We start from the raw sequence: 270510 nt of genomic DNA, 5'->3' as shown, positions 1-270510 counted from the left end.
GCTGCGCTGAGGTCGGGTAGTGGGCTGTCTTGGCAGGTACGGAACCTCACTGTGTCTGTTGGTGGCTCACTCCATTGATGTCATGATTCCCCACAGCTTCAAGGAGCTCGACACCGTCCGGGCCTCAGCACTGGGGGCTTTGTCCTGGGGGCTGGGGAGAGCTCGTGGCTCACACAGCTGGCCAGAAGGCCACGTTTGGGGTTGATTTCATCTTCACATAGCAGCTGAAGTCTGAGGACAAAAGGGCCACTACTCATGCCCCTCTGTGAACTTATCCCTTTGGTTTCACTTGAACCAGGGAGGCTAGACACAAAAGTAGTATTGTAGCAATTTCTTCTAAAAATGTGCAGAATCTCAGAGCTCAGTCTTTCAGATCTTATTTCTCTCTCTTTATAATAAAATTAAGATGGGTGGAACTGGATCCCACTTGTCCCTTTAAATGTTGATTGAGCATCTGCCGCGAGCTGAGCACTGTTACAGGCAGCAGAGATAAATGGATGAGAGACAAGACATAGGCCCCTTTAAGGAGCTTAGAGTCTGAAGCAAAGACAGACGCTCAAACTCTTTCTGACACTGGACGAGGAGGAGTGTAGACACAGTGCCGTGACAGCAGAGAAGGAGCAGCTCAGTGTCCTCAGGACGGCCTGGCAGAGGCGGGGAGAGCGTGGGCTGGAGCTTGAAATTCATCGGACCTTCCAGACAGACAGGAAGAGAGGGGAGGTAGCTTTTGCAAAGGCTCAGAATCATGGCAGTGCGTTTTACTGTTGGGGAACCACAAGTAGGTCAGTATAGCCCGAGTGTGCAGGGGCAGGAGAGGTGTGGAGGGATGGGGTGGGCATCAGGGTGGAGCTGGTGTCTGACCCCAGTTCGGGAACGGTGATTAGACAATTCTTGCAAGTGTAGGTATACCTTCTCGCCTTTTCCTTCCTTGTCCTTCACCCCAGCCCCCTTCCCAGAAAGGTGTGCTAAACTCTGGACCAAGACGGGCAGCAGTGGCTCTCGGCCCTACAAACTGTCCAGGCTCCTGTGCTCTCTGGGCTTTTTCATTTCTTTGGATCAGTTGAAGCCCAAAGGTGGGCCTGAGCCCAGGACTGGAAGTCATGGCCCTGGCCTGCCATGGCCATTCCGCTGCCTTTCACTCTGCCCTCTTCATTCCACGATCAAGACATTCATGTAATTAAAAGAAAAATAACCGTACAACCCGTTTCATCTCTTATACTTTTCTCCATATTCGCTTTAAAAGTTACTATTTCCTCCCAATTCTTCCATCTTTATTCAGGCAGAGAGGAGAATAACAGGTCCCCTCCCAAAAAAAGACAGAAACAGAAAACACAGCATGCCCACTAATTCTCTAGATGTCTCAGTAGAATATGGAGTGGAAATGGACACTGGAATCAGACTTCTCTCTGTCATTCGTTATTAGGTTTTAGGCATTTATTTGGATAGACCCCTTTGCCCGGCATCTTTGAAATACCACTTGTGTGTTTTGAGAAACTGAGCTCTGTGAGGGAATAGTTCTGGGCAAAGGCCAGCCAAGGGAAGCATTGGCTGTTTGCTTTAACTCCAGAGTACTTTGTATTCCCACCTTGTAGCTCTTAGCAGAGACTGGCCCAAAGCACAATGCTTGATCTTGTCCCCTCTCCCTGCTCCCGTCTCAAATCACCTTTCAGAAAGTCCCAGCTTGTTGGCAAAGGCACACATTCTGTTCTACTTTAAGTTTCATCAGAAATTCAAGTCCTCTGGGGCCCTAGTCCCTTGTGGGCCTGTGAAACTTTGCTTTTTGTCTGCACTTCTGGAACCAAATACAAGGAAATTCATGGGTTTGGGGAGAGAGTGATGGGAACCCAACTGGGCACAGGATACTGGGATAAAGCTGTGGCGCCCCAAAAGTGGCCTGCCCTGCCAACATATATAAATCCATACAGTCTGAACTTGACACTGTATAATTTGGCCCAGAACAATATGTATTTTGAACTCATTTAGGTGAATGACTTTGGCATTCTGAGAACCCACTGGGGGAGCCTTTATCAGGCTACATTTGCCTTGTGCAGAAGTATGCCTTTGTTCTGAGAAATGGCCTCAGAACACACTCTGTTGAGCTGTCTCCTTGATTGTCATCCTCTCTCATGCATTTCAAAAGATCCACCGATGCAGTCTTGAAATCCTGCTTGCAGGAGATGCAGAAATTGGGAATGAAGGAAATATCTATGTACTTTTGCTTTTAGTTTTCCCAAACCTCACTGTTTACTTTTTTTTTTAAAATGTAACCAAGCCATAATTATATTTTACTTGTCATGGTTCAATCTGATTGTATTGTTGAAGGACTATTTTTGAACCTGTCCAAATAAATTCTGCAAAGTCTTTCCACAAGGATGTACTCCATGGGGCTGGAACAGCCTTCATCCCGAGTGGTGCTGAGACAAACCATCTCCTGTGGCATGCTTTATAATTACATAAATGCCAAGGGGTGGAAGGGGGAAAGTGGAAATTCTCAGTACCGAAAGGAATGTTAAATTTAGAATCACAAGCTCATCTGGAAGTTATCACCACTCTTTTCTCTAAGTGTGCTGCAAGCACCACTTCCCCTCGGACACTAAAGTATGATGCTGGGGTAAACAGACCTGGCAGGAGCAGGGCAGACGTTCCCGTGTTTGCTGAGCAGTCTTGTGTGGAACATGGGTGAGAGTCAGGGTGACTGCTCCAGCAGTAAAGTGCCTCGAAGGGAGGGCACCGACAGGGAGCAGGGAACAAGGGAGGGGCAGGGCCTCCACGGGAAGAGCTTAGGGTTCCCAGCTGCACGACCTGGGTCTGAGTCCCTCCTCCACCACTTACTTGCCATGTGACGGTGGGAGTTCCTTAGTCTCTTCAAACTTCAGTTTCCTCATCTGTAAAGAGAGGAAAAGATGGCTCCTACCTTACAGACATTGTGGGTCAAATATATATGCTAACACAAGTATTTAAAAAGCAGATGCTGCTATTTGAATCAGAATAGAGCACATGGTATTAATGGTAGGTAGTCAGGGGACTGTTCTAGAACAGGAAGAGGGCATAATCCTTGGGTTCAAGGAGTTGGCTCTTAGAGTCTAAGTTAGCAAGATCTGAGGGAGGGAATGGGTGTCTCAAATGAGTTCCTGGTGATAAAAAGCCTAAAAATTGTTGGAAAACACTATACTATGCATCTTCATGAATAAGCATCAGTGTCATTTGTTTTCACCCTACTCCATTGAGACATGCATGAGTAAAGCCTCCTGAAACTCCACCTGAGCTTTTCAAAGACCAGAGTTAAGTTACTGAGCACACGGCCTCAGTGCTATGCCAAGAGGGGAAGGAGGGAAAAGGACACTGAAGAAACAGAACGGGAACCCGAGAGCTCCAGGGGCTTCTGGCGTGGTAGGAAACAGGACGAGGACGGAGCATTGGCATTTGGGATAATTGGCTTCAATAGTGTGATTCTCACTTGAGTTCAGAGCCAGAAGATGTAAGTAGGGGACGATGATGTCAAGAATTCTGGAGGAGTTCAGGAGTGGGCAGAAGATGAGCCTTTAATAGGGAAGAAACTGGGACTAGAAAAAGGAGCTCATTATCAACTGTCATTCATCTTTATTACTGATCTAGCCAGTTTGAGCCTGGCAGAACTTAATTTGATCACTTCAAATGAGTATATAATAGTTTGTATTTATTGGGCACCTACTGTGTGCTAGTTACTATTCTAAGGCTTTATGTATATTGTGATACTTAATTTTTACAATAATTCTGTGAGAGAAGTACTATTATCTTCATTTTATAGATGAAGAAACAGATTTTGAAAGGATAAATTAACTTGCTCAAGGATAAACAGCTAAGAGGTGACACAGGCAGGATTTTTACCTGATTCCAGAACCCAGACAATTAACTGCTCTGCTATGCTGGTTGAAAGCTCTTTAAACTGGGAAGGATCATTCAAAGTGGTTTAAGCCAGTGTAAACATGATTTGATATAAACCTGATGGAATTAGTTGAAATTAATCAGTTTCATTGAGTTTAAATTGATAAGAACAAGTTGATCCAATTTGAAATTAGCTATGTTTGTTAAAATAATTCCTGTGTTTATTAGTTAGAAATATAATTGTCAATCAGAGCTTCAGGTCAGTATTACTGATGAGTTTTACTAAATCTTGCAAATGTAATAAAGCATCGTGACGTTTTATTGACCTATGTATCTTAAAAACTATATACACTTTTCGGGGCTTCCCTGGTGGCACAGTGGTTAAGAATCCGCCTGCCATCGCAGGGGACGCGGGTTCGAGCCCTGGTCCAGGAAGATCCCACATGCTGCGGAGCAGCTAAGCCCGTGCACCACAACTACTGAGCCTGCCCTCTAGAGCCCGCGCTCTAGGGCCCGCGAGCCACAACTACTGAAGCCCGCGCGCCTAGAGCCCGTGCTCTGGAACAAGAGAAGCCACTGCAATGAGAAGCCCGCACACTGCAAAGAAGAGTAGCCCCTGCTCGCTGCAACTAGAGAAAGCCCACGCAGCAATGAAGACCCAACACAGCCAAAAAAAAAAACAAAACTATATATACTTTTCAATTATTTTTTTTCATTTTTTAAAAATAAATTTATTTATTTTTATTTTTGGCTGTGTTGGGTCTTCGTTGCTGCGCATGGGCCCTTTCTAGTTGCGTTGAGTGGGGGCTGCTCCTCAGCCTGGTGCGGGGGGCCTCTCTCTGGGGCGCCCTCTCCTGTTGCAGAGCACAGGGTGCAGGCCCAGCAGCTGTGGTGCACGGGCTTAGCTGCTCCACAGCATGTGGGATCTTCCCGGACCAGGGCTCGAACCTGTGTCCCCTGCATTGGCAGGCGGATTCCCAACCACTGAGCCACCACGGAAGCTCCCAATTAGTTTTTTTGTTTGTTTGTTTTGTTTTTTTGCGGTATGCGGACTTCTCACTGTTGTGGCCTCTCCTGTTGCAGAGCACAGACTCCAGACGCGCAGGCTTAGCGGCCATGGCTCACGGGCCCAGCCACTCAGCGGCATGTGGGATCTTCCCGGACCGGGGCACCAACCCGTGTCCCCTGCATCGGCAGGCGGACTCTCAATCACTGTGCCACCAGGGAAGCCCTAGTTTTTTTTTTTTAAAGACATAATTTATAGACAGTAAAATGCACCCCTATCACCAGGTAGAAAATGGAAACACTTTTTATAATGTATAATGGTAATATTCACTACCCTTATGTTTTACTTTTAATGGGTTAAATTTTTTGATAACTTTTGATTTTGATACTCACAGAAAAGTTGTGAAAATAATACAAGGAATTCCTTTGTACCCTTTACCCATGTTTACCAATTGTTCACATTTTTTCTCATTTATCATTCTTGGTGTATGTATAGTATTTTTGAGCCATTTGAGAGAAGTTGGAGATACGCCCATTTACCCCTAAATACTTCAATGTATATTTTCTAAGAATAAGGATATCCTCTTATATAACCACAGTGCAATTATCAAAATCAGGCAATGTTTTAAAATTTTATTTATTTATTTTTGGCTGCATTGGGTCTTCGTTGTGGTGCGCGGGCTTCTCATTGTGGTGGCTTCTCTTGTTGCAGAGCACAGGCTCTAGGCACGCAGGCTTCAGTAGTTGCAGCACGTGGGCTCAGTAGTTTTGGCTCACAGGCTTTTGCTCTGCGGCATGTGGGATCCTCCCGGACCGGGACACGAACCCGTGTTCCCTGTGCTGGCAGGTGGACTCTCACCCACTGTGCCACCAGAGGAGTCCCAAAATCTGGCGATTAACGTTGATAAAAGTAGTATCTAATCCACAGTACATGTTCAAATTTGTAAATTGTCAAAACAATATATTGTCTGTCGATTTCCCCCAGTCCAGGATCCAATCCAGGATCATGCATTGTATTTAGTTGTCGAGTCTCTTTCTTTAATCCAGAACAGTTCATCAGCTTTTTTTCTTGATCTTGACATTTTTGAAGAGTGCAAGCCAGTCATTTTGTGGAACGTTTCTCAGTTTGGGTTTGTCTGATGTTTCCTCGTGATTAGATTCAGGTTTTGCCGTTTTGGCACAGGTTATGTTGTGTCCTTTTCAGTACATCATATCAGGAGGCACATTATGTCCATTTGTCTCAACATTAGTGATGTGAACTCTGGTCACTTAGTTAAAGTGGTGTTTGCCTGGTTTCTCCAGTGTAAATTTATTATTTTTCTCTTTGTAATTTATAAATAAGTTGTGGGGAGATACTTTTGAGGCTGTATATATCCTGTTCCTTATCAAACTATCATAGTTTTAGCATCCATTGATAATTTTCTAAATTCATTATTCCTTATTATTTGACATTCTATGAGGAAGAACTTTCCCTTTCCCCCCATTTATTTGATCATTAATTTATATCAGTGTGGACTTGTGGATTCTTGTTTTATTAAATTGTTTATAATCCATTACTGTCAATATTTATCACTCAAATTGTTCAGATTTGTCTAATAGGAGCTCTTTCAAGCTGTTGCCTGTATCCTTTGGCATATCTAGTCCATTCTTTAAGCACGAGATATTCCAGACTCTTCTTGTATTTGCTTTGCCCCAGCCTTGGAGTCAGCCATTTCTCCAAGGAGCCCTAATTCCTTTTAGTGGAGAATGGTGGTTAGAAACCAAGATCAGTAAGTGTGCTCATTGCTATTAGTGTGTCATTGCTTCTGGGCCTCTCAGCAGATGGAGCTAGGGAATAGGGGTGTGTGTGTGTGTCCTCGAGTTTGTACTAATTTTTTTAAAAAATTAATTTATTTGTTTTTATTTTTGGCTGTGTTGGGTCTTCATTCCTGTGCGCAGGCTTTCTCTAGTTGCGGTGAGTGGGGGCTACTCTTCGTTGCGGTGCACGGGCTTCTCATTGTGGAGCACGGGCTCTAGGTTCGCGGGCTTCAGTAGTTGTGGCATGCGGGCTCGGTAGTTGTGGCTTGCGGGCTGTAGAGCGCAGGCTTAGTAGTTGTGGCGCACGGGCTTAGTTGCTCCGCGGCATGTGGGATCTTCCCGGACCAGGGCTCAAACCCATGTCCCCTGCATTGGCAGGTGGATTCTTAACCACTGCACCACCAGGGAAGTCCTAATGTGTCCTATATTTTTAAAACCCCTAAATTAAGTTACTTTTTAAGTGGGTGGCCCTGACTGGTCATTTCTATGGGTCAGTGACTTTCAACTGGAAGAAAGGCTTCCCAAAATTCTTACCATAGAGCATCCTCTGTTCTCATCTGCGCTGCTTCCCTAGGTCACTGTGTAATCATGAGCAAGTCACTTGATCTCTCTGGGCCTCATTGTAAGACAGTTGTAATGATCCCTTCCTGTCACACAGCACAAATGTGAGGTCAAGCATTATGTTCTTGAGGAGAAAAGTGAAATAGCCAGCTAAATAAGATTCTCTTATAATCAATTATGTAACAAATTATGATCAAAAGAATCATCCCCCTTTCAGCTGGAGGTTTATCAATTGTGATACCCCATGACAGACTCTTTCACACCCCAGGAATAAAGAGAAGGCCCACCACTTTACTTCCTCTTTTCTCTATAGTGGACTTAATGGATAAAACCTAAGTTCTGCTTGTTTTACCAGGAAAAGTCCTCTTGTCAAGGAATATCAAGGTAATTATAGATCTTTCCTTAATCTATATAGATACCCTTCTTGAAGACCAGGAGATAGAGCCACAGAAGGTGAGGCATAGAACATGTCAATTAGTGGCCACATCTAATGACACCTCTCCCTTGGCCCCAGAAAGCAGCCATAATACTTCTTTTTGGCCTGGACATGTGATCTGTAAAGCCTCAGTTTAGTTGAGGAAGGGGACCCTTGGGGCTTGCTCTCACTTTGCCAGAATCTCTGCAGATCTTCCAGGGGCCTCCCAGCCTTCAGCCTCTCCCCCCGCTACCAGTTTTAACTCGGTTTAACGTGTGTTGTTTTCTGTTCAGACAATTTTGATGGTTCCCCGATAATGCACAAAATATCGGTCCACATTTCTTAGCCTAGCATTGGAGGTCCTCTACCATGTAGCCCCTATCTCTACCTCCTACTGTATGCCCCCTACCCCATCCATGGAGTAAGATAGAGGCCAAGAGCAGGGGCTCTGGAGCCACACTTTTGGGGTTTGAATCCCATTCTGACACTTACTCGATGCTCTGGGGCCTTGGAAGTTATTTGCTCTGTCCATGCCTCAGTCTCCTCATCTGTAAATGGGGAGACTATGATGCTAATACCCACCTCAAAATGTTGTTACGAGAACATATGAAAAGCCTTTTGAACAGTGCTTGGTGTATAGTAAGGTTAGACTGTATTATTACTATTGCCCCCTTTAAAGCTCTTCTCCACACGGCAGCCAGTGTTAAAACATAAACTGGATCATGTCAGTCCTCTGCTCAAAGCCTTCATCTCATTTGGCGAAAAAGCCGAAGTCAGTAGAGTGGACTCTGAGACCCTGCGTGATCTGGCCCTCCTGGTGCCAGTCTGACCTTGACTCCTACCACCGGCTCCCTCTCCCTCTGTTCCAGTGCTTCTGTCCCTGCTGTGTCTGAACACACTGGATGTTCCCTCTCTTCTCCCGGGTGTCCACACTACTCGCCTCCTCATCTCTTTCAGGTCTTTACTCAGTGTGTGTCAGGGAGACCCTCCCAGACTGCTCTGGTTTTTGTAATCCCCCCCCCGCCCCACCCCCCCAACACACTTCTCTGCTCTCTCTCTTTGGCCTTTATCATGATCTCACAGTTTGTATCTTTACCTGCATATTTTGTTGGTTGTCTCCTCCCACTAAAATGTAAGCTCCCTGAGGGTAGATTTTTTTATTATTTTGGAGTTTTCTTTTTTACTGCCGTATCCTTAGTACCTGAATACAGCCTGGCACATAGTAGGCACTCGATAAACATTCACTGAGAAACTGAATGTTAGTCTATTACCTCTATTTCAATCAAACTAGTTATCTATTCCTGAAACACATTTTCCTAGGAGTGACAAATTCATTCAAACAAATACGTTTATTTCACAAGCCATTTTGGTGACTGCCTAGAGGAGCTGTGTTAAGAAGGATTCTGAGGCTACATCTGGGCCAATCCAGAAAGTGTGTGTTAATGGTCTCTTCTGTGGTGCTCTGAAGGTCTCAGGGCCACATCTTAGTCCAGTGCAAAACCCTTTTTCCGGGCCCTTTCTTTCTTAGTGTGGACTGCTTTCTCGACTTGTCGAAGTCTTGCTCATACCTCAGAGCCCTTGTTTAAATCCTCCTTCTTCCAGCAGGCCTTTCCTAGGCATGCCAGCTCCTTGGGACTGCTGCCTTCTCTGAACCCCTTTGGCCTCACGCCTGGGCAGCTTCCCTGCCAATCAGCTTTTCCTTTGCTTCTCTACTTCCCATTGCCAGTGTGTCCGCCCTTTTCCCTTCCAGGGCAGGCCTTATGCCTTACTGTTTCCAGTTCCTGATGCTGCACTGGACACTTAGTAAGTGGTCAAAAAAATAGGTTGTTTTAATCAAGACTTTTGGGGAGGTAGGCAACAAACTCCTTCCAATCAGCTTAAAATTGTAAGATACTGGAGAAGTTCAGAGAGCCCAGGGAAAGGTGAACATCAAGGGCAGAGGGGCGAGAACCAAGCCCCTCATCAGCTCCTTCAGCAGCCAGAGTTCTCTAGAAGTCTGCCCCTCATGCGATTCAGCTCCCTGGCACAGTCCCCACGCCTCTCTGTTTGGATTCCTCAGAGGGAGGACTTGATTGGCCCAGCCTGGGTCAGGTGTCACTCTGGGCCACAGGAGGACAGGTTCTTGGAGAACAAACTCAGCTGCTGAGGTACCTTGTGTTGACTGGTGGGTGTGGTTGGAAGCCGGTTCCCTGGTAGAGGGGCTGGACAGACACCCAGGTGATATTCTTTTGTGCCTTCCAATTCTCCAACACCCATGCTCCTAACAGGAAGATTTTTCAAAGACTGTATCTGATGCACAGAAACCTTAAGGAAAAAAAGCTGTTCTGTGGGATATTAAATACAGAACGACCAACTCTTCAGGAGAGAGAAAAATTCTCCTACTCTCTGTGGATATACGTGGGCTGCTGGGAGCTGAGAAATGGAAGAAACAACGGAGAAGGGACATTATAGAAGAACTGACTTGCCTAACGCTGCCCACCACCCTGGCAGCCCTGTTCACCGTGTTTACCACAGCCGCAGGGCAGAGGAATCCCAGGCACAAGGCCCTTTCCTGAGAGCCCGGCTCTGGCGCTGTCACTTGGAGGTGGGTGGGTTGTTACCGTGGGGTCAGGCAGCCGCAGCTGAAGAAGCAGAGTGATGGCGGGAGGAAGCAAACAAACAAGGAGCAAAGTGAGGGGTTGGGGATAATCCCCTGGCACCCTGTCCCTGGCATTTAGGTCACATTCCTGGTGACGTCGGTATGTTCATTCTTACAGATGAGGAAACAGCCATAACCACCGCTGCCTCTCTCGAGTGGAGAAAGGACATGCCTTGGAGTCAGACCGACTTGAGTTTAAATTTCCACTCTGAAATTCCCCGAACTTAGATCTCATCTCTGACCTTCCTCTCTTCTCATCTCCCCCTTCTTAGCACTTGATGCCTCTTGATTTTTGGTCTCCCACCCTACCTGCAAAGGGCGTTGGACACTTTTCCGGGGGACACGTTCCCCTTGGGGCCTCACGTCCGCTCTCCAGTCAGGGCCAACGCCATACGTCCCACGCCCTCGGGAGCCGTCAGGGGCGGACCCTATAGTCCACTGTCACCTCCGCCTGCTGTTGCTCTGAGCCCAGGATGGGGCCCAGAGGCCTCCTGAGCCCCCAGGGACAGGAGGAGGCAAGAGCCAGCCCAGGGGGTGGGCTCAGAGTTAGAAGATCTCATTCTGCTCGTGGATCTGCTACTGACTCGCTGAGTGAACCTAGGCAAATCCTTTCCTCCACGGGAAAGGAAAAGACGACACTAGTGGCTTTCACTTCCTAAGGGCCGAGCTGGTGCCAGGCTCTGTGCTTCATGCACACGTCCCTCAGTGAATTCTCCCAGTAAGCGTGCACTTGGGCACTATTAAAATTCCTGTGTCACAGATGAGGAAACTGAGGCTCAGGACGTGCATTACTTGAGTGAGGGGAGAGAAAGCTTTGTGCTAAAGCCTGGGTTTGATCCAGGGACTCTGACTCCCTGCCTTCTCTCTGCTATACACCTCCCTAAAATAGCTTTCATTTTCTGGAGCATGTGCTATTTTCCAGGAACTGTGCCGAGCACTTTGCATCCATTTATCTCCTTGAATCCTGCCTCCCTCTCATCATAATCTTACCTTAAACGTCGCCTCCTTGAGAGGTCTTCCGAGGCTTTCCCATTCCATCACTCACTCTGGCTTGCTTAGTTCCTCCGTGACACTTAGATGATGAGAAACCCATTCTCCTGCTTTACTCGTACATGCTCCACCTCCCTGTTGCAGAACTGAAGCTTCCTGAGGGCTGGGACCTTGTTGGTCCAGCCCATTGTGTCCCTGACACCTCTGTGCCTGGCACACAGTCTGCACAAAAGTATTTGTTAAATAAATGAGAGGGACTTCCCTGGTGGCGCAGTGGTTAAGAATCCGCCTGCCAATGCAGGGGACACAGGTTCGCTCCCTGGTCTGGGAAGATCCCACATGCCGTGGAGCAACTAAGCCCGTGCGCCACAACTACTGAGCCCGCATGCCACAACTACTGAAGCCTGCGCACCTAGAGCCCATGCTCCGCAATAAGAAGCCACTGCAGTGAGAAGCCTGTGCGCAGCAACGAAGACAGAACACAGCCAAAAATAAATAAACAAATAAATAAATAAGTTTATGTTAATAAATAAATAAATAAATAAATAAATAAATGAGAGCCCTGGCAACAACTCTAGAGAGTATATGCCGTTACCAGCTGCACGTTACAAAGAAGGAAACCGAGGCCCAGACAGGAAACAACTGGCACAGAGTCAGTGGGTGATGGAGCAAGGATTCAAACCCAAGCAGGAAGACTCCAGAACCTTCTGTGATGAGTCCTCACGGCCCTTCCCACCTACACATTTGGACATGTGGACTCTCTTGGTCTTTATCTTGCAGAAGAGGGAGGGACTGTGGTTGTCCCAGGCCCCAGTACCAACCTTCTGAGTCAGTGGGCCGGACTGGGAAGGAAGGCCTTTTCTTGTTTTCCCTCTTTCTTCGGGAGAGTGCAGAGGTTTGGACCCCTGTTGAGGCCAGGCTGACGGGATTAGAGGAAACAGCTGGCCCAAGCCCGTGCCCTGCGGGAGGGAGCTCACATTCCCAGGACTCGGGGAGGGAGCAGCTCCCCGTAGCCCAGTCACATTCCAGGTCGGTCATTTTCCTGAGCCCAGATGTTTGCTAATGAGCTGGGGAGAGACGTTTTCAGCCCTCTACCCCAGCTCTGGGCCCCACATTACCTCGGCCCCAAGAGGCTGGCCCAGGGCCAGCAGGCTCTGGCTTCGAGCCCGTGCCCAGGGCCAGCCAGGCCTGTTGGGGCAACTGGCGCACCGCTGCCAACCAGGTGCATCTCCGTGTGCTTGGAGACTCTGACGTGACAGGTTCTGCCTTTCCTGCTGGGGCCCCACCACCCTGGGTCCTGGTGGTGCAGCATCCTTGCTGCAGCCTGATGGAGGGGCTCTGAGGCAGTCAAGAGGGTGTGGTGGGCAAAGGAGCATGGGCTTTGGAGTTGACGGGTCTGGATTCAAGTCTGGACTCTGTACATCACTAGTGGTGTGATCTTGGGCAGGTAACTCGGCTTCTGATGCCTTGATTTTTTTCATCTGTAAAATGGGAATAATGATAGTATTATGGTCAGGTTTCCATAGAATAAAGCAGGCATAGTGCTTAGTATAATTCCTGGCACAAAGTGATAGCTGTTGATAGTATTAACAAGTTACCTTCCAGACCCCTTGTTCACATGGTAGCCCTCCTGTAATTACCAGTCTTCACCAGACAGGTGTGACCCAATCCCAAACCCCATGTCCTTGATTAGGTGGCTGGGTGGCTGAACTGTCAAGGGCTTCTACTTCAGGCTGTCTGTATGATTTGACAAACTCATTAGGCTACCCAACTGGCTTCTTGCAGTGGGGTGGGTTCTTACAAAATGTAGACATCCAGTCCCCACCCCACCTGGGGTGCACATTGAGAGTGGCAGTGGTTAGCACAATGGTCAGTGTTTCCTGAGTGCCTACTGTGTACCAGGCAGTGAGGCTACACCTAGTGGGATGTGTTCCTCCAACAGACAGTAGCTGGCATCCCCTTTACTGTGTGACTTTAGGCCAGTTACTTAACCTCTCTCTCTTGGTCTTGGTACTTTCACTTATGAAATGGGGATAACAATACTGTTTATATCACAGATTTATTGTGTGGGTGGAAGGTGCTTAGAATGGGACCAGGCACGTAGTATAGGAAGGTGCTCAATATGCCTGAGCTATCATGAGCATTATTATAGTTATACTCATGGAAACATTTATGGGGGATATTAATTACTTAATACAGCCAAATATATTGTACCCCTTGTTTGCCAAGCCCTGGGGACACTGACACAGGTGATCCCTGCCCTCAAGGAGCCCACAGTCAAGTGGAGGAAAGAGATCTATTCAACTAGTCTAGAGGGAAATTGCCATGAACAGAGGGTATGTATCCTGTGCTTCCAGGATCACACCGGAGAAGGGAGGGGGTTTATGCTACTTGGGTCTTGGGAAGGCTTTCCAATCTGGTGCTTGAAGAATGCCTTTACCAGGAGATGAAAGGAGGGGAAGGGAACCCCAGGCAGAGGGAAGAGCACAAGCAAGAGCTAGGAGGCATAGAGACGCAGTACTGGCTTTGGAGAGGCAGACAGGTCAGCGTACACCATGGAATTATCAACAGGCCACTAGGAGCCACCGGGATGCTCAGCAACCTGTGACATTGGATGAGCAGGGCTGCTTCCATCTGGGGGCTTCCAGCCAGGCTGGGGTGAGATTGCATGGACACCCACCACTGTGGTAGAACGCAAAATTGCGAAATCTTGTCTCAGGACCGGGCTACTACTTCCCAGGAGCAAAGCTACTTTCTCACTTCAGTGGCACACCAGAGAGGGCACGACCGAAACCTGCCCGAGTGCCCAGGTACAGGCTGATAAGCTGGGTACCCCCGTACCCAACAGCTGAGGCTGGGACGCCGCGCTGGGCGCTCTGCTCTTCCCAGGGTCAGAGAAGTGAGTCCAGTTTCCGACGTTCCGAATAGTCCTCCTCGGAACTCTCAGACCCTTCTCTGCACACTTAAGCCAAGTGCCTGGCGCTGAGGCGAGGCCGGGCGGAGGTCGAGTGACACTAGGGAACTAAGAGCGCGGACCAGCCCCGGGTCGCACGGCCGGGAGCGGATAGGTTGGGCGCACCGCAGGACTGAGGGAGGACCGTCTCCTGGTGCCGCGGCTCGGTGGACTGGGGCGCCACACCCTCGGAGCAAGACTGCAGCACCCGGTTCCCACAAAAAGGAACGCTTCCATCTTTGTCACCCGGAGGCCTGGCACGGCCCGATGGCTGGGCCGGGGGAAAGTTGCAGAGAAGTCCGAGCGCAGAGAAATCCGGCGGAGGGCGCTTTAGAACGAGCCGGGGCGCCGGGCTCTCTGCCCTGCCCCTAGGGCACCGAACAGGGCGGCCCCGGTAGCTCCGCCGCGCCGTCGGACCGCGCCGGAGCCCGGCCCGGGGCTCGAGGGCGACGGGGAGAAGGGGCCGGGGCCCCGGGCGGCTGAGGCGCCCCCTCCTGCGCGCCCGGAGGGAGCGGCCCAGCGCGCCCGCCCGCTCTTTCTTTTTCGCGTCCCTCCCTCCACTGCCCCCGCCCTCGCTCCCTATTTGGAGCGGAGACACCCCTGACGTCGGAGCCGCTCGGCTCGCCGCTCCCCCGCACCGCGCGCCCGCCCGGGGCCGCAGACAGCGCGCAGCGCAGCCCAGCCGAGCCTCGCGGGGCCGCCGCCAGCCCTGCCGGCCGCCTCCCCGAGCCTCCCGGGGGCGCCGCGTCTGCCCCCCGCGGCCCGCAGACAGCTCCGCAGGAACCGGCGGGCGCGCCGCGCTTCCCACCGCCGCCGCGCGCGCGGTAAGTCCCGCCCGGGCCGGCACGCGGGCGCCCAGCTTCCAGAGGCTTCGGCCGCGGGCGCAGCGCCGCGCCCCCGGCCCTCCCGCCAGCCCAGGGCACCGTGCGGAGGCGCCGCCGCCGAGCCCGGGAGCGCTGGGGGCTCGGGGCGCCGGGGCTGGGGACGTGGGCGCGGCACGGGGTGGCCAGGGAGCACCCCTGCGCCCTGAGCCGGTCCCCCGACTCAACAGGGGTTTCCATTTCTCGGTAGGAGTTCCGCGGCCAAGAGAGAAAGGGAGGGAGATGCGCGGCCGAGAGAAAGCCGGGCGGGTCGAGGGCGGGTCGGGCCGCGCGGCCGCCGGGGCAGCGCCCGGAGCTCGGCCGCGGGGCTCGCGCGTCCCCGCTGCTCTGTCCGGGCCTCGCCGCGCCGCGAGCCTCTCCACTCCCGTACGTTTCTGCCTCCTTTTTGTCTCTCTCTGTGTTTCTGTCTCCCCATCTGCCTGTCTCCGTCTCTCCGTTTCCGTTCCTCTTTCTCTGGTTCTGGTCCCTTTCTTTCTGTTTCTCCGCTTCTGCCTGTTTTCCATTTCCCTGGGTTTGTGCCTCTGCCTTTATGTTTTCTCTCCGTCTCTCCGCCTGCCCCGCTGTGGGAGTCTCTCTCCGAGTTCCTGCGTCTTCCTGGTCCCCCGCCCTCAAATTCGGACAGCGCCCCCAGCCCGGGTCGGAGGCACGGGGCCCCCACCGGGCTCGTGAATAGTTTCCTAGACCTGGTAAAAGAAGCGAAACCCTCCCCCTACCTTCCGCCTGCCCCGGGGGACTGGCCTGGGTCATCCCCCTGGAATTGAGTCTGGGGCAGGGGAGCCAGCCTTTCCGGGGGCTCAGTTTTCTTAAGAGTTCCACCCCCGCGAGGCGGCCTGGACAACTGGGCCGTGCCGCCGGCCACCTGCCCGCCCCGCTCCCTGGGCGGGGCGATTCTGATCTTTTACAAGCCGCAGCAAAGGGGGCAGCTGGCCGCCTTGGCGTGGCCAGGGGGTTGCCCGGCGCCCGGGGACAAGGGCACATTTTCAGGCTTTCCGAGGTCCTCGCTCAGCTGGAGGACACCAGCCTGTAACTACGGGAACCCCAGGAAAACAGAGGTCAGGGCCGGAGGCCAAAGGCTGGGCGCTGACGGGGGATGGGGGTGGGGAAGCAATTTGTCAACAAGGAGCCCCTCACCCTTTGTTACTGTGGAAACCACCAGCCTCCTGAAACTCCTCCAGTTGCTGGGGCCGCTTGGGTGTGGTTTGCCTTTGGTTGGGGCCAAAGAAAAGGCGAGGCTGGAGCATTTCGTCGGTGACCCCCCCATCCCCACCCTTGCGAGCTGGACCTCTTTCTCTTGGGCCTGTGTGCTAGAGGGTGGACCCAGGAGGATGTGCTGTGCATTAGCCGCATATATCTTCATCCTTTCAGAGTGAAATTTCCAACTGAGTTCGCTCCTTCTCCCCACCCCCACCCCCAAGGGTCGCAGACTGCGGGAGCGGGCAGGGATGCTGGTGGAAGTCTGCAGTGGGACTTCTGCTGAGCAGATGTGTAGGCCGGCCCTGAGCAGCTCATTAGCATCGATTTGTTTTGGAGACAGTTTTCGGTCAGGAGGGTCTGCGGGCAGGCGGGCCGTGGTCTGGGCTGGGGGGCTGTAGCCAGGGAGGTGGAGCTGCTTGGCAGAGATGGGCAGGCCTTTGGGGCATGGGCTTGGCCCTTCGTGTCCGCCCCTGGACGGTTGGTTCATGCTCTGCCAGCGCTGACGGAAGGAAGGAAGCCACCCTGTGGTGACTGGGGTCATGGAATCACAGTGGCCTTAAGCAGCGTGCTGGAGCCAGGCTCCTCTTGAGGGAATCTGCTAGGATGGACTTTCCCAGGCCGTGCTTCCCATTTCACAGGGGCAAATGGGAGGCCTGGGCAGGTGAAACGAGTGGTCAGTGGCCTCTGAGCACTGTACTGTCCTGCCTCCAGGCACACAGGGAGTCAGCGGGTGAGCTTGGGCCTGAACTTGTCCTTGGACCTCAGAGTGGGCCTGCTGAGCTGATCAGGGCTGGGGTCTGACCCTGGCTCGCCCCTCCCTTAAGTTGCACCATTCAAGGAAGTCCCCTGCGCTCATTCCAAGACCTGCCGCGCTTGCCTCACTCCTGCTGACCCCCAAGCCTAGGGCCGCGGCCACAGATGCCACACCCTCTGCACCCAGCAGCATGTACGGCCCGGCAGCCAGGCCCAGCCTGTTTGCTCAAAGTTGCTGGTCTTTCTGGGACCCTTTCCCTTCAGTCAGTGGCCCAAGAATTAGAGTCTGAGTGGGATCTTCCTCTCCGCTCCCAGCCTGGCAGCACAGACAGTTCATAAAACCCTCGCCCAGCCATCATCTTGTTTGAGTTTCCCCTAAATCCATTTTCTTCAAGGCAGATGCAACCCCGGGGTTTAGATATTCTCTGGACGCATTCAGGATCCAGTGGGAGGGAGGGGGAGGGGGAGGGGAGGGGAAAGGGGGAGGGGAGGGGAAAGGAGGGGAGGGTAAGGGGGTGTGTGTGTGGGGGGAGGGGGAGACAGAAGGGTGTAGGCAGAGTTCAGGGAGGGTGAGCAGCCCTGGGTGACTCAAAGCTAGCCCTCGTAGTGACCTCTGCTGAGGACATCCTGTGACAGGCGTCCTCTCCTGAAATTTCCATGCCCTCTTCAGTTTAATTCTCACAACTGCCCTAAGAGGCGGCTACCCCCACTTTGCAGGTGAGGAAACTGAGGCACAGAAAAGTTAAAGGGGCTGAGCTAGGGTTTGAACTGGGGTCTGTCACAGTCCGTTGTGAATAAAGGAGACCCAGACCTGGCCCTTTGTGTGTGTCAGGGTGGGGGAGAACAGGGAGAGGAAGGGACTGGGAGCATCTGGTCTGATAAGTTTGAAAAATAACTCACCACAAACCCCACATGCTTTCTGTGCGAATCCAGATGTCACCAGAGCCCACAGGTAGAAACTTCCATCTGAATCCGCTGGGGCCTTAGGTGGGAAGGATTTCCAGAGGAGGTTACGGAAAGCAGAAGTTAAAGTTGGGGAGAGGCTTGCCTTCTTCTAACCATTTGCTGGCCCTGCCCTCCAGCTGCTCCCACACCAGGCTGGTTGCTGGGAACCGAAGGCCTGGTGTGTGCGTGTGTGTGTTTGGGGGTGAGTGGACCATTGTACCAAGAACATCCTGGTGTACCTGGCCTTAAGGACCCTGAATATTCAGATTTGTCCCAAAGAGGAAACGGGGAGGGTGATTATTCACTTGTTTTACTAAATCGACTCCTTGCTGTGCAATGGGTACTCTACGGTGGCTGCGGATGGGCCAGAGGTCTTCCTTGAAATCTAGACCCCTCTGGTGAATTTCAGGTTTGATTCCAGGCGCTAGGCCTAGGCAGTGGGGTGGGTGACCCCTGTCTGCATTGCTGTTACGGGGGACCCTTCCCTGGGGAGTTGGGGGGCTCTTGACCTGGCTGGTCCTCAGAATCATGTGGGAGTGGATACAGATGCCTGGGTTGCACCCCACAACCCAGAGTGTGGGGTCGGGATATCTAGGGCTGGGGCCCGGGCTTCTGAGTTGTTGGCAAGCATCTCAGGGAAGATGCTAGGTTCTGGTAGGCGTGAAACGTAGAGAGGACCCCACAGGCCCGACCCCGAAGCCTGCGTTCTTGCTGTCCCACCCCCGTCCTTCCCCAGGAAGCTGCCAGGGCAGGTGTCCTGTGTCTGCTCACTGCCCCCGTCCCCTGCGTGGGAGACATGGGCCGTCACTTCCTTCTTCTGTGCCTCAGTTTCCACGGGGCTGGAGTCGGTCGGCTGTGTCCCCTCCCCTCCCCCAGGGGCCTTCTTTCTGTGTTGTTGGCAGCCTCAGATGTGTCAGGTGTCGGCACAAGGCCTCTGAGGATCCGGAGGGCTTGGACTGGGGAGTGGACGGTGGGGTGATAGGAAGGTACCCACCCTGGGCTGAGGGTGCCCTCATTGTGGCCTCCCCACAACTCGGAGGAAGGACGGCGCCGTACCTTCCCCAAGGCTCCAGGGAGCCAGGGGTCGGCCACGGCCGCATGCTCCTCTGCAGGGGAGTCCAGGCTGGGATTTGAACTCTGCCCCATGGGGCGCCCATGCTTCCAGCCCTGGCTGTGGCTGAGCCCCGGAGTGCTGACAGGGGTAAGAGATGCAGCTGCTGGGGCGGGAAGCCCCGGCCTCTTGCTTGCTCCAGATCATTCCCCGTCCCCCTGTCTTCCTCTTCTGTGAAACTCTTGGTGGTTACCCTGCTGCTGTCCAGTTCAAATCTCAGCTTTAGTGAATGCCAACTGTGTCAGCTTGGGCAAATCTCCTAACCTCCCTGTGCCTCGGTTTCTTCACCTATAAAATGGGGGAAATACCGTATCTGTCTCCTAGGGTGGTTATAAGGACCGAATAAGTGAATATACATAAAAGCCTTAGAACGGTACCTGGCCCACAGTTGGGAGCAGCTCTTACTACTAGGAGGCTGGGAGGGCTGTGCTGGGCTGGTACCGGTAAACCCCCTTTCCTGGCCTTGCCCGTGCAGTTCCCTCAACCACGGGTAAAACTAATTGTACTCCTGAGTTCAATCCAGAATTGAGAATCTCTCCTCGCCCGGCCCCTCCAGCTGTCTGACTGCCCCGCACTGAACAGCTGCTTCCTCTTCACCCACCTCCCTCGACCTCCCCTCCAGGCTCTGAGCTCCCCAGGCGCCCACCCTCGCCGCCCTCTCCGCCCTCCTAGAAGGTGCCTGGTAAACCGGTGTCAAACTGCAGGGAACCGCCTGGCCTGGGGAAGGGCACTGCTTGGCCTGATTTGCTGGGGGCCTCGGGACAACCCCTCTGCAAAGCAAGAGGATCGGCTTGGGGGATCCCCTTCCCGCCCTGGCGTTCTGGGACTCCTGTGACTTGTCGTGTGACCTTCAGGGCGGGAGGAAGGGATGAGAATCCGGGTGAGGCTCTCAAGTCTCAGGAAGGAAGGTCCGACTGCTGGATCGAAAAAAAAAATCAGCTGAGCTGCTGCCTGAAAAAACAAAACACAAGCCAACAAAAAATAAAACCTGCTAGCAAAGAGCCGAGTCCAGTGTGAAGCGGGGGCAGCAGGGGTTCTTGGGGGCTGGGCGGGGGTGTGTGTGTGGGAGACCGGCCCCGCATCCCCCCCCCCCCCCCCCCGGCTCCCTGCTCCAGCGTCCAGCTTGGGCTCTGATGCCAGCCCAGGCCTCCTCACCATCCCCCCGGGGGAAGGGAACTGGCCTGAGGTGGGTCCCTGCTGGGTGCTGGGTTCTGTCATCGCATCCTCCCAGTCATTTTCAAGGAAAGGGTTCTGCTCCCTGTTTTAGGGCTGAGGTCGGTGGGTGCAGAGAGGCGGACTGTTCTTCCAGAAGTCACGCAGCTCCTAGGTGGGAGGCCTGGGACTTGAACTTAGGAGGCTCCCGGGGCCATGCTTCGGCTGGAGCTCGGGGCTGCTGGCCTGGGGAGGCTGAGCGCGGCCTGGCCCCTCCTCTGAGGTCCCGGCCAGGGCTTGGTGAGAGGCCGGGCCTGGTGGGTCGGGTTATAACATCCCCCCCTCTGTAGGCCCAGCTGACCTTTAGCTGTGCCCTAGAGAGGGGGGTAGATAAGGGAGGTGGCCTTCTGCCGCAGTTTATCTCATTTGCCCTCAGCGTCTGCTACAACCTGACGCATGATAACCAGTCCTCACCCTCCAGGCCGGTGACTCCCCTGAAACACTCACCGGTGTCCCATCTCCCACTACCTTGTTATTAACCTCAGCCCCCATCTCGCCTCCGCTCCCCCTTAGCCTGGTCCGGGCCGTAGCGTCAGTCCTAACCTCTCCTAATCCAAACCCCAGACCAGCCCCAGCGCTCATCTCCAGGCTGCTTTCATTACAACCTCAGGCTCCGTTCCCCATCCTAAGGAAACCTAACATCGCCCCCTGCCCCACCTGACCTGGCCTTCCTGGGGAATCCTGATGGAGTCAGGCATAGGACAAAAGTCCCCGGACCTCTCTGAGGTCTCTAGGGGCCGGTCTCGCCCGGGGAGGCCCAGGGAGCTCTGGCCTTAGGTGGGTCTCCGCTGGTGTGCTACGATGGTCGGACCCTGGTGCAGAGGCTAACTCCCCAGGGACAGGAAAGGACCTGGTGGGGTGAGAAAGCCTCCTGGATGCTAAGGGTGTTGAAAAATTAGGTTGCCAGTTAGGAACAAGTCCATTCTATTTTCTTAGGATGTGGCTGTACTGAAAACATGGGCTTTGCTGTCCACCTTGTGAGTGAGACCGGAAATGTGTGGGTGAGAGCCTGGGTCATGACACAGACTCCCTTGGGATGGGGCAGACGGTCTGGACTCACCTCCCACTGCTCTGCCCGCTTCACCCCTCCCCACTGGGCTGGGAGCAGGGGTCACCCAGGCATTGAGATCCACTGAGGTGGGACTTGTCTCTGCTTCCGGAGACCTCCTGCAGGGAGAAGGGGCAGGACCTGAGCAGAGCCTGCTGGATGGAGAGAGCGGGGCGCTGCAGAGGCGCTCACAGCTCCGCACGCCGGCCTGGGCCCTCCCTGCAAGCCCAGCTGAGTCAGCCCACGTAGTTAGCCTGCAGGAGCGGGCAAGACCCCCCAACACCTCTCACTTCCCGACTTTTTACCAAATACCTGCCACTTCAGCAGAAGGTGGGCTGAGGGTAGCGTTATTCTGAATGGGATTTCCAGCCCTGAGCCAGCCTGGCTAGTACTGGGCATCTGTGGGACCAGTGGGACCATACTTGGCCCTTGCTCCCACTTCGGCCCCACCCAGGCCCCTCTGGGGACTGTCCCAAGACCCAGAATCCCAGTCTGACCGAGCTAGGCCACTTCTTAAGCCTGGCCTGCGTATCAGAACCACCCTGGAAGCTTGTAAACAAAATGCACAACCCCCCCCCCCCAGAACTTTCACTTCACTAGTCCTCAGGGAATTCTGACGCTCTACCAGGTTTGGAAACCACCAGTCCAGGGCACCCCACTCATTTCACAGGTGGGGACACAGGCCACAGTGTCCAGGGTCCCACAGCATGTGTGGGTTCCAGACTCCCAGTCCAGTGCCTTTTCCCCAATGTCCTGCCCCCCAGAGGACCCCTTTGTGAGCATTGCCCTCACTTCCGAATCTCTCTGGAGCCTCCCCCCTCCACAATTCTTGCAGTGGGAGAGTGGGCGAAACCTACAGAAGATGAAGTTGGGGAACATTGGGAAAATCCCCTTTGAGTCAGTGCTTGCAACACACACTCTGCCCTGCACCGCCATCTCCTGGCAGATTCTGGTATTGCCCTATTAGTGCCTCGCTCCATCCAATTCGCAGAGGGTCAAGCCCCTGGCTTGGATTGCCTCGCCTCTTGTTTGACTCAGGGGTGAGGTTGGAGCTGGAGATAGTGATGTGTGTGTAGATTCAGGGCTTGGGGCTCTGATGGGGCACCCAAACGAGAAGTACAGTCTAGTTTGGGCTTAGTTTTTTCACCTGAGGTCCACCCATCCAAGGTGGCACAAGAATTCACAGTGACATGAAGATGGTTAGCTTGCTGACAGCCGTGGCAGCACGTCCAGGAAACCTGCTGGCTGGCCAGCCGCTCAAGGACCCACAACATCACAGTGAGGAGGGAGCTAATGATTGTTCAATACTCAACAGGGTGCTTGGAAACTGAGTGTCTGGCTTAGTACTTGCAATAATCATTGCCACACACAGCATCACCATCCCCCTTTAGATGAAGCAAGTGAGGCACAGAGATAAAAAGTAACTTGCTCAAAGCTACAAAGGAAGTTATAAAGGTAACTCACACATGTGGAATGTGTATTATCTGCTAGTCTCTCTGCTCAGGGCTTTTCATGAAATACCTTGTTAATCTCCATGCTACCCCATCTGATACTCATACTATCAGCAGCCCCAGTTTTGCGGTTCATACAGGAGAAAATAACTTGTCCAAGACTGTGCTTGGCTAGTAAGTGGCAGAGGTAGGATTTCAGCCCAGACAGTCAGGTGTCAGAGCCCACGCTGTAACACCACTGCCCCCCTGCCCTCTGCCCAGCCTCCTGGACCCTGCTGGCCTCACCTGCAGTCTGTACTCAGTTCAAGGGCTCCAAAGGTCACGGGCACGATGCTTCGGGTCCTGGTGGGGGCTGTCCTCCCCGCCATGCTGCTGGCTGCTCCACCGCCCATCAACAAGCTGGCACTGTTCCCGGATAAGAGCGCCTGGTGCGAGGCCAAGAACATCACCCAGATCGTGGGCCACAGCGGCTGTGAGGCCAAGTCCATCCAGAACAGGTGGGATCCCGGGGTGGTGGGTGGAAGGGATGAGTACACGGGCCCAGGAGGGAGGAAGAGGACAGGGCTGCCCATTCTTGCCTCCGCCGTGGTGACACGGACGTGGTGGGCTCTCCTCCCGCAGGGCGTGTCTGGGACAGTGCTTCAGCTACAGCGTTCCCAATACCTTCCCGCAGTCTACAGAGTCCCTGGTGCACTGCGACTCGTGCATGCCGGCCCAGTCCATGTGGGAGATCGTGAGTACAGCTGCCCGCTCCTGCCCAGCTTCTGCCCAGAGCCGGCACCGGTCTTGGCCACAAGTGCTTAGTGAGGCCCCGCTGTGTGCAGGGTTCAAGCCTCGTGCTGGAGATAACAGACGTGGTCCTTGCCACATGATGATGGCTCACAAGTCCAACACCAGCATGCACAGGACAAGAGCTCTTTCTGAAGCTCTGTTCTGACGTCAGTCACATGGTAGAATCCTTTCGGTGGCTTCCCACTGTTACACGATGAGACCAAAGTCTTCGCCAGGCCTCATAAAGCCTGCCCACAAGGCATGGTCTGGCTCACCAGTCTTTCTAGCTTCATCTTGCCTCTCTCACCTTCTTCACTAGCTTGACCCTGACACCAATCCCACCTCCTTTCAGTCTCTCTTACCTACTCCGCTTATGACCACCACGGGGCCTTTGCACATGCTCTTTTCCCTGTTTGGCATACCTTTCTCCTCCTCCCCCCCTAGTTAAATTCTAGTCATTCCTCTGCGCTTGGCTCAGGCATCATTTTCTCAGAACCCCTTTGCTGATCCCCCAGGCACTGTGTACCTCTGCTTTGAGCATCTGGCACACACACAGTTTTTCATCTGCATTTGGGTGATTTTGACAAGTCTGTTTCCTCTGCTAGACTCTGAGTTCCTTGCAGGACCATGCCTGTCCTTGTGTCCCCAGAGCTGGCATGGAGAAGGTGCTCTGTGGAAGGAGGGAGGGAGAGACAAGGAGGACGGCAAGGAAAAAGAAAGGGCGGCTAGTGATGCGACAACGGGAAGAGTGAACGCTAACGGGGCTCGAACAGGGCGCGCCTTGGCTGGGCGGGGTGGGGGGGTGTTGGGAGGGGCTCGCTGAGGAAGTGATGTCTGGGCTCGGGTCCAGAGGTTGAGTAGAAGTTAAGTGGGCAAAGTCTAGGGTGGTGGGGAGGGGACGGGTGGGGCCAGGACCTCCCAGGCAGAGGGAATGGCATGTGCAAAGTCTCAGGCAGATCCGGCAGGACCGAGTTGGCGGAAGTGGGGCAAGGTCAGGGGTGGAGAGAGAGGTCCTCCGGGGATCAACCTCAAGGTCCTGGGTGGCCTGAGTCAGGAGTCGGTTTTTCTGTAAGAGCAGTGGGAGCCCTGGGTTGGGGGGGGGGAATTTCAGGCAGGGGCCGACCACTTGGGTCCCCTCAAGGTGCCCTCTGGCTACTGTGGGGATGGGCAGGAAAGTGGCAGTACGTGAGGAAACAGGTCAGGTGTCTCCTGCAAGGACTCACCCCCCTCCCCCTGGACGGGCCCAGGTGTCCCAGGTGGGCTCAGGCTTCTGGGGTCTCTGGGGTTCTTGGTCCCATGAGGGCTGTTACCCTTGGGGCCTTCCTGCCTGCCCCAGGCCCTTGGAAACCTCTCTCCCCTTCTCTCCTGCCCTCCGCAGGTGACCTTGGAGTGCCCTGGCCATGAGGAGGTGCCCAGGGTGGACAAGCTGGTGGAAAAGATCCTGCACTGCAGCTGCCAGGCATGCGGCAAGGAGCCCAGTCACGAGGGGCTGAGCGTCTACGTGCAGGGCGAGGACGCGCAGGGCTCCCAGCCCGGCCTCCACTCCCACCCGCACCCTGGCGGGCAGACCCCCGAGCCCGAGGATCCCCCCGGGGCCCCCCATGCAGAGGAAGAGGGGGCTGAGGACTGAGGCCCCCGACTCTTCCTCCCCTCTCGTTCCCTGTGGAATGTGGGGTCTCACCCTCCCGGGGAAGAGTTGGGGGAGAGGCTGAAGCCCCCCTTTGGCACTGGATGGACTTGGATTCAGACTTGGACTTGGAATGCTTCCCGGTTGCCACGGAGATCTGAAGGGGGTGGGACTGGCGCCAAGCTGCACAGTTTAATATATTCACGAGTTGGGGGGAAGAAGCAGAGGTCTTCAGGGTTCTTTTTCGGAGGGGGGTTCTCTTCTTTTCTGCCTCCTAGACATGTGCCCTGGGGAGGGGGAATAGTTGGCTAAGCTGCTGAGTTGGGGTGAGGCCGTCCAAGACGCGCCAAGGCCCGCACGGCCCCTCGGTGGGGCAGGGCCCTCGGGGTGCAGATGGCGGCGCTGGGCCCTGAGCTGAGGTTGGGCGCCTTGCCCGTGGCAGCCCTGAGGCAGGGCTAGGAAGACCAGTGGCAGAAGCAGGACGCTCCAGCCCCACCGGCTTCCCAAAGGCCTCGCACCCCCGTCCCCAGGGCAGCTTTCCCCGGTGGCCCTGCGGTGGCCCTCCCTCAGTGGCATGGTTGGGAGTCAGGCCTGGGCAGGAGCCTGCTGCTTCATGGCCCTGGAGCTGGGAGCCAGTGGGAGCCAGGCTCCCTGCCTTGGGTTTCCCGGGGGCCAGGGAGGAAGGCAGGGGAGGAGGAGCCTTGCTGGGCCAGGGGGAGGGGATGACGCCCTCGACCAGAGAGCATCCTTCCCTCCTCGCCCTCTCCCAGATCTTAGTGCCTCTCCCTGCCCCCTGGTTCTAGGCCCCTCAAAGCTGATGGAGCCAGCCTCACCCTCTTGGGAATATCGGATGCTGGGGAGGGGTCTCCCTTACCCAGAGGTTCCCACGAGGGACCTGGGTGGGATGGATTCTGGATGAGCCTCAAGGAACGAGGAAGAGGAGGGGTGAGGGCGTGTGGGGCGGCTGTGTTCACTGTGGCTCTCCAGCTGCCTAGTCCCCTCCCCCCACTCCTCCCAGCCGCACTTTAGCCCTAGAGGGGGTGCGGGGCCCCGGGGCGGGGGCGGCTGGGCAGGCGGGCAGGGAAGAACGCCCCTCCGTACCCACAGCTGCCTGCGCCTGCTCGTCTGTCCCGGGGCTGCTGCCAGCCCCCCCAGCCCCCTGCCTGGGGGTGCCCCGGCCCTCACGGCTATTTCGACAAGAGCTTCTGGAGCTTGTAACCAGTAGGATGGACCCCGAGTTTTCTCATGAATAAATTCGTTCAACACCTGTGTTCTCTTCCTCACAGGGCAGCCCTGCTGACTCAGGGCTCCCCAGGGGGCGGGAGTCAGGCTGCACGCACATGGAGCCCTGAACGCCCCTCCCCGCCGCATCCTGGTGGTCCTCACCTTCCCGCCTCCCCGGCTCCTGGCTCCCCACCTCCCGCCTCTGTCCTTGGCTGTTTCTGGCCTCGCATATACGTTGGCTGGGCCTCCAGAACCCCTTTTCTGTCTTTGACCTTTGATCCCTTAGGCCCATGACACCTCTTCACCCTCACGGTGACCCTGCATCAGCCCTTCCCTGCACCCCAGCTGGCTTGGCCTCTGGAGAAGGGGAAACAGGCAAAAACTAATGGTTACAAATTGATATAGGAAGTGGGGTGCTGTACTAAGTACTTTATATCAATTAACTCGCTGAATCACCACCACCCTGCAATGCAAATACTGCCCTTGTTTTACAGAGGAGGCATTTACAGAGGGATGAAGTAATTTGCCCAGGGCTGAGGAATGTCTCCAGTAGGACTTGAACCCAGGCAGGCTGGCTGAATCAGTCTTCTCGGTATAACCTTAGTAACTGCCATTTGCTGACCACCTACTATGTGCCGGGCTGGGTGCTTGACAACTCTGGAGTCCCTTCCCCTTCACGATGACCCTATGGGTTTGAGATCATCGCCTGCATGCAGCTGAGCTTGGGGCCCCCCAGATTCTCCATTGAGACGGGGCTGGTGGGATGGGTGAGAGCTATGACTCTCTTTCTTCCTTGCACACATTGCTGTGACCACCAATACCAGGCAATTTATATATATTGTTTCTAATCCACGGAGCATCTTCATTTTGCAAATGTGAACTGAGGCCTTTATGCCCTGGGAGTGATTCCCCCAGGCTGGGAGGCAGCGGCGCGCGCGGATTCCAGTCTAGCGCCCTCTAATGATAACAGTTGTGTACTACACACACGATTTCCTTCGGGTACCAAGCCTTCCCTTTATGGCGGCTCTGTACTGTTGTGTAGGTTGTGTACTTCCCAACTACAGAATGGCGCTTCTTGCGGTCATGCAGGACACAACTATCCAGGGTGGTCCTGTGTCCTTTGATGTGGAATTGGGTTGGAGAAAAGTATATCTCTCCTGCATGCAGACCTCAGTGACCTCTCAGGCAGGGATAAGCCCTGGCCATATTAACAATCCTTCTATACAGCTGGAGGTGGGGACTGACTGGAGGGCACAGAGAAAGTACTCAGAGACCAGGTCCAAATAAAGGACTTCCTGGGGTGGTGTCCTTGGCACTAGGCCTCTGAGACTTGAGCATCAACTTGGCAGGATGAGTCTTGGTCAGGAACTGCCTTCATCCTGTGTATGGAACAAGGTGGGGTATAAATGGATAGATACGTAAAGAAATTAATAAGAGCTGGTTGAAAAGGAGGCAGGCAGGTGGGTTGGCACGGCTGGTGGCAGGCCTGGAGTGGCAGCCAGAGTTCAGACTTCACTCTCATCGCAGTAAGAGCCCTGGAGGTGTCTGCACAGAACTGGGTTTCAGCGAGACGAAAAGGAGTCTTGTGGGGGGAGGAGGAGGGGGAGGCTGGAGACCGGCTGGAGGCTGCAGTAGTCCAAGCAGGAGGTGATGGAGACCAGAATTGGGTGGGGGCGGGGGAGGCCTAGGGAGGCAGGGCCATGGTAAAGAGGCGGGGCCACACAGGAGAGGCGCTGCTGATTGGATGTGGGAGCAGCAAGTGGGAAGAGCCAGATCTGCGAGAACAGAGAAGCATCTCTAGTTGTGCCAGTTTGCCAATGGGAGTGAGATGTGGATTAGTGACGGCCAATTTCTCTCTTCTCCAACCTCAAACTGAACCACCAAGACAGCCCAGAAGAAAAATTGAAGGTCCCCCTCCACCATTCTCCCCAATCTCCACAAGGGTGGAGGGATTGAAAATCTTTACAAGGGATAAACACTGACGCAGCACTGTCCACGCTGGCCCCTCTCCGGATGGGCAGGTAAGTAGTACCAGCTTCCCCTCCTTGTTTGCCTATATAGAGCCAATAACTCCCATCTAGTTTTCCTCCCATGCTCTGAGCCTCTGGGAAAATCCTGTCTGCCTGGGTTCAAATCCTGGCAGGGCTACTTCCTAGCTGCGTGATCTTGAGTAAGTCACTTAAGATCTCTGAGGCTCAGTTTTCCCATTAGTAAATTGGGGAATAATGATTGCACCACCTCATTCCCAGGGTCGTGGGAATGAATCAATGTACATGTAGAGCTTGGAACAGTGCCTGGCATATAATAGAACCTCAATGAATGTCAGCCATAATAATAATAATTATTGAGAGTAACTGATTGGCCCACAACTGCTGGTGGTTGGGCTGATAGTTTTCTTCATTCATTCATATTCTTCATTCAAACATATATTTATGGCAACCTAATATGTGCTGAGGATACAACAGTGAACAAAGCAGACAAATCCCTGCCCTCAGTTAACCAGTTGGTTAATGCCTCCTGCGAGAGCAGCTCTGAGCAGGCCTCACAACCTCCCTGGACCTTGGTTTCTCCATCTCTGTCATGAGCAGCTCTCCTTGGTCCCCTATGTACTGACAGGCATGGAGATCTGGGACAGGACTTCCTAAGACTCAGCTGTCCCATTGTGGCACAAGCCTTCTCCTCTAGGGAGGGAGCACCCTGTGGCTAGAAGTAATAAAGAAAACACTGAGCATCCTTGAAGGTCCCTCTCTACCCTGAAATGTTAAGGACATCCAAGACCGTATTATTCCATGACTGAAATGACAAATTCAGGTGCGTACGCAGAACTTCTGAAACGTTCTTAAATTCAAGATAATAACTGTGGCCACAAGGTGGCACCACCACCCAGGCCCAGTCTTGAAAAATTATTTTTTTGAATTTTATTTTATTTATTATTTTATACAGCAGGCTCTTATTAGTTACCCATTTTATACATGTTAGTGTATACATGTAAATCCCAATCTCCCAATTCATTACACCACCTCCCCGCCCCTGCCACTTTCCCCCCTTGGTGTCCATACGTTTGTTCTCTACATCTGTGTCTCTATTTCTGCCCTGCAAACCAGTTCATCGGTACCATTTTTCTAGGCTCCACATATATGCGTTAATATACGATATTTGTTTTTCTCTTTCTGACTTACTTCACTCTGTATGACGGTCTCTAGATCCATCCACGTCTCTACAAATGACCCAATTTCGTTCCTTTTTATGGCTGAGTAATATTCCATTGTATATATGTACCACATCTTCTTTATCCATTCGTCTGTCGATGGGCATTTAGGTTGCTTCCATGTCCTGGCTATTGTAAATAGTGCTGCAATGAATATTGGGGTGCATGTGTCTTTTTGAATTATGTTTTTTTCTGGGTATATGCCCAGGAGTGGGATTGCTGGGTCATATGGTAATTCTATTTTTAGGTTTGTTTTTTTTTTTTTTTTTTTTATGGTACTCGGGCCTCTCACTGTTGTGGCCTCTACCGTTGTGGAGCACAGGCTCTGGACACACAGGCTCCGGACGCACAGGCTCAGTGGCCATGGCTCACGGGCCCAGCCGCTCCGCGGCATGTGGGAACTTCCCGGACCGGGGCACGAACCCGTGTCCCCTGCATCGGCAGGCGGACTCTCAACCACTGCGCCACCAGGGAAGCCCGTATTTTTAGTTTTTTAAGAAACCTCCGTACTATTCCCCATAGTGGCTGTATCAATTTACATTCCCACCAACAGTGTAGGAGGGTTCCCTTTTCTCCACACCCTCTCCAGCATTTGTTGTTTGTAGATTTTCTGTTGATGCCCATTCTAACTGGTGTGAGGTGATACGTCATTGTGGTTTTGATTTGCATTTCTCTAATAATTAGTGATGTTGAGCAGCCTTTCATGTGCTTCTTGGCCATCTGTATGTCTTCTTTGGAGAAGTGTCTATTTAGGTGTTCTGCCCAATTTTGGATTGGGTTGTTTGTTTTTTTAATATTGAGCTGCATGAGCTGTTTATATATTTTGGAGATTAATCCTTTGTCCATTGATTCGTTTGCAAATATTTTCTCCCATTCTGAGGGTTGTCTTTTTATCTTGTTTGTAGTTTCCTTTGCTATGCAAAAGCTTTTAAGTTTCATTAGGTCCCATTTGTTTATTTTTGTTTTTATTTCCATTAATCTAGGAGGTGGATCAAAAAAGATCTTGCTGTGATTTATGTCAAAGAGTGTTCTTCCTATGTTTTCCTCTAAGAGTTTTATAGTGTCTGGTCTTACATTTAGGTCTCTAATCCATTTTGAGTTTATTTTTGTGTATGGTGTTAGGGAGTGTTCTAATTTCATTCTTTTACATGTAGCTGTCCAGTTTTCCCAGCACCACTTATTGAAGAGACTGTCTTTTCTCCATTGGATATCCTTGCCTCCTTTGTCATAGATTAGGTGACCATATGTGTGGGTTTATCTCTGGGCTTTCTATCCTGTTCCATTGATCTATATTTCTGTTTTTGTGCCAACACCATATTGTCTTGATTACTGTAGCTTTGTAGTATAGTCTGAAGTCTGGGAGCCTGATTCCTCCAGCTCTGTTCTTTTCCCTCAAGACTGCTTTGGCTATTTGGGGTCTTTTGTGTCTCCATACAAATTTTAAGATTTTTTGTTCTAGTTCTGTAAAAAATGCCATTGGTAATTTGATAGGGATTGCATTGAATCTGTAGATTGCTTGGGTAGTATAGTCATTTTCACAATAATGATTCTTCAAATCCAAGAACATGGTATATCTCTCCACCTCTTTGTATCATCTTTAATTTCTTTCATCAGTGTCTTATAGTTTTCTGCATACAGGTCTTTTGTCTCCCTAGGTAGGTTTATTCCTAGGTATTTTATTCTTTTAGTTGCAATGGTAAATGGGAGTGTTTGGTGTTGATTATAGCAAAGCACACTTCGTAATATAACAAGCATCTGTTAATCTATCAAAAAGAATGAACAAGTGCTAACATTTTTGGTCATGTTTTCTTTAGTTTTTTTTCGGCCATGACACGAGGCTTGCTGGGATCTTGGATCCCCGACCAGGGATCGAACCCAGCCCCAGAAGTGAAAGTGCTGAGTCCTAACCACTGGACTGCCAGGGAATTCCCTAGATTTTAAAAAATTATTCTATTCTATTCTGTTTTATTTTATTATTGAAGTGCAGTTGATTTACAATCCTGTGCCAATCTCTGCTGTACAGCAAAGTGATTCAGTTATACATATATAGACGTTCTTTTTATATATTCTTTTCCATTATGGTTTATCACAGGATATTGAATACAGTTCCCTGTGCTATACATTAGGGCCTTATTCTTTATCCATTCTAAATGTAAAAGTTTGCATCTACCAACCCCAAACTCCCAGTCCATCCCTCTCCCTCCCCCTAGTTTTCTGTGTTTTAAATAAAGGAATCAAACTGAAAGAGCTAAAGCAGAGGGACTAATACTCTATTTCACTATATACTTTTAATTTTCACAAAGCTAAAAATTATCAGCCACCTCCTCTGCGCAAAATGGTTTAAATACTCATCCTATGTATATCTCCACTACCCCAGTTTCATAGCAGCAGAGAAATGAAGAGGCTTTGCCAAGGTCACAGAGCAAGTAGCAGAATCAGGATTATGACCCCAGGTCACTGCGCTCCAAAGTGAGTTCCACATAGCACTTCTCAGTTTTGCTGTTGCTCACATCAAAAATCCCTGGGCTGAAGGAGTTACTGAAGAGCTGAATGCATTCCCGTTGTACAGATGGGAACATTGAGGCCAATAGCCAGCATTGAAACAGCACTTTACAGGTGACACCAACAACCCTGTAAGTGGGTGCTGTATTGTTCTGCTAGTTATTGCAGAGGAGAAAACAGTGGCCCAAGGAGATGGAGTCGCCAACCCTAAGTCCACAGAGCTGGTTAGCAGTGGAGCTGGGATCCCATGTCTGGTCTTTCTGGTTCTCTGCGCAGTGCTTGGTATCCTGTTCCTTGAGGCACGACAGAAATTGTCACAGTGGTGCAGGTGGCGCTGGGAGGGAGAACAGTCCTCTTCCTGCTGCATAGACCCATCTGCAGGCAGGGCTGGGATTCTGGGTGCCAAATAGTGGTTTGGGGGGAGCATGGGAGTGTGCAGGGTCTTGAAGATTCTCTGCCTTGGGCATCATTGGGCAGACCCGAGTTTCAGTTCCACTTGATCACTAGCTGCTGGTGACCTTCAGTGAGGCCCTTGGCCTCTCTGAGCCCCAGTTGAACACCTACCTCTTAGCATTATTGTATTGATAGGAATAGTATAATAAAGTTCCTGGAACACAGCAGGAACCTTAAACATAGGAGGTATTATTTTCCTGCTTCTGTGGAAGGGAAAAGACCCCGTTCTACCCTAGATTCCCTTTACATTCCTCTCCATTTCCTTTTTTTTTCTACAGCAATTATCACTCTATGACTACTTTAAATGTTTATTATGCTTATTATTGTATGTCTCCTTCCAATAGACTGTAAATTCAATGAAGTTGGATCTTTGTTTTGGTTACTGTAGTGTCCAGATTGGGCAAAACAGTGCCTGACACCTCGTAGGTGCTCAGTATAAATGTTTGTTGAATCCACGATATCAAACTGTGACATGTCAGGTAGAGACCCTTCTTAGTTCCGGTTGGGGGTGGGTGGAATACACAGCAGCGTTGCACAGGGTGTGTCCCGCCCCACCCCTCTACCTGCAGTGACTCCACCCCACCTGGCCAGGGGATTCCCCAATCTGTTCCCACTCTTGGGTAGACTGGGAGTGCCAACACCTCGGGGTCTTCATCCTTAGCACCTGGAGCTGTCGGGGGGCAGGATGGTTTCTGCTCGGAAGGATTGTGAGGGGGAGGTAGCCATCTGTTTAAAGGTTTGAAGGAAGTATTATATAGGCTATGGCATATTATATACAATAGATATGTGCGTGTGTGTAGTATTATATATGTGTACCTATATGTCAAGCGATCTGCCCGATACCTCCCAGCGGGCTCCCCCTGGTAGCGGGTAGGCAGCCCCGCAATGGGGAGCAGTCCTGGGTGAAGGCGGGCCACAGCCCCCTCCTCTGAGATCCTCCTGCGCCCCGTGTGGGTGGGGAGGGGCATGCGGGGGGTGGAGGCTGCTAGAGCTGAGAGGCGACCTGGCGCAGCCAGAGCGCTCGGATCATCCCTCTGCAGGCCTGGGGGTACCAGGAACCCCGCCCGCCTGCGAGTCCCAGGCTTGGCTCTCCCCGCCCACCGCGGGGCTGGGCGCAGGCTCCGCGGCGCGGGGACCGCGCGCTCCTGGAAGCAGCCACCGCTCTTCCGTGCGCGCCGGCCCCTCGCGGAGTCTCCTGGTCCCTGGGCGCCTGCCCGGCCCGCGGCCGCTTCTTCCTCTCCTGGCCCCGCGGCTCCTGTCGCAGTCGCCGGCGGCGGAGCAGCGCTCAGCGCCCCAGGTACCGAGCGCGGGAGGGAGCAGGGCCGGCGACCCGCGGCCGGGCGGAGAAGGGGCGGAGGCGCGTCCGCTGCTCCTTCTCTCTCCCTGCGGGCCAGCCCGGCATCCTCCCTCTTGCCGCGGGGACCGTGTCCGCCCGAGCCCGGGGTGCCTCTGCGCTGGCTCTGAGACCTGCCTTCCCCGCTGGGGGCTTTGCTCTGGCCCGTGGACACCCCCACCCTGCGACCCCCAGCACCACGGCTCCCCACCTGGCGCACCCTCCCTACGCCCACCTGCCGCGGGGCGGCCTGGATAGCGCCCACTCGCCCTGGGCTCCCACCTCCCCGGGTCCCTGCCCTCGACCCATCTTACTGCCCGCCCCCTCTAGGGGCTCTGCTCCCACCCGGCCAAACGCCCAGACTCAGCGTCCCGGTCCTCCTGACTTTCCGCCCGCTCCTTCTGGAGGGCGCACCTCATCAGGTGCCCCCTCCCAGACTTCTTACCGGTTTGCTCCAGGTGTCCCTACATCACACCCGAGGACGCCCAAAGGCCCCCCCTCCATCCTCTTCAGGTAGCTCTTCAGAGCCCCATTCATACCTTCCCACCTGCGGCCCCGGGGGGTGGTCTGTTCTCACCGACTACGCCCACCCAGCCTCTGCACCTGCAGGTCCCTCTCTCCGTCTTCCCGCCCACCCTACCTCGTCCTCCGGACCCCTTTCGGGCCTCACGTGCTCGCCCTCCGCCCTCATGGTCCCAGAGCAGGGCCCCGCCAACAACAGCGCCCCGGACTGGGAGTCGGGGCCGCCATCGGAGCCGGGGGGCAGCGGCTGGGTGGCGGCCGCGCTGTGTGTGGTCATCGCGCTGACGGCGGCGGCCAACTCGCTGCTCATCGCGCTTATCTGCACGCAGCCCACGCTGCGCAACACGTCCAACTTCTTCCTGGTGTCGCTCTTCACGTCGGACCTGATGGTGGGGCTGGTGGTGATGCCGCCGGCCATGCTGAATGCGTTGTACGGGCGCTGGGTGCTGGCGCGGGGCCTCTGCCTGCTCTGGGCCGCCTTCGACGTGATGTGCTGCAGCGCCTCCATCCTCAACCTCTGCCTGATCAGCCTGGACCGCTACCTGCTCATCCTCTCGCCGCTGCGCTACAAGCTGCGCATGACGCCCCCGCGCGCTCTGGCGCTGGTCCTGGGCGCCTGGAGCCTGGCCGCGCTCGCCTCCTTCCTGCCCCTGCTGCTGGGCTGGCACGAGTTGGGCCGCGCGCGGGCGCCCGCCCCGGGCCAGTGCCGCCTGCTGGCCAGCCTGCCCTTCGTCCTGGTGGCGTCGGGCCTCACCTTCTTCCTGCCCTCGGGCGCCATCTGCTTCACCTACTGCAGGATCCTGCTGGCCGCCCGCAAGCAGGCCGTGCAGGTGGCCTCCCTCACCACCGGCATGGCCGTCCAGGCCTTGGAGACGCTGCAGGTACCCGGGGCGCGCAGGGAGACCCGGGCTTGTGGGATGGAGAACAATGAGCAGCCATTGGGTGCCCGCTAGGCATCCGCCATGTAATATACAATTGCTGACGACCTCCAATTGGTCATTCCCAGTTCCCACCTTTCTTCTGAACTCCAGACTCAATGTCCAACTGTCCACAGGACGCTCCAGTATGTGGGGCAGTCTTCTCGAAGGTAACATGTGCAACAGGGAATTCACGGGGTCCCAACTCTCCCCACCTGCTCGTCCCCCCGTCGTCCCCATCATGGCAAATGGCACCATCATGGCATCGCACGCCAGAAACTTAAGAACAGTTTCTCTCCCTCATGCTCATGGGATTCATTTGCAAGGCCTGTTGGTGCTGCCTCTAAACATGTGTCATCTCCAAGGCCACCTTCCTGATCCGAGCCACCATGACTTCTTACCTGGGAGCCTTTGATAGTCTCCTGCTGGCTCCCCCTGCCTCCATGCCAGACCCACTCCTATCCATTTTCTGCACAAACAAAAACAGAAGCGTGATCACCTCACTCCCTTGCTACAAACCCTTCAGTGGCTCCCCATTGCTCTCAAGGTAAAGGGGAGACCTGTGTCAGGATCTGGCCTCGGGAGCCGGTCCTGACCACCTCTCCAGCTGCACCTCTTCCCCTCCCCGCCCCTTTCTCTGCAGCAGTCCTGTGGCCCTTCTGACAGTCCTAGTAGGCACCAGACTGATTCTGTGCTCAGGTCTTTGCACTGGAATGTTCTTCCCCTGGGGCCGCCCTTGCCTGACTGAGACTCTTCTTCAGCTCACAGGTCACCCCTTCCCAGAGGCCCTCCCTGACCACACTGTCTGCAGACCTCCCTGCCCTCCCCCACCCTTTTATTCTTGATCCCGATCCCCAGTTTATTTGTTGATTTGTTCATTGTCTGTCTTCCCCACTAGAGTGTAAGCCCCCACGAGGGCTGGGTGTGTCTGAGTGAGTTTTGATCTGCACTGTGCATAGTAGGTGCTCACTGATTACCTGTGAACGGGGTCGGTGCTCTTTGCCCAAGGTCTGCAGTGCCTAGAGTGGAGTGGGTCACACGGTGCCCGAGTCCTATTGTTCATGCCAAGGGGTGGGACTTTAGACTGACCAGGGCTGAGCCCTAGAGAATTAGGCCACAGGCCCCCAAGAGGATCCCAGATGGGCTCACCAGTGTCATCTTGGTCTATCCTCAGGTGGAGGAGGTGCCTGCAGGATGGGAGGTACCTGGGGGGGGGTCACTGGATAGACGGGGGCTGAGAGGCTAACACCCTGGTCGGCAGCCCCCCCCCCCAGAGCGGCTTACCCGTGTCATCCCAGCAGTGAGGCCCATCAAGTAGGAGGACAGGGTCTTGGGTGGACAGGGTCTTTCTCACTGGAGAACATTCTTTTTTTTTTTTTTTAATCTTTATTGGAGTATAATTGCTTTACAATAGTGTGTTAGTTTCTGCTTTATAACAAAGTGAATCAGTTAGACATATACATATATTCCCATATCTCTTCCCTCTTGCATCTCCCTCCCTCCCACCCTCCCTATCCCACCCCTCTAGGTGGTCACAAAGCACCGAGCTGATCTCCCCGTGTACTCACTGGAGAACGCCCTTGAGCCTCAGCAGGTGGCTGTGACCCTGACTTGGTTCTGCAGCTGTAGGGCAGCTGCGCTGGGCCATCCATCCTCTCTCCCGGGGTTCTTGTAAAGGAGCGTTTCCCAGACTTCAGGCGTTTGAGAACTGCCTTGTGGTATCTGCCTTGCTACCCCTCCACCCACCCTCACACACTCCTCAAGGCTCTGCATCCTTATGTACTTAGCATTTCCTTGGAGTCATCTCATTTATCTTTTTCCTTCCATGAATTTATTTAGAAATAAAACTTCTTTTCTCTTCCGGAAATGGACAGTCAGTATCCTTGCCATAAATAGAAGGTGATCACAAACACGACCTCACTGAGGCTGCCGAAGCACCAGCAGTGTTACTGAAGTCCAGCTTGGATGGCTGGAGATGCTGAGCCTGAGGTCTGCTTTCTCTTTGTTAGATGTTGGAGGGATGTTAAAGACACAGTACCATTGACATGAGGCTTTCTCTTGATGTAACCAGAAGAGCTGAGAGGGAACTGTAAAGGCCTATGCTCCCACTCTGTGACTCAGTTATTTTATAGGGTGTCCATTTACCCCCCAAGGGTATCTCCAATTCTCACACTCTGGGGAGCTCTGCCCCAGTGACTAAGGAGGTGAGAAGTTGGCTGGCCTTGGTCTGGATTCTCGGTTCCAGCAATGTCTGTGATGCATAGATTTTCTTTCCATGAAGCTAACTGGCCAGGATTGTACCTGAGACTGTGGCCTCAGCACCTGGGCAGGTGTCCCCCAAGTGCTAACAGCTGCAGCCCCACAGCCTTTGAGCGATCTCTACCTGCCGGGCACTGAGCTAAGCGAATCCCCCGAACACCCAACGGGGCAAGTAATCATCATCCCTGTTTGACATCTGGGGAAACCGAGGGGAGGTGACTTGCCCAGGGTTGCACAGCTGGTTAGTGAGGTTCCAGCTCAGGTCTGGCTGATGCCAACGCCTGGATCTGAGCGTTGTGCTGCCTGTGGGCAGTGACACACTCTTAAAACATTGACCTCAGGGACGCCACCCGGTGTGAGACCCTCCACGCCACCGGCTGTGCCTTCTCAGTCTCCTCTACTGGGTCCTCTTGCTCCACCACCATCTGAGACATCCCCCGGCCTCAGTCCTCTGACCTCCTTTCTCTTTCCCCACATTCACTCAGTGAGCTGGTCTTGTGCCATGACCAGAAGTACCACCTACACTCTGATGACTTCCAGCCTGGGCCACTTACTTACCACTGCCCGCAACAGAACTCCGGATTTTCCAGGCTCCAGACATAGTCCCTCCCTTGTCTTCCTCATGTTGACTAACTGATATGAGTTGCTCAGGCCAGGAACCTTGGAGGCAGCCTGGATGCCTCTCTTTTTCTCACACTGCACGCCCAGTGTGCTTTCTGCGTTCAAAACACTTCTCATGTCTCGGTTGCCTCCCTCAGTCCCCTGGGCTTCTGATGCCTGGGTTATTGCAGTGATCACCCACTGGCTTCCTGAGCCCATCCTTGCTCCCTTTTGATCTTACACAGCAGCCACAGCGATCCCTTTAAAATGCAGGTCCTGGGAATTCCCTGGCGGTCCAGTGGTTAGGACTTGGCACTTTCACTGCAAGCTGTGAGGCATGGCCAAAAAAAAAAAAAAGAAAGAAAGAAAAAAAAAAGCAGGCCCTGTTATGTCATTCCTCTGCTCCTTCTATGGCCTCCTCGCCTTCCACCACCCTCCGCACTCCTTCTATGTCAGCTCCCCTGGCCCCCTTGTTATTCCTTGAACACACCAAGCACACTTCTGCCTCAGGACCTTTGCACTTGCTGCTCCCTCTGCCTGAAGTGCCGTTTCCTCACATCTCTGCATGGTTCTCCCCCTAACTTCCATCACTTTCTTCTGGCCTCTGCTTGGCTGTCTTCCCTAATCACTTCGTCAAGAGTAGTAACGGCCATACTTGTCCAGATCCCGTCCAGTCCTAATTTCCTAAGTTATTCTCAGCAACAAATACCATCGCCTGACATATTATATACTTTCCCATTTACTGTTTGACTGTTTATTTCCTCCTACTAGAATGTAAGTTCTATGAGGGTGAGGACTTGTCTCGATTGCTATATTCCCAGCACCTAAAACAGTGCCTGGCGTGTCATCAGTGGTCAGTGCACGGTGGTGAGAGAAATGAAATGAACAACAGTGCTTCACCGAGCCAGGGCTTCAATCCCAACTCACATCTCTCCCTTTTCTCCCACTTTTAGAAGCAGCTCTTGTAGCCAATGAATCCTGCACTTTTTAGTACACTGATTCACTTCCTTGGTACTGTGTTGAGTACCTCCCTTGTGCTGTGGTTGCAGGGATGAGTGGGTCTGAGAAGATCCTGCCCTGTTGGAATCTACTTTCTAGCTGGAGAGAGAGACACTGACCACGAAACCCTATCATGATGAGGGTTCTGGAGCTTATAAGAAGGGTGCCTCTGCCAGTAAACATTCAGGGTCTGTTACTCCCTGTGCATACGTTTGCAAACTGAAGCAAGGAAGTCACGAAACCAAAGGCTGGGAGGAGTCTTCATGGGTCCTTTAGCTGGTGGAATGACCCGCAGCCTCTCAAGCCAGAAATGTGTTTGTGCAAATTCTTCCTACTTTCTGGGAAGCCTTTTCTCTTTATTTGAATGAGACAGTGTCAGACTCTACCATTTCCCTTGCTTCCAAACCCACTCAGATCCTAAGCAAGCCTTCTGCAGGGCAATTTTCCTTATTGTCTGGAGAACTGCCTGCATTTGGGGAATTGGCTTCTGGGATGCTGCCTCTACTCCGGCCTCCTGGATTGTGACCCACTTCCCCCACCCAAGCTGGCCCGCCCCAGAGTCCAGCAGCATCCAGTCTGGGGACGGAGGCATTCTCATTGCCTGGACCTAAAGGAACTGATGAGAATGAACAGAACTTGGGGGTGTGTTTGGCCCCTTTCCTCCTCTTTCCAGCCCCACTGAACCCTTAGCTCCTTCTCCGATCCAGCCTCTAGCTTCCCCACAGAGGGCAGGGGGCTGGGCACCAGTCCCTGAAGTCCTGGCTCTTCTGGGGTTTCAGACAAGGGAGCTGAGCTGGCTGGAGCATCTTTCTATGCCTCTCTCCACCACATCTGCCTATTGATGTGAATGGCCTTTTAAAAAGCCACTGGTTGGCTCAGCGATTTCAGTCAGGTCTTCCCAGCCCCAGGGGCTGTGAGAAAGAGTTCTGCTTAGAGGCCAGGCAGGGCATATGGGCTGGGACGCCTCCTTGGGGGGTTCCAGAGGGACCAGTGCGGGTGCTCAGCCTGCTGGGGAGCAGCAGGAGGCTCAGCTGGGAGTTCCTGCGTTCTTAGTCTCTTTCTCTCTCTGCCAGGGTTCCTGTGGTCAAAACCCTTTCCCTATCCTCTTCCTCTCCACCTCATCTTTTCCCCTTCTCTACCCCCCCAACTCCGTTCTAGCTCACCCCTCTCTTCCTTCCTTCTGCACCCCATATCTTCCTTCTCTCCCTCAATTTCTCCTCCTTTTCCTCCTCCCCCAGCTTTTTCACCCTCCATCACCCAGCTATGCATCATTCTGTCCTAGTGATCCACCTTCCCTTCCATCTCTGCTTCCTCCTCCACAGAGGAGGCTGTGATCACAGAAATATCTTGGAGGGGGAGGAGGGGGCTGAGTGGGAGAGGCTGGCAGAGAAGCAGAGCTGAGCATGACAGCCTTGGCTGCTGCTCAGAACGAGGTTGCCTGGTGCAGCTGCGGCAGGGCACAGGAGCTTGTGCGTCTGGCCGAGCACGGGTTCAAATCCTGCCTCTTTCCCGTCGCAGCTGGATGACTTTGGACGCGTCACTCACCTCCATCTCAGGGGTAATGCTATTTATCACTTGAGGCTGTTTGAAGAATCAATGAGATGATATATATAAACCTGGCGCATAGTAGGTGCTTGACAAATGTTAATTCCTATCCTTTCCTCTTGATGGTAAAAAGGCACGGTTCTGGGGAGCTCACCCTTTTGAGACTTTCTAGGGAGAGAAATCACCCTCACCATTAGGAAGGAGCTGAGGTGAACACAAATAACAATAAACAACAAGGTAACAATCACACGGTACTTACTATGTGCCAGGCACTGTTCAAGTAACTTTCTATTATCTTTTTTTTTTTTTTTGTACGCGGGCCTCTCACTGCTGTGGCTTCTCCCATTGCGGAGCACAGGCTCCGGACACTCAGGCTCAGCAGCCATGGCTCATGGGCCTAGCTGCTCCGCGGCATGTGGGATCCTCCCAGACCAGGGCACAAACCCGTGTCCCCTGCATCGGCAGGCGGACTCTCAACCACTGCGCCACCAGGGAAGCCCTCTATTATCTTATTTAACCCTTACTACAATCCTACGAGGTAGATGCGATTGTAATTGCCATTTTACAGATGAGAAGGCTGAGGCATAGAGAGGTAAAGTACCTTCCTTAAGTTCACTCAGCTAGTTAGTAACAGAGCCATGACTTAAACCAGGCAGTCTGGCTCTAGGGTCTATCCTATTACCCTTACACTATGATTAGTTGATTGTACAAATTTGAAAGTACACGAGGGAATACGTAAGTAACTTTAAAATGAAAATTCATCAATAATGATAAAATAAAAGACCTCTCTGACCTCATCCAATCACCTCCCACTCCTAGGTCTCTCAGTGTCTTTCCGGTTCTTTTTCTGTGTGTTTCCATATTTGTTTATGTACCTAAAGAAACTTAGTGCCTTGCGCTATGTATTTTTTTAAACAAAGGGAATCATGCTGTATCTCTTGTTTGTACAACTTGCCGTTTTCACTGGATACTGTGTCGTGGAGATCCTTCCATGTGATCAATTCATTCTTTTAAACATCTGTGTTGCATTCTATAGTGGTAATGTACCAGGGTTTATTTAGCCACTCTCCTTTTGATGGACTTTTGGGCTGTTTCCCATTTTTTTCCTATCACAGATGGTGCTGTGGTACACATTCTTGTCCAAGCCAAGTGTAGAGACACAGGTACGGGTTTTTATGGACATAAGGACCTGTAAGCGGACTTGCCTCCTGGAAGGGCGCTGCCAGATTGTCCTCCAGTAGCTGCCCTCTGACAGTGACAAATGCCACAGACATGTATAAGGGACATGCAAACAACAGAACGTGCCATGGGGCCATGAGGTGGCTACAGGGCAGAGAGAAGTGGGAAGGGTGAGGCTGGCATCAGCCAGAACCCAGCGTGTGGCCTGGTGGTTGCCATTGGCTTCTGCTCCATGAGGGCCTCCAGTGACAGTGGTGGGGTTTTACTTGGGGGTGCCACCCTCCAAAATGGAAACAGCCTGCTGAAGTGCACTTTCTGGAGCCAGAGATGACTTTGATCCCCTAACTCAGCACTTGTCTGCTGTGTGACTCCTGGAAAGTTACTTTGCCTCTCTGAACCTCATCTGCAAGATGGAGATTATAATACCTTCCTCCCATAAAGACTCAGTGGCAGAATGAACATCAACTGCTGATGCATAGTAAGTGCTCGATAAGTGGGGATGATCACTTGGGGTCACTGGTACTTTTGTTTGAGGCTTTGTACTGGCACAATGTGACCTTGGGAAGGTTCCCCTACCATCTCTGAGCCTCAATTCCTTCTCTTGTCCCTCTTGCTTGTGTTCTTGGGTCAACTCTTTGGGGAGAAGAGGAGAAAGAGAAATACAGGTTGGTTCCTAGGAAGACTAGAGAGGGACTCTCAGATCATGGTTAGTCCCTCTGGATCACCCTCCCCTGATGACTGCTCCAAAATGTCTCCCTGAGTGCCTTGGTATCCTAGTGCCCTAGAGCTCTAGCAAGATCACAGCTGTCTTTTGCCCCCTCCCCAGGTCTTCAGGGGCCAGGGGGTACCTGTGTGGCTAGGGCTTTCTGGAGACGGTGTCTCCCTCTTCCCCATATGTCTGTCCCCACTGGTGGCAGCAATTCAAAGTCACGGCAGATCCTAGGAGATTCTTTTGGGGAAGCAGGAGCCTCTCCCTCCAGGTTGAACAGGTTGGCCCATGGGAGCCATATAGAGTTCACTCTGGAGAAGAGAAAATGAGAAGGAGAGAGAAAAGCAGATCCTCTTTTTCTTCCTTGCCATAGCATAGTGGGTCAGAGCATTTGTCCTGACATCTGGGCTGCTTTGGAAAGCTCAAGCTGCTGGCAGAAAAACAGGGCTCCTGAAGGTGCTAAAAACTCCCCCAACCTCATACTCATACTGCTGAATCAACATCAGGGCTGCTATGTATTTACACTTACTCTATGTTGGGCACTGTGCATGCATGTATATCCACAGGTTCAAAGCAACTCCATAAAGTGAGTATTTTCTCCCATTTTACAGATGTGGAAACAGAGACTGTCAAGATCACAGGGCGAGTAAGTGGCAGAGGCATGATTTGAAGCCAGATCACTTGTCTTAAAACAAGCTCTTGCCTCTGCTCAATGCTGCCCCACCAAGACAGAAGGGAGAAATCAAGGGCCTCTTTTAGGCTGCTCTGGGTGTCTTTGGTATTTGTCTAACCAGATTTCACTTGGAGAAACACATCGAAGGGTGGGAGTTGCAGTGTGCCTGTCTCCCCTCTCCTGCCCACTGCCATTCCAGATCCTATAGAAAGATATTGTAGGTATGCAGCTGGGTTTTCAGCACCACGGACAGTAACCAAGCCTGGCTGCCCTGAGGAGGCGGGGAGAGAAAAAGGGCTGGGAGGGGAACAGGGTAGGGGGTTCGGCTTTGGTGCTCGCAGGGCTGACACAACTTGGCTTTGCCTCCTCCACCCCATTTTCATCTGTGAAGGTTGCCTGGGAATCTGGTTCCCTTCCTGCCTCCTTCTCTTTCATCTTCCCATACCCAAGCTATCTTTGGTTGCCTCAAGAGCGAAGCTGGGCTCTCATGCAGTTTAGGAAATGTTGGGGGGAAATCCCTGGCTTTCAAAGCCCAGGTATATTCCCAGGCAGCCCACATACCCCTTCATAATTCAATAAATTGTGCGCACCTCTGCATACCAGTATTTACTTTAAAAATTGTCCAGATTGATGGCTCTTGCCTTGTGGAAAGCTGATATATGAAAATCCAAACTGATTACAATACATGGTTCAGAGGAGGGCTTCACATTCCAGCTTTCATGGACCACTAGGGGTTTCATGGATGGACTTCACCGTGGTCTCTGAACCCTCTGGACATGAGGGAACTTTTTTCTGTGTGTATGTGTGTGTGTGTTTATAAAATTTTATAAGCTTTTTGTTTTCTGAGGAGTGGTTTTGTAGATTTCATTAGAGTCTCAGTGGACTCACAAAGTTGAAAAAATTAAGAGAACCTCTGGGCTAATGGGTCATCTGGGATCAGAGAGCGTTTTTAATGTTTTGGGATGCCTGCGCTCCCGTTTGTAAAGTCACATTCTAACCCCTCATGCCATGTTCCCCATGAAGCAGCTCCTAGTTTTTTCCTCCTTCTCTCCCCTAGTTCCCACTCACGGAGTCCACGTGTGGGAATGGAGATGTCTGTCAGCCCACAGTGAAATCTGTGTGTAAAATGCCAAGGTTGCTCGCATCCCTAGTAATTTATACAGATTTAATTGTACACATTTGTTTTGGGCACATATTTTCAAAAATGCACTTTATTTTGTGGAGTCTGAGAGTAGTGGTGCAGACAAAACCATCACTCCGAAATATAAAGAGAATCCATAGGCAAAGAGATTGCCAAGCCCTGGACAGCAACTGTCCTCTTTTGTCAGGTACTGTTCAATTACATCTAATTCTTGTAGTGCCAAAGTGCAGTGCAGGACAACACTGCCCCAAACACAAATCCAACAGTTCAGAAGACCCACACGCCTTGCAAAGGACAACATTTGACACTGGCCAACACACATGACCATGAGCCCCCAGCACCTAGGAAATCTGTGCTTCCTAGAGCTCCTTGTGAAGCGCTGGGTCAGGGTCATAGCTCAATGCAGGACCAGGACCAAGGCTCCATCTATTTCTGGCATCAGGGCTCAGTCTGATGCTAAAATTGGGCTCAGTCTGGTCCAGGGTTGAGGCTCGGTTTGAGATCTTGTTTATGTAAGGCTCAACCTATGGTAGGCATCAGGGGTTCAGGGCCATGAGTAGGGCTTAGCTTATTGCTGATGTCAGGGCTCAGTCTGAAGCCAAGGTCAAGGTTCAGTCGGGAGTCAGGGTCAGGCCTCAGTCTAGGACTACAATTGGAGCTCATTCAAGGGTCAGGGCTCAGTTTAATACTCGTACTAGGGCTCAGTCTAGAATTAGGAGTAAGGCTCAGTCTGTGGCTGGGAATAGGGTCAGACTGGGGTGCATTCTTCACTAAATCACGTGGCTTTCCTTTCTGCAGGTGCCCAGGACCCCATGCCCCAGGGTGGAGTCGGCTGACAGCAGGCGTCTAGCCACCAAGCACAGCAGGAAGGCCTTGAAGGCCAGCCTGACACTGGGCATCCTGCTAGGCATGTTCTTTGTGACCTGGTTGCCCTTCTTTGTGGTCAACATAGCCCAGGTAATGCTACCACAAGGGGCAGGTGAGTCTACGCCTTGGGGAGGCCCTGAGCCCCACCCCTGCCCAGACCCGGGGAGGGAGGAGGGCGGGCTGCCTCTCCATGTGTTTATGTGTCTGTCCCATCCATGCTGGGTCGGTGGCCTGCGTCCCTACTCCAGGACCAGGCATGATGTGCCCCGTCCCTCCAGGCCGTGTGCGACTGCATCTCCCCGGGGCTCTTCGATGTCCTCACGTGGCTGGGTTACTGCAACAGCACCATGAACCCCATCATCTACCCGCTCTTCATGCGGGACTTCAAGCGGGCCCTGGGCAGGTTCCTGCCGTGTCCCCACTGCCCCCGGGAGCACCAGCCCAGTCTTGCCTCGCCCTCCATGCGTACCTCTCACAGCGGCCCACGGCCGGGCCTGAGCCTGCAGCATGTGCTGCCACTGCCCCTGCTGCCGAGCTTGGACTCAGACTCGGACCCGGGCTCGGGGGGCTCCTCAGGCCTGCAACTCACGGCCCAGCTGCTGCTGCCTGGAGAGGCCACCCGGGACCCCCCGCCGCCTGCCAGGACCACTACCGCAGTCAGCTTCTTCAACATCGATCCTGCGGAGCCTGAGCTGCAGCTGCATCCGCTTGGTACCCCGAGGAACTGACGCAGGCTTGGAGCGCTGGACTGGCTGGGACCAAGTCCCTGAGGCCTTGGACCAGCTCTTGGCTGAAACCAGGAGGCTACAGGTCTCCTGGGAGCCCGCTGAGCTCCAGGGGGCTGCACGGAGCCAGCTCCCCGTGCCCACTCCAGGCCTCCTACCTGGAGGGCTAGTTGCTGGCTCGGTACAGTTTTCTCCAGGATGCCCCACTATTGAGTGTAACTTGTGGATGTGTGTAGAGCAAGGCTGGGGGACTCCAGGGAGTGGGGTAAGGACCTCTTGGTCCAGATTAGGATGAAGACAACCATCTCCTTTGCACGTTTCTATCAGACTGCGTGGGAGGGACACCTCTGTCTGCAGAGGCAGCTTGGCGCTGGGCCAAATGCCTTGGTCCTCAAAGTGTGGTCCATGGGCCACCGCACCAGCTCCCGGGAGCCTGTTAAAAATGCACACCTCTGCCCCACCCCGACCTGGTGATCACCAGGTGGATCCTGTGCACATTATGGTTTGAGATGGTTCAGGTGATCTTTAACCCTGAGAATGGTTTGCTAGACAGTTTTTGGACCAGTCAGGTTCTCAGGATGCATCTGCCTGCACACAAAGCCTCCGAGCCTGGGAGTCAGGCAGGCATAAATTTCAACCTCTGCTTCACCACTTACCAGTCCTTGTACAAGTTACTTCACCTCTCTGAGCCTATTATTCCACATGGAAAGTGGGAGTAATGATGCCTGCTTCATAGGGTGTCTTGTGCATTAGGATAATGTACACAGAATGCCCAGCACTCGGCAGGTGGTCGGTTGGTGGTCCCTGCTGTTATAGCTCCTGGCCATCCAGCCCCCTGGCCTCTGGCTGAGGGCAAGGGCTATTTGTTCCCACTGTTCTGACAGCGTCTTCCTCCTCTTCAGCCCTGGCCCAGATCCCACAGCCTGACTTTGGTTCCCCAACTCCTGGCTCTGAATGCTGGGTAGGGCCCCCACCCCAGCTCCCAGGCAGCTGCACTGCGTCTCCTGGAGCCAAAGGGATAGCTGGTGGCTTCCACTCAGCACCAGGAATGGTGTTCCTCTACCCTGGACTTCCTTGGGCCTAGAAGGGAACCAGCTGATGGGGACAGGACAAGCCCTTGCCCACCTCCTTCTGGCCTTCCCTGGGGTCAGTGAGGGAAGTGGGAGTGGTGGCCATTGGGTCAGCAGAGGTGTAGAGCTGTCCCTGGTGTGGGCTGGTGCCCTCGGGCAGGCAGGTGGACCCTGGCACAGGGGCCTGCTTTTTTCTGAGGGGGGAACTCTTGGTTCTCAAAGTTTACCTGCTTTAGGTTTCTTTTAAGTCAGAGGTTTTTCTTACCCTGCTTCCCACCTCCAAGTTCCATCAACCCAAACTCCCGGGGGCCTCCACAGGCGGCCTGGAGCTCTTCTTGGTGCTGAGTAGACTCAATCCTGGCCATGCCGCTGGCTGTAGAGGGGCCATGGTGCTTATTGGGGCTCCCCCTCTACCCCCAGGCCTGCCCCAGTGGACTCTCAATAAACACTAGCTGAGGCGGTGACCATGGTGTGAACTGAATTCGCTTGAGGGGCCACTCGGGCTGGAGAAGCAGCTGGTGAAGTGGGAAGAGACTCTGGGTGCAGGTGTCCTGGGGTCTGGTCCAGACTCTGCCCTGAATTTGCTTTGGGACCTCAGCAACGTCATTTCCTCTCTCCGGGCCTCAGTTTTCCATGGGTGACATGAGCTGTTTGGATTAACAGCAGTAGGAGTTCTGTAAATATTTTTTGAAAGAAATACACGTACCCCTGAGGACCAATTTGGCTCCAACACGCTAATTCCCCTGCCTCTCCCCACTCCTCGCTGCCTACCCTGAGCTTGTCAATATTTTCTCTGCCTGGGTCTTGGTTTCCCCATCTGCACGATGCAGGGGGGGATTATCTCTGGCCTGCTCATTCAGAGACAGTGGGAGGACCAAAGGGGATGGTTCCAGGGATGCAGATACAGTGGCTAAGAGCTTGGGCTCTAGAGGCCGACTGACTGGAGTTTGAGACGGACCATCTGTGTGATCTTGGGCAGCTTACCTAACCTCTCTGGGCCTGCAAGTGAAAAGGAAGATAATAATAGTACCTACCTCATAGGGCTGTTGTGAGCGTCAACTGAGACAATCCATGTAAGCACCCTGGACACAGGAAATACCTAACAAATGGTAGCTGTTGTTATTGTTTATTATTAGAATCATCACACCTCTGTTTCTGCTATAGGAAACCCTTTCCCCATCTAATTCATTCTCGTCCCACGCCCAGTCCCAGGCCACACTGCCTGTTGATCCAGCATTTTTTCACCGCGTTCTATAACACTTTTTCACCACGTTCTGTAATTGTTCTGTAACAGTTATATCTGGGGCCACTATGTGGCCTAACTTTGGGGCACCCTTCACATCACGTCTTTCTGATGCTGTCCCTGTAGTTGTGTGGTGCACAGCCTGTACAGCTGCATGTGGCAGATCTCATCGGATCTCCCAAGAGCAGAGAGAATAAGCTGCCTGCCCCACTTGTACCTGCTCTGTAGGTGTGGCAGTGGTGCCCGTGGGCTGGCAGGCAGCCCTGGAGAATGGGTCGGCAGACAGCAGCCTTTTGAGGCTGGGGAGCATGGCTGGGTGGGAGCCTCAGGCTCCACAGAGCTCCTGAGCCACCTGATGGGCAACCAGACCCTACAGCTCTGACCCGAAGCACAGGAGGCCCACGGCTGGTCTAGTCCTGGGGCTCTATACTGTGCTTGGTTGACTCTGCAGAGCTCTAGGCTTGCTTCCTTGAGGAGGGGACGGTGTCTTCTTACAATCCTCCTCCTTCCAGTACCAATGTCTTCAATTTAGGAAAGACAGTGGTAGAAATTCTGCATCTCCAGAGCTCATGTGAGGGACCCGGTGGAGTGGGGTAAGAGAGCACTGCATATAGAAATCTGGGAGAATGACTCTTCCGGGGTCAGTCCAGCCCTGGGCAGGACCCCTGTGTCTCGCTGGCACAGTCGGGGCAGCCCAGTGGGTTGGGGCCCATGCCATGGCTGCAGACAGGGGGGCTCTCAGCAGGGCTGGCAGCAGCAGGAAGAGAGGCCCCTTCAGACTGGTCCAGTCCCACTGGCACTTGGGCTTGGCTGGGGTCAAGAGATGTGGCTGCTTTGGGGGTGTCTCCCAAGGGGGATGTGGGACCTTGGGTTTGCCCATCCTGGTTGGTGGTCTTATCTGATGAAGAGGGGGCTGCTGCCTGGCGAGGCTCCTCTTGGGGCAGGCTGCCTGGGGCCAGCAAGAGCCCCTTCTCATCCCAGGTTGGCTTGGTGTGGATGCCTACGGCCTTCAGGATGATGTCCATCTGCCTGGCGTAGTCCAAGTGGCCGCTGACCTGCAGGAGGACAGTGAGTGAGGACCACGGGTGGTGGGCAGAGCCCAGTCCTCCCCAGGGCTCCTGGGCCTCTCCCTCGGCATCTTCACCAACCAGTCACCAATGCCATGACTCCAACCCTCAATGATTCTCAAGTCCAGAGTGGGTGGGAAGCCTCTGGGTTCAAGGCTGCTCTAAAATTTATTAAATAAAGACGAAGGAAGCTTCTCTACAGAATCTGGGTCCTCTGGGGGCAGGAAAGATCCTCCTGATACAGTTGGAGTGGAAGTTCCCGTTCTCTGCCTGCAGCTTTAGGTTACAGTGGAAGGGCTCTGTGGATCACCAGCTGTGGGACCTTGGACAAGCCCCTGTATGCCTCTGACCTCCATTTGCCTCAGCTGTAAAATGGGGACAGTAAGAGTAGTTACATCAGAGGGTTGCTGTGAGGGTTCCTCCAGGAAAAAGCCCCCAGATCTAAACTAGAACTATGGCTAGAAAGATTGCCAGGTACTTTCTACGATTCACTCTCCCCCTTTCCCTTAGTCACAAGAACTCCAATTTATAGCTGGGTACATTCTCCAGCCTCTCTGTTGCTAAGTGCACTATGGTGATGAGTTCTGGACAATGAGATGAAGCAGCAATGTAATGCGGCGCTCCTTGGAATTCTCTTTAAAAGGGGGAGTGCTTCGCCTTTCCCATTTCCTCTTTCTTGCTGGCTGGAATTCAGACAGGATGGCCAGAGCTGTGGCAGCCACCATGAGCCATGAGTTGGCTCACTAAGGATGGCAGAGTAGCAAGACAGGGAATTTTAGCCCCTGAAGGCTATGGAGCCACCAGCCCTGAACTGCCTCTTCTGGCCTTTGCCTATGGGACAGCATCACCTCTTGTGTGTTTAAGCCACTTCATCTGGGCCTTTATTATGGACGGAATCTTCACTAACAAGGGTCAAGAACTCAGAAGTGCCTACCCGCTTCTTGAGAGAAGAGAGACTCCCCTATTTTTGTGTTGGCATATATCAGTGACTGAAAAATAGGGGTGTGATTGGAGTGCCTGATGCCTAACTGTGAAAATGGACAATGGTCGACACACAGTAGGTCCTTAATACATTGTAGGAAATGAGTTTACTGAATATACTCCTTTGACAGGTACTGGCTGCTAACTGGAGATGAAGAAATTGAGGCAGAGAGGTAAAGTGACCTGCTCAAGGTCACCCAGGTGTCAGAGCTGGGGTCTGAATCCAGGCCTGTTCACTTCATAGAAAATCAGGTGTGTGGTGGGGAAGACTTTAAAAATCATTTTCATTTTACAGATGAAAAAGAGAAACCCAGAGAGGGGTGGTGGTTTGCTTAACGACACACAGCACGTGAAAAGCACAGCCATGTGCTGTGCTTGAGATGCTGAGAGCAGAGGCTGCTTCGCTCAAATCTCCTCCCTGAGATGGGGCCTTGCGTTCTCCCCAGCCAGCCTAGGGTGCCTGCTTTAGTGCCAAAGGCAAGCACAAGACAGAACAGTCCTTCAAGGCTGAAGAGGAAGGTTTTTGTCTAAAAAGGAGAGAGGAAAGCACTGGGGAGGCTTGTGCTGGGGAGCTTAGGAAGCAACACAAAGGCTCGGCTGGTAACACCTGCATTTCCATCCGAATCACAAATCACACCGGGTTATTCCAATGACTTTGCAAGAACACAAAAGACAATTCCCTGTACAGTTTTGTTATTTTCTCATAACCTGCTTACTTCTTGTTCTGTTCTTTACAACCACTTTTAAAGAGTGTTCAGTGAAAACACACACATGTATACACACAGAAGAGGCTTTTCAGATCCCTGGGCTCAGGGTGGAGGTCAAGGTAGGGCAGCATCTTTCCATAGCGGGTGGACATTAGTGGCTGCATGGCGCTAGAAAGAACCTAAGTTTGGAATCAGAGACGTGGGGCTTCCAGACTTGGCTGTGTCTCTTTCTAGTAACTGGGTGAGTCTGTACAATGTCCTGAAACCCAGCTTCCCATCTGTAAAATGAGGATCATGACACGTCATACCTTGAATGTCTGCTCTGAGAGCTCCAAGGGCCTGGGACTTTGTGGGAACTATTCTGTTCCACATATGACCCCAAACACTTTTATAGGGACATTACACAATTAGGGTTAGTGATACCCATAGCATGGGGTTGGTGGGAAGAAATAATACAAACCACAAGGCACAGCACCTGGTACACAGTAGGTGCTCCATAAATGAGCTCCTTTTAATTTAATTTTCTTGGAAGGAGGGATAGAAGGTAGGGAGTGAGCTAGGCAGATCCATTCGGGAGCCCAAAATGGCTGCTGAAGCTCTAGCCATCACATCTTAATTTCGGGCCAGCAGAAACCTAGACCCACAGGGACAAACAAGGATGGCCTCCCTATACCTTTTTAATGTTGGTGAAGGGCTGGTACTAGGGCTGGGTGGAGGCAGGCAGAATAGGAAGGGAGGGAGGTGTTTATGGCTACTGGCTATAGCTGATTCCAGATGGAAATTCCACTGTGCAGCTGCCCTAGAATGCACAGCTCTGGACCTTCTTGGCTACAAGTTGGTCCAGGTCTCAGCCAACCCTAGTCCCTGATCTGCCATTCTGCAAAGACCCAGAGGCAGAACTGGCTGGCAGAGTTCCAATTTTACAGGTAGCCAGAGGGATGGGAGAGCAGGAGTGAGGTGGATGGGAAAAGAATCCCTTCTGAGCAGTGGAACATTCTGGCGTGGCTGATGTTGGATAAAGATATCAGCCCAAGACCATCTCCCTGGCTGTCTAGATTGAAATCTGCCACCTGTCCGGATATGCTGGATGTCCCTGGTGCCGAGAAGCCTCCCTGGCCTTCCCACGCTGGTTACGGACCCTTCCTGGGGCTCCCCTGCAACAGCACTCACTACACACCATCGTCTTCATCTGCTTGCATCTGTCTGTGTTCTGATAGACCGTGTGAGCTGAGGACGTGCACACCTCTAACTCACCTCTACTCCCCACATACAGCCCTGTGCACCGTGGGTGCTCAGGGTAACCAGATCCACACAGGATGAATGGGCCTCAGTGCTTCTGGTTTCCTGCCTTGCAAGACACCTTGACTTACCCAAACCAAAGCTGCTGCCACCTGCCTCTGCCTGGTCAACAATTTCCAAGCCTATCAGGTCCCCTGGGCTTCCTTTACCTCTTGGGCCTCAGTTTCCTCCTCTGTAAAATGGGGCTAATAAAGATACATACACCATACACCATGTGGGCTGGTTGTGAGGATTCAACGAGATAATACACGTCACAGGCTTATTGGCCTAGAGTTGGAGGTCACTGACTGGAAGCCACAGAGATGCGTGAAGGCAGACAGTGTGAATGCACTGGTTAAGAGCCCAGGCTCCGAGGTAGGTTCCCTAGTTCATCTGGCTCTGCCACTCACATGCAGTGTCCCTTCCTGCGGCCTCAGTTTCTGTACCTGTACAGTGGGGTTATTATCCCTACTTCATGGGACAGCTATGGGGATCAAGTGACATAAGGTCTGTAAACCATGCAGAGCAGTGTCTGGCACGCTGGCTCTTGTTGTTATTATTGTTATTATTACTGAATGTCTATTGTGTGCCAAGCCCTGTGCTAAGCTCTAGAAGCCAGCTGGTGTTCTTTTGGGACACCAAGACTCCAGAGACCCTGGGCTGTGTCTCTGCCCCCCACAAGAAACCTCGTGATGTGGCCCCCCGGGGTGGCAGAAACCCCCACCCGCTGCAACCCAGTCCCCACACAGGAGAGCCTGAAAGGCGGGCAGGCAGCCTGGCCTTTGTCTGCTCCGTTCACCAGAGATGCCCTCTGCCTGCGACAGGGCCTGCCCCTGGCTCACTCCTGCTCAGGCTTGTCCTGAGATCAGGAGCCACCGCAGACCACGTCTATGTCCAGTGGCTGATGCTGGCATGAGGCTCAGAGGGCTCTGCCCACGTCAGCCCGGCAGGGAGAAGGAAATTCTCCCGTAGAAGGTCCTGTAGGTTTCTGCTCCGAGCACAGGGCAGCCAGTGCTTTGCAACAGCAGTCATGAGGACTCTTTTGCCAGCAACCTCTTTTCCAGCAAGAATTTTCAAGGAAAAGAGGAGGGCAATGCTAATTACCTCTAATTACCCAGAAGAGGAAAGCACTGCTTTTTGTGATGAGCTCCTAATGCGATAAAGAGCTATTGTTAGGCCCGAGCTGGGAAGCTGCCATGAAGGCAGTCTGAGTGGGGAGAGGAGTCTCTGAAGCTGTGGTCCCAGAGGCAGAACTGAAGGTGGACACAGGGGCAGGAGACACGGGAACCAGCATTAAACGAGGGCCTACTGTGCACCAACCATCTTGCATGTGCCCTGGAAGATAGGTGATATCTCTTGTTTCTAGGATGAGGAAACCAAGGCACAGAGAGGTTCAGTCACTGGCCTAAGGTCACACAGCCAGTATACCAGTGGCAGAGCCTGGATTCTAAGCCAGGCCTCTCCGGCACCAAAGGCTGTGCTCTTCCCACTGTATCCCATTCAGGGGCTTCCCAGGGCAGAAACTATCTTTCAGGGGCTTTGTAGCATTTAAAGGAAATTTTCATTTGAAAGGAACGTTCAGCCATTCCTTTTCACATTTGATTCTTGTGGCAGAGAAAGACCCCTGGAGTGGTGAGGCATCAGGTCACTTCTCGCCTTCACTCCATCAGGGTACAGGGACCCTCAAACAGGACAGAGACCCCTGGACATGGGCCAGGAGGCATCACTGAGTCCTGCTGTTTCCTGGTCTTGTTACCCAGCTTTCCTCATTCCCACAGGGAGGTGTACAGCACAAGCTCCGGACCTGGTTTCAGAGACCAGATCTATGACTCTCTGGCTACATTGAATCTATTCTCTCAAGCCTCAGTTTTCCAGTCTGTGACTTGGGAATGCCCAATACCCACTGTACGGGATTGCTGTGAGATTGACATCACGTGAAGCAAGTCTATCAGGGATAAAGATGATCTAAAGAGATGGCTCTAGGGGTTGAAGTTCATGTCTGTCCTGGGAAGACTGCCTCTTGAATTAGGAGTGATAAGTTTCATGGGTGGATGAGTCTAGAAACTCTTCTTATTCTTGGACCAATACCAGTCCCCAAAGCTGCCGGTCAGGAAGGCACAAGACTGCTTCACTCGTGTTGTCTGGTGGGTCAGGACTTGTGAGCTAGGGCCCTGGGAGTCTGGGTGAGTGAAGATATAAGCCAGGACAAGTTGGCCCCAGTGACATGGTGGCAGGCTGGGTGGGAGGCCCAGGGGACCTCGGAGCAAGGTCATGGCCCACGAGCTTCAGTGGCAGCAGTGCCTGATGACGTTCTGGTTTTAAGTTTTGTGCTAGAATCCCCCTGTGCTCTCTTCAACCCTCAGTCAACTTTCCATAAGCATGCAACCCAGCATTAGCTGTGCTGGTGGGGGTGGGTCAGGGTGCTCGGCTTCCCCTACCACGAGGTGCAGTGTGTGTGTGTGCACGCGTGCATGTGTGTGCGTGCGTGCGTGTGTGTGTGTCATTGGGCCAGGCTGCTGTTGAAGCTGAAGGGAGAAGCCAGAGTCCTCCGGGGTGCCCCTCCCCAGGGGAGTTTTCAGATGCCCAGGGAGGGGCCTGGACTGTCTGCTTTCAGGCAGGATGGTGCGGCTGGCTCAAATTACTTATGTGGTACCTGGGGAAATTGGGTTACGCTCAGGAAATGCCTGGTACTTGATAAATGGCAGCCGGCAATGTAATAATTGGAAAACAAAGTTCCTGTTCTCATGAACCTTGCAACACGGGAACTTTCATGGGCTGAGTTTGCTTGGGGACATAACTGCAGCTCACTATCCTCACCCTCCTGGCAGCTGGCACCTCTCCCACTGGTTTTCACATTTACCCAACCGGGGGTGATGCCCACTGGCTTCAGTCCTGCTGGGCTTGAGTCCTGCTCAGCCATGTTCCTGCTCTGTGACCCTGGGCAAGTCCCTTAGCCTCTCAAAGCCTCAGTGTCCTCATCTGTACAGTGGGGATACAGATACTGCAAAAGGTTTAGGGCAGAGCTGGGCATCAAGTGAGTGTCCACATATGAAGCTATTATTAACTCCCTATGACAGACATGTGGTGGGTGGAACAGGTTCCTTCAAGCCCAAAAGATGGCTCTAGAAACTCAAATTAGGTTTGTGTAGCTGCTGGGGTGGGCTCCCTCGAGTTCCATTCCCAGCAAGAATTCTTTTCATTGTCTGCCCTGCCTAGTCTGAGATGTGTAAGAATCCTTGGGGAGTATGTTTAAAATGCAGACTTTCAGGCTTCACTTCCTAGAGACTGATTTAGGAGGTCTGGGCAGTGGGGCTCTGGGATCTGCATTTTCAATAAACTCTCCAGATGATTCCAAGATGGGGGACCTTGGAATACACTTTCCCTGCTCTGTATTCCACGGTTTCACAGCCTGGAAATTGGGTGCTTCTGCTCTGGCCCACCCTGAATGCCTCCACTTGTGTCCTCTGGTTGTTTTGGTTACTTCCAGGAGAAATAGACTGTCCTGACTAGTCATGTCGGCTGGGGGAGCGAGTGGGGGCAGTGGGAGGAGGAGTGGGGGAGGCGTAGTGGGAGGGCAGTAATATAGGGGCAAGAGCATGGGCTCTGGAGGTTCAAATCCAGGCTATTAGTTGCTAGTTGTATGATGGGAACTTTTCTAAGTCTCAGTTTCCTAATCTGTGAAATGGGGATAATAGTGCCCGCCCCAGAGGCCTGGGGAAAATGCCCCAGCACAAGGATGGTGCCCATGAACAGGAGTTACCTCTTCCCAAGTGAATTCTCATGATCTCCCTCCTCTGGGGTGGACTGAGCCCGGGCCAGTGTCCCTGGGACCTGGGTTGCTGGGCTGGAGTAACAAAGTGCCCACCCCTCCAGCCCCAGGAGGGACAGGTGATACTCACCATGGAGGACAGGTCCACGTTCTCCACCCTCTTGTCCTGCAGCAGCACGGGCTGTAGGCCGGCCACTCGAAGCTTCACGGAGGACGTGCGGTACACGAAGCTCAAGAGCCAGTCCCCACTGTGGGCAGAGAGGACGAGTGAGAAGGGGCGGACATCAGCCTCAGGAGGGCCCTGCCTGGCCCCGGGGGAGCCTGGTGGGACAGGAGCTTCTGTGGGAAACCAGGGCCCCGCTGCACCCGTGTATGATGGTGGGAGCTGCATCCACTGGCATTTCGGGAGTGTTGCCCAGGGCGTGGCAGCTCCAGGGAGGCTGCTTTGTTTCCTGCTGGGCCCCCAGAGCAGAGAACAGCGCTGGCTGGCCTGGCGGGCAATAGACGAATATCTGTTGAGTGAGTGAAGGAGGAAGCTGGATGAAGTTCTCCACAGTCTGCCTGTGGCTGGGTGAGCTGCTCTCAGCTGCGGAGGGTTTCCAGTTCCCAGGGTGGGGGGTGGAGGCTGGTCCAGGGCTCCCTGGGAGACGAAAGAAAGGCAGCAGGGCATCTGCCTAGGGGAGAGGACCACGGGGAGCTGGGGCCACCATGCTCCGTGGCTTGGAACTCTGGGTCTGGGCCCCCATCTGTCTTTGAGCCGGAGGGACCAGCTGTGCCTTCTGAGACAGGCCTGGCCCAGCCTGCAGCTCTCCCTGCCCTCGGCCACCTAGGAGGGGAGCACAGCCCCCCGGGGCAGGTCACAGCCCTGGAACGCTCCTCCACTCTAATGGCTGCTGTGAACACCACGCCCTGCCCCCTGCCCCCCATCCAGACATAAACCCTGCACTCTGGCAAGAAGATAACCCCGGACACTCTGTGGCCCGATTCTTCAGGTACCCTGAGCACCGTCCATGGGAGATGTGGTCTGCGGGGTCAGCCTTGCCCCTCGAACCCGTCCGGGGTGAAGCTGGGCCCCTCCCTCAGCAAGTCCATGCACTTGGATGCCTCTGTTCCCCCTCTGCCTCCAGGACTGAGACCCCACTTAGCACACTGGGCGTCTTTTGTTTAGACCGAGTCCAACTCCAGTTGCAGGGCCATTGGAGCCCATCGTTTTTGTGCGCTTGTGTGAAAGAAGGGCCCTCCCTCCCCGCCGTGTGCAGGGGAATGGGCGGAGGGTCAGGAGTCCCCAGCCTGCCCGCATGACCCTCTGTGCCCACAGGCGAGGCCCCAAAGCTGTCTGGGACCCAGGGTGTTGTGGGCTCTCCAGGCCTGACCCTCTGGGATCTCTGGCCACATGGGTGCCTGTGTGGTTACCACCCTGGAAGCCTCTAGAAGGCTGGGGTCCAGAGTTGAGGGGCTCTCAACAGACCTTCCTGCTGTGCCCCACCCTGAGCTCATCAGTCTGTGACTCCTTCTCTGAATCATCCACCAGGTCCCTCGAGCAGAAGCCAGCAAAGCCATGTCCTAGGCCTCCCTTCCCGCCATGGCCAACTTATCACGGAATCCTGCAGATTTGTACTAACTGCCCCTACTCCCGACTCCCCTAAAACCCACCCCTTCTGCTGCAGCCCTGAGATCAGGCAACTCGCCGCCCAGCCCCCCACGGACAAAAGGAACGGCCTCCTCCTCACTCCTGGCCTCACCTCTCTCGAGCCACTGGGGTCTTCTTTCAACTCTCATCTGACCATGGCCCTCTCCTCTCAGAAGCCAACGTTGACTCTCCACTACCCACGGGCCTTCTCTTCTAGAAAATTCCCTAACTGCCAGAGAGCAATGTTTGCACGTCGCAATGGTTATCCTAATATTGAAGGCCCAAGAAACACTGTCCCTCAGAATGACGGCTAAGGGGAGAAGAAAGGAGACTGACTCAAGTGGTTTTATTAACGAATGGTGAGGCTTACATGCATCCAATACGGGGTGTGAGGGAGGCCCCTGTACGGTCCTGACATAGAAAGCAAAGGAGCAAAGTCAGGATTGTTCCTTCCCAACGATCCGTCTTAACCATGACAACACGCTACTTACAATGCTAAATGCACTTATTCATACACATGTAGGGGCAGGACAGGAACATGTGTTAGAAGGTTCCACATACTCAAAACTGTGCTAAGCAAACCACAGGGCCTTTGCTGGCATCCCAGACCCTCTGCACCCAGCATCTGCCTCTTTTGCCTGGGGTGGGCCACGAGCCCACCCTCGGGACCACACAGAGCCAGTCCCACCCTGTCAGTTACCAGCTGTGTGACCTTGGGCAAGTTGCTTGACCCCTCTGAGCCTCAGTCTCCTCGCTGTAACTTACCTTCCAGGGCAGGCAGGAGCGTGCACAGAGATGGCACATCGTGTATCCAGCGCTCACACACGTGAGTGCTCAGGAGGCACTGGGTACGATAATACCTCCCGCTCTGGGCCTCCGTGGGCAGTGTGGCCTCTCTCTTGCTAGGCCTACTCTTCCAGGCTCTGATGGGCTCCTATCCATCTTTTCAGAATTCAGCTTGCATGTCACCTCTCCAGGGAGTGCCCCTGAGGCCTTCCACTTGATAGTATTCATCCTTTGTCCCTCATGTGACTGGTGCATGCTCCTTTTGTGACCTTTGTTACATGTCCTCCGTGTGTCCGCTCCTGGGTCTCTTCTTTTTCTAGGCAGACAGCTTGTTGAGGGCAGGACTGTACCTTAGTGCTGCATCCTGTATCCTGAGCAGAATCAGGAACTCCCTTGGGGGTGGGAGGTGGGTGCAGTGCCCAGCAAGCCAGGCGTCGATGGCCCTCCAGGCCAGGCGGATGCATACAACTGAACCTTGATTCACACTGCGTGACCTGTTGAAGGGTGTGCTGTGGCTGCTCACAGGCCTGGGACCACTTGTGGGTAGGGGCCCTCTCTGCTCCTTCTACCATTATCCCCGCCCCACACGGTACTGGAGCAGAGACCACACAGGGAGTCCCCCGGGGGCTCAGAACAAAACCCTCTCATTGCAGATATCCCAACTATCAGGGAGACAGTCTCACCTGAGTTCACATCCTGGCTCTGTTGCGTGACCTTGGTGAGGCACTTGACCTTCTCTGAGCTTCAGTTTCCTCACAGTATAATAGGGAGCAGCACCACTCGCCCGGCTGGCTTCCAGGGGGTTCGTGAAAGCCCAAACAAGTTAACAAACTTGCAAACGGCTTTATTAATGTACATTATAAATTTATAAACGTATATAGTTTGGGAGTGTTGGCCTGAAGCTCCCCCAAGCCCCTCATTCCACTCCCAGTCTTTAAGTAGGTTTACAGCAACTAAAACACCCCTGGGGGCCAAGAATATGAATTCCTGGTCGGTGCTTAATTTAATCAAGAAATTACAGTTATTGTTTTGGTCTGTGCATTCCTTCCCTCTTCTCTCCTTCCTCCTCCTCTCCCCCTCCTCCTTTTTCTCTCTGGAGAGATGGCTCAGGATCTCACAAAATAATAGAAAACCAAACTTATTAGCCTCAGGTTCTCAACAGAACAGATGGGTTTAATAAGATTTTGCTGCTTTCATACTGCACAAATGCAATTTTAATTCTTTCCCTTTGCTGTCTATGAAAGCATCAAAAAAATCGTGTGCTGTGAACAGGCCCAGTAATAATTATAACCGCTATAGCTTATTGGGCACGTATAAAGTACCAGCCTTCATCTTACATAATTTTTTTTTTTTTTTTTTTTTTTTTGCGGTACGCGGGCCTCTCACTGTTGTGGCCTCTCCCGTTGCAGGCCCAGCCACTCCGCGGTATGTGGGATCTGCCCGGACCGGGGCACGAACCCGTGTCCCCTGCATCGGCAGGCGGACTCTCAACCACTGTGCCAACAGGGAAGCCCCTATAATCTCATTTAATCTCCCCAGAACCCCTGTGCAGGAGGGACTGTTATTCCCATCTTATAGGTAGGAATACTGAGCTTCAGATTTGTTTGTCCAAAGCCACCTGAGTGGTAAATGGTGGAGCCAAGATTTTAACTGAGGACTGTCTGACATCAATGTAGTGGCCATTCCTTCTCTTTTCTTGTTTTTAATTAATTAATTAATTTATTTTAAAAGATTTTTATTGGAGCAGAGTTGATTTACAATTTGTGTTAGTTTCTGCTGTACGGCAAAGTGAATCAGTTACACATATACGTATATCCACTCTTTTTTAGATTCTTCTCCCATACAGGCCATTACAGAGTATTGAGTAGAGTTCCCTGTGCTATGTAGTAGGTCCTTATTAGTTACCTATTTTATCTAGAATAGTGTGTATATGTCAATCCCAATCTCCCAATTTATCCCTCCCCCCACCCCTTACCCACTGGTAACCGTAAGTTTATTTTCTACATCTGTAACTCTATTTCTGTTTTGTAGATAAATTCACTTGTACCCCTTTTTTAGATTCCACATATAAGCAATATCTTCATTCAGTATGACAATCTCTAGGTCCATCTATGTTACTGCAAATGGCATTACTTCATTCTTTTTTATGGCTGAGTAATACTCCATTGTACATATGTACCACATCTTCTTTATCCATTCTTCTGCTGATGAACATTTAGGTTGCTTCCATATCCTGGCTACTGCAAATAGTGCTGCTATGGACATTAGGATGCTCTTTTCTTATTTTTTAAATTTATTATTATTATTATTTTTTTGCGGTACACAGGCCTCTCACTGTTGTGGCCTCTCCCGTTGCAGAGCACAGGCTCTGGATGCGCAGGCCCAGCGGCCATGGCTCACGGGCCCAGCCGCTCCGTGGCATGTGGGATCTTCCTGGACCGGGGCACGAACCCGTGTCCCCCGCATTGGCAGGCGGACTCTCAACCACTGCGCCACCAGGGAAGCCCTCTTATTTTTTAAACTGTCCTTACTTAAAAAATTAAAGTCTCTTTTATTAATAAATAAATAAATAAACACACACACACACACACACACATATATAACTGAATCACTTTGCTGTATACCTGAAACTAATGCAATGTTGTAAATCAACTACATATCAATTTTAAAAAAGTCTCTTTTAAGCCCTACCTCCAGTCCCTGTCCACTCTTCAGGGGTGACCACTGTTATTAGTTTCTCATGGTCCCTCTGGACCTGCCTGTCCATTTTCAGACATACAGATACATATATGCACATGCAGAAACGTTTTCCTTCGTAAATGGGATCATAGTACGTATTGTTGCACTTGCTTTTTTCCCCCTGAACTGTTCCCCTCTTTGCGGTCATTCAGGTTGTTTTAAATTTTTAATTATAAATGAAGTTGCAAGGGATCCCCTTTGTGCATCCATCTCTGTGCATGTATCTAGTACAGCAGGATCACAGAAGTCAGAATCTGTGGGATCAGAAGATTGGCACATTAAAAATTTGGATAGATATTGCCAATTACCCTCCACTGAATTCAACTGCCACCAACAGTGTATGACCGTGCCCATTTCTCCACATCTTCACCAACACTGAATGTTATTCATGTTTCAGATGTTCGATAATCTGACGGATGATAAATAGTATTTTGCTGATTTTAGTTTGCATTTATTTCACTAATAATGAGGTTGGGTACATTTTCAAAAGTTTATTGACTATATTTATTCCATGTTTATGTGTAGATATCCTTTGGCCATTTTCTTTCTTTTTATTTTTATTTTTTGTTTTTTAGGCTGCACCATGAGGCACGTGGGATCTTAGTTCCCTGACCAGGGTTCAAACCTGCATTGAGAACATGGAATCTTAACCACTGGACTGCCAGGGAAGTCCCTGGCCATTTTCTAATTTTTGTTTATTTATTTATTTTTGGCTGTGCCAGGTCTTCGTTGCAGCATGTGGGATCTTGAGTTGTGGCATGCAGACTTCTTAGTTGCAGCATGCATGTGGGATCTAGCTCCCTGGCCAGGGATTGAACCCGGGCCCCCTGCATTGGGAGCTCGGGAGTCCTAACTGCTTGACCACCAGGGAAGTCCCTCTGGCCATTTTTCTTATTAGATTTTTTTTTATTGATTTGCATGAGCTCTTTGTCTTTGTTTCTTTGTTCTTTCTACCATATCCTGATTCTAAGAACTCAGCTTAGAATATGAGTGATAAAGCCATATTGATTGGCTGAACTCCCGTGTCCCAGTTAACGCCCTCTATCCATGGCTAAGGACGATCTTTATCTTTAGCTCCGAACTAGACATGGGCTAAATTATTAAAATCATAAAGACTTTCCAAATCTCTTCTATTCAGTTGCAGGTTCTACTTGGGATGGTTGGGCTTAGATCAAAATTAAAGTTAACTGGCCTTGTGACTTAACTTCTCTGGGCCTCAGTTTCCTCACTTGTAAGATGGGATTAATAATACAAACCCCTTAGGGTTTGGGGCACGATTAATGGAGAAAATGACAACAGCGACAGGATCTGGCAGGTGGTAAGAGTCTAATCTTGTCATATCCACTCCCCCATCACTGCATTATTACATTTTTCATGTTTTTTTGGAATAATTGTCTGTTTCCATATGTGTCTTTTCTGCTGGACATGAACTCCTCTTGTCTTGTTCATCTTTGTAGTCCCACGTCCAGCAGGAGGTCTTGGGCGTGTATGTTGGATGATTCTGAGGCGCCCTTAACCTCAGGCTGGAGCCTCTCCCTCCTCCCACCCTGACATATATTCCTTAGAATCAGGAGCCCAGCACTTTCCTCTTCCTCTAGGTTTTGCCTTTCAAATGATCTCACCTGTCCTTCTGGCTTCAGCTGAAGCTGACATCCCACTGGCCCTCGCTCCAGTTCTCATCTCTCTCAGTTCCAGTGCTGCATCTCCAGCTGCCCTGCTGGACACTTCATGTTCACAGCCCCGTGAGTCAGCCGCTTCCCCAAGTCTCACCTCCTGTCGCTAAATGAGTGTGCACCACACTTGGAGAAAAGCCTTTGGTCTCAGAGCCTCTGGATTCTGGTGTCGCAGACAAGCTTCCGTATGCCTGCCTGGAGCTGCTTGTTTCCTGCCTATTTGCGCTGCTGAGTGCGAGGCTGCACAGGGCTAGGTGGGGGCTTGTTCCCGTTGAGGTTCGAGCTAGTGCCTGGCACGAGGTTGGCGCTTTTTTCTTTTTTTTTTTGCGGTACGCGGGCCTCTCACTGTCGCGGCCTCTCCCGTCGCGGAGCACAGGCTCCGGACGCGCAGGCTCAGCGGCCATGGCTCACGGGCCCAGCCGCTCCGCGGCATGTGGGATCTTCCCGGACCGGGGCACGAACCCGTGTCCCCTGCATCGGCAGGCGGACTCTCAACCACTGCGCCACCAGGGAAGCCTGAGGTTGGTGCTTTGATGCTGATGCTGATAAACGGTAACACCACCTGTCACTCACGGAGCAGGCACGCCCCGTGGGCAACTCTGTAAATTGCTGGACTATCATTGTAACCCTGGGGGGAGTCACTACTATTATCCCCCCTTCACTGATGGAGAAACTGAGGCCAATGTTCAGACCCAGGTCTGTGCGGTTCCAAGTCCCAATTCTCGTGTGTACACCGTCACCTCCCTCCTTTGCCTCACTTGGAGGCTGAAGGGCCCAGGCAGCTTCTCAGGCCAACCTCCTGAGGTCTCAGCGGTGGCCTTCATCTTCTCTTCTTCCCCAGAGTCGAGGGCATGGCTTTGGCTGAAACCTCTCAAGTCCTTCTCAAAGCCAAGCCCAGGGATGCCTCCTTTCCAGCCCCACAGCTGTCAGTCGTCACAGCCCCCCTCTCTCGCAGGAGGCTCTGTCGTGTGGTGTAGGTGCTGGCTCCCCCATGGCTGTCAGCCCTGCCCCAAGACACTGCTCTGAAAGCTCAGCCTGGACACTCCCCACCCGCTTCCTGCGCTGCCGGATAACCCACACACGAGCTCCTCAGTCGGCATCCAAAGACCCCCCATTTAGGGCCCAATCTTTGCTTCTCAGTCTCATCCCACTCACCCTCTTCCCCCAGATCATGGGGACCAGCCTGGCCTCTCGTGTCATACTGTAAACTGCTCTCAGGCCCGACACAGGGAAATCTTTCTTAGGATCGGTCCCTGCTGTCCATCATCCTATGGGGATGGATGCTGCCCAGGTCAGAACACCTGGCCCGGGCCTTGCTTCTAGTAGGGCTGGTGTCCTCCCGGTCCCTGGGATCCTCCAGGACAAGGGCCTGGCCTCCAACATCTGTGTCCTGGGCACACTAGGTGCTCAGTAAGCCCTGTCACCTCCTCACAGGCACAAGGTTTGGACAGACCTGCAATAGCCATTGATGATCCTCCCAGATACCACCTTCCGGAAAGGCTCCCAGTGCTTGGCTTCTCCTTCCACGGGCGCGCCCAGCAGGACAACATCCTCGATGATCCCTTGGCAGTCTGGAGAGAGACCCCGGAAAACACTGTCAGCACCCCTGGCCACAGCGGGTCCTGAGAGCAACTCTCCAATAGTGGTGGAGGAAACAGATGTCACGTACACGCGCACACACGTGCATATGCACACCTGCACTCATGCAGACATGCACACGTATGCTCAGGCACCTGCGCAAACACATTCGTGCACACAAACACACACATGCCCACACAGTACGGTGGCTTCCATTTACTGAGTTCCAGGCCCTCCAGTGCCCGATCTATTCCTGCAAAGCATCATCATCCCCATGTTAGAGTTAAGGAGAACCAAAGGCATTTTCAAGATCACATGGCCAGTAAGTGGCATGGCCCAGATTGGGACCCAGGTCTATTTCCACCCTCCATGAAGCTCACAACTGGCCGTGGCCTCAGATGGGGTGTCTCCCTTTAGAAGGGACTGATGGCCCCTAACACATGGCACGTGCCAGGCAGGAGACACCACAGTCTTCCTCTGCAGTAGGTTCTCGGGGGTCTGTACAGCCTGGCGGGAAGGTGGGAGTGGAGAGGAGAGGGGGGCTCAGGATGCTGGGACACGGAGTACACGCAGCAGCTGCAGTGACCTAGTGGTTCAGAGTATTTTAGGCCAGGGCTCCTCTGAGCGCAGCTCGTGGATGAGGGCTGGCCCGTGGGCCGTCTGTCTTGTAAGTAGAGATCAGCAAAGCAGCGTTTCTTTGATCTCCTTGCAGACTGGAAACCAACAGCTCACACGTGGGAGTGCAGACTGCACTTTGAGAAGCACTGCTCTAGACCCATGGGGGCGCACGTGCACCTCCAGCCCCCGTCACCCCCTGGCCCGGCTCTAGTTTTCTTCTTGTCACACCTCACTTGTTTACATCTGTCTCGTCCTCTAATACCTGGGTTCAGGGAGGGCGGGGCTCCGGCTGCCTTGGTCACAGCTGTATAGGACGGTGCCTAGTCCATACTTGGGGCTCAGTAAAGGTGTGAATGAATGAGTGAGTAAATACACTGCCATCCCCTGGGACAGCCAGGATATGTGCTTTGCCGTTGCAAAGCCCTGGGTTCAAATCCCGACTCAGTGACTTCCGAGCCAAGTCACTTAACTTCTCTGAGCCTACAGGTGGCTATGGTACTGCCTTGGTGGTCTTTATGGGGATGAAATCATGGTGGGGAAAATCCCAGCGTAGTGAACACACAGTGGAAGTCAGTGTCTCCCCGCCCCGCCCCCTGTCCTGTGCCCCTGCCTCTCCGCAGGTTCTGAGCCCCGCCAGGTTTGGGGAGCAGGACGATTTGTGTCATTCCTGCGGAGTGGGCCCCGGAGGGACAGCTCAGCCAGTCCCACCACTCTCTCTCGCTGAGGGACACAGGACAGGTGGCTTCCTCTCTCTGGGCTCCGGTTTCTAACCAGAGTGCGTGTAACTGTTTTCCGCTTGGGCTGTTGTGTCAGAGTTTGCCTGAGTAAAGGGTTCCAGGCTAACAGGAGTTTGAGGACCCCTGTGCTCTTTCTGGCTCTGAGTTATAAGATTCCAGGGCACAGAATTCTGATTTCACTCCTCTGCTTCCAGGGATAGGATAATCTGGCAGAAGGATGGAAAACTTCAGGAAGCTGGTAGTTTGTGTTGAATTGCGAGGATGACTCAGATACTGTTTGATGTAAGGGCTATTTCAGATGCTTATGCTGTTGGCAAGGCTGTAGCTTTGATTCTGACCCCTTCTCTCGGCAGATGAGGAAACACGGAGTCTCAGAGTGGATGGGGCATGCCCACGGTCACACAGGTAGTGAGAATACAGCTGGGCCCAGAACCCGGCACGGGGAGCTGTCGGGGCCTCGGGCCATTCTCTCTGCTGTTTACGGGTAACAACTCAAAGCACAGCGATCGCAGGTGAGTTATCATTGCTCCCACGGTGCCAAACGGCTGTGGGCCCAGGGTCAACGACTGAGCTTAGCAGCTCTCTCTAGACACCGGCCACTCAGGGCACCTGCCCTGTCCCTCAGAATCTCTCCATCTGAGGAGCTGGGACAGCTTTGCAGCGCTGGGTGCCGACGCCTGGAGGGCTGGGACCTCCTTGTGGCCAGCAGGGGAACTGCAGCATTCCCTATCAGGTTACCCTGAGCAACGGTCAGGATCCTGTGACTAGCGATCGGACAGGTGTTATGAAAAGCAAACAAAGGTAGGTGCCTTTTGCTGAGCTGAGACTAGTAGCTGAATCTCACAAAACAGTCCAGAGCATAGTCAAATCAAGTCAGGGTAGGCGGCGAGCTGGAAACACATTTACCTATCTCTGAAGCCTGGCTTTAAACTGCCTTTCTAGACCTCTTCCCCTTTATCCTCAGACTGCTACCACAGTCAGATGTGCCTGTCTTATGTTTTAAAAGATGATTTGCTCTCGAGGAGGTTGCATACCTAGAGATAAGCCACGTGGCAGGCTCTTGGTGATGCACAGGTGTTAGCTTAAAGAAAGTCGGTGAGAATCATTTTAGACCCACCCAAGGGAGAATCCTGTACTGTTCCTGGAATGAGACGGTCCAGGAGGGGAAACCTGAGTTAGGAAAACTGGCTGCTGAAGTAGACGCTGGAGAAAAAATGTCAAAATTCACTGTTTGGCCCCAAACCTTATAATCCCAGAAGATTTCAGCCTTCCAGGTAAAATACAGAAAATCCTCACTCAGGCACCACTTTCAGTGTCAAGCAGTCCCCTTTCATGGGCACAGATGATCCGTCACAAGATGACATGAGTTCAGCGCAGAATACCCCCGCTTTTCAAGACCAACACAAGAAACTGGCGTTTAACATTTTAATAATAACGAACATAAGATGACCTCACTGTCTTTTTCCTGCAGGGACCACGAATGTTTGCTGAAACATGTTGGGATTTATTCCTATATTGCTACCACCAACTTTTCCTCTTGCGAATTTTTAAGGTGTTAAGATATAGTTCCATAGTTTTATAAATAGTCAGGGATCCGAGGTGCATCAGTCACCTTCAAGTTCAGGACTCAAGTTCAGGTTCAGCTTTTGGGCTTGGATTGCTCGTTTTTTAAACAGTCTTGTGTATGTTATTAATATACTACTTTTACTGTTGAAGCTGGAGGCCTTTCATTCTTATGCCTTTGGCATTAAGGAGGCTCCATCCCTGGGGCAATTAAAACGAAAAGCTTTATTAGTCCTGTCTTTATCCCTCCACTTTCAGTCCTTTCTGTCACTCATGTATGGTGAGAAACATTACCTTCCCACACTGTCTTTGCTTTTTTTTTTTTTTTTTTTCGGTACGCGGGCCTCTCACTGTTGTGGCCTCTCCCGTTGCGGAGCACAGGCTCCAGACGCACAGGCTCAGCGGCCATGGCTCATGGGCCCAGCCGCTCCGCGGCATGTGGGATCTTCCCGGACCGGGGCACGAACCTGTGTACCCTGCATCGGCAGGCAGACTCTCAACCACTGCGCCACCAGGGAAGCCGACTGTCTTTGCTTTTACCTCTTATTTTCATTCCTTTTTTTTTGGCCACACCCCGTGGCTTGTGGGATCTTAGTTCCCGACCAGGGATTGAACCTGGGACCACGGCAGTGAAAGCGCCGAGTCCTAACCACTGGACTGCCAGGGAAGTTCCTCTTTTTTTTATTCTTAACACAGGACCCAAAGAGATCCCTTTAAAATTTGAGTCATAGGCATGAGGTACCTTTTGGGGGTGATGGAAATGTTCTACAGCTGGGTTGTGGTGATGGTTTGTACAACTCTGCACATTTGCTAAAAATCACTGAATTGTACACTTAAAATGGGGGGACTGTGTAATATGTGAATGACACTGCAGGAAAGTCAGATCATTTCACTCCTGTGGGATCCACCTCTCGTGGAGTCAGAGTTAAAGTCATTTCAACAGCCTTCGAAGCCCTGCGTGACCTTCCCCACGCTTTCCCCTTGCTCACTCTCTTCCAGCCACACTGGCCTTGCTGTTCCAGAACATGCCAGGCCTTTCCCTTGCTGATCTCTCCTCCTGATACACTTCCCTCCAACATCCACAAGCCTCAACCCCCGACCTGCTCCTTCACCTCTTTGTTGAACTGCCACCCTCCAAAGGGAGGAAGATGCAACCTCCCATCCCTACCAGGTGCCCCATCTCCCTTCTCTGATTTATTTTTCTCCATAGCACTTGAGACCATCTGACTTACTACCTATTTTACTTTTACAATCTCTCCTATGACCTGTCTCCTACTACACGAGAGCTCCTCAAGGGTTGAGACTGTTCTTTTTTGTGTTCCCCAGGGAATCCCCAGTGCCTAGAACAGCAACTGGCACAGATGGTCTGCTCAGTAAGTATTTGTGGGAGGAATGAAAGCAAGCTGTGGGACCCAGCAACCCTTCATGTTGAGAATCCATGCAAAAAGTTTATTTTTAAAATTTTCCTCCCGGTATAACTTCTTCCGAGAGGCTCTAGTTGAGGATCTCTGTAGACTGGATAAAAGCAAATGAAGAGTGCTGACTTGGCTGAAAGTAAATGGAAGAGTATTTAACCAGGGTTCTCAGCTCTTCAATTGCTGGTTTCCAGAGCTCCGCTCCAGGGGAACGGATGCTACTGTGACTGACTGCGGTCTGCAGTGGGCAAGAATAATGACCGGTCCTTCCAAAGCTGCCTCTGCCTCAGTCTCCTCTCCTGGCTTCCGACAATGTGACCCAGAGGCTCATGGTGACCCTCCCAAGAAGCACCCGACATCACCTGTATTAACAAAAATCCCTTGGGCTTGGCCTACATAATAAGAAGGCTCAGGGTCTCCAGACCCTTCAGATGATTCATGGTACAGCTCAGGGTGCCCCATCTTTGGGGGCAAAGATCCAGAGCAACTTCGAGGGCCTAAGAAACTGCACAATTACAAACTGCTGTCGGCCAATTAAATGTCTCCTGTCTCACACAGCAGGTGTCATGATTTTAAGACTGTATCAGATGCTGTTGCAACTCATAGAATCCCTGGATTCAGGTAGTTTTTGGTCATTACATACTTTTTCCACCAGGAGATGCTGAAAATGTGGACTGCCATATGCAGGGCTGTGAAGTGTTTGCCATTAGAAAGGGCTCAGGTTCAAAAAGGTTGGGAATCACCAGTCCAGGGGAAGTGGCTTGAACTTTGGCACAAGAGAAACCTGTGTTCAAATATTGGTTTTACGTGAACTGAAGTCAGTTATTTAATAACTTGGAGCCTCAGCTTCCTCATCTTTAAAATGGAGATAATATAATAATACTGATTTCCCAGGGCTGGCATGAGGTTATATGTTCAGGGCGGTGTCTGGCACATGGCTTGGTCAGTGGTGTCCACTGTTATTCCCGTGCAGATGATCAATTTGGCGACTAGGTAGAAATGGTGGGCATGAGGCATTGTCTTTGGAGATGGCTCAGCCACTATAGTCACCGTGCCTATTTCTAGCCAGCCGCTAATTGCAGGTACTATTTTAGGAGTTAGTTGTGGGAAGCGGTGATGCCAGGCATCTGGTAGCAGTGGACAGGAGCATCGGTCTCCTTCAGAGCACAGCCTCTAGAGAGAAGCAGCTGAAGAGCTGTAAACAATGGTTAAACGCTTCCTCATTTACTTTAATTTTTTTTTTTTTTTTTTTTTTGGGCCGAGCCACACGGCTTGAGGGATCTTAGTTCCCCAACCAGGGATTGAACCCACACCCTCGGGAGTGAAAGCTCAGAGTCCTAACCACTGGACCGCCAGGGAATTCCCAAAACTAAAAAAAAAAACAAAAAAAAAACTGTGGTGAAACACACCTAACATAAGATTTTCCATCTTAACCATTTTTCAGTGTACAGTTCAGTAGCATTAAGTCTAGTCACATGGTTGTGCAACCATCCTCACTTGCTTTTATCACTCAGAATTTAGAGAAATCAGTTTCTATCTTGTCAACTGCTCTAATCCCTCCTTCAGTAGTTCACGCCAGGTTCCTGATATGACACTTTTACCACCTGGCGCTCCTGGCGGTCTGGCGATTGTCTTAGCTTTTCAAAAGAAAACCCAAGAGTTGAGAATAGGCTGTTCTTCACAACGGCAAGTGTCCCTTTACACTAGAACCTTGGCCTTGAAAATCATATATAAACTGAGTTTTTGTTAAACTAAACATTCTTAAAATGTACCAAGTAGGGCCAGCTCTTTCAAGGAGGCCCACGGAGAATCCTTTTGTACATGAGGGAGGAACAACTGTCACTGGGAACAACCAGTCCCAGCTCCCCCTCTGTCATCTTGTCCTTTCCGTACACTGGGCTTTCTGAAAGTGAGGCAGCCCAGGCAGCGCTTTCCAGGTCTTTCCAAACACCCTCCTCTAGGAGTTACATAGAAATCTCATCAAACGGCCAGAAAGGCAACATCACAAACTGCCACAGGCCTATCACGCTGTCAATAATGAGATTCTCCTGGGCTGCAAAGACCAAAGTTTGAGAAGCAAAAAAGAAGGATTTTCTCCCTCCTGGCAGGGGGTCATGTGTGCAGTGAGTGATAAGGTGGGAAACGAAGGAGGAAATGATCTCCCGACTGCGAGTCCAGAAAACAGACCTTGAAGTAAATGATATGAACTGCATCTAACACAAACGAAATCCATTCCAAAGATACACGTACGCGTGCATGATAAACACACAGACGTGGCCAAAGGGAAAGGGGGAGGGCAGGAGCCAGGCATAAAGGGAGATGAAGGGAGGCTTTGACTGTCCCCCACCCCTCAACGCCCCCAGTGGAATGAGATTTACACTGGAAAGAACCGTTTAAGGGAGCCCGTTTGGATATATTATAAGGATTTGGGATGAATTCTTTATGGAAGGAGTAAGCCTTCATCCCTCCCTTTTGATTTCCATCTCTTTCATTTGGCAAAGTGGTAAGGCTGTTACTAACATCCTGGGACCCAAAAAATTAATCTGCATGCCTGACCTCTCTGCATTCTCCACCACCCTCCCCTGGAGGTGGGGGAGGGGAGCGGTGGGCTAAAGCCGGGTCTGTCTGAGGACAAAGCAACTGATAGATGCAATTCCATGGAAGGGAAAGAAACCCCATCAAATGCGATGTCTGCCATCATGGAGATGAAAGAGCCAGCTGACTGAATGACAGTCTGTTCTGCATTTCAGCTGCTATCTAGTGACAGCCCAGAAATAGTTTTCAGCTAAGTGGGAGTTTAGGAATTCAAGGCTCAGAATGTTTAAATGTATCTGAGCTCAGTGACAAACTCTTTTGCCTTGGCTTTGTCCTTCAAACATCATGGACAGTAATGTTGGTCTAACTTCTTAGGGACTGGGAATGAAATTGGAGAGATCGATCTTGCTGCAAAGTTGTTCTTTTTTTAAAACAAAGTTCTGGTATTCTGTTTCTTAATCTCCCTCGTTCTTTTCTTTATCTTCATCATCACCATCATCACAGCTTACCTCGGGATAGGCTAAGTGCTTTATACATATATTATTTCATCTACTTCTCATAATGATCCTAGGAGTTAAGCAGTACTACTCCCATTTTATGACGGGAAAAGCTTGCCTCAGAGACACTAAGTAACTTGCCCAAGGTCACACAGTAAGTGGCAGAGTGGAATTCAGTTATTCCTACATTTTCTCTCCTACTCTCCTGCCCTACTTCCTTTTGCTATGAAACACGATCTTGACTTAAAACATATGTCTCTTGATAACTGTGACATCTTCTAAAATTGTATATTAAAAACAGAACAACACACCCTGCCAAGATGAACAGTTCCAATTTGGCTGAGTCAAGAGATGCACTAGCAGGCTAGACTTTGCTAGAAGGTTAATATCCTGATGTGGGCACCACACCAAAGGCACATGACCTTCTGCTTTGGTAATCTCGGGAACATCTGCCAAACCAAGTGGGCGAAAAGATAATGCAAAGAAAAAGAAAAAGGGGTCCACATGAAAGATGACACACTTTCTGTTTTTTGATGGAGAGTTATGGCAATCCGCCTACACCCTAACACCCAAACTCAATTCCCCATCAGAAAGGTCAAACTGACTAAGACGACATGACTTGGAAATACAGCTCCTGGTAAGCTGTAGGCTGAGCCAGTATAAAACAAGCAATTTCATTATATGTATGCATATACATAAATAAAATGTCATATAAGTTCTATCAGCTAGCTATTGTTGTGTAACAAATCATCTCCAAACTCAGTGGCTTAAAGTAACCGTTTGTTATTTCTCATGATCCTACCAGTGGGCTAGGCAGTTCTGCTGAGATTATCCAGGCACGCTTGATCCCACTGGGCTCACTCATGTGTCTACAACCAGCTGGTAGGTAGGCTGGGGGCTGGCTAAGATAACTTGGCTTTGCCCCATGTTATCTGCCATCCTCCAGTGGGCTAGCCTTGACTTGTTCTTAAGACAATAGCAAGGTTCTAGGAGGGTGGAATCCATGTGCAAGGTCTTCTGAGGCCTAGGCTTGAAACTGACATGATGTCATTTCCTCTACCTTTTTTAATGAATGCAAGTCACAAGGCCAGCCCAGATTCAAGGGGTGAAGAAACTGACTCCACTTCTTGATGGGAAGAGCTTCAGGGTCATATTGGAAAGGATGTGGATACAGGGAGGGGTGGAGAAGTAGGGCCATTTTTTGCAATCAGTCTACCACAGATATACACTGCAAAGTACAGATTGGTCATGTGCAATAAGCAAGGGGTTAAAAATCCCTGATGATACCAGTACTAGATGAATGTTTCTTTGAATTCTCACTTAGTGAGAAGGGGAAGGAGTGGGAAGAACACCACTGGGTGGGAATGATGCCAGGGTGCTGGGGTGGCCCAGCCAGGCTGTTTCCAAGCGGCTGTTTTCAGGGATGTGGTTTGGGGACCCTGAGTGAAGGCAGGATCCACCTAGAGAACTGGAAAAGTAGGCCAAGGCAGAATCCTTTAGGCAAGATCAAGGTGGGGTGTTCAAGTACTGATCTTGATCAAGTTCAGGATCAAGCACAAACACCAGATTCAGAGGGCCAGAGGTCACAGCTGCAGAGCAGGGTCTGGAGGCTCTTATTCAATTATGATAAAGGCAGCTAGTGTTTACCAGCACGGCCCTGGATTCTGGGAACAGTGCTATTCTCTCTGTGTTATCACAGTAATATTCATTGTTTTTTGAAGTAGATCTTTGAGTAGGTATGGCAGCAAGGGTCTCTTAAAGGTAAACTTGCTCAGTCTTTGAAAATACCGTTTGGCTTCCATTTTGAATGATAGTTCGGCTGGATATAGAATTTTAGATGGACAGCTCTTTTTCTTTCTTTTCTGGCTTCTATTGTTTTGAGAAGTCTCATCAGTCTAGTTGAACTTTCTTTGTAAGAATCATTTAAAAAAATCATTTTTAAAGTAATCATTTAAATAATTTCTCTTTATCTTTGGAGTTCTGCAATTTCACTATGATGTGCGTAGGTGTAAAATATTTATCCTTCTCAAGACTCATGTTCCTTGAACCTCAGGAATCAAGTCTGGAAAACTCTCAGCCAATAAACTGTATCTCTCTCCTACTCTCTTGTTTTTGGAGTGGTATTAGGCAAATGTTGAACGTAACTTCTCTTTCCTATCTTCTATCTCTTTATCTCTCTGTGATGCACTGTAATTTCTTCAAATCAATCTTCCAGTTCATGATTTCTCTCTTTAGATTTGTCTAATCTGTTGTTTAATTCATCCACCAAAGTTTTAATTTCTATGACTGTATTTTCATTTCTAAAAGTTCCATTTGATTTATTTTAAAATCTCCCTGTTCTTTTTTCAATGTCTTACTCTTTCCACTTATTTTTCAATGTTTTAATTTATATCTTTAATAATTGTAAATCTGCTTCTTTTTTGAGGGGGAGCTCTTTCAGGCTGTTCTATTAGACTGAGCATCTAATCCTGATGTTTGTTTGTGACTTTCCCACATGGTGTTTTCTTTTCCCCCCATGTGTTTTTTAAGTCTGGAATACGAGCTCATCTTTAAAGCTGCTCCTACATGGGAATCTGTGTAGTTTGGATTGAGGACCTATTTTTCCCCAGACTAGTCTGGTGTCAATTTTTTGACTTGGGGAACTCCTGGATCATGCAGGTGGTATAAATGTGAACCCTAAACCTGAGTGAGGCACGGCCCTGTGTCTCTGAATTCCCCAAGGAGACATATTTTTCCCCCCAGTCAGGGCAACATGCTTATTACTCTGGTTTTCTGCTCCCTCCTTCTTCCTCACCTCTGGTGATTTCCTTTACTTTTTGGGAGCCCAGCTAAGCATTTAAAGAGGTATTTGCTATAGTTCATCTAGCATTTCTGGAGTATTTGTAGTGAGAGAATCTTCAGGCTGATTAGTTCACACTATTGCCACTCCAGAAATTGCTAATATAGCTGTAATATTTCTCCACTGTATGCTAATCATCTCCTCTTTAAAAGAAAAAGGATAGGTCTCAGGCTCAGGGCCTCTGGCAGGTGACAACATCATGCTAGATCTTAATAGCATTGTTTTATTTTTAATGTTTTAATTTTTTAATGATTCTTTTCATGTATGATAATACTCGGTTTCCAGCTGAGGTAATGGTTCCTCACAAAATAAATACATTTAGGTAAAGATTATGAATTGATATAAAAATATTAAATTGGAACATCCATGCTAAATAGAAATAACACAAATCATGATCCTGTATGATAATGCCTGTGGTTGGGAACCTGGTTGTGAATCCACAGTGGTTTATCATTCTGCTAGCGGTTACAACCTGGTGTCCACAGCACTGGCTATAGTTTAGCAAGTCTGAGTCCACTTAACTTTTGATGTTCTCTGGGCTACAGTGTCAGGTTCGCTTTCTGACAGCAGTTATTTTAAAAGGTGGTCATGTGTCAACTGGGTAATTTACTTAATGTGACTGGATCCAGGTACAAAATAAGATTTCCCCGTGGTTGCTTCCTCTTACCCCCTCCCGAGCTTTACAACTCTTTATTCCGTTTCTGAAACAGATGGCACAGTGACTGCTGGTAAGGAACAGTCAGGGCAGAGATCACTGATAAGGCTGCTGGTAGTAATGTCTTTCCCACAGACTCCGCCATCTCCTCGCATGAACAGCTCTGCCAAACCGTGGAGCCCCAGATCGCTAAGCGGCTCAGAGCTGGCAGCAGCCAGCATCTTTGAATGTCCCCGCGAGCATGAGTGTGTGTCCATGGACCTCCTTAGCCTGAGCCCAGGTCCCCGGATGGGTAATGGGAGATACCCATTGCTCTTGGTCATTGCTCTTCCTCTTCTCTGCCAATGACTTTCTCCACATAGATCTGCCACATGGCACGGCCCCCCCAGTGATGTCTGGGATGCTGTGGAGTTCTCAAAAACAACCCCATCTGAGTTCCCTTCCATCTTAAAAAAAAAAAGTGCCACAGGACCGTGATCTTGTATAGCTTTGGTCATTTAAAAAAAAGATGACTTGGGGCTTCCCTGGTGGCACAGTGGTTGGGAATCTGCCTGCCAATGCAGGGGACACGGGTTCGAGCCCTGGTCTGGGAGGATCCCACATGCCGCAGAGCAACTAGCCCCGTGAGCCACAGTTACTGAGCCTGCGCGTCTGGAGCCTGTGCTCCGCAACAAGAAAGGCCGCGATAGTCAGAGGCGTGCACACCGCGATGAGGAGTGGACCCCGCTTGCCGCAGCTGGAGAAAGCCCTCACACAGAAACGAAGAGTCAATACAGCCATAAATAAATAAGTAAATAAATAAAATTAAAAAAAAAAAAAGATGACATCACTAATGGGATCTGATTTTTCTTTCCTTTCTTATAAGAAATTCTTTTTCAGATCATTTCCTCCTGAGTTTCATCTGGGGATAAAAAAGTTCATTGAAATAACAGCAGACTTTGGGCAGCTGCTGCCAGAAAGGTCCAGCCATACTTAGGCGGGCAGGACTTCTGCTCTGATAACGTGTGAGCAGGGGTCTGAGGGGCCCTGCACTGCCTGGGCTGGGCCAGACCACGCCTCTCCATTTCCTCATCTGGAAACTGGCCCAGGAATTGCTACCTTGCAGGGCTGTTGGGACGGGTACTTGGTACATATTAGTTCCTCCTCCGTTTTCTATCTTGTTTTTCTTTTTTTTTGGCCATGACGTGCAGCTTGTGGGATCTTAGTTCCCGCACCAGGGATCGGACCCAGGTCCCTGGCAGTGAAAGTGCCGAGTCCTAACCACTGGACTGCCAGGGAACTCCCCTACCCCCCACTTTGTATCTTTGATGCCTAATAAATGCAAACAAGGAGAAAGCAGCTGGTGACATGGAAATTCTCAGAAAGCAGGAGCAGCTGCTCAGTTCTTCACAAGCCCTCAGTGGAAGGCAGCCGGCAGACACTCCCCAGCGAGCTCTTGCTGGAAACCCACTCCATGCTGGGCTTGTGAAGTGCACGCCCCAAGAGTGACCACAAGGTGGTGCTGTGGCAACCACAAATGCTCCAGGTGCCTCCTGGGCCTGGCACTCCTCCAGGACCTTTCTGGAAGGCCACCTGCCAAGGGGTGGGCTGACCACAGCCTAGAGCGCCCGCCGCTCCCCGGGGTCCCTGAGAGGAGCCCGCTCCAGACCTGACTCTTCCTTTTTTTTTTTTTTCCCCTGGCCCTGCCTTTCACTAGCTGTGCAGCCTGGACAAGCTGGGTAAACACTCAGCTGTACAATGAAAGGGACAAGTCCACGGTCCCCATGGGGCAGTGGAGAGAGTCCTGCTGGGGGAGTCAGGCAGGCGTAGGGCCTACCCAGGTTGGCTGTGACCATCAAAGAGACACTTCATGGGAAGGGCCTGACAGGCAGGGCACTCAATCACCTGCCTTCATTTGGTGCCAGTTCAACAAATCCTCTTAAGGGACATCTAAGGCTGGGCCGAGCCGGGGGCTGGAGATCCTGGCCTCAGGAGGCAGAATGAGAGAGAAGAGAGGCCTCCGGGACCAGCAGATGGGCGGGTTTGCGCAGCTGCAGGCAGGATGGCTGGGGATGGAGTGGGGAGCATGCTCAGAAGGGAGTCCCTCCCCACCCGAATTCTCAGCAGGTGGGGATGGGGTCTGGCTGATCTCTGTCCCCTCTGTGCCCTGCACAGGTCCTGGCACTTGGCAGGCCCTCAAAAGATGTCTGCTGATTGATGGATAAATACATTAAGAGAAAGTGCTGATATGAAAGACTCAAGTCAGAGCCTGCGTCCGCTCAACAGTCGAGCCCTGGAATTCTGGACCCTGTTCATCTCTGCCACCTTACTTCTCCCAACTTCCCATCAGCAACCTTGGCTCAGGTCACCTGCCCTCCCCAGACCGTTCACTTCCTCTCTCTGGATCTTTGCTGTTGCCAGTCTCTGGCTCTAAGGCCTCCTGTCTCCCTCACAGCCTCTCAAGGCTCACCTGTTCCTCAAGGCCTGCCACCTCCTCCCTGAAGCCTTCCCTGCCACCTGGAAGGAGAAGCCTCCCTCTTCTGAACTGCTCAATGTCTAGGCCCTTGCAGTGAAGCATGTGGTACCGATATCTACCTTTTTTTAAGGCTGGATGCCACTCTCTTACCTAGATTACAGGCAATTTGAGGGTAGCAAGCTTATCATAAGAGTCAGCAGAAAAGAAGGGTCAATAGGAAGTGGTTTAGAGTCAGACGCATCTGGGTTAGAATCCCAGATTTGCTCATCACTGGCTGTGTGCCTTTGGACAAGTCACAAAACCTCCCTGGGCATCTGATTCCTCATTCGTAAAAATGGAAAACGTAACACCTGCATCCAAGTGTAGTAATGCTCACACCTCCCAAGGTGACTGGGAAGAAGATCAAGATGGATTCTGTTCCTACCTGGCACACTGTAGGTGCTCAATAAGCATCAGCTCCCTTCCCCCCTCCCCATCTTGGAACGATGGCTTCTCGTTATGAAGATGAGCAGCTGTTCTCCATCAAACTTCTGCAGAGAAATGTGGCGGGAAGAATAAAAACCTTGCTCTCTAAGCTGTGAGCCAGGTTTGGCAACAGTCCCCTGAAGCCTCAATCTCCAGCAATTGCTAAATTACAAAATGTGAAATTACCCAAATGAGACTCCAACTTGGGACTTGTCGCCTATTTAACATTCCTCCAAGTACCCAGGTGCTCAAAGCTGAAGACATCATCATCTCCTGTCTGAATTTCTGCAGACGCCCCTGTTACCACCCTCCTGACAATTAAGCAGCACCTTGGAAAGGTCATTCCCAGCCATGGCGTCATCCTCATGGTTCCAGGTTTGTAACCTTTCTAGCTAGCCAAAGGCAGAGCTGTTTGAAGCTCTAACGGCTAATTAAGCCTGAACCTGGGCACGTAGCTCCTAAAAGGAGAGGGTGCAACACTCAGACAGAGTGAGTCAGGTTGAAATGGAAGGTCTTGTTACCCCTGGAGCTGGCATCTCCACATCCCCTCGCCGAAGTGAGAAACAGGCAGCCAGTGCTTTCTGCTTTTGCTTTGATTGCTAGGAAATGAGTAGCTAAAGTCACAGCTCAGTTACAGCAACTGGGTAATAACAAGAGAATATGTAATGACAGTAACAGGGACAAAGATAGTGGTTACTCAATGCCTGCTACTTGCCAGCCATTCTGCTAAATGCATTACATATATTATCCCACTTAATCTTTTCAATCAAGCTCTAAAGAAGGTATTACGAGACCCATTTCACAGGCAAGGAGACTGAGGCACAGTGACTGGGTACATGGGCTCAGCTAGTAAGTGGCGGAGCTGGGATTCAGGTCCAGGCCTGGCTGCAGGGTCCACTCTGCTGTAGTTGGGCTTCCCAGCTGGCTCATGCCTCCTGTTCACATCTGTGTTTTTTTGGTCCTGATGTTTTATATTTATCCGTATTTCCTGAGAAGTTCTGCAAATCCAGGAGATGGGCTTTGCATAAATAAAGAAATGGATGTCTGAGTAAATGAGTGAACCAAAGATGGAAGACAAAAAGAATATAGAAGAACATAGTAGAGACCTGAAAGGTCAGATTTCACACAGGGACGTCTGTGCTGGGGTGGCAGGGATGGAGGCCCCCAAACTCAGACCCTGTCATTAAAACACAAAGTATAGGGAACATACCACCCAGAGGCAGGAATGTTCTAATCTTCTGTCCCGCAAAACAGGCCTGGCAATTTTCTAAAAGACAACCGTTTTGGTGATATTGGCTAATCAGGCTTGATGGTCACGGACATCTTAGATACAAGGGAACAAACCCCAACAGTTTCCATTACAGAATGCTGTGAACTGAGATGCTTCAGTAATATGTAAATTAAGGAGACTTATGATTTCTTCCCCTCCTGGAATCCTCAAAGCCCCAGAGGGATGCTCCTTCACTGCAGAGGGTCTGGATTCTTCAGTTACTATCAACTGGGACTCATGCAAGGGACCTGTTTATGCAAAATTCTGAGCAAGGGGGAGGCCCAGGAGGGAAGGAAACTGAGAATGGTCACTGGAGGAAGGATCTGTCCACGAGAGTGGGATGGTCATCAGGGCTCACCATGGCCAGGAAAAGAATTCCCTTCCTCTCCCTGTGGAGAGAAGCTTTGGCAGATAATCTGTTTCCCCAGGAGCTCGGACAGTGAACACAGACATCTGCTCCATCTGCTTGGAAGTGACAATTATGGTGGACTGAAATGAATCAGCATTCAGTTCTCAACACTGTCTCTTGTGAACTTAATGGGACTCTGATCAGCTCTGAGTTCAAAATGGATAAAAACATGTTTCTGAAAAGCCTACACCAGATCTGAGGACATGCTGGCTGAGCAGGCACTGAAGAACTCGGGGCTCTGTTGCGGTGCCAGAGGCCTCCTTGGAAATAGCTGGACACGAGCCACCTTAACAGACTCTCTGAGCAGGGCCTGATGTTGCACAGCCCACAGGCCACTGACTCTCAGATTAAATCGATCTGTTCTTAAGTCCCTAACTACCCTGGGCAGAGTCTAAGCTTCCTGTCACTGGAAGCAAGTAAGCAGACACTAGTAGAGACGTCTGATGGATGATGTTAAGGGGATCCTGTATGTGTAGGGGTCTGAACCAGATGATTCCAAATGTCCATTGGAACCCTGAGTCTAAGACTCCATAATTTCTGATGTCCATGGGATAAAAGGATGAACCGAGGCCCATCGTATTGACTGACCCCAAGGTGATGCTCTTGAAGTGCCTCTGGATCATCAAACTGTTTTTACACTGAGTGCTAAGTGCCCTTTACAGTGTTCTAATGCTTTCAAGACTGCAAACCACCTGCTGTGCAGCGATCTTAGCCAATTACCAAGCATTTACTGTGAGCCAGGCCCTGTGTTAGGTGCCTCACACGTGCTATTTTGTCTGTCCTTACAGTATCTTGATGGGTGGGTGTCATTAGATCTATCTTTACTATGAGGAAGGCTTGACGAACTTATATAATTTGCACAGGGTCATAGAGCTCATACATGGCGGAACTGAGATTTGAACCAGGCCTTTCTGACCCTTGTGGCATGGGGAATTGTGGCCTTCTGGGTAATTGTTAGCAGACTTTTCTATGACTTTCCTAATGAGGGGTTAACCCACTCCTCATGCCCCGTATACATTTGAATTAGGAGTAAGAAGTGCGTCTATAGATGGCTAGACAGGTGGTAGGAAAGGCAGGCTAGGGAGACAGGTCTTGGAATAGAGAACCCCAGGGGAGCTTCAGCACAACAGGTCCAGAGGATGCTGATGGTCCTGAGATGGCTGGACAGAGGGCACAGGCTCTGGCCTTGGAGTGAAGGGCCTGGGCTCTGTCTGTCTCACCTGCAGGAGCAGTGAAATTCACAGCCTCTCCTCCTTTTATACCAGCACATCTTTGCCCACCTTCTTCCCGGGCCTCCCACTACTGCCCCCAAGGGAAGAGGGCGTGCTGGTCTGACTGGTCAAGTGCAAGGACACTGATATACTTGGGGGCAGGTCACGGGGCACCGGGAAGTCAGACTGCAGCTCTGTTCCCTCTCCAAGCTGAGTCCCCCGAGGAGGACCCGGACCACATTTTCTCTCTGTGGCCCCGTCTCCATCCCTTTTGGTGGGGACGGTGCCCACTTTGTCCCCCTCTCTCCTTTGACTCCCTTCCTCCATGCCGCCGGCCAGGATGAGGTAGGTCCCTGGATCAGGAGTGGAGCTCTTGGGGGCTGAGCCTGCGGTGTGACCCAGCACAGCTTCAGCCAAGTTCTTCCCCAGGGGTTTCTGGTGCCAGCCTAGGTGGTGGTCAGTGGTAGGTACCCTGGCCACGTTTAGCTAGAGTCTACGTGCTCATCGCTGTTGGGAATCCTGTGGGGAGACGGGATCTTTTTTTTTTTTTTTTTTATAGGAGAGGTTGTAATACGTATTTTACTATCAACAGATTCCTTTTTTTTTAAAGACTTTACGAAATGTTCTTAATTACTTTATTTATTTTTGCTGTGTTGGGTCTTCATTTCTGTGCGAGGGCTTTCTCCAGTTGTGGCAAGCGGGGGCCACTCTTCATCGCGGTGCACGGGCCTCTCACTATTGCGGCCTCTCTTGTTGCGGAGCACAGGCTCCAGACGCGCAGGCTCAGTAGTTGTGGCTCATGGGCCTAGTTGCTCCGCGGCATGTGGGATCCTCCCAGACCAGGGCTCGAACCCGTGTCCCCTGCATTAGCAGGCAGATTCTCAACCACTGCGCCACCAGGGAAGCCCAGAGACGGGATCTTTTCCAGGGCTAGGATCTGGGCACTTCTGGGTTCCTCTATCATAACAACATCAAACTCCCAACACAAACACCGGTCATCACTGCCTTCAGACCACGTGCTTTCCCGGTCTCCTTTTCCTTGCCTGTAAGATGAAGATGTTAAACAAAGCCATTTCTGGAGGCTCTTCCAGCTCAGACCTGGGGCCCCCTGGAAGCTGAGTGGATTTATCTAGTAGGCACGGGGGTCAACGGCCAACCTGTGGGAGGAGGGTGACGTGGGTCAACCGGTGGCTGAGCCCTGAGGGTTTATGGTGGAGCAGCGAGGCTGGGCCCCTGAGAGGCCAGAGCAAGCTCCTGAATCCTCGCCTTTACACATCTGAGACGCCCCAGGTTCCGTGTGTGAGCAAATGCATTTCAGCAGGTGTGACTGCTAAGGTCAAGGATATCTGCATCACCAAGAGGATGCAGATGCCTTTCAAAGGGGGTTGGCATGGTCTGCAGCTACAGGCCTGTCGGAAAGACCCCGTTAGTTTAGATTAAAGCAGCAAATGAGGGAGTTCCCTGGCAGTCCAGCGGTTAGAACTTGGCACTCTCACTGCCAGGGGCCCGGGTTTGATTCCTGGTCGGGGAGCTAGTATCCCGCAAACCCCACGGAGCAGCCAAAAAAAAAAAAAAAAAAAAAAAGCAGCCAGTGAATCCCACATTTTGCTCCATTCCCTCCCAGGAGCTGCCAGACTGAAGAAGTTACTGTCTTAGTGAGCTCAGAGGCAGTGATAGCCACAGCCCTGGAAAATCCATCTGGATAAACTAATGGAGAGTGGGAGAAAGGGACTCTAATATACTGAGGGTTGGCCACACGCCAAGCACTGTGTGGTCACATCTACCATACCGCAAGGCCAGCTGTGCCATCAGACTGGCTCAAGTTGGGTGCCAGGCCCTCCATACGTACATTATTGTACCTCTTCTCTGTGTCAAATCCCATACCAGGTGCTGGGGACGCAGGGGCGAAGGAGACGGACACAGTCCCTGCCCTCAGCCTCTTCATTAGCAAAAGGAATATCCATACTTGCATCTTAGGGTTGTTTGTACATTAAAGGAGAGAAAATATGCAAAGCACTTAGCAGAGTGCCTGGTACACAGTATGTTCAGTAAACAGTAGTTATTAAGTCCAGAGCAAGCCCAAAAGGCCTCAGTGTCCCATTTTACTCATCAACCTGAAGCTCAGAGGTGAAGTGATTTGCCTAAGGGCACCTAGACAGTAGCTAGCAGGGGCTGGATCTGAACTCAGGTCACAGTCCCTTGCATCCTGAAGACACAAGGAGAAGTAATCGAACGGAGCCAGCTTACAGATGAAGGAGGGACGGCGGAGCCAGGACTGATGCAATGAATGGGCTCCGGTGCCCCGAGTGCAGCAGGCCCCGCAGGCTTCCATTGGATGAGTGAAAACATGCACAGGCGAGCTGGCTTGTCTCATGATGTCTTGCCAACTGCATGGACAGGGCCACCAGCTAGAGACGACATGTAATGTCACTTATTCATTCCCTTCACATCTTCTGGGAATGAAGGGGAGAATCGATGCATAAACAGCTGAAGCAGAACTGATTTCTTGGTTCATGTGGCCATTTCCTGGCTCAGCTACCATGAGTCCATCTGAATTGAGCTCTCTTTCCAACTACTCAATTTTTGAGAACTTTGAAAGTAAATACATAGCAAGATGAACAATCCCCTGATCTGGAGCCCAGAGTCTCTTGGCGAGTACTTGGACTGTGGTTGTTCTTGGCATCAGGCACTGCCCACCACTCTGGCCACCTGCTGGGGCCAAAAATACTCTTGGTCAGAGGATCAGTCACTCTCGAAGCAAATTCATCCTGTCGGCTGGCAGATGGACCATTGTCAGAAGTGGACTGTTCATCTCTGGGAATTCTGGCTATGTTCATTTCCTGCCTAAAAGCATCACGTTTGGCAGGTGCACGTTTTGTCTTGGTTCTGGGTGGGCAGGAGTCCTACACGGGCCGTGAACATGCTGGCTGATTATGCCTGCCGGGAAGTTGGAGAGTGGAGTGGCCCTGGGTCACTAGGAGGCTTGGGCGACACGCCGATCAGCTGGCCGGGGTCTCGGAGTTGGTGGGGTCCACTGTGATGAGGCAGCTTGAGCCCTTCACCACCCACAGGCCTCAGCACCGTTCTCTGCAGGCAGCACTCACGGCAAACGTCATGGGTTTCACATCCCTCGTTAATGCATCAACTACTGACATGTACTGGGTTCCCTGTATGTGCCAAGCCTAGGCCAGGAGCTGGTGATACAGAGGTGAGTACAACAGACAACACCTGACCCAGAGCTGTGAGTGTGGAGACAGACAGCTGAGTAAGGGTGAGGGAGGGCGAAGGGAGGTGGCTGCACGAAGAAGAGTGACCCAGATTTATGGGCCGGGCGCTGGGTGCAGCTCCCAGCTCTGCCACCTTCCATCCCTGCCACCTCCAGCTCTGACTCTGGGCAAATCCCTTTGACTCTCTGAGTCTCAGTGTCCTTGTCCGCTCTCTGTAAAATGTGATGAATCAAATGCCTGCCCCATGAGGATGTTGTGAGGATCAGAGTTAATAAAACTGTCACCGTCAGGCTTCAGCACAGACGTCCCATCTGTGGCGACCGACACCAAAACCAAACCCACACTTGACCCTCTGAGATAAAGCAAGAATAAATGGGGCACCTCGTCCAGTGCGAGTTCCCAAATGAAGGAGCGTTTCGCATAAGTTGCTGACTCCCTAATGAGAATCCTGTCCCCAGTGTTTGGAATGCTGATGTCTGAAGATTCCGGGTGTCCCTGCAGCTTCATGAGAAAGAATAACATTAGGAGAAATGCCTGCTTTTCCATCAAGAACAAACTGATGAAAACTTGGCAACCCTGGTGATTGTGAGGTGTGTGTTTTCCTTTAAGAACCTGCTGTGTGCGTGTGTGCGTGTGTGTAATTTGGCAAACCAGACCTTCCAAAGTCTAATTAGTTTACACCTTTTTGCAAAAACGACTTCTCTTTCCTAAATGCTTCCGAGTCTGAGTCTTCCTTCCACATGGAGTATGGAGGAGGGAACTTGCGAGCCACATTTTGAAGGATGTGTCTGAACTGGCTCCATGCCTGGGGTCAGGGGAGGGGAGAGCATTCTGGATAGCGAGAACAAGTGTAAAGGCACAAGAACATGTGTGAAGGCAAGGGATGCCTGGACCTTAGCAGACAGGAGTCACCCTGAACCCCCTTTTTTCATTCTTGGGGAGAGAAGAGCTCTGGGTGTGGCTGAAGTAAGGGCAGTTGATGGAAATCTCAGGACCTGCAACCAAAAAATCCTAATGGACCCACTTGGGCACATTGCTTTGCTTCACACTGAGCCTTAGCTGTAAAATGGAGATAATTATCTTGACCTTGGGTTACTGTAAGAATTAGAGAACATGTCATGGAAAAGGCATGGCTTAGCCATTGTGGACTCAAATTCCAGTTTCATCATTATTAATCCTGTAAGCATGAGCTAATTACTTCCCCTCTGTAAGCAAGCCTCAGTTTCCTCATCTGTAAGATGGGGCTAATTAAAACCTCATAGGATTATTGGGAGGAGTAAATAAAATAAGGCATGCAAAGTGTTTAGCTGTGCCTGATACATAGCAAGTGCCCAATAATTGTTAGCTGTTGAGATGATGATGATGATTAGAATGAATCAATCATGGAAGCAGGTAGGCGGGGTCTCGGTAAACTCCCGTTGAACCTGGGTCTGTCTATTTCTGCATGGAGAAGATTCCTCAGCCACACAAAGCATTCAAATACTCGTCCAGAAGATAAGGGATTCCCACTGGGAGTCAGTCCTTCCCACCACCCACGTCTGAGTACGTGGCAAGACTGCTCTGAGAATCCGATTAACTGGTGGAGGAAGCTTGGCAGATGCGTCCAGCCCCCGAGGTACCCCTGCAAACCCAAACCACCTACCTGGGCTGTGGGAGGAGCACAGCAGGCCTGGAAGCCTCGCTGAGCATCTGACTGTGTCCTGGGGGGCTGGCTTCTTGTGACTCTATTTCCTAAGCCAAGTACTTACGGGCTTTAAGTGGTAGAGACAGATGTCTCCACCTAAGGGCAGGAGGTTCACATTAAGGGTGTCAGCCCCAACCAGGCGGCTACCCTGGAACTTGGTATGGCAGTAGAATAAGGCTCCCTTTACTGAGCACCTACTACATGCCAAGTGCTTTTCAGATGACTGACATCCATCACTGCCCACCCCCACAGCCATTCTGCAAGACCCCAACTCATGTCTCAGGGAGGGCAGACTATTTAACAGACTGGACCGTCAGCTCCATGAGGACGGGGGCTGCACTGGCTAGTTTGTTGTCATCTCCCCAAAGCGCAGCATGTTGCCTGGCACACAGTAGGTGCTTCATGAATATGAGTTAATGGAGTGAATTTGATTGTGACTAGTTCTCCGCTGGGAAGGTCTGATCTGAGATACTGCTTTGAGTGAAAACATCCAGCCAGAAGGGCTCAAAATAACAATATGAATAGGAGCTCTGGAGTCAGAGAAAGGTATCACAATCTTAGTTCTAGGGCAAGCTACTCCACCTTTCTCTAAATCTCACTGTTCTCATCTGAAAAACAGGGCAGGATTACTTATCTTATGGGGTTGTTGTGAGGGTTGACAAGAATGTACATAAATCCGTGAGCAAGAACCAGGCAGAGAGCTGGGCCTTCATAAGTGGCAGCCGTTGCTACTACTATTACTATGACAGTCATTCCCATTTGTGGGCAGCTCTACCTTTTCAAGGCCTTTTCACCAGGTCATCTCCCTTGACTCTCTGGGCCCTGGGCATGGTCTGGAGCCAATCATCATCAACACAGCTCAGAGCTTTGTCCGCCTGGAGCCTGCTCCCAGCCAGACTGGACCCAGCTCTGGTCCTCTGGTGGGTAACGTGCTGGGGGAATCTTTGCTGCTTCTGTCTGGGTGGGGGCCCCTTGGCCGAGCTCCTGGGCTCCTGGGTACCATCAATCGCTGGGGCTCTCACCCAAGCATCCTCTGCCACACTCTGGCTTTCCATCAAGGTGTGCGTCTATCCTGCAAGCTGTGAGGCAAGGTGGAGGAAGAGAGAAAAGTCCCTATTTTGTAGACAAAGAACCTGAGGCTTCAGCTGAGAATTAATTACAGAGGCCAGAATCCAAGTAAGGTGTTCTGGCTGGAGCACATGGTGGGAATACATTCACTGGCCCTTCCTGGATGTTAGAAATGTCCACGTGCCTTGCTCTGGCCAATGAAACATGAGTGAAAGTGATGTGTTACTTCCAGGTGGAAGTGTTTTAAGAGCCAGTGTGAAACTCACCACAATCTCTGTCTCCTACTGAAGGAGGTTCCATTGGCCTGGATCTCTGAGTGACTACAAAGATCAGAACCCCCTGCTCACCCACAGTGGACAGATGGCACAAGTGAGAAATGAACCTTTGCTGTGTTACACTGCTAAGATGTGGGGGATGTTTGTTACTGCAGCATAACCTCACCTATCCTGACTGATACAATGTGAATGTTTATAACGTTAGACAATTCACTTATAGACCACTCTCTGGTGGCTTTATCCCAGGTACAGGAGGCACAGAGGTTGGTCAGTCACAATCCCTGCCCTCAAGGGGCTTGGAGTCTAGACACCCATTTGTAAGGAAGCTGCCCACCCTGAACTTGAGGGAGGGGCAGGCCCGGGTGAGGGACACCTTGTGAATGGTTGCATATCCCCTAAGCAGTAACCCCCTGCTGTTTGCAACATGGCCCAAAAAGGAAATGAAGCTGTGAGATAGTTAATGCTACAGGCAGCTTTTCTTGGGGGAGGGGAAAAAAGGATGGGCTGCAGCTAGGAGGGGGCAGGGGGTGGGGGTAGGCTAGCTGAAGGATTCTGTACTCTGTGTGACTCTAGGCTTTACTGCTACATTTCATTACTTGGTCTCAAGGGAACCCAGAAAACAATTAGTGGATTCAACTGCATTAGAGTAATTCCTCTTTTACATTCCCCTAACTCAGATAATGACAGCTTTCCTGCAATTAGGAGAGGGTCTCCTCCCTGTGCAGATTAATTGGGTGTTAAACAAGCAGGGCCGCCTGAAACCAGACAGCTGAGCTGGAATGAATTAGATGTGAAACAGCAGCTCCGGGCAAAGGGTGAATAATTCATTCACAACCACAGCCAGCCAGCTGGAGACTTGAAGGTGCCCCATCAGTAACACAAGGCCAGGACTTGGGAGGGGGTTGTCTAGGAAGAGGGGGGAAGGCGGGTGTAGGAACAGAAACTGTGGGCCCCCACTCTGGTGGGAGGTTGATTTTCCCTCAACAAGGTCCAGGGTCAAGGTCACCTATGTGTGTGTGGTGCTCTAATCCTAGATGCCAGCTCCCCGCCCTTTTTTTTTCTGACCGTGCCGTGAATGGCTTGTGGGATATTAGTTCTCAACCAGGGATCAAACCCAGGTGCTCGGCAGTGAAAGCGTGGAGTCCTAACCACTGGACCGCCAGGGAATTCCAAGCCAGCTCCCTTTTATAAAGCTTAAGACAGATTTTAGCATAATATAAATGCTCAATAAGAATTACCAGGCTCTTATATGCCAGCATTTATATGCACTATTGCACTTAATCCTTACAACCTTGATGGCAATACTATTATCATTCCCTGTGTTTCACACGAGTCACCTGGAGTTCAGAGCGGGTAGGTGAACCTAGCAGTGCGTGTGGGATTCAGACCAGATGCCCTGGCTCCACAGCCCACATATTTGCAGCACCTGAGCTGGGATCTTCTTGGTGGGGAAGAGCTGTGTGGCCCCGTCACCTAAAGACGCAAAGGCCTGCCATCTGTGCCATCCTTCCAGCTGTGTCTGGCCCCTGTCTGTTGATGGGTGGGGACCGGGTGGTAAGTGGTAAAGCCCTGAAGGCCAGAGGCTCCCTGGATGGCTGGCAAGAGGACACGGCGGATGACAGAGAAAGAGAACACAGGAAGATGAGGGCCACACTCAACACGCAGGAATGTGAGCCTACTTTTATGAGTGTGTGTATGTCCATGTTTTTATTCATTTTACTTCATGGTCTGGGTGTCCTTGGGCCCGGGCCCCCCGGGGGGCCATCAGGGAGGCCACGCACAAGCGCCCAGCTCTCCGGGTTCAGGACCCCTCAGTTCCCCTCTGCAGGTGGGTGTGTTCTGTTTCCAACTTCCCATTTCTATAAGCCACCAGGAGTTACCTTACATAATCTCCGGAAAGGAAGAGGGAAACGGGAAATAAACGGCTCCGAGGCCTGGCATCAGGGGCTCGCCGTCCACCTGGAGGAGCTGAGAAGGCCGGCAGGGCAGGCAGGGTTAGACAGGGTGCCTGTGCCCATGGCACGGGGAGCCTTCTTCTGCCCCAGAGAGCAAGTGGGCCCCAGCTCACCCCACGTGAGAGCAGCTGCTGTTTACATTTGGAATAAGCCTCAGCCAACTAAGGAGCAGACCCCTTCTTGGAGTGTTCTTGACCAAGGTCAAGGCAAAGGGTTACCAGGGTCCTTTATTACCTCCTGTCCAGACACAGGGTGGGATGGGGTGTTATTAAGTAGGGGAAACTATCAGGCTGATCAAGAATAAAGACTCTTGTTCAGAGTCTTCTGGCCATGAGTTCCTCCTTCGGAAGGTGACCGGATGGGCACTTTTGGCCGCTGGGCTTCTATTCAGATTCCTACCAAATTCTTGTTATTTGGGAAGCTTCCCATCCATTCAGCAGAGGCCCTTGGGGTCGGCTGAGTTGCTGCCGCGTGTGTGTGTGTGTGTGTGTGTGTGTGTGTGTGTGTGTGTGTGTGTGTGTGTGTGTGTGTGTGTGTGTGTGTGTGCGTGTGCGTGCGTGCGCGCGCGCGCGTGCGCGCGCGTGAGAGACAGAATGTGTGCACGGGTGGAGGGGGGCCAACCACAAGCTGCCCAGCACTGACCTCTCCCTGCTCCCAGCGCCTCCCTCTGCTGGACTATGCTCAGCTGTTCATTCGTCCCACAATTCAGAGGCCGAGTGTCTAACCAGTCGATTCCAACACCTTAACCCGGCATTCGAGACCTGTGCCAGGCTCCTGTCCTAACCATTTCCCACATTCCACCTTGGTCCCCTCTCACAGGCTGCAGAAAAACTAGACTCAACGTTTTCAGACACTCTGAGAGCCCTTCCTCTTCCCTGCTGGCCGGACCCTCTGGAATTCCCCTCCCTCTAGATCCTCTGGAGGAGCCCCACCCACGTTCAAGGTCTGGGTCCTCTGCAAAGTATAGCACAGCTGTTACGAGCGAGGGCCCTGGAGCCAGACACCCTGGGGTCAAATCCTGGCTCTGGCTCTTAGGATCCGCCTGGCTTTCCCTCGCAGCCTCATTCAGTTTCTCATCCCGGAAGCAGGGAGAATAACAACTTCCCAGGGGGTTGCCGGGAGACGGAGATCCTGCATAGTGCACGGCCCGGCACATGGGGAGTCTGCACCAGGCTCTTGAGCCTGTCAGCCCAAAGTCAAGTCCACCCACCTTCCCGAGCTCTCAGAATGTGCCGTGTGCCAGAGAGATGATGGGGCACAGGCAGATCCCACCTACCTGGAATTCACCATCTAACTTGTGTGCCAGAAAGTAGACACAAAATGACAAGCGCCTCCATCTACACTCACCATAGTTCCCTGTGCATAGCAGGTCCTCAGATTAGAGGAAGAAGCATTTACTGAGTCAACCCAAATTGCAGCAGGTACTTTCACATTCATCGTCTCATTTTACTCTCTTGAAGAGCCTTCGAGGTAGGTGTACTAAGCTCCACGTTCAGATGAGGAAGCTGAGGCTCAGAGAGGTTAAATGACTTGCCCAAGGTGCCACAGCTCGTCAGTGATGAAGCTGGGACCCAGATCCAGGTCTGCCTGATGCCAAAGCCCCAGTTCTCAGTGGTGGGCTATGAAGAGCCAGGGGAGGGAGCAGTGGCCAGGAAAGAGGCGGGAAGGAAGCTGCTTTGAGAACCACCCCACCAAAGGCCGAGGGCAGGAACATCTCCCTCCCATCAGTTTCCAGCCTCACTTGCTGGAGGCAGCTGATGGGCGACCTCAATTCCAATGGCCGTGTCCAAATGATCAATGGTAATTAATTCAATTCGTTCAGGAGGGGAATTGGAGACTTGGCTTGTATTAATGATCTGAAGTTAACATGTAATTTATGCTAACTGGAGCCAAAGACATGCCTTTCTCCTCTAGACCACGTCATCCAGGTGATGAGGAGCCTGGCAGATGGGTCTGCTGCGTGGATGGGGGGAAGGATGACCAGGAAAGGAGCAGAACGATGACAGCACAGAGGATGACAACTTTCCAGGGGCCTCCCTGGGGGCAACAGCTTTAGAGAGCAGGGGGCGAGTGCAGCCACCCCCAATACCAGCAGAGACACTTCAGCCTAAAAGCCGCTACTGGATGTGTTGACCAGGACCCAGCACTGGGCCGGCTGCCTGACCTCCATGCTCTCTGGCCTTTGACACTGCCAGAGGTGACAAGAACCTCCTGCTGCAAATGGAGAGACCGACGGCCATGGAGGCTGAGTCCTTACCCAACCCAGGCTCCCCAGCTGAGCAGAGGTAGGACTCAGACCCAGGTCTCAGCTGCCTGCAAAGCCCATGCCCTGCTTTATCCCCGAGTCAGCGTCGGGATCACCGTTTGGCAAACATTTGCTCCCCTCGTCCTCCGCTGTGGACAGAAGGAGTGTAAGGGGCCACGGGGACTGCCCCACCCCACTGACCTAGGGCTTGGCTGTCACTTGCTTTGACCAACAAAATGTGCGTTAAAGACTGCCGAAAATTCTTTGCTACTCCCCCCCCCATCCAGAGAAGGAATTCTCTCTGCTGCTGCTGTGCTACACCAGGAGAGAGGTTAGCCCGGGTCCCACGCACGGTGGACCACCCCAAGTGCCCTGAGCTCTGCACCTCACCCCCCTAACCCCTTGCTATGGCAGCCCCTGGTGACAGATCTGCCCCAAACCGGCATTCAGTCCTGGAGGCCTCACCGACCCGAGACCAGGGTAGGGGCCTTCAAGCTTTCCGCTGCATCAACACTGAAAATATGTGTTCGGATGGCATGACACACTCCCAAAGGTGTCCGTAGTGGGTTGAATGGTGGCCCCCTCAAAAGATGTGTCCATTCAGAACCTGTGAGTGAGACCTGACTTGGAAAAGACCCTCCATGGAACAGTATTCCACTTCTGCAGGAACTCTGTGGCAAAGGCTACCAGTCATCACCCTACACCCATTCTCCCTCTGTCCTTGGTAACAGGTGTTGGAAAAGGTGTCTTTGCAGATGTGATTAAATCACACAAATGTAATTAGTGAGGGATCCTGAGATGAGGTCATCCTGGATTTGAGCGGGCCCTAAAGCCACTGACACTGTCCTTAGGCGAGAAGAGATGACACAAAGGAGAAGGTGATGCGAAGACGAGGCAGGATGGAATGTCGCGTCTGCAAGCCTAGGACTGCGGCCGCCACCAGAAGCTGGAAGAGGCGCGGCTCCCCGCTAGAGCCTTCAGAGGGAACGCGGCCCTGCCAACACCCTGATTCCGGACTCTTCACTCCCCTCCCACTCAAGAACCCGCATCAGAATGCAAAACCCATTTTTATAAGACTGTCTCACACCCACTCTAATTTACGTACGGAAGAAATAAACAATTTCCCAAATGACTGTTTTTTCTTTTTCGAGCTGTTTTAAACTCTAAGATCTGGGAACACAGTCACAAGACTCGCGACCTCTAGTGCAAAACCTCTGGCCTGGGGGATGGCCTCCGGAAGTGTTTTCACCTGTGACAATGGGCCAGCCTTACCTTTCTCCTGAGCCATCTCTCGCAGACAGAAGTAGATGACTCTGGCTCCCAGGCTGAAGCCAATCAAGGTGACAGGCCGCTGGCCCTGGGGGAGAAAGGACACAGGTGTTGGGGGCACGGTGCACAGCCAGTTCTAGAAAAACATCAGCCCCGATGACGGTGTCCCTTGCACACTTCTCAGCACCTGCCTCCCGCTTAATGAATCACGCCTGTGCTATTCCCGGCCCCAGGCTCTGATGTCTCCATCAGGAGAGTCTGGGCCCTCATTTATGCAGGAGGGCACCTGCTCAGGATCCGGCTTCTTCCCAGGTTGACAGGTAGCATCTGGCTGGGTTAATTCCCTGTTTTTTTTTTTGTTTGTTTTTTTTTTGCAAGTACGTGGGCCTCTCACTGTTGTGGCCTCTCCCATTGTGGAGCACAGGCTCCGGACATACAGGCCCAGCGGCCATGGCTCATGGGCCCAGCCGCTCCACGGCATGTGGGATCTTCCTGGACCGGGGCAGGAACCCGTGTCCCCTGCATCGGCAGGTGGACTCTCAACCACTGCGCCACCAGGGAAGCCCAATTCCCTGGTTTTATCTCAAACCATGACCCAGTGGCCGTCGCTCCTTCCCCATCTACCTGTGGCAAATGACTGCAGTGAAGCAGGGCCCTTCTGGAGCCGAGAGAGGAGGCGGGAGGTACCCTGGGTGTGATGGGGAAAAAGGCAAAGAGTCACATGGTGGGGGGACACAACTGTTCTGTTCCTAGATAGGAAGTGGGGACATGAAATATTGGCCTTGTGCTATAAGAGGAGGTTGTAAGTTAGATGCGAAGAGGAATTTTCTGACTCAAGAACTTGTAGGAAAGGCAACTTGAAAAAGAAAGTCATGAGAGGTATTTGGGTACAACTTCTACATGGAGGGAGAGGGCGGGAGCAGACGAGTTCAAAGGTCCAGCTGGTCTCAGTACCCATTCCTTTCCCTTGCTTTTGGGCCGGTATATGTACCCACCCTCCCCCACCCTCCCCCCCACCTCCATTTACTGCCATGGAAGACCCTCCATTAAACAGTATTCCAATTCTGCGGGAACTCTGTGGCAAAGGCTACCAGTCATCACCCTACACCCATTCTCCCTCTGTCCTTGGTAACAGAACTCCTGAGTTTTTCTGGGCCCACAGCTACCCAGCCAAAAATGAAGTTTCTCCAACTGCCCTGTAGCCAGGGATAGCCGCAGGGCTGAGTCCTGGCCAAGGGATGTGAAAGGCCCTTCACTTCTACTTTCCTGCCTTGGACTGTCTGGAATGTGGATGGAACCCTAACTGTTTTACATGGTATTTGGGCCACTGGAGATCTGCTCAGAGGGTAGCTCTAGACTTCTGGAAAGGAAGAGCTGGCCTTGTCCACACCTGCAGAGGCCTGTTAGTTCTCACCTGATTGCTTGCTAGAGATGCACAGTCTGTAATTCTTAGTGGTCCATCCCAGGACACTTTTTAAATCTTTTTGGCCACGCTGTGCTGCTTGCGGGACCTTAGTTCCCTGACCAGGGATTGAACCCGTGGCCCCTGCAGTGGAAGCACGGAGTCTTAACCACTGGACCGCCAGGGAAGTCCCCCTAGGGTGCTTTTGTGACTTGAACTGGAGGAGCAATGACGACCACCCCCCACCCCCCCAAAGCCACGGGGCTACCCCCACGTGGGCTTGTCTTAGGTATGACGTCTGTGCACAAGTCAGCCCCCATGCGTCCCTGCTTCCTCGCCCCCTGCCCGCTCCCCCCACTCCCCACCCCAGCTGTTCCCAGGTACCTGCTGCCGGGAGAGCAGAATGTGGGCCAGGTGCTTGCCAACCTCTGCTGATCGATGGAGACACACACCCCAGGGGTTGTCGATGACACTGGCAATACTGAGGAGTGAGGCTGGCCAGGTCAGGGCAGCCACGAGGCCTGGGGAGGAGGGATATCGGTGATGAAGGCCGTGGTGGCAGGGCCGGCGGGGGGGGGGGGGCGGTCCTTCTAGGGAAGTGATTGGCTGGCTAATAGATGCCTGAGTGAACGCATCCAGAGCCTCTAACTTGGAATCTGTAAGTTTTCCATGTGTGGTCAAACTGTTAAGTAGTACAGAAGAAAACTGAAGCTCACGCATTTCTGATACATGGCCTAGATCCCTTATGTTGAAGTATCTGCCACGTGTGAGATTCCAGAGATGGCCCCAATTTGTCACTCCACCCTGTATCCTCCCACTTGGCCTCATAACTCTGCAGTGCCCCCTGCTCCTGCCCTGCCCATCCCCTCTAGGCTCTATCATGTGACTTGCTTTGGCCAATGAGATGTTACTGGATGAGAGGCTTGAAATGGACTTGTGCCTCCGGTGCACTTCTGTTGTGGGTGTGGGCTAGCCTGCGATCCCAGGACGGGGAGGAGAGACAAATGCAGCAGAGCCGAGTTGCCCTGGTTGCCCCAGGCAAGGCTGGCCTAGATCACTGGACAGTCAGCTGACCCACAGATGCATGAGCAGGCCCAGCAAAGATCAGCCACATGAAGCCTCAACACTTCTGAGCTACTGTGATAAGTGGTTGTTATTTTAAGTCACTGGGTTATGGGGTTGTTTGTTATGCAGCAATTGCTAACTGACATACTATGTGATAATGTGATGGGCTGTTTATCTGTCTCCTCCCTATGAAGACCATAAACTTTGCCCCTCTGTGTTTTTGGAGACCAGCACTGTGCCTGGCTCACTGGGGGCCTCAGGCATGCAAAGGTACAGAACCAGTGTGGCTTGGGAGGGGTGGGAATGCTGCTGGTGGGGGAGAGGGGAGGCTTACCAGACAACACTGTGTATTTTAGGGCCTCCTGGGCCACCATGTTGGCAAGACCACTGAGGATGGTCTCCAGGGCGTTGCCAAGCTCCATCAGGTAGTTGGCCTCCCAAGCCAGACAGTACTGCTCGCGGCTGTGGGCCAGGGCAGCCCATGGGGCGCTGAAGGTGCCTGGGGAGAGCACAGGTAGGTGGGGTCTCTCCTGTGATAGAGGAGGCCTCTCACCCTTTCCCAGACAGTCGGCGACAGGGGCCCACTCACCCTTGTGGGAAGACAAGAGGCCCACCCCCGCCACTGAACGGCAGCTGATAGCAGAGCAGACACGTTCCCAGACAGAGCACAGGGCTGCGCTGTGGGACAGCAGGCTGGGGTTCGAGACCCAGCTCCTGCATTCATTAGCAGCTGGGCGACCCTGGGCACCCTGGGTCACTATCCCACGCTAAGCCTCACTCTGCTTAGCTGTCCAGTCGGGAGACTAGTATTGATCTCTTTTCATAGAGTAGTTATAAGAATTAAGTTTTCCAACTACTGTGTGTGTAAAGTGTTATTTTCTCTCACTCTGCAGTAATTCTGGCATTGCGGATGCTAAGAGCACACAAGAGGAACACACGGGGCCACGAGCAGGTGGCTCCCTGAACCGGCTGCATCTCATTCAACAAACACTGCCTGGGAAATAGTCTGCAGATCTGGGGCAGAGGTGTTTGAGCCCAGCTCTGCCATGATCTCGCTGGCTCACCCGATTTTTCTGAGGCTCAATTTTCTCACTTAGGGACTGGAAATGGGAGGATGATGACAGTACCGACCACGTGACCAACGACAAGCAGGAGAATATAACCACGACTGTCTGCCTCCCTCCCTCCCTCCCTCCCTCCTGGTCCTCCCTCTGCCTTGAGGATGTTGTCACCTCCCCAGCAGGACACTCAGGTCCCCCCCGTGACCTGGCCCCTGCCTCCCTCACAGCCTCAGCATCCATCAGGTTACCCTCCAGAAACACATGCTTTTGATTTTGTTCATTCATTCATTCATTCATTCATACCACAAACCTTAACTGAGTACCTAGACTATACCGGGCCAGGTGCTTGACCCTGAGGATACAGACACCCATCATCGTAGGAAACGTTTAGTGAGCAACTACTAAGTGCTGGGCAGCTCTGCACTGAGGGGTTTCCCATGGACTCTCTGATTTACCTCAACACAGCCTCTGAAATGGGGCCCCACAATTAGCCCCATTTTATAGCTGAGGAGACTGAGCCATCCAGATAAAGAGCTCTCAGCCTGGGGAGGGAGAGGGCCATGCAAACATGATGTAGTCACTCCTTTCTGGGCCGTGGGAGCACCGAGGGGCCCCGTGCATTTCTGCCCATGGCCCGAGTGACCTTCCAGCCTTACTTGTCTCTGAGCTTCCAGCTCACTCGCCTTATCCCCGGGGAAGCTTCCCGGCCCCTTTGACAAGGGGGATCTAATGCACCTTGCACTTTTTCGTCCTGAGTTCTCGTCACAGTCTGCAATTATCCATTTATTTTTGTGTCATCTGTTTAGTGCATGTCTGTCCTGCAGTCTGTCTGCCAAGCACTCGATTCCCAAAGCCTCATGAAAACAGGATGAATGAACGAACAGTGGAGCCAGCTTCCCAGAGCCTTCGGGTTCTGGCTCTCAGCCAGATGCCTCGACCTGCCCGACCCGAAGGCCTCGTCCCTACCCGAGGGTGCTCTGCTGTCATACAGACCACTGAGGGGCTGTTCCCCGCTCTGCAGAGAGCCTGTCACAGCTCTGCAGCAGCTCAGGGATTAACTGTCTCTAGTTACGGAGGAGGAGACGGCCAGCCCGAGACAGGATGCGGGCACAGGTGTGTGTGTGTGCGTGCATGCGTGTGTGCATGTGTATGTGTGTGTGTGTGTGTGTGTGTGTTGGGCTCTGGACCCAGCTCGGCAGCTTTCTGGTTGCAAGACTCACAAGCAAGGCACGCTGCCCTTCTGAGCCTCAGTTTCTACACCTGTTAAAATGGAATGATGGCGTCTGACTCACAGGTGTTGTGGGGATCATGGGAGAGGCTGCACGAAAGCATTATGTAAACTGTAAAGTGAAGTACTGCATTCTATCACCCTGTGGCCAAGAACATGGGCTACGGAGCCAGACAGAATGGGGGTGAGTCGTGCCCCAGTTCCTGACTAGCGAGGCGACCCTGGGCAGCCCTTATCAGCCTCGGTTTCCTCATCTGTAAAATGGGGGTGATAATGATGCCCACGTCCGTGGCTTGAAGTGAGGGACTAAGTGAGCCAATGCATGCAAAATGCCTGGCTTAGTGGTGAGCTACAAAGCCATAATCATGATTACAAACAATCCTATTTAATAAAGGGGTGGACCCAAGAATGCCCATTTATTCCCATCACACACAGAAGCAAGCCTGTGATGACACGAGACTTTTTTCCTGGCCGTCAAGGAGGCAGGACGAGGTGACTCATTTCCCTCCTGAACTGCATTCACCTGGCTTGGTTACATTTCTTGTAACCACCGCCTCTGCCTAGGGAGCATACTGCACGATAATACACCCCGCCCCCCCCCCCCCCCCCGCCCACCGCCGCAAATGAACTTGGTTTTGCCCTGGGGCCAACCCAGCAAGGGGGTGGGTAAAACAACCATAAGGGCTTTGCTTTCCATACTGGTCAGAACTGCAAATTCCTTCACTTAGACTCTTGCTCCTTCCTTCCTGTCTCAGTCTTTCTGTAGCATGGATGGTATCATGAAACAAATGAAGAGAAACCCGTGAACTCTGGGTCAGGAGACCTGGGTTCAAATTCTGCACGTGCCACCTGTCTGCCATGTGATCCCTCTAGGTTTCCTCTTCGTCCAGATCAGGACAAGAACAGCCCTCGCCTCAGAGCGTGGATGTGAGGGCCACTCGAGGTAACGTACATCAAGCTCCCAGCGTGTGGGTGAAATGCCTGACTCATGGTGCTAGGTGCCCAGTCACCGTTCGAGAGTACCCTGTTTGGGGCCTGGCCCCGGTGCGCACATACCAATAAGACTCTGGCGCCCAGTAATGCCTCTCAACAGAGCCTGGGCATTTTCTCACCTGCTTCCTCCTGTGCTGTTTAGAAGAGCTGTGGCTTCTGCCCTCGGATCCCAGCAATTTGGGAACCCAGGAGGCTCTGAGCTTGTGTATTTGGTCAGGACGCTCCAGACTCCCTGGCCCACCCTGCTCTCTCTCTGATTGACGACCTGCTTGCTGAGCCTCACACTGGGCACTTGCAAAAGTGAGCCAACAGTAAGCGGACCACGGCCTTATTCCTCTGTGCCACCCTGGTTAGAATCCCCCCAAAACACACACGTTCAAATTAGAGCAGTCAAGGGAAATAACGTTTGTGGAATGTCACTAAAAACCAGGTGCTTTCCACACGTTACCTTGTTTAATTTAATCTTTGTAAGTGCCCTGAAAGGCAAGGATAATTTGTTCTACGTTACAAATGAAGCAGCCAAGGCACAGAGAGGTGAAGTAAATTGCTTGAGGTCACACAGCCTCAAGATGTACTGATTTCTCACTTATGTGTTGGAACTCCTTTGCTATCTTCCACTTGCTCTGAGGATAAATTCAAACTCCTCGCCACAGCTCACATGCTCCTGTGTGATCCGGCCTCACCCACACTCCTGTCTTCTAGCTCCTTGCTCAAGCCATCCTGTGCTTCTCTTGCACCACAAGGCCTTTCTACATGCTGCCCTTTTGCTTGGTATTCACTTCTTTCTCCTTCCTTCTCTGGCGACTTCCCAGCCAGTCCTTAGCCTAAATGTCACTTCCTCCAATAACTTTTCCCTCACTCCCCAGAAGCACTCTGTGCTTCCCCTATCGTGCCATCCATAAAGCTTCCCTGTAATTACTTGCTCAATGATCTGTCTTCTGCCTTGGACCGTAGGTTCCATGGGAGCAGAGGCCGTGACTGTGCTGCTCGCCACTGAATTCCTAGGACCTGGCTCAGTGTCTGCCTCATGCTCTATAAACTCTGTGGAAAGGATGGATTGATGGGTGGGTAGGTGGGTGGTTAAATGGGTGAATGGATGGATGAATGGATGGATGGATGGATAGATAGGTGGATGCGTGGGTGAATGGATGGATGGATAATGGATAGATGGTAGATGGATGGATAGTTGGATGGATGGATGACCAGATGATGGATGGGGAGACAGATGTGGGATAAAGTCATCTCACCTCTCCAAGTCTGTTTCCTCCTCTGAAAAATAGGTCCCCCCTACCCACCCCCTAAAGACATACACAGACAAGAGCCTAGGCCAGGGTCTGGCCCACAGCAACAGACCCAGCTCAGCCAACATCCACCCCCTTCTGCATCCTTTTCTGCCCCTGGTCCTCACGGTATTTGCCAGATGCCAGCCATCCCGTGATGGCGATGGTGATGTGTAGCTGCCTGCCTTCTGTCAGAGGCAGAAATGTGAACTCTTCAATGGCCCCGACACGCTTCTTCATCTTGTATCCTAAAGACCCAGATACAAAAGTGAGAATGGGGGTCACTGGGGACCCTGGGGAATGTTAGAGTGGCTCTGTGTACTCACACTCACAGTGACTGCCAACCGTGTGCCCTGTCCCTCGACAAACGTCTCGTTTTTGAACTCATGAAGGTCGGTGCCCTTATCGTCCTGACTACAGCTGAAGGTAACAGGTTTCCAAAAGCTGGCTAGCCCCCAGCTGGGAAAGCTGGGGTTGAAACTCAGAGCCCAAGTTCATAACCGCCGCTCTGGCCTGATTCAGTGGGTACTACATCTTTCTCCCGCCCACGAACTTAGGAGTGTAACACATTCCTCTCAGTGAAAGTGGTTTGAGCTGACCAAGATTCTCAGTGCGGGAAGCAACATGCCACTTAACAGGAAACTGTGTGTGACTGGGGAGCTACTGACACGTATGATTTGGAAACACTCCCCCACGGGATGCTGGTAAATGAGGGGTAGCCACGTGTTCTCTTACAAGAGGAAGCTCAACCGTCTCTGAGGCAGCCTGCCTGGAAACTTCTTAGGTGGTGACAAACAGGTCCAATCGGACCCTTTCTAAGAAGTCTACACCAGGTGCGGTTTCTCAAACTCAGCCTTCTCCCGAGCCATGCCAAGCCATCCACCCAGTTCTCTGTGAAGCTCGCTGTAAGTTCTGGCGGCGCTAGGACTCAGAGCGAGAAAAGCCATGTCCTCTTCCTCCGTCTCCCAGGGGCCCCTCGCTGGTGGGCCACCATTCCTTCGGGACCTTACCTGTCAGGCCAGCTCCAGCTGCACCGAACAGCGAGGTCATGACAGCTATGCCGGCCGCTGAGCCCAGAGCCGCTGCCCCGGCACTGCCAATGATCGTCGCGGCTCCGGCAGCAACAAGGGGGGCAGCCAGACCCCCAGTCACGCCTGCGAGGAAAGCGGCCCGTGGTGGGTAGAGGCGGGAGTGAGGACGGGGCCTGCTGCGTTCCTCCTCCACCGGCCTCCCACTGCCTCTCATGGACAATACTAGTGAACACACCTACTACGTGCACGCGAGTAGGGGTGGGCTCCCAGCTGATCCCCCTGCACTCCCCACTGTTGCTCCCAGCCAGGCATCATCCCTCACTCCGTGCTGCCCTGGCCAGTGCCACCGTCTCATCTTACCGATCACTGTCCCGCCTCCCAGCGTCGCCAGGCCTATCAGGAGATAGCGCTTCCACTTCCTCCGGTTTTCTTTCTTCTTCCGGGATGCCTCGGCCGTTCTGGAGCGGGGAAGAGGTTGCTCTCTAGGACTGGCTGTGTCTGGGATCCCTTGACACCTCCCCGCCTCACCAACCCCCAAACTGAGATCAGTGCTGTGTGCTCTGTCATGCAGAGCGAGGTTACCTTGGACCCATCGATGGTTTTAAAAAGCTGAAAACATTCTAAAACCCAGCTGGGGAATCCCAGTACGTGGGATGTGCTACTTACCCAACGGATCCATCCTAACAGGGTTGCAATTTGAATAACGAAAAGACAAAAATAATAATAATAATAATAATGGCAAAAGAAGCACAAAAATATCTTTATACAGATGGACCCATAATGAGTACCAGATAGAGTCACAGACATCATCACCTCACTCCTTCCTTCCCCTCCCCCCACTCCGCCATCTGAGCCCACCTCCCTCTGGAAGGAATTTGGAAACCAATTTCCTTCAGATTTATCTTTTCAAAGAGGGGTTAGAGAAATGTCTGTACTGGAGACCTTGGCCTTGGGGCAATAGCTAGAACCGTTCAGACTTGAAATTGGAAAGTGACAAAATGTAGCAAAAGGGAAGTGTTTAGAGTAAACTGGGGTCAGGTGAATCCTGAGAATGGCCCAGGAGAGTCACTAAACGCAACTTTCCCGTCCAACATCTGGCCCCCGGTGCTTTGGGGCAATAAGGGGAAGGATGGGAGACAAGGGTGGGGCAGTGCGGTCACTACCAGTGGGAACTCTGAACTGAACTTGGAGTTTGGACAACAACTCAACGTATAGAGCTGACGGCAGATGACGACGATGATAAAAGAAGGGTTAATATTTATTGAGGACTTCCAACATGCCTGCCACTGTGCTTTGCACTTCGAATGGTTTATCTTATCCTAGAAGCAGTTTTATTATTGTCTGCATATCACAGACGAGGTCACGGATAAGAGTACCCTCCTCCTGAGCGGCCGTGGGGATCAGCAAAAACAATGTCTGTCAAGCGCAGAGCTTGACAGCTGGCCCTGCGAGCGGGGACCGACACAGTGGCTGTTGCCATGAAACTCCATCTCCCTGAAACTCAGTTCCCCCTTTTGTAAAAATGGGGATGATAACATCTCCCTCATAAGAGGGAGATTTGTTGGTTTGTAAAGCTTAAATGAATTCCTTCTTCATCCCTTGGATCAACAAACTTTTACGGAGAATGGACAGCAGGCTGGAACTTCTGTGTGTCGGCGAGCAGAACAGTGCAGTACCCAGCCGGAACTGTTTCCTTCCCATCTCTTGCCTCCTGAACCATACGTGATAGTGAGAAACAGTTCATCCTCCGGTCAGTGAAAAGAAGTTGGATTTGAAATGGGCTTTCGGAGACCTGCTATGCTTTTTGGTTGTCTGCCGGCTCACCTCAACCAACTTTCCCCTAAGCACCTCCTGGGGGTACAGCACAGCACTTCTCAGTTGCTTCACTACTGAGCGGAAACCAATTCTCCGTGATCACAAGTGCTGGTTTTTCATGATTGAAATTCACGCCCTCACATGTGCGGGAAGAGGCCAAACCACATGCATTTAGCAAAGCGGAAGGCAGGATGGCGATGAAGGGCATGGGTTCTGGTGTCAGGTTTCAAATCCTGTAAACGAGGCTTGAATCCTCCCTCTGCTGTGGTGGCGCATGACAATCCTCCAGGTGTTCAGTTATCCCTCCTGCACTGGTCCTCCCTATGGAACAATTACACATCTCTGCCCTGTTGAGCTGAGTGGTTCCATGACCCGCTTTAGCCAGTAGCTGGAAGGGATATGAGTCACTTCTGGCAAAATCTTTATGAGTCAGTGCAGCGCCTGGTAAGTCTCCTTTTGCTCTGCCCCGAGACCAGCAACACTCCCAGTAGAGGTCACCCTGTCAACTGGGACCCAGAACCAAGAAAGTGTGGACTAAAGCCACAGCCAACTTGCAAGAAATGCACTTTTGTTGCTGTAAGCCATCGAGATGTGGAGGTCATTTGTTACCGCAGCAAAACCTAGGCTATCCTGCTGGACAGAGCCACTTACTAACCTTGGGACTATGTACAAATTACTTGTCCTGAGTTTCCTCATCCATGAAGTGGGCATAATTATAGCGCTGAGTTTCCAGGGGTGTTAGGAGGGCTAAACCTACGGCAACTGGCGTACTGGAATCGTCCAATATGTTTACTGCTATCATGATTCCTTTCATGGTTATGACAATTTCCTCCACAGGCTGGACATATACTTTGGCCCTTAATTACTAGTAACAATCGGGGCAAACAGGAAGGCTGGAAATGAGTTGCTTTCGGCAGAGTTCAAGGCCTGAGGAGAAATTCCAGCTGCTGAGGGCGTACAAGAGGAACACACAGGGGCTACGAGCAGCTGGCTCCATGAACCAGCAGCATCTTGTTCAACAAACACTGCTTGGGAAATAGTCTGCAAATTTGGGGTGAGGTCTTTGAGCCCAGCTCTGCCATGATCTCGCTGGCCCCCCTGATTTTTCTGAGCCTCAATTTTCTCACTTAGGGACTGGAGATGGGAGGATGATGAGAGCACCACCACATGACCGGTGTCAAGCAGGAAAGTACAGTCACAACTGTCTGCCCCCGCCTCTCTCTCCATCCCGGTCCTCCCTCTGCCTTGAGGATAGAGTCACCTCTCCAGCAGGACACTCAGGCTCCCTGCCGTGACCTGGTCCCTGCCTTATTCACAGCCTCATCATTCATCAATTCCTAACTTAAACACTCTACCCTCCAGAAACACTGAACTGCCTGCAGGCACACTGCCCACGCCTCAGTCCTGTGTTCCTGCTAGCCCTCGGCTGCCAAGGACCTTCTCACCTTCCTTTGTCGGGCTAAACATGACTCATCGTTCCAGAGTCACCTCCTCGCCTGCCTGAGCCTCAAGGTTGCCTACATGCTCCGACTCCAGACCTCCCTAACCCTCTGTACTGTATTAGCCTGGAATTCTAGACCATTGATTTTCAAAGGGTGGGCTTTGGATCAACTGCATCAGAATCCCCAGGGGGTAGCTGTTAAAAGCACTACTTCCTGGGTGAGGAAACCACCTGTAACAAGCTCTCCAATTATCTCAAGTTTGAGAATCGCAGGGCTGAACCTTCGGGACACAGATAAAGCCTTTCCTGCGTTCCACCCTCAGCAGCTGGCCCTGGGATTGGCACCTGGATGGGGCTCAGAAGATGTTTTTTGAAAAGAACCGACTCATTCCAGCAAGAATTGGATGTGAACATCTTGCTGCAGTGATCTTTTCTCCCACTCACTGTCCACTTCTATGAAAACCAGAGGGCACATACATTTTGGCTAAATAAAATATTTAGCCAGAGTGTAGGCCAATCACCATCAAGAATGAAATTTCTGGGATAGTAGAACAAATCTAGGATATTACAACATTTTCATGAGTAGTACAGATTTATTATTAAGAACATAGTCAAATTCTTGAGTGGGTGCCCTTGACATTTCTTAGCACAGTCTGCTTCTAGATTGTTCCTGCAGTGACACCTGCACATCTGGGATACTAGACAGTCATCACTTTTAGCTGAGTTTATGGAGGGGGGAACTCATAGCCTAAAGGGAATAAAATAACTAAAGAGTAAATATCATTCTTGAAGCTGTTTTATTTAAACGTATAAATGCTAGTATATCAGATCAATTTTATAAAGATTGGATTGATGATATACTCTAATCTCTAGTATTCTGCTTTGTATTATTATTATTATAAAAAAATTTTTTTTGGCTGTGTTGGGTCTTTGTTGCTGCATGCGGGCTTTCTCTAGTTGTGGTGAGCAGGGGCTACTCTTTGTTGCGGAGCGGGGGCTTCTCACTGCGGTGGCTTCTCTTGTTGTGGAGCACAGGGTCTAGGCGCGCAGGCTTCAGTAGCTGTGGCACATGGGCTCAGTAGTTGTGGGTCGCGGGCTCTAGAGCACAGGCTCAGTAGTTGTGGCACACGGGCTTAGTTGATCTGCAGCATGTGGGATCTTCCTGGACCAGGGCTCGAACCCACGTCCCCTGCATTGGCAGGCAGATTCTTAACCACTGCACCACCAAGGAAGTCCCTGCTTTGTATTATTACTTGAATGTTTATAAACCCTTGCTGAATCAAAAAGAATATAATATTTTTCCTAAAAGTTATTTAGCTAAGGCACTCTCTCTTAATGTACACCTGAACTGCCAATCGATTTCCTTATTTAAGTACTTGAATGCTCTTAGTAACTGTTTTGTACATAAAATGAATAGCTTTCCCGTTAATCATTAATTATCACAGCATTTCACTCCTGCAATAACTTCGGTTGTCTGATTGAATTTCAACCTCTAAGGCACAAGAGGAGAGGCTGGCTCTGAGTTACATCTATGATGCTTCCTATATTGGGAAGTGAGAATTCAGAGCACGACACTAAATCCAAATGAAGCCCTGTTCCTATTACTGACTTTGCCTGCTGGCTAGGCACCATGGCAATCTATGTCATCACATAGCCTCTGGCCACACTCATGACCTGGGATGTCAGAAGTGACCTTGAGCTGACATTCCATGTCAGCTTCCCAAAGACAGAGGCTGAAGCCAAAATGCATATTTGGGCCAAATCCTAGGCTGAAGTCACAGATACCTTACAACAGCAAAGACACCCGCACTGCTTATCTCATGGGTCCACAAAGAAATTTCCCTCACTGCCACCTTATCTCCCATGAGAGGGTGTTCCTTTACTGTCCTCACCACCATCCTTTTCTTTTAAATCACCTTCTCCAGTAGATAGAGAGGGAGTGCTTATCTCTGGGGAGTCTAGAGGCACATTCCTAGTAAAAGCTCAGTAAGCCCCATAAAAGAATTATCTTCACTGCCTTCATCAGAATTAAGGATGAAACCTCGGATTCTCAACCATGCCTTGAAGGATGCAGTAAGCGGATGTTCAGACTGGATAAGGAGGTTGACTCAGATGGTGCCACTGACAAGCTGGGTGGCTTTGGGTGAGTTACGTCACCCTTCTGACATTCTGTTTCTTCCTCTGCAAAAGCCTCAGGGGATTGTAATGAGAGCCCAATGAGATGGTATCTTGTACCTGCATCTAGAGAGCACTCAATAAAGGTTAGATGTTGACCATGCTATTATGGTGGGATCAGTATCAACCTCCAGCATCGCATTTGCTAACATTTACTACGTGTCAGGTGCTGTTCCAAGCTTTTGATATGTATTAATTAATTTAACCCTCTCGATAGCCCTATGATGGAGATACTACCACTGTCCCTGTGCTAGAGATGAAGAAACTGAGGCACAGAGAAGTGAAGTCACCAAACAAGTAGGGGAAGCTTGGATGGCCTCAGGGCTCAGATGGGGACCCAAGAACAGAAAGGTGGTACATCACACCCTGAACTCCAGCTGCAAAGGATCGCCTTGGGGTGCTGAGTGAGAAGCTCACCTTGCAGAAACACAAAACCTTAGAGTTAAAAGAAACCTACATACAACTCGATACTCTACTTGTACAGGTGAAAAAACTGGTGCTGGTGCCCGGAGAGGGAAAGCAACGTGCCCAGGGCCACACAGGGACTTAGCGGCAGAATCAAACAGAGAACCAGGTCCCTTGGCTGACCAGTCCCTATGCTTTCCCTGCATCTCAGACCTTTCCAGAGACCATAGATAGAATCTGAGAGGTTGCCAAAGTCTTTAAAATTTAGTTAAAAAATGACACCTGTGGAGTATTTTTCTGAAGAAATGGCCCACGCAGTAATAACAGCAATGATAACAGCACTATAGCAAATGTTGATATTTAACAACTAGTAACTCTGTGCAAGTCCTGCTCGAAGCGCTTTATGTGTACAAACTCATTTGAGCCCCACAAGAACCCTATGAAGAGGGTGCTATTATTATCCCCACTTGCAGCTGGGGAAACTGAGGCCCAGAGAAGTTAAATAACTTGCCCAGGATCACACGGCTGGTAAGTGGCAGAGCTGGGCTCTGTTTTACACATTCCCTCATCTAGCATTACTGGTATTATCAGAACAGACCCTCTGGGTAATGTGTTTCTTTCTGACAATAGATTTCCAGACAATACTTAAGAGCTTCCTTCATTTCAAGGAATACTTGAGGGATCCAGGTGTTGGCCTGGATCCAGGTGTTTCTTTATTGACACAGCTCTGGGAGTCAAAACAAGTCTATTTTCAGGTTATTTCAACAGACCAAGTTTCCTCCTTTCTCAAGGAAACAACCCCCTCCCTTTGCCCTATAAACGCTGGCGGGAGGGTGGCTCCAGTTCTGAACTTGGCTTCAAAGCTAAATTCCCAGCTGGGCTGAACTGGCACAGCCTGGCTGCTCAAAGAAAGCCTTCATGGCCGAACAAAACCCAAGGCTGGGAGATGTGCCTGGTGCAAGGAGCCCGCAATTAGGCTGTGACTGGGACTGATTTATTACCCTGGGATTAGATCCTGTGTAAGGTGTTCTTCAAAGAGCTGAGCTCTGGCCAAGTTACCAGGAAAATTTCCCTCAACACACACCTGACCGTACACAGATAGCAAAGCCTCTCGACAGCTGGCAGGTATGGGGGCATGTAGGGGAAGGGAAGGACTCATACTTACTGAGCCCTTGCTACATGCCAGCCCTGGGCCAAGCACTTGATAATACAGTTGCGTTTGTTTTCCACAACGACCCTAGGAGGATGCTATTCTTATTCCTATTTTACAGATAAGAATATTATGGCTTTAGAGAACAGGGCGGGGGGCACCCGCCCAAGGTCAAAAAGCAAATAGGTGTCAGAGGTGGGATTTGAATCCAGGCCACTCTGGCCCACAGACAAGGTGTCACAAGAACTGAGGGGGAGTGGGGTGTTGGGGCCACAGAATGTTAAAAGTCACAAACTCATGGCCCTTAGCATTCATCCATTCAATCCCCCCTTCCTACAAATGAGGATGGAGGCCCAGAGAGAGGAAGTGACTTGATAAGGCCACACAGCGAGTCAGGGCTGCACTGGGACTCTCTGTCCAGTGCTCTTCCCACCTCAGTGCACCATCTCTTAATGGGGGGAGGGGACACACAGGATGCTGTTATCTGAAGGGTGGAAGCCCTTGATTCCTACAGGGTGGTCAGGGTCGCAGGGCACACTTACTCAGATTCCTCCTCTTTGGTTTCCTTCAGGCTCTCAAGGAACGTCTCTTCGAGGAGGTCCAGCTCCTCCAAGGGCACTTGGAGGAGGGAGGTCATGTGGCAAATGAGGACTCGGGCCCGAGCATCATAGCGCCCTGGAAAGAGAGAAAGAGCACGGGGTCAGTTCAGCTTCTAAGCACAGAGATGTTAACAGCAGCGCAACGGATGAAACCCAAACCCCAGATACATCCTAAGTGCACAGCCCCAAGAACCAGTCAGCTGAACTAGAAAACAGCTTCTGGGGCGGGACAGGGTGCAACTATTACCCCTATGGATCAGAAGAAAGGTGGCGTTTTTCACCAAATTAGCAAAGATCAAATTTTCACATCCCAAAGCTGTTAAGGACGTGCTATCACGATCAGAAGCAAATCCAACTCCATCATGACCTACAAGGTCCCTGGCCAACTCCATGACCTCACCTTCTAGAATGTTCCTGCTGCGGAACCTTTGCACTTGTGCTGTTTCCACCACCGGGAAGGCTCATTCCCCAGATCTTCTTGTGAGGCTCCTCCTCCTCATTCAAGTCTCTGTTCAGACGCCTCCTGCTCAGAGAGGCCTTCCTGACCCCCGGTCCCCATTACCCTACCCCTTTATCCTGCATTTTATTCCACACAGAGCTTGCCCTGCTCTGACATCATACCGGTTTACTTTCGTTTGTCTCTCCCCCTGAACTATAAACTTTATAAGTATAAACTCTACACTGCTTTATCTCCAGTCCTTAGGAGAGCGCTCAGCACAGAATAAATGTTCAATTAATGACCTGACAAACCTGGGTATGGATACTATTTGTGTGTCTAACCTTGGGCAAAGCTCATCCTCGCTCAGGTGGAACTGGAAATAGAAACAGTCATCTCACAAAGTTTTGAGGAGAGGACTCTGGGTCCATGACGGGTCCTTCATGAATGATGCAGAACTGGCCTCCTCTGCTGGGTGTCTGCAATGCTGCATGGTAATTTTACACTGAGGTCGTTGTAGCTACGATGACCTCAGCTTCTGCAAAATAAACCAGTTCCTTCCTCAAACTAGGGTCCTTAGAGCGAGCCGTGGTCTGGCAGCACTTGCCCAGCTGCCCTCGGCCGCCTCCCTGGATGAGGACCTGTCTGTGTGTCGGGAAATAGACACCACAGGCCATGTCTTGGGGTTATTGATCAGCTAAAGTTCCACGCATAAAGGAGCTCCCTCCTCCCTCCTAGGATCACAGACTATTGCACGTAGGCCATAATCGACCTGTAGCAATTAACAAGCCTTGGCCATGGTGATTAACTGATGACAGTTATTATCAGCCACTAATTCATACTCCATTGGTCAAGGCTGCTGTGATTCAGTTTCTGGAATATAGACTGCCAGGCGCACAGGTGATTAAAACCTCCCAAGGTATTCTCGGGCACGGGACTCTGGAATGTCAGCCTCGTGTAAGGGTCATTTCAAGGACCTTGACAGCCAGGCTGCTGGACTTGGAGCTGAGGTTCTATTTAAGGCAGATGGTGAGTGGTGGAGGAGGGGCAGGAGTACTGGGCTACCCAGGACAACTCGCCAGGTAGCCAACTCACTCCTCAAGGGCCAATCCATCCTGTCTCAATAAGAAGCCCAACTTGGGGTTCAGGCCAAAAGCCTGGGCATCGTTCTTGATTTTTCTTGTTGCCCCTCCTCAGACACCCAATCTACCCGCTAATGTTGACAGCTGCACCTCCAAAATGTATCCTGAGTCTGACCACGGCTCCCCATCTCTGCTGCACGGCCACTGTGACTGCCACCGCTCTTCAAGGACCAGCCATTGCCCTGGGTCCTCTTGCCCCACACTCTATTTGCCACACAGTAGCTTGAAGGATGAAGTCATAAATCTGATTGGGGTTCTCTTCCCCAACTTAAAACTCCCCAATGCACTTAGAATAACATCCACGTTTCTTCCCACGGTCTGCAAGACCGTACATTTTCTAACCCCTTCCTGCCACTCTCTACCACCTCATTTTCTACTGGTCCCTGTTTCTACCAGTATTTGTCCCACCAAGAAGCCAAGCTCATTCCTGCCCCAGGGCCTTTGCACTTGTTCTAACTAGCAAGCTCCCGATCTGAGAAGGTCTGGGTGCATTCATGCCTGGAGGAGGTGGTGTCATCAAGATGACTCCTCCTCCTGCTACCTCTGCAGGGAAGGAAACCAGTATCCACGGTGCTCCTAACAAATGCTGGGCACCACTCAAGAAGCCTGCATTCCTGATTGCTAATCTTCCCAGTGGTCCTGGGAAGCTGGTATTATGATGCCTCATTTTGCACAAGAGGGAAGAATGGGTGCAGAAAGGCTAAGAAACTTCCTAAATCAGGGGTCCCCAGCCCCCAGTCCACAGACCGGTACTGGTCTGAGGCCTGTTAGGAACCGGGCCGCACAGGGAGGTGAGCGGTGGGCGAGGGGCGAAGCTTCATCGGCCGCTCCCCGTCGCTCCCCGTCGCTAGCATCACCGCCTGAACCATCTCCCCCACCCGAGTCCGCGGAAAAACTGTCTTCCACGAAACAGGTCCCTGGTGCCAAAAAGGTTGGGGACTGCTGTTCTAAATCACACAGCTGAGAGAGCCATGGAATCTGGCTTAAAACCCAGGATGCCAAAGTTTCTGTTCATTTCACTGTGGCTGCCTTTTAAAGGCAAATCTACTTGAGGGAATTCCCTGGAGGTCCAGTGGTTAGGACTCCGAGCTCTCATTGTGGAGGGCCCAGGTTCGATCACTGGTCGGGGAACTAAAATCCCACAAGCTGAGCGGTGCAGCCAAAAGAAAAAAAAATAGAATAAGGCAAATCTACTCGAGTGAAGTTTTGGGATTCCAGGTCAATCCCATGTGGTCAGCTGTGAATCCTACCTTCTGGGTGCATGGGATATGTGGGGTGCACCCACAATCCCAGGCATAGCCCTAGGCCATGGGCCAAAGGTGCACACACAGGACCCATCACCCGGCAGCCTGTTCTTTGGAAAATCTTGGTGGGGGCGGACTCAGGGATATTGGCTCCGCCCCCAGTGGGCAGGAGTATGCCAGCCTCCAACTGCTGGGCAGCCCCAGCACCCACCCAGACTCCACCCTTGGAGCCCAACTGGTCCTTCTGGCCTAGGAAGAGCAAGGGACATGTCCAAAGTCACCCAGTGTGTTTGGACAGACCCGAGGGCAGAACAAACACTTCTGGGCTCCTTTTCTCACCAGCATCTCAATAGAGAAGTTGATGCACTTTGCACTTCACCATCCAACACTGTGCTGTGCGTTAAAGGATGAACAGCGCCCTTGCGGCTTGACACTAAACGCCAGGTGCACCCCAGGCGCTGTGACAACAACCACCACCTGCCCTACATTTCCAAATGCACCTCCTCAGGGAGCAGTACAACCTCCATTGCCAGGCACGGAACCAGCCTCTGTTCTCAGTATGGATCTGAGTTCGGGAGCCAGAATGACCTGCCTGGGATTGAGCTTGCCTCTCCTCGGAAAGCAGCAGAATCCCAGACCTTTGGGAAGAGATCACGGCCAATCCCTTCCCTTTGGGGACTGCCCTCCAGACCAAAGGAAAGGAATTCAGAGGCAGAAACTTCAGCCTTTGTTGCGACACAGACTGGGGTTTGAATTTTCATCTGACTACCTACTAGCTGAATGGCTTCAGGCAAGTTTCTTGACCTCTCTGAGCCTCAGTTTTCTCATCTGTACAATGGGGGCAAGAATACCCTTTTAATCTGGCGTTTATTGAGATACAGTGAGAAGATGCATGTGATGAGACTGGCCAGCACCTGGGATGCAGTAAGTGATCAAGAAAGGGTGGCTAATAGTACTCTTTTTATGGTAAATTGTCAAATTTCCTCTATCCTTAGATGCTAAGAAGCCAGGGCTGCTGGGGTGAGGCTGTGAGCTGCTGCTGCTGTGTCAGCACGAGGAACCTTCGTCTCGCCTTTCCCTGCAGTCCGAGGACACCCTCAGGCCATATTCATTCAACTGATTACCCAGCCTACTGCACTGCCATCCCTCGACGGACCAACTTTTTTTTTTGGCCGCGCTGCGTGCCTTGTGGGATTTTAGTTCCCCGACCAGGGACTGAACCTGGGACCTGGCAGTGAAAGCACCGAGTCCTAACCACTGAACAACAAGGGAATTCCCCCAACTTTTCTAATTGTACATTTTATGTAACATTTAGAATATTTATACCCAATTTCGCCCTCAATGAATTTTTTTTTTCATATAAAGGAAACCACACCTTACTCTAGTCCCACGCCCCTCCCCCCATCCCCCCCCTCCCCCCCGGGCACTGGGCTGACTTACAAGTCTGCCCAGGGTCTTCACTTTGGTGGGCAGAGTGTGGCTGGAGGCACGGGACTTTTCTTTTTCTTTTTAAATTTAATTAATTAATTAAATTTGGCTGCATTGGGTCTTCGCTGCTGCGCACGGCTTTCTCTAGTTGTGGTGAGCGGGGGCTACTCTTTGTTGCAATGTGCATACTTCTCATTGCGGTGGCTTCTCTTGTTTCGGAGTACGGGCTCTAGGCGTGCGGGCTTCAGTAGTTGTGCACGTGGGCTCAGTAGTTGTGGCTCGCGGGCTCTAGAGCACAGGCTCAGTAGTTGTAGTGCACGGGCTTAGTCGCTCTGCGGCTTGTGGGATCTTCCCGGACCAGGGATCAAACCCGTGTCCCCTGCAATGGCAGTTGGATTCTTAACCACCGCTCCACCAGGGAAGTCCCAAGGGACAGGACTTCTAAGATGCACCCTGTCTCAGGGCAGGACTTGAACTCAGATGGTTTCGGGTATGACTCCTGCCTTTTCTCTTCACGGCTCATTTTGGGGGGACAATTAAGGGCGTTCAACGTGGCAGCAAGCTTACTTCAAGGCCGGTGGTCATGGGAGCAAAGGGGGCCCATCTGAGGCCCTCGTCCAGCTCCACCCTCTCAGCTGCCGTCAAGATTGGCTGCTCCTCCGGCCTCTACCACGTGGGGCGCCCACCCTTCATTCTGGCCTCATCAAACCCCTTAAAGTCAGCTGTAAGGATGCGGATTTTATCATTTTATCTCCATGTAGGAAGCAGAACAGCAGTTAAGCATGGACTCTGGAACCACACTGCCTGGGTTCGAATCCTTGCTGTGTGACCTTGGGCAGGTGATTTCACTTTCTGGGCTGCAGCTGCCTCTTTTGTAAAATGAGGGACAGGAAAAGCATCTACCTCCCAGGGCTGTTGAGGGGTTTAAACAAATTGTAAAGCATTTTTCTCAGGGCCTGCACACAGTAGGCACTCAATGGGCATCAGCCCTGGTTAGAACTACTCCCAGCACCTAGCAGACGGCCTGGCACACACAGTGGGGGCTCCGTTCTCATTTGCTGAATGGATGAACCAGCCAGTTTCAATACTGATAGCAAGCTTTATGAATCTTGAGGATCCTGATGAAGAACCTAGCCACCAGCTGACAACGCGTTCCACCACGACCAACGACCAACCTCTCAAACCTTTCTGATTCATTGGGGAGGTAGGGTTTGCAACTCAGTAATAAAGACCAGGTCAGAAAGTAGAGCCAAGTTTGCGGTGAAGGTTGTTATATCTCACGCGGCTGCAGGTCGTGGGGTTCCGTGGCCTGGAGTCAATGTTATCTTTGGATTCAGAGTACAAAGGGCAAGAACCATGCTTCAGCTTAAGTCTCCTGCGCACGTTCACCATGAGACTCACTGCCCTAAGTGGAATTTGAAACTTACTTTGAAATGCCACCTCAGGTTACTTAACCTCCTGAGCCTAATTTCCTATCAGTGGGGATAACAGTATCTACTCTAGCGGTTGATTTGAGGATTATATACGATGCAATAATTCACCATCTGTGTACAGGACTTAGGAGAGCAACTAGGGAACTTATAAAGATAACCAACTACAAATAAACCAGCCCCACCTAAGACGGCCACATTTGGGGTCCTGAACCCATGGTTCTCAACCAGGGATGTTTTTGCCCCCCGAGGATATCTGGCAAAGTACGGAGACATTTCTGGTTATCACAACTCAGGAAGTGCTACTGGCATCTAGTGAGTAGAGGCCAGGGATTCGGCTAACTCTCCTACATGGCACAGGGTGGTCCCACAACAAAGAATTATCCAGTCCCAAATGTCAACAGTGCCACAGTTGTGAAACCCAGTCTAGAGTTGGCTCAGATTTAGTTTAACCTTCAACATATAAAAGGCTTATTTTTTCCAGTTGTGTGGGCAAGAAGCTTCATGGGTTGTTACTGGATGAGGAAAAGAAAATGATTAGCGTGCATAAAAAATTCCACCCAGCTGCCAAGATGACATCGCTTTGTGACTAAGATCCCAACATTGTCAGTAAGGGTCAACCTTCCAGGAAGTTCAGAGACGGGTGGCTTTCTGTGTTGATTTCTTGGGCTGATTCCATGATTAATCACCCTGTCTCACACCCATAGAGAAATGCAGTAGCACAGAGAGCCTTCTTCTGTGCTGTGTGTCCTACCCCATCAGTCTCTGTAGAAAAAAGATGTTTTAACCCTCAAGTTCAGACAAACCACCTTGCTAGTATCTAAGCTTGTGCTCTAAGGAAAGGACATCCATCCTTCTTTCTATCCATCCAAACCTCTATCCATTTATCCATCGGTCCCTCCATCCCTTCATCCAACCATCCATCCACCCAACAAGTACTAAATGCCCACCACGTGTCCATCAGTGTTGCAGACACTGGGATATGATGGTGAACAAGCCAGACAAGGGCCCCACTCTCATGGAGCTTATGGGAAAGGTCTTGGAACAACTGGCCCAGCTATGACACTGACCTTTTCCTTACAAGATCCTTGACTGTGTTCTTAGGACCAAAGACAGTTTTGTTTTGCTCTGAAGTAACATCTGGCTCTTGCCTCTCATTTGTATTTGAACTTGAAGTTCAGAGAAGTTAAGTGACTTGATCAAGGTCACACAATGAGAGTCTGAGAGACAGGATGAGAGTCCAGGTTTTCTGCTTCCCAGGGTTTTCCCATTTCACCACCACCACCATGCCCCAGTGGCACTCATGGCCTGCTTCCTGCATGCCAGCTCTGTTCTGAGCACTTTATCTGGGTTATTTCATTTAATCCTCACCACTGCCCTATAAGGTAAAAAGTACTGTTTGTTCCCATTTAACACCTGAGAAAACCGAGGCACAGAGACACTCAGGACCTTGCCAAAGTAGAGCTTGAATCCTAACACCAGGCGGCCTGATCCCCAGAGGCACCCAGTTCTTGGTCCCTGGTTCTTCATTAATAAGGCTAGAGTTGGACATGACAACTATAGCCACTCCCACTCCGGGCCTCCTTTTCTCATCTACAGGTAGACCTCGTTTTACTGCTCTTTGCCTTGATTGTGCTTCGCAGATATCGCGTTTTTTTTTTTTTTTTTAACAAATTGAAGGTCTGTGGCAACCCTGCATCCAGTAAGTCTATCAGTGCCATTTTTCCAACAGCAATTTTTTTTTTTTCGGTATGCGGGCCTCTCACTGTTGTGGCCTCTCCCACTGCGGAGCACAGGCTCCAGATGTGCAGGCTCAGCGGCCATGGCTCACGGGCCCAGCCGCTCTGTGGCATGTGGGATCTTCCCGGACCGGGGCATGAACCCGTGTCCCCTGCATCGGCAGGTGGACTCTCAACCACTGTGCCACCAGGGAAGCCCCAACAGCATTTTTAAATTAAGGTATGTCCATTGTTTTTTTAGACACAGCGTTACTGTACACTTAATAGACTACAGTATAGTGTAAATATAACTTTTATATGCACTGAGAAACCAAAAATATTCACGTGACTTGCTTTACTGCGGTGGTCTGGAACGGAACCCGCAATATCTCCGAGGTCTGCCTGTGTCTGATGAGAGGGTCGCCTAGATGGTTTGAGGGGCCACCTACCTCTGACCTCTGGGGAAATTTTGAGCCCTAGCACCCACTCCCATTGGGGTCCCGGTGTGCCAGTGAAGCTGCTCCTCTTTGTAGATGCCGGCATCTGGTGGGGCTTTGAGATGAACCAAAGGCACCCCTTAGATGTTGTCAGAGACTGGTATCCTTCAGATACGAGGTATTACTATATTCCCGTGGGGATGCTGCCATATTCCTCAGCCCCCGTGGGTAAAATCTGCTAAGGTTTTTGTTAATAGCACTTGTTTTAGAATGTCCAGCTCTGCCACGTACCAGCTTAGGCCAGTTACGTCACCTCTCTGGGCCTCAGTTTGCTCGTCTGGAAAGTGGGAGTGTCTACATGAAAGGATGGCTATGAGGATGATGTGGAAACAACGCTTGACAAGGGTCGGGTACCATGACCAGCATTAACAGGTGCTTCATAAGTGGTGGTTATTCTCAAGAGACATTTCAAAGGCAATGCCGGTTTAGAGGCTGCCTATGAGGGCACCCCTGGGAGGGAATGAAGCACCAGGTGATGACATTAGACAGGCTGTTTCAAACCCACGCCGATTATTCTGTGAGAGCCAGGCCAAGGTCACCCACGGCAAAGGGCGTAAGTTAAAGTGTCCTGGGTGCTCTTGGGAGCTCAGGAAGGCTTGTGATTGGCAGGCGGGGGCAGGAAGCAGGCTAGGATGAACGTGGCTCGCTGGGTGAGGAAAGGGAGAGAGTGAGGCTGACACAGGAGTGCTGGGGCAGCTTCTTCTCCCCCGTGACAAGGCCGTGGGGCAGAGCGCTGGCCCTGGAGGCCGGAGACCTGGTTCTGACCACCAGGCCACCTCTGCCACCGTGTGCTTCTGGGAAAGCCCCTTCCCCTCTCTGGCCTCAACCTCTCCAACTGGAAATATGGGCGTCTCATCCAAGATGACCTTGACCTGCACAATGGGAACAATGACCTCCAGCACCCCTCAGGGGGCCGAGAGGGCTCCGTGCCTGTACAGCCCTTGGCAGCAGGCTGGGCACCCAGCAAGCGCTCAAGAACTGGTGCTTTGCTGTTACCGTGATTATCACGTGAGCGTGTGTGCGCTGATGGGCTGCCTTGCTCTCCTGAGCCTCAGACCTCCGCGCAAACCCACCCCTCACTCCGACAGCGTCCAGGACGATCGGATATTGTTACTCTTCCCTTACTTCTGTTTGGGAAAAACACAAGTGATACAGCTGAGGATTTTCAGACCAACTGCACCACATCCTCAGACCACAACTCAGCCACGTGGCCTCACGGGCTAAAGAGAAGTGTTACTTCAGGTCGTACCCGCCTGAAAGCAGGGACTGGGCCAGATCACCCTTGGGCTCCCATTTGGCTCTGAGATATGGAGTGAAAGCATTCTGTGTGGCTAGACTAGGGCCAAAAATCTATATTGGGGTTTGAGCCTTAGAGCTGCACTCCTCAGACTATAAACTCCACGGGAACAGCCTGGGATCCCGTGTAGGTGGAGAGCCCGCTAGGCTCTGGCCCCCGTGACCCTCCTCTGAGTGTCCTTTCCAGCCAGCGCTCCTGCACCCGCTGGTTCTGCTCCTGACATTCTGTTCTTCCTCCTCTTCTTACCCCTCCAGTCCCCCACAAACCAGGATTCCGGTGGGGAGTGGGTAGGACTTCCCTTCCTACACAGTGTAGAGGTGGTTGGGATTTCATTTTCAATTCCGTGCTCCTTCTGTTTGCCAGCAGAACAGACCTCAGAGGGCAGGAGCCAGACTCCAGAGCCACTCAGAAGGTGGAACCACAGGGCACTATGCGGAATCAATAAAACCGCTCAGAAGCACCACCCGGCGCTTGGCACGCATGGAGAGCTTCCGGCTCCCCAGCTCTACTGGCTTCCCTTTCCTTTCTTTTTTTTTTTGCGGTATGCGGGCCTCTCACTGTTGTGGCCTCTCCCACTGCGGAGCACAGGCTCCGGACGCGCAGGCTCAGCGGCCATGGCTCATGGGCCCAGCCGCTCCGCAGCATGTGGGATCTTCCCGGACCGGGGCACGAACCCTCGTCCCCTGCATCGGCAGGCGGACTCTCAACCACGGCGCCACCAGGGAAGCCCCCCTTTCCTTTCTTACACCACAAAGGCCACTGGGGACGGGACCGCAGGGGCAACACCTACCACTGGCTTCACTGGCTGAAGTGCCCCACAACTTATGAAATCAACTCACCATCCTTGAGTGAGAAGCTCAGAAGGTCCTGAGGGAAGAGTAACAGGAATTAGCAATAGGTTGATATGTAACCAGCCTGCTCATTTGACACATGTTCATTGACCCTTAATAAGTGGGAGAACAAGGCAGACAAAATACCTCTGCCCTACATTCGAGGGGCGAGCCAGACCAACAAGGAAGCAGATAACTGAATAAATGCGTGAGAATTTCAGGGAGTCAGATGAAGGAGGGGAAGGGCTGTTTTAAATCTGCTCTCTTGGCCCCCCGATAGCCTGTGTCAAGCTTCTGCCTGCTTCAAATGCACACAGGGCAGGTGAGTGACATGCCCAAGGGCATACAGCAAAGCTGCTGCTTCCAAAAGGAGGCACCACAGCTTAGCAGTCAGGAGCACGGGCTCTGGAGTAAGACTGCCAAGGTTCAAATCAGCTGTGTGACCTTGAACAAGTTACCTAACGTCTCTGTGCCTCCATTTATCATCCTACCTACCTAATAAAATTGCTTTGAGAATTAAATGAGTTCATATTAGTAAGGGATTAGCATATAAGAAGTACTGTTTAAGTAATAAATCGATAGTAAATATTCAATAATGATAATTCAACATGAGCTATGATCGACATCATCATATGAAATTATGATGCAATATTTAATCTTTCAATTCCCCCCATGCCACTAGAAGCGATATTCAGGCTGACTGTGAGAGGAAGTTATCTGTTCTACTTTCCCTGGCAGCCGCCCCCTGGGCGGTGGGTGTACCTGAGTGATCATCAGGGGGTCATCCTTCAAGATGGGGTCCTTCAATAAAATCTGAGCAAACGTGTCTGCTCCTTCACCTCCCAGGCCGCTGGCAAAAGCAGTCATGGTTGGCAAGACAGCTTCGGACAAGTCCAGCCACTTCACCAGGCCGGCCACAAAGTCCGTGCAGAAGGATCTGAAAGACAGACACAGCTGAGATCCTGGACCGTGCATCTCACGATATGAGGTGTGTGCAGGGATGTGAAGACCTGGCACTTATTAAAAACCACAGCGACTGTGGCCCATGGCATACGGAAGAGAGCCAAAACCTGATTTCAGGTGTGTGGACTTGAGCTTCTTCCTCCACCAAAACTTTGACCACAGGGCTGATAAACCACAGGAACAAGGGTAATGAGCAGTTACTGACCATACGCCCTGAGGCCGGCCTGCCCTGGGGGCTGTGGAATCAAAAATGAGCAAGATGGGCCTTGGATGAGAAGCTCACAGCGGGGTGGAGACTTGGACGGAACTAACTGATCCAGTGCCGTGGGTTATGCTAGGACAGAGGCAGGAATCAAGCCCCGATGAGTCCAGAGAGTCCAGAGAGGGAGCCCCAAATCCACCTGGGAGGTGAGAGGCAGTGAACAGAAAAGATTCCCACACATGGAGATTGGCTGCTGTTGGAAATGGCCACGGACATGCTTTCTGGAGGCACCTGGCTGCTGTAGAAGTGGTTAAAGTGCAGAGAAGTCTGTCCTCCAGCCGTGCCCACCGTCACCATGGGGGCTCTGCCCACAGCAGTCATTTGAGTCCCACAGGGGTCCCTGGGTGGGAGATGGATGGGGTGCTCCAGGAGAGAAGGGACCCCAGGAGCTGCAGGAAACACATGGCATCTCTTCTGGGGACCCCAGAAGAGTCCACATAAGGCTTTGACTCCAAGCCACCACTGGGATGCAGAACAGGGGAATCAGATCAGAGGGGATTAGACCAGTGCAGAGAAAAGGCTTCCCAGAGACAAGCAGAGCTCCCTGGTAGAGAGGGTGACCTCAGGAAGCTCCCCGCTTGCACCACCCGGCTCCGGTTCCCGTGGATCCCAGGCAGCCCACCCAACCCATTCTTTAGAGTTGCTGCTGCCAAAGCCTAAGTAGAGAGATCTCTGCAGGCCGGGCCTGTGACAGGAGCAGTGCAGGACTCGGGTTCAAATCCTGGCCCTACCACTGTTTTGGTCCATGTCCCCGGGAAGCAGCTCTGAAATCATTATTGGGGATGCTGTTGGGGTCAACGTCTGTGAATGGGCAGGGAGATCCAGTCTCAAGAGAAGCCTCAGCTGACCCCGTGGGGAGATCTGAAGATGGGGTGACCCTTGAGAACTGCCCCCAGTAGGCAACAGGGCTGGGCCTTTATACCCTTATTTCAGACAGTCATCGCACAAAGGCTGCCCCAGGAAGGCGGCAGAGCCTTGGGTGAAGCGGCTCTCTTCAGCTGAGGCAGGCCCAGGCTGTGCTGCAAAGCCCTCTCAGGAGCTGGGGGAAAGTCCTTCACTCCTTTTTTTTTTTTGGCCATGCCACGGGGCATGAGGGATCTTAGTTCCCTGACCAGGGATCAAACCTGTGCCCCCTGCCGTGGAAGCATGGAGTCTTAAACACTGGACCGCCAGGGAAGTCCCAGGAAAGTCCTCCACTCCTGAAGGACACCTGAGCGAGTAACTTGACCTCTCTGTGCCTCAGTTTCCATATCTGCAAATGGGTCTAAGAAACCAACTTCATAAACTTGTCTGAGGATTAAATGAGATGATACATACAAAGAACCCCGAGCAGGGCTTGGCATGCAGTAGATACTCAACTGAGGTTAGTTAGCGTCACTAGTTTATTTACAAGGTGACCGAGAGAGGCAGTGAAGAGGGTTGAGTCGGGCTCTAATGTCTGACCCCTCAGGGGAGTCCTGGCTCCCTCGGTGACTGGCTTCGTGCCCTACTTCACCTCTCTTAGTTTTATTCTCCTCTGTTGTAAAATGAGGATGATAATAGGGCCTGTCTCATAGATTGGCTGGAAAGATTAAATGACGTGATAATAGTGCCTGGCACACGATAACCCTCAATAAATGTTAGCTACTGCTGTAATAGTTATTGTAACTTACCCCGCTACAACTACTGGGATTACCCTGGGATGATGTGTGAGTGTATATGCGGGGAGGGATGACTAAGTGAACTGAGCATTACTTCTGGGTAAAACATATACGTAGTGCCGAGGGCAGCAGCCTGGCCTGGCCCCGTGTCCACGAAGGAAGTCCTGGATGTAGAGAAGCATCTCATAACAAGAGTGGAGGGGTAAAGAGCACGAACTCCAGTTCAAATCCCAGCTGTGCCACAAGCTGTGTGATCTTGGACAAGTTACTTAGCCTCTCTGTGCCTCTGTCTCTTTATCTGTAAAACAGTGGCGCTAACGATGAAACCTATTTCATAGGGTTGTTGAAAGCTAAGTTAACATTTGTCATGTGCTTAGAGCAAAACCTGGCACATATAAAGCCCGATATAGGTGTTTCTTTAAATGAACAAATGGATTAATAAATATATATGTAAAGTGCCAGTACAGCAATCTATTAAATAAGAAATAGCATTGTAGAATGGCCGGGCCTTGGTAAATGCTTCTAACGTGACTGGTGATCTATTTGAAGCACATAAAAATCAATAGCAATAATGATAATAAATGGTGGTCACAGAGCAACTATCCGTCAGTCCCTGTACTTAGTGCTTCATACATACGGACTCATTTACTTCTCATTACAGCCCCATGAGGGAGGGAGGTACTATTTTTACCCCCGTTCTAGAGATAAAGACACCCAGAACCAGAAAGGTGTTTTTTTTGTTAGTTTGTTTTGTTTTTTTTGGCCGTGCCACGTGGCTTGTGGGATCTTAGGTCACTCAGCAGCGAGATCGCGGAGTCCTAACCACTGGACTGCCAGGGAATTCCCCAGAGAGGTGAAGTGAGAGCTCCAGGGTCCAGGGTTCTCTCTGACTCCAGAGGCCATGCTTAACCACTGCAGAGATCGTCCCTCTCCAGCAATCACATGCCTTGGCACCCACCGAGTGCTGGGCACCGGCTAGGCTGGTGCATCCATCTCCCCTCTCATCCTTGCCATGGCTTGAGATGGAGCCCCTGGGCTGTGGAGGTTAAACACAGTATCAAGGGTCTCCTGGCTGGGGAAGGGCAAAGCCTCATCTGGAATCCAGGTTCCCGACTCCTAGTCCAAAGCTCCTCCTATTCACTAGGGGCTAGAAAACTACACCAGGGGGCTGCAGCCCCCTTTTTGTTTTGAAACTAAGTTTTATTGGAACACAGCACGCCCATTCCTTTACATGCGGTCTCCCAGCTGCTTTTAGCCTACGTGCAACAGCAAAGCTGGGTGACTGCAACAGAGACCACGGGGTTTGCAAGCCTAAAATATCTAGACCTTCACGGACAAAGCTTACTGACCCCTGCTCTACACCATTAAATCTCCATGTTTAATAAACAGAGTTCATTGTAAGGAACAGCGTCTGTGATGCTTACAGCACGGAAGAGAGATAAATATTTTAAAGGCTTGCTTTTATGCCCCATGTGGACATAAATTAACACAGAATGTTTTCTAAAGATTACTGTTTTCTAAAGATTACAGCATATCTGGGATTTACAACGCAGATTGAGGTTGGTTTTAAAATGTGTTTGGGGCCTTAAGAAGACTGAGACCAACCACGTGGAAAGAGGTGGCATACTGCATTGTAACTTTCAGGAAGGAAACTGCCCCCAAGGCAGATGCTTCCGGCTCAGCCACATGTGCTTAAGACCATACTTGGATTTTTGTGGGGGACACAGAACAATAACTTCTCCACGTGCCCTCCCAGGCGGTGCCCAACACAGTCCTGGCACACAGTTCAGGTTCATAAATATTTGTTTATGTGAACAAAGTATGCAAAACTCTTCCCCCGCCTATCTACCAGCTTATCAGGTAGGGATTTATCAGATCTGAGAAGCTTCTGGAAAGATAGAGCTTCCCATGCATGGCACAGGTATGGGCTAGAGCAGGGAGAGAGTTGGACCCTTGCAGGAGATGGGACCCTGGCTTGCTTGGGAACAGAACATCCAACGAGATATATTCTAACCTCTAGATAGAGAATGTGGTTTCATTATTAATAATGAGAACATCCAGCGTTTGTCTGGCAGTAGCTCTGTGCCAGGTTCTGCAGGGGCCATCAACACGTTCCTTCCTCAGGACCACCCTCTCTGATGGATGGCTGTTTCTCAGCAGCAGTGATTCCCTAGCCCCTTCCTCCTGACCAATAGAAGCCCCCTCCCATGACGGAGACACAGAATGTCAAGTGTCTTTATTTTTTCCCTGCCTCCCTTGTAGGTGAGGCGAGGGCATTTGACTAGACCTAGCTAATGACACAAAAGGGGAAGCCTTCTCAGGGTATCCCGGGAAAGAGTTCCTCCCTGATGAGAGACTTGAAGAGAATCCCTGTCCTCCTCTTCCTTGCCTTGGGTCTTGTTCTCTGATGGTGTGATGTATGGCACTGCAGCAGCCATTTTATGATCAGGAGGGGGAGGCTAAGAGAACTGCAGAAAAGCCAACCCAAAGGCTTTCTGAGGTGCTGTATCAATGCTAGAACTCTCTTCCTTTTGATTTCTTGTTACGTGAGAAAAACAAATCTCTTATTGTTTATTTATTTATTATTATTTTTAAATTTTAAAATTTGTTTCACATCTTTATTGGAATATAAATGCTTTACAATGTTGTTAATTTCTATTGTACAACAAAGTGAATCAGCTATATGTATACATATATCCCCATATCCCTTCCCTCTTGAGCCTCCTTCCCACCCTCCCTATCCCATCCCTCTAGGTTGTCACAAAGCTTTGTGTTGATCTCCTTGTGCTATGCAGCAGCTTCCCGCTAGCCATCAATTATACATTTGGTAGTGTATATATGTCAATGCTATTCTCTCACTTCATCCCAGCTTCTCCTTCCCACCCTGTGCCCTCTAGTCTGTTCTCTATGTCTGCCTCTTTATTCCTGCCCTGCTACTAGGTTCATCAGTACTGCTTTTTAAAATTCCATATATATGCGTTAGCATACGGTATTTGTTTTTCTCTTTCTGACTTACTTTATTCTGTGTGACAGATTCTAGGTCCATCCACCTCACTACAAATAACTCAATTTCATTCCTTTTTATGGCTGAGTAATAGTCGATCGTATATATGTGCCACATCTTCTTTATCCATTCATCTGTTGATGGACATTTAGGTTGCTTCCATGTCCTGGGTATTGTAAATAGTGCTGCAATGAATATTGTGGTACATGTATCTTTTTTTAAAAATAAGTTTATTTATTTTTGGCTGTGTTGGGTCTGCATTGCTGCGCACAGGCTTTCTCTAGCTGCAGCGAGTGGGGGCTACTTTTCATTGTGGTGCACGGGCTTCTCATCGCGGTAGCTTGTCTTTGTTGTGGAGCACAGGCCCTAGGCGCGCTGGTTTCAGTAGTTGTGGCTTGCGGGCTCTAGAGCACAGGCTCAGTAGTTGTGGTGCACGGGCTTAGTTGCTCCGCAGCATGTGGGATCCTCCTGGACCAGGGCTTGAACCCGTTGTCCCCTGCATTGGCAGTCGGATTCTTAACCACTGCACCACCAGGAAAGTCCCTACGTGTATCTTTTTGAGATATGGTTTTCTCAGGGTATATGCCCAGTAGTGGGATTGCTGGGTCATATGGCAGTTCTATTTTTAGTTTTTTAAGGACCCTCCACGCTGTTCTCCATAGTGGCTGTATCAATTTACATTCCCACCAACAGTGCAGGAGGGTTCCTTTTTCTCCACACCCTCTCCAGCATTTACTGTTTCTAGATTTTTTGATGATGGTCATTCTAACTTTTATTATTTAAATCTCTTTTAGTACAGTGTACTGTTACTTGCAGTCCAAAGTACCCTGACTGGTAGGGGTAAGTTCCAGGATTGTCTTCATTTTACAGATGAGGAAATTGAACAAATAAAGTAAGTCACAGACTCAGCAAGCACCGCCATTAATTGAGCACCTACTGTGGGCCAAACACTATGCTATGTGCTTTAACTATATTATCTCATTTGATTCTTGTAATCACTCAGCAGGTGGGTATTACTAGCCCTATTCTACAGATGAAGACACCGATGCATAGGGAAGTTAAATAAACTGCCTAAGGCCACATGTAACTGGAAAGTGGCAGGGGTAGGACTTGAACCCAGATCTAAGTCCAAATCCCATGGAATGTCTCCTGTGCTAAGGAAGTCAGTATTTATCCATCCCTTCTTTTCACAGACCTTTACCGTGGGTATGTGTTACACCAAGCTGTGTGCCAGGCACTGGGTACTCAGAGATGAACGAGGCAGCTCCTGCCCTCTAGGGAAGAGTTACAGTGCAGCATGGTGGCTGTGGTGACAGGTCACTGGACAGACAGGTGGAGAAGCTTTCTGTCTGGGGGGGTGAGGAGGGTCTGGGAAGGCTTCCTGGAAGTGACCCCCAAGGAGATGAAAATGCCAGTGGGAGGGACAAAGAAAAAAAGCAAAACAAACAAAACCCCAGCTAAGACCCAAGGCATGGGGAAGTTTACTCATGAGGAACATGGCTGGGGTTGGGGGCCACGGTTCTTGAAAACACTGCAGATGCAAAACCTTCTTGCCATGTCCTGCCCCCAACCCATCACTCCCTGACTCAGGAATGATACCTCTGTCCTCCCAGGACCCCTCCCCACCTGGACCTTTGGGGCCAAACTTAGCTCCTCCCTCTGCCCCATCCACAGCACCCAAGCTGTCCCCAAGTCAACTGCATTCTCCCTGAGAAAAACTGCGTGTGTCCCTCCATCTCACCTGTGTCCCTCCATCTCTGGGTCACTGTCCTGGTTTCTCCAAACAACTCCCTCCTCCGGTCTCCAAACTCTCTCCCCGCAAAATCCTTGAAGGGTTTGAAGGCCACCTCCAAGCTCTTAGCCACTCTACTATTCTGACTCCATATACTGAGTATCACTGAACCTGATATGCATCGTGGCACTTAGCCCACTTGTCCACTGTTAAAATCACTCATTTGGGTGCCCCTCCCCACCAGATTGTAAACCTCAGGAGGGCAGAAGCCAGGCCTTGCTTTTCCTTGTTTTCTCCACAGGGCCTTGTACTACACTCAGCACATAGTAGATGCTCACTGAATGTAGATATCTTATCCCCCTATTAGGGTGTGTCCTACTTGAGGGCAGGGGTAGTGTCGGCCTTGTTTGTCTTTTTTTTTTTTTTTATGTTGGGGGTAGGAGTTTATTAATTAATTAATTTATTTTTGCTGTGTTGGGTCTTTGTTTCTGTGCGAGGGCTTTCTCTAATTGTGGCAAGTGGGGGCCACTCTTCAGCGCGGTGCGCGGGCCTCTCACTATTGTGGCCTCTCTTGTTGCGGAGCACAGGCTCCAGACGCGCAGGCTCTGTAGTTGTGGCTCACGGGCCTAGTTGCTCCACGGCATGTGGGATCTTCCACGAGCAGGGCTCGAACCCGTGTCCCCTGCATTAGCAGGCAGATTCTCAACCACTGTGCCACCAGGGAAGCCCCAGCCTTGTTTGTCTTACTCATGTCCACTTTCCATGTACTTCAAACGGTGCCTGGTGAAATGCTTGTAGGTGCTCCTTAAATGCTTGATGAAGGTATAAATAAGTGGGTACTGAATGAGGGATGCCCTAGCCCCCTACCACGCTGTGAGCTCCTTGAAGGCAAGGACAACGGCTTTCTCCTCTTTGTAGTGTCCAGTAACACCTGGCAGGCTGCTTGGCTGCCAAGAATCATCTCCCTGAAGAAGCATGACCGTCCCTCTGTGAGATAGAAGCACTCACCTTTGCTCAGGTTCTGGAAAGAGCTGGGACAGGGAGACGCCACAGAGGGCAGCATAGGCAAAACGGTTGGTCTCGTTCAGCTCCCGGCCTGTGGGCAGATGCGGCTCCCCTTCCACATCTGGCTCGGCCGCCTGGGGCAGCCTCCGGCTCGACCTGTCCCCTGTGGCCATTTCCAGCCCTGCAGGGAGAAATCACAGTGAAAAATGCTTTCAGCAGGTAGGCAAAGCTTCCTTAAACGGGAGACAAAAACTACGACATCATAAAAGAAAAGGTGGATAAATTAGCCCTCATTCAAATTAAAAACTTCTATTCATCATCTTTAAGACACTGGGGCTGGGGGAGATATTTTCAATGTGTATATCACAAAGGATTTGTATCCATAGTGTAAAAACAACTCCTACAAGTTACTAAGAAAAAGAAACAAGGCAAATTTAAGATGGGCAAAAGACTTGAATAGGTACTTCACAAAAGATATCCAATGGCCAATAAGCACACGCAGAGGTGTTCAACATCACTGGGCATCAGAGAAACAGAAATTAAAACCCCAATGAGACACGGCTACTCACCCATCAGAATGGCTAAAATTAAAAGACTGACAATACCAAGTGCTGACGAAGATAAGGGACAAATAGAACTTCCATACACTGCTGGTGGGAGTGTAAATTAGCCATCTGAGACATGGAAATTAAAACTCCAATGAGATACTACCATTCACCTATCAGAAAGGTTAAAATTAAAAAGACCTACAATACTAGGAGAATAAGGAGCAAATAGAACTTTCATACACTGCTGGTGGGAGTGTAAACTGGTACAACCATGTGAAAAATGGTTTGACTTTATCCACTAAATTTAAACATGTGTCTTCCCTGCACCCCAGCAACTCCACTCCTGAGAAATGAAGGTTTATGTCTCCCAAAAGACATGAATGCTCATAGGAGCTTCTCTCATAATAGTCCCAAATGAAACAACCCACACGTTCACCCACAGCAGAATGGACAACCTATGCAGATATATACCATGGAATATTATTACACAGCAATGAAGAGAATGAAGTTTGGCTCACCACAACATGAGTGAAACTCAGTGGTAAGCAGATGGTCATTCACCAGAGAATATATACTGTAGGATTACGTTTATATGAACTTGAAGAATAGGTCAAACCAATCTATAGTGAGAAGTGTCAGAAGAGAGGTTGCCAGTGGGAGGGAATATTGGCTTAGAAGGGGGACAGCAAGGCTTCTGGGTGATGGAGATGTTCTATATCTTGACCCAGGTGGTGATTACATGGGCATAAATATATTTTAAAAATTCACTGAGCTGTACACTTACGATTTGTGTACTCTATGTATGTTGTACTTCAGTGAAAGGAAGGAAGGGAGGGAGCAAGGTCTCCTTCCCCTTCCTCTGTCCCTCCCTTTATTCTCTTTCCTTCCCAGGGGCAGAAGGGGAATAAGGGAAGGGATGGGTGGGGAGGATCGGGGAAGGGACAAACCAAGCCAAGTCAGGCATCCAAGGGCCCTGGGAGCGGGTCCTGGGAAGGGTACCAGCCGTGACCATAGGGCACTGTGGATACGAATGCAGGCTCAGGACCAGACAGACAGGGTGTGAATCTAAGTGCCTCCAACTCATAGATGTGGGACCTTGGGCAACTCAAACTCTCTGCACTGGGATTCCTTTGCCTAAAAATGGACTATAACAGTACGTGTCTGGAAGAGCTGTGTAAGCAATAAATGACATGGCCATGAAGAAATAAATGCATAAAAAGAATCAACAAACAAATAAATAAGATGCTCAGCAGTGCCTGGCACACAGCAAAGGTGTATAAATAATAGTAAGAGGCAACATTATTGAGCCACTGCTGGATGCCAGGCCCTGGGGCTACAGTTTTTAACATCCACGGTCCCAGCCAACTCTACGAGCCAGGTACTATTGATACCATAGCATCCAGTTTTCAAATCGGGGTGGGAGCAGGCTCAGAGAAGAACTGGGCCCGGGTCACATGCCAGTAAATGGCAGACCAGAGCCCAAAGCCAGAGCTCTTGGCCACCATCTCTGTTTCGAACACTCGTCTTATCGCCAAGAGATTTCTAGTCTAATACCCATACTCCACACTGACTTTGGCCCACAAATTTGTTCTCATCCAGCTGAGCAATAAAATCTTTTGTTCTCAAAGTATCACCTCCATGGAGGGATTATTTAAAAATCTGTCCCCAACTAATATTGCATCAGGTTTTCAAAATAACTCTGAGATAGTTAAAAGCCACAAACCAACATCTGGACAGCACATAACAGTTCACAGAGCACTTTAAATCCATTTAATTCTCACAACTACCACGTAAGGTTAAGTAGGACGTGAGGCATTATGATTCTCTCCTTTAACTGTAAGCTTCAGAGAGGGCAAGCGATTTCCCCACAGTTACACAGTAAGTATGTGATGAAAGTTAAAGCAGACTTTGGTTCTAAACCCCATGTTCTCTCCTCTACACCCACACAGGGATTCTCCTTCCCTTGTTTCAGATGGAGAAACTGAGGCCCAGAGAGGTTAAGACCATGCCCAATGTCACCCAGCAAGACTGGCCTCCAATGGTTGCTCCAGGAACCCAAGTTTGAGATCTGTTTGTAGCAGATTTCCCTGGCTCAGATAATCAGCGCAGACCATGTTGATGGACAAAGAGGACAGCAACAAGCCAAGAACTAAGGACATCACCGGGGGCAGCGCCTGGCCTTGATGTCAGCAGGCTTAGCAATTTCTACTACCTTTAAACAACTTCATGTGCCACTTGGCAGCTGGGGTAACTGTCCCTATTACCCAGAAGAACCCAAGATGGTATTTTATTGGGCTGGTGTTAAGGGAGCCCCATGTTAGTTCTCAGCTCAAGAAGAAACAGCCTTCTAATCAGAGAAGCATGAGCTAGCCTGTCTCTAACCACAGGGGAGAGGGGGTTGTGCTGAGTGCACGAAGAGCTCAGCTTAGGCCAAATTCATTCATTCATTCATTCAACAAAATACTCTCCTGATGCCCTACAATCCACTCTCTACACAGTAGCCTGAGTGGCCTTGCTGTCCTATATACCAATCATGTCACTCACCTGCTTACAGGCCTCTGAAGGCCTCCCAGCACCCCAGGATGAATACCCATCCTTTCATGATAGTCTACAGAGTCCTGATCTGGCCCCTGCCCGCCTCTAAACTCCAGCTCATGCCCCCAACACCCGCCTTGTTCACGACACTATAGCCACGCTGGCTGTCTTTCTGCTCCTCAAATACGCAAGCTGGTCCTCCCTCTGGGCCTATGCACCAGCCATTCCCCCCAGCCTGGGACACTTTACATTTGACCTTCACATCATTCTGGCCTTAGCCTGAATGTCACCTCCTCTGAGAGGCCTTCCCTGATTCCCCAGGCCACGCTACTCTGCCTCTCTATCCTAGCACCCTGTTCTATTTCTATAAGACTTACTCCTGTCTTAAATAATATATATATATATATATATATATTTTTTTTTTTTTTTGCAGTACACGGGCCTCTCACTGTTGTGGCCTCTCCCATTGCGGAGCACAGGCTCCGGACATGCAGGCTCAGTGGCCATGGCTCACGGGCCCAGCCGCTCCGCGGCATGTGGGATCTTCCCGGACCGGGGCGTGAACCCATGTCCCCTGCATCGGCAGGCGGACTCTCAACCACCACACCACCAGGGAAGCCCTTAAATAATATATTTTAAAATTATATTGTTTACTTGTGTAAACAAGTAGAACATAAACTTCTCGAGGCAGCTCCTGGTTGTTTTTTCACTGCTGTAACCCTAGCTTTCTGAACAGGCCCTGGAGTATTGCAGGCATTCAATAACTACTTGCTGGATGAATGAAGAGGGCCTTGAGGCAAATCAGGGGGCAAAATTGACAAATTCCCTGCTCTCAAGGGGCTTACCTTCTGGTGGGAGACAGGCAATAATACACTAATACATCATGATCATAATCATTTAAGTACTTGCCCACGATCACATAGCTATTAAGTGGAACTGAGACTCGCACTCAGAGGATCTGGATGTAACAGTCACTAAATAAGTAAGTAAATAAATAAACATGTAAACATTCAGTTGGGCAGTGAACAGTTAGGGAGAGGGGGATATGCAGCGATCAGGACGGTGGCGGGGATGACAACAGTATCGGATGAAAGGTGCCATTCCAGCAGAGGCCTGCAGGAAGAAAGGCGGACAGCCCTGCAGATGGATGGGACAGGGTATTCCTGTAGAAGAAACAGGACAGTGGTAGAGCTAGATGGACAAGTAAACAGACGATGATAACCCAGTGGGATAAATGCTGTGATGGAGAAAACACAGACAGAGGGATACAAAGAGGGGAACCCAGAACTGGCTTCCCAGAGAAGGTGACATCAGACAGGGGTGGGGTCAGTGGGAAGAGAATGTTCTCAGCAGAGGGGATAGCATCTGTCAAGTCTCAGAGGGAGAAGAGAGAGGATGCTTTTGAAGACCCAAAAGGATGCTCAGTGTAGCCAGGGCTTGGACAATGGGTGGGTGTAGAGGTTGGGAGGGAAGAAATGAGGTTGGAGGGGAAGCTGCCAGGGGCTACACCCTGCAGGACCAAGTCCTCCCAGCTAAGGAGTCCGACTTAACCTCAAAGGCAATGGCCATGTGGGGAGCTAAGTGGGGGTACACGGGACCCCTTGGTATGACTTCTGCAACTGCCTGTGAATCTATAATTTAAAAAGGAAAGGTGGGATGTCACTAGAGAATATGAAAACCTTAAGTTCTAAGTAAACCCAAAATAGATATTCGCCTCCACTCCAAATCAATCAGTTAGTTAATTTAATAAACATCTACCAGGGAATTCCCTGGCGTTCCAGTGGTTAGGACTCCACGCTTCCACTACTTCCAGGGCACAGGTTCGATCCCTGGTCGGGGAACTAAGATCCCACATGCCACACAGCACAGCTAAAAAACCCCACAAAAAACAATAAATAAATAAAGAAACAAATATGTACCAGATACGTACAATAAATATGTACCAGGTGCTGTCTTACATGCTGGGGACACAGCGGTGACTAAGACAGACAGACAACCACCTTCCACCATAGGGATACGTTCTAGTCGGGGAGACAGACAACATGTAAACTCACGACATTTAAATTAAGATCATTTAAAATAATGACAAGGGTTCTGAAGAGAAAGAAACCTTAAATAATACTTACCCAGATTTCAAGAAACAACCGTGGGCTTCCCCTCTAAGTCTGAAAACAGGCTGTCCAGCTTCTTGAAGGTTTTTTTGAGAAATATGCAAATTTCCCTGGAGAAGCAAACCAGAAAAACAAGCCCATGGGTCCACAGGGTATGGGATCTGGAGTAGACCTGTGGGAAAGAGGGATCGGTGAGCCCGGGGCTCAGGGCTAACCCCACTACCACCACTACCACTCTTCTGGGCCTTTGCCCCCGCAGGTTTGCAGGCAGCTACCATTCACTGGGCACAGCCCTGGCGCTGTGCATGGATTGTCGGTTCTAAGTCCTTGTACCCTGAGCCGTGGGCGCTGCACTGGCTCCTTGGTTAGCCTGGCAGTAGAGGGCAGGCACCGGATCTACTTCGTATCAGTATTCTGGTGCCCAACCTCTTACCTGCCACAGGGTGAGTGCTCAGAAATTGCCTGTGACACAAACGAATGAACTAGCGTTCAGGCTTAAGAAAGAGCTAGATTTTCCTGGTTATTCCCTCCAGAAAGCCACTCCTATTCTTACCCTCCCGTCAAGCATCAGATGAGGAAGGGAGAATGCAACAAGGGCCAAGCATCTGGAATTACCCAGGGATGTCCCAGAGCCCAGCAGGAGAAGAGAGAAGATGCTTCTGAAGAGCCAGAAGGATGCTCAGGGACTACCTCAAACTTCAAAATAACCTGAGCTTTATCCTAATGGGCCATTTGCCATGTTCAAGGAACCAGAACATTTTCTGCCTCTCAAGCTTCCGTAGGGTTTTTAATCAATTAGCAGTGATAACACCCTTCCCCTGGATGTTACCTTCTTATGAGGCACGAGAATGTATATACTATGCCTACAAACCAGGAGATTCAAGCCACAAGTCCACCCATATTAAAAAGACACAGAGAAGAAAAATGTCGAGAAGAATAGCCTCTATGGTGATCTCTGAAAGGTGAGATACCAGAGACTTTTCTGGATTTCCCCAATATTCTGTCACAGATATGTATTGCTTTTCAACTCTGAAGACAGTTATTTTGTTTATATCTCCATCTGTACAGAGGGGACTGCTGGACTTACACTGGGATGGTGACAGTGACTGTCTCTAAGCCGGGGGTGGTGGTGGAGCGGTGGTTGTCCAATTCTGGATGATTTTTAATTTTTTCTTTATATGTTCAAGTTTTATGAATTTTCAATAATGACTGTGTATTGATTACAAGATCGGAACAAATAGATATGATTTTAAATTATAATATGGTGTACTGATGCCGGTTCGTACTGGCATCTCTTCCCAGCTCTGTGTTCAGTGATGCTGGGAGCCTGAAATGGGCCACAGAGGGAGTATTTCCACCACAGAAATGGAAAGTGCTACAAACGAAGGGATTCTATTTTCCAGGGAGGTGGTTAACAGTACACCACTGGATATACAGTACGATTCCAGTTATGTTTTATTTTATTTTTTATTTTTGGCTGTGTTGGGTCTTCATTGCTGCGCGCGGGCTTTCTCTAGTTGCGGCGAGTGGGGGCTACTCTTTGTTGTGGTGCGTGGGCTTCTCTTTGCGGTGGCTTCTCTTGTTGCAGAGCACGGGCTCTAGGCCCATGGGCTTCAGTATTGTGGCGCGCGGGCTCTAGAGCGCAGGCTCAGTAGTTGTGGCACATGGGCCTAGTTGCTCCGCGGTGTGTGGGGTCTTCCCGGACCAGGGCTCCAACCCGTGTCCCCTGCACTGGCAGGCGGATTCTTAACCACTGCGCCACCAGGGAAGCCCTCCAGTTATGTTTTTTAAAAATGTTTCACAGAGCAAAAAGATCACAAGGTAGTACATCAAAATGTTAATGATCCTTGTCTCTTGGTGGTGGGGCTGTGGGCCTAGAAGTAATCGATTTTTATTCTTTCTATTTTTCTGAATTTTTAACATTTTCTGTCGTGAGCTTATTAGAGCCTTTATAATAAAATCATTTTTTTAGAAGAATTAAAAACAGTTGTGTTCTTGATCCCTAGGAGGGGAGTGCTTAGTCTCAGAAAGCCCTGGCCCCATGTGGCCCAGCCAAGCCAGTGGGGCTGAGGTAACAGTTAAGTTCCATTCCTCTGACCAACAGGTCTTGTCATCAACAAGATGGACAAGGGCAATTCTCAGCCATCCGTGACGGTGGGATGGAGGAGTCCAGGGTTCCAACGCCATGGACTGTCCAGGTAGAAGGGGTGGGCCCCAAACTCTTCCAGCTGAGGGAGTGTGGTGGCAGCCGTGTGTGGGGTGCCACCTAAACTGTGTATGCTGGTCCTCAGGGGCCTCCACCCCTTGCTCTGGTTAGGGATCAGGATCCAGTCTGAAGCTGAACTGATATTCTCAAATATGTCTGAGAAGCTGGACTGATTCTGAGAGAGTGAGCTGGGTTCCTGTGGTGAGAAAAAGACCCCGCTGGTCAGGGCTAGCAGTGTCTGTGTGCCTGGGGCCACCTCATGTGCACAGGGCCAGTCCAGCAGCACCCTGGGCTCAGGACATCCCTAATGGATGGAGTAAGTCCCAACTCCCTGGGGTCTCCTGGGGGTCTTGTCTCTGCCGAGGTGCCGTGAAGACACCAAGGAACCCTGAGAAAGGTCCACACCTGACCCAGGAGAGCCCCAACTCTCAGGGAAACAACATGTACATGGTGAGGACCCCAGGGAGGACACTGGTCGATGGCTAGGCTGCAAGGCCCAGAAGTGGGACGGAAGTGGTTAGTCTGGAGTGGGACCACGTTTTGATGCACCACAATCATGATTTTTCTCTCACCAGTCACGTTATCTGTCACCAAAGAAAACACGGACTGGGTTATTTCTGTCAGTAGTGGAGGTAGACGGTCATTCCCAAACATCTGACCTGGGTTCTGCAGGCACCCACAGGAGATGCTCAACCCACATTTGTTGACGGACACCATAAACGATGCAGTGGGATTTCTTCTTGGAAGAAGAAAAAATTCCAAAGTCAGCACCAAGGAGAAAATCAAATGTGGTCAGTATCATCCTTGAAAATCCTTTAAATCATCCTTAAAACTCCGGGACCTGGGTCTTTAGAAGATCTCATGCAAGAATGAACTTCTTGGGCTTCTCTGGTGGCGCAGTGGTTGGGGGTCCGCCTCCTGATGCAGGGGACACGGTTCGTGCCCCGGTCCGGGAAGATCCCACATGCTGCACAGCAGCTGGGCCCGTGAGCCGTGGCCGCTGAGCCTGCACGTCTGTAGCCTGTGCTCTGCAACGGGAGAGGCCACAACAGTGAGAGGCCCGCGCACAGCAAAAAAAAAAAAAAAGAATGAACTTCTTTTGTTTTTCTTACATGTGAGTCAGCTGTGGCTTTTTTTTTTTTTTTTTTAACTTGGGGCAGTCACTAAAGGCCAAGGTCAAATTTGATATGTGTGTGTGTGTGTGTGTGTGTATGTGTGAGTGTTGGAGAGGGGAGGGGAGCCCAGTGGGGGTCAGGGGTGATGTTCTTTTTCTCTCTCTCTTCCTCTTTTTCTGAGTTAACTGGCCACAGCTGCATTTTTTAATGAATCTGCAGTACAGTAAGATAATCATTACCAGAGAGAGAGCTACAGTGTCACAGGAAGGCTGAGGACTAATTATTCTTGAGCCAAGGAGAAGGAAAAGCATCTGGCTGAAGAAATCCTTTATAACAAATACAGCTACAGCACTGTTCTTAAGCCAGAAACTCTGAAGATTGTAGTCCAAAGTTAAAACACACACACACACACACACACACACACATGCAGCAAGACAGTCTTGACATGGTCCTAGAAGTGGAGATTCGACGCAGGCCCAATTTACTCCCCACTCTCAGCATTTTAGGAGACAAACCCATGCGTTCTATACCTCTATCTGGAAGTTAAACTGGAGGTCGGTGGTAACTGCAGCATCTCAGGAGGTCTCCATGGCAAAAGTTCCAACATAGAAGACCCCAGAGGGTGGTTTTGGACAATCCCACTACAGACCAGAAGAAAAAAAAGGGACGTTGGCATGGAGGGCAAGTTCCCATCCCAACCTCACTTCGGCAGCCTGGAGGAAGGGCGGGGTGCTGGCGCAGGGAGGGTAACAGCGTGCTATCGGGGTGGACGCCCAGGCTGCAGGATGTTTTGTCCACATTTATCATCGCACCCTTCCTCCCTGACTCCCATCCTCGTACAAGCTGCCATCATCTCTCTGGCAGGAGCCTCCTCACCAGTCTCCCGCCTCTTTCTGCCCTCACCCCTCACTATCCACCCCACAGCATCCAGAAAGTTCCACCTCAAACTAGAATCAGATCATGTGCCTTCCCTGCTCCAAACCTTCAGTGACTCCCTTCTCACCCACAGTCACCATCAAGGCACCCGGGCCATAGGTAGCGCACCTGTCTCCTCCCCTCCACTCATTCTGCTCTAGACACACCATCCTCCATGCTGCTCCTGGGCCCCACCGTGCATGCTCCCACCTCAAGGTCTTTGCACTGGCTGTTCCCTCTGCCGGAAGTGCTCTTCCCCCGATAACCACATGGCCAACTCCCTTATCTCCTTCCAGTCTTTGCTCAAATCTCACAGCTCAGGGAAGCCACGCTGCCCCCAGCCTCTCATCCCAATCGCTTTTAACTGGCTGCTCTGCTTGGTCCAGAGCACGCATCACTGTCTGACACACTATATCCTTTCCTTGTTTAGGTGTATTGCTTATTGTTTCTCTCTCCCTCTGCCCACGTGGAAGCATAGCAGGCACTCATAAACATTTGCTGAATGAAGGGTGGTTTCCACTAGGGATAATTAAAAATAATTCAAGAGGGAAGTCTTCCTGGGAAGGAAGGGGGAGAAATGGCAAAACCTCTAATGGTTCATTGGACCTACTGGTTTTCAAACTGCTCCACAGGGCCCCGGGGACCTCTCTTACTCTGATGGACAAGAGGAGACACAGTGGGGAGCCATCCATGCCCACCTCCAAATTTCAACAGTGAATGCCCCAGCAATGCCACTTCTGGCTAAACACCCAAAAGCACTGAAAGCAGGGTCTCAAAAAGATATTTGTATACCCATATTCATAGCGGCATTACTCATAATAGCTAAAAGGTGGAGGCAACCCAAGTGTCCATCCATGGATGGCTGGATAAACAAAATGTGATATATATACAATGGAACGTTATTCAGCCTTAAAAAAGGAAGGAAATTCTAACACATGCAACATGGCTGAACCTGGAGGACATGATGCTAAGTGAAATCAACCAGTCCCGGAAAGACAAACACTGTACAACTCCACTTATCTGAGGTACTCAGTAAGCAACATCATAGAGACAGAAAGTAAAGAGGGGGCTGCCAGGGGCTGGGGGAGGGGGAATGGGGAGTTGTTGTTTAGTGGGTACAGAGTTTCAGATTTGCAGGTTGAAATGGTCTGGAGATCGACTGCAAAACAATGTGATTATACCTAACACTTCCGAACTGCATGCTTCAAAATGGTTAAGATGGCAAATTTTATGTTATGTCTATTTCATCACCATTAAAAAAAGTTTTAATTAAAAAAATCGTACCAGTCAATACTTGGTCAATGTTAGTAAATGCCACCCCTTTCCATGCATCATCTCATTTCCTCCCAATAATCCTGCTAGGTAGGTGCTATTATCTCTGTTTTACAGATGGAGAAAGAGGCCTTGAGAAATGAATGTCAAGGTCACTGGATAAGTGATGTGGGATTTAAACTTGTACCTGGGTCTTAGCCCAAGGGCAGCCATCTTAACTACGATGCTACACTGCTCCTCTTTGGTCTAGTTTATACATTGAGGTGGCCCAAAAGATTTCAAACACAATCTGAAAACCTCCGAATTAGAATCTCAGTAGCTCCATCTGTCCACAGGTTAACACACTGAACCGACCAGGACGCCGTGGGGCTTTTCTGCAACAGACGCCTTCCCCCATGTCCTCTGCCTGCCTCTTGTTTATGGAAAAGCGGTAGTCTCCCAGGCCTCCCCTGAGTCTCAAAAGCCTGGCTCAAGAATTAATGATTGAGGGCTTCCCTGGTGGTGCAATGGTTGAGAGTGCGCCTGTCGATGCAGGGGACACGGGTTCGTGCCCCGGTCCGGGAAGATCCCACATGCGGCGGAGCGGCTGGGCCCGTGAGCCATGGCCGCTGAGCCTGCAAGTCCGGAGCCTGTGCTCCGCAATGGGAGAGGCCACAACAGTGAGAGGCCCGCGTACCGCAAAAAAAAAAAAAAAAAAGAATTAATGATTGAAAGGATTGTGTAGTGACAAATGTAGCAGTTGTGCCAGGAGAACTGGTAATAATTTAAACAGTAAATCAGCCATAGGGCAGTCACAGAATCTTTTTTTTTTTTTTTTTTTTTTGCAGTACGCGGGCCTTTCTCTGCTGTGGCCTCTCCCGTTGTGGAGCACAGGCTCCGGACGCGCAGGCTCAGCGGCCATGGCCCACGGGCCCAGCCGCTCCGCGGCATGTGGGATCTTCCCGGACCGGGGCACGAACCCGTGTCCCCTGCATCGGCAGGCGGACTCTGAACCACTGTGCCACCAGGGAACCCCCAGTCACAGAATCTTTAGTTCCTCTCTGAAGTACCTAGATAACAGTATCTGATGCACGTTTCCTGAGTTGTTTCACATATGCTAAAACCCCCACCAAATGGAAGAAGTTAACTACTTGATGACCATGAGCATGTAGCCCCCCAGACCCACTGGAGCCTGAGGATTGATAACATTAACACCTGTGACACCCCGTTACCTCACCATCAACCAATCAGAGAATTGTGAACGAGCTGATAACACACCCTGTGACTCCCCTTCCTCATCTTGCCTTCAAAAATCGTTCTATGTAAATTGATGCAGCCACTATGGAAAACAGTATGGAGGTTCCTTAAAAAACTAAAAATAGGACTCTCCGGTGGTCCAGTGGTTAAGACTACACACTCCCACTGTAGGGGGTGTGGCTTTGATCCCTGGTCAGGGAACTAAGATCCCACATGCTGCATGGTGTGGCCAAAAAAAAAAAAAAACACCTAAAAAACAGAGTAGCCATATGATCCAGCAAACTCATTCATGGACATATATCTGGAGAAAACTATAATTAAAAAGGACACATGCACTCCAATGTTCATAGCAGCATTATTTACAATAGCCAAGACATAGAAGCAACCTAAATGTCCATCGACAGATGAATGGATAAAGACGATGTGATATATCTACACATTGGAATACTACTCAGCCATAAAAAATGAAATAATGACATTTGCAGCAACATGGATAGTCTAGAGATTATCATACTAAGTGAAATAAATCAGACAGAGAAAGCCAAATACCACATGGTATCACTTATACATGGAATCTAAAATATGATTAAAATGAACTTATTTACGACACAGAAACAGACTCACGGACATAGAAAGCAAACTTAAGGTTACCAAAGGGGAATGGGCATGGGAGAGGGATAAATTAGGTGTTTGGGATTAGCAGATACAAACTACTATATATAAAATAGATAAACAACAAGGTACTACTATAACAGGGAACTATATTCAATATCCTATAATAAAGCATAATGGAAAAAAATCTGAAAAAGAATATATATATATATATATATATATATATATATATAACTGAATCACTTTGCTATACACCAGAAACTAACAACATTGTAAATCAACTATATATCAAAAAAAAAAAAGTTTCCCTGAAACCCAACGGGAAAATTGGGTTTTTCTGAGCATTGACTTCCCCAGACTCCTTGTCTGGAGCCTTACAATAAATGCTGAGCTTTCCTTCACCACAACCCGGTGTCAGTAGATTGGCTTTACTACGTGTGGGTAAGCGGAGCTGAGCTTGGTTCAGTAACAACCCTACTTTTCAACTTTGTTTTCTTCCACTTCCCTTCCCTTCTTCCAGCCAGTCTTGCCCCACACTGAACCATCTGCTGCTTCCAGCCCATGCCGGGTTTCTCATCTAGGGCTTCACCTCAAGCTGCTTTTTTCTCGATGTGGGTCCTCATGTCCAAATGGTGCCCTTCTTCAAAAGCATCCTGATCCCATTTCAGCCTCACAACAACCTTACAAGGAAGAGACTAATACTGTCCCCATCTTACAGATGAGAAAACTGAGGCTCACAGAGGTGAGGGCCACACAGCTGGCAAATGGCAGGACCAGGTAGGACATACCCTCCACAGTCATGTGTGACTTCAAACCCAAGTTCTTCTCCACTTTAGTAAAGGGTCTCAGGAGCTGCCATGAGGCTTCCTGGATTTGTCCAGCCTGCCACCTCTGAAGCCACCCCCAACCTCCCACCAGGCTTTCTCTGGGCTGCCTCACCTCCTCTCAGGTATAACGGCTGATTGCCCCTGTGCCTGTCTCCCCGACAAGGAGGCTCAGGGTGGGACTGGATGCCACTCAGGACATCTGTGCTTCCCCACCTCCCCAGCCGAGTTCCCTCCTTATTCATCCAGGTCTAAGACAGCAGGTGCCACCACTGCCTACTCCCACCAGACCCTGCGTGACTTTTATCAAATTTGCCACCACCTGACAATGGGTTACAGGTCTATTTGTTTGTGGTCTGTCACCCCCACTAGAGAAAGCTCCTTGAGGGCAGTGGCTTTTGTGGCACATTCTCTGATGGCTCCTAGAACAGTGCCTGGCAGAGTAAGTGAAAGGATGAATGAACAAACACCCACCCCCAAAACTAAGAAGTGACTTCAGCGTTTATGTTTTTTTTTTGATGAAGGACAATATGGTTTTATACAAAGCAAGGTCCCCATATTTACTCAAGAGCTACTCCCAAAGGTAGACTTCATTACTGAGCACCTCTGAGCAAACTCAGACCAGTCCTGGAAGTCATGAGGGTTACAGTTGCAAGGTGTGTGTGTGGAGGGGGGTGGGGTGGGTGGGTGACAGGGTACAGGCTGAAATTAATCCCAGCAATATACAGTGTATAATTCCACCTTGAGCTAAACCTCCCACATACCTGGGGATGTCCTGTGGCCTGAGGAACTTGGAATGCAAGTCTAGGTTGGGCTCAGATCTGATGGATGAGGAGGTGTTAACCTGGGAATAGGGAGATGAAGGAGGAGGAACGGTCTAGAAGAGCATGTGCAAAGGCCCTGAGGCTGGAGGGAGCAGCATGCCTGAGCACAGAGGGCTGCTGATAAAGTGATCAGAGATGCAGCTGGAGGAGGAGGCCAGGTGTAGGTGGGGCCCAGACTGCAGGGCCTTATGGGCCGTGTTAAGGTTTTTGTTCTTTATGCTAAGAAAGTGGGAAGCCACAGAAGGATTTTGAGCAGATGGTGGTACCAAAGATGGGTCTGGCTGCCAAGTGGAGGGCAGCTGAGTGGCAAGTGGATAGTATCCTCTCCCCAGTCCCCTTCTGCCCATTGTAACACATGGCAGCGAGGCCCCTGTTTCATCTGTAGCCCCAGTTTAAAATGTATGGCAATGTTTACAAAACCTTCAGATCATAAAGGACAGAGTGATGATAAACCACCTAATGACATTTTTCAGGTCCCACATGTGTGGGCCCAGGAGCTTGATCCAGCCACTTGTAGCCTCGTGGTACCAGTGCAGGGAGAGATGGTTTCAGGCTCATGAGAAATTCTCCAGGCTCTGACCCTGATGTACCTCCCCATCACCCCAACAAGGCCAACGCTTGTCTTGTTGACCACTTGTACCTCCAGCATCTAAACAGTGCTCATGCTGGTACATGCTGAGCTATGGCAACCTATGCAGTCAACTGTGCCCATCCAACCACTCCTAGGCCTTGGGCTTAAAAACTGAAAAGGCTCCCAGAGTGGCAGCTCTACACAGGGCTGTTTGTGGCTTTGGCCTCTTTCATCCCTCTGACAACCTTGGGGACAGGTATTTTACAGATGAGGAAACTGAGGCACAGGTCACTTAGCTTGTTCAAGATGACTCAGGAAGCTGCAAAGTTAGCCACATTTGTCTGATGCAGTACATGTGATGGCAAGGGTTCTAAAAGTTGAAATGTTCTAGCTCTGTGAAAAATGCCAGTGGTAGTTTGATAGGGATTGCATTGAATCTGTAGATTGCTTTGGGTAGTAGAGTCATTTTTACAATGTTGATTCTTCCAATCCAAGAACATGGTATATCTCTCCATCTATTTGTATCATCTTTAATTTCTTTCATCAGTGTCTTATAATTTTCTGCATACAGGTCTTTTGTCTCCTTAGGGAGGTTTATTCCTAGATATTTTATTCTTTTTGTTGCAATGGTAAATGGGAGTGTTTTCTTAATTTCACTTTCAGATTTTTCATCATTAGTGTACAGGAATGCCAGAGATTTCTGTGCATTAATTTTGTATCCTGCTACTCTACCAAACTCACTGATTAGCCCTAGTAGTTTTCTGGTAGCATCTTTAGGATTCTCTATGTATAGTATCATGTCATCTGCAAACAGTGACAGCTTTACTTCTTTTCTGATTTGGATTCTTTTTTTTTTTTTTTTTTTTTTTTTTAATTCTTTTTTTTTTTTCTTTTTTTTTTTCCCTTTTGCGGTATGCGGGCCTCTCACTGTTATGGCCTCTCCCGCTGCGGAGCACAGGCTCCGGACGCGCAGGCCCAGCGGCCATGGCTCACGGGCCCAGCCGCTCCGCGGCACGTGGGATCCTCCCAGACCGGGGCACGAACCCGCATCCCCTGCATCGGCAGGCGGACTCTCAACCACTGCGCCACCAGGGAGGCCCCTGGATTCTTTTTATTTCTTTTTCTTCTCTGATTGCTGTGGCTAAAACTTCCAAAACTATGTTGAATAAGAGTGGTGAGAGTGGGCAACCTTGTCTTGTTCCTGATCTTAGTGGAAATGGTTTCAGTTTTTCACCATTGAGGACAATGTTGGCTGTGGGTTTGTCATATATGGCCTTTATTATGTTGAGGAAAGTTCCCTCTATGCCTACTTTCTGCAGGGTTTTTATCATAAATCGGTGTTGAATTTTGTCGAAAGCTTTCTCTGCATCTATTGAGATGATCATATGGTTTTTCTTCTTCAATTTGTTAATATGGTGTATCACGTTGATTGATTTGTGTATATTGAAGAATCCTTGCATTCCTGGAATAAACCCCACTTGATCATGGTGTATGATCCTTTTAATGTGCTGTTGGATTCTGTTTGCTAGTATTTTGTTGAGGATTTTTGCATCTATGTTTGTCAGTGATATTGGCCTGTAGTTTTCTTTCTTTGTGACATCTTTGTCTGGTTCTGGTATCAGGGTGATGGTGGCCTCGTAGAATGAGTTTGGGAGTGTTCCTCCCTCTGCTATATTTTGGAAGAGTTTGAGAAGGATAGGTGTTAGCTCTTCTCGAACAAAAAATTTCACAATTTGTATGGAAACACAAAAGACCCCAAATAGCCAAAGCAATCTTGAGAATGAAAAATGGAGCTGGAGGAATCAGGCTCCCTGACTTCAGACTATACTACAAAGCTACTGTAATCAAGACAGTATGGTACTGGCACAAAAACAGAAAGATAGATCAAGGGAACAGGATAGAAAGCCCAGAGATAAACCCACGCACATATGGTCACCTTATCTTTGATAAAGGAGGCAAGAATATACAGTGGAGAAAAGACAGCCTCTTCAATAAGTGGTGCTGGGAAAACTGGACAGGTACATGTAAAAGTATGAGATTAGAACACTCCCTAACACCATACACAAAAATAAGCTCAAAATGGATTAAAGACCTAAATTTAAGGCCAGACACTATAAAACTGGGCAGAAGACCTAAATAGACATTTCTCCAAAGAAGATATACAGATTGTCAATAAACACATGAAAGAATGCTCAACATCATTAATCATTAGAGAAATGCAAATCAAAACTACAATGAGATATCATCTCACACTGGTCAGAATGGCCATCATCAAAAAATCCAGAAACAGGGCTTCCCTGGTGGTGCAGTGGTTGAGAGTCCGCCTGCCGATGCAGGGGACGCGGGTTCGTGCCCTGATCCGGGAGGATCTCACATGCCGCAGGGCAGCTGGGCCCATGAGCCATGGCCACTGAGTCTGCGCGTCCGGAGCCTGTGCTCCGCAACGGGAGAGGCCACACAGTGAGAGGCCCACGTACCACAAAAAAAAAAAAAAAAATCTAGAAACACTAAATGCTGGAGAGGGTGTAGAGAAAAGGGAACACTCTTGCACTGCTGGTGGGAATGTAAATTGATACAGCCACTATGGAGAACAGTATGAAGTTCTACAAATAGAACTACCATACGACCCAGCAATCCCACTACTGGGCATACACCCTGAGAAAACCATAATTCAAAAAGAGTCATGTACCAAAATGTTCATTGCAGCTTTATTTACAATAGCCAGGAGATGGAAGCAACATAAGTGTCCATCATCGGATGAATGGATAAAGAAGATGTGGCACATATATACAATGGAATATTACTCAGCCATAAAAAGAGACGAAATTGAGTTATTTGTAGTGAGGTGGATGGACCTAGAGTCTGTCATACAGAGTGAAGTAAGTCAGAAAGAGAAAAACAAATAGCGTATGCTAACACATATATATGGAATCTAAGAAGAAAAAAAAAGGTCATGAAGAACCTTGGGGTAAGACGGGAATGGAGACGTAGACCTACTAGAGAATGGGCTTGAGGATGTGGGGAGGGGGAAGGGTAAGCTGTGACAAAGTGAGAGAGTGGCATGGACATATATACACTACCAAATGTAAAATAGATAGCTAGTGGGAAGTAGCCGCATAGCACCGGGAGATCAGCTCAGTGCTTTGTGACCACCTAGAGGGGTGGGATAGGGAGGGTGGGAGGGAGGGAGACGCAAGAGGGAAGAGATATGGAAACATATGTATATGTATAACTGATTCACTTTGTTATAAAGCAGAAACTAACACACCATTGTAAAGCAATTATATTCCAATAAAGATGTTAAAAAAATAAAAAAATAAAAAGTTGAAATGCTGACAGTGACGTAAGCATTCTATTTCCGGAGAGAGCCGAGCAGGGAGCCTCAAGCTCCTCCCCTTGAACTCAGCCACCCTCCCTCTGCCTCATGTATTTCTTTACTGAGAGCGCTCACGGGTTATCAACAGGGTCACTAGGGTCTCTAAATAAATATGCTCTAAATAAATACTACCCCCTTGCTTATGCCTGATTTGGCAAGGCCTCTGATATGGGCCACACTCTGGACCCTGCTTTATCATTTCTGAAGCATTTTGGCATAGCATGATCAATGCTATGAAGTGTTATGACCCCCATTCTATGATAAGAAAACAGGCCCAGAGAGGTAGAATGACATATCCAAGATCACACAGCTAGGTTTCCAGGCTCTGAGGTCAGTTTAGGGCTCCCTTTGGCCCACTCTCTACCCACCTAGGCCCTCTCCCCCAAATCCCTGGGCGGTGGGTCGGGGTAGCTCAGGCTGACAGAGCAACTCAAACCAGGCCCAGGGGGGCTGGACGCTCAGAGGGCTTGAGGCTGTGAGGTTTGATCTCTCTCCGCCCTCTTCTCAGACTTCATGGTAGAGAAGATTCCAAGGGTCCCTCCTCTCGGTTCAGCCCTTCCCCGCCTGCCCCTCAGGCTGAAGGGCCATGTTTTATTCCACCCTCTGGAATGTACCCCCCCACCCCCCCACCCCAGGGCACCACTTGTCTTGTTGACTGCTGTTTCCTCAGTGCGTGACCACCTAGAGGGGTGGGACAGGGAGGGTGGGAGGGAGGGAGACGCAAGAGGGAAGAGATATGGGAACATATGTATATGTATAACTGATTCACTTTGTTATAAAGCAGAAACTAACACACCATTGTAAAGCAATTATACTCCAATAAACATGTTAAAAAACAAACAAACAGTGCACACACTGGCACACAGCAGGTGTTCAATAAATATTTGCTGGATGCCCCCAAAGCTTAGAAGGCTTCATGTTTCTGCCCTGAAATGAACACCGAGTTAGGGGAAAAGAGAACTAACTGCTGACTCCTACTCCATGTTAGGCAGTAGTGTCTAGACCAAGGCCCCCAGTCTAGCCCAGCTGTGGTCCCGACTCCCTGTGCCAGGCCGAGCAGGGCAGAGACGGGGCACTGTGCTGGCCTCCTCTGTGCCAGGCACTGGGTCAGGCTGTGGAGTCGGGGAACCCAGGTTCGTATCGTGGCCTCCTTCCCAGCGGCGCGGTCTTGGGGACATTCCCTCAACTCTCTGAGCCTCAGCTCACCCAGGTGTAAAATCCGCTCCAAAGTTAGTAGCAGTAATTCACCCTCCTCTAACAGTAGGGGTCAGGATGAGGCGACCTGGGCTCCCTGTGACACTGGGGCCGGGGCTTTTCTGCAGAGGTTATTCCCAACCTCCCCCTCCCCCGTCCCCCGGGGAATTCTCAGTTTAGGTGTGTCCTGTGAGCTCAGAGGTCTGGAGGGGCAAGGAGAGGGGGGTGAGGGGCGCTGGAGGGGCCGCGTGAGCCAAGTGGAAGCCCAGTGACCCCGGGTGACCTTGGGCAAGTCCCTTCCCCTCCCTGGCCCGGACCAGCGTCCTCATTTATCAAGGGAGGCAGGGGACGCCTGAGTGCTGTGCCCGGCCTCAGTTTCCCCATCTGCTGCCCAGGCGTGTGGTTCCTACGTGCACTTCCGGCTCGGAAGGAAAACAAGCAACCACACGGAGGCCTTGACTCCGGGGAGGTCGGCGCCGAGGGCAGGGCGGGGCGGGGGCAAAGAGTCCACGGGCCGAGCCAGCCGGGACAAGGGCTCCCCGCGCGGATCCGGCGTGGTGGCGGCGGGGAGCGGATCCGGCGTGGTGGCGGCGGGGAGCGGGCCTCTTACCTGGAGGTGGCGGCGAAGGCGACGGTGAAGGCGGCCCGGCTGCCCCGGCCCCGCCCCTCCTTCCCTTCCTCCCTCCCTCCCCCCGCGCGGGTCCCGACTGGTCCTGCCGCCGCGCCGCCCGCCCCGTGCGCGCCCGGTCCTTCCGGGCTCCGGGCTCCGAAATGCGTGTCCCAAGCCGCTCGCCCCGCCGCCACCCCGTCAGAGGGTGCCGGCTTCAGGAAATGACGGGCCAGCCCAGCGCGAAACTCGGTTTGTGGGTCTGTTCGCCTTCGGGGAAGCCACAGGGCCGCGGGGTTCGGCTCTGCGGAAGCTGCTTGCCAGGGGCTCGGTCGTCAAAAGTAAATCAGGTGCAATCAAAGAACCAGGCACAGAAACAGTCTTCCCACATCTGTATACAGCACTTGGAAGTTTACTGAGTGATGAGATATCCATGCGCTCCCTGAGTTTTCTTGCAGTTTCTTTAACGCCAAGTTTGGTCTGGTCTCAGGGCCTTTGCGTTTGAGGTTGCCGTGCCTAGCCCTGTGGCCCCAGCTCTCCACTCCGGTGTCCACTCAGGGTGGCATCTATGAGTCTTCCCTGACCACCCAGCACGTTTAGCCAGAGAACAAATACTTCCTGAGCACCTACTATGTGCCAGGTACTGTTCTAAGTTCTGGGGAATCCCACTCCAGGCTCCCAGTCCTGTTCTGTGTCAATCGCAGTACTTCTCACTCTGTAGAATTGTTTGGTTTATCTTCCTGTTGGCAGTTTATTGCCTGCCATCCCCACTAGAATTTAAAAGCCTGGAGAGTCCTCTGCTGTGTGCCCAGCCCCAGGGACTGTGCCTGGCACTTGATAGGTGCTCAGAATCATATAATGAATGCATGAATGGATCTCATTCCTCTAGCAATCCTGTGAATCTCATCACACCTGTTCTACATGAAAGGAAACCGAGGCTCAGGTCGAGGCTGTGCAGAAGCCACAGAACTAATGATGAGTGCCAGAGCTGGAGTGTGAATCATTGTGGCTACAGGTTGTTACTCTTTCTCCAGGTGAAGACAGCCCAGTACCGTAAACAGAAAAGGTACTGGCCAGGGTCAGAGACCAGCTTCCAATGCAAGATCTGTGACTCATGCTTCTTGTGGAATGCTCTAGGCCTCTGTCTCCCCGTCTCTCCACGGGCCACTCAGGACCAAGAACAGCAGCTCTACCTACCTACAAGGCCATTGTGAGGGTCAAATGGGTTAATAGCGTGCACCCTTCAGGGGCATAGGCGGTATATCTGAGCACATGGGCCTTATCAATTGCAGTATTAATAACCACATGGAAGTGGACGCCAGCAGAAAACCTCCAGCCATCCCTCCTTCGCTCAGTGTCTGGTGGCCCCTTCTAGCCAGATTGGCTTTGTGGGACCAGGCACCACTTTGCACAACAGCCTTGCCCCGTCTCTAGTTCGAGAGAAGTCCTGTGTTAAACACTCTTGACTCCAGACTTTGGATCTGTTACAGCCCTGCCCAGTGCCCATCCCTCACCCCAGTCCCTGCCACTGAACAGCACACGGGAGCTAATCCAGAATCAAGGCTACAGGAAGGAAAGGTGGAGAAAGTACATTTACCTCTCTAGTGTATGCCTTTGAGATTTTTGAGGTTTGGTGTTGGACACTGAAGAATTTACTCTCCTCCTCTGTAAAATGAGGATAATTATGACCCCTTCAAGTGCTGTCTTGAGGATGGAATGGGGACATGCAGGTAAAGTGCTTTGAATGGTGTCTGGCACACAGGACACGCTCAGTAAAAATTAGCTGCTCTCATTCTTGGTAAAAGATACTTCTGCTAAGAGGTCTTCTATCAGCTCCTCCGGAAGGAATGGTTAGGGGTTTGTGCTGGAAGGAAAAGCCTTTTCATCACCATTAACGAATTCAACCAGAATTTACTGAGTAGCTGGTGAGGTTCTAGGCATTGCAAATACAGCAAGGAAAGAACCAAAGTGTTTCCAGCAAAGTCACGGAGCTTGCAGTCTAGTTTGTGAGGGAGGGGAGATGGACAATAACCAGACAGATAGATAATCCATCAGTGTAAGTGTTATAAAGACAAAGTAAAGCAAGGTGAGGGGAACCTGGGGGAGAGGGTGCAGTGGTCAGGGAGGCTTGCTGGTATCTGGCATAGACAGAGCATCCCAGGTGTTACTGACCAGGGTTCTCAGCCTCCTTAATCAATAGAAATTGATAAGAGGCCAGACAAGAAATTCAGGCAAGGCTTTACTGGGGTCCCTGCTGCAACAGGGGGGAGCAAGAACAAGCAACAGGTTCCCTTGCTCGATCCCTGAGGGGGGGCAAGCTGGTTCCTTTCGTGGGGTAAATGTAGGGGCGGGTCCAGGGGTCAGGCCAGATGGGTGGCTTAGGTGGTCTGCCCACCCCCTTTGGTGGTGTTGTATGCAGGGGGGGCATGCACAGTACCCTGCTTTTGCTCCCAGCTCTTCAGAAGTGGCGGTTAGGCTTTTTGGTCTTTTTGTATCTTGTTGTCCAGAATTTGCCCCAACTGCACATGCATGCAGTTATTTTTAGTCCCTTGTAGTTTCTTTGTATTTTGTTCCTTGAGGAGACTGTTTGTCCAGGTGCAGGCACTGCAGCAAAGGGTCCCAGGTCCCAGCCTGTCTCACAGGCAGCCAGCACCTGCAAAGCTGTGGAGAGAAGGAAGGTGGTTGACACTTTCAAAGAAAAGGCTGGAGTGGAGAGAGCTGGGGGAGAGGAATAGATGAGCTTAGAGAGGCAATGAGGGCCATGTCACTGTGAGCTTTATAAAAAGGCTGAGGCTTGGGCCTAGGGTTGTGAGGCTTAGCAAATGAAAATACAGGATACCCAGTGACATTGGAATTTCAGATACACAAGAAATAAATACTTTTTTAGTACAAGTATGTCCCACTATTTCCCAGGACATACTTATACTAAAAAGTTATGCATTGGGTATCTGAAATTTCAATGTAACTGGGTGTCCTCTGTTTTATCTGGCAACCCTACTTGGGCCCCACCCCTGGAGATTCTGATTCTGTTGGTCTGGGGTCAGGCCAGGCCTAGTTATTGTTCACAAGCTCACCAGGTATTTCTAACGTGTGCCCAGGAGCCACTGATGTAGGGCCTTGTTTATGGATTTTATTCTGTATGAAATGGAGAGTTGTATAGGGTTTGGGGCAGCAATGTGACATATTTTCACCTTTTCAAAGGATCCCACTGGCTCCTGGTGGTGGTCTAATGGATAAGAGTGGGCACGGGTGACTGCTTCGGAAGCTGTTTCAACGGTCCAGGTCGGGGAAGGGGCCTGTATTTGTTGAGTGCCTACTATGGGCTAGGCACAATAAAAGTATATCATGGAGGCATAAGTTCCTGGGTCCTGCCCCTCACCAACCCAGTTTAGAATTTCTCAGGGGTGTGGAAGCCTAGAAGTTTATATTTTTAACAAGTTCCCCTGGTGATTCTGGTGTTCAGTCAGGTTTAGAACAACCAATTGATTGGATTTGATTCTCCCAGAAATTACAGAAATAACCATGAATATTGTTCAGGGACCATTATCCTTGTGGCTGGTTCTTCATGTCCCATACATACTTTATATCATTTAATCCTATGCAGTTTGTGCTATTATTAGCCCCACTTCACAGAGGAAACAACTGAGGCTCAGCGGGGTTAAATAACTTGGGCAGGGTCACCGAGCTGCAAGATGGCAGAGCCAGGATTTAATCCCAGATCTGGTTGATTCTGCTATCCTGCCATCCCATAGGCTCAAACATCAGTACAGGTTCAAAGATACTTAGATGAGTTTTGGATGATGGCTTCCCGAAAGACGGAGGCTCCTTTGCTATGCTCCATTGATGTCTGTCCTTCCAGGATGTGAGTGGGGGCTGGCCTGGCATGAGTCTTTGTTGAATGGTACTGAATTCTGGGGGTGACGTCACTGAAAGCAACCCCACATCCCTTCCCGTAGAATATCCTTATGATGCCGTTGTGCTGAACTTGAGACTGAATGACACAGAAGATCGTTTATGGTCACTTCTTTCCTAATGACACTCAAATAAACAGGGCTACCATGTGGAGGGACTGGACACAACCACAGAGGAAGGTCAGGGTGGAGGGCTCTGTGGATGGTTTCTGGTTACTATGGATATTGTTACATTGCTGAGCAGTTTCTTGTTTGTTCTAAGGTGTCTTTGACCCAAAGAACTAAACATCTGTCTGCTAATGGGACTATCAACTAGAACTGGCCAATCTAAGTGGCAGCCATTTAGGGTCAAAGACACTTGGGTTGGTATTTTCCCCCATTGTTCTTGTCTGTTAAGTAATAATTTTGTAGTCTTCTGCCTTATCTCTTACACAGAAGTTTGAGTGATGACCCTCTACCTGCTTCTCATCTAAGAATGCTTTGCACTTACCCCTGATCTGATCTGCACTGATATGGATCTCAGTGCATGAGACCCATATCACTGGTGGTACACAAGATATCTTCAGCTGGTACATGAACTTGCATTAAATCACCTTGAATCATGCATGAGAAAGTTATTCCCTTTAATCCTATTCTATTGAGGACACAGTTTGATGCTTTGGAATCTTTTTTTTGTTGTTACGGTACAATTTTTATTTGTTTCTGATAAACTAATAATCAAGGCCATTAATTAAACTCATATTTACACCATTTTTCTTTGTGACTTACAGGTCCACAAACACACAAAAAGTATATATATTTCTTTTTTAAAAAACAACGTTATTGAGATATCTTTGACTTACAAAATTATATATATTTGAGGTATACAATTTGAACTTTTGATAGTATATGTATACCTTGTAAAAGATCATTCCAGTCAAGCTAAATAACTTAATCCATCACGTGTACGTAGCTACCATTTGTGTGTGTGTGTGTGTGTGTGTGCATGCACGCGTGCGTGTGTTGAGATTTGCCTTAAGATCTATCCTCTTAGCGAATTTCAAGTATACAATATAGTATTGTTACCTATGGTCACCATGCTGTATATTAGATTTCCAGAACTCATAGTCATTCATCTTGTATAACTGAGACTTTGTACCCTTTGACCAACATGTCCTCATATCACCCTTCTCCCTCCACCCAAACCCTGGCAACTACCATTCTACACTCTGCCTCTATGAGTTTGACTGTTTTAGATTACACACATAAGTGAGATCATACAGTATTTGTCTTTCTGTGTCTGGCGTATTTCACTGAGCACAAGGTCCTCCAGGTTCATCCACGTTGTTGCAAGTGAGGCAATTTCCTTCTTTTTTAAAGGCTGAATAGTATGCCATTGTACTCCTATAACATTTGCTAATCTTCCTTTTTAACGAAGGGAGAATGGGCCTCAGCTCAGAGTCTTCGACTCTCCAAAATATTGAGTTAAGATTTAAACATCCTGTTATTTATTTATTTAATAACCTTTTTATTTTGGAAGAATTTTAGATTGACAGAAAAGTTCCAAAGACAGTACAGGATTCTTTTTATTTATTTATTTATTTATTTATTAGTTTCTGCTTTATAACAAAGTGAATCAGTCATACATATACATCTGTTCCCATATCCCTTCCCTCATGCATCTCCCTCCCTCCCACCCTCCCCATCCCACCCCTCCAGGCGGTCACAAAGCACCGAGCTGATCTCCCTGTGCTCTGCGGCTGCTTCCCACTATCTATCTTCCTTACGTTTGGTAGTGTATATATGTTCATGCCTCTCTTTCGCTTTGTCACAGTTTACCCTTCCCCCTCCCCATATCCTCAAGTCCATTCTCAAGTAGGTCTGTGTCTTTATTCCCGTTTTACCCCTTGGTTCTTCATGACATTTTTTTAAATTCCATATATATGTGTTAGCATACGGTATTTGTCTTTCTCTTTCTGACTTACTTCACTCTGTATGACAGACTCTAGGTCTATCCACCTCATTACAAATAGTTCAGTTTCGTTTCTTTTTATGGCTGAGTAATATTCCATTGTATATATGTGCCACATCTCCTTTATCCATTCATCCGATGATAGACACTTAGGTTGTTTCCAGCTCCGGGCTATTGTGAATAGAACTGCAATGAACATTTTGGTACATGTCTCTTTTTGAATTATGGTTTTCTCAGGGTATATGCCTAGTAGTGGGATTGCTGGGTCATATGGTAGTTCTATTTGTAGTTTTTTAAAGAACCTCCATACTGTTCTCCATAGTGGCTGTACCAATTCACATTCCCACCAGCAGTGCAAGAGTGTTCCCTTTTCTCCACACCCTCTCCAGCATTTACTGTTTCTAGATTTCTTGATGATGGCCATTCTGACTGGTGTGAGATGACATCTCATTGTAGTTTTGATTTGCATTTCTCTAATGATTAATGATGTTGAGCATTCTTTCATGTGTTTGTTGGCAGTCTGTATATCTTCTTTGGAGAAATGCCTATTTAAGTCTTCTGCCCATTTTTGGATTGGGTTGTTTGTTTTTTTGCTATTGAGCTGCATGAGCTGTTTATAAATTTTGGAGATTAATCCTTTGTCAGTTGCTTCATTTACAAATATTCTCTCCCATTCTGAGGGTTTTCTTTTGGTCTTGTTTGTGGTTTCCTTTGCTGTGCAAAAGCTTTGAAGTTTCATTAGGTCCCATTTGTTTATCTTTGTTTTTATTTCCATTTCTCTAGGAGGTGGGTCCAAAAGGATCTTGCTGTGATTTATGTCATAGAGTGTTCTGCCTATGTTTTCCTCTAAGAGTTTGATAGTTTCTGGCCTTACATTTAGGTCTTTAATCCATTTTGAGCTTATTTTTGTGTATGGTGTTAGGGAATGATCTAATCTCATACTTTTACATGTCCCTGTCCAGTTTTCCCAGCACCACTTATTGAAGAGGCTGTCCTTTCTCCACTGTACATTCCTGCCTCCTTTATCAAAGATAAGGTGACCATATGTGCGTGGGTTTATCTCTGGGCTTTCTATCCTGTTCCATTGATCTATCTTTCTGTTTTTGTGCCAGTACCACACTGTCTTGATGACTGTAGCTTTGTAGTATAGTCTGAAGTCAGGGAGCCTGATTCCTCCAGCTCCCTTTTTCGTTCTCAAGATTGCTTTGGCTATTCGGGGTCTTTTGTTTTTCCAAACAAATTTTGAAATTTTTTGTTCTAGTTCTGTGAAAAATGCCAGTGGTAGTTTGATAGGGATTGCATTGAATCTGTAGATTGCTTTCGGTAGTAGAGTCATTTTCACAATATTGATTCTTCTAATCCAGGAGCATGGTATATCTCTCCATCTATTTGTATCACCTTTAATTTCTTTCATCAGTGTCTTATAATTTTCTGCATACAGGTCTTTTGTCTCCTTAGGTAGGTGACAGTACAGAATTCTTACCTAAGAATCATATAATGCTTCACCTTGTTTCCCCAATGTTAACATCTTACATAACCATGGTACATGTTTCAAAACTGAGAAACCAATGTTGTAATAGGGAAGAACAAATCTGACTCTGTATTGGATCTGTTTCTTTTACTTTAAGCTTCATATTCTATTGCTTTTGCTACAAGTTAAGAATGTTGCCTATAGCTTGAAATACACAGGATAGCCCATTCTGGAGGCTCTGACCGTTAAAGGTCTAATGCTTTTCCATTCATATAGAGATGAAAAGTTGCAGAGCAGAGAATAACATTTGCCTTGTTGGAGGTTTACAGAAACATGGTGATCTATCCTATGTGGACAGCTGCAAGAATAAAGGATTCTGACACCAAGAAGTTTGCAGCAACCAGACACACCCCCTACCCTTTTAGTATAAAAAAGCCTGAATTCTACCTCTGGTAAATGGTTCTTTGGGACACGAGTCCACCATCTTCTCGGTTTGCTGGCTTTCCAAATAAAGTCACTATTCCCTGCCCCAACAACTTGTCTCTCAATTTATTGGCCTGTTGTGCTGTGAGCAGGACGAACTTGGACTTGGTAACAACATTGGTACATTACTGTTAACTAAAGTATAGACTTTATTCATTGGTTTTTCTACTAGTGTCCTTTTACAGTCCCAGAATCCCATCTGGGATATCACAATGCACTTAGTGGTTTTTTAAAAAAAATTTTTGTTTTCAGCATTGATTTCACTTAAAAAATCTTTTTTTAAAAATTTAATTTACTTTTGGCTGCGTTGGGTCTTTGTTGCTGCATGTGGGATTTCTCTAGTTGTGACAAGCGGGAGCTACTCTTTGCTGTGGTGTGCAGGCTTCTCATTGCTTCTCCTATTGAGTAGCATGGGCTCTAGGCATGCAGGCTTCAGTAGTTGTGGCACGTGGGCTCAGTAGTTGTGGCTCACGGGCTTAGTTGCTCCGCGGCATGTGGGATCTTCCCAGACCAGGGCTCGAACCTGTGTTCCCTGCATTGGCGGGCGGTTTCTTAACCACTGCACCACCAGGGAAGTCCCCAAAAATCTTTTTATTACTTTCTTCAACAGCAAATGACCTTGGCTTTTTATTTATGATAGAGACATCATTTTAAAACACTAAGCAGAATGAGATTATTTTTAAAAGACAGTAATAGTAAAAGTAACATGCAGATGGAGCAAAAATTTCTGTTTCCTCTGGGTTGACTTCACCCATGGGAAAAACCTCCCCATAGGCTGGCAAGGTGGCCAGATTGGTTTCTCTCACTAGTCATTAGAATGTATGTTTCTGGGAATTCCCTGGTGGGCCAGTGGTTAGACTCTGCGCTTCCACTGCCAGGGGCCTGGGTTTGATTCCTGGTCGGGGAACTAAGATCCTGCAAGCCATGCAGAGTGGCCAAAAAAAAAAAAGAATGCATGTTTCCGTTAGGATGTCTGGCCACTGTTGTATCCAACACTTCCCAATGTGTGGCCAAAATCATAATGACACTGATGATTTATGGAACATAAAATCCAGAGGTCGATGGTTCCAGAGTTGGCCCCAAAGCTCAAAGACCTAAGCTCTTTCCATCTTTCACCATCCTCAGCATGTTGGCTCATGCCCTTCACTGTGTCATGCTGTGGCCCAAATGGCTCCCTCAGTGTCAAGCATTTTTAAGCATTTGTGTTCCAAAGCAGAAAAGAGAAAAAGGGAGCTCTCCTCATGAGCCTTCCCTCACGGTTTCTCTCCCATGGTCAAGGTGGAAACGATTTCTCAGAAGCCCCTTTGCTGGGATCACATGTCTGGATCACATGATCACCTGTGGATGCAAGGGAGTCTGGGAAAGCAAGGAATCTGGCAAAGGGGATTGGCTCAGGCCAGTCCTAACATTTTGCAGAGCTCAGGGCAAGAACACAAAGTGATAAAAAAAAAACATGTCCTAACCTTCCAACCAGACAGACACACCTTCAAACCACATGGAATATCAGGTGTGAATTTAGAAATCCTTCAGCCCCTCAGAGTTCCACGCCATGATGTGGCTCCTGGATAACTGCCCATCTTCCTTCTCTTCCCAGCCCCAATTCCATCCCGTACCACACGAGGTCTCCCACACAAGTGTGTGGACACTTCAGCCCATGCATCCAAGCTCTGAATACCCCTCCTGCAAACAGCTGCCACTTGGCCACTCCTCAAACCTAGGAATGTGTGTAGTGGCTGCACCCTTAGGAGAATGGGTCAGGGGAGAGGTTCACTCCTGCAGTCTGAAAGTGGATTTGGGGCAGTTTGGACAGGGAATATCGGGATACCAGCTACCCAGAGTGTGGGCTTAGGTGGGCACATCCTCTTGGCCTTGTAGGCTCCACTGTCCATCAGGATGGAAGAGGCCAGAGGGGGGCCCTCTAAAGGATGGGGCTCAGAGCAGAGACTGCTCTTGCCGGTATTGATGGGGCACATGGCTGCACAGACAAAATCAGGTTTCTCTGAAGGAGAAGGTGGAATGGCTATTGAGCAGGCGGCCCTTAGTGCCCCAGCGTGAGCTCAGTGGGGCCAGGGGTCTTATGTTTTATTGACCGTCATCTCGCTAGGACCTAACCTAATGCCTAGTGTATGGTAGGTGTTTAATACATGCTTACTGATTGAATAAGTGAGTGAATGAATGAATATCTGTGTTAGTACCACTTGCAATTGTCCTGCATCCCCTCCCACAGGGATGGATGCTGTTGGAGGCCAAGTCCCAAGGAAGTTTATCTGGGGTGTGTAGCAGAGCAAACCCCAGCACTCTGGACACCGATCCCGCTGCACCCCGACTCACTACCATGCTCACCTCCGGTGGACAGCCGCAGGGTCTGCCAGCAAGAGTCTGCTGTTGCTATTTCAAGGTTTCAGTGCTGCTGGATAACTCTGAGCACTTCCATGCTAAGCCTTTCATGTGCCGTACTGGACCCCATAGCCTGGTACTCTGGACCCTCTGCCGCCAGGCCCAGCTTTCTTCCCTGTTCCTGACAAATTCCTGACCTAGACAGGCCCACTCTCTGTCCCTGAATATACTCTGTATTTTCCAACTTCCATACTTTATTCACACTATTCTTGCAATACCCTCATTCACCCCATTCTTTCTGTCTGTTCAAATCAAACCTTTCCTTCAAGACCCAGCCAGTTCCCACATCCTTCCTGAGGCTTTCCCTGACCACCAAAACCCCCTTCCTTATGTCTTCCCTAGGAGTTCACATATGCCATGTCCTGCCCTGGGGCACTCTTCCATTTAACATTCAACAGAGGTTGTAGACCTCACAGAGCACTGGGTCTTAGGGGAGGGGATGAGGAGGTACCAGAATCCTCTGGGTACCTATCTTATTTATTTATTTATTTATTAAAATTTATTTTATTTGTATATGTTTGGCTGCGTTGGGTCTTTGTTGCTGTGCACGGGCTCTCTATAGTTGCTGCAAGTGGGGCCTACTCTTCGTTGCCATGCGCAGGCTCCTCATTGCGGTGGCTTCCCTTGCTGCGGAGCATGGGCTCTAGATGCACGGGCTTCAGTAGCTGTGACACGTGGGCTCAGTAGTTGTGGTGCATGGGCTCTAGAGTGTAGGCTCAGTAGTTGTGGCGAACAGGCCTGGTTGCTCCGTGGCATGTGGGATCTTCCTGGACCAGGGCTTGAACCCATGTACCCTGCATTGGCAGGTGGATTCTTAACCATGACGCCATCAGGGAAGCCCTAGCTAGCTTATTTAAAAGAGGGATATTGAAGGATATGACAGGTGGTCTTGAGGACAGGCAGGACAAGACTGGCAAATAGCCAGGCCTCACTGAGACTGGCGATTTGGGATACCAGGACCTGAGGCTTTTCTCTTTGCCTCTCAGAGGACATGTGCCCCCTCTTGTCTGCCTCTGTATCAGCTTCATTCATGACTCACATCCAACTCTCTATTGTATTGTGACATAAATCTGGCTCTGGACTGGCTATCTTAGCTTTCCCTCTATAATACCTCATAACTCAAGCACCCACGAGTGATTCAGTGCTCCTTTGCCTGGAAGCAAAACAACATGGTCAAAGGGTTTAAGCAAAGAAAAAGAATTTGCTGACCCATGTAACTATTGAGAAGTTCAGAGGAAAGTCAGGTTTCAGGTGTGGCCAGGTCTAGATACTCAGATAATATGGTTAGGAACCTCTCTCTATCACTGGGCTCAACTTTGCTCTGGGTTGGCTTCACCCATAGAAAAATCCTTCCCTTGGTGGGGCAAGATGGTAACCGGAAAGTCCAAACATTCTACCAGCCTAGCAACTCTGGCAGAGAAAATACTTCCTCCAGGTAGCTCCAGTAATATTCCTGGGTAGAGCTGACATTGGCTTAGCTTTGAACCAGACCTTGTGGCCAGGGGACATGATGCTTTGATTGGCAGGTTTGGGACACATGTTCTACCCATAAAAAACGAATATGGTATTGTTACTATCAGAACCCACTTGGACTGAGATCGGGTGGGGAGGAGGCAGGCCTCTCAAAGAGAGACCCAATCAAGTTGGAGTTCATCTCTATTTAGCTGTGACGGGGTGGGGACTGACTCACACCTGCTGCTCTCTCTACTCAACACCTCTCGTTCTTCTGCAAATAGCATTCTCCTTTGTTTGAGGTCCTTCTCCTTCCTAATCGCAAGATTCTCTTGGGGCTGCTAGTCACAGCCCTGCTGGTCACAGAGGAGGGGCGTGTGACCCAAGATGACCAATCAGACTCCTTCCTTGGGATTTTTCATCATTTAACCAAAGGAAGAACGTCTGCTCCTTTCTTTCTGGAGGTGAAGCTAGGAAGACATGAGTAGGAGCTGGCCAAGTTTCCAACCTCATGGACAAAGCTGGTCGGTGAGAACAAGACTCAAATGCAGAGAGAACAGGAGATGGAAATGGAGGAAACAGTCTGTAAGTCTCATCTGTGTAACTATCGCCTAAGTCAAGAAATAGAACATGAGCAGCATTCCAGAAGCCCCCCTGGCTGCCTCTCCCCAGGGAGAACCTCCTCCTCTAGAGCTACCCTTTGTCTTAGACTGTCCAGATCTCACGCTGAGGTCTGATTTTAGCACCTATGTGCATATCTTCGTTCCCTAGCCTTTCCCTAGGGAGAGGCTGCCAGGGGTGATGCTGGTAAGGACCATCACTTCCCCTGTATTTTTTTGCTTCCCCCACTTGCCAGGTGAGTAATAAATGCTCACACACATTTGTTGACAGGTTGACTGGGATGGGTGAGCACCTACTCTATGCTGGGAACTGTGCCAGGTGTTTTACGCATTATCTCACTGAATTGTCACAGAACTTCCCTCAGGTAGGTTTGATTAGCCTGCATTTCCAAACAAGTAAACTAAGGTTCAGGGAAGGCATGTATCACACCCAAGTTCACACAGAGGATAAATGGAGGGGCTTGGTTTTGAACCCAGGTGTGTCTGTTACTGAGGGCCCTTCTTTTCTTTTGGTTCGTTTTGATTGGGGCGGGGAAGGTGAGGAAGCAAGGGAGAGAGGTGAGAGCAGGAGGGGGATGGTAAATGCAGTGACTGAATAAGGCAGGGCTGGATTAGACCGCCTGCTTTCAAACCCGAGCTCTGCCACTTCTGCGAGTTCCTTACCTTCTCTCTGCCTCAGCTGCCTACCTAAATAGGAGCTCTGTGTCAGTTCACTGAGATGACATGTCAAATGTCTAGCATAAAGAATAACAGGGTTGTTGTGAAGAGCAAAAGGGTTAAGGAAGCTCTGAGAACAGTAGCCTGAATGTAGTAAGCACTTGATAAACATTAGCCAGGATGATTGCTGCAGTTGTTTTGGAACTGCTGCACCCACAGCTACCTTGCAGGCTGTTTTCTTTTGCAAACTGACTCCAGTGAAGGACCTCTGATTGACTGTCTACTAGAGCTTGTTTCTTCTGGGGATTCTGAGGCCAATAGACCAGAGACCAACCTCCTCCAAAGGTGGCTGGCCTGAGATCCAAGGCTGTGTTTTCCCATCTGACCCCACATCTGAGCAGAGCTGACCTGGGCACCGTTCTCCTGGGCCTGATATCAGGGCAGCCTCGCCACGAGGTCAGGCTGGCTCTCAGGAGGGCTGAGGGTGGGGGTACCAGAGGGCTTCCGCTACCTGGCCTGTGGCATTGCAGCTTTCCTTTCCCAGGCTTTGGAGGGGCTGAAGTTCATGGTGGGATTTTTCAGCAAGCAGGAGCGTGGACAGCTCCTGTATTAGGTCACGAATGTGGGTTGCAAGCAACAGAAACTGATTCTGGCTATCTAAAGAAAAAAAATAATAATTGTGGGGAAGGAACCTGAGGGTTTACTGAATCAACCAGTGGCTCAAGGACCAGAGCTATGGGGACCATCTGCTCTGTTGCTGTCACTTTATTTATTTATTTATTCTAAATGTAAACAATGTGTATTTATTTATTTATTTGGCTGCGTCTGTTCTTGGTTGCAGCATGCGGGCTGGGATCTTCATTGTGGCATGCGGGATCTTTTAGTTGAGGCATGTGGGATCTAGTTCCCTGACCAGGGGTCGAACCTGGGCCCCCTGCATTGGGAGCGCGGAGTCTTAGCCACTAGACCACCAGGGAAGTCCCATGTTGCTGCCACTTTAAACACTCATCTCTCCTTCACCACTAGCTCCAGATTCCAGTTCTGGAAAAGATCATATGACATATATCATGTGACTGCTTCAGGTGAAAAGGGAGGTGGGTAGAGGAAGGACCAAGCGCCCCAACTGGTGTAGTGGTTGCTGGTGGAACTCTCCCTTGGACAAGATGAGCTACAGGGCAGTTTCCTCAGTAAGGGAGGTGGGGGAACGAGGGGGGCCCAGCTGAATATAAGACAGTCAAAGGAAACAAGACAAAGGTCCACTTTAGTCCTGCCCTCTTTGAGCATACAGGCTCTTATGGTGGGTTCCTCAAGCATCCTGAAAGATACACTTTCCTGCTTCTCAATGCAGACAGGGTGCTAAGAGGCAGTGTGGGGCAGTGGGAAGTGCAGACGGAGCTTTAGAGTCAAACAGTAGGTTCAAATTCTAGTATCTCACTTACTCGCTTGTGACCTGAAGGTCAGGTATCTTAATGACTCGGATTTTAACTCTTTAATCTGTGAACTGGGGATAATAATTCAGTAATTCTCATATGGCTGTCGCTAAGATTAAGGATAACTTAGGAACTGTGGGCTCTGATTCCAACTCCATCTCTGACATACTGGGCTCTGTCTGGGGGGGAATCACAGGGCTTCTCTGAGTCTCGATTTCCTATCTACAAAATGGGGCTGAGGAATTAATCTTGGGAATCAATCAGACTTGATTTTGAGCCTGACATTTTTATGTATGTGCCATAAGACTCTGGGCAAGTTATTTACCTGAACTTGAAGCAGCCCAGCTAAGGGGCCTGTTGCAATCACAGGCACAGGATAGATGCTGTATTGGTTCCTAGGGCTGCCATACCAAGGTGCCACAATACCTGGTTGCTTAAACAATAGAAACTTATTGTCTCACACAGTTCTGCAGGCTACAAGTCCAAGATCAAGGCATCGGTAGGATTGGTTCCTGATGAGAGCTCTGAGAGAGAATCTCTTCTGGGCCTCTCTCCTGGCTTCTGGTCACTTTCTGGTCATCTTTGGCATTCCTTGGCTTATAGAAACATAACCCTGGTCTCTGCCTTCACCTTCACATGGCCGTCTTCTTCCTGTGTATCTTCATATTGTCTTTCTTCTTTGTATGTCTGTCTCTATGTCCAATTTCCCCCTTTTTAAAGGATACCAGTCATACTGGATTGGGACCCACCCCAGTGACCTCATTTTTTTTTTTTTTTTTTTTTTTTTTTTTTTGCGGTACGCAGGCCTCTCACTGTTGTGGCCTCTCCTGTTGCGGAGCACAGGCTCCGGATGCGCAGGCTCAGTGGCCATGGCTCATGGGCCCAGCCGCTCCGCGGCATGTGGGATCTTCCCAGACCGGGGCACAAACCCGTGTCCCCTGCATCGGCAGGCAGACTCTCAACCACTGCGCCACCAGGGAAGCCCATCAGTGACCTCATTTTAACTTGATTATCTCTGTAAAAACCCTATTTCCAAATAAGGTCACATTCTGAGGTAGTGGGGGTTAGGACTTCAACAGATATTTTTGGGGGAGGGGGACACAATTCAACTTTGCACTTATTAATTTTCCTTTTTCATCAAAATTCCTTATCAAATAAGATTAAATACCTTGCTCAGTACCTGGCACAGAGAAGACCTTGAATAAATACTTGTTGAATAAATGCACAGATGGATCTTAGCTTCCATGGTGTCCTGAATTCTTCGGAGAGTTCTCTACTGTCCCAGGAAATATTCTGCCTTAAAAAAAGTAACTTCGAGGTTCTTGGACAAGAATATAAAGTTCATATGAGTAGCTCCAGGCAGATTCAAGAGCTTGGATCTCATTTCTCTTTGACTGTGCTCTATGCTGTTCCCATAGCCTGAGAGATTGCGGGAATGTCCTTCATTCTCGGAAACGTTTTCCATTGCCACAGAGAATTCATTGTTCCAGCAAAGACTGCAAGACTTCCTCCAGTCATTTGGAAAGGGCTTCCAATGATGAACAGGTGCTTTAGGGTGAGATGAGAACATGGCTGTGGGTAATGGGACAGGTGACCTCCACAAACTTCTACCCCTGAGTCCCCCATCCAAAGAGGGGATGCCGTCTCTTCTCAGTTTTTCACCCTTTGGGCCAGGGGCCCACATACCTTGAGTGCTTACAGTGTGCTGGGAATGTTTCATCTGATACAGCAAAGTGACTCAAAGCCTAAACTCTGGAGTTGGACCTGGTCTTGGCCTCACCATCACCTCACTGTGTGATCTTGAGCAAGTTACTTAACCTCTCTGTGCCTCAGCATCCCTGTTGGTAATTTGAGGGTAATTGATAATAGCAACTACATTCTAGCAGATGTAATAACGTATGTAATACACTTTGCATGGTTCATTCAAACCATGTTAGCGATGATTGTTTTCTTATATTAATGAAGATGTTGCTGATGTTGAGGCTGGTTAATGGGGGAGGTAAATTCTAGTGCCTGGGTTTTAATATATTTCCTTATTAATAAGACTGAATAAAATAAGACGAGTCTGTTCTCATCATTCCTGTTGGGGCTTTCTAGAACTCAGCCCATCTCTCCTTGTCTTCTCCCTTCCTTCTTTACTTCCTTGCAGTCCTCAATGCTCAACCATGGATTATTTTGCTAATTCCCTCACAACCCTGTGAAATATGCATATAACCTGTTTCATGGATAAGGATCTGAGACTCAGAGAGGCAAGGTGACTTCTAAGCGGTGAAGCTAGAATTCAAGCCAGGTATGTCTGACTTCCAGGTCACAGAATAGGGTGATGGGGCTGATGGGGATGAAATGTGGCCTCCCCCTGCAATTCCTCTCCATCCTTAGGACCTAAACACAAGGTTCTCCACCAGATCGGCCTGTCCTGGACAGCACTCCTACTCCAGACTGGCTTCTCCACCCCATCACCAAGGCTGGCGCCCTGCTGTATCATACCGGACAGGCCCCGTGGAACCTGTTCACCCCCAGGGGTCAATGTCTGATGATAAAGGCAGACTGTTAGGACACGGGATTCTTGTTCGGCAGCACTCGGTATCCCCATGGAGGCCCTGGGAGGTGTGTGGCTTCCTCTGCTGCGTTCCAGGTGGGCACACCATGACTCAGAGAAGTTCTGTGATTCCTATTGGCCACACACTGGGTCAGAGCCTGCCTTTGAGCCTTGCCCTGCCCCTCCGATTTCTTCCACTTACATCCTTTTGCAGCACTGCCTGTTTCCTCTGTTCCTCTCCAGGGCAGCCTGGGCTGAAATTAGCCTCTGGTACTCTCTGCCCCAACACTGCCAGGGGCCAATAGTACTCGGGGACCAGCTGGGCTTCAGGACAATGGGACAGAAGTGTCGAGACATCTTTGCCCATGGGGACGGAGGGCACGTTGGTCATGTGCTGACACAGCTCCCTTCAGGGGAGGCTGGCACGGGGTGGTAAAAGTCAGGAAAGCCATCCCACTTTTATCATTCTCTTTTCTTTCTCTTTAGCATAGACAATAGATTCCAGAATTCTCGGGCTTCTCTGAGCACCTGACTACTGGAATTTGGAGGCTCCTGTGGTTAGTTTCCTATTCTCCCTAGCAAGCCCACAAGCAGTGACCAGCTTCCTGGTTGTTTTGAAACTGCACACAAAGGAGGAAACATGTGGGAGCAGAAAGAACAATGGGTTAATTTCCTAGGGGCCTCTGGCAGTGGCTGGCTGTGCAATCTCAGGCAGATGAATTGACCTCTCTGATCCTCAGTATCCTCATCGGCAAGATGGTCTCTTCTTCATAAAGCTGCTTTGAAGATTCAGCTAGATAATGGACATAAATAGCTGTTAATGCAGTGCCGGGTGCACAGTAAGCACTCCGTAAACATGAGCCCACTGTTACTTTGGTAGAAATGATGTTGTCATTAGCAACTGAAAACTTGGTGGAGGTTTTCTTCTTGGTGGAGGGTCCAAGAATGAGATGGAATGGGAGTGGAGGTGAGTGAGGAAAGAAGGTTCTTCCCCTCTCCTACTGGCAACCATCCCAAACTGCACATACCCGAGGCCAGCCCTGGAAATGCCAAACAGTTCTTGTCATTTATCCATCCTGGGGAGACAGGGTGTCCTCTAGGCCCGCTTGGCCTTGGCTTAAAAGCATGGGCACATGTACACCCACACGCACTCACCCACACTCTCTCCCAGCACCAGGAGTTAATAAGACCAATAGCACGGGTGTCACAGTGTGCCCTGAAGGTACCTTATAAGAAAAAGGAAGATTTTGTGTGTGTGTGCAGATTGCAAGAACAGCTAATTGCATACAGACTTATACTTTGACTTTTCTGGGTGTGACTCCACAGGGGATGTGACCCCACGTTCATTATCTGGGAGCCCAGCAGCATCCTCAGCTTCTGAGCTTCAGGGGACTTAGGAATAATCCAGTGCTACTGGCTTATTTTGGGGAAATGAAGCTCAGAGAGCCAGAAGGCCCTGTTCAACAACACACACGCAACCGCTGGGCCGGGGCCAACCCGCTCCCCGCCCTCCCCCCGCCCCCGCCCCCGCCCCCTCCACGTGCTGCAGTGGCGGTGTTCTCTCTTCCCTCCCTGACAAAGGGACCGTCACCGCGAACTTCACGTCCAGCCTGCAACTGTCATCCTATCAGGAGGAAAGGCGGGCAAGGAGGGACAATGGATTGTACTCAGCGAACCCCTCTGAGGTTTCGAGTCTGCTTCCCAGTTATGGGGTCTTTGGAAGGAAATAATGTGACATCTCCTGTCTTTTACTCCCCTGCACCCTGATGGGTCACCCCTGGCTGATGCCTGACTCTGGCAGAAGTCTCTTCTCTGTTATGGAGCAGAAACGGTGGAGAGAAGACACAAAAGCCTTTCAAAAGGCTGTGGCTCTCAGGGAGAGGCAGGAAATGGGGGGTTATTGGAGAGGACTCTTGCATTTATGGGGCCTCTTATCTTTATGACAAAAGCTCAAATGGGCATCGGGAGGCAATAAGAAAGAAACAACGCCCATAACGATCTCGTTCTAGAGCGTGGGATCATGTGCATCCGATGGGCAGCTGGACCCGCTGTGGGGGATGGGGGTAGTTCTTGTAACACTGGGATCCTCTGTTAAGTTAGGACCTGAGGACATGGAGCTGAGAAATCCTGGTGGAGCTGCTGAGAGCAATTCCCAGACCCACCTGTGTCCTCTCCAACCCTCCCCAACTCTGCCAACCAAATGTGAGCATCCCCTGGCAGCAGCAGAAGACCCACTCCTCCGCACAAGTTCTCCCTCTCCATTCCTGGGGGCAGCTCAATGGGAGACCCGAACCCCCAGGACCTTTGGCGAGGCGGGATGGGCACGAGATGGACAACATCAGGGGGAGCACAGGAGGACTTCCTGTGGCCTCTGACTTCCCCGGAGGGAAAATGTGTCACAGCCAGAAATAGAAGCAAACAACCCCAAACACACCAAACCAAACCAAAAGAAAGCAAGCAACAACCAGATACATAAATTGCAGAAACAGGAGTTCCGGTTCTATTTGCTGTGCAACAATGTCAATATTTGCAATACTTTTATCAAGGTATAGAAAGAAAAACGGGAGCATTGGAATAAGTGGAACAGAAGGTCGCCCCGCCCCTGTAGCATTCAGGTAGTCTGTGCCTCTTCCCCACTCCCAAACAGTTTAGCTATGCTATTCCCTGAGCAGGTGTAAGTCTATTGTCCAAACACACAGTTCTTGACCCAAGACTGCCATTCTGGCTTTGGCTTGCAGGTCCAGCTGGCGTTTACTCTCCCAAGGGAGCCAGTCTGATGCAGAGCCCCTTACCCTGTTCACTGTGACAGTAAACGGACCGCAGAGACAGAAGCCCCCAGACACTGCCTGGTCGGATCACTTTCAGGCAATGGAAGAGATCTCGCTGGGTTTCTGCTCTCTGCAGAAGACAGTCCTGGGGGAGGACCAGCAGCTGCCCTGGCTGCTGCGGTGACAGCAGAAAAGCATGGACAACAGCAGGACCAGTGCGACGATGAAGCTGAGCATCCACCAGATGATGCCTGGGTAGATGAAGGGCAGGATGAGGACGATGAGCAAGACCAGTAGGAATAGGTGTGCTGCCAGGCGCCGGGCTGCCACGCAGTTGGCACTCTCCATGTCCTGTTCATCCTCTCCTGCTAAGCTGGGATGCCCTGCTATCAGGGTAACAGGATTCACCAGCCCCTGAGGACAGAGCCGCACCTCCAGGCCCGGCCAAGCCATCTGTCTCAGCACGGCCTCCTGGTCACGCAGGCTGCAGATGAGGCCCCCGGGGACGGCAGTGACCTTGCGGCACAGTGGGCAGATGATGGACCAGGTGTCGTCCTGCACGCACAGCAGCAGCTTCAGGCAGACGGCACAGAAGGTGTGCTGGCAGCCCAGCAGCTTGGGCAGCCGGGCAGTGCTATAGGGCTCCCGGCACACCAGGCACTCCAGGTTGCCATCCGTGGAGCCGCGATGACCCCCAGCAGGGCCCGCGGTGTTAGAGGCGGTGGCTTCTTTGGACATAAGCTGGGGCTGCTGCAGGAGCTCAGTGCAGGCCATTCTGGGCACAGGAGCCACTGGGACGTGGCAGCTCAGGACCTGGGCATCGACAGGGAAGTGTCAGTCGGTGTCACTGGGACCTGGATGTGGTCTGACCTCAGGCTGCGCTTCTCAAGCCTCTATTTCCTTCTGGTCACCAGACATCTAGCACTGCTCTCCCAGGGCTGCTCAGCTTGTTTCTTGACTCACGTTGTCCCTTCAGTTATTATTATTTCTTTCCTTGAAACCTGGGGTTAATCAGTAACTTGAGGGCCTGGAATCTTTGAATTGCCTGATAGAAGGGCCGAGGGGGCAGGGCCAGTGCGTGAATCAGGATTTTCCTGTTGTGGCTGGTGCCTCATGAGTGCCCGCGAGATTATGACTTGTGAGCTTCAGGATACATTAGAATCACCGCCCCCCCCACCCGCCCCCCACCCCAGGAGCCTTTTAAAATGCAGGTTTCTAGGTCCCAAACCCAGAGATTGAGGTTCAGCAAGGTGTGGATGGGAATCTTAGAATTTGCTCAGTTAACAAACATCATGATGATTCTAACCCAGCTGGACCAGGGGGACCCCACTTTGAGAAACACCACCATGGGTGTTTCTCAAAAGGTTTTGGATGTCAGGATCAGCGGGAAAAAGTTTATTTGTGCTTTGAGAATGTTTGCAAGCAGGTGGCCCTGTGAAGAAGAAAGAAGTGTTGGGAAAAGTATTCTGAATAGCAGGGGGGAAAAAGTCCAGCCAAACAGTAAAACCGAAACAGTCCATAGGTATCTATCACCTGCTACTGCCGTCTGTTCCTTTACAGTCACAATAATTGTATTAACCGTTACTGGCTCCAAAGCATCTCATCTCTATCCAGCTGTGCACTTCACACACCTAATAATAGGTACAATTTGTTGTGTGCCAGGCACACTGCAGAGCCAGTAGTAATAAAAACAGCTGCTGTTAGTTTGGGCCTGCTTGGAGCCGAGCCTTGAGACAGAATCTTCACCTGCGATCTCCCTGCATCCTGGCACAGCCCTGTAAGGAAGGCGCTGCCGAGGTCTGGAAGCAAAGGCAGGGTGTGGTCAGGGCAGGCCTGCCAGCTCTCTGTCAAGGGGCCTTTCATGGGGCCAGGACCCCGTGGAATCTACCAGCGTCCAAGGTCAGGTTCCCAGCCTCTTGGGTCCAGGAACTCAATCTCGTTCTTTGGTGTAGAGGCAGTTGGCCTTCAGGCAGGACTCACGTGGGACTGAAAGATATACATAGCATGGCAGTTAAGAAAACGTGATTCCCATAATGGAAAAGAATATGAAAAAGGAAAAAAATATATGTGTATAACTGAATCACTTTGCTGTACACCAGAGACTAACAAGACATTGTAAATCAACTATACTTTAATAACAAATTTAAAATTTAAAACGAAAATGCGGTTTCCTCGCTTTGCCCTGAACGTCAGAGGGTGGGGGGGTGCAATCCACCTCCTCAAAGTAATGCCTCACCTACGTCACGCCGAATCCAGAAGGACAAGCTGCACCATCCTTTGCTGCTTCTGTCACCAGCTGGGGTCCACAGAGTCCAGCTCTTCTGACCCAGTGCTTTCCTCCACCCTAAGGGTCAGGCTCTGCTCTCTTGCTTCACCCTCCCCCTGGGTCCCCGTCTCTGAAATCGAATTCTCCACCCTCTCCCCTCGCCATCACATCTCTTCTCCTCCTCAGCCATCAGCCTGACAATCACTTATTTCTTTCTATTCTGTTCTCCCCCAGATCAAGCTGAAAGGTGCCTCAGGTCTAGCACTGGGCATCTGTTTTCTCCCCAAGCCCAACATCCTTTCTCCTTCTACAGTGGCCTGTTTTCCTTTTGGGCAACCACTGCTCTCCACTGTCATTCTGTGTAGTTCGAAGCTCTGTGGGAGGAGAGAGGCGATGTAATTCAGGGCAGACCAATCAGCATATTCCACCCCGCTGGCTAAAAGAATTGGTTCAGACATGGGTATGTGATCTAAGCCAAACTAATGAGATTCAATTCTGGGAATTCTGTTGGAATGACTCACAAGTTTCTCTTACTGCTGGGTTTCCAAGCTAGAGGATGGAATCCTGGAAGCGCCAGGAACACACTGTGTGACACAAAAGAAAGATGAGAAAAGAGTCAGAAAAAGGCCCGATGACATTGAATACCTTGATCCAGCCATACCTGAAGTCAGAGCTCTTTGGATTTTTTTTTTAGTTATAATAACCAATAAGATCCACTCTGATTTTTATTCTTAAGTCAGCTTGAGTTGGATTTCTGTCCCTTGCAAGGGAAAGACATCTGAGTAATGCAGCAATAGATGAAGAAAAGAAGCCTTTAATCGCTACCTGACGCAAGACAATCAAGCTGTACGTGGCCAAGAGAGAACTAACACCTGTGGGTTACTATGCCGAAAGAGACTTTGTGTCTCTTTTCTGCTTTGACCTGCATTATGTAATGCTCCTTTCTGTTTGCTAGACCCTAGGAAGGGTTGAGATAGGAGAAGAAAAAATTTGTTGAGCTGCATTCATTTATAATGAGAAATAGAAAATCAGGTGGGCAACACAGTTTGGTCAGCTTGGTCATTGCCCCCCTCTCTGCTAGCCAGCTCTACTGGAGGCCAAATAATTAGGAAGGTAGCTGGCTGAGGTTGTAATCAGACCAAGGGACGTTATTTGGGGTTAGTGTCTAAATAACCTTTTGATGTTGTTGGGCAACCACCATGAAGAAAACATATTGGTTATAACAACCCAAATATTACAGAAATAAATAAAGGAGAACGTGAAAGTTCCTTTGAAAAACTTCTATTTTCTGAGAAATGACGGCATTTAACAGCATGTTCCTTCACATTGCCCCCATCCTACCATCTTGGCTTGGGAGCTACTTTGTTTCTCAAAGGTGCCTTGGCTTAACCATCATTTGCATGGGCTTTATAGTTAGACAGCCAGCTCTGTTACTTTGCTAGCTGCGTGGCCTTCGGCAAGTCTTTTCAACTTCATCGAAGCTCAGTTTCTCATTTTGATAAAATGGAGACAGTAACACTGTAGGAAATTGTGGGAGATTACTTAAGCACCCCCCCACCTCCATCAAACCCTGCTCAGGGGAGACAGTAATTTATACACCTTGCCATCTAACTGACTTCAGTGTAATTGACCGCACCCAGGGACACAGAGGTAAGACACTTTGGTGATCTGTTTAGCCGGTGCTTCTTCGTCTTTTTTTTAAATTAATTAATTTAATTTTATTTATTTTTGACTGTGTTGGGTCTTCTTTGCTGTGTGCGGGCTTTCTCTGGTTGCGGTGAGCTGGGGCTACTGTTTGTTGCAGTGTGCGGGCTTCTCATTGCGGTGGCTTCTCTTGTCGCGGAGCACGGGCTCTATGCGCATGGGCTTCAGTAGTTGTGGCGCACAGGCTTCAGTAGCTATGGCGTACTGGCTTAGTTGCTCTGCGGCGTGTGGGATCTCCCCAGACCAGGGATCAAACCTGTGTTCCCTGCATTGGCAGGCGGATTCTTAACCACTGCGTCACCAGGGAAGTTCCCAGCCAGTGCTTCTTAAAGAGAAGTAAAAGTGGGCAGGATCTGAAGCATAGCCTGAAGCAGATCTATCCCAGGGGAAGGAAAAAATGTCTCTGGAGGCTTCAGAATGTTCAATTCATCTAGGTTTTTTATTCTACTTCGTGTTACATGTGTGTTTGCAGTAATATTACAATTAGAAAATTGAGTCCTTCCAAATCTTCAAATAAAACATAATTTTTAAATTGCTATACAAATGTGAATTCATTAATTCTCAGTAAAACTTTTTTTTTTCCCCTTTGAAATGCAGTTTCTTCCATCCTGTGGCTTCACACAGCCCCTGGGTTGTAAGGAATCTGAGAAGCACAGCCTCAGTGAGGTTAGAATTTCATAGCCTCCTGTGAGTGGGGAAACCAGACTCAGGTCTCCTGATGGACCACCTTGGAAACCCCACTTTGCAGGTAGTCACAGACCCTCACCCTACAAAGACATTTCTGATGTGAGCTTTAGGCCCTGTATCAAGTTCACTGGCAAAGGCGCGAGAGAGCGGTGTTGTCATGAGTCAAACTGCCTGATCCTTGCCTGGCCTCTGATCTTGACCAGCCCACCCTCGCTCCACACTCCAGTGGCCCCAGAGAGCCATGTCCCAGCAAACACCCCATCAGCCCCACTCCCTCCCCACCCCAGGCTGGCTGGTGTCTTAGCTCACACTCTTCTTCCACAATTCCTGCCTCTGTGCTCCTTGGAACCCAGCCGGTTTTGCCTCCACCCCTCTCAAAGCGTCGTCTGAGGGTGGATGGGTGGGGCAGATGGAGGGGCAGGATTTGGAACCAAAATGACAATAACAGGATAGTGAAGATAAGGATGGAGAGGGAGAGACCATGCAAGAAAGTGAGGGCTTCAGGTATCAGCTGCGGGAGGTTGGAAATAGCGCTTTCCCCCTCTGATTTTTTTTTTTTTTTTGCGGTACGCGGGCCTCTCACTGTTGCGGCCTCTCCCGTTGCGGAGCACAGGCTCCGGACGTGCAGGCTCAGCGGCCATGGCTCACAGGCCCAGCCGCTCCGCGGCATGTGGGATCTTCTCAGACCGGGGCACGAACCCGTGTCCCCTGCATCGGCAGGCGGACTCTCAACCACTGCGCCACCAGGGAAGCCCTCCCACCAATATTGACTGGCCTATGACAAGCATCTTTTTTTTTTATATCTGGCCCTTTCAAAGTTGCCAATATGTACAATATCTTCTTGATCTGCCTTTTTGGCCCAGGAGCATCTGCTGGTTCAGGTCCTAAACTTGGATCTATGCTGAGTTGTTTATGAAGCTGATTTAAGCCATGAAGTTTGGAACTTTCAGCTGATGAGCCATAGGTAAGACCACTTCCGCCTGACTCAGAATTATCAAAATGCGCCTGCGCCTGGATTACAGAAATCAGATAGTGAGCCCCTAAGAGCACATTTTCTTTGAATTTGGAATGATTCTACAGTCTAGACCCGTTTCTCACCGCCACCTCTAAACTTCCTTTCCTGTCCCTCCCTCCCCCTCTCTCTGGCTAGCTCTAGTTAGCCCTTCAACTTGGAATTCTCCCTTGACCCCCTTCTGAATATCTCCTTGGAAACATCTGGCATGTCTTTGAGTCTGCATTCCCTTAACTGCCCCCTCAATTCCATGTCGCTAAGCATAGGGACCCCCCACCTTTGCTGCTGGCCCAGGCCCCAGGGAGCGCACCTGGCCCCCTTAGTGGAGACAGAGCATCTCACAGGTTGTGAGAAATGTTCATCCTCACCCTCTTAACCTCTTTTGCACGTTCTCTAGTTGTTTGGACTAAGAATGTGAGTCCTGGAAGAGGAGCTGGTGGAAGAGGCATTTTTATCTCACCATGAGAGTATCAGGAGACCTCAAGTCTGGCCCCTGTCAGACTCCATTGCCTTAAGCCAGTGCTCCCTAACCTTTTCTGGCACCAGGGACCAGTTTCATGGAAGCCAATTTTTCCACAGACCAGGGTGGGTGGGAGATGGTTTCGGGATGATTCAAGCGTATTACATTTGTTGTGCACTTTATTTCTATTATTATTACGTGTAATATATAATGAAATAATTATACAACTCACCATAATGCAGAATCAGTGGGAGCCCTGAGCTCCTTTTCCTGCAACTAGATGGTCCCATCTGGGGGTGGTGGGAAACAGTGACACCTGACGTGTGTTGCTTATGTCCAGTCTACTCCGTAATCGCATTTTGGTTGCTGTCACTGCAGAAGACCCTGGTTCACAAAGATAGGATGTTGGAAGTGGAAGCAGGCTTCTCAGTGCTTTTGTGGCCATCTCAGGATATCCCGCCTTGACTTTAATCCAGAACGTATGGAGATGTGAAGTTGTCTCAAACATACTTTTAAGGCCACCATCATTTGCGATCTCAAGCACTTGATCCTCTTCTAGAACGGACAAAGTCGATTCACCTGGCTTATCCATAAATGGGTTGAGGATCCATTCCTTCCCAGTTTGGGGGTCTTTTGTGGTTGGGAAGTAATGCTCAAACTCTTTTGAAAGCTGAGATATGTGATCATGCACCAGCTGGGAGAAAGAGGGCCCTGGCTCAGTCTCTTTCAAAATCTCTGCTAATGTTTGAAACATGTCAAAAATCCCAGTGTTCACTCGTCACACCCATAATTCCAGTTTGGCTTTGAATGAAGCCACTTTATCTGAGGACTTGAACGCAGTTGTCATTCTCCCTGAAGTGACAGATGGAGGTCGTTGAGCAGGTTGAATACGTCACACAAGGAAGCAAGTTTTGCGACCTATTCTGTGTCACTGAAATGTGCTACCAGGGGTGACTGTTTTTCTAAAAGAAATCTCTGGAGCGGCTCTTGTAACTCAAAAACTCTGGCCAGTGATCTCCCTTTAGAAGCCATCTCACTTCTGTGTATCAGAGAAGACGTGTGTGCTCTGTCCATCTCCTCACAGAGCTGCGTGAGCAGACGTGAGTTATGGGCATGTACTTTAATGTGGCTGATAATTTTAATCACATCCTGCAAAACATTGTCAAGTTCAGGTGACATTTTTCAGCTAGCCAGCACTTCTCTGTGGATGACACAGTGCAGAGACTCACGTTCAGAAGCGACCCCTTTGAACCAAGTAGTGAAACCAGAAAGCCGTCCAGTCATGGCAGCCTCTCTGTCCATGCATATACTGACACAAAATGGCCAATTCAGTTTTCCTGATACATAATCATTCAAAGACTTGAATGGTTCTGCAGCTGTGGTGCTGGTTGGCAACAAAAGTGCACATAACAAATCCTCACGCACATCCTCCCGAAAAATGGATCACATAAAAACAAGCATTGTTGCCTTGTTGTCAACATCAGTAGACTTGTCAACCCGGATTGCATGCCATGGTGACTCATTAATCTTCTCTACCAGTTGTGCCTCAATATCTTCAGCTCTTTCATCAATTCGTCTAGTTATGGTGCTAGCCGAGAGAGGAACACGTGCCACATTTTGAGCTGTATCCTCTCCTAAAAGTTCACGACAAATGTCCTTAGCAGCAGGCAGGGTCAACCCTTCACCAGTAGTAAAGGGCTTCTTAGCTTTAGCAATGTGGTTAAGCCACTAAGAATGAAGCTCTTAGTGCAGACACATTTGATGAAGTGGTGGCCTTCAATAATGGCTCCTGTTCTTTGTGTTCACATTTTTTTTTCTTTTGAAAAACTCCAAAGGCTTGTCTTTTAATGCAGGGTGCTTGGTCTCCAAGTGGCAAAGCAGTTTGAAGTTTTCATGGCTTCTTGGATAGCCAGTTGCCTCATATGATACAAAGCGGGCTTGGAGAATGTGAATCACCTGTTGCAATGAACCCGGAATTTAAGTAGGACTCGGTATTTTCTTTTAAATGCAGCTTTCTTTTTGCTGGCAGACTTAGAGTTTGCCATTTCATCATTGGGTCTTTCCCCCTTTACAAAGAAGTTCTCCAGCGAAGTTTGTTTTTTTTACTCATTTTGGCTAGGTTAGCTTGTGGGCTTACCCAAACTGTGACTGAGACAAGTGTGCAGGGAGGGAAAGAGGCGCGGATGGAAGTGGTAAATAAAATAATGGGTGGGCCACGGGGGGACTAAAATAAGTATTGGATTCTGACTTAAAGCCTGCCACCAGCTGCAGCTGTACAATTGAAGTACATCAACTCACTTGCCACTGTAAAGCCTGCCACCAGATGCAGCTTAATTGTCACTCGCCACTCACTGATAGGTTTTTTTTTTTTTTTTGCGGTACGCGGGCCTCCCACTGCCGTGGCCTCTCCCGCCACGGAGCACAGGCTCCGGATGCGCAGGCCCAACGGCCACAGCCCACCGGCCCAGCCGCTCCACGACACGCGGGATCCTCCTGGACCGGGGCACGAACCCGCGTCCCCTGCATCGGCAGACGGACTCCCAACCACTGCACCACCAGGGAAGCCCACTGATAGGGTTTTGATATAAGTCTGCAAGCCATTGATTTATTATGGTCTCTGTGCAGGCAAACCTCTCTGCTAATGATAATCTGTATTTGCAGCTGCTCCCCAGCACTAGCATCACTGCATCAGCTCCACCTCGGATCATCAGGCATTGGATTCTCATAAGGAGCGTGCAACCTAGATCCCTCACTTGCACGGTTCACAGTAGGGTTTGCGCTCCTATGAGAATCTAATGCCGTCGCTAATTTGACAGGAGGCGGAGCTCAGGTGATAATGTGAGTGATGCGGAGCAGCAGTAAATACAAATGAAGCTTTGCTCACTTGCCCGCCGCTCACCTGCTGCTGTGCAACCCAGTTCCTAAGAGGCCGTGGACCACTACCAGTCTGTGGCCTGGAGGTTGGGGACCCCTGCCTTAAACCATGAGATGGCTAACTCTGTCAAATGCCTGGCTGAGAGAAATTTGATTTGGAGGAGTTTAGCTCATCCATTCCTCCATATCAGCATCTCTCAAATTGTGGTCCTCGCATCTCTAGCTTTCTGTAAACTTCTAAAAGGAACTCCTGAAAAAATTGGGGATGGGTGGAGAGGAAGGTTCCATGAAAACAGAAAATAATTCATCCTTCACCTGACCTTGGAGATTCACATGGACACTCAAGTATTAAACACTTGTAGAAATCCTGCAGTTAAAAAACTTGCTTGATTTTGTTTAATCCTGATTTTATCTCCAATTTACTTCCCGTGGAACCCTTTTCTTACAGAACACTTATTAATGCTGTGGGCAAATCTGGGCTTCTGAGGAACACAGTTTGGGAAATGCTGTTGGATCAAGCTAAGCCATTAGAAAGTTGCATTTGACTCTGTTTTCTAAAGGCTCTCACTGAATTGTATTTTAGAGCTGTTTCACTGGATTCTTCAAAGGATACTCCAAAAAAATAGGCTTAGGAAACCCATTACTGCATGTACATTCAGGGATGTGTCCAGGGACACCTGTGCATGACACTATTCAATGTCATATGTATACATGTGTGAAAATTTTATTTTTGGGCTAAGTGCTAGGAAAAGCTTTGTTTCCTCTGAGGGCAGTTTGTGTCTGTTCACACGACTAGCTGTAGTTCAGCTATTCTGAACTACATAATTGTAGTTTCCCATTTTGCTTTGGCCACCAGGAAGCTCAACCATAGAAATTCTGGAATATCACATTTGGTGTGTGGTGCTAGAGTCCATTCCCATTCCCTAAGTCTAGTTAATGGTTTACCTAGTCCTGAAGTCTGATGCTTTATCTTTGTATTTAGATTTCACTTTTATATATTTTTTGTAATGATTCAAAAATGTTTGTGGAAAGAGGAGAGGCAGGAAAAGAAGAAGAAAAGAAATGATGATAGAATAATAAGGAAGAATTGGAAAATACAGGCAGACCTTGGAGATATTGAGGGTTCAGTTCTAGACCACTGCAATAAGACGAATATGGCAATAAAGCAAGTCACATGAACTTTTTGGTTTCCCAGTGCATATAAAAGTTACATTTACACTATACTGTAGTCTATTAAGTGTGCAATGGCATACATCTAAAGAAAACGATGTACATATCTTAATTAAAAAATAATACTGTTGGAAAAATGGTGCTGATAGATTTGCTTGACACAGGGTTGCCACAAACCTTCAATTAAAAAAATTAATTAACTTATATATTTATTTTGGGCTGCGTTGTGTCTTCATTGCTGCGTGGGCTTTCTCTAGTTGCGGCGAGTGGGGGCTACTTTTGTTGTGGTGCGCGGGCTTCTCATTGCAGTGGCTTCTCGTTGCAGAGCACGGGCTCTAGGTACACGGGCTTCAGTAGTTGTGGCACATGGGCTCAGTAGTTGTGGCTCACTGGCTCTAGAGTGCAGGCTCAGTAGCTGTGGTGCACGGGCTTAGTTGCTCCGCAGCATGTGGGATCTTCCTGGACCAGGGCTCGAGCCCATGTCCCCTGCATTGGCAGGCAGATTCTTAACCACTGTGCCACCAGGGAAGCCCCCAAACCTTCAATTTTGTAAGAAATGAATTATCTGTGAAGTACAACAAAATGCAATAAAATAAGGTTTGCCTGTATAAGGTGGGAGGTGGAGGTGGCAGGGAGAGTGTGGGTGTGTAACCTGGCATCCCTTCTTGAGATTAAACCCTTGGGCTCTTGCCTCCTTCGACTCATGCTGTCCTGGATACGATGTGTACCTATCAGAATACCTCTCCAATTGTCCTCTGCTCACCACAAAAGTGTGGACCTGCGATCTGTACCACTGAACTATGTGAAAATTAATCCTCACAAGCATGGCCTGTGACTCATTAAGCTACCCTCCAGGGTGATCTGCCCAAGGTTGGGAAGCTGTCAAACCAGCTCCCCTTTTTTCTCAAAATGTCCAGTCCTGGCCTTTGCAGAGTTCCCCTGGGAGGAAGACACTTGACTAGAAATAATAAAGGATCCTGGGCACTTGGACTTTGAGTTGGTGGTAGTATGGCTGTTTTTGAGCAGACTGGCAGGTCAGATGGACCTGTGTTCAAATCTTAGCTGTGTGTCTCTGAGCAACCAACTTAACCTCTCTGATTCTTAGTTTCCTCATCTGCCTAATGGAGATCCAAATGTTACCGAGTCCAAGCTTGTACTGCTCACAGCACAACAGGCCAATAAATTGAGAGACGAGTTGTTGGGGCAAGGACTTTATTCAGAAAGCCAGCAGACCAAGAAGATGGTGGACTAGTGTCCCAAAGAACCATCTTCCCTGAATTAGAATTCAGGCTTCTTTTATATTAAAAGGGAAGAAGGTAAAGTCGAACATTTCCTGTTTCTGGTCAGACTCTGGAGGGGATGTGTTAATTTCTTCCTTCCTGCAGCCATTCACATGTAGGTGTGGTCAAGATGTTTCCTGTGAGCCAAACAAAGGTATTTTAGCTTAACACTCATTACATGGGAAGCAGGGTTCCCAGAGATGGACCATTATGTATAATATAAGCTTAGAGGCAACAAGCCTTTAGTGATTAACTTGTAAAGTAAAAGAAACAAATCCAATATGGAGTCAGATTTGTTCATCCCTGTTACAAAAATAGTGTCTGTGCCAGAAATCTTTTCGTCATAAGAGTCAAAAAACTCAACTCAAGCTAGCATAGTCCACAAAGAAAGGGCATATCTTGGCTCATGTGACTGAGAAGTCCAGAGGTGGTCTGGCTTTAGGTGAGTTAGACCGTGTGGCTCTCACAAGAGCTACCATTTGCTGAAGGCTTGCACGGATTAGTTATTTATTCCTCACAACACATGTAGGACAGAAATATTACTTCTACATTGTGGGTGGGAAAACTAGGTCACAGAGTGGTGAAGTGGTATTACATGGCTGGCAAGTGGCAGCCAGAATGCAGTCAAGGATATCTGACTCCACCCCATTACACCATGCTGAGTTAGATTCCTCTTTTGCTGTCAGGGCATGAGAGTGAACATCTTCACCCACATGTAGAGAGGGAGTCCCAAACACCCAGCCCTCCCCTCTTCTGACACTCTCACCTGGCCTCCGAGATCTGCCTTGAGCCCCCGGACTTGTCTCATGTGGTCCTTTATCCTGGTGTTTATCAACAACCACTGGGACTCCAGACTCCCAGGTCACCCCCCATCTTGGGCTTGCTAATTTCCAAAAGGCTCTATCATGCCCTATTCTGTCCCTTCTCTGCCCCTCCCTGACTCCCCAAAACCTCCCACTGTGCTCTCTGGAGTTCACGGTTGGTTATCAGCAAAAGTCGCCCTATCCTGACTTCTTCCTTGGAAGTTCCCGTCACCCATGTGCTCTAACAGGACCCTGGCTCCCCCTCAGGACCCTGCTGTCTCTGGAGCTGTGGCTGTTTTTCCTCCCATTGCCCTTGTGCTGCTGGGTGTGGAGGTGGGCAGCTGTCCTCCTGTTCCTGACTGTCATGTACAGACTCTTCTCCTGCCCCTCATCCTAAAACTCCTTCACTTTGAACCTCACATTATCAGATTCTCCATTCTACTGCCCCTCATTGTCACTGTCTCCCACTGACTTCTGGCCCCTCATTTCCCAGCGATCTGGGCTCCTGGCTCACTGTTGCTTGTTCCCCTGACTCAGACTGAATTCTTACGGTGGCAATGTACATGTAGATGATCATTCCAAACCCCAGGCCTCTCGGTTCCTCGACAACCTCTCCTTCCATGATCTTGACTTCCATGCAATCTCAGCCTCTCACTCCCCTGATCATATTTTGTTTTTACCAATAAGTCACAATTTCAATTTCATGCATCCAGTTCTCTACCTACCACTTCCTGTCTTTCTAGCTCTCTCCCTTTAGTATCCAAACTCTGACAATCCTTGGACATTTGACCCTCCAGTGGTCTTATCAGTATTTTATGGCCCCTCATCTCTTAATGTCCTTGCCCTCTCCTTCCCCAGCTCCAATTCCATGGTCAGTTATTATAATCACTTGACTCCTTGATAAAATCCAATTCTTCACCTGTTCTGTGCCTGTCTCAGTGAAGGTAAACAAGGCTGAAGACAAATGCACAGCCATGCTGACCATGATCTTACAATGGGGCTTTAATGCTTCCAGGCAAGGACCTGCTATGTCCTTGGTCCATTCATTCTCCCCTCTCCAGGATGGCTAGTTCACATCTTCTGCTGAAACCCCCGCCTCCTCCCCCATCCTTACTCTCAACTGTTGACCTTGTGGCCCATTATTGAGATACTGAAGCAATCAGAAGAGAACTTCCCTAGTTTCCCTCTCCTCCTCTGCCCACCCACCAGGATCTGCCCCCCCCCACATTTTTCCCTCCCCTCCTGTCGTGAACTACTGTGCTCTGGCTAAAGCTGGTCCCGCCACTTGTGAGATTCCATCCCTTTGGGTCTGGTCAAGGAGACTGCATAGGAAATTCACTCCTCCCTTTTCTACAACATCACTTCTTTTGCTCTTTTCTGGATCATTCCTAGTGACAGAATAACGTCTATTCTTTTTTTCATCTTAAAAAAAAAGAATCAAACTTATATTGACTTCACTTCCCCAGTCGGCTGCCATCTTACTTCTTTGTTTTCCTTTGAACAAAATTCCCGGAAAAAGTCATCTGTAGTATCTGTCCCTTGTTCTTTTCCCCCAATATTTTATTATGAAAAAAAATACTGTACAGTTGAAGAAGTTTACAGTGAACACCTATATATCCACCACCTAGATTCTACCATCAATATTCTATTGTACTCACTTTATTGTATATCTAACCATCCATCCATTCCTCTATCCATCCATCAATCCGTTTGATTTTTTTTATGCACTTCAAACTAAATTGCAGATATAAGTATACTTCCCTCTAAATACTTTAGTATGCATATTACTACCTAAGACATATTTGTTTACAGATTTTTTCTTTTGTGAAATAATTTGCATATAATGAAATGCACATATTTTAGCTCCATACTCCTTTAAAGCTGCTTGAATCTGACTTTCATCTCCACCATCCCACCAATCACCTCCATATTTCTAAATCCAATGGGCAATCCTTAGTCCTTAATTTACTTACCTAACACAAGTTGATTACTCCCTCGTGTCTCTACTTGGCTCTCAGTACCTACCTTTTTCTCTTATCTCACCAATCACTTCTCAGCCTTCTTTGTTATCTTCCTTATCAAGAGGATTTGGTTCTCTTCCCTTCTCCACCTACACTCACTTACTTGGGAATCTCATTCATTTCATGGTTTATATATCACCTAGATGCTGACAACCCCCAAATTTATGTCTCCAGCCTTGAAACTCACTCTTGAACTCTAAATTTGCATATCCAATTGCCTATGTCTCTCTTTGGATGTCTGATATTTCAAACTCAACATGTCCTAAACTAAACTCCTGTTCTCCCTCTACCCCCAAAATACCCAATCTACCTGCAACCTTCCTCCAGTTCAACATTTTTTCCAGTTGATGGCAACTCCATTCAAGATGCTCAGATAAAAAAACCTTGGAGTTGGGACTTCCCTGGCCGTCCAGTGGTTGAGACGCCGCCCTTCACTGCAGGGGCCACTGGTTCGATCCCTGGTGGGGAAGTAAGATCCCACATGCTGCATGGCACAGACAAAAAACAAACAAACAAACAAAAAACCCAACCTTGGAGCTGTCCTTGATGTTCTTGTTTCTTTCATACTTACAGCCAATTGGTCAGAAATCTAATTTACTCCATCTTCAAACTATATCCTAAATCCAACCACTTCTCACCATTGCCACTGCCACCCCCTTGTCTGAGCCACCATCGTCTCTTGCCTGGACTCCTGGCAATAGCTTCCTGATAGGTCCTCCTCTTCCCACCCGTGTTCTGCACATTCTTTTTTTTTTTTTTTAACATCTTTATTGGAATATAATTGCTTTACAATGGTGTGTTAGTTTCTGCTTTATAACAAAGTGAATCAGCTATACATACACATATATCCCCATATCTCTTCCCTCTTGTGTCTCCCTCCCTCCCACCCTCCCTATCCCACCCTTCTAGGTGGTCACAAAGCACCGAACTGATCTCCCTTGCACATTCTTAACACAAGAGCCACAGTTATCTTTTTTATGTATAAATTTATTTATTTACTTATATTTTATTTTTAGCTGCGTCAGGTCTTCGTTGCTGTGCACGGGCTTTCTCTAGTTGTAGTGAGCAGGGCTACTCTTTGTTGTGGTGCTCGGGCTTCTCATTGCAGTGGCTTCTCTGTTGCAGAGCATGGGCTCTAGGTGCGTGGGCTCAGTAGTTGTGGCTTGTGGGCTCAGTAATTGTGGCTCGTGGGCTCAGTAGTTGTGGCTTGCTGGCTTAGTTGCTCCGTGGCATGTGGGATCTTCCTGGACCAGGGCTCACACCTGTATCCCCTGCATTGGCAGGTGGATTCTTAACCACTGCGCCATAGTTATCCTTTAAAAATGATTGTCAGGCTTCCCTGGTGGTGCAGTCGTTGAGAATCTGCCTGCCAATGCAGGGGACCCGGGTTTGAGCCCTGGTCTGGGAAGATCCCACATGCTGCGGAGCAACTAAGCCCATGCACCACAACTACTGAGCCTGTGCTCTAGAGCCCGTGAGCCACAACTACTGAGCCTGTGTGCTGCAACTACTGAAGCCCACGAGCCTAGGGCCTGTGCTCTGCAACAAGAGAAGCCACAGCAATGAGAAGCCCATGCACCGCAATGAGAAGCCCGTGCACCGCAACAAAGAGTAGCCCCTGCTCTCTACAACTAGAGAAAGCCTGCCCGCAGCAATGAAGACCCAACCCAGCCAAAAAAAAAAAAAAAGATTGTAATCTCATGTCCCTCCTCTACTCAAAACCTCGCAGGGACTTCCAGCTCACACTGAAAAAATAAACCCCAAAGTCCTTACAATAGCCCACAAGGCTCTCCATGAGTGGCCCTGTTATCTCTCTGACTTTCTCTTACTGCTCTCTTCCTTCTCACCACACTTTGCACACTGACTCCCAATTCAAATTGAGGGCCTTTGCTTTACCTGTTCCCTCTGTCTGGACTTGTCTTCCCCTAGATATTGACTTGCTTTTCAAGTCTTTGTTGAAAAGTCATCTGTTCAATGAAGTCTACCCTAACTCTCCTATTTATTACAACAAACTCTCTCCTCCACCTCAGACTCCTTTTTCCATTTATCCTGCTCTAGGTACCCCTGTTTCATAGTTATCGCTTTTTAACATACTATATAATTTATGTTTATTGTTTGTCTATTCCCCATTCTACTTGAATGTCTGATTGGCATCTCAAACTCAGTATGTCCAAAACTAAACTCCTGTTCCTCAACTCCAGCCACAGAACCCAATCTACCTGCAGCTTTCCCAGAGGGCAGGTATCTTTGTCTCTTCGGTTCGCTCAAGTATCCTAAATCCCTAGAACAGAGTTGGGCCCATAGTAGGCACTTAATATTTGTTGATGAGCATGTAGCTGTAGCTCTGTGTGTCTCTGTGGCAGACCATGTTTTTCTTGGTTGTTGAACAGCCATTACCCTCCTTGTCTTTTTTGCTTGCCTGCAAAATGCTAAATTACAAGGGATTAAACAAGATGGAAGTTGGATTAATCTGCTAGGACTGCCATAATATATAGAATACCACAGACAGAGTGGCTTAAACAGCAGAAATTAATTTTCTCAGAATTCTGGAGTCTAGAAGGCTAGGATCAAGGTGTCATCAAAATTGGTTTCTGGTGAGGCCTCTCTTCCTGGCTTGTAGATGGCTTTTCTTCTGTGCATATGCAAGGAGAGAGGGCTGTGGTGTCTCTTCTTTTTCTTACAAAGATACCAATCATGTTTGATTAGGGATCCACCACTTTGACCTCATTTAACCTTATTACCTCTTTAAAAGCCCTATCTCCAAATACATTCATATTGGGGATTACAGCTTCAACATATGAATTTGGAGGTGAGGGACATAATTTAGTTCATAACAGAAATTTATTTTTCTATCCCATGAAGTCTTCATTGGTGATCTGGGACTGGTGTGGTGCTTCACAATGTCAAGGATGTCTATCATCTTTCTCTACCTTTAGTGGCCCCCATCCCAAAGTTCACCTCGTACTCCAAGATGACTGTTCAGGTCTGCATTCCAGCCTGAAGAAAGGAGGAAAGGGAGGGCAGAGAGCACTGGTCCCACCACTAAGAACACTTCCCAGAAGTTGCACAGACCAATGCCACTTACATTGTATTGGCCAGAGTTTACTCACATGGCCACACCTACCTATGAAAGAGGGTGGAGAATGTGTCTTTGTATAAGATGCCTTTTTGGGCCCAGTTAAAATTTCAGTGTTACTACTGTCACTGATAGAAGCCTAATTTAACTCATAAGGCCTTTACTTGCATGTAACCTTAAGAAAATTACTTAACCTCTTTGAGCCTCTCTTCTGACAACTCTAAGAGAAACTACTCTGTGTCAGACACATTGTTTATTCATTTGTCCAGCAAATATGTATTGAGCACCAACTACGAAACAGCCAACAGGTTAGGTATTAAGGACACAGTGGTGAACAAGAAAAACACAGTCCTTGTTCTTGGAGCCAACAAATAAAGAAAAATATTAGTGGTGAGGGAAATAAGGAGAATTAAAAGGGTGACATGGTCATAAGTGACTGGGTGGCTATTTAGATTGGGTGGTCAGGAAGTGACAATTATGCTGAGATCTGAATAACTTGAAAGTGTTCAGTCTAATAATAGCCATTGTTTTTAGGTATTATAATGGAAAAAGAACTGAGTCACCAAGAGTAATTTGACCTGGGTCTGTTCCTGGCTCTCACTTGCTTTGTGTCCTTGAGCGAGTCACTCAGCTGTTCCAATTCCTTGTTTTCTTTTTTTAGAAAGAAAAATTTCCCATTCACCTTCTTTTCCTGAACAATTTAGTTCTAAAATCATTATGTAGGGCAGAGCAAGGTAGGTGTCTGCACTGGTAGGAGATGAGATGGGAAGCTGCAATGACCTGGAGTAGGGTAGGGAGGGTGATCACACACAGATGCAGCCTGGTACAAAGAGTCAGAGGTCAGTAAGGAGAGGAGACTATTTGTGTGAGGTATGACCTGGTGTGTGTTGTCAGAGCCCAAGCAGGGTGAGTAAGATATTCTAGCACAGGATATCAGAGCCTAGTGGGGTGAGGGAGACATCTGCACAGGTTGAGGTGTTGGTATGCTTGGGAGATTTGTGACAAATGAAGATTGCCCAAATAAGTAAATATATTAAAAATTATGAGATCAAGGTGACGTCAGTGAAAATGTCAGAGTAAAGACCTCTGAAATTTCTTTCCTTTATAAAGGAAAAAAGGAAATATGCAAAAATTGTCAGAAATAATTTTTTCAGAACTCTAGAAATGAACCAAAGGCTTGCAGCAGGGCAGGGAGCATTTATTCAAGAAAAATGGCTAACTCTTGGTAAGAATAATAAGCTCTGTGGTATATATATATAGTTTTTTGGACTTGCTGCGTGGCTTGTGGGATCTTAGTTCTCTGACCAGGGATTGAACCCAGCCCCATGGCAGTGAAAGTCCACATCCTAACCTCTGGACCACCAGAGAATTCCCTATGGTATTTTAATGTATGCTATCCCCATTAGTCTCTCTAGCTCTGTGGTAGCCATGAAAATTAACAGCCTACAATCTCAGTGAAAACCAGCAACCAGGCAGCCAATGGAGAGGTTACAATAGGGTTTGAGAGCCTTCAAAGTATTACTCTCAGAGACTTGTCATTATTTGACTTGTCTGGTGGTTAACTGGAAGACGCCACTTGCAAGGCTGTCTTTACTTGACCTAACTTGCAGCTCATCCAGTTTGAAAAGCCTTTTTTCCAAAGGTATTTGTCAGAAACATTTAGGGTGAATTGTGACTGCCTGAGGTAGTGAATAACAGTTGGGGTAAACAATAGGCTAACCAAAAAGCTTGAAAGGAAAAATTAGGGAATGAGATATTCATAGGGTCTATAAAAAGCTCTGGCATATTTCTGGGAATCTAGAAAACCACATGCATGTGAAGGCTGTGAGCATGTGAAGGGTTATGCACGTGCTCAGGAAAAATCTGGGAAGACCCTAAGCTCTTACTTCTGTCTGTCCTTGAGGCTCTGCACAAGCAGGAAGTGAAGACTAAGGCAGAGCTGTTATCTCTCTGGCTGAATGTTGAAGGCATGTCTCAGCACATGCACAGAGCCCATTGGCAAAGACTGGGAGACTTATAGGTTCCTAGTGTTTAAGGAAATCTAAGTCTAATCATTGACTGACCATTAGGGTTACTATGCAAAGTCTTCAGTTGCCACACACAGCAAAGAATACAGATTTTACAGAATTAGTTAATAAAAGTCATGAAACAGACAGCAATAGCAAAAATAACAAATATCAACAATAACAAACCTTGGAGAAGTGAAGAGGAATTTGATATCTAGAATTGCCACATTATATTATTTAAAACATCCAGTTTTCAACCAAAAATTAAGAGGCGTGCAAACAAACAAACCCAAAACAAGAAAGTATAGCACATACACAAGGAAAAAAGCAATAATAGAATATTTCCCTGAGGAAACCCCACATATTGGACTTACTAGACAAAGACTTTGAGTTAGCTATTTTAAATATATTTGAAGAACTGAAGGAAACCATGACTAAAGAAATAGAGAAAAGCATGAGAGCAATGTGTCACCAAAGAGAGAATGTTAATAAAATTTTTAAAAAAGAAATTATAAAAAAAGAACCAAATGGAAGTCCTGGAGTCAAAAAGTATAATTGCAATTAAAAATTCATTAGAGGTCCTGATTGGAAGATTTGAGCAGGTGGAAGACAGAATCAGAGAACCTGATGATAGGTCAATTGAGGTTGTCAGTTGGAGGAACAGAAAGAAAAAAAAGGAAGGGAAATAAACAGAGTCTCAGAGGGCTGTGAAACACAATGAAATATACCAATATATGAATACTGGGAGTCCCAGAAGGAGAGGAGAGAGAGAAAGGGGCAGAAAGAGTATTTGAAGAAACAATGGCTGAAAACTTTGCACATTTGATGAAAACTATATTTTACACATCCAAGAAACTCAATGAACTCCAAGAGAGAGAAACTCAAAGGGTTCCACACATATACACATTACCATCAAACTGCCACAAGCCAAAGACAAAGAGAATATCTTGAAAGCAGCAAGAGAGAAGGTACGTATCACATACAAGAGATCCTCAATAAGATTAACAGCTGATTTCTCATCAGAAACCATAGTGCCCAGAGGGCAATGGAATGGCATATTCATTCAAAGTAATGGAAGAAAAACATTTGTCAACCAAGAATTCTATACTCAGTGAAAGTATCCTTCAAAACTGAAGAATAAATTAAGACATTCTCAGATTAAAAAATAAATCCTGAGAACTCCTCACTGGTAGACCTACAAGAAACACTAAAGAGAGTACTTTAGGCTGAAATCAAAGTACACTAGACACTAAACACTGTCTAGTGTCTAGTGACATAGGTTACTAGACCGTAACTCAAATCCACATGAAGAAATAAAGAGCACCAATAAAGGTAATTACATAGGGAAATATAAGAGACAAAGTGTATTATTTGTTTGTAACTCTTTTTAAATCTGATTTAAAAGACAACTACATGAAAATAATTATTAATACATGTTGGACATAAAAAATCATAATTTGTATGGCACCAACAGTACAAAAGGAAGGGAAGGAAATGGAACTATACAAGAGCAAAGTTTTTGTATACTATTTAAATTAAGTTAGCATTTACCTGAACTAGATAATGATAAGTTAAAATGTTAATTGTAATTCCCAGGGCAACCACTAAGAAAATAAGAATGAAGTTGGAAGACTCACACATCCTGATCTCAAAACTAAATACAATTCTACAGTAAGCAAGACTATGTGGTACTAACACGAGGAAAGACATATAGATCTACTGAATAGAATTGAGAGTCATACATTTGTGATAATTTAATTTTCTACTAGGGTGTTAAACAGTTAAATGGGGAAAGAATAGTCTTTTCAACAAATGGTGTAGGAGCAACTGGATATTCACATGCAAAAAATGAAGTTGAACATCATATACAAAACTTAACTCAAAATGGATCAAAGACCTAAATGTAAAAGCTAAAATTATAACACTCTTAGAAGAACACATAGATGCAAATCTTCATGAACTTGGATTGGACAATAATTTCCTAGATGTGACACACAAAGCACAAGCAAGCAAAGAAAAAAAGATAGATTAAATCATCTACAGATGATTTAATCATCAAAATGAAAAACTTCTGTGCATCAAAGACATGATCACAAAAGTGAAAAAACGACCCACAGATTGAGAAAATAATCTGCAAATTCTATATCTGATAAGGGTCTAGTATTTAGAACATATAACATATAAGACTCATAATGCAACAGTAAAAAGACAAATAACACAGTCAAAAATAGGCAAAGAATTTGAATAGATATTTCTCCAAAGAAGACATATACATACGCACATGAAAAGATGTTCAATATCATTAGTTATTAGCAAAATGCAAACCAAACCCACAATGAGATATTAGTTAACACCCACTAGAATGACTATAATTTTAAAAAAAGCAGACAATAATTGTTTGGGGGAAGATGTGGAGAAATTGGAACCCTCCTACATTGCTGGTGAGAAAGTAAAATTATGCAGACACTTTGGAAAACATTTTGGCAGTTCCTCAAAAAATAAAACATAGAATTACCACATGACTCAGCAACTGCACAAAAACATGTTCACCTAAAAACTTGTAAATGAAACATTTTATTCACAATAGCCAAAAAAGTGAAAACAACCCAATGGTCCATTAACTGATGAATAGATAGACAAAATGTGGAATATCCATACAATGACATATTATTCAGCTATAACAATAAATGAAGTAATGACACATGCTGCAACATGGATAAACCTTGCAAACACTGTGCTAAACTAAAGAAGGCAGACAGAAAAGGTCACATATTGTTTGATCCCATTTATAAGATCCAAAATAAGCAAATATGTAGAGTCAATAGATTAGTGTTTGACAAAGGTTAGAGAGAGGAGAGATTTGGGGAGAGACTGCTAATGGATTTGGAGTTCCTTTTGGGGTGACAAAAATACTGTAGGTATAGATTATGATGATGGTTGCACAACCTTGTGAATATCCTGAAAACCAATGAATTGTAAACTTTAAACTGGTGAATTTTATAGTATGTGAGTTATATCTTAAAAAAAAAAGGGACCTAATTTCTCACTGTCAAAGGAGATACAAGTATGGAAAGGGAGAAAATTAGAATAAACTCTGAGGTTTTGAATTGGAATTTGAGGTCACATGTGAACTCATGGCTTTCAGTATATATAGATGATTAGATACAGAAATAAATATAGGTTTAAGTGTGTGTGTGTGTGCATGCGCGTGTGTGTGCATTCCTTATCTCTGTCTGCTGGAAGGGCCTGGGAGCAGTGACATCCTCAGAGCAATGAGCACAACTAGCCAACTCAGATCTTGGTTTCTAAATACCATTTTCCACTAAGGACTCTGCTAAGGAGTCCAAGGAAACAGGACACCTTGGAGAAATGGCTGAATCCAAGGCTGGGGTGGAACAGTACAAGGTGAGCCTGGAACATCATATGCCAGGAAGTAAGGAAGTGCTCAAAGAACAATGTCCCATTGTCCAAGTCAGGGACAGTTTGGTATAGAAATAAGTAGTGATAATAATGGATTCAAACACATGAAATAAAATAGGAAACCATGAGTCCATATAGATCTAAATCAATAAAGGAATAACTTGAAGATGTCATGAAAAACAGGATATTGACATCATTGCAAAGTACCTCTCCACACAATACTTACCAATTACAAAAGTGAAAAGAATAATCTCATGCCTAGCAAATACCACCATAATCAAGAGATTAAAGTGAACGTCATCAATAAAGGGATAGAACTAAATGATGCTCCACCTGATAGGATGCAATGAGAGCTCAGCACTGCTTCCTTAGTATTCCTGCCAATGATGCAAAACCTAGATAGAACCATGAGGAAATAAAGTTCAAATCCATATCGAGGGACATTCTATAAATTAAATGGCCTGTAATCTTTAAAAATGTCAAGGTCATTAAAGTAAAGGAAAAACTGAGACACTGTTCCAGATTTAAGGAGTCTAAAGAGACTTGATATCTAAATGCAACTTGTGATTCTGAATTGGATCTTTTTTGGTATAAAGGGCGTTGTTGGGACATTGGTGACATTTGCATGGGGTCTCTGGATTAGACAGTGTTCATTTCCTGATTTTTAGAGTTTTAATGTGGTTGTATAAGGATATGTCTGTGTTTGTGGGAAATACATACTATAGTATTTGGGGGTGATGCATCAGATTGGCAATTTATTCTCAAATGGTTCAGGAAAAAATATTTATTTTTTTTTGGTCAGTGGTATGCTAGAGTCCATTATGCTTATATCTTTCCACCTCTGCACTCAGTAACATCATGTTGGTAGCTTGAAATTGGCTGTGGTGGGAGTATTTACACCATGGAAATTAGTAAATGTTACAACTCAGGTCTTTTTTTTTTTTTTTACCCTGGAGAGCTGATTGTTGAACATGTATCAGCAATGCCATTCTTTGTAGCATCTTTCAAACTTTTTTGTAAAGTTTTTATTGTTTCAAAAAAATATTAAACTAAAAAAAGAGAAAAGATTTAATGTTACTCTTTCAAACCCTCCTTTGAACAAGACTTGCAGTAAATATATAAAGAGCATTTGTATAGTGTTTTATAGTTAACAGAAGTATATTTTTATACTTTAATTGAATATTCTTGACAATCCTGTGAAGTAGAAATTATCATACCCATTATAGAGACAAGTGAATTGAGATCTAGATAAGTCATGTTCTTAGACTTTAGGACAATGACTCTTTTTCTTCATCTTTGTACACTCAGTGCCCGGCATATTCCTTGGCATATAAAAATGGCATCAAAAAATGATGGCAGAATATCTCCAAGTAGAAAAGACAGTTCTCAAATCCAAAACTTACAACTCCAAATCTCACATATTTTTTTCTGCTAAATTAAACTTTTAAACAGTAATTTTGATTACACACGTATCACATGAATATAAATCCATCCTAAAATTTAATGCACTACAGGTAAGCTTAAATTCTCCTTGACCACATTTACAGCCCCCTCCACGGCCCCCATCCCATCCCCTCTACAGGGCTTGCCTCTCGTATCAATTGGTTCTCCTCCTCCAGACCTATTTCAATGTATTTGTGTTTCCCTCTGAAGCATATTGGGTGGCAAGTTCATGGCCAGCTTTGACAATCCTGGCGCATTCGTGTTTTCCCTGGGAGTGAGCTCCACCCACCTCTTCTGTTTCTTCTTTCTGTTGACCTTGATTTTCCTCCTCTCTTTCATAAAAAAGCATGCAGTCATCTCCCCAGCAATCAAGCCACCCTCCTCTGTACAGAGGCTTCAAGAAAATTTATTTCCATCTCAGGGTAAAGTCCTGGTTTGTAGACTTGGCCCCAGCCTTGTCCCCATGTCACAGGAAAAATCACCAGGCTTGTTCAGCTGTTCCTTGACAGTGACCTTGTGCTCTAAAATAAACAGCTGTAACCCAAAAAGAGGAGAAAGGAGAGACAGAATATTTTCCAAACGTAAGAAAGAATGTCAGGGTGTGAGGGGGCAAAGGGTGGGGTTTGGAGTATTTTCCTTTCTTTGTTCACCTTCTTCGGGGACTGTCTTCACACTATGGGGTCATTGTCACCTATTCATCTTCAAGGAATTTATCTGACTCTTAAAACAACCGAGCCAGCAGCTAGGGAGACCTTCGTGCATTTGGTGATGGGAACGAGGTCAGAGCATGTGGTTGGCAGTGTAAGTTTTCTGCCGGTGGCATGGTTTGCTTACAAAACAAATGGATCTCTTACTAAAAACAAAATGAAACTCAATCCAAACAATTCACCTTAAATCCTTATTTAAGAGTGTGAAGGATGTAATACTTGTGTATTTGTGATCATTTACTGAGATATTAATTTTTGTTTTTGTTCTCATCATGGTGAAGACTTTCCCCTCCTTCATCCCAAGAAGGTAGCCAGAGCAGAAGTTTCCAGGCCCCTTCAATCAGAGCCACCCCCCACAGAGGACTTGAGTTCCCCTGAGTGACCAGAGTGGGATTGTCTGGGACAGGTGTCCAAGGGTTGGGAGAGGCAGCCCTTAGTGAAAAGAGCAAAGAGGATGGATTTGGGAGAGCCTCCTCAGAGAATAGGAAAGGCAGGACAGAGAGATTTTATGGGTTCCAGAAAAATGGACTGGCAGGACTTCTGATGCGCTGAGCGGAGAGAGTTCTGATCCCAGGCACAGAGACTCTCCACCTGGGCTATGACCTCCTGTGCTCAAGCTTGGCTCCAAGGCAGTATAAATGCCACCTTCAAGGTAGGCTGGGATGGTGGACCTAACAGAGTTCAGCGTGAGCTGATAATCAGAGTGTCTCTCCCCAAATGTTCTAGATTGCATAAGCTCCCAAGGGCATTTGCACAAACCTGGAGAGAAGAGGGACTCCCAAAACATGATCGAGATGGAATTTCCGGGTAGCCAGGCAGGTGGGGCTCATTAGCTCCCATTAGAGAATGAGCATTTTTCTTATGCCAGATTGTTAGGGAGTTCAGTTACATAAATACTGACTTTGATCCACATAACAATCTTTATATTTCCTTTACTTTCAAATTTTGGTGTATTCTATTGATTGAGTACTTTATGAGATTCCAATAAAGCCCTGTCACAGGCAAAATGTCATTTTACCTCACATTACACTTTGATAGTGAATAAGGCAAGTGTTGTTTAATTTGCTGAAGCCCAGAAAGAAAGCTGATTCATAAATGGGTCTTTCGTGGTTCTTTCCTATGCCCAGGGAGGCCTGGGTTGGGTCCCATGCTGGGTCACTCAACCTCGAGATTGGCTACCAGCACTTCTGGCTTCGGGGCTGCTACTGGCCTTAAATTCTGCCAACATTTTGCTTCTCTAACTTTCACTCCTTTGATCTGCTTGCCGTATACGTACGAGACTAACCCATGCTCTATTTCGGTCCTCCATTGGTACTCCATGCCTGGCTGCTATCCCCATCAATTCTAATCTTTTCAACATGGGGACACGTCTGTTTCTTTGCTTCAACAATTGGTTCAGATCTAACAGACATAATGAGCACCTCCTCTGGGTCAGGCATGCTGGGAGATAGTCTCCTATGGTATACTTCATTTGGGAAGTATACCTGTGCCTGATTTTTAGGTGTGGAATCTAAGATCCAGAAAGGTCAAGAACTGTGCCCAAGGTCACCCAGCTAGAAAGTTGTAGAACAGGGATTCACACCTTCCTTTTCTGGGTCTGAGCCTACTAACCCCACCTGGTTGCCTTACATCGTTGCCAGGCTCTCCATCCATTTCCAAAGAGAAAATAAGACAAATGTTAAAAGGAAATCGATGCTGTATTCTTCTGAATCCCAACTTGAGTGTTAGGACCTGCCCTAATTTAAAGTCACCCAGGAGTAGAAACTCAGTTTTGACTATTATCTTAGACACATCATTGTAATAGCAAGTTTAGCTCTTGCAGCTCAGTGCCCCAAAGTGAGTCCCATGGAACAACTATTGCATAGGATGTTTTGCAAACAAGGAATTCTACTGTCAAACATCTTGGGAAATCGGGTGTTAAGTAAAGTTAAATAGAACTCGATTCTCCATTTCTTCTTATACAAACACATGCTTTTGAATTGCCGAGGGATGTATGGGGTGAATATATATGATATTGTTTCCCAAACTTATTTGATCATCAAACCTCCTTTCCCTCTTTTAAGGACATCTTTCAGGACTAGGATTCAACAGAACACGATTTCAGAAACTTGGCTGTGGTTTCATTTAGCTGAAGATATTTTAGTTTTTCCCCATGTGGGTCCCCAACAACCACCAAAGTGATCCTGGTCTCTGGGAACAGCCACAGGAAAACTAAGCTGACGTGCCTTCCCTAGAAGGAGAAGTCCCTTTCTTCACATGCAAAGATGGTGGAATTTCATATGCAAAAACGATGACCAGGCACCATTGGACACTGCAGCTTCGGGGTCCTAAGTGATGATCAGAGCAACCTCTCATCTTACAGAAGGGGAAACTGAGCCCAGAAAGGGAAACCAACTTGTCCTAGATCACACAGCCAAGACCACAATCCCTGAAATCCTGATGTCCAATACCAAGGGGTTAAACTGCGTTGAGTTCCAGACACTTTACACACTTTATCTTGTTTCACTTGTAAGAAAGATATGTGCACAGAATTCATATACTCTTTTTTGTTTAATGTCTTTATTGGAGTATAATTGCTTTACAATGGTGTGTTAGTTTCTGCTTTATAACAAAGTGAATCAGTTCATACACTCTTCATTTCATGGCACAATTAACTCTTTGTAAAACATGGGATTGCCTGATTAAATTATGGCAGCCAGTTAAATTTGAACTTCAGATAAACAACAAATAATAATTATACTAAAAACTATTCATTATGTAACTGTATTTTTATTTACTAAATCTTCTTACAATCTTGCATGAGTCCAAAGACCTTAGGAAAATTTTAGCTATAATGCAGTGGAAAACATGGAAAGGCTTTGAAATTAGGTTCACATACTAATTTGGCCACTTACAGACTCTGCGACCTGGGGCAAGTTACTTAACCCCTCTGAAATGCAAAGAGTTTTAGTAAGAATTAATTGAAAAAAACATATGGGAAAGTTCTTAGCACAGTGTCTGGCAAGAACTTGGCACTCAGAAATGGCAGTTATTACTATTGTCATCATTTGCTTAAAATAATGTTCTTTCTCAGGTCTTGTCTTGGCCAAAAAAGCATTAACGTAGATTCTGGTGGAATTAGTTGGAAATGTATACTTCACTTCGACAACCTAAGCACACATTTCACCTTATCACCTACTAAAACCAGAAAAATTCAAAGCAAAAAGCAGAAATTTGGCTTTGACAGGTGTGGTAGGTACTGCTAGATGCCCACCAGGGGTAGATGCAAGTTGTATGGAACTTGAAGTTTATGCAATTTTGAGTGTGTGGTGTTAAGAAAAATAATATAAAACTAAATATATAAAATTAGGTATAGGGCACTGGAAAGGGCCTGATGAATGAGATACTCTAAACCTTATGCTTCATTAGCTCTTCAGTAACCTATTCTGATGCCTACCCCGTATCCATTCTCCACTTCTTAATTTTTAACAGAACCCAAATTTTGTTTGGGTGGTGCTATGGACTAAATGTTTATGTCCCTTCAAAATTCATTTGTTGAAACCTAACTCCCCATGTGATGGCATTTGGAGATGGGGCCTTTGGGAGGTGATTTGGTTATGAGGGTGGAGTCCTCCTGAATGAGATTAGTGCCCTTATAGGCCCCAGAGAGCTTCCTATTCCTTTCTGCCTTATGAAGACATAGTGAGAAGACAGCTGTCTATGAACTAAGAAACAGGCTCTCACCAAATACTGGATAGGACAATGCCTTGATCTTGGACTTTCCAGCTTCCAGAACTGTGGGAAATAAATTTCTGTTGTTTTTAAGTCAACAGTCTATAGTATTTTTGTCACAGCAGCCCAAACAGACTAGAACAGGTAGACATGGTCTCAGCTGAAAAAATAACAGCTTCCATTTTCTAGATTCTCTTGCAGCAAGGCATGCCTGTGTGACCTACTTCTTGCCAAATAGGTGTAACCTGTAGAAAAACAACTGTTTTCCTGATTAAAAGGCATAGATTCAGCTGACACACTCTTTTGCCTTTACTCTTTCTTTTCCCCTTTCTACCTTCTGGAAATGAGGACAGATTCTAGGAGGTGCAGCAGCCATCTTGCAACCACAAGGAAAAAACCACACATAAATATGGCTGATTGGAAAAACAGAAGACTCCTGGATCCTTCATGGCATCATGGGGCCACTACACTTGTACTGGATGATCTCTAGAATTCTTGGTACCTGAGAAAAATAAACCCCTTTGTTCCAGCCACTTAGTCTGGCTTTTGTTACATGGAGCCAAATACAATCCTAACTAGTACAGCATCATACATACCTGGGTGGGTTCAAATCATAACTCTAACACTATCTGGGTGACTTTGGGCCATTTACCCAAATATCTGCAAGTTATTGTCATATTTTAAAAAACAAGGGTTATGGTGATAATTAACTATCAGAATAGAGAACTATAAAACAGACTGTATATATGGGATATTGATATATGATAGAGTGTCTTCACAAATGAGTGGAGAAAGAACAGATTATTTAGTAGATGGTGTGGGGGAAATCAGCCTACTCTATTAAAAAAAAGTTGAACCTCTATTTCCTACAATATGAAAAAAATCCTCCAATGGATTTACTACCTACCAGTGAAAGAAAAATTATAAAACTAATAGAAGAAAAGTGCCATTGTATATTTTGGACACATTGGCATGGGTATGGATTTCAAAAATAAGAACATGAAACACAAATTTTAGGGGGAAAAAATGGACCTAGCTACATATAAATTAACATGTTTTCTAAACAAAGGATACCATAAACAAAGTTAACAGATAGATGAACCAGAAGAAGGTATTTTCAATCTTAAACCAGCAGGAACTATTATGTGGAGTCTAGGTTCTAGACCTGCACTGTTCAATATACCACTAGCCATATGTGGCTATTAAGCACTTTACATGTGACTAGTACAAATTAAGATGTGCTATAAATGTAAAATACATACCAAATTTCAAAGACTTAACATACACAAAGGAATGTAATGCATCTCAATAATCTTTATATTGATTACATATTGAAATGATAATATTTTAAATATATTGTAATAAATATATTGCCAAAGTTCATTTCATCTGCTTCTTTTTACTTTTTAAATGTGGTTATTAGAAAAAATGTTAATTACATATGTGGCTCACATTATATTTCTATTGGACAGGGCTGTTCTAGACTATATGAGAAACTCCTATAGAGTTGGAGGAAAAAAGTGTGGAAACCCAAGAGAAAAATGGGTAGAAGGTATGAACATGCAATTTACAAAAGGAAACCAAAATGGCTAAAAAGTGTATGAAGAAATGTTCAGCCTCACTAATAACCAGAGAAGTACAAGTAAAGTACAACAATGAGAGTAACTCAACACCCTTCAAATCAGCAAGAGTCAAAAGTTAGTTTCAAATGGGGACAACGTGAAGAAAAAGAGGATTTTCGGGACTTCCCTGGTGGCGCAGTGGATAGGACTCTGTGCTCCCAATGCTGGGGGCTGGGGTTTGATCCCTGGTCGGGGAGCTAGGTCCCTCATGCGTGCCGCAACTGGGATTTCGCATGCCACAACTAGGGAGCCTGCCTGCCGCAACTGGGGAGCCCACGTGCTGCAACTAAGGAGCTGGTGAACTGCAACTAAGGAGGCTGCCTGCCACAACCAAATGAATGAATGAATGAATGAATGAATAAATAAATAAATAAGTAAATAAAAGAGTATCGTCATGCTCTGCTGGTGGGAGTGTAGACTGGCAGAGCTGTCCCCAAGTAACTCTAGTTGCCTGGTGAAGTTATATTTGTGGATATTCAAGGCAGAGATTCAGTTTGTGGGCACCAATATGGCTCATGTGCAGTGAGTGTTTTGAGTGATCAGTGCCTGTATTTTGATGCTTGTTAAATATTTTGAATATCATACGTGTATACCCTGTGAACCCGCTGTTCCACTCCTAAGAATGCTCCCCAGAGAAACTCTCTCATGCACATCTGTAAGATAACCAGAGAAATACAAATAAATACAACATGACTGACTTGACACCCAACAAATATGCACACAATTTGACCCAGAAATGTTTATGGAGCCAAGAGGTGGAAGCTACCTAGGTGTCCCCCAGAGGGGGACTGTTAGGTAAAACCTGGTCCATGCATGAAATGAAATATTACATAGAATGCAGAACTAATGAACTAATGATCCAGATGTAGTATATGTAGTAACATGGAGAGATCTCAAGAAAAAAGTGTTGAGGAAACAAGAAGGAACAGAATTAGATTTATACTGCAATTCCATTTGTGTGAATTAAAAATTCAGTAGGATACAGTTTCAAATGTATGTATATATCAAAATAAACAAATGGAAGGTAAATTAGATGGACTTAAATAAAATCAATTTGAGTGCTTACAATGGGGAAGAACAGAAGAAGAAATGGAGAATGAAGGGGAAAGGAAAAAATAAAGTAAAATTAAAAAGGGGAGCTTTTACTAGGGTTGCCATATTTCACAAACAAAAATACAGAACATCCAGTTTAATCTGAATTTCAGTTAAACAATAAATTTTTAGTATAAGTGTGTTCCAAATATGCCCAGTTAAACTTCAATTACAGATGAAGAACAGGTAATATTTTAATGTAAGCATATCTCCATAATTAGACTTATGAGTATACCTATCATGTTGACAGTGGTTAAATAAATAGCTAAATTCAAGTTCACCCGGACATCCTGGATTTTATCTAGCAATTCTAGACTCAGGACATTGATGAGTTCTCTCCTCTACCTGGCTGAACTGTCCAGGCGGTTGTAAACGTATGTCGATCAGATTATAGATCTTGGTAACTTCGTCTCTGCTTCCCACAGCAGAAGCCCTGGATGGACCCTGGCACTGCCCGCACCTTTCTGCTTGGGTCACTGGATATCACAAGACTATCTCTTTGGCAGAAAGGCGATATGAATCAAGGGTCTCTTTGGCCATTTACAGCAATAAACACACCTTACACGTGTTTGACCCTTGTACTGTTTTGAAGGTGTGTCTTTAGGACCCCTTGGGAACATTCAGCCCATCACTCTTTACTCACATCCTATGGTGAAGAAAATCTGGGAAGCTGAGAGAGAGAGAGAGAGGAAGAGAGAGAAAAAGAAACAAGTCAAGTAATAAATGAAATATAGGCATTACTGCCAGTCCAAACTTGTTTCAAATCCCAGCCTTGCCATTTATTAGCCCTGTGATCTTAGGCAACTTAACTCCTGAGCCTCAGTGATTCCATCTGTAAAATTGGAGAGAAAACAGATATCTCACAAGTTTGTTGTGAGGATTATAAGCAATAATAGTGGGAAGAATGATAATAAGAATACATATGTAAAAGGCTTGCACAACTGTTGGAAAGATTTATGTATCATGTATAGAAAGACACTTGGAAAGCAAACGGAAATATTCACAGCGGTTAAGTAAACGACTAAATGAGGTAGATCCTGTAAAGTGCTTATCACGTAATAGTCACTCAAAGAAATGTTAACTATCATTTTCTATTACTATTTCTTGGTGATGAGTTCATGAATGACGGTTATTTTTTTCTTTATACTCTTTGGTCTTTTTTCTCATATTTTCTAAAGTGAAAGCATAATAATGTTTGAAACAACAAATATTTGCAGGGCACCCACCAGGTCCTGGGCACTGTGTTGGTTGCTTGGCATAAATTCAGAACAGATGAGGTCTTCGTGGAAAATCCAGGCTGAGATGACAGGATGGTATCTTTACTGTTGCTGCTCTCCCTCCTGCTCTTTGCATTACACTATTTGTAGACTGGATACAATGCCCGGGATAAGCAACATAGCCCTTGTGGGCTCAGCATTTTCCTTTAGGCTTTTGGATGACTCCTCACTATCGCAAACCCTCTTTCTGCTTCCCCCACCCCCCAACTTTCTTCACTACTTTCCCATCATAAAGTAATAGAAAGGGACATTAAAAATCATCTAACATTGCCTATCGACTTTACAGATGGAGCATCAACCTGCAGCTTCTCTCCTCTCCCACCGTCTTTTCCATTTCTTCTGTTCTCTTTTCCTTTCTTCCCCCAACACTCCACTTCTACTTTTCTTCTCATTGTACACAATCTTGATGAGTCTGTGGTGGTAAGAGAAGTTTCTGGTTGTGCTTTTCCTCTTGCTGGCTTGCTGTGTGCTCTGTGCCCACAGGCTGCAGGGAATCTTGCATGGAGGTGCTTACTACCTCTCCATCAATGCTCTTGTTCTTTAAGAGGCAGAATGGGGGGTCATTAAAATACTCTAGACCAAATTTTAAGAGTCTCCAAGTTCAAGTCCCCAAATATCAATAATACCAGCTGCAATATTGTCTGTGCTTACTCTGTGCCGGGCTCTGTACTGAGCCCTTTTGATATGTTTTCTTGTTGATGCTGAGACACCCAGAAAGGTGTTTGAAGAAAGACAGTTTCACAAAGTAGTTTATTCTAAAGAATGGATGGATGAATGCTAGCCAGACCAATCACCTGAATCCAGTTGTTTTAAAAATTGTTCAGGGGACTTCCCTGGTGGTGCAGAGGTTAAGAATCTGCCTACCAATGCAGGAGACACAGGTTTGAGCCCTGGTCTGGGAAGATCCCACATGCCACGGAGCAACTAAAGCACCTTTAGTCATAGTGCTCTTTGTGGAACATTATAAGAATTTTATACATACTGCCCCCAAAGAACAAATTAATGCAACTACGCTATATGCTCAACTCCATTAAAAAAAAAAAGAGTGGTTGAAACATGTCTTTCTTTGAGCTTTCTCTCTAATTTTAAGTTGCTATTTATTTGTTTAGTCATTTTCGAGCATTCATCAGATAGTAAACAAATACTATACTTATTGGGGGTCTTTTATGGGTCAGATTCTCAGTAGACAAATGGTAGTAAGTTCCAAAAGTCTGGGGGAAAAAATGTTTATGTGAGAAAAAATTAAGAGTGACAAAAATTTAGAACCCTTCTGGGAATGTTTTCATTTTGAAAGAGGTTTCACTTCTTCTTACCCAAAAAGGATAGCTCTAATTGTGGAATTTAAGCCGTGTGACATTTCAAGACAGGAGATCTCTTTAGGAGGCAAGGATGCCCTTCTAAAGCCATGCAACTGAGGCAGCACTTACCTTGTCCTGGAGAGGCCTTTCCAATGCGTGGGCCTCAGTGCCAAAACATTCTCCAAGGTTCTTCCTAAGATAAGGTGGGACTAGGGGTCCTTGGGAGCCCCCTTGGTGGGACTTGACCTTTGTACAGCTCTGAAGAAATAAGAAGAGAATAACAAATGAAAGAGCATGACCCAAGCGGCCCTGGCCCCATCTGAGAGGTGGAGCAGGTGTTTCCAGGTGTGTCCAGGTTGCCATGTGGACAAGCACGTCAGTTTGCACCCACCCTGCTGTTTTCAGAGAAACCCTCTCCTCTTCCTGGTGTCCTTTGCTCTGGGTTTTAGCTTCCTCAGCCATGTCTCTGAGTGAGCCTGGGCCTCAGGGAAGCCGTCTGTCCCTACTCTGTCTCTCAATATCCAGAAACTCAGCTGTAGGTGGGGAAGGAAAGACAATGGAAGATCACTGACTTCGGAGTGTTGAACCAAAGGTCTGCTGCTTACTAACTAGTAACTAGATGGCTATGGTGAGTGCCTTAACCTCCCCGGGCCTCAGTTTTCTAATCTGAAAGTGAGGATCATGATAGAGTCTTCATTACAGGGTTATGTGAGAACTAAATAAATAATGCACGAGGTGCTTTAACACAGTGGTGAATGCTCAGTTAATAGTAACTTGGGGACTTCCCTGGTGGCACAGTGGTTAAGAATCCGCCTGCCAATGCAGGGGACACACGTTTGAGCCCTGGTCCGGGAAGATCCCACATGCTGCAGAGCCAACTAAGCCTGTGCGCCACAACTACTGATGCTGCACTCTAGAGCTTGCGAGCCACAACTACGGAGCCCTTGTGCCACAACTACTGAAGCCCGAGCGCCTAGAGCCTGTGCTCTGCAACAAGAGAAGCCACCGCAGTGAGAAGCCCACGCACTGCAACGAAGAGTAGCCCCCTATGGCAGCAACTAGAGAAAGCCCACATGCAGCAACAAAGACCCAATGCAGCCAAAAATAAATAAATAAATTTATATATAAAAAAATAGTAACTTGGATAGTTATTAATGTCCTGAAAATTCAAGATATGGGATCCAATCCTTAGGGAGACTCATGGACCCGGCATGCATCTGTCTCCTATCACCCTCTCCCTGGCGGTCCAGAGTCTACTTTGCATAGTTCTTAAGAAGACAAGTAGCTTTCTCTATGGGGTAATGTCCCCCACTGCTGGAGGGAATTCAGGGGGGTGGACTGGAGTGGGCATTGGAATCTGATCTCTGTGGATGACTCACCTGCTTTTGCTTGAAACCTGCCTTTGCAAAATGGGGACAATAAAACATTTTCCCCTTCACTGCCCCACCCTTCTCTCCCAATTTATGAGGCTGGCAGGAGCACTGATTAGCCTGTAAACTGTTGTGGTTTCCCTTGGAGAAAAATAGCTAACAGAAGCGATGTGCACAGGGAGATCAGCTCGGTGGTTTGTGACCACCTAAAGGGGTGGGATAGGGAGGGTGGGAGGGAGGGAGACGCAAGAGGGAAGAGATATGGAAACATATGTATATGTATAACTGATTCACTTTGTTATAAAGCAGAAACTAACACACCCTTGTAAAGCAATTAAACTCCAATAAAGATGTTAGAAAAAAAAAAAAGAAGCAATGAGGATGGTTGCAGTTTACAGAAATGAAGATTTGTTTTCAGAGCAACACTTCCTGATACCTGGAACTGAAGACTTTGTTCTATACAGACTCAGGCAGGTGTAGGTGGAAACAGCATGGAGCTCAATGTTGAAGAACCAATAGTCTTAGAATTGATGTTTGTGTCTGAGTCCATGTGGTAGGATAAGTGATTCTCAGACCCTTGGCAACAGGAAAGTTTTGTTTAAAACTTCGTGGTTAAAAATGCCAGTGGTAGTTTGATAGGGATTGCATTGAATCTGTAGATTGCTTTGGGTAGTAGAGTCATTTTCACAATATTGATTCTTCCAATCCAGGAGCATGGTATATCTCTCCATCTATTTGTATCATCTTTAATTTCTTTCATCAGTGTCTTATAATTTTCTGCATACAGGTCTTTTGTCTCCTTAGGGAGGTTTATTCCTAGATATTTTATTCTTTTTGTTGCAATGGTAAATGGGAGTGTTTTCTTGATTTCATTTTCAGAGTTTTCATCATTAGTGTACAGGAATGCCAGAGATTTCTGTGCATTAATTTTGTATCCTGCTACTTTACCAAATCCATTGATTAGCTCTAGTAGTTTTCTGGTAGCATCTTTAGGATTCTCTATGTATAGTATCATGTCATCTGCAAACAGTGACAGCTTTACTTCTTCTTTTCCAATTTGGATTCCTTTTATTTCCTTTTCTTCTCTGATTGCTGTGGCTAAAACTTCCAAAACTAAGTTGAATAAGAGTGGTGAGAGTGGGCAGCCTTGTCTTGTTCCTGATCTTAGTGGAAATGGTTTCAGTTTTTCACCATTGAGGACAATGTTGGCTGTGGGTTTGTCATATACTGGCATTTTTTCACAGAATTAGAACAAAAAATTTCAAAATTTGTTTGGAAAAACAAAAGACCCCGAATAGCCAAAGCAATCTTGAGAACGAAAAACGGAGCTGGAGGAATCAGGCTCCCTGACTTCAGACTATACTACAAAGCTACTGTAATCAAGACAGTATGGTACTGGCACAAAAACAGAAAGATAGATCAATGGAACAGGATAGAAAGCCCAGAGATAAACCCACGCACATATGGTCACCTTATCTTTGATAAAGGAGGCAGGAATGTACAGTGGAGAAAGGACAGCCTCTTCAATAAGTGGTGCTGGGAAAACTGGACAGGGACATGTAAAAGTATGAGATTAGATCATTCCCTAACACCATACACAAAAATAAGCTCAAAATGGATTAAAGACCTAAATGTAAGGCCAGAAACTATCAAACTCTTAGAGGAAAACATAGGCAGAACACTCTATGACATAAATCACAGCAAGATCCTTTTGGACCCACCTCCTAGAGAAATGGAAATAAAAACAAAGATAAACAAATGGGACCTAATGAAACTTCAAAGCTTTTGCACAGCAAAGGAAACCACAAACAAGACCAAAAGAAAACCCTCAGAATGGGAGAAAATATTTGCAAATGAAGCAACTGACAAAGGATTAATCTCCAAAATTTATAAACAGCTCATGCAGCTCAATAGCAAAAAAACAAACAAGCCAATCCAAAAATGGGCAGAAGACTTAAATAGGCATTTCTCCAAAGAAGATATACAGACTGCCAACAAACACATGAAAGAATGCTCAACATCATTAATCATTAGAGAAATGCAAATCAAAACTACAATGAGATATCATCTCACACCAGTCAGAATGGCCATCATCAAGAAATCTAGAAACAGTAAATGCTGGAGAGGGTGTGGAGAAAAGGGAACACTCTTGCACTGCTGGTGGGAATGCAAATTGGTACAGCCACTATGGAGAACAGTATGGAGCTTCCTTAAAAAACTAAAAATAGAACTACCATATGATCCAGCAATCCCACTACTAGCATATACCCTGAGAAAACCATAATTCAAAAAGAGACATGTACCAAAATGTTCATTGCAGCTCTATTCACAATAGCCCGGAGCTGGAAACAACCTAAGTGTCTATCATCGGATGAATGGATAAAGAAGATGTGGCACATATATACAATGGAATATTACTCAGCCATAAAAAGAAACGAAACTGAGCTATTTGTAATGAGGTGGATAGACCTAGAGTCTGTCATACAGAGTGAAGTAAGTCAGAAAGAGAAAGACAAATACCGTATGCTAACACATATATATGGAATTTTAAAAAAATGTCATGAAGAACCAAGGGGTAAAACGGGAACAAAGACACAGACCTACTTGAGAATGGACTTGAGGATATGGAGAGGGGGAAGGGTGAGCTGTGACAAAACGAAAGAGAGGCATGGACATATATACACTACCAAACGTAAGGTAGATAGATAGTGGGAAGCAGCCGCAGAGCACAGGGATATCAGCTCGGTGCTTTGTGACCGCCTGGAGGGGTGGGATGGGGAGGGTGGGAGGGAGGGAGATGCATGAGGGAAGGGATGTGGGAACAGATGTATATGTATGACTGATTCACTTTGTTATAAAGCAGAAACTAAAAAAAAAAAAAAAAAAAAAACTTCGTGGTTAGGAGCACAGACTCTGGAGCTGGAGTCTCAGGTTTGAATTACAGCTCAGTTCTTTCTAGCTGTGTGGCTTTGGGCTGATTTACTTAATCTCTCCATGCCTCAGTTTCTTCATCTGTAAAACAAGAATAATGATAGTACCTAGCTCATAGGATTGTTGTGAAAATTGAATGAGTTAAAAAATTTAAAGCTTTTAGAACAGAGTTCTTGAGAGAGTAGGGGGCTTGATAAGTGTTAGTTTCTATCTATCTATCTATCATCTGTGTATCAATATCATTATCATCTGGACTGAACAGTGCAATGTAGAAGAAAGAATCTAGGATTTGAAGCATATACACCTTTTATTCCAATCCTGCCTGTACTACTCAAAAGTTCTGTGATCTCTGGGTACCACTGTTCTTAAGTTTTTGTATTCAGTAATGGCTGGAAGCTAGAGATACTTAAGTGAGCTGTATAAAATACAAAAACATCTTAAAAGTATCAAATAGCTAACAAGCCAGTGAGGGGTACTGCTTGAGATCTGGGAAAAGACAGGATCCCAGAGAGGTGAGCATTACACTCAGGGCCACTTGTATTGTTCCATACATTTGCTGATATCAAGCAGGCAGCTCTCCGACACAGTGGAACTAAAGTAAAATATTGAATCCCATGAAGGGTAAGAATCCTGGTAAACCATTTCCACTTTTAGCTGAGACTCAAAAGGGCTATACCCTAGGGGAAGGGGTGAGATGGAAATAAACAAGCTGTATCTCAGACTGTAGCCAGTCTTTGAGTCATCAGGGTGGTCCAGAAAAACGCCAGTCTTTTGAATTTGGTTGGTTAAATCATCTTAGGCAGTTAGTGCCCTCAGGTGTTTGACAGAAGCTGAAGAAAATCCTCTTTTGAGAGAATATAACATCATCCTGGCCACAAATTGTTTTACAAATATGTTTTAAACTACAATATTCTACAGTTAATTAAAGATAACTAGGCACACTAAAAGACAAGGCACCATGAACAAGAGTTAAGAGAAACAAGAGACAATGAAACAGATAGATAGGGACTAGTGTTGTTAGAATGATCAGAAAACAACAAGAAAACAACTACACTCACTATGTTCAAAAAGATACACATAAAGCTGGAAAATTCTGTCAGGAAACAGGAAGTGATAAAAAGTGACATAGCAGATTTGAAAAAGAACCAAATAGAAATTCTAGAACTGAAAAATATAAGAACCAAAACTAAGAATGCAATGGATGGTTTTAACATCAGATTAGACACAGCTAAAGAAAGAATTAACAGCACGAACTGTAAGAGAGGTAAAAAGAGTATCTCCAGAAAAAAGCATGGGGAGTCAAAAAGGCATGAACTACAGAAGAGAAGTAAGTGACACAGGATGTCTAACTTAGGATTAATTGAATTTGGCTTTTCTAGAAAACTATTTTTCCCAGAAGGAAAAACAGAACAGAGCACAGGTTATATTTGAAAAAAATGACAGAAAAATTTCCAGAGATGAGGACACATCTTTCCAAAGACACAAGAAGCCCAAACATTCCCAAGCAGGGTAAACAGAAAGAAATTCACATGGGAACACCTAATGGTAAAACTGCCCCAGTGATTCCCTATTCCTGGAACAGTCGTCCACAATGCCCATTCTAGCTAAATCCTATCCACAAGTCACATCTTATTTTACATCTAATGTAAATTAAAATACTTCATGTCCCTCCTTCTCGCTCCACTTCTTGTTAGGTGGTCCATCTTCTTTGCTCCCACAGCATCCTGGGCTTACTCAGACTTTTTTACTTATCATACCTGAAATTGCCTCTTTATCTGGCTGCCTCTTACACCAGATTGTGAGGTCTATGAGAGCGAGAATGTGTGTGTAGTACTCATTGTTGACCCCAGCACCCCAGCACAGAGCCTGGTACACAGAAAAGCACTAAAAAAATGTGTGTCCAAGAATGATAGTCATCTAAACTCTTTGAGCCTCAGTTTTCTTATCTGGAAAATGGGTACAATAATACCAATATCATGCATTCTGTATATGGTTGTAAGAATTAAGTTTAGATAAAACATGTACCAGATCTCTATTGATACAATAATGCTATATATTTGAACACCTTAAGACTTTGTTTTCATATTTGTCCAGTGAGGAAAATAATTCAAGTTGGGTTGTTTTTAGTATAGGCTGAGACAGGCTATCCATCATGTCACAGTTGACAGTGAGCTAATGGGAGTTAAATGAGCTAAAGGGAGGCCAGGCCCATTTGTTGAATTCCTACCATGTGCCATTTGCTGTGCTAGGAGCATTATATTCATTGTCTTATTTTAAGGTGGATGAAAACATGAGACATATAGTTCTCTTCTTCTCTCTTAGATGCCTGAGAACTAAACACCTTGCAGGGATCTCAGCACAGAAGTATCCTGGAGGAGGAGGAAGAGGAAGAGAGAAAAGATGTTTTAGATTTTGGGAGAAGCTCTTTTTTTTTTAAATTAAAAAAATTGTTTTAAAAAAAATTTTTGGCCATACCTTGCGGCATGTGGGATCTTAGCTCCCTGACCAGGAATCAAACCCAAGTCCCCTGCATTGGAAGCATGGGAGTTTTAACCACTGGACCGCCAGGGAAGTCCGAAGTAGCCCTTGATCTTCAAGTTCCACTGCAAAGTCTGATCTCAAGGAAGAGAGAGATTACTTTGTTGAGCAAGATTCTCTCCTCCTGAATCCCCAGGCAATTAAAAAAATTTTTCACAGCACAAGTCAGCAAGGTCCCAGGGTCCCAATATTCCTCATCCTATAGTCACTAACCTTTTCAGAAATAAATATTATAGTAAAAACCATCTCTTTCTGGAAAGGTGAGGGGGGCACGGGGTCAAAAATCTCATGAGGCTGATTTGAAAGGATTCAAAGCCCTTTATTTAGTTATGTCCATCCAGCAAGCACTTTGAGTAGGCACTGTATGACATACTCATTCAATATTCGTAATGCTTTAAGGTTGTATTAGTTAGTGTTATAATACTGGATGCTCTAACAAATATAACCTAAAATTTCAGAGGTTTAACACAATCAAAGTTTGCTTTTCCCCTCACTTAACAGTCCAAAGAGGGTGTTCCTGGTCAATGGGTGGTTTTCCTTTTTATGGTGACTCAGGGACGCAGGCCTGGAAATGATACACATCACTTGTATTCACATCTCAGTGGCAAAAATTTGTCTTTGGCTGCATCTGGGTGCAAAAGGGGCTGGAAAACGGAAACCATGGTTGGGCAGTTGAAGTTGTTGATAAAACAACTTCAACTTCACACTATGGAAGAGGAAGCATAGGTTTTTGGTGCACAGCTAGTTATCTCTTTTGTAAAAGTATCATCATCATCATCCCCATTTTTGGATGGGGAAACTGAGGCTCCAGTACTTAAATAACTTACCCAAGGTCCAAAGCTGATAAGTGGTAGAGGCTGGATTTGAACCCAGGTAGTCCATTTTCAAATCCTATGTGCTTGCCATTGTATCCTGCTAGTTCACAGTGATGAATAAGATGTAGTCACCACTGTCAAGAAAAAGACAAAGTCAGACACACCCTTGAAATTTTATTTTCAAGATTAAAGCTCTTGGGACTTTGCTGGCGGTCCAGTGGTTAAGACTCTGCACTTCCACTGCAGGGAGTGCGGGTTTGGTCCCTGGTTGGGGAACTAAGATCCCATATGCTGTGTGGTGTGGCCAAAAAAAAAAAAAAAAAAAAGCTCTTGAAATAAGCTAAATAAGCACTTGAAAACAAGTGCTCTCACAGTCGTTCAGAGCTCAAATGCCACCTTCTCAGAGAGGCCTTCCCCGCTCCCCTTTTCTTCCAACCACCCTGCTCCTCCAGATACTCTATTTCATGTAACCTTGTGTATTCTCTCTGTAGCACTGTCACTCTCTGAAATCAGGCACATATTTTTTTCCTGTGGATTGACTGTGTCCTTGACTATAATATAAGCTCCCTGAAAGCAAGGAGCTTGTCTGTCTTGCTCACTTTGTATCCCAGTGACCATCACAGAGTCTGGCACACAGTAAATCCTCAATAAATTGTTGTGAAAAGAATGAGCAGGCGTATCCACAAAGTGCAGATGCATTCATTCATTCATTCTCACATTCATTCACTCATGTATTAGTCCTTCCTTCCTTCCTTCCTTCATTCATAGACTCTTTCTAAAATGCCAGGGCCTAATCTAAGGATAGAGAGATGATAGTCCTTGGTCTAAGGGTAACTTGTGAAACCCTGGAAGGCTTCCTGTAGGGGGTAATATTAGAGCTGGCAGGAGTATTTAACTGTGCCTCAGAGAAGAGGGTGTCGTATTACTTCTCTTGATGCTTTTACACCTTCACTTGGTGTGTAACCAAATACATTGCTCCCCTGGGCTTTGTAAACTATCATTGTTCAGCAAGGAGACCAGCCCGGCTACCACTTTATGACGGCAAAGCTCCTGAACCCTGTACACCAGGGGTCCCCAGCCCCCGGGCTGCGGACCGGTACCTGTTAGGAACGGGGCCACTCGGCAGGAGGTGAGCAGCGGGCGAGCAAGCAAACCTTCACCTGCTGCTCCCCATCGCTCGCATTACCCCCTGAACAATTCTGCCCACCCCCCTTCCCCGTCTGTGGAAAAATTGTCTTTCATGAAACTGGTCCCTGGTGCCAAAAATGTTGGGGACCGCTACTATACACAATATAAAGAGTAGAGAATGGGGCTTCCCTGGTGGCGCAGTGGTTGAGAGTCTGTCTGCCGATGCAGGGGACGCGGGTTCGTGCCCCGGTCCGGGAGGATCCCACGTGCCGCGGGGCGGCTGGGCCCGTGGGCCGTGGTCGCTGGGCCTGCGTGTCCGGAGCCTGTGCTCCGCAGCGGGGGAGGCCATGGCGGTGAGAGGCCCGTGTACCACAAAGAAGAGTAGAGAATGGACTCACAATGGGACGAGGTGGGCTTGCCCTTTCTGTCTTTCTTAGAGGGGGCCAAGGGCAGATTCTAGGTTCATAGCAAAGGGCTGGCACCTTTCTTTAGCCTATAAATAAAAATGACCCAGCCATCCATATGATGGTCTGCCCATCTCAAAGTCCTGATGTCACAGCTGTAAGCATGAGTGTCCCTAAGGAGAGGTACTCAATGTTTTTCTTAGAAATCTGAGTGCCTACTCTCCAATTTTCTTTTTGGGTAGGTCAAGCCAATGGGGATGGCAGCTACTCCATTCCTGATACAATGAATATGCTTAGATAATGTCACAAGTGACATGTCTGGCACGGATCAAAGTTAGGGTCAGCTGCTGGAGAATGAAGTATTTGACCTTTCCCCATAAGAGGCTGCTCCAGCCTTGGCATTGTGAGTTCTGATGCCAGTGGGAAGCTTTAGGGAACAGGATAAGAGTAAAGAACCAGGTGTTCCAAGGACTGTTCACATCTTTTGGGGGATGTTTTTCTTATTACCACTGTAATAAAGTTTCAATGTCTGAAATCCAGAAAAATACAAACATGCAACAATACAAACAAAAGAAAATAAAAATCACCTCCATTTTCAAGAGCCCGGAGGTAATCAGCGTAGCATTTTGATATCTACTCTTCCATTCTTTCTGTGTGTATGTGTGTCTTTCTTTTTTTTTTTTTTAACAGAAATAAGATCCTTATCTCTTTGCAAACTGCTTTTCTCACCTAATAACACATTGTATACATTATTCCATTCCATTTCATTTGATCGATCATCTTCTACGAGACTATTTGGAATGGCGAGAGATATTCTATGGTATGGTGACATCCTAGTTTATTTGAAAAATCCACTCTTGGTGGATAGTTAGGTTGTTTACCATTTTTTCCCATGATAACAAATGCTGTAATGATTGTCTTTAAGGTTAGGCATCGAGTCAGATGGTGTGCACATTTTAAAAACATGACTAGCTCTTTACCAGCAAAGTACAGAGCTTCTAGCGGCTCTAGCTGAACAAATAAAAATAAAGGCTAATTTAAATAAAGTGTGTGTGTGTGTGACAGAGGGAGAGAGATTAACTGTAAATACAAAAATTAAATGTTCATTTCTTTAAATAGATTTACTCCACTGGGGTCATTTTGGCCCCAATTCCTTTTTCATCTAACCAAAAAAAAAAAAAAAGATGTTTGCCAGGGGAGTGGTAGGTATTATGGAACCACCAGATTTTACTTCCTTTTGTTACCAACCAGTGTTCTTGGCCTCCTTAGTCAATAGAAATTGATCAGAGACCAGACAAGAAATTCAGGCAAGGCTTTGTTGGGGCCCCTGCTACAGCAGGGGGGAGCAAGAACAAGTGACACGTTCCCTTACTGGCTTGCTCTTGGAGGGAGGTCAAGCTGGTTCCTTATATGGGGTGAGGGTAGGGGTGTGTCCAGGTGTCGGGCTGGAAGGGTAGCTTAAGTTGTTTGCCCACCCCTTTGGTGGTGTTGTGTGCAGGGGGCATGCGCAGTACGCTGCTTTGCTCCCGGCTCTTCAGGAATGGCGGTTGGACTTTTTGGTGTCTTTGTATCTTGCTGTCCAGAATTTGCCCCCTAAGTTTCTTTGTATTTTGGAACTCGAGGAGGAGATGTTTGTCCAGGTGCAAGCATTGCAGCAAAGGGTTCCAGGTCCCAGCCTGTCTCACTTTCCGAATGTTTTTGGGTTTGTGCTTTTGCACCTGGAGTTTTCACAGAGGATTCTTAGGTGAGCTTGGGAACATTCACTTTTTTTTTTGAGATTTGCTGATACACACCTTTTTATCCCCTCCATCTTCTCCAAGAAGAGAAGTGGACACAGAACCAAAGGCAGCTTCCTGGGATGTTAGAGATGTATCTTCTTCAAGGGACAGACATGTTCTTGAGGAGGGTTGAGGACAGTGATTTCCAGGACCAGCAGCTGGCAGCAGCTGTCACCATGCGATTCTGGGGTTTAGTATCTGTGAGGAGTTTTCTTTCTCTCTCAATGACCAGGTCCATCTTCAAGTGTCAAAGACAGTTCCCTGCCAACCCAGCCTGCCAATAAAAGCTGCTCCCATTTATGGGATGCTCAGTATAGACCAGGCAGTTAACATCCTCAACTTGCAAGGTGGGCATTAGTATCTCTATTTTGCAGATGAAGAGACAAAAATTGAATGGTTAGTTAACTTACCCAGCATCACATGTTCAGGAGGTAAAAGAGTCAGGATTCTAACTCTACTCCCAGTGATTCCAGAGCCCCTAAATTCTTGCTGCTATACCTCATTTCTTCACTGATTTATTGTTATCCTTGTGTTTTACAGGTAAACTTTAAACCCATCAGGGTTAGGAAGATTTTGGCTACTAAAAGAATTGGGTTTTTTTGGTTGTCTATATTTTAAGGCTCCAGCATGCCATTTTCTACCAATCATACATTTTAATTGTCAAAAAAAACTGGAGATAAATACTCAGAGAATCCTGAGAACATGTTAGTGCCTTTATCTAAAAATGTGGGCTTTTGGTTGCCATGGTGAAAGGGACCCACCATCTTTCAGGAATGGGCGCAGGACCTTCTCTGGAAGCTTTCCCAGGTGCTCTTGCTTTGCCCCTTCAGTTCTGGATGGGATGCCCTAGCACCCTAAGTCTGGCACTAGAGAGGTGACATCACAATGAAATGTTCATCTTTGATGTCTGCCTCTCCCAGACATGAGAGCCTTCTTGTCACCAGTGCTCTCTGCCTTGGGTACCCAACAAAGGAGTCTAGACTTGATTTTCTAGCACAGTGGTCCTCACTCTTTCACTTTCTGCATTTGTCCAGTCCACTCCCATTAATGGGGCCTCTTAGGCCATAGATAACTAAGACAGAGTTCTAGCATGGAGGAGCCTAGTCTAGTGGAGAGAGGCAGATAGCAACTCTGAATATTTAATAGCAAAAACTTGAGAATGAAACAACAAAAGCTCCATGTATAAACATGGATAACTTAAAAAAATTTAATGTTCATACAGATGGCAAATAGGCACATGAAAAGACGCTCAACATTGCTAATTATTAGAGTAATCAATACTACAACGAGGTACCACCTCACACCGGTCAGAATAGCCATCATTAAAAAGTCTACAGATTACAAATCTGGAGAGAGTATGGAGAAAAGGGAACTCTCCTACACTGTTGGTGGGAATGTAAACTGGTATAGCCAATATGGAGAACAGTATGGAGGTTCCTTAAAAAACTAAAAATAGAATTGCCATATGATCCAACAATCCCACTCTTGGGGATATATCTGGAGAAAACTATAGTTTGAAAAGATACATGCATCCCAATGTTCATAGCAGCACTATTTACAATAGTCAAGACATGGAAACAACCTAATGTCCATCGACAGATGAATTTATAAAGAAGATGTGGTACATATATACAATGGAATACCATTCAGCCATAAAAAAGAATGAAATAATGCCATTTGCAGCAATATGGATCGACCTAGAGATGATCATACTAAGTGAAGTAAGTCAGAAAGAGAAAGACAAATACCGTATGATATCACTTATATGTGGAATCTAAAATATTACACAAATGAACTTATTTATGAAGGAGAAACAGATTCACAGACATAGAAAACAAATTTATGGTTACCAAAGGGGAAAGGGGGTGGGGATGGATAAATTGGGAGTTTGGGATTAGCAAATAAAAACTGCTATATATAAAACAGATAAACAACAAGGTCCTACTTGTATAGCACAGGGAACTATATTCAATATACTGTAATAAACCATAATGGAAAAGAATATGAAAACGAATATATATGTATAACTGAATCACTTTGATGTACACCAGAAACTAACACAATGTTATAAATCAACTATACTTCAATAAAAAATAATACATTAAAAATACAATGTTCAGTAAACAAGTCATAGAATGACACATTCACTTAGGTATCATTTACGTAAAGTTAAAAATGCTAAACCATACTGTGTATTGTGTAGTGATACAGACTTATGTATGATAAACACCAGATTTATGAGCATGGTTGCCCCAAGGAGCTAGGGAGGGGGCAGCTGTTGGGGAGCAGTGTATGTGGGGCTTCAGTTGTACGTGACATTTTGTTAGGCGTGTTAGTGTACATTGCATTATTCTTTATCTATTTTTTTCCCCACACGGCGTGGCTTGCAGGATCTTAGTTCCCTGACCAGGGATGGAACCCAGGCCCACAGCAGTGAAAGCACCGTGTCCTAACCACTGGATGGCCAGGGAATTCCCTATCCATATTTGTGGTTGTTAATATTTCATTTAAAAAGGCAGGTTTTAAAAATATACACACATATACACATATAGTCCCATCTCAATTTTATATTTAAAAGTTCATTTATGTTCTCATAGAGAAACGATAGCAGGAAATATTAGGTTAAACCACATGAAATTGTCATTTTTGTAGGTTAAAAAATGGTTGATTATCAGCAATCTCATATGGGTAAAACTGATACACTGAAATGGCAACAATCACTATCTCTGAGAGTAGATTTATGGATGATTTTTTAAAAAAATTCTTTAATGTCGTTTCAGATTTTCTCCCATGAACAGGTTATGTTTTCCATACCAGAAAAATTTCTATGTGGATCGTTTGAGAAGAAAGAGAGAAAGCTGTCTTTCTGCTGCCCCCTTGTGTGCCCTATAGCACAGGACTCCCTTTCCTTTCACCTGCCAGGTTAGTTAATCTGCGCCACAGGGTGGGGTCCTGGCACAGATGCTGATGGAACAGTTGCAGGTGGTTTACGCAGGATCATGATAACAACAGACTCTGCGGGCAATTAGGATCTTTGGCACAGAGATACCAGACAGAGCAATTATTATGGAGCCGTAAAGATAAATCCTGCAGCTCAAGGACTAGCAAAGTCATTCTGAATGAGTACGGGCAACTAGTTCAGGGATGGGAACTCCCTTTCCCACACCGATCACCTTCTTCTCTCTTCAAGGGTCATTGATGAAACACAAATTAAGCGAGGATCACATGAAAACAGAAACTGATGTCTTTTAATCCCCTCAAGAGCAGGGTAAAATATTCTATTTAGTTGCCAGAAAAATTAGTAATGGAGGATATTAATCTATTCACTTTACATATATAAATAATTTGGTATATGTAATATATTTCAGTTTTATAGCCACTTAAGGGAAAGTGGAGAGAATGGGCAGTGCTGAGGTAGAAAAAAAAGAGAAGTAAGGGAGAGAGGAGGAAGAAAACGAATATTTAATGGATCAGGTACTTTGTTAGGGTCGTGATATTAATACCTCAGAACAACTTGCAGAAGGAACCACCACTGCTCTCATTTCCCAGATGAGGAAACTGCAGCTTGGAAAGATTATGGAAAATAGTGTTGGTCACACAGGCTGCAGAAATGGGATTTCGACTTAATTCAGTCTGACCACTCCAAAAGTCTTTTCTTTTCGCTCCGCCATATCCTGAGTGGGTGAGACAAAGGGGGCGCTGGAAATCCAGAGAAAGAGGACAAGTGGGGTAGTAAGAGGGACAGAGGCATCCATTGGGGCCAACCACCACCAAGAACAGGAGCCACAAATGGAAAAAGAGGTGAAGGGGTGACAAAGCTTCATGTGTATGTGTGCACATATGCCCAAGTGAACATGCAGAGGGGTTCTGGGTGGTGAGGTGGGGGGAGGATCCTTGTCCTGAGTATTTGATGTATACATATGTGCTTTATGTCCATCAAATAGAACGATGTATCATTAATTCAAATTTAGTACTACACAGTCTGTGACAGTTTGGACATGGCTAAGTTGATATTTAATTTTGCTTAGGAAGCCCTGTCCTTACAGGAAAAGCAAATTAACAGCAAAACGAGATTGATCCAAAGGTGACATGGTGAGAAAGGCAAGATGCCGAGAACTCTTTTATTATTATTATTTTTATTTATTTATTTATTATTTTTGGCTGTGTTGGGTCTTCGTTGCTGCGTGGGGTTTCTCTAGTTGCAGCTAGCGGGGCTTGCTCTTCGTTGAGGTGCACATGCTTCTCATTGCAGTGGCTTCTCTTGTTGTGGAGCACGGGGTCTAGGCATGCGGGCTTCAGTAGTTGTGGCTCTGGGGCTCTAGAGCTCAGGCTCAGTAGTTGTGGTGCATGGGCTTCGTTGCTCCACAGCATGTAGGATCTTCCCGGACCGGGGCTCGAACCTGTGTCCCCTGCATTGGCAGGCGGATTCTTAACCACTGCATCACCAGGGAAGCCCCTGAGAACACTTAAAGACTTAAGAAATACCCACTTCTTGGGAAAAGCAATATGCTTATTACAAATTTGGCTTAGCTGATAAAGAGGTCCCCCAAAGAAGTCTATTGGGCTTCAGTTTGAAGGAAAGAATAGATTTTATTAGTCTAGTAAAAATAATTTTATTACTTTTGTTATATACGTAATACACGATCATATTGCACTCATTAAAAAAATACATATAAGTTCACTTTCACTCTTTTTTATCAATTTGGTATTTATCTTTCTAGACCATTTTCTACATATTTAGAAGAGTCAGCCCTCTGTATCTGGGGGTTCCACACCCATGGATTCAACTAATGGTGGATCCAAGGTTGGTTGAATCCACAGATTCAACTGTACTACAACTAGACCAACTGTACTACAGCCATTTTATATAGGGACTTAAGCACCCGTGGGTTTGGTACTGCAGGAGTCCTGGAGCCATCTTCCACAGATACTGAGGGGTGACCGTACACATGTGTACCTGTAGAAAACATAGAGTTCTTCTGTTTTGTTGTTCTGTCTTACATAAAGGCTATATGGAGTGGATCACTTTACCGGGTGCTATTTCATTCCAACACACATCCAGGAGAGCTATCCATTTGAACTCATCTAGACCTACCTCTTTTTCCCTTCACCATTTTTTAAAATGGTTGCAGAGTATTTCATAAATGGCTGTTTCATAATTGAAGAAGCCATTTTCCTATTGGTGGATATTTACACTATAATGATTTACTTTTACTCACCACTATGCCTTAAATATCCTTGGACAGACTTCCTAATGCATGTGTGCAAGATTTGTTTTAGGACAGTTAATGAGATGTGGTATTTCTGGGTCACTGGGCATTTAAAATGTTACCAGAGACTGCCCAAACAGCCCTCCCAGTGGCCAGACTAGTTTAGTTCCCAACAGCAGTGTGTGAGATTTCTCATTTCCCCATACCCTTGATACTATGTTCTTGCAAGCCTTAAAGCTGCATTTCTTCACTAAAATTCTACTAGTCACACTTAAAAAAAAACTAATTTGAACTAAATGCCACTCAATGAGGTTTGATGATTCTTTTAATTAATTCATTTAATTCACAAGTCCTCCCTCCCTTTGGCCTTTATTATTTATTTATTTATTTATTTTTTGCGGTACGTGGGCCTCTCACTGTTGTATCGTTGTGGCCTCTCCCGTTGCGGAGCACAGGCTCCGGACGCGCAGGCTCAGCGGCCATGGCTCACGGGCCTAGCCGCTCCGCGGCATGTGGGATCTTCCCAGACCAGGGCATGAACCTGTGTCCCCTGCATCGGCAGGCGGACTCTCAACCACTGCGCCACCAGGGAAGCCCGCTTTGGCGTTTAGATATAATTTATAGGCAGTATTGATTTGCCCTCAAAGGGAGACATTGTTTAATACAGGCCTCTGATGACAGAAGAGAAATGAGCTCATTCAAAATTCTAGGCATGGCCTGACAGGTCAAGGGCTTATGTAAGAAAAGATTTTACAAGAAGGACTGTAATAGGGAAGAACAAACCTGACTCCATATTAGATCTGTTTCTTTTACTTTAACCTTTGTGTTCTATTGCTTTTGCTTCCAGTTAAGAATGTTGCCTATAGCCTGAAATATACAGGATAGCCCATTCTCAAGGCTCTGACTTTTTTTTTTTTTTTTTTTTTTTTTACTTTTTATTTTATATTGGAGTATAGCCGATTAACAATGTTGTGATAGTTTCAGATGCACAGCAAAGGGACTCGGCTATACATATGCATGTACCCATTCTCCCCCAAACTCCCCTCCCATCCAGGCTGCCACATAACATTGAGCAGAGTCCCCTGTGCTATATAGTAGGTCCACTGGTTATCCATTTTTTTTTTAAGTTTATTTATTTATTTTTTTAATTAGTTTCTGCTTTATAACAAAGTGAATCAGTCATACATATACATCTGTTCCCACATCCCTTCCCTCATGCATCTCCCTCCCTCCCACCCTCCCCATCCCACCCCTCCAGGCGGTCACAAAGCACCGAGCTGATCTCCCTGTGCTCTGCGGCTGCTTCCCACTATCTATCTACCTTACGTTTGGTAGTGTATACACGTCCATGCCTCTCTTTCGCCTTGTCACAGCCCACCCTTCCCCCTCCCCATATCCTCAAGTCCATTCTCAAGTAGGTCTGCGTCTTCATTCCCGTTTTGCCCCTAGGTTCTTCATGACATTTTTTTTTTAAATTCCGTATATATGTGTTAGCATACGGTATTTGTCTTTCTCTTTCTGACTAACTTCACTCTGTATGACAGACTCTAGGTCTATCCACCTCATTACAAATAGCTCAGTTTCGTTTCTTTTTATGGCTGAGTAATATTCCATTGTATATATGTGCCACATCTTCTTTATGCATTCATCCGATGATGGACACTTAGGTTGTTTCCATCTCCGGGCTATTGTGAATAGAGCTGCAATGAACATTTTGGTACATGTCTCTTTTGGAATTATGGTTTTCTCAGGGTATATGCCCAGTAGTGGGATTGCTGGGTCATATGGTAGTTCTATTTGTAGTTTTTTAAGGAACCTCCATACCGTTCTCCATAGTGGCTGTACCAATTCACATTCCCACCAGCAGTGCAAGAGTGTTCCTTTTTCTCCACACCCTCTCCAGCATTTATTGTTTCTAGATTCCTTGATGATGGCCATTCTGACTGGTGTGAGATGATATCTCATTGTAGTTTTGATTTGCATTTCTCTAATGATTAATGATGTTGAGCATTCTTTCATGTGTTTGTTGGCAGTCTGTATATCTTCTTTGGAGAAATGCCTATTTAAGTCTTCTGCCCATTTTTGGATTGGGTTGTCTGTTTTTTTGCTATTGAGCTGCATGAGCTGTTTATAAATTTTGGAGATGAATCCTTTGTCAGTTGCTTCATTTGCAAATATTTTCTCCCATTCTGAGGGTTGTCTTTTGGTCTTCTTTATGGTTTCCTTTGCTGTGCAAAAGCTTTGAAGTTTCATTAGGTCCCATTTGTTTATCTTTGTTTTTATTTCCATTTCTCTAGGAGGTGGGTCCAAAAGGATCTTGCTGTGATTTATGTCATAGAGTGTTCTACCTATGTTTTCCTCTAAGAGTTTGATAGTTTCTGGCCTTACATTTAAGTCTTTAATCCATTTTGAGCTTATTTTTGTGTATGGTGCTAGGGAATGATCTAATCTCAAACTTTTACATGTCCCTGTCCAGTTTTCCCAGCACCACTTATTGAAGAGGCTGTCCTTTCTCCACTGTACATTCCTGCCTCCTTTATCAAAGATAAGTTGGCCATATGTGCGTGGGTTTATCTCTGGGCTTTCTATCCTGATCCACTGATCTATCTTTCTGTTTTTATGCCAGTACCAGACTGTCTTAATTACTGTAGCTTTGTAGTATAGTCTGAAGTCAGGGAGCCTGATTCCTCCAGCTCCGTTTTTCGTTCTCAAGATTGCTTTAGCTATTCGGGGCCTTTTGTTTTTCCAAACAAATTTTGAAATTTTTTGTTCTAGTTCTGTGAAAAATGCCATTGGTAGTTTGATAGGGATTGCATTGAATCTGTAGATTGCTTTCGGTAGTAGAGTCATTTTCACAATATTGATTCTTCCAATCCAGGAGCATGGTATATCTCTCCATCTATTTGTATCATCTTTAATTTCTTTCATCAGTGTCTTATAGTTTTCTGCATACAGGTCTTTTGTCTCCTTAGGTAGGTTTATTCCTAGATATTTTATTCTTTTTGTTGCGATGGTAAATGGGAGTGTTTTCTTGATTTCATTTTCAGATTTTTCATCATTAGTGTATAGGAATGCCAGAGATTTCTGTACATTAATTTTATATCCTGCTACTTTACCAAATTCATTGATTAGCTCTAGTAGTTTTTCGGTAGCATCTTTAGGATTCTCTATGTATAGTATCATGTCATCTGCAAACAGTGACAGCTTTACTTCTTCTTTTCCAATTTGGATTCCTTTTATTTCCTTTTCTTCTCTGATGGCTGTGGCTAAAACTTCCAAAACTATGTTGAATAAGAGTGGTGAGAGTGGGCAGCCTTGTCTTGTTCCTGATCTTAGTGGAAATGGTTTCAGTTTTTCACCATTGAGGACAATGTTGGCTGTGGGTTTGTCATATATGGCCTTTATTATGTTGAGGAAAGATCCCTCTATACCTACTTTCTGCAGGGTTTTTATCATAAATGGGTGTTGAATTTTGTCGAAAGCTTTCTCTGCATCTATTGAGATGATCATATGGTTTTTCTCCTTCAACTTGTTAATATGGTGTATTACATTGATTGATTTGCGTATATTGAAGAATCCTTGCATTCCTGGGATAAACCCCACTTGATCATGGTGTATGATCCTTTTAATGTGCTGTTGGATTCTGTTTGCTAGTATTTTGTTGAGGATTTTTGCATCTATGTTCATCAGTGATATTGGCCTGTAGTTTTCTTTCTTTGTGACATCCTTGCCTGGTTTTGGTATCAAGGTGATGTCGGCCTCGTAGAATGAGTTTGGGAGTGTTCCTCCCTCTGCTATATTTTGGAAGAGTTTGAGAAGGATAGGTGTTAGCTCTTCTCTAAATGTTTGATAGAATTCACCTGTGAAGCCATCTGGTCCTGGGCTTTTGTTTGATGGAAGATTTTTAATCACAGTTTCAATTTCAGTGCTTGTGATTAAGGCTCTGACTTTTAAGGGTATAACACTTTTCCATTCATACAGTGATAAAAAGTTGTAGAACAGAGAATAATATTTATCTTGTTGGAGGTTTACAACATGACCTGACCTACATGGACAGCTGCAAGAACAAAGGGTTCCTACATCAAGAAGGTTGCGAAAACCAACCATGCCTCTCCCTCAGCTTGCCTTTAAAACTGCTTTGCTGAAACCTTGGGGAGTTCAGTTTTCTGGGCATGAGTCACCCGTCTCCTCACATGGCCCTGCAATAAACCTTTCTGCTCTGAACTCCAACATGTGCGTTGGGCACATGAACTTGCGTTCGGTAACAGGGCAAGTCTTTGCATTTCTGTCAATATTTCCACATGTTCCACCCACCTTCCCACATGTTTTGTGGTGACAAAACCTTCTTCCCTGGTGTCTGAAGTTCGCAATGTCACTCTTTGCCCTGAGCCCAGGGGTTTTCCACAGTCAGAAGAATGATTCAAACAACTTCACTGAGCTGGTACTTACTGTTGGCCTAGAGCTTTACATTTTTATGTAATCTTTACAACCCTCCCTCTCATTCTTATGTTATCTTAGTCATTGTATAGAATAGAAAAATGATGTTCAGAAGTCAAATAACTCATCTAAAATGAAACCAGGAGAGAAACCCAGGCCTATCAGGCTTTAAATCTTTGTGATCTGCTTTAATGCAGAGAAAGTTAACTAGAAAACCAGACAATAGTGATATCTGACAGCAGATATAGTAGAAAGACTATATTGGCAACAATTACGGGCAGTGTAAGGCAGGTAATAATGAAATAAATTCAGGTATTTTGTAGAGGACTCTTCATAGAGTAGTTTATGAAAAAGTTATATGCGTCCTATAACACGGTGGTTAAGAGCATATACTCTGGAGCCAGGTGGCCTGGCTTCAAATCCTGGCTCTGCCACTTACTAGCTGTGACTTTGGGCAAGTTACTTAACCTCTCTGTGCCTCAGTTTTCTCACCTAGATGGTGGGAATTAAAAATAACACTGATTTCAGTAAGTCAGACAGAGAAAGACAAATATAATATGGTATTACTTATATGTGGAATCTAAAAAAAGGGTACAAATGAACTTATCTACAAAATAGAAATAGAGTTACAGATGTAGAAAAAAAACTTATGGTTACCAGAGGGTAAGAGCGGGGGGAGGAATAAATTGGAAGACTGGGATTGACATATACACACTACTATATATAAAATAGAACTAATAAGGACCTACCATATAGCACAGGGAACTCTACTCAGTACTTTGTAATGACCTATACGGGAAAAGAATCTAAAAAAGAGTGGATATGTGATATATGTATAACAAATTCACTTTGCTGTACACCTGAAACTAAAACAACATTGTAAATCAGCTATATTCCAATAAAAATTATAAAAAAAATTTTTTTAAAGTCCACTTTCAAAAAAACCCCACATATTTCACTAGGTTGTTGTAATGATTAAATAAGGTAGTATTTGTAAAGCAATTAGAATAGTGGCTTGAACACGGTCAATACCATAAAAGTTTGTCATTATTATCATTATGATTGTATGTGGTCTTCACTGTTATTCCTGTTTTACAGATGAGGAAAAGGATGTTAAGCAACTCACCCACGATCATGGAATGAGTTAGCGATAGACCTGAACCGGAACCTGGGGCTCTGCCGTCCTGTCCAGTGGTTTTTCCACTCCTAGCACTGCCTCCCACCTTAACTAAATACAAGCAGAGGGGTTGTTGCTGGCCTTGGGATGTCTGTGTAAGAAAAGGCGGGGCCAGGCATAACTCACATTCTTTCTTTCTGAGACTAAAAGAGGGATCTGTAGAGGAGGAATTTCAGCAACTTCTGAGAAGCATGTGAAACATTCTACAACAATTCAGTCCAGCTCCATTTCATGAACTTTTACTAGCATGTGAATTTATCTTTCCGATCTACTTCTCTTTCCTTCCATCCCAGACTCAGCATCCCATCCCAATCCCCATCCCCATCCCTATCACCTGTCCTTGGATAGCTACAGGAACTTCCTACCTGGCATCCTTCCTTCAACCCATTCTCCTAACTAGAGCCGAAGACATTTTTTAAACATAAGCCTGCTCAAGTTAGTTCCTGATTAAAATGTTTCAATGGCTCCCCATGGCTCTAAGGACTGGGACTAAACCTTTTCATAGGGCCTACAAGACTGGCCCAGATCTGGGCCTTCCTTTCATTTCCTGTCTCATAGTTCAAGTCCTGGGCTCCTGTCAGATTGAACTTTCTTCAGTTCCTCAAAATGGAGCTCTGGTATTGCACACACAATCCCCTCTCTCTTAACTGTCTTAGTCTGGCCAAGTCCTACTCATCCTTTAAGCTTCAGCCTAGAACCCAGCTCTTCTGGGAAGCCTTTTTGCATTTTTCACTCCACTTTTTGCCCCACTGCACCCCTGATAGAATTTGTCATGCAGTATCGAAACTGCTGTGCCCTTGCCTCTATGTCTCATTGGAATCTGGGCTCCCTGAGGGCAATCGCCATGTCTCTTTGATTCAGTGTTACATCTGGCATCTACCACAGGGGCTGAAGTGAGAGTTACTTACACACTGAAGATAAGTACAGACATTAGTTGAAACTGAGGAAAGGGAGGCTATTCCAAAAGGGGAACTTGTAGGTAGAGAAAATAACATCATTAAGGGCAGAAACATTAGGAACATTCCCAGAAATGGTGAAAGAGACTGGTTAGAGGGTCAAGATGTGGAGGAGACAGTGGCATCACTGTGGGAAGAGAGAGTTAAGAAAGAGGGTCCAGGATGAGGGAGAAGAGGGGATTACAGCAGGAGAGAGGGGATTATTGATGGAGTTAGCTTCCAGGGTACGTGGACGTGGATTAGGGTTACCAACTACCCTGGTTTACCTGGGGCTGTCCCCGTTTAAAAACTGAAAGTCCTGCACCCTTGGAAAACCCTTAGTCCAGGTAAACCTGGGCTGGTCACCTTACGGTGGAATCAAGATTACAAGAGAAGCCAGTTTTGGACAAGGGCTACCTCTCCCTGAGTTATGAGGGAAGGTAGAGAAGCAGAGAAAGCCAGGATTAAATAAAGTGTATGCGCTTTAGTACCCCGGCTCTCCTTGACCTTTTCCTGCTTTGTTCTCTCTGGTCCCACTGGCTGCTCACTTGGAGTACCACCCACCGATAGGGGGAGGAGCGAAATAAACAAAGATGGGTTCCCCTCTAGCTCTCCCAGGCGAGCTCTCTATGGCGCCTGTCAGCCTAGCCGGGCGGAGGGGCGGGGTTCCATCACATGACCTGGGTCCCCTGCGCCGGCGCAGGCGGGGTGGCAGTGTAGCCGTTGCCGGGCTCCGTAGCCGTTGCCGGGCTCGGTAGCCTGCGCCGCTTCGCCTCCTGGGCACTTGAGGCGGCCGCCCGGCGGTCCTGCGGCTCTCCCTCCTGCCGCTGCGGGCCGCGGGGCCAAGGCCATGTCCCGGAAGCAGGCGGCGAAGAGCCGGCCGGGCAGCGGCAGCCGGAAAGCCGAGGCTGAGCGCAAGCGGGACGAGCGGGCGGCGCGTCGGGCCCTGGCCAAGGAGCGGCGGAACCGGCCGGAGCCCGGCGGCGGCGGCGGCTGCGAGGAGGAGTTCGTCAGCTTCGCCAATCAGCTGCAGGCCCTGGGGCTGAAGCTGCGGGAGGTGCCGGGGGACGGGTGAGGCGGGCCCGGGAGCGCGGGGGGCGGCGCCGGGGGACCCGCCGGGCTTGGCGACCGTCGCCGGTTCTCGCCCATCCATTCATCGGGCGGCCCCGAGCGCCAGCTGCGAGCCAGCCGTTTCTTAATGCAGGGGGTCCGGCGGCGAGCGAGGCGGCCAGGCCCCTCCCCTCGAGACGCTCGAGTAATCCCCCAGTTGCCCTAATCGTGGCAAAGGCTTCAAGCAAACTGTAAAGGGGTCCTGAGAGAGAATACTGGAGCAGGTCTCCTTTAGATCGGTGCTCAGGAAGGCCCCCCTGGAAGGTGACATTTAAGCTGAGACCTGAACGAATGAGATGGAGCCAGTCAGCCGAAGAGCAGGACCGCACGGAGAGCGGTCGTAATGACCATCAGACGAATAGAAAGAGGCGTAAGCCCCACTTGGTATAACGCTTGGCCTCCTTTGAGTCCTTACTGTCGGATATTGCCCTCCTTTTACGCTTGGGAAATTAGGTCTGTGAGGGCCTGTTGTTTACTGAGCTGAAGGCAGCTTCTCTAATTCTTACTTATATGGGCTTCAGTTTCTCTGTAAGCAATGGCGCTTACTCAAGTTTGCTTGGGGTTTAGACTGGAATCTGTGTACAGCTTTTTTAGGGAACACGGGATAAACGGGGTGGGAGGGAGGGAATGGGCGAAGGGAAGGAAAAATGGCCTCAGGAAGGGGCATATGGATCCAGGAGCATGGAGGGAAGAAGAAAAAGGGTAGGGGAGAGGGCAGGAGATCAGTTAGCATCCCCATTGCAGGGGTAGGTAAAAGCGAGTCTGGATGCCAGAGTGTGGCACTCTTGAAGAGATAGTATTAATAACAGCCTGGTTGTTTTTGTTCCTTCATTTGGGCATTTTTGTTGAATGAATGAACGAATGATAAAAATATAGAGGGAGGCCAACTAGACCCTCAGCAGGGCCCCTCAAAGAGGCATTTTCTTAGTGGAGTCGCTACAGTTTAAAGCTTGCTTTGCTGGGTCTTGCCTTTAGCCTAGTACCTTGATTTTTGTCAAATATAGTTAATAAATATTCAGGGCCTTATTTATCCTAAGCAAACTCACAAGCACAAGACATTGCTCTATAAACCGAAATACCAGTTGAGTACTTTACGGTGGGATTGGGCTGGGGTCTGCTTCTTCCTTGCAAATGACTGGTTTGCTTGTGTCTGCTGTACTGGGCATGGGCTTCCCACTGGCAGTGTATCCAGGAAACTGAAGTACTCAACAGAAGATTGCTTATGAGCAGGAATTGCAGCACAGAGATGCTGGGAACACATTGATGACTAAGATAATGTCCAAGCTTAGAAAGAGAGAGACATAACAGCAGGTCTCAAACATTTTGGTCTTAGGATCCCTTTACACTCTTAAAAATTACTGAGAACTCCAAAGAGCTTTTGTTTATGTCGGTTATAGGTATCAATATTTACTATATTAGAAAGTAAAATAAAAATTAAAAACATAATACACAAACACACATTATATTAACTTTCAGAGTGATAACATCGAATATCATATATCAGGTAGCCTCTGGAAAACTCCACGGTACACTTGTGAGAGAATGAGAGTGAAAAAGATAAATAACATCTTAGTTTTGGACTCATGGATACCCTGAAAGGTTCTCAGAGATACCCTCCCTTCCCAAACTGGGCCACACTTTAAGAATGGATGATATAAATAATTAAAATGCAAGTTGATATATTCTTAACAGTGACCGATTATAGTGGTACTATTGAGAAGGAAGTTGCCAACACTCCCAGAAGTGGTCAGGGAAACCTTGTTCATTCATCAAATGTTCATCAAAACCTACCGTGTGCTAGATGCCTTTCAGAAGAGGTCGTACTCAGACTGGGTCATGAAGGACCAATAAAAATCCAATAAAAATATGCCAAGAGACCATTCCAGGCTGAGGAGTAATATATGTAAAGGCACAGGAGCACATTATTTTTGAGACATCTGCAAGTTGTTTAGGATGACAGGAGTATAGGGTACAAGGGTAGAAGTCAGTGGCAGTGAGGCTAGACAGAGGCCAGCTTGACTGCAACGCTCATGTCTCTCACTTCTGACGTCCCTATTCTTTGGACAATGTTAGATAGATAAAATGATAATGATAATTTCTCCTTTGGGGGCTCCATGAAGCTAACCCCTTTCTGTTCACAAATTCTTCCCATGGGTGCCATGGACTGTTCAGCTCTCTTTAGTATTGTGGTACTTTTGGATATGGTGATGACAGGCTTTATCACTGTGCAGTGGATGGTGCTTCCTGTGTATGTTACAAGTTAGTGGGCATCAACAGATTCTTTTATTTGTTAACATTATTGAGTACTCTTGGTGAAATATAAAGTTATGGTAATAAAAAAATAGTTGACAATCTCCACTCTTCTGTCTTTCCATTCTGGTCTGATTACAATATTGAGTAGCCTGAGATAGCATCTCACACTATATAGGCGTATTCATTGTTGGCAGTATGGTACTTGTAGCATTCTGGAACCTTCGGGTACTTGGGAAGACATTAGCTGGTGTTCTCTAAGGTAGCCTTTACGTGAAACGAATCAAGGTAGCATAGATTAATCAGGGAGCTACTTATGGATTTTTGTAATGCATCATGGCACGCCTTCATATTTGTTGTGTTATCTGGAGGGTGGACATAAATTGGATTCAGTTTCAAAACAAGAAATATTTTAACCTTGGTGTTGTCCTTAAAAACATGATTGGATGTAGCATGAAAAGAATCGCTAATTGGATTAGGCAGTACAATATTAACATGTCTCTGAACTATATCCAGTCATATCTTCCTAAATGTAGCCTCAAAGTACATTGCTAATTCGTAGTGTTCCAATATTAAAGCATTAAAGAATCACTAATTTTAGCCATTTGTCTCTGTCTCAGGTTGTTTTATTTTGAAAGTTTTACCTTATTTTTATAATCATAGGATCTTAGTGCTAGAAGGGCATTCACACTTTGTCATCTTGTCTGATTATCCATTAGTACCTGCATCACCTGTACAGCAGCCTCATCTTTTATGTCTGGCTCAGTGGTTTTCAACCTTGGTGGCACAATAGAATCACTTGGGGAACTTTGGAAGAAATACGGCGCCTGGGCACTCCCTTAGATCAGCCACACCAGAATCTCAGGCAGTGGGGCCTGGTTAGGGATAAGTTTTAAAAATGTCCACATGTGATTCTAATGTGCAGTATAATTGAGAACTGCTGATTTAGAGTCTAGATCCTAGACTAGTGTTTCTCAAACTTTAACATACAACAGAATCACCTGGAGGGCTAATTAAACCCTCAGAGGGAAGAGATTGCTAGGTTCCCAACCCCAGAGTGTCTGACTCAGTAGGGCTGGGGTTGGGCTAGGGGGCTCAGAATTTTCATTTTGAACAAGTTCTCAGGTGATGCTGATGTTGCTAGTCAGGGGTCACACTTTGAGAATCAGTGATTGAGACCAGCACTTCCTGATACAAATAAAATGGGAACCACATATGTACAATAATTAAACATTTTTCTGTTAGCCACATTAAAAAGGTAAAATGAAACAAGTTTTTAAAATAATGTTCAAAAGTGTAAGTCTTTTACAATTACAGCACACGTCAATTTGTATTAACCACATTTCAAGTGCTTAGTAATCACCTGTGGTTGGTGGTAACCATATTGTAGGCAATTCCTGAGGCTTGTCAATAGAAATGTACAAAATCCTTAGTCTGTGCAGTCTGTCTCTATAGACCTCAAATAAAATTACCTTTTATTTGTCAAAATCTATGTCTCTGTAGCTTCCTTGTTTTAGTTTAGTTTTATTGTACAAGGATAACATCCCTTTCACCATGACGAATAGTTGGAGGCAGCTATTATGTCCCCCTGAGCTTTCTTTAGGCTAGAAGTCACTTGTTTATGTTCTTCATATTATTTAGTTTAAAGCCACATCAACTCATCTGAACCTATCTTAAAATGTAGTAACTAGAATCATATACAGTACTTTAGCTGGGGTCTGACCTCAAAGAACAGAAGAAAATCTGACCCCCTCTCCCCCGACTTTTCTGCATACTTACTGCCATTACTGCAGCCTAAGAGCCCATTCATTTTTTTTTTAATGTCTAACATTTCAGTATTGTCTCATGCTAAATTACTGACCACCCAAAACCCTTAATTAATGTAATTGGTTATTTTTGTGAACTCAAATGCAAGACTTTACATATATCCCTATAGTGCAGTGGTTCTGAAGTGGGCATGATTTTTCCCCCAAAGGAACATTTGACAATGGCTGGAGATATTTTTGGCTGTTACAACTGGCGGGAACGTGGTAGTAGTGGTGTTACTGGCATCTAGTGGGTAGAGGCCAGGGATGCTCCTAAACATCTTCCAGTGCACAGGACAAAGGATTATTCCAGAATGTCAACAGTGTGTGGGGGCGGAGAGAAGCCCTGCTGTAGTGTATTGGCTGAGGGTGTGGACTCAGGAAACAGCTGGGATCTCCTAGAGGCCCTTTGGGCACGGGCTGCACTGTTCTCATGAGGATCGTGAGTGCTCTTGCTGGGCTCCCTAAGGGAACCTAGGTTGTTTTGTAGAGTTTGTTCACATTTCATGTGCTACTATCTTGTAACTCTGTCAGAAAAGGAAGTGATTTGTCTATCTTGATTTTTCATTTTGACTACTTGTTTTTAGTGAGCTCAAGGAAAGTTTGGTAAATATAGAAAAGTATATCAAACTAAGTTTAACAAATAATCCTAATTCCACTCCCCAGGGATAACTGTTAACATTTTGGTGCCTGGGATTGAATCCTGGGTCCACCACCTACTGATTTTGTGACCTTGGGCAAGTTACCTTAGGGGGATAGTAATAGTGCCCATCTCATAGAGTTGTAAGGACTAAACACATTTAATACATATAAAGTGTTTGGAACAGTCCCTGGCACATTGTAAGAGCTGTTTAAGTGATGGTTTCAGTGCTTTTTCTTTGCATACATTTGTATGTGTTTCTACATCTGTGTATATAGTATACAGATGAACATGCTTGCACTCATGCAGTATATACAGTTTGATACCTACTTTTTTGGCTTATGTGGAGAACATTTGCCTCTGTTGCTGAAAGTTCATGGAACGCATGTTATTTTCCGTAGAACACCATGAATTTTGAGATATCAAATGTAAAGCAACTAAATATGTAATTTCGCACCAAATCATGCCTTCTTTTAAACTGGATTCAAGAATAAACTAGTGGTGGCAGATGTTAAAGTTTTAAGAAAAGTTTGAGAGAGCAGCTTAAAAAGAAAAGTTTGAGAGAGAAGCTTAAAATTGAGAACATCTTATCCATTAGCTTACTTTATTCCTGTGGTTGGAAAAAGACTGCCATTGTTAGATTTTAGCAACAGACCCCTCATTCTAGTGTATAGAACTGTTATGTTCCAGTCCCTTCTAGAATGTTGCCCCAGATTGATGCAGGGTTTCTTGGATTCTAGTTTGTAGAATCTGTTCTCTAAATTCTCCCCTTCACCCCACCAAAACAAACAAAAATATATATCTCCTTATATGTTTGAGGAGATTCCTACCTCTCTATAACTTGCTGTTGAAAACTCACTTTCCTGAGTTGAAAAACAGAAAACCTCCGTCACCTATACATTTAGGTTTGAAGTCCTTCCAGAAGTGTGATGAGTTTATATTTTGGAATTAGAATATCGTAGGTTTTCATTTGGAAGAGTAAACAGTTTGGTGTGAAAGTGGACAACTGTTTGGCTTCGGAATGGCTGTTTCCTTAGTTTTGAAGATACCAGATTGTGTTTGTCTTGTTTCAGTCTCTGTGTATCTGGGCTCTGTGTTTGTGGTATAGTTTGGAATTTTAGAAGCCTTTAAGGAGTTTGAAAGTAAAGATAACTCTTACAATTTATTACCAGCATTTTAATTTTAGAAACAAAACAGAAAGAAAACTTGGAGAGTTTTCATTTGGCAGGAATAAGAACAGCATTGTGGCTCCTTGGGTGAGAGGTGATGAGCCCAGGAGGGAGAGTGTCCTTGAACTATGCCTGTGTGTTGTCCAGGTGCTCTTCTTCCCACAGCTTTCCCCACTGTGTCCTTAGGACTCAAACAGGATGTTCAGTTCAGTTGTTTCTACTGGGAGCTTGACAAATTGCTATCTTTTTGGTACTTGTTAGGTGAATAGCTGAGCAGCCATAGTGAAAGGGTTTCAGAAAAGAGGCAGTAGATGTGATTTATTATTTTGGAAGGGGATCTGGGAGTCATAGCCCTTAGGTGTGGAATGGCCTGTAGTGTCTGGACCCTGTCTTCAGGTGGTTAGTGTATCCCCAAACTTCACTTGTTGAATCAGCGAAGGTACAGAGAAGTTCAGTATCTCTCCTGAGTCAGCCAGCTGGTAAGTGGGGAATAGGATTCTTATTTGATGCCTCTCAAAAAGGTAATGTGATTGAATATCTTCCCTAGTGCTCTCCCGTCTGGTATCTGGGAGGAACCTGGACGGTCAGAGTTGAGGCTTTATCTCTTTTCTGTGTGAAAGATTTCCATGGATGGCCTAGCATGAAGCATCATTGTTGTAGATGAACTAAGTTCATTTTTAAAAGGTCTTGACCAGCATTTTGTTTTGATAGCAATTGCCTATTCAGAGCTCTTGGTGATCAGTTGGAGGGACACTCACGAAATCACCTCAAGCACCGACAAGAGACAGTGGACTACATGATAAAGCAGCGAGAAGATTTTGAACCCTTTGTAGAAGATGACATTCCTTTTGAGAAACATGGTAGGTTCACCGTGGGACACTGGATCCTCCACGAGTAATGCATTGGGTAATTAAATCCATCAGCATTGATTACATAAATTATGGCATTCATTTATTCAACAAGTATTTATTTGTCTGCTCCATAATAGGCAGCATGCTAGGCAGTTGGGAATCATTAGGTTTAGATGTAGATGCCATTAATAAAAATGATGATGTTGGGAATTCCCTGGTGGTCCAACGGTTAGGGCTCCATGCTTTCACTGCCGAGGGTGCGGGTTCGATCCCTGGTTGGGGAACTAAGATCCCCCAAGCTGTGTGGTGTGGCCCCAGTAACAAATAAATAAATAAGTAAAGTCTGAAAAAGAAAATGTTGATGTTAATTAACCTGAAAAGCTATTCGTGACTTCTTATTTAGTGGTGGGGAGGGAGGGGGGAAGCAGGTTATAAACTAGTGTGTATAGATTGATCCTATTTTTAAAAGGTGTATGCACACAGAAGTCTGGAAAGATACTAACATTTTATGGTTAATTCCTGGCTCCGTTTATTTTTCAGAAACCACTCACTCTTTCAACAACTTTTGTTAAGGGGAGATAATAATAGGACCTAATTTATAGGGGTTTTTGGTAAAGGTTAAATTAGTTAATACAATTAAAATAAGTTCTTAATAAGTGTCAGCCATCTGGGGATGATGGGACTATGAGTATTTAAATTATCTTCTGTAGATTTTTCTGACTTTTAAATCATCATGCATTACTTTTATAATCAGAAAAATCAATAAAGTCATTTAAATTTTTCCCCCCAAACCCAAACACAACCTGGTTTCTTTGAGGCAAGTCAGTTAGTGACTTAAATTAGTTCCTTAATAGGCTCAAAGCTAGTAAGAAAATACTAGCTTTTAAGCTTTGATTTTTGACAGATATTTAGTGAGAATCTGCTGTGCTGGGTGCTGATATATTTATGTTTTACAAATAACATTTTCATTACAGGTCTCACAGTCTTGTCTGTCTCTTATCAGGAAAGAGAATCATTCTGCGTTTTAGAGCGCAAACTCTGGGAACCATGTCAGGAGAGGATGGGGAGAGAGACTGAGAAGGGAGATGAGTTAGAGAGCTCTGCACGTTGGCCAGATGAAAGCATAAGAGTGTCTCCATCAAGGCAGCTACTGGAGATGATGAGTGGCGTCCAGACTGGGACACAGTTTGGCAGTATAATTGACAGGACTGGGGAGGTGATGGGGGGAGGGGAGGGGTGGGGGAGACAAAGGAGATTCTGAAGTTTCTGCCTGGGGAAAGACCAAGTTGCTGTACTGTGAATAAGCTAGAGGGCAGCAGGAGGAAGACATTTGGGAGGGAAGCTATCTGTGATCCCAAAGCCTTTCTCTTTCCTCACTGGGAAAGAACTCATTCATTAGGCACAAGCAGCAGAAGAGAAACAGTAGCAAAACTCCTAGCGATTAGTTTATTCTAGTCATAGTCACGGAGTTCTGATGGTCCTCTTCCTGGATCACTTTTTGTTTAGCAGACACCAGTTCATCAGATGGTCAGCAGTTTACAAATTAAATGTGGGTATATGGAGCAAGTTTGGGCGTTTAATGCCATATAAAATGAGTTGTGTCATTGATCCAATTAAAATATTTTAGGTGAAGAGAGTTTTTAGTTTGTGACTTGAAATTCCACTTTGAACATCTTCAGTGGTGTTCATGTGGTAGATTTGGGGTATGGCAGGACCCTAGGCGTATGGTGGGAAGGTGTTTTCGTGAAATGTTGCTGTGCATGCCTGATGGTTGGTTGGTGCTTTATAAGAGTTTGAGTATCATAGAAGTGGGAAGTGACTCTGACTGCCATAGCAGAAGGGAAAAGAAACCTAGAAGTCTGCACATTCTACTTGTGTGTCAGTTGAAGACTAGACTTGTTACATTTATCACTCTTATAGTTATGTTTTTAATGTCTACCTTGTTATACTGTGAGATTCTTGAGGGCAGGGACCGTGTCTTTTCCCCACTGTGGCAATGGCTGGCACGTGGTAGGCACTCATATTTGTTGACTGAATCATTGAATGGCTCACTTAACTCTTCAGGACCTGGTTACCCTTGCATCTGGCTGTGTGTTTAGGATTCTTTCTTTCCTTTAGACCGTGGCTTTGGAGAATCGGCATCATCTTTTCCCTAGCTAAACAGATACCCAGATCAGAAACCTGAATGTTCTAAATGGCTTCTCTCCCTCCCTCCTCATACCCAGTCATTCATTAAGTCTTGTCACTTTTACCTCAGTGTTTTTTTTCTCATTCTACTGTCTCATAGAATCAGGCCTCTTTGGCCATTTGCCTAGATTTCTTCAATACTCTTTGCCTCCTGACCCCTTCAGTTTGTTTTCCACATTGCAGCCAGAGTGGTGATCTAAATGGACATTGAATAGGTCTTCCCCTGTCTAACACCTGTTGGCAGCTCCCCGTTGACCTCAGGATAGGACCAACTCTTTAGCCCTATATGATCTGTGATTTTCTTCTTTCCCTACCCTCTTCTCTTGTCATTTCCCAGTATATTTTCTTGCTTCCCCACCCTGCCATCTCAGCATTCTGAGTCCCTGCCAATACTGTGTAGTCCACAAGCTCATCATGCTCTCTTTCTCACTTCTGCTTGGAACCTCATCCATTCCTCTTCTGTCTGTCTTTTACCTGCCCTTTGGGAAGCAGCATAGTTGTCTCAGCTGAGAAGCTTATCTGGTACACCTTACCTCCCTTCCCCACTGGTCAGACTGGCTTATGTTCCCCACCTGGAGTTAGCCAACCTGCAAGGTTTAAGGACACAGTCTTACACAAGACTTCCCTGACTTCTGACACCAGCTGCAAGTTTGTGGTTTCCCAGAACCACTCTCAGGTTTGATAATTTGCTAGAAAGACTCAGAGAACTCACTGAAGGCTGTTACACTCACAGTTGTAGTGTGTTACCAGGAAAGAATACAGATCAAAATTAGCCAGATGGTAGAATCTGGGAAGGTTACACATTATACAAAGAATATTGGCAACCAGGGACCCTCACCCAAACTTCAGTGTCCAGAATTTTTATTAGGGCTTCATTATGTAGATGTTATTGATTGATTGCCTAAGTGGTTCAACTCAGTCTCCAGCTCCCTAGTCCCCCAAGGTCTTTCTAATATCACATGGCCAGAGAGGTCCACCATGAGTCGCCTCATGCATAAACTTAGCATCAGCTGTCAGCTGAGGCTGAGGGGCCTACCGTGAATAACAAAGACACCCCTATCGCTTGGGAAATCCCAAGGGTTTAGGGGTTCTCTCCCAGGAGCAGGGGGTAAAGGCCAGAACTCTCTTTGGGTAAGGCCCCGTTCTTTACTACATGTTTCTTTCTTAAAGCACCTACACATCAGCAGTGTCCATTTTCTTGTTGTTTGTTCCCCACTGGTTATAAACTCCTTGAGGTCAAACTGTGACAGGCTGTATAATGGAGTGGCCAGGAGCCAAGGTCTTGGAGTCAGGATGCCTGGGGTGAAGCTCAGCTCGGGCTCGTGACCTTGGACACAGTTGCAAACTACTCTGTGCCTTGGTTTCCTCATCTATAAGATAGTGTACATGATAATACCTTTTTTCAGGAGATTGTTTTGAGGATTAAAAGTGATTTGTGAGTTAGTGGGAATGTAAATTGTTACAGCCACTATGGAGAACAGTATGGAGGTTCCTTAAAAAACTAAAAATAGGGCTTCCCTTGTGGCGCAGTGGTTGAGAATCCGCCTGCCGACGCAGGGGACACGGGTTTGTGCCCCGGTCTGGGAAGATCCCACATGCCGCGGAGCGGCTGGGCCCGTGGGCCATGGCCGCTGAGCCTGCGCGTCCGGAGCCTGTGCTCCACAACGGGAGAGGCCACAGCAGTGAGAGGCCCGCGTACCGCAAAAAAAACAAAAAACAAAAAACTAAAAATAGAACTACCATACGACCCAACAGTCCCACTACTGGGCATATACCCTGAGGAAACCATAATTCAAAAAGAGTCATGTACCACAGTGTTCATTGCAGCTCTATTTACAATAGCCAGGACATGGAAGCCACATAAGTGTCCATCGACAGATGAATGGATAAAGAAGATGTGGCACATATATACAGTGGAATATTACTCAGCCATAAAAAGAAACGAAATTGAGTTATTTGTAGTGAGGTGGATGGACCTAGAGTCTGTCATACAGAGTGAAGTAAGTTGGAAAGAGAAAAACAAAAGCCGTATGCTAACACATATGTATGGAATCTAAAAAAAAATGTCATGAAGAACCTAGGGGCAAGATGGGAATAAAGACACAGACCTACTAGAGAATGGACTTGAGGACATGGGGAGTGGGAAGGGTAAGCTGGGAAAAAGTGAGAGAGTGGTAGTGTATAAAGGAACATATATACACTACCAAATGTAAAATAGATATCTAGTGGGAAGCAGTTGCATAGCACAGGGAGATCAGCTCTGTGCTTTGTGACCACCTAGGGAGGGTGGGAGGGAGGGAGACGCAAGAGGGAAGAGATGTGGGAACATATGTATATGTATAACTGAAACTAACACACCATTGTAGAGCAATTATACTCCAATAAAAACGTGAAAAAAAGTGATTTGTGAGAAGAAATTAATAAAATCTGAAAGAATATGAGACGTGAGTAAGCGGTGCTTGACACATAATAAGCATCATTACTGCAAACTGTTATGGTTATTGTCACATTTCCAATGTCTCTTATAGAGTTAGGCATTTAGGAAGCATTCAGAAAATATCTATTGAAGGAGTGAATAAATGAATCCTTTCTTTATGAGTGATTGGTACCCTTCTGAGTAGCAGTCTATGTACTATTTAACCAGCTTCAATTCGTAGACTGACAAAGCTAATGGACTTTTTCAGGTATGTTCACCGTTTCTCATTATTTAGAACTAAATTATACCAAAGCATGTTTGCATTTGGATTTTTCTGTGGTAAAGACTTCATTTTTCTTTCTCTCTTTCCATGCAGTGGCCAGTTTGGCAAAGCCTGGAACATTCGCTGGCAATGATGCAATTGTAGCCTTCGCAAGAAATCATCAATTGAATGTGGTGATTCATCAACTTAATGCCCCTTTGTGGCAGGTAGGTCACCTATTCAGGAATTTATGTTAAGCTCTTGTTTATAAATTAGCTTTGGGGATGTCCTCAGATGATGGTACTTGACTTATGATATTGAACTATGCAGGGTAACTTGGACTGTGAGCCTAACCCAAGATGGGAAGCTTGTGGTGGCTTGGAATTAAACCCTGCATTACAAATGGAGTCTGAAGTATAATTCAAAAACCTTTAAAATGCCAGAAATGTTACTCAGCAGTCAGTTAATTGGGTAGTTTGGGGTGGAGAGCCTCCTGTGGAAATAGCTTAGATAATTTTGTAAAAATATCTCAATGAGAATTTAAAGGATTTGCATACATATTCTAGTTTGAAATATACCTGTTCCATGTATATGTTTTTGTTTTTTAGATGGAGGAAAACAAAGACCAAATTCACTATAATAGCTGTTGCTAAAAAGAATTTCTGAACAACAAAATTTGTTTCATGGCCTAGGGTGTCAAGCTCTATTTCTGTGCCCTGCCCGGCTATACATAGCGGTTCCAATGGTTTTTCTACAGCAAGTAAGATTTTACAACAAATGTTGCGTTTGTGCTGTGGGATGGCAGAGCACGCTGCTGCTGAGTCGCTTAGGCCTTCCTTCCCCTCCTTTACCTTTGGTATTCTATTCTAAAGTACCCTAGTCTCCCAAACAGTCCATCAAACCAAACATTCTGGAGTACGGAAGGTCAGAGGTCGGGGTGAAACTGTACACAGACTACCACCCGTTGCTCGTCCTCCTTGCACTCAGAGCGCTTTTCACTTTGTGGCTCAGCTCCTGGAGGCTGGTCAGGTGATTCCTATCAGTCTTCCTCTCTCCCCTGCTCCACTACTCCCCCATTTCTAACTTTGTTTTTTTAATTAGAAAGTAAAACATAATGATTATAGAACAATTTCAAAATTCAGAAAAGCCCATTGAAGGCAAATAAAAAAAGGCAAATAAAAATCACTAGGAGTCATCATACTCTCCCAGAGATAATGACTATTAACACTTTAGTATGTATCCCTGTTATTCACACACACTCTTAACTATCAAATCATTCATGTATGACTGGGAAGAGACTGTCACAATGTCACACGTTTTAAGCAAGTCTACACACACATAGACACATCCGTACGTGTATGTATACACACACTGTGTATCCCTACATATTATATTATTATCAAGGCAACAATGGCCTTTTTTCCTCCTTGGTTTCCTGTATCACCTGCATATATATTTCTTTGTAAGTTGCTTATTCCTTTGCTTAGCCTTTGCTCATTAAAAATAAAGTCATTTATAGAGATATAATTTACATGTAGCAAAATTCACCATTCTCTGGTGTATAGTTCTATGTGTTTTGACAAACATAGTCATGTAAATACCACCACTATCAATATACAGTATATTTCCACCACCCCAAAAAGTTACCTCCTGCCCCTTTGCAGTCACTGGTCCCCTCCCCCCACTCCCAGATTCTTGTAACCACTAATCTGATTTGTCTCTTACAGTTTTTGCCTTTGCAGAATGTCATATAGATGGCAATATATAGCTTTTTGTGTCTGGCATAATGTCCTTTTAACAAAAATTACACTACAGCAAAATAAATTAGATACTCCATGGGTTGGTAAGGACTTTACGTTACAGGGATACAGTGAGCAGGATGGGAAACAATATCTGTACGTGCTGTTCTTTGGGGTAGTGTTGTCACGTGTACTGACACCGGGGAGAGCTATCGTGTTTTTCGTGAGCCTCTCTCTTTCTAAGGATGTCTTTGAGCCAAGAAGACTGGTTACCTCTCTCGTTGTCCCAGTTTTTTGTCTTGAAATCTTTACTGCTTAGCAGAAGTCATCAAAATCATTGGAATATACAGCATAATGATCCTCTTCTTGAAGGAATATACCCAGGGCCAGCTCAGTAACTGTAGGTTGCCTCTTCCTCCTTTGATAACCGTTTTTAAAGTTTCTTAATTATCTAAGTAGTTGTGGAAGATAATTCTGCATAACTAGATTTGTTTTTCAAATACGTTTATTTCTGTAGAGTCCTCTCGCTAAACATTCAGAGGATATGTTTTAAAAATAAATACATTTCCTGTATACTGGAATTGTCTACTAGGTTTTCCCCATCTCTCCCCACCCCAGTGAAGCACCTTATAAAATTTGAGAATCGAAACTGAATTGGTTGCTACTGTCATGGGTAAGAGCTCTTACATTAATAATGAGGAGGTTTATACTCACAACGTACATTTTTTTTTCTGGCTACAAATGAAATATATGCTTCTGTAAACAATATAGACACGTGTGACTTAGAAAATGAAAGTCCTCTGTGATCTCCCTCTCCATGAGCATCACAATTTGGTGACTGTTCCTCAAGTTATTTTTTCTTATTCATAATGCATATATAGTGTTATTATTATTTAAATATATAAGTGCTTTAGGGATTATGTCATTCAGAGATTCTGATCAACTAATTTCCTTTCCAGTAGTCTTCCTGGGAGATGAATGGTGCTCTCTCTATTTTGCATGTGTCAAAACCATACCCTCTGCCCTTTGAGACCTAGATATTCTACCTGGAGAAAACTTGGCTCGATTCTGACTTCTAAACCTGTGTAGTTCCTGTTTGTTCCATGGTTTTGCTGTGCTTTTAGACCACAGATATTGTTTAAATTAATAATAGTATCTTACTGCCTGTGACTTTCAGCAAAAACAAGAAGGAGGTGCTGATATTTTGGGTAACAAGTAGACAGTTACTGGGCTTTCTAAAGGACAGATTCAGAATTACTGTAGAGTTTCTGAGGAGTTGGTGGTTTGGGGGGGATGCCCAGGCTCCACTTCGGGGCGTCTGTATTGCATGACTCCAGGGAGCACCATTCTGGTTGGATTGTGCTGCAGGGGCACCAGTCACACAAAACACCTTGTGAGTAGTGCTTCCAGGTCGTGCAGTGCAGTAGTACTGCCTGACTGTGTACAATTTTATTTTGAAATTGATACAAATGGGATGTTTTGAGTTTGTTGTTAATGTTTCTCAGTATGTGTTTGATGAAAAATGCTATTTTTGTTTTAAGAACAGTGTGGATTTACTGTGAAGCTAGTGAAGCATAAGTGTCAGGTCCTTCCTTTTTATGGGCCCCCCTTCAAGGTCTTGGGAGGAGTCCTAGCAATTTTATACATGTACTTTTATATTCTTTTTCTCAAAGAGGGTCCCACATCGTTGGAGTTTCAAGCCCAACAAAGCTGCATCTGCCCCTGGGCCTTCCCTCTTGGAAGGGACCTGTGCATTTGAGGGGCTGAGAGGTACTAACACTCCTGAAACTGAAGCTTACTTAACTTCATGGTAAATCTGCCCCTGGTTTTTGAATATGCATTTTTGTATGGATTTCCATCCATATAGTTGCATATTAAAGCACAATGAATCATATATACATGAGCGGAAGAAAGATAATTCAAAAATTGCTTAGGACGTATCGCAGTCATATTCCCAATTCCTTCTATATAGAGCCTGTTGACTGGGCTTCCTGGGCAAGCAGGTGGCGTTTCTCTTCTGAAGTGGACACTGTGCAGATCCGCGCTGGCATCTCCCCTTCCTTTGCCCGCAGATTCGTGGTACGGATAAGAGCAACGTGCAGGAGTTACACATCGCGTACCGGTACGGAGAGCACTATGACAGCGTTCGGAGGGTCAATGACAACTCAGAAGCGCCTGCACACCTCCAGACTGATGTGAGTGAAGCCTCCGTTTTCTTCTCTGTTCTCAGCCCTGCAGGAACCAGGTCAAGAGCTGTGTGCCCTGGAGCTAAAAACCAGTGATGTTTTAATAGAAAGTTGCCTTTAAGAATCTCTGGGCTTGGGGCTTCCCTGGTGGCGCAGTGGTTGAAAGTCCGCCTGCCGATGCAGGGGACATGGGTTCGTGCCCTGGTCTGGGAAGATCCCACATGCCGCGGAGCGGCTGGGCCCGTGAGCCATGGCCGCTGAGCCTGCGCGTCCGGAGCCTGTGCTCCGCAATGGGAGAGGCCACAACAGTGAGAGGCCTGCATACCTGCCCCTCCCCCAAAAAAAGAATCTCTGGGCTTGATTTTTTTTTTTAATTTTGTTAGTTCAGGTGAGAGCAGCAGATAAAATTATTGTTCTTTTGCTTTCCCTAACAGCTGACGGCTATGATTGCATGAATATAATTTATATAAACATTTAAAATAACTTGTATGTTTTAAAATTAATCCATGCTTTGTATCTAAAATTCGGAAACTATAGAAAAAGTAAAGAAGAAAATACAAAATGCACAGAATCAACAATTTTTGTTATTGTTTTCGTATTTGTATAGCTTTGTTTCCTGCTTTTTTGCCATTAACATTATTTCACAAGCCTTTCCTCACATTATTAGACACTTTCTTTGTAATTAAAAAAATAAAGTAAAAGTCACTCTCCCACCCTTGTTTACCTCCCTGGATGCAACCAATGTTATTAGCATATCATAAAATTACCTAGAGATATTTTACATATCAAGCAAATATGTGAGTATGTGCATGTATTTCACTTTTGCTGGAGTACATTCTTCCTATCCACAATTGTAGCATCCTCTATATACTGTTCTGCACCATGCTTTTCGAGTGGAACATATCTCGGAGTTTAATTCATAGCAGTACATAAGGAACTTCCTAAATCTTTTTAAATGGTTCCATAGCATTCTAGCGTATGGATGCATTATAATGTGCTTGAATAGTCCCTTTGATGGACTTTTAGATGGCTTTCAAACTTTGCTTTTACAAACAACATGCAGTGCCTTACATGTATATCTTTTCACACATGTGCGAGTGTATTTGTGGAATAAATTCCTAGAAGGTTCTTACTACATCAGAGGACGTGTGCATTTATAATTTTGGTAGCTATTGCCAAGTTGCCCTCTGTAGAAGTCTTAATCAGTTTACACTCCCACTTGCAATATGTGTCTCTTCTGCACCTTTGCCAGCACAGTGTGTTATCAAGTTTTTAAATCTCTGTCACTGTTCGGGAAAAAATAGTTTTCTTAACATAGTTTTAATTTGTATTTTTCTTATTAATGAGCTTATGCATCTTTTCTTGTGTTTAAAACCTACTTTTGTACTTTTTTGTGTGAACTGTATTCATGTTTTTTGTCCATTTTTTTCCTGTTCAGTTTTCTTAATGATTTTTAGGAGATCATTATGTATTAGGGAAATTAGCCTCTATTTGTGGTATGAGTCGCAAATTTTTCACAGTCTGTCATTTGTCTTTTTATTCTTTCCCATATTGTCTTTGCTCTGAAGGAATTTTAAATTTTTATGTGGCTAAATTTATCAAGTTTTCAAGACAACATATAAATGTCTTCTGGGTTTTGGATCATGATTAGGAAGCTCTTCCCACTCTGAGGTTAAAAAGAATTCTCCCATAGTTTACTTTAGTCCTTCTGTACTTTCATTTTTTAAAAGAAATTAGATCTTGTCTCTATTTGGGATTTATATTGATATACAGGTGTGAGGTATGGATCCAACTTTATATTTTTCCTTGTGGTTACCTAGTTGAACCCAAACTGTTTATTAATTACATGTCTTTTGTCCACTGATTTAAAATGCCGCTTTTTTCATATAATAAATTCCCATATGTAGTTGGGTCTATTTCTAGACATTGGTTCTATTCCACTGGTTTTACTCTCCATATGTTAATGTGTTCATTGTTTTAGTTAAGAAATAGTGTATTTTAAAATCTAGTAGAACTCTTTGCTCATTGTTACTTTCCTTTTTTTTTTGATTTCCTGTATATTCTTGCTTTTTTTGTTTTATATATGAGTGTTAGAATATGTTTGTCTAGTTAAAAAGAAGTCCTGTTGATAATTTGCTTTTATTGGATCTCATTAAATTAATAGATTAACAAGCAAAAATTGACATCTTTATGATGTTGAATCTTCCTAGCCAGAAACCTGATAAGCTTTTTATTTGTTTCGTTGACTTTCTGGCAATCTGAGGGAGCACTTTTTTCATATAGCTCTTCCCCATTTTTTACTGAGTTATTCTTAGATGTTTTATGTTTTCTGTTCCTGTTGTTAGGAAAGGATCTTTTTCCCCTTTATATTTGTATGTATGAGATTTGTTAACAAAATGTTAATTATGTACATACCCAGCTATGCTACAGAATTTTCTTACTTTTTAATTGAGGTAAAATTCACATAACAGAAAATTCACCATTTTAAAGTATATGATTCAGCGGCACTGAAAACACCTATAAAGCTGTGTAACCACTTCCTCCATCCAGTTCCAAAACATTTTCATCACCGCAAAGAAAACTTGGTGCCCATTAAGCAGTCATTCCCCATTCCTTTTCTATCCCAGCCACCACCAGGCTACTTTCTGTCTCTATGGACTTACTTATCCTGGACATTTCTTATAAATGGAGTCACACACTATGTGACTTTTTGTGTCTGGCTTTCCTTAGCATAATGTTTTCAAGGTTCATCCATGTCATAGCACTTATCAGTACTTCACTCTTTTCAAGGTTGAATAATATTCCATTGTATGATATACCACATTTTGTTTATCCTTTCATCTGTTGACGGGCATTTGGGTTGTTTCTACTCTTTGGCTGTTGTGAATAGTGCTGCTGTGAATATGTGTGTATAGTATTTGTTTGAGTACCTGTTCTCAACCTTCTGAATATACAGTTGACCTGTGAACAACACAGGGGTCAGGGGTGCCAATTATGTGCAGTTGAAAATCCGAGCATAACTTATAGTTGACTCTCTGTATCTGAGCTTCCGTATCTGCAGTTCTGCATCTTTGGATTCGACCAATCGTGAATTGTGTAGTACTGTAGTATTTACTACTGAAAAAAATCTGTATAAGTGGAACGTGTAGCCCAAATCCGCCAACTGTATATCTAGGAGTGAAATTGCTGGATCATATGGTAATTCTATCTTTAACTTTTTGAGAAACTGCCACACTGTTTTCCACAGTGCGTAGCCGCACCATTTTACATTCCCACCAGCAGCGTATCGAGGGATCTGCTTTCTCCACGTCCTCACCAGCACTTGTTATTTTTATTTCTTTTTAAAAGATACATGTACTTTAAAAGATTAGTGTATACATGTCAATCCCAATCTCCCAATTCATCCCACCACCTGCCCCCCCCGCGATGCTTTCCCCCCTTGGTGTCCATACGTTTATTCTCTACATCTGTGTCTATTTCTGCCTTGCAAACTGGTTCACCTGTACCATTTTTCTAGACTCCACATATATGTGTTAATATACTGTATTTGTTTTTCTGACTTACTTCACTCTGTATGACAGTCTTTAGGTCCATCCATGTCTCTACAAATGACCCAATTTCGTTCTTTTTTATGGCTGAGTAATATTCCATTGTATATATGTGCCACGTCTTCTTTATCCATTCATCTGTTGATGGGCAGTTAAGTTGCTTCCATGACCTGGCTATTGTAAATAGTGCTGCAGTGCACATTGGGGTGCCTGTGTCTTTTTGAATTATGGTTTTCTCTGGGTACCTGCCCAGTAGTGGGATTGCTGGGTCATATGGTAATTCTATTTTTAGTTTTTTAAGGAACCTCCATACTGTTTACCATAGTGGCTTTATCAATTTACATTCCTTATAAACATAGGATTTTCCAGAATTCTTTTTGTTTGGAGTAGTTTTTTTGTTGATTCTCTCTCTTTCTCTTTTTTTTTTTAAGGTATAGAATTATATTATCTGCAGATAGCGATAACTTTTCTTCTTCCTTTTCAGTTCTATACTTCTAATTTTTCTTTTTTTTGGGGGGGGTGCTAATTGCATTGCTGTTACCTCCAAGACACGGTTAAATAATCATGGTGGTGGTGAAAATCCTTGTTGTGTACCTTACTTGAATGGGAATGAAGCATTATTCTGTGGATTTACCGTGGTTATTTAACCATACTCACACTATGAAACCTTTAGGTGTTTCCAGTTATTCGCCACTCTTAGTGGCACTGTGAGGAGCGCTTTAACAAAAACCCTTTCTATAGTTGACATTATTTCCTTTGGATGAATTTCAAAGACTTGCTACACATAGCCAAATGGTTAGGGTAAATTTTTAGAATAGATTGCTTTTTATTAACATTCTAAGGAATAGACTGACATTGCTGGAGTCCACTTACACTTTTACATGCAAAAAGTAGAAATATCTTTGCTCATTTCCTATCTCCCTGCATTAATAGCAAGCAGGGGGAGAAAGTGATTGGGAGCCACAGAGGGATGATTTTAGCTTTTCTGAAATGGGTTTAGGTTGTAAAGGCCTGTGGATACCAAGTGAGTGGCTCTTCAAGTTTTTAGAATTTGACAGGTACCCTTGAGTGTGGTGGTAGCACGTGAGGTTAAATGAGTCACGCTCACCTGTGATAATCTGGTTGGGACAGGAGCTCCAGCACGTTGCAGCTTGCTGATGATCAAATAGGGCCTAGGGAACCAGATGAGAGTTGTATGTGTGTTTCTTCACGATGAGTTGTCCTGATGAAAAAGCTCATTGGTGCTAGTGTAGAGGATCGATTGTGTTACTAAGCTCCCAGCTCTGGAAACCAGCTGAGACAGATATGTGCTGTCTGAGTCGGCAGTCATTGCCAAAATGTTGGTCTGTAGAAGCTGTAGGCGCTCTAATGCCATTTTTACTGAACAGTTTATCCCATATCTTGGGCCTTTCTTTTTAATACTTCAGTTGTGGCCTGGAATCTCAGTGTCTGGATAAAATTTATCCTAGTGATTGCTATTCCTTTAAGACTGTCGCTGGAATCTTTTCGCATATATTTAAATGTTTTTGAGATTAGAGGGTCTTCCTGTATTGCAGATTCTGAACATAGTTTGCTAGAGTTCATGATTATTACTCTTTCTGTGAACTTTAGTTTCAGATGCTTCATCAGGATGAATCGAATAAAAGAGAGAAGATCAAAACAAAGGGAGTTGACTTTGAAGATGACCTGAGAGATGAAGTAGAAGATGCTGTCCAGAAAGTTTGCAATGCAACTGGATGTTCAGTTAGTATTTGTCATGCAGTAACAGTGGTTTATAGACAGGCATTGCTGTGCCTAGTTTATCTGCTAGTTTTGTGGCATCACTCTAGCATGCTAACACCTGATGGGCCAAAATAGGCCCATAATATTTGTAGTTTAATTAGCTTATGTGATACAGTTTAATGAGAGATGTTCATTCATTTCTCTTTTGTTTGCTAGACTTTATCCAATACTGTTCAAAATCCTAAGGAAGTATGTGGGTTTATTATTTTCTGACTAGTGCAGTTTTATAAGAATGCATTTTATTAAATGGTTATTTCAGGTGATTAACCTTACTGAAAATTAAGACATTTTCTAAATGGAAGGTCTGAAACCTTGCCTCAATGACATCCTTTTGTTTATTTTTAGAATAGGTTGTTTTTATTAACATTCTAAGGAATAGACTGCACATTGCTTGAGTCCACTTACACTTTTACATGCTAAAAGTTTATAAAATTGTTTGTCAGATTATTGATGTAGAGATAGGTAGAAAAGTATACCCAGAGTCTTGATGTGTTCCTTTGTTTCTTTCATAGGATTTTAATTTGATAGTCCAGAACCTGGAAGCTGAAAATTATAATATTGAATCTGCAATAATTGCCATGCTCCAGATGAACCAGGGGAAAAGAAATAGTAAGTCCATGATTGATATTTATAAGGTTTCAAAATGATTATGTTGGTGATTTTCCAAATACTTATTTTTAATCAAGTGACAGGTAATAATTATATTGTTATTTATTCATTCAGCAGCTTTGTATATGCAGGTGTTTTTTTAGTAGGTGCCAGCCCTGTGTCAGGGAGAGTATAGTCTGGGGTGGGGAGGGGCTTGGTGGAGAGAGATAAGTAAATTGGTTTAATAAGACATAATGAAGTGTGGGTACAGGCTGCTAGGGGAATGCATGAAAAGGCCACCTAGCTCAGTTTTGGAGGAATGGAAAATGTCAGGGAAGACTTTAGCCTTTTATTTTTTATTTTATTTTATTTTTTTTACAACTTTATTGGAGTATAATTGCTTCACAATGGTGTGTTAGTTTCTGCTTTATAACAAAGTGAATCAGTTATACATATACATCTGTTCCCATATCCCGTCCCGACTTTAGCCTTTTAGAAATAAGATCCCGTTATAATACCAAAATGATCATTGAAATGGAATGGAGAGAAAAATTATTTTTCTAATGGAAATATTTAAATTACTGGCATCTGTCAACTGGTGATAATTCAGAATTTCTTTTTGCTTGAACTGAGTTTAATTCTGTGATTCAGAGGAAGGAAAAAAGATGTTAACATCGAACTGTTTTCTCAAGTTATTTATTTAAAATGATTTCAATATTTATTGCCAGACATTATGTGCCACACACTGTTCCTGGCATTATAGTTTTCTGATTGGGTATTTTATTATCCTCCTTACATATTTGCTATGCCTTCTTAGAAAGCTGTAAGTAACTTGGTCTTTGTGATTTTAAAATAACGCTATGCAGTGTCTGTGCTGTCCCATATGGTATGTACTTGACATGTGGCTAAGCGAGGCTGACTGAGGAACTAAGTTTAAAATTCTTTTTAACTTTATTTAATTTTAATTTAAATAGCTACGTGTGGCCCGTAGCTACTGTATTGGAGAGCACAGCTTTAGAGCTTGTTTCCTTTCTGGTTTTTGGATACAAATGAAAGATTTCCCCCTAAAAATTCATGTTAAAAAGTGGTTTAATCTAACAAAACAAAGCACTCAGCTGGTAGGAAGCTGATGATAAGACTGGTGGTCAACAGGTTATTTAAAATTTATCTTCCGATTTTTACCAATTATTTTTTCCTTATGTTCCCCACTGTATTGACTTGATACTAGAATTTTGCCTCAAGGAAACTTGCTCTCCAGATGCCAGTGATTTAGGGACCCGGGTAATTTTGGAGTCATTTAATAATAATCGCATTGTGTAACTACCTTAGGTTTTCAATATAACAAAATATCTTTCTTTGGAAGATGCAGAGGAGAACCTTGAGCCCAGTGGCCGAGTGCTGAAGCAGTGTGACCCTTTATGGGAGGAGGGTGGCAGTGGCACCAGAATCTTTGGAAATCAGGGCTTAAATGAAGGCAGAACTGAAAACGATAAGTCTCGGGCCAGCCCTAGTGAAGAAAACAAGGCAAATAAAAATCACCTCCCAAAGGTAGGAAAGATGGGGCTGCAAGGGCAAATGGTGGGCTGCTGTAATTCGGTGGCGTGGAGGGAACTTGGAGCTCAATTTAGTGTGTGATTTTCTCTTGATCTATGAAAGTGGTTATTGTAGGAAATACGGGGAGTGCATGAGGGTCTATCATGAAGTGGAAGGAAGACCTCACTTGTCCTGCCTGGACTTTGCAGTGATGGCTAGAAGGAAGTATACCCTGAATTCATACTCATACACGCGGATCAGCTCCATTTCCCGCCTAACATTACTGCGTGCGTGGGTGCTTTCCATGCTAACCCATGTGATTGAATCCCAGTTTTTGTAAATACCATCACCTTTCAGTGAACATCTTTGTGTATAAGTCTTAGTATTTTGCATTATTTGCTTGGCTAGAATCCCAGAAGAGGAATTAACAGGTTAAAGGGCATGGATATTTGAATCTTTTTAAGGTCTTTTGGTAAATTGTCAAATGCTTCCCCAAAGGGTTGTACTGCTCCCTTCCCAACCCCACTCCCACAAGTAGTAATATGACACGATTAATTTTACTGAATTTGGAACTTATCGTAAAGACTTTCACCAGGAAATTCTGAGCTCAAAATGCAACCTAATGTAAAAGGTCACAGGCAGAGGCTAAGATGTGATAAGCTTCTGAGGATTTTGTTAGGATCCCCTGGGGCAATAAATTATGTGCAGGAAGGTATCCTGTGGCATGTTGGAGTGTTACCTCCTGCTGGACTAGGGTTAATGTTCCTTTAGGTCATTTTGAATTGGTTTATGAGGAGAATGGAATTGATTTTGTTTGCTAGCGCAGCAAGAGGGTATAAATTTAAATGTAAATTTGAGCAGTAATGGGAAATAAATCATTTTTGGTCTGTTAGGTGGGTTTTCTCTGTTCCTGTTGAAAGGCAGTCTGTGCCCTTTGCATCTGTCAGCCCTGCATTTCCCGTCCACTGGTGCAGGCTGTGTCCCCGTGCAGGCGACTCAGGCGGCAGTCTTCTCTTTCAGGTCACAAACAAACAGAGGCGAGAACAGCAGCGACTAGAGAAGAAGAAACGACAGGAGGAGAGGCACCGTCACAAAGCCCTGGAGAGCAGGAGTAGCCACAGGGACAACAACAGAAGTGAAGCAGACGCGAGCACCCAGGTCACCTTGGTGAAGACCTTCGCGGCTCTCAACATCTGACTCTGGCCTCCTGGGAGTTGTGAGAAGGGAATGGAAAGCGGAGGGCCGTGTGCCAGGCTTTCCAGTGAGGCCATCCTTTTACAAAACGAAACTCAACCCACAGAATCACACACTGAGTTAGTTTCCTTCAAGCTGCCTCCTTTTTTTGTTCACAGTTTTGTCAGTCATGTGTCTTATTTAATGAAAGTGCAGTGAAGCCATTCATGTTCCATAATTAAAATATCGACTTTTAGGGGTGGATAGTTAGGTCAAAAAAAACTTTTTAAGCGTGGTTTTATTTGCCCTGCAAATCAGAGTTCAGTGACGCTGGGATCTTTCCTTAACACTCGGGGTTTCACTGTAATTGTTCGTGAAGTAGTTTAGATTAATTGCTAGAAATTCAGAATGACAAGTTTCCTTTGTTTCTCTTTCATTTTCAAACAGACATTCATATGCAGGATAGTTTATAAATGATGTCCAACTCAGGTACATGTTTAGAATTAACTTTCTTCTAATGCAAGTTAATCAGAAAATAATTCAGGAAGTGTTTTCCCAAAGTAATAGGATGTGAAGGTTGTGGCCTGTAGTCAGGGTGGAAATTAAACAGCTACGTTTCTCTTCTTCCTGATTCTGATGCTCAGATGGGATGCAGGTGCTGTTGGTTCGTTTGCCCTCAAGCCATATGATAAATAGGCCAGACTGTTAATTAGGCCTGGGCTTTGCTGGAAAATCTGTAGTGTTGCTGAGTAGTTGGTACTTGTGTCTTGACAACGAGAAGACAGTGTATCATCAGTGCTTATGGTACAGTTCTGGGATTCTGATAGCGTGGAGCGCAGAAGCCATAGTTATAAAGGCAGAAGTCAAGAGGGTCCTGAGTTTTTGCTCAGGAAGAAGTCTGAAGAGGTAATTGATTTGGGGTGGGGGGTTGGGGGTGTCTGGAAGAATTTCTGAGGCTTTTCATGTTCACATTTTAAGTAAGTAACTGTCTTTTCTTCCTTACTATTCTGGATTTAGAAAGTTGCCTTCAGAGAAATAAAAGGTAACTTGACCCATTGCTGAATTTTCTTAGTATTGTGAAAATGAAATCCCATAAAATGCTGCACTCAACTTCTTTTTAGTTAAGCCCTGTTTGGGGATGTTGCTGTTCAAAACACTCTCCAGCACCCTCCAGAAGTTGTCAGTGACTTAGATTAGACTAGCAGGACATAGAACTTACTTTGGCTGAGGCCTTCAGATGACTCCACAGTGCTGAAATAGATTTGGGCGGTGGAGAGATTTCATTCCTCAGACCGAATTAGGTGGATGTGAACTTTAAAACTGGAATGTATGAAGCGGCCAATCTTGGACTGTCTTTGCCTTTTGGGGACCTAATATTTGGAGAAATAATATATGCTGAATCAAAAGGTAAATTATTAGTTACCTCCCCCATCTCAGATTTCAAAATTATCAGAGTTCCGAGGCAAAGAGAAAAGGTTTTGACACATATAGACATATCATTGTGTGGGCTGGCCTTGGATTCATTGGATTGTCTTTATCAGCAGGTGATTTGCTTTCTGTGGTTTTGGTGATGTATTTTAATTTTTTGTTTGTTTGACTTTGGTGACTTTTTGTGGTTGGAGCATCAGTGGTCTCTTGGAAGTGCTCCCAGAACATCCTGGTACAGTACATCGTAATATGTAGCAGATTTAGAAACTGCGCAGCATTTTCTCTTTGCACATTGCGGAGTCCTGAGTTAGAGCCTCTAGTACTCAGTCCAGACAAGTGAGGGGTCTCCGTTGTCTCACTGTCTCCAAGGGAGTGAGGTCCAGTGCTTTAGGATCTGTTCTCTTGGCTTTTACCTCTGGGCACGTTCCTGACTCTGGCTGAGCATTTCTGAGTGAGCACTCTTTCTTGTCTGTTTTGTACTGTGAGAGTACAAGAGACCAGATCCTCTCAGAAAGACTGATTGTGTACCAGAAATTCAGCGGACTTAGGAGTCAGAAATAGCTTAAGGGAGACCCATTGTCAGAAGTAGTAGGAGCGCTTTATTTACTTGGTTAACGAAGGTGGCCTTGGGCCCTATTGGGTTTTTGTTTTTTTCCTATTGGGTTTTAGAAGTTGCTAAAAAGTTGCTAAAGAATATTGGACACATTTATTTATAAATTACCTAATTCTGATAATAGGCTTCAGCATTTCTTGGGTAAAATAACAGTGGTTTTAAAAACTAATCAAATGGCTTCAGTAGTTTTCTTTTATTACCATTTCATAGTTTTCCAGTTATAATTGGTCTGTGTTTAGTATGTTAATTATTAGGAATGGGGAACATGTATCCAACTTTAGTGATAACTTCTAGCTAAGGGTTTAAATTTAGCCTTCACTGCCTCAGTCCCAGCAAAGTACGAGGTAGATGGAATCCATGTCGTACTTGGTTGCCTTGGTAGGCACTTGAGAACTACTTTATTGGCAGCCAGAATGGAGGCCCAGCATGTTTAGTCCTGGGATGACTGTGGTCAGTGACGGTTACCGGGTATAGTTACTCAGGTGCACTGCATAGTAGGAGGCGACTCTGTCTTAACCTCTGTGGCTGTTAGAGGTTTGTTATGTGGGATTGTCTCGGTAGCTTTGGTCAGGAGAAGGGGGATGAGGCTGTGGTCCATAGCTGCTTACTAGTCTTATAAACAGTATATAAAGGTTTTATGGATTTTAAAAAAAGATTTTTTAAAGGTCAAAATACGAAATAAAATTTTAGTAGCATCAGCTTTGTACTAGAGAGGTAGATGTATTGAAACAACATAGAATCACAACTTCTGAATTAATATAGTTGCCACCAGGAGATATTAGAGAATGTATATGTATATTTAATTTTTCAATAATAGGAACAAATGCTTTCAGGAGTGAAGTCTGGTTGAAGCATTGTGGCAGAAAAGAAGAATCTTAAGTGTTAGTTGAGCTTGTCTATAGTTTCTTTTATAAGCTCTGAAAACACTTCCCTACCTATTGTGATTCTGAGGGCTTGTGAAGTGGGAGCTCCGTTGTGGGGCAGCTAGAGTGGGCCTTGTGTAGGTCATTTCTCATGGTGCTGCCTGCTTCCCTGGGGAGCTTTGACGGTGCGAAATGATAGGGTCCTGGGGTGGGGGGAGGGCCATGCTGAGGGGGGAGAGCTGCTCCCATGTTAAATAGGTGGATATCAGATGGGCTTGGCATTGAACTGTGCTCATAGTGAGTCCCTGTCATCAGTGTGCAGTTCCTGTCATTCTGAGAAACTCTGGACTGCCTGGGTTTTATTGTGTCCACATAGAATGCTGTCAGTTTACCTCTGTGAGATGTTCAACTCGAATGTGCAGTCAGTTGAAGGAAACTTGGGTTCCCAGTCGGAGCTGACTAACTCTCACCCTGACCAGAAGGGTCTGTGTGGATGGGGTGACAGTGGAGCTTTGTACTTTCAATGTCACATCTGTGGCCCTCTCTGACTCCCATTTTGGGTAGATGCGTATCTCTTCACCTTTTTTTTTACCTCAAGGCTCTATCTAGAGCAAACCTTTAGACTCAGAGTCTGATGCAGTTTTTGTGTTTTGACATTTTCATTATTCACTGTTTCGTCCATCTCAGCTTTCAGAACAGGCGTTGCTCAAACCTGGGGGCCTTCCGACGGTTGTTCTGAGGTGATTTAATAATGGCACTTTCTACAGGATGTGTTTTTCTGACTCTAAAACAAATTGTATTTTTCCATTGATGTTGTTAAGTTGAAGATCTCGACGGTGTATGTAAAGATAGCAGATCTCCTGCTGTCACATGCAAGAAGGGGAATGGATAATTGGATTGAAGTGGAGACATTGAGCACCAGTCACGAAGTGCATTGCACCGTACGGAACTCAGGAGGTGCCCACAGGGCCCGGCTCCGGGGAGGAGCTGGGCCTCGTTGACTGCTTGGCTGCGTCCGTCCAAGGTAACGTTCCCTGTAAAAACCTCAGGCTCTTAACCATTGCCTCTGAGGAATTACCTTCTAGAGCCTCGCTCTCCTAGTTCAGACTACTTTGTAGCTTGAGTAAAATGTTTAGCATCCTCGCAAAGTGACTCGAGAAGGGGCTGGTACCAGTAGAGAATAATTTCTGTAAGAGCGCGGACTTCTGCGTGGTGACTTTGGTTTAAGCAGGGCGTGCCCCTGGTCCCGGAACTACCCCTGCTCGCTGTGCTGTAGCCCTGGAAGGTGATGACCGCTGGGCGAAACCCCGGTGGTCTGCCCCTCATCCTCTGCATCTCGACATCCAGCAGCTCACTGTTGCCAGCCGTCTGTGGCAGCTGTTCGAGCACAGTCACAGACCTCAGCCTGTGGTTTGATCCCCTGGCAGGTCCCTCAACCAGAACTTGAGGAATGCGGGGGTGGGCTCCTCTCATGGTTCATTCTCCTTGGGGAGATGGGCCCTCGGCCTCCCTGGCTACCCTTCCAGCGTCCGCCACTAGCACTGAGCTCCGTGAGAAGAAGAAAAGGGCCAGGAGTCGGACGTCAAACCTCCGTGTTCCTCTTGCTGATGTAGCAGTGCTGGTGGGTGTTAATCCCCTTTATGAAGGAGGGCAGATGGGTCTGTGGAGAACACAGGGCCCTTCACAGGCTCAGCCACCTTCTCCTTTTTCTAATTGCACTATACTTGTCCTCACTGCAGTCCGGAGATATTTAAGACCTCTGTGGGGTCATGATCCATAGACTTAGCAAGTCTTGCCTTATCTGTGGAGCTGGACGGGGGGAATGTGACCATTGTCTGATGTCCATAGTTCATTTCCTCCAGGATGTTTCTTTCCTCAGATTCTGTTACTCTGAACCATTTTATTTTTTATTTACCAAAGTACTGTACTTGGCTATTTGCAGTGTTTTCAAAACCAAATGTTTCTTTTTTTGTGTTTTTAATCTTCAATACTTGGTGCAATAGAAGCTGCAAAGATGTGCCACTTTATCTATGAAATGGAGTTTTGTATACCAATAAATTCTAGTTTAAAGAGAAAGTTTCAAGTTGTTTTTGTCACTGTCTGACCGCCGTTTGCATGAGACGGAGAGCATGCTGGGAAATGTCCTCCTTAGAGACCTTGGCACAGAAGATGTGCACGTTCTTCCAGTGTATGGTCGTCTGGGATCTCACTGAGCTTAAGCAGCCGATTGTAGCTTCCGTCCAGGGGAGTATGGCCGCCGCACACACTGGCAGGGCCGTCCCTCAGATTTCTGCCTGGTATCTAAGAACGTCTCTGATAGTTCGTAGTTGTCTAAATACAGAGCAGCTGTCTTTTGGCTGCCACCTTGGGGTTTCCCTAGAACCCGGGGGCTTGGTTTGATCCCATTCCAGGAGGGAGCACCTTCCCCCAGGCGCACGTGGGCAGCGGTGACTGCACGGATTCACCTGGAAGATGTCCTCAGGCGGGGGAAGGGTGGCCACAGAAACCCAGAGGGAGGGGACCCTTGGGCGCGTGCAGCAGGGCGCTGCTCGCGCCGGGCTCCAGGGCTCCAGGGCCAGTCACAGGTCAAGGTTGCTGCCATCTCACCAGCCTCGCTGCGGCCTCATGACTTTGGCCTCGAGGCCCCTGCTCGCTCTTGTTCTATGTTTGTGCTCATCAAGCAGCCTTTGGATTGTTTCTGCAGAATCTTGGCACTGAACAGTGTCCAGTACCACCCTGGGTGGAAGAATTCTCCAGCTTCTGGCAAGGCCGATCCCCCTTGGTCACTGTCCTCCCTGTGTGATTTTTGCCTCATTCCGTGACCGAGAGACTTCTGGGTGCACAAATGCTATCCAGTTCCTGAGCCCACGAGGCCCAGACTCTGGACTCTGTTAACCCAGCTGAGAATCTTTCTGAAAGATCTGCTAGGACCAGAGTGCTGTCCCGATGTAAGTGTCCCCTCCCCCAGTTGGAAGACTTCTGTGGCCACCTTAATTCCATCCCACAGTGGTTCAGCTGGGGCCCGGGCCGCCTGCTGGGCCGGGTGGTGGCCCTGGGGCTTCCTGCCTGGGTCTCGGTGACCCGTGAGATTGGATGAGTCTGTAAGGGCGGAAGTGTCCTCAGGCCATGTAGGGGATAATTAGAGAACACAGTTTATTATTTACATTTTCCTCCAGGCTATAGCCTTGCTTACTCTGGGTGAGTGACAATTTATGGTGCCAAAGATGGAGATACCATGAGGGAAAGTGGCTGCTCCCGTGTCCCCTCTTGTTAACTGCTTATGGTTGTCTAGGAGAAAAGAGGGTTGAAACCCCCAGGTTTAAAGTTACCTGTTTGCCATGCACAGAAAGTGCATGTTGGCCTTGAGATAAAACCAAAATTTGTCATAAAATGTCTGCTCCTGTATGTGCATTTTGACCTTGGAACACATCACAGGTAACAGCCCTCCAGGAAGAGTGCTATGTACCCTCTCTCCAGCCAATTTTACCTCATTGCCTCTGTGGGACAACAGATCAGGGCACTGAAGGTTAATGATTTCCAAACACTTGTCCATTTAAGATAAAAAATGGCACTCAGAGTAGTGGGCCAAGGGGCTATTCAAATAAATTAGTATCTATCATGTGTATGATGCTACTTCTGTAAAATAATCGCAATTATCATGTATCTGTGGATTCAATTAAGCAGATATTTATTTAGCGTCCACCATGTGATGGATTCAATAGGGGAGACAAAAATGCAAAGTGGGGCTTCCCTGGTAGCGCAGTGGTTGAGAGTCCGCCTGCCGATGCAGGGGACACGGGTTCGTGCCCCGGTCCGGGAAGATCCCACGTGCCGCAGAGTGGCTAGGCCCGTGAGCCATGGCCGCTGAGCCTGTGCGTCCGGAGCCTGTGCTCCACAACGGGAGAGGCCACAGCAGTGAAGGCCCGCGTACCGCAAAAAAAAAGCAAAGTGACCTAGCACAGATGGAGCATCTATGATGCTCCAGGCACTTTGAATAAGTTATCTCATTTAAACCTTAAAACCACCCAGTGAGGCTGATGGTCCCATCCCAGTTTTACACATGAGGAAATAAATAATGGGTCCAAGATCATAGATTTGAACCCAGGGCAGTCTGCCTTCACCATATAGGAACCCAAAACAAGAGCCCAAATAGCTGCGGTAAGTATCCCTAAGAAAAGTATAAACACATTGCTTGGCTGTTCAGAGGAGGGTGAAATCTTCTCCAAGTGGAAAAGCATCATGGGAAAGGTGGCATTTGAGATGTGCCTTCAAAGCACACGGATGTGAATGTGGTGATAAGGAGCCTGTGAGAGGGGGGCTTCCGGGTGGAAGGAAGCTATTGCACAGAGGTGTGAAAACAGGTGGGCAGGTTCTGGCAGTGGTGAGGAGCATAGAGAAATATATGCGTCTGGAAAAGCAGATGATACCAAGCTTGAATGCCAGGGCTTGGTGGACAATGGGGAGCCACTGATGGTTCAGGGGCAGAAGAGTGATATGATGGAAATCAATCTCTGGGAAAATGAAGCTGGCATTGTGGACAGGATGGAGACTGGATGGAGAACGGAGGGCTGAAGAACCTTAGGTCCTGAGAGCCTGATCTTAGCTCTATTACGACACTTACTAGTGTAGAGTAATTGGTGTTGTCTGTCTGTAGGTTGGCCACATCAGATTTGGCTCCGTCACCAGGTTTCAGCAAGGGGCCAGGAGCATGGTTTGAATGAAAGCATATTGAGGGAAAGAATGGAATTTAATACAGTATTCAGTGCTCCAGCAGTGACACTGCGAAGAACCCTAAAGAAGTGGACGAATGTCCATGAAATAATAATTGGACTTAACTCTGGAATTCCAACATGATTTGATTTCTAATCGCTTACTCAGCAAGTTATTTAATCGAACACTTGGTTCATAGCTTTTGTTAGGGGCTAAGTGGGAACAAAAGCAAAAACCATCCAAATCCTATCATCAAAGTTAGAGACGCAAGCTATGAAACATTCAGGTAACAAAGTCCCCTCCCCAGCCTTGATTTAGTCCCCATGCCTCATTCATCCATTAATTCATTCACTCATTCATTCATTCGATAAATGAATAAACATAAAGCATTTAAAACAGTGCCTGGTGAATGCCAAATGCTTAATAAATATTAGGTATTTTTTGTTATTATGACTATCATTCATTCATTCATTTATGGGATGCTTATAATGGGCCAGGCATTATTTTGTGTACATTCACACATGCTAATTTATTGAAATCTTGCTACAATCGACCTACCAGGGAAATGTCATTGTTCTATTTTACAAGTGCAGACACTGAGGCTGTCTGTGGCCATATATCAGCGCTTTTTGGATTTCAGTGTGCACACGAGTCACCTGGGGGTCTTGTTAACTGGGGGGTCTGGGGTCAGGTCCAAGATTCTGCATTTCTAATAAGCTCCCTGAGCAGCGAGGTCTAGAACAGATGCACCGCTGCTAACTGGCAAAGCAGAGGGCTCTACCTGGAAGCTCCGACATCAAGTTCAGGGCTCTCCTTTCCTTTTTTCAGCCTTTTCCACCAAGTCTGCGCTGGCAATCAAGCGTGTGTACTGTAGACACACACAAACAGGATTTAGACAGAATCATTGTTGCATTCACCAAATATTTATTGATTCTTCGAAAAACAGGCTGCACCGGGGCTTGTTCTTAAGTTCCAATTTTCACCCTGTCAGATGGTTAAGCAACTGTAACATCACAAGGTACTCCTTCCATCGCTGCCTTGAATCCATAATGCCCAGAGCACCACCTCTCTCCATCTCCCCCAGGTCAGTTCCTTCTTCCTGTGTTTCTGGTGTATGCAGTCGTACCATCATTCTAAGATGTCTGTAAGGACTTATTGATTATTTCTGAGCATATGATTACTGAAAGTGCGAAGGGACCGGTTTCACTAGCCCAGAAACATACTTTGCCCCCACGATAAAGGGAAATTCAGGTTTAAGCCAAATTTGTTTCCACCTATTAGCCTGAACAAAATGGACAACAGAGGGCGCCTCAGGACCACTCTTCCCAACAAAAACTGTGCTCTCTTCCCCACCCACACATCCTGTGCTTTAAGACCTGGTCTCCTGGTGATTATTCACCAAGGATTTGAGTCAAGTCACAGCAACAAAGCACGCACATCTGCCCCTCTCGTGTTTTGTTTGTGTTTGTTTTGCTAGCACAGAACTTCTTCACCTTTTAAAATGTATGATGATCATCGTTTTGATGGTTTCAGGCTCTTTCCTGCCCTCAAAGTCCTGAAAGTTGCACGTGTGCCATGAAATGGACAAAGGGAGTGGATGTTTATTACCTGGCCGCTGAGAGCGTTGCCTGTGCAATGCTTTTTTTTTTTTTTTGCTGTACGCGGGCCTCTCACTGTTGTGGCCTCTCCCGTTGCGGAGCACAGGCTCCGGACGTGCAGGCTCAGCGGCCATGGCTCACGGGCCCAGCCACCCCGCAGCACGTGGGATCTTCCCGGACCGGGGCACGAACCCGTGTACCCTGCATCGGCAGGTGGACTCTCAACCACTTGTGCAGTGCTTTTTTACATGCTTTATCTCATTGAATAGGCTCATCCCAATCCTGGAAGATTTTATTAGCATATTATAGATAGAGGAGATGTATCTATATTTAGGAGTAGAATCTGCTGAAGTTCATTGCTTCCCAGATAGGCTGCATTCCATTTGATGGGAATCCTTTGGTGCTTTAAATTGGCTCCAGAGTTGGCCCTAGAGTGTTGGAGGTTGAAACCTTTCCTCTTCCCCTCCCTGTATCAGGAGCCTGACCTGGCCTGGGCATCCTCACAGCTGACCTTCCCTGGGCACCCTAGGCTGTCCAAGATGACAACCAGAGGGGTAGAGTGTCAGTGACTGATACCCAGTCATGAAGAAACGAAGGCACACTGGCATGGGAGTGAGGACACCCCTTCAGGTAGACCTTTCCCTCTCTGAGCCCCGGGTGCCCATCTGTCAAAGGAGGGCTTCGAAAAAGGTGATTTGAGAGCTTCTTTTCACTTTGAGCCAGTCTTCTAATGGGAGGGATTTGAAGCCTGATGACATGGTGGGGACAATATTTTTAGGTTGGTATTTTGTGTGCTTCTCACATTATGCCATATGGCCAGAAACATTCCTTCTAGAGGTTGCCATTATTATCTTGGATAAGATGGTGGAATGCTAGAAAAAGAGAATCACAAAAACTCACTGTAATGGGAAATTAAAAGGACAGAATGTCAGAACCGTGCACAGGGGCCACCCATGTCAGACCCACGCTGTGTCCCAGTACTTAGCACATTGTTGGCACATGGTGGGTGCTCAAAAAATGAATGAATGAATGAAACTGCAGACTAATTAAGCCCTACAATGATAGAATCTGAGGATCAGTATTAGAATTATGGGAAAATATCATTCACATATTCCGAAGAGGGAACTGAGATCCCAGGGGGTGGGTTATAGAATCTTCTGGGTGCTAAAGGGCCCCCAGGCATGGCTCTTCCTCATCTGGGAGCTCTCAGGGAGGGATGGGTTTGCAGCAAAGGAATTTTCCAGAGGAAGGGGCTCTGGTGCCAATGTTCTGGAGGTCTGGGGCTCCAGCAGCTGGAGGGCAGGGGGCCGCAGGGGAGTAGTGGAGCACAGCCTTAGCAGGGCGGGGTAGGTCCGGTGCACAGCTTGTTGGGGTAATGGGCATATTTGCAGTTGTAGCTGCCCAGGTTGTCACGAAAGCAGAGAGCAGCCCTCTTGTCACACTCGCAGGTCTGCTGTTGGCAGGTGGTTCTGCCAGCTGGATGGGACGAGGTGAGTCAGGGCCTGGGCGCCTCGGTCCTGCCACTCTCAGACATGCAGGGGACTGCTCTGGGGTCCCTGTTCTCAGCCCCATTCTGCTGGAAGCCCATTCTCATGGGGGATGTTCCAGGGATGGGTGAGAGAAAGGGCAGAGTACTGGAGGGCCTGCTGGGGCCCAGGATGCTGGGAAGCCTGGAAGTTTGTTCTCCTGTTCTTTCCCAAGCCCAGTCCATTGCCCTTAGCCCCTTCCCCCATGGGGAGACCATCTGGTTCACTAACTGTCGTCCGCCTCAGCCCAGGGAGAGGGCATTTCCAGGCAACTCCTTCTCCCATGTAATGCGTTACTTATAGTGAGGCGGCCATCAACCAGAGAGGAAAACTGGGAAGTTTACAGCAGATCAACCCCAGATGGCCTCAGCGTGCCCCAGAGGGACTGCAACTGGGGCCTGCTCGGCCGTGCCTATCTCCCTCAGGGTGGACGGAGCCCATTTTCCTAGCGTTAACTTTAGGGCTCCCCCTCCACACGTGGCCACACCCTGCCTGGGGAGCAGAACTGGCGTCAGCTCTGAAGGCACCAGGGGCCCCAAAGCCTCCTCTTCCCTCCACTGCCTCTGTCTGCCCTGAGTGGTTCTGGCTCCTTTTTGTCCCCACAAAGACATCCCCCAGCTCAGAAGTGTCCAGGTTCCTCACTGTCCTTCGCAAAGGTCAGCCTCATTCCCCATCCGGGTTCTGCTCTCACCGGCTCTTTCAGCAGAAATCAGAGTTGGAGGGGGCTTAACAGCCATGTCAGCTCCTTTGGGGGGTTCTTACCAGAAGCTGGACTAAGCCAGGGAAGTGAGTGATTATCTCCATTTTATAGATGAGGAAGTAGAGGCTTTTGAGGGGTTACGTCTCTTGCCCAAAGACATACGATGGGTAGGTGACTCCCTGACCCGGTGTCCCTCTTCACCTAACACCTCCCCTCTCAGTGCCGTCCCTAACAGGTGGCTTCCTAGCCTTGCATGAACCCCCAGGGATGGGGAGCTTACTACCTGTCAAAGCTGCCTTGCTGGGAACAGGCAACTCTGAACCAAATCTGCCTCCAGTGGTTCTGGTCCTCGTTCTGCGTCTCCCCCAGGACAGACCTTAGAGATCTGAGCTGAGTCTTCTTTGACCCTCCTAGACCCTCCTGCTGTGCCCCACGCTGGGCCTGCCCTCCTTCCAGGCTGCTCCTGGCTTTGCGGCAGGAAGAAGGTTTGGTTCTCTGATCTGAGCTCCCTCCACGGGGCTGGGCTGCGTGGAGCCCTCCGCACTCTGACTCGGAGCAGGCTGCTTCCCCAGGCCGGGGACCAGAGGAAAGCTACTTGGTCCAAGTGGGCACTGGGCCTGGCAAAGATGAGCGCCGGTGCAGTCAGCCTTTGGGATCAGGGTCTGCTGTCCCAAATCCAAGCTCCAGCTCTCTCTGTCTGGGGCTCTGCCCTCAAGGCTCTGCCCTGGGAACCTTGCCTCTAGCTGCCACCCAGGCCCTGGGGAGGGCTGTGTGGGTACAGCTGCTCTGGGGCCTGGCTCAGCTCTACCCCCTTTGCTCCTCTCCCCAGAGGCTGGAGCTGGAAGGGCTCTGGCTGGGGAAAGTGCTTGGGGTCAGGGCAGGAGCTGATGGGTCACGTGCTCTCTAGCCTGGGTGCCACAGGAGCATCTGGGTAGATGGACAGGTCTCTCCCCACTTCAGTGATGATGGAAGATCCCACCCCCGCCCCAGCCCAGGTGACCAGGCTCAAGGGTCTCCATCAGGAGAGGGTTCCTAGCTGAAGCTGTCCCCCAACCTTGTATCTGGGGGAGTCTAGGGCTGTTCACTTACCACAGAAGATGCTGTGCCTGCTGGCAGAGAAAAGATACCTTTCCAATTTGGGTTCACAGCCTAGCTTCTCCAGACTCCCATAGCAGCAGTCATGGGCGTGGCAGCACCTGTAAGGGTCATGGTTGGCTTGGAGGGGCCTGTGAACCAGGCTGGGCAGGACCAGGGGCTGCCTGGGGGGCTCAGTGCCCAAAGGGGCTCAAAGTGGAGGTCGGCCCCAACTTTCTAGGTGCCCCCAGCCCCTCCCTCCTCGCAGGATGCTTCCTCCAGCTCCTCCATCCCCCAGGATGCTCCCCCAGCCTCTGCATCCTCCAGCGGGGTGCTCCACCTGCTGGGCCGCCTGCTCACCAGTCTGTCTGGTCCACTGGCCAGTGGGAGCCGCCGAAACCACAGTAGCAGCCATAATCATTGTACTGCAGTGCAGGCCGCCCCTTCATTCTCTCAATCATCACCCCGAACTGGACCAGGTTCCCGACAGCCAGGGCCACTGCTGGGAGGGAGGGTGGAGGAGGTCAGATCCCCCAGGGCCCCACCCTCTGCAGCCAGCTGCCCCTGATGTGCCCCCAAATCTGAGTCCAGACATCTCTCTGATTGTCTAGGTAACCTCACCTCCCTAAGCACCTCATTCCCAATAATAACAATGCTAAGCAGTAATAATATCCCCACGACATCATCGCACCTCGATCCCCTAGCCCTCACCCGCGTCGTGTCAGCACACGTGACCCCCCCTCCTGCTCTCCTTCCACCAGCTCCCAGAATACCGCCCACTCATCCTCCCGGGTCCCAACCCTTCCTGATCACCTTCCCAGGTGTCAGCCCCATCCCCGCAGGAACTCTGTCCCTGTCAAGTCCCATCAGATGTCACTGGATAAGCTTCCGAACCACCTGGACTTCCCCAAATTCCTCTAGGTCCTGATGATGCAGCAATGGGGGGCTGCTGACCCGGGCAGGTTAGAGCCCAAAATGCAAACTTAAGTGAGGGATGGAGCGGGGGTGGCAGGAGCTCATGTGCTGTCTGGGATCCCTGCCAGCCCCTCTCCCCCGCCCCACCGGGCCATCCAGGCTCCAGTCTTCCCCTCTCCCCCCTCTCCACTGACTAGTGATGGCTTTGCGGTACGTGGGCCTCTCACTGTTGTGGCCTCTCCCGCTGCGGAGCACAGGCTCCGGACGCGCAGGCTCAGCGGCCATGGCTCACGGGCCCAGCCGCTCCGCGGCATGTGGGATCTTCCCGGACCGGGGCACGAACCCCTGTCCCCTGCATCGGCAGGCGGACTCTCAACCACTGCGCCACCAGGGAAGGCCTCCTCAGGATGTCCAATCACACCGTCCTCAGGGCCCAGCTCAGGGGCCTCCAGGGAGTTGGGGATTCCTAGCTGGGGCGTGGGAGGGGTAAAGGCAGGAAGGTTACTTACCCATGAGGCAAAGTAAGGTCAGAAGAGGGGGAAGCTTCATTCTGGGGGGAGGGGAGGGGTGCAGGGAGTAGAGGAGCTGGGCTGCAGGAGAAGAAAGTCAGCAGGGGTGCCTCTGATCTCAAGGCGTCTCTGCATTAGTTAAATACCGGGGTCCTGTCCACTCTCCATCATTAACCCCTGAATGCCCAGTGACGTAATGATACTTCCTGGTCTGACACTTTGGCCAAGTCTCCAGGGGAGGGGCCAGCCTGGGGCCTGTGGGCTCTGCTTCCAGGCAGTTTGGGGAAGGCGGGGTCGATCTGTGGGCTTTCTTCTCTCTGCCCTTCCCTTCCCCTCCTCCTTTCCCCAAATCACTGTGCTTGGTCCCACCGAGGAGCTGTATGTCTTGGCTGTGCTAGGTGCTCTTCATTCTTGGTGTCTTTTTCTCATTCCCATTTTACTGATGCAGCCTAGAGAGGCTGAGAAACTTAAGTTCTCAGCTCCCTTGGCCAGGGAGCACCAAGGGCAAGTCTGTCCTGTTTCCATGACGCTAGCTACTTCAGCATGGCCCCGACTCCCCTCCCTGCTCCTCAACCAGCTCCTGTGTTACCCAGATGGAGAGTGGTGATGGCAACTTGACTACATAGCAGGGGGCCATTTGTCCAAGAACCTAGAATCCAAAGGCTGGGCGCTCAGCCAGCTGGGCTTAGGGGTTTTTCTTTATTGCTCTTTCCTGGGCAGGCTCCTGCTTGTTTGACAGGTAGCGAAAATACTCTCAGTTAAGAATTCTGTCTACCCAAACCCTTGAGCAGGGGTGGAGCATGGCTGCCATAGAAACAGGCTCCATCTGACTCAGCTGGAAAACCCACATTCCAGCATGAACTGGAAACTTCCATCCTTTTGATGTCATCTTAGGGCCTGGGTCGGGGAGACAGTAACCTCCTGGTCCAACTTGGCCCCCAGAGAGAGCTGCTGTCCCCGTCGTCGGGTCAGAACATTGAGGCTGGGCTTCAAAGCTTGGTTGGAGGTTCGTGAGATGGAGGAGAGGACCTGGCTCTGTCGTGATCAGAAATGTTGAGGTCCCACAAAATGCAAGACCAATTTATGATAAAAACCCTCCAGTAGTGGGATTGCAGGGTCGTATGGTAGTTCTATTTGTAGTTTTTTAAGGAACCTCCATACCGTTCTCCATAGTGGCTGTACCAATTCACATTCCCACCAGCAGTGCAAGAGTGTTCCCTTTTCTCCACACCCTCTCCAGCATTTATTGTTTCTAGATTTCTTGATGATGGCCATTCTGACTGGTGTGAGATGATATCTCATTGTAGTTTTGATTTGCATTTCTCTAATGATGAATGATGTGGAGCATTCTTTCATGTGTTTGTTGGCAGTCTGTATATCTTCTTTGGAGAAATGTCTATTTAGGTCTTCTGCCCATTTTTGGATTGGGCTGTTTGTTTTTTTGCTATTGAGCTGCATGAGCTGCTTATAAATTTTGGAGATGAATCCTTTGTCAGTTGCTTCATTTGCAAATATTTTCTCCCATTCTGAGGGTTGTCTTTTGGTCTTGTTTATGGTTTCCTTTGCTGTGCAAAAGCTTTTAAGTTTCATTAGGTCCCATTTGTTTATTTTTGTTTTTATTTCCATTTCTTTAGGAGGTGGGTCCAAAAGGAGCAATCCCACTACTAGGCATACACCCTGAGAAAACCATAATTCAAAAAGAGACATGTACCAAAATGTTCATTGCAGCTCTATTCACAATAGCCCGGAGATGAAAACAACCTAAGTGTCCATCATCGGATGAATGGATACAGAAGATGTGGCACATATATACAATGGAATATTACTCAGCCATAAAAAGAAATGAAATTGAGCTATTTGTAATGAGGTGGATAGACCTAGAGTCTGTCATGCAGAGTGAAGTAAGTCAGAAAGAGAAAGACAAATACTGTATGCTAACACATATATATGGAATTTAAGAAAAAAAAATGTCATGAAGAACCTAGGGGTAAAACGGGAATAAAGACACAGACCTACTTGAGAATGGACTTGAGGATATGGGGAGGGGGAAGGGTAAGCTGTGACAAAGTGAGAGGGAGGCATGGACATATATACACTACCAAACGTAAGGTAGATAGATGGTGGGAGGCAGCCACGTGGCACTGGGGGATCGGCTCGGTGCTTTGTGACCGCCTGAAGGGGTGGGATAGGGAGGGTGGAAGGGAGGGAGACGCAAGAGGGAAGGGATGTGGGAGCAGATGTATATGTATGGCTGATTCACTTTGTTATAAAGCAGAAACAAACAAACAAACAAACAAAACCTCCAGAAAGCATGCATAGAGGGAACTTAACTCAACATAATAAAGGCCAGATATGACAAACCCACAGCCAACATTGTCCTCAATGGTGAAAAACTGAAACCATTTCCACTAAGATCAGGAACAAGACAAGGTTGTCCACTCTCATCACTATTATTCAACATTGTTTTGGAAGTTTTAGCCACAGCAATCAGAGAAGAAAAAGAAATAAAAAGAATCCAAATCAGAAAAGAAGAAGTAAAGCTGTCACTGTTTGCAGATGACATGATACTATACATAGAGAATCCTAAAGATGCTACCAGAAAACTACTAGAGCTAATCAATGAATTTGGTAAAGTAGCAGGATACAAAATTAATGCACAGAAATTGCTTGCATTCCTATACACTAATGATGAAAAATCTGAAAGAGAAATTAAGGAAACACTCCCATTTACCATTGCAACAGAAAGAATAAAATATCTAGGAATAAACCTACCTAAGGAGACAAAAGACTTGTATGCAGAAAACTATAAGACACTGATGAAGGAAATTAAAGATGATACAAACAGATAGAGAGGTATACCATGTTCTTGGATTGGAAGAATCAACATTGTGAAAATGACTATACTACCCAAAGCAGGATAATCTGTCTATTGGTGTAAGTGGGATGTTAAAGTCTCTCTCTATTATTGTGTTACTGGCTATTTCTCCTTTTATGGCTGTTAGCATTTGCCTTATGTATTGAGGTGCTCCTATGTTGGGTGCATAAATATTTATAATTGTTATGTTTTCTTCTTGGATTGATCCCTTGATCATTATGTAGTGTCCTTCCTTATCTCTTGTAACAGTCTTTATTTTAAAGTCTATTTTATCTGATATGAGTACTGCTACTCCAGCTTTCTTGTGATTTCCATTTGCATGGAATATCTTTTTCTATCCCCTCACTTTCAGTCTGTATGTGTCCCTAGGTCTGAAGTGGGTCTCTTGTAGACAGCATATATAAGGGTCTTGTTTTTGTATCCATTCAGCCAGTCTGTGTCTCTTGGTTGGAGCATTTAATCCATTTACATTCAAGGTGGTTATTGATATGTATATTCCTATTACCATTTCCTTGATCGATTTGATTTTGTTTTTGTGCGTCTTTTTCTTCTCTTGTGTTTCCCACTTTGAGAAGTTCCTTTAGCATTTGTTGTAAAGCTGGTTTGGTGGTGCTGAATTCTCGTAGCTTTGTAAAGCTTTTGATTTCTCCATCGAATCTGAATGAGATCCTTGCTGGGTAGAGTAATGTTGGTTGTAGGTTTTTCCCTTTCATCACTTTAACTATGTCCTGCCACTCCCTTCTGGCTTGCAGAGTTTCTGCTGAAAGATCAGCTGTTAACCTTCTGGGGATTCCCTTGTATGTTATTTTTCCCTTGCTGCTTTTAATATTTTTTCTTTGTATTTAATTTTTTGATAGTTTGATTAATACGTGCCTTGGCGTGTTTCTCTTAGGGTTTATCCTGTATGGGACTCTCTGCACTTCCTGGACTTGGGTGGCTATTTCCTTTCCCATGTTAGGGAAGTTTTCGACTATAATCTCATCAAATATTTTCTCAGACACTTTCTTTTCTCTTCTTCTTCTGGGACCCCTATAATTTGAATGTTGTGTGTTTAATGTTGTCCCAGAGGTCTCTGAGACTGTCCTCAATTCTTTTCAATTCTTTTTTCTTTATTCTATTCCCTGGCAGTTATTTCTACCACTTTCTCTTCCAGCTCACTTATTTGTTTTTCTGCCTCAGTTATTCTGCTATTGATTCCTTCTAGAGTATTTTTAATTTCAGTTATTGTGTTGTTCATCACTGTTTGTTTGCTCTTTAGTTCTTCTAGATCCTTGTTGGATGTTTCTTTTATTTTCTTCATTCTATTTCTGAGATTTTGGATCATCCTTACTATCATTACTCGGAATTATTTTTCAGGTAGGTTGCCTATTTCACGTTCATTTATTTGGTCTTGTAACTTTTTACCTTGCTCCTTTGTCTGTAACTTTTTTTTTTTTTTTTTGATGGGTGGAGCTGTATTCCTGTCTTACTGGTTGTTTGGCCTGAGATGTCCAGCACTGGAGTTTGTAGGCAGTTGTTGGATAGAGCTGGGTCTTGGTGCTGAGGTCATGACGTCTGGGAGGCCTCATTCTGATTAATATTCCCTGGGGCATGAGGTTCTCTGTTAGTCTAGCGGTTTGGACTTGGAGCTCCCACCACAGGAGCTTGGGCCTGACCTCTGGCCTGGGAACCAAAATCCCACAAGCCGTGTGGCATGGCAAAAAAAAAAGAGCAATACAATAACAAAGAATAAAAAACAAAATAAAATTAGAAAGGTAAAAAATATAAAAATGTAATTGAAACAACTGCAATAAGGTAAAATAAAACCACAACAGAAAAAAAAAAAAAAAAGCCTTGGCCATGGGGGGTGGAGTTTAGACAGGGGTGGAACTTAGGCAGGGGTGGGGTTTAGGGTGGGGCGGGACCTAAGCCGGTTGGGGGGTGACGTTCAGGCGTGGGGTGGGGCCCGGACCCTGCTTAGCACCTGTGTGGAAGGGGAGAGGCCGCACCTCCAAAGGAGGGTCTCCGGAGTTCCGGAGTTGGGAGCTAAGGCCCTGGGTGAGGGGGTGTGGGTGGAGTTTAGGCTCAGCGCGTTGGAGGGGGTCTCCCAGTGTAGAGGTGGGCCCTGCGGGGGTGTGTAGAGGAGGGGCTTGGGCTCTGCACAGCAAGAGGGCGGCTCCCAGGGCAGAGGATTAGGCCTGGGAGCCCAACAGGCTCCCCAGTGCCTAAGTGCACAGGGAAAGCGCTGACCACCTTCCCTTCCGTTCCTCCGCCCTCCAGCCCCACATGGTACCCCCCAGGGTCTCCCCGTCCCCGCTGGACCCCTAGCCATGAGTGGGTCCAACTGGGTGTAGGAACTCCTCCCCTCCTCCAGCCACCCCTCAGGGGTGCCGATCCTGGAGGTCCAGCCTTTACGTGTGCTCCCCCTTCCCTCCCTCCCACTCCCTCAGGACCCGCGTGGCTGGAGGGGGCCTTGGTGGGCAGAGGATCAGGCCCGGGATCTCAGCAGGCTCCCCGGGGCCCAAGTGGGCAGGGGAAACCTGGCCACGCTCCCTTTTGATCCTCCGCCCTCCCAGTTTCCTGCTTCAGGCCTGAGATCCCTTCCCCTCCCCCTGCCGCCCCTGAGGGGTGCCCGTCCTCTCCTGCCTCCACTTCTCCTCCCCCCTCCCTCCCCCCAGCGCTCACATCCTACCAGGTCGCTGGGGGTTCCTCCTGACCCCTTAGGTGTCCGTGGTTCCCCACCGGTGCCTGGTAGGTACCCTAGCTGTGCAGAGGCGCGAATTCCACGTCCTCCTAGTATGCCATCTTGACTCCGCCCTGTGCTCTTCTAGTTCATGAGTCATCCAGTTTCCTTTCACCAAACTCCTTTTTGGCTTTGGTTAACCCAAGTAGGTTTCTGTAACAGTTCAATGTGCTTGCAAACAAAAACTTTTATTTCATATAGAAATTGGCACCAGAAGGAAGGTTGTAAGCAATAGGCCCTGGGATAGGTTAATGGGCACAGACGGGGCCATGATTTTCAAACGCCAGCGGTCCATGGTACCCATAGTCATTAAACAGCCACCTGCTCACAAGGGCAAAGCTTGGCGTGCTGGGTGCTTGCTGACATACAACAATTTAAGAGGGATGAGGAATAGAAAGACCTCATGATGGGATGATTGTTTTGACAGCATTTGGTTAATTAAAGAGGGAGATATTTATCATACCCAGAACCACGCAACATATTATACGTCAGATTTGTTTATTTCTTCTGTTCTCACCTAATAGAATGTGAGTTCCTTGAGGGCAGACACTTTGTCTTGAACACTGTTCTTCCTCCAGTGCCTAGAACAGTGCCTGACACAAGGTAGGCACTTAAGTGAGCAAATGCACGTGTGACTAAACAGCAAGCTCTTGTTTAGAATTTCTAGAGTAAGAAATAGAAGCATTATCCCAGAAAGAATAAAAAGAACTTGCTAATTCGTATGATAAAAAAATCTGGGGAGAAATTGTGAGAAAAGATGTTGAGGTTCCTCCACCAAGAGTAAAATGTTGTGTCAGGTTGAACTTATTACTCTGGATGCCCTAGCCCAAGATTCTGTAATTCACTGTGCTAATCTGGGCAGCTCTGTGAGTCTAATGTCGCCTGGGTTGGCGAACTCATATGCTGGTTCACGGCATGTGGAAAGTCAGAACTCATTGTCTTAACATGGAGTATCAACCAGAAAACCACAGAAGGCTGCAAATAAGAAAAGAGTGTATTGGGGTCTTAAAAACTGCAATTTAGGGGCTTCCCTGGTAGAGCAGTGGTTAAGAATCCTCCTGCCAATGCAGGGGACACAGGTTCAAGCCCTGGTCCGGGAAGATCCCACATGCCGCAGAGCAACTAAGGCTGTGTGCCACAACTACTGAGCCTGTGCTCTAGAGCCCGCGAGCCACAATTATTGAGCCCTCGTGCCACAACTACTGGCAAGAAGCCCATGCGCCTAGAGCCTGTGCTCTGCAACAAGAGAAGCCACTGCAATGAGAAGCCTGCGCACCACAGTGAGGGGTAGCCCCCACTCGCTGCAACTAGAGAAAGCCCGCACGCAGCAACAAAGACCCATAGCAGCCAAAAGAAAATTAAAAAAAAAAAAAGAATAGAATTGCAAGTCAGGAGACACAGATTCTGGTAAAATGGAAAGAGTGTTCTGGGGAAGAGAAAGAGTCAGGGGCTTATAAAGGCAAAAGCCATGAAGCTGTACTCTTGATACAAGAAAGGACATATTTGTCCTTAAGGGATGGCTATCATGGGTTGTTTTAGGGTAAGGTCCAATCAGTATCTTGAGGTTTTGCCAGATGTTCTGGATGCCTCTGTTAGGATAATAAGCAGTCAAAAGTTCAGATCCCATCCAGGCTGAGATGTACCTAGGTCATCCTTCCTCAATGGCCTCCCTCCCTGTTCCATTTTAGAGAGTCCTCTTACCAATACCAACTCCATTTTGATTTTCCTTTCACAAGAGGGAGGAATGAAACAGGTGAAATTATTTCAGTGGGGTTGAGGGATGCCCAGGGTGGCACAGCCAGGAGGCAGTAGGCCGTTATCAGGAGCAGAATGAATAGGGTCATCCTGGCAATAGCTGGTGGGTGAGGTGATGAGATCTCAGAGCATGGGCTGATCTACTTTGGAGTCACCAGAAATGAAATGGGCTGGTATCCCACTGAGATCGTGTTTGATTTGAGTAATCGACACACCCGAATGACAGGATACTGAATATACAGCATCTCAACTTCAGTGAAGTTCCTTAGGGTCTAGGAGCCTGTCAGGATATCCCTTCTAAATTAGAAGGCGACTCAGACTGGCATAGATTTCCATCAGGTACAGCTGTCAATCATCCTGGGACTTCCTATTATTATCTTTGTGAGTATTTTAAAATTAATTAATTAATGTTTTTGGCTGTGTTGGGTCTTCGTTTCTGTGCGAGGGC

The 270510-nt window shown here is 47.6% G+C and overlaps 6 protein-coding genes across 31 annotated transcripts; 3 read left to right on the top strand and 3 right to left on the bottom strand.

Annotated features, from left to right (window-relative positions):
* The first annotated feature begins 14887 nt into the window (after positions 1-14887).
* Positions 14888-26481, top strand: NBL1 (NBL1, DAN family BMP antagonist). Of its 2 annotated transcripts, none has more exons than XM_081226390.1 (4): positions 14888-15047; positions 23121-23315; positions 23440-23551; positions 24968-26481. In XM_081226390.1, exons 2-4 carry the CDS (start codon positions 23149-23151, stop codon positions 25217-25219), a joined length of 531 nt encoding a protein of 176 aa, XP_081082516.1. In that variant the 5' UTR covers positions 14888-15047; positions 23121-23148; the 3' UTR covers positions 25220-26481. The 2 variants fall into 2 exon arrangements, with proteins under 2 accessions (XP_081082516.1, XP_081082515.1); XM_081226389.1 differs by having other exon boundaries at positions 23080-23315.
* An 8144-nt stretch (positions 26482-34625) lies between these two features.
* Positions 34626-46075, top strand: HTR6 (5-hydroxytryptamine receptor 6; the record flags this gene model as incomplete). The annotated part of the gene is made up of 3 exons (XM_081218607.1): positions 34626-35339; positions 45279-45437; positions 45626-46075. The coding sequence occupies 3 exons, from the start codon at positions 34626-34628 to the stop codon at positions 46073-46075; spliced, it is 1323 nt and encodes a 440-aa protein (XP_081074733.1).
* Positions 46076-48260: 2185 nt separating this feature from the next.
* On the bottom strand, positions 48261-147264 carry TMCO4 (transmembrane and coiled-coil domains 4). Of its 21 annotated transcripts, none has more exons than XM_081226715.1 (16): positions 147208-147253; positions 136304-136414; positions 132468-132624; positions 127262-127439; positions 119415-119589; positions 118662-118689; positions 108574-108706; positions 101406-101503; positions 101025-101168; positions 100143-100262; positions 95787-95951; positions 94772-94908; positions 92989-93073; positions 64469-64586; positions 56318-56435; positions 48261-49440 (listed from the first exon to the last, which is right to left on the bottom strand). In XM_081226715.1, the coding sequence occupies exons 4-16, from the start codon at positions 127429-127431 to the stop codon at positions 49027-49029; spliced, it is 1905 nt and encodes a 634-aa protein (XP_081082841.1). In that variant the 5' UTR covers positions 127432-127439; positions 132468-132624; positions 136304-136414; positions 147208-147253; the 3' UTR covers positions 48261-49026. The 21 variants fall into 21 exon arrangements, 20 of the variants coding, with proteins under 20 accessions (XP_081082841.1, XP_081082852.1, XP_081082855.1 ...); XM_081226726.1 differs by having other exon boundaries at positions 132468-132562; XM_081226716.1 differs by having other exon boundaries at positions 49224-49440; positions 64504-64586.
* A 19712-nt stretch (positions 147265-166976) lies between these two features.
* RNF186 (ring finger protein 186) lies at positions 166977-167657 on the bottom strand (the record flags this gene model as incomplete). The annotated part of the gene is made up of 1 exon (XM_081224961.1): positions 166977-167657. The coding sequence occupies one exon, from the start codon at positions 167655-167657 to the stop codon at positions 166977-166979; it is 681 nt and encodes a 226-aa protein (XP_081081087.1).
* Positions 167658-224276: 56619 nt separating this feature from the next.
* On the top strand, positions 224277-251878 carry OTUD3 (OTU deubiquitinase 3). 4 transcript variants are annotated; one of them, XM_081214635.1, is made up of 8 exons: positions 224277-224606; positions 231221-231369; positions 236340-236452; positions 240037-240159; positions 245310-245441; positions 245993-246089; positions 247432-247616; positions 248622-251878. In XM_081214635.1, the coding sequence occupies exons 1-8, from the start codon at positions 224386-224388 to the stop codon at positions 248796-248798; spliced, it is 1197 nt and encodes a 398-aa protein (XP_081070761.1). In that variant the 5' UTR covers positions 224277-224385; the 3' UTR covers positions 248799-251878. The 4 variants fall into 4 exon arrangements, with proteins under 4 accessions (XP_081070761.1, XP_081070763.1, XP_081070762.1 ...); XM_081214637.1 differs by having other exon boundaries at positions 224496-224592; XM_081214636.1 differs by lacking the exon at positions 224277-224606 and adding an exon at positions 224626-225029.
* Positions 251879-259319: 7441 nt separating this feature from the next.
* Positions 259320-262750, bottom strand: LOC308612338 (group IIE secretory phospholipase A2-like; the record flags this gene model as incomplete). 2 transcript variants are annotated; one of them, XM_081224786.1, is made up of 4 exons in its annotated part: positions 259320-259462; positions 261302-261408; positions 261647-261788; positions 262711-262750. In XM_081224786.1, 4 exons carry the CDS (start codon positions 262748-262750, stop codon positions 259320-259322), a joined length of 432 nt encoding a protein of 143 aa, XP_081080912.1. The 2 variants fall into 2 exon arrangements, with proteins under 2 accessions (XP_081080912.1, XP_081080913.1); XM_081224787.1 differs by having other exon boundaries at positions 261647-261785.
* Between the last annotated feature and the right edge of the window lie 7760 nt (positions 262751-270510).

This window comes from Mesoplodon bidens (assembly GCF_964165515.1).
Source record: "Mesoplodon bidens genome assembly, chromosome: 2".
NCBI classification, from domain to species: domain Eukaryota; kingdom Metazoa; phylum Chordata; class Mammalia; order Artiodactyla; family Ziphiidae; genus Mesoplodon; species Mesoplodon bidens.
Note: the sequence above shows the minus strand (reverse complement) of the source record. Positions and strands in the feature narration are given on the sequence as shown.

What these genes read in the sequence shown, in the direction of transcription:
- NBL1 (XM_081226390.1), top strand. Translation starts at nt 23,149, where the DNA reads ATGCTTCGGGTCCTGGTGGGGGCTGTCCTCCCCGCCATGCTGCTGGCT. An exon ending in GCCAAGTCCATCCAGAACAG is followed by an intron (nt 23,316 to 23,439) that starts GTGGGATCCCGG and finishes CTCCTCCCGCAG; the next exon opens with GGCGTGTCTGGGACAGTGCT. An exon ending in CCCAGTCCATGTGGGAGATC is followed by an intron (nt 23,552 to 24,967) that starts GTGAGTACAGCT and finishes TGCCCTCCGCAG; the next exon opens with GTGACCTTGGAGTGCCCTGG.
- TMCO4 (XM_081226729.1), bottom strand. Translation starts at nt 127,431, where the DNA reads ATGGCCACAGGGGACAGGTCGAGCCGGAGGCTGCCCCAGGCGGCCGAG. An exon ending in GAGCTTCTCACTCAAGGATG is followed by an intron (nt 108,707 to 118,661) that starts GTGAGTTGATTT and finishes CTCTCTTTCCAG; the next exon opens with GGCGCTATGATGCTCGGGCC. An exon ending in ATCATCAATGGCTATTGCAG is followed by an intron (nt 56,436 to 64,468) that starts GTCTGTCCAAAC and finishes CTCTGCCCACAG; the next exon opens with TGGGGACTGGCTCTTGAGCT.
- OTUD3 (XM_081214635.1), top strand. Translation starts at nt 224,386, where the DNA reads ATGTCCCGGAAGCAGGCGGCGAAGAGCCGGCCGGGCAGCGGCAGCCGG. An exon ending in TTAATGCCCCTTTGTGGCAG is followed by an intron (nt 236,453 to 240,036) that starts GTAGGTCACCTA and finishes CTTTGCCCGCAG; the next exon opens with ATTCGTGGTACGGATAAGAG. An exon ending in ATAAAAATCACCTCCCAAAG is followed by an intron (nt 247,617 to 248,621) that starts GTAGGAAAGATG and finishes CTTCTCTTTCAG; the next exon opens with GTCACAAACAAACAGAGGCG.